Source organism: Anolis sagrei, chromosome 6, assembly GCF_037176765.1.
Source record: "Anolis sagrei isolate rAnoSag1 chromosome 6, rAnoSag1.mat, whole genome shotgun sequence".
NCBI lineage: Eukaryota > Metazoa > Chordata > Lepidosauria > Squamata > Dactyloidae > Anolis > Anolis sagrei.
The window spans coordinates 46905160-47193517 of record NC_090026.1 but is presented as its reverse complement, the minus strand read 5'-3'; the positions used below and the strand labels follow the sequence as shown (position 1 = coordinate 47193517).

The 288358-nt window shown below is 41.6% G+C and overlaps 3 protein-coding genes across 4 annotated transcripts; 1 reads left to right on the top strand and 2 right to left on the bottom strand.

The window, feature by feature from the left end:
* Positions 1–122183: 122183 nt before the first annotated feature.
* Positions 122184–137530, bottom strand: DCAKD (dephospho-CoA kinase domain containing). The gene is made up of 5 exons (XM_060781195.2): positions 137464–137530; positions 130726–130842; positions 128005–128208; positions 124181–124268; positions 122184–122658 (listed from the first exon to the last, which is right to left on the bottom strand). The coding sequence occupies exons 2-5, from the start codon at positions 130835–130837 to the stop codon at positions 122373–122375; spliced, it is 690 nt and encodes a 229-aa protein (XP_060637178.1). The 5' UTR covers positions 130838–130842; positions 137464–137530; the 3' UTR covers positions 122184–122372.
* A 6938-nt stretch (positions 137531–144468) lies between these two features.
* On the top strand, positions 144469–168010 carry NMT1 (N-myristoyltransferase 1). Its single transcript, XM_060781194.2, has 12 exons — positions 144469–144678; positions 153527–153635; positions 154155–154299; positions 156250–156368; positions 157365–157456; positions 159480–159596; positions 160179–160349; positions 162100–162208; positions 164988–165158; positions 165378–165545; positions 165809–165946; positions 167649–168010. The coding sequence occupies exons 1-12, from the start codon at positions 144536–144538 to the stop codon at positions 167667–167669; spliced, it is 1503 nt and encodes a 500-aa protein (XP_060637177.2). The 5' UTR covers positions 144469–144535; the 3' UTR covers positions 167670–168010.
* Positions 168011–173645: 5635 nt separating this feature from the next.
* PLCD3 (phospholipase C delta 3) lies at positions 173646–287058 on the bottom strand. 2 transcript variants are annotated; one of them, XM_060781191.2, is made up of 16 exons: positions 286684–287058; positions 225653–225814; positions 218385–218613; positions 213715–213844; positions 210902–211127; positions 204850–205051; positions 198191–198335; positions 192175–192327; positions 190414–190533; positions 183878–183913; positions 183467–183626; positions 181432–181548; positions 179902–180080; positions 179249–179384; positions 178013–178162; positions 173646–176485 (listed from the first exon to the last, which is right to left on the bottom strand). In XM_060781191.2, exons 1-16 carry the CDS (start codon positions 286859–286861, stop codon positions 176397–176399), a joined length of 2412 nt encoding a protein of 803 aa, XP_060637174.2. In that variant the 5' UTR covers positions 286862–287058; the 3' UTR covers positions 173646–176396. The 2 variants fall into 2 exon arrangements, with proteins under 2 accessions (XP_060637174.2, XP_060637175.2); XM_060781192.2 differs by lacking the exon at positions 286684–287058 and adding an exon at positions 250511–250625.
* Positions 287059–288358: the final 1300 nt, after the last annotated feature.

Genomic DNA, 288358 nt, shown 5'->3' with positions numbered 1-288358 from the left:
ATGCTGGAAGAAGCAAAGACCACCAGCAATGAAGCGATGGTCCTCCGCCATCAGCTCCGCTTGACTGGCCACATAGTCTGGATGCCTGATCACCATCTCCCAAAGCACTTGCTCTACTCCGAACTCAAGAATGGAAAATGAAATGTTGGTGGGCAGGAAAAGAAATTTAAAGATGGGCTCAAAGCCAACCTTAAAAACTCTGGCATAGACACTGAGAACTGGGAAGCCCTGGCCCTTGAGCACTCCAGCTGGAGGTCAGCTGTGACCAGCAGTGCTGCAAAATTTGAAGAGGCATGAATGGAGGGTGAAAGAGAGAAGAGTGCCAAGAGGAAGGCGTGTCAAGCCAATCCCGACCGAGACCGTCTTCCACCTGGAAACCAATCCCCTCACTACGGAAGAAGATGCAGATCAAGAATAGGGCTCCACAGTCACCTACGGACCCACAAGAATTCTGATCCTGGAAGACTATCCTACTTGGCCAATGAAGGATCGCCTAAGTAAGTAAGTAAGTTCCTATTTAATGGTGTGGTACTTACTTTGAAAGTAGTTGTTATACTCCAGAAACGCTGTTTTTGTGGCTGCCACAAACTAGGTTGAATTGGTTGAGACACTGAGATATTCATTGAAAAACTACAGCAAAATTTGTTGCAGGATGTCCTACAAACACAAAGTTTTTGCAGTTTAATAACCCTTTCCCCATATTTTAAACTGCCTTGATCGACATGATTTTTTTACAGATATGTGCTATTGTGGTTTTAATGCTTATGTTGTCTTGTAAATTTTGTGTTTATGCCTTTTCCCCCCTTGTGTGTACTGTTTATGTTACTTGGAAACCGCTCTGAGTCCCCTTGGGGAGATAGAGCGGTATATAAATAAAGTTTTGTTGTTGTTGTCATCCACATTATCTGCTTTGAACTGGATTATATGAATCACTCTACATAGCCATATTGTTCTGTCGCTGCTGGACCTTAAATGAAGTGCCTTTAAGAGAGGATGTAGGGCTTGGATCCAGCGGGAAGCCAGGCCCCCCGAAAAGAAGCCTTTAGAGAAATTTCCCTTATTAAACAGTCTTTATAAGACTTGAGCTTAAATATAACAGTCTTTTATTGATGAACAAACGGGAATTGTAAAACTTTCTTAATTGTCTCTTGGCTCTTGCAATCTTGTTCACAGGGAACAGGCACTATCTTCAAAAACCTTGTTTAAAGGAAAATTCCCCTTTCTAGCTCCTCCCAGGCTGCTGTGAACCTAAACCTTATTGATGTGGATTCACTACCGGGCTGAACTACGTCTCAACGCCGAGTGAACCTATCAAAAGGATTGTAATCACTTAGCTGCTTTGATGGTTAGAGCTGTTATTCCCTCCGGAATTCCTCAGGGCTGTAAGGCTGTTTCCCCGGAACCTTTGGGAATCTTCAGAAACTCTCAAGACTGTTCTCCCCCGGAAAGTCTTAAGGGACGAAGCCTTTGTACAGGAGGACGTCTGTATACATCCTCTGCATAGACTTCCTTTTTGAGACTAACTGAAAAATGGCCCCTTCCCTCCAAAAAGCCAGAGAGGGGCGGGACCAGGGATCCTAACTATAATAAAATCATAGAATCATAGAATCTAAGAGTTGGAAGAGACCTCATGGGCCATCCAGTCCAACCCCCTGCCAAGAAGCAGGAACATCGCATTCAAATAACCCCCAACAGATGGCCATCCAGCCTCTGTTTAAAAGCTTCCAAAGAAGGAGCCTCCACCACACTCTGGGGCAGAGAGTTCCACTGCTGAACGGCTCTCACAGTCAGGAAGTTCTTCCTCATGTTCAGATGGAATCTCCTCTCTTGTAGTTTGAAGCCATTGTTCCGCGTCCTAGTCTCCAGGGAAGCAGAAAACAAGCTTGCTCCCTCCTCCCTGTGGCTTCCTCTCACATATTTATATATGGCTATCATATCCCCTCTCAGCCTTCTCTTCTTCAGGCTAAACATGCCCAGCTCCTTAAGCCGTTCCTCATAGGGCTTGTTCTCCAGACCTTTTATCATTTTAGTCGCTCTCCTCTGGACACATTCCAGCTTGTCAATATCTCTCTTCAATTGTGGGGCCCAGAATTGGACACAATATTCCAGGTGTGGTCTAACCAAAGCGGAATAGAGGCGTAGCATAATAGACAAGTAGCTTGCCCTATGATTGCAAACTATAACAGGAAGCCACCCTGCTGCAAAATCCCAAGCCTGGGATTGCAACCCAACATTTAATTCAAAGCAAATAAAATTGGAGCTCCTGGAACAGTTGTTCCAGATCACATATAATCCAGTTCAAAGTAGATAATCTGCATTTTATATGGCAGTGTAGAAGGGCCCTTTGTCAGTATGTGCTTTCTTCTTATAAGGAACTTTCTAGGCTCTGCATCAAAGGGGTTTGAAAAAAAGATGACTATAATATAGCGAGGGGCTCCAGGATCCATTCCTCCCTCCATATCTATTGGGAAAATTATCTTTGTCCAGCTCCAGCTGTTTTACAAAGGGGCATCTATGGTGTCAGAAATAGAACGTCAGTTTCCCCCAAAAAGGGGGCAAGACATCACGTTCCTTCAAAATGCTTGCAGCGCCATATCGAATCTTCCTTTCTCCACCGTCTCCCCAAGGCCTCTGATATGCCTCCTCCTTCCTTGTCAATGCAGCAGGTTAGAAGAACAAATCGGAGCAGCACAAACGCAACGTCCCACCGGCATTTGTAGAGCCTTCTAATTAATTCATCTTGGTGAGAACCTCAGAGACTCATTTAGGTCCATTCTGGCAGGGAGAACATTTAATCATTTCTCAAAGCATCGATTTTCAAATCAATTTCTTTGTCTCTTTCACAACGCGGCGTACCCTCCGTGACCTCCTTATTTTTCTCCCATTGCTCGTGTAAAGTGCTTCGAATTTAATCCGCGTAAGAAATCAATTAGTCATTTATGACCTGCAGTTTTACTTACTGTAGCAGCAGATAAAGACACCACCCTGGAAAACCCCCAAAATGTGTTTCGGAATAGGCAGACAATTATTCTTATTTAATTTATCTTAACAAGAGTTATTATTTTTTTAAAAGAAAAGGAGATTTCAAAAGACCCATCTGCTCCACTTCTCTGGCTGTTACAGAATGTCGTTTAGGGAAGGAAATTTCGTTTTTGGAAAAAGCCTCCCGGGTTGCTTTGGGACTTTGATAAGTGCTCTGTCGAGTCCTCCCAAGAGTGAAGGGGTGTGGTAGAGCTAATCAGAATTAATTGAGCTGCTCTGAGAGCTGCCATGCTCACTCTCAAACATGCACGCGTGCGCAATGCATCCGCCCAAAGAAGAACACAGAGAGAGAGGCATTTAAATCTGCTCATTAAAAGCTGAAATCCGCCCAGCCAATTGAAGGTCCATGGAGGAATATCACATTTAAATTTCTGATTTTGCACTTTCAGTGTCCTGAAGAAAAGTACAAATTTAAAAATTTCACTGATCCCTTCCCAAGTTGCTCCCAGTTTACCGCACGCACTCTGGATACCGCATACGAGGTTCAGATTCCCACCTGGTTTTGAAAAGAACCAAGTGATGGATTGATCGTGACATTTGATATTCCAGACGTCAACCCAAGGGACGCCTAAAATAGTTTACAAAATATGACAGCAATACAAATTTGTTTAACACGCTGCAATAGACAGCACAAAGCTTAGGATTACTGGAAAAGAAAGAATGTTATCACAGGAAATTGCTATCAATCAAGCAGCAGAAAACCTAAATTAGCCCACCCCAAAGACTTCCTGAAAGGTCATTTCTTTTTTACTTTTAGGCAGAGATGGTCAGGTCTGCTTTTTTGCCAAAATGAGCACACCTAGCATGAGCACACGAACGCATGAACCATCTAGGTCTCAAGATCATCTGGGGAGGTCCTGCTCTCGGTCCCACCTCATTCGCAGATGAGACTGGTGGGAACAAGAGACAGGGCCTTCTCAGTGGTGGCCCCTCAGCTATGGAACACCCTCCCTAGAGATATCAGATCAGCCCCTTCCCTCCTAACATTCTTTTGATTCTTACGTATCTGTGTGCCCCCCCCCCCCCGGTGTTTCTTAATATCTGTTCATATACACAACACTTACAAATTAGATACGAGTTACGATTTAAAAACAAAGATTTGTACACCCCTAATATACAATGCCATGGCAAAATGGTGTCCCTTATGTAGAATGGTAAAACCTTTGCTTTTAGGAATTTTTGGCAGATTACATTTAAGCACTGTATGGTTGAATCCATGGTTAAAGAATCTGTGGTTTAAGGAGGGTTGACTCAGGGGTGGCTCAACCCATTACACAAAGTAAGCATTTGCAGTATAGTTGATTTTGCCCAGGGTTGCTCTTGAGGCACTCTTGGGGGAAAATAGACCTTGACATACGCGAGTTGTAGTTACTGAGATGTATAGTTCACCTAAAATCAAAGAGCATTCCGAACTCCACCAACGATGGAATTGAACCAAATATTGCACACAGAACCCCCATGACGAACAGAAAATATATCAATTATTGGTGGGGGGGGGGGGACCAAAATACTGTTTGCTTACCATTGAAAATTACTTAGGGCCGCCTCTGGGTTGACTATAATGAAATTATAAGTTTTTTAAAAAAATGAGATGTAGACTCTATAGAAAACTCCCCCATGTAAATAAAGCCATATACATTATTCGACTTTGAAGTATTTATGACAGTGATCTAGTTCAGGTTAAGAGAAGAATGAGAGAAGATGTATTACATCCACACATCATGTCTGATAGTAACTTGGAACAAATTTAAATCCAAACACAGTTCCAGAATCCATTCTTCAAAATAAAAACATATGAAAAATTATATAGTTATCTCCTGAGCATATATAGAATTCCTCCAAAAAAAACATGACTCCAAAAAAACTACATGTAGTCTTGCATTAATCAAGCTCAAAGCCAAATTTCCTTGGTATTTTTTATTGATTTACATTGAGTGGGGGATCCAAATGCAAGTTTCTCTCCACCCAAGGATGTGATCACAAGCTTACCAGTGGTCAGCCAAAAACCCAGCAGTTTTGCTTGTAAATGCACTCCTTGTCACACGTGGGTGAGCGGTTGTTCTCTCTCGCACACGTGTGTGCACAAAAGGCCTTGACCATATTAGTCTCAAGCACGCTATCGCTCCGTCTGACAGGCCCAGTGGCACTGCTAAGAGCTGTCACTGGAATAAAAAATAATAGCTAAGCTTTGGCTTCCTCCCTCTCTCTCACCAGCATCTCTCTTTTTTATTATTACTCTTCAGTCTTCTTTCTCTTTTAATGAGCTCCTAAAAATATTCTTCACTGAGGCTGTGGGCTAAATGAGTCAGCCACTCTCCCGTTTTGACCAATTGCTGGCAAATCCTCACATGTCCCAAACCACACGGGATTCTGACATTTGAATGAAACATTTGGCAATCTTTAAGAGACGGGTGGCACTGAAGGTTTGGGATGGGGAAGGGGGTGCTGGGTTGGCGCCAGGGTTTGGAAAAGAAGCCCCTTGCTTAAAAATCCACATCATCTTGCACTTCTTTTGAGCTGTTGCTCGATTTCTCCCCGTCTGTCAGATAAAGCCAAGCTCTTGCTCATGAAAAACCTGGATTTAAATCCTTTCTTTTGAATATTTCAAAAGATTGGACTGGTCTGTCTCTGATGGATTGTTAACATTTATTTCATTCTATTTAGAGAATATTGTCTTCCTTTATTTCGCGGAACTTGACAAAGCCTCGAAAGTTACTTTAAAGAATTAATCGAATGACAGGCTGAAGCCATCAATAGCTAAGCAGATAATGCTCAAGGTCTCAGATCATCATCCTACCACTGATCAGCTGTACATGTTAGTATATATTCATTCGTATATGTAGCCTTTCAACTCACATTTCACAACTATGATAAGGGATCCTGACCCAGACATTGCCTTTATGATTATCTTCCTCATATGTTGCATTATTAGTAGTAATATTACTGTGATATAAGATAAAAGCACCTATCTTTATACAACAACAACAACAACAACAATAATACTTTATTTGTACCCCGCTACCATCTCCCCAAGAGACTCGGTGCGGCTTACATGAGGCCGAGCCCAAATACAACAAATCAAGCAATAATAACAACAATACAAGCAATTAAAATAAAACATGGACAATAAAATAATGCAACATTAACAACAAGACCAACATTAACAATAAAACAACACAATTAAAACTGTGGGAAGGCCAAATGTAAAATTAAAATTGAAAATAATGCTGGAACATGGGCGAAAAAGTGATGGGGCATTTGTGGAAAACACACAAGCAGACCTAAAAGATATAAAGTGCTTTGGAGGACAAAGTGCTATGGAATCATTATTCTGGGAAGGCACACTGGAACAACCACATCTTCAAGCTCCTCCTAAAGACTGCCAGAGTTGGGGCCTGCCTGATGTCCTTAGGAAGTGAGTTCCAGAGTAGAGGGGCCACCACCGAAAAGGCCCTCTCTCTCGTCCCCACCAATCGCACCTGTGATGCAGGTGGGATCGCGAGCAGAGCCTCTCCAGATGATCGAAGAGATCGTGTGGGTACGTATACAGAGATGCGGTCACGCAGGTAGGCCAGTCCCAAACTGTTCAGGGCTTTGTAGGTAAGAACCTGCACCTTGAATTGGGTCCGGAAAATGAATGGCAACCAGTGGAGCTCCTTGAACAGGAGCGTTGACCGCTCCCTGTAAGGAGCCCCAGGTAACAACCTGGCCGTCGCCTATTGGACCATCTGGAATTTCCGAGCCGTTTTCAAGGGCAGCCCCACGTAGAGTGCATTACAGTCATCCAGTCTAGAGGTGACTAAGGTATGGACCACCTTGGCCAGATCCATAATAATGCATTATGGAAACGATTACATATGTCTAAAATAATCTTGTGTTATATAATGCTGTCTTGCTCAAGAGGCTAAGTAAGACGAGAAGGCCAAAAATGTTCCATCACTGAAGTTATCATTATCTTCTTGCCTGCCATGCAATGGTCCAATACTGCATATGAAGCTGTGTTGCCCTCTAGCACTGAAACACCTTTTCACCCGGAATCACATACTAATCCAATAGTTCTATCTAAGAATGTTTATTGAAGAAAGCAGGTAAAAAAGGGAAAGAGGCCATTCCAAAAGGGTCAGAGGTGCAGGTTATCACTTATAAAGCTCTCAACAGTTTGGGACCCGTCTACCTTTGTGACCGTATCTCCCTCCATGAATCAGCCTTCGATCTTTGGGGGAGGCCCTCCTTTCTTCCCTGCCAGTCTCACAGGCTCGTCTTGTGGACACAAAGGAGAGAGCCTTCTCCTCAGTGGCCCCCCAACTCTGGAACTAATTGCCCAGAGAGATTAGGAAAGCCCCTACCTTAGAAACCTTTAAAAAGAACCTTAAAACCTGGCTCTTCTGCTGCACCTTTGGTGAATAGGTACACAACCTCACAACCTCAACTTTTCTGTCACTGGAGTACATGTCCGTCCCCACCTCGTAGGAAAGTTTGCTTCTACAACCCCGTTTTTATGAGCTCTCATTTGCAAATAACCTGCTCCTCCTTTATCTAACCCAGAGTTTTTAACATTTTGTCCTGCCCGCCTATTGTTACTGTGATTGTGTTTATTGTAATTTTATATTGCTTAATGTATTCATATGTTTTTATGTAATTAGGATGTTGTTGCTTGCTGCTTGTGTTTTTGTTTTATTTTGCTGTAATTTGTTGTTCGGACTTGGCCTCATGCAAGCCGCCCCGAGTCCTCATTGAGTGAGATGGTGGCGAGGTATAAAAAAGATTATTATTATTATTATTATTATTATTATTATTATTATTATTATTATAGCAAATGCAAAAATAGCAATAATCCAAAAAGGATTAAATAGATAAAATCAAGAGTGCCAAAATCCACAGCGATACTTCAAACGTAAATCCATGAGCAAGACAACAGGAACTTTTTCAAAGTAAACCCTTCCAGAAAACAAAGGCATGAACCAGAACATGAAACTTGAGGATACTTGAAACATGAACTTGAGAGCAGAGACAGACAGAAGTGCCAAACTTTGGCAACATTGTCTCCTCTGAGAGGCATAAACCCAACACCACTTGATTTATGCTCGCTGAAGTAGCCATGAGATCATGCCGAACGCACCTAGGCTTCAAGGTCTTCTCTCGGATTCTCTCAGAATGTCTAATTCAGTGTTTCTCAACCTGGGGGTCGGGACCCCTGAGGGGGTCACAAGGGGGTGTCAGAGGGGTCACTGAAGCCCATCAGAAAACATAGTATTTTCTGTTGGTCATGGGGGTTCTGTGTGGGAAATTTGGCCCAATTCTATCTTTGGTGGGGTTCAGAGTGTTCTTTGATTGTAGGTGAACTATAAATCCCAGCAACTACAACTCCAAAATGTCAAGGTCTATTTTCCCCAAAATCCACCAGTGTTCACATTTGGGCATGTTGAGTATCAGTGCCAAGTTTCGTCCAGATTCATCATTGTTTGAGTCCACAGTGCTCTCTAGATGTAGGTGAACTACAACTCCAAAACTCAAGGTTAATATCCACCAAACCCTTCCAGTATTTTCTGTTGGACGTGGGAGTTCTGTGTGCCAAATGAGGTTCAATTCCATCATTGGTGGGGTTCAGAATGCTCTTTGATTGTAGGTGAACTATAAATCCCAGCAACTACATCTCCTAAGTGACAAAATCAACCCTCCCCCAACCCTACCAGCATTCAGATGTCGGCGGATCAGATATTTGTGCCAAATTTGGTCCAGTGAATGAAAATACATCCTGTATATCAGATATTTACATTACGATTCATAACAGGAGCAAAATTATAGTTAGGAAGTAGCAACAACAATAATGTTATGGTTGGGGGTCACCACAACATGAGGAACTGTATTAAGGGGTTGCGGCATCAGGAAGGTTGAGAACCACTGGTGTAATTAGTCTGTTTTTCACTCCCTCCATTGTCAAACCTAATCTAGCTTCTCGGGAAAACTCCCCATCAAATGAAGGCCATTTCTCAAGAAAACTGGTTTCACTTTCCCAAGTTGCAAAATAGCATCCTCAACAATCTACAACACTCTAGATCTCTAACAGAGCATCAAGGCTCCATATGTGAGTTCCAGCTTCTTTAAGGCCCCTTCTACACTGCCCTATATCCCAGGATCTGATCCCAGATTATCTTCTTTGAACTGGTTTATATGATTCCACACTACCAGATAATGTGTGATAAGTAGAAAATCTGGGATCAGATCCTGGGATACAGCGTGGTAAGGATCCAGCCTAAGATATTGTGCAGTTTGAAGCAAGGCATATGACAGCACCACCATTCTATACACAAAAGTAGAACTGGAAAATGAAATATTGTTGGTCAGTGTTGACAGTGCTGAAGTAGATGGATCAATAGTCTGATCGGTATCAAGCAGCTTTTCTGATGTTCTTATCATGTGCCGCTGTGCCACTGATGATAAGTGAACTTCACCATTAAAAGGGCATTTCATAATGTGTTATTTGTCTGAATTTGTTGCTCCCCCCTTTTAATTCTAATGTAATTCCATTCAAACTTTTGTGTGATATGTAGCTTTTAACTGCCTCTGTTTTAAGCTTTAACCTTTGTTAGCTATTGGGGCTGTAAAATAAGTAAGACATAAACATAAATATGATCAGAATCAATATCAGCATCATCGGTACCTTGAGCACAATAGCCAGCTAGCAGGAGTTCCCTGCAATGAGTTGACTTGTAGTTAGCTCATTGCATGGAATTCAACCTTGTAGCTCTATAATGGTTCCTAACTCCCCTTGGTGCAGGAATCCTGCCCCAAATGTTAAAAAAATACTTTTTTAAAACCCCAAACAAAACACTATGACATGCTGCCAACCTCTCTCCAATACTCCAGAGGACAGGAGCAGGATTCAAAACGGTCTTGACAGATTAGAGAGATGGGCCAAAGCTAACAAAATGAAGTTCAACAGTGACAAATGCAAGATACTCCACTTTGGCAGGAAAAACGAAATGCAAAGATACAGAATGGGGGATGCCTGGCTCGAGAGCAGTACGTGTGAATCTTGGAGTCCTCGTGGACAACAAGTTAAACATGGTCCAACAATGTGATGTGGCGGCAAAAAAAGCCAATGGGATTTTGGCCTGCATCAATAGGAGCATAGTGTCTAGATCTAAGGAAGTAATGCTACCCCTCTATTCTGCTATGGTTAGACCACATCTGGAATATTCTGTCCAATTCTGGGCACCACAATTCAAGAGAGATATTGACAAGCTGGAATGTGTCCAGAGGAGAGCGACTAAAATGATAAAGGATCTGGAGAACAAGCCCTATGAGGAGCGGCTTAAGGAGCTGGGCATGTTTAGCCTGAAGAAGAGAAGGCTGAGAGGGGATATGATAGCCATGTATAAATATGTGAGAGGAAGCCACAGGGAGGAGGGAGCAAGCTTGTTTTCTGCTTCCCTGGAGACTAGGAAGCGGAACAGTGGCTTCAAACTACAAGAAAGGAGATTCCATCTGAACATGAGGAAGAACTTCCTGACTGTGAGAGCCGTTCAGCAATAGAACTCTCTGCCCCGGAGTGTGGTGGAGGCTCCTTCTTTGGAAGCTTTTAAACAGAGGCTGGATGGCCATCTGTCGGGGGTGAGTTGAATGCAATATTCCTGCTTCTTGGCAGGGGGTTGGACTGGATGGCCCATGAGGTCTCTTCCAACTCAATAATTCGGCATAATTCAATGCCCCCATTGAATTACTCTTTGATTCTATGATTCTATATTTCTATGATTCATCCTTATATGTAAAGTTAACTTTTTTAAATTATAATTTTTATTCTGAAGAAAAAAAACTGTAGTGATACAATAAAAGACGGGAAACATTTCATGAGTATAGAAAAGTGGGAAATAAAGTGAGAAATAAAGAAATAAACTAATTTCTAAAAGAAGAAGAGAGAAAAAAGAAAAAAAAGAAAAAAATTCCTAAAATAGAGCAAGAGCGGAACAGAAATTTGGTACTTCCTATCTTCACCTCGAAGAATTAATATCTAATGTTCTGTCGCATGCTGGGCCTGTAAATAGTTGTCTTTAAAACAGGACGTGCAACCTTTGCCCAACGGGAAGCCAGGGGGCCTAAAGAGAAGTTCTCAGAAGTTTCCACCACAAACAGTCTTTAGATGGTTTGAGAAGTACAACAAAGTCTTTTATTAATGAATAATCAAACAGAAACTTGTCTTCAGTAAAGTTAAGCAAATGATTCCAAGCTTTTAGGCAACTGGTGAATTCCTAAACTTGCCCACAAAGGACAGGCAACTATCTTCAATGACTTCTTCTTTAAAGGAAAATCCCCTTTTTAACTCCTCCCAGGCTGACTGAAACTTAAACCTAACTGATGTGGACACCACTACCGAGTTGAACTGTGTCTCAAAGCACAGAGTGGACCTACCAGCAAGGCCTGTAGTCTCTTCAGCTGGCGTTCTTTGATCTTTAGGGCTGTTCTCCCCTGGAAAGTCTTCAAAGCTTTGGGGATGCTTCCCTGGAAATTCTTTCCCTGGAAATTCTTTCCCTTCTGTTTCTGTTGGAATTTCTGTAACCCTGGAAATTCTTTAAGGTTGAAGCTTTTGTACAGGGGAAGCTTGCACACATCCTGTACATAGCTAACCTTGCTGAGACTAACTAAAAATGGCTCCCTTCCCAATTGCCCTGAGCAAGAGGCAGGACCAAACTTAATGATGATGGACATGTGGCTTGCCCTATAACTGCAACCAAAGAAGCCACCTATCTGCAGAGTCCCTGAAACTTAGAACTGCAAACATTCAACGCAAAGCAAACAAAATCGGAGCTCCTGGTACAACTGTACCAGAACATCTAAGGTAAGGTAAAAGAGAGTTATTTAAATAGTGCTAGTCCTTTTAAAGCTTGAATTCAATCATTTCATGTATTTCATATAATAGCTTATTTTACTATTATTTCCAGATTTTCGTTTTTCAAAAAACATTTCAGGGGTGTCCAGTCCGTTTTCTTTTGGGGATTTGGGGAGTGACATGAGATTTGATATGTAAATATGTCCATATTCATTATATCTAATAGTCTTAGTACCCATAGTGTTCGAGTTGGAGTGATTTCTTGTTTCTATAGTTTTGCATATGTTTTTTTTTGTCGTGTCAGGAGTGACTTGAGAAACTGCAAGTCGCTTCTGGTGTGAGAGAATTGGCCTTCTGCAAGGACGTTGCCCAGGAGATGCCCGGATTATTTTGATGTTTTTATCGTCCTTGTGGGAAGCTTCTCTCATGTTCCCGCATGAGGAGCTGGAGCTGATAGAGGGAGCTCATCCACCTCTCCCCGGATTCGAACCTGCGACCTGTTGGTCTTCAGTCCTGCCAACCCAAGGGTTTAACCCACTGCATCACCGGGGGCAGTGTGGATATGTTAATCTTGCTGCTGTCATCATGTAGGGCAAAAGTTTGTCTTGATTTTGATCTAAAACAAAGTCAAGCATACCTAATAAAAAGTATTCTGGTTTGTACTTAAATCTTATTTTCAAAATTTGTTGTATTGTTTTATGAATATCCTTCCAGAAATCTCAAGCTTTTACACAGTTCCACCACATATGTAGAAAAGAACCAGTGTGTGCTTTGCATTTCCAGCATCTGCTGTCACTGTTTTTTTGGAATTTAAGACAATTTTTGTGGGGTTAAATACCACTGGTAAAACATTTTATCCAGTTTTCTTTTAAGTCCATTATATGTAAAGTTAACTTATCAGAATAATAAATTAGCAGTACTTACAATTAATTTCTTTCCCCAGAAGTAAAAGGTATGGCTTTAATTCAAACTGAGATATCCATTTGTTAATGCTAAAACAAGCAGAAGTAAATGATATATTGACTATGAGATAGAAGAAAAAATATTAAATTGTAGAGAAACCAACAAAAGGGAAGCAGGAAATCCTTTAAATTAATATATTTATATTTTAGGGCTATATGTAATTACATTCGAGAGGGATGTTGTATAGTTTGTTACGTAATTGTTGTTCAAGTATGTTTATGCTTATGTATGTATAAGTATTGTAGCTTTTCTTTATTTTTGTGTGTGTTTTTGTTTAAAATATTGGGTAAAAATAGTGTACATTTTGTAGTTTGGTGATAACTTTTTTAATTAGATTTATCATTGTAGGGGGTCTGCGGAGGAATATTACTTGGTTCCAGCACTGGTTTTTGGGATGCCTCAAGCTGCTTCCATCTGTGTTGTGAATGCTGGTGTAGCAATGAGGTGGATGCAAGCAGATTATGTTTTGCATCACAAGTCAATGACTGGCGCATTCAGATTTTTTTTAAAGTCTAGGCAAGGAAAATATATCAGAAGATTATGGTGTTCTTATAGTTCTCAGGGTTGTTGTTCTGTCGCCGCTGGACCTGAAATGAAGTGCCTTTAAGAGAAGATGTATGGCTTGGATCCAGCGGGAAGCCAGGGGGCCCAAAAAGAAGCCTTTAAAGAAATTTCCCTTATTAAACAGTCTTTATAAGGCTTGAGCTTAAATATAACAATCTTTTATTAATGAACAAACAGGAATTGTAAACTTTCTTAACAATCTCTTGCAATCTTGTTCACAGGGAACAGGCACTATCTTCAAAAACCTTGTTTAAAGGAAAATTCCCCTTTCTAGCTCCTCCCAGGCTGCTGTGAACCTAAACCTTATTGATGTGGATTCACTACCGGGCTGAACTACGTCTCAACACCGAGCGAACCTATCAAAAGGCTTGTAATTACTTAGCTGCTTTGATGGTTAGAGCTGTTATTCCCTCCGGAATTCCTCAGGGCTGTAAGGCTGTTTCCCCGGAACCTTTGGGAGTCTTCAGAGGCTCTCAAGACTGTTCTCCCCCGGAAAGTCTTAAGGGATGACGCCTTTGCACAGGAGGACGTCTGTATACATCCTCTGCATTGACTTCCTTTTCTGAGACTAACTGAAAAATGGCCCCTTCCCTCCAAAAAACCAGAGAGGGGCGGGACCAGGGATCCTAACTATCATTGACAGGTGGCTTGCCCTATGAATGCAGCCAAAAGAGCCACCTATCTGCAAAGTCCCTGCAATTTAGGACTATGTACAAACACTCAGTGCAAAACACAAAATTGGAGCCCCTGGAACAGCCGTTTCAGAACAGTTGTTTTTATTATTATTTAAAAATCCAAATGAGATTTCTATTCTATACAAAGACAAAAAAAACCTCTACTGGTTTCACAGTGGCCTTGATCCTGACACTCAATGTACAACCTCTTTTAAAGGCGTTGATGGCATATACTAAAACTCACATCTTGTTCCAGACTGATTTGAATTTGAGGTGTGAACAGCAATGCAATTTCATTGTGTTATATCACGAGTAGGAGTGGTGCTAACAGGATGAATCTGGGGCACCTTTGGAGCACCCGAATATGAATTACAGTTTGGTTATTTTGGTAGTATAGGGAAATCCCAGGTCTATTTTCTGGCAAATGGTAGTTCAAAAAGCAACGGTTTATTGCAGCTCTCTATAGGGTTTCATTTAGCTTCTGAGGGCCCTTCCACACAACCCTACATCCCAAACTATCAAGACAAGAACTCTCACATTATCTGAGTGTGGACTCATATAATCCAGTTCAAAGCTGATATTGTGGGACTGTCTGCCTCGATATTCTGGGATATAGGGCTGTGTGCAAATATATCAGAACAAAAAATCTCCCTCTTTTCTCTTCCCCTTATTTTTTTTATTTTCCTCCTCTTTCTTCCAGTAAAATGGCACTTTTTCATTATAACAATTTTGGAATCTCAATTTAGCTTTTGGGATTTTAATTTAATATTGGGTTGTTGTAGGTTTTTTCGGGCTATATGGCCATGTTCTAGAGGCATTCTCTCCTGACGTTTCGCCAGCCTCTATGGCAAGCAACCTCAGAGGTACACCTCACTACCTCTGAGGATGCTTGCCATAGATGCAGGCGAAATGTCAGAACATGGCCATATAGCCCGAAAAAACCTACAACAACCCAGTGATTCTGGCCATGAAAACCTTCGACAATACATTATTTTAGTATTGTTTGATAATCTTGTATACTTTTGGTCATAGATATTTGTTATAGGGCCCTTCTGCACTGCCATATAGTCCAGAATATCAAGACAGATAATCCATATTATCCGCTTTGAACAGGATTGTCTGAGAGCCCTTCCACTCAGTCATATAATCCAGAATATCAAGGCAGATAATTTGTGATATCTGCTTTGAACTGGCTTATCTGAGGCCACACTGCCATATAATCCAGTTCAATGTGGATTTTATACAGCTGTGTGGAAGGGGCCAACTTCTGCACTGCCAGATAATCCACTTCAAAACAGATAAACTGGATCTATGAAAAAGGGACCCTAGATTATGTTTTAGATTTCTGTCTGGTTAATTTGTTTTACAATTGTTCAGCATGGTTTTATAGTTATATTACTCCTTCCTTCTATGTGCAAGCGTGTGTATTAGATTATATGTATTTGGCAGACTTGTTGTTATTCTTTGTTATTCTTGTATTTGTAAAGTGTCATGTACGCTGGTAGATCAGTCTATTGATCTGTCCATCCATCTCTCTACCTACCTCTCTGTCTATCTCTATTGATCTATCTATCTATCTATCTATCTATCTATCTATCTATCTATCATCATCTTCTATCTATCCATAACCTATCATCCATCTATCTACATATGTCCCGTTTTTGTCTATTAAACCATACAATCATTTCAGCAAACCATGCCCTGATTTTTTTTAAACTCTTTGGAAACATAATAGAGCAAATCCAAGAAATTGCTAGAAGCAGCTCCCATAATAACAAAAAGAATGGTTGTGGTAGTGATAACAATCGGTAAAACCCATGGAGCTATATGATGAAAACTCATAATCAGCTTGGAAGAGGCTGAAGTAATAATACTTATTTATCATGTCAGAAGTTAATTGTGAATACAGTTATTGTGCCGTCACACCCAGACACTATAAAGTTAAAACTAAGATGTGCTTCTCTCTTTATCTGGGTGAACCGCAGGTGCCTTTCTTAGAAGCTCAAGATTCTCAGCAACCGAGGCCAGTCCAGATTTGAACATCAACAGAACATTTATTTTTCAGAGTCCTTGACAGACTTGGCACAGCTTGATGAAATTACAAACACAAACAGTCAATTTGGGAAACCAAATAGATGTTCTTTCTTTCCCCTTTCCTTCAGTTACCAAGTTAACTTTTTCCCCAACGGTAGAAAAATCCTGGGATCTTTTACCCTAACCTTGAGCTGTTATCTTTCAGAAAGAGCAGGTCTTCCCCTATCTAAGCTCATGATTAGTTTTGGAGATGAAGTTATGGAGTATCTCTCAATGGCAGAGAAACCCTGAGATATTCCCTGCCCCAGCACTGAGCTACTGTCCTTTAGGAAGAGCAAGTCTTTCTCTATCTGAGCTCAGCACCAGTTTCAAAGGCGAGATGGTAACCTTAACCGTACTCACAATGGCTTGTCCAAGCTGCCTAGCTTGGCCACCAGCACATCTGAGGCTTTTTCTATACTAAAGAAGGCAGGAGAGCCTTTCCAAAATGGAGATCTCATCCCCAGGAAAAAGGGCAGTCTCTAGACCAAAAGGATACTTTTTTAAGCCAATAGCTGCAAAAGGCTTGCAGGTTGGCTTCCAGCCTCTGTTAATGTTTGACTATTAGGGTGCTGCTAAGACTGTAGCAACCCTGGGGGAAATGCAAAGGGATGCTATTTTATGCAACTAAGGGGCAATGCAAACCAAGCTCCTGGAAGACGGAATAATGTATATAAAAACCACAAACAAAGTTAAAAACTTGGCATTATACTAAATTTCCTTTGACCAGAAGCTGGCCACTGGCATCTGGTGTGGCTGTGAGAAGGTTCTCCATTGTGATTGTGGCAGGACTCAGGCTGCATTATAGTAGGTTTGCTCTCTCCGCACTCACATGTCATGGACTCCACTTTGTGGTCCTATTTCTTAAGGTTAGCTCTACATCTCATGATACCAGAGCAGAGTCTGTTCAGTGCCTTCCAAGTCGCCCAGTCTTTTGTGTGCCCAGAAGGAGTTTCTCATCTGAGTGCTCCAGCTGGAGGTCAGCTGTGACCAGCAGTGCTGTAGAATTTGAAGATGCACGAATGGAGGGCAAAAGAGAGAAACATGCCAAGAGGAAGGTGCATCAAGCCAACCCCGACCGGGACCGCCTTCCACCTGGAAACCAATGCCCTCACTGCGGGAGAAGATGCAGATCAAGAATAGGGCTCCACAGTCCCCTACGGATCCACCGCACACTGCATGCTGACCCTGGAAGACTATCCTACTCGGACAACGAGGGATCACCTAAGTAAGTAAGTCTTATCTGTTATCAGCCCCTAACTGTAATGGCAATGAACTATTTTTATATATTTCCAAGTATATTTCCAAGCAGTCCTCGTTTCAAGCCATTCTGGCTGATAAGTTATTTTTTGCCATCCCTTTCTGTCTAATTTGCAGAGTGAGACATCATGCCCTGGGGCTGAAACATGGACAGATGAAGCCATAATCGCAAGGTTTTGGAAGCCTTCACTCCCACCTCACTTAGCATTCCTAAGTATTTTTTAAAAGTTTAATTCAAAAAGGCTGGGGTGATTAGAGTCACAAGGCAGTGTGTCAAGCAGATTTTAGGGCAAGGTGTATTGTAAAATGAAGAATATCTAGTACAACTGGGACGTACATGACAGTAAAATAGTAGGGAGTTCCATGGGAATCATATTTGAATATAGATGTGCCGGACAGAAACTAGCTTCCTAATTGCAGATATTTGAAGATTGGTTGTTATTAAATGGAGAGGAAAGAAAGTGGGTTCTTTGTATATGTTTAGATATACAAAAAGTGAGAAGTAGTCTTGTGCATACAAAGCATTGCCTGCATGGTTAAGGAGATGTGTAGTGGATTATGTGATCAAAGCAAGTAGAAATGTATGAGCAAAAGAGGGAAATTTGTTATGGGCATTAGGTGTTTCAATATTCTAGGAATATGGAGATATCTACATTCTCTGTTATTATCACAAGGGGAGTCTACCTGGCTAGCTTGCTCTTCAAGGTAGTCCCGACATCCAGATATTAGAGACTTCCCATCACTTATTTGTTTGTTTGTTTATTTACCATATTTGTATACCACCCTTCTCAGCCCGAAGGCGACTCAGGGTGGTTCACAGTTGGCAACATTTGATGCCTCAACAAATAAAACAATAATAAAATACTGTTAAAAACATTTGTGTAAAATATAAAAATATAAAAACCATACAAAGCCATAAAAACATTATCGCGAGCATCTCCTTGTTAAAATCGTTATTCGATTGCATCGTCAGGTTGTTCCATGATTTCGTATAATTATGTTGGATTAGCAAAAGCCTGCTCAAAAAACAGGTTTTAACCTTTCTTCGAAAAGTCAGGAGGGAAGGGGCCGATCTTAGATCCCTGGGAAGGGCATTCCACAGTTGAGGGGCCATCACTGAGAAGGCCTGTCTCTTGTCCCCGCCAAACGCATCTGTGAGGAAGGCGGGACCGAGAGCAGGGCCTCTCCAGAAGATCTTAGTGTCCTAGATGGTTCATAAGGAGAGATACATTCAGATAGATAAGCTCCTTGTGCTGAAAAAGAGATTATTGATGGAATGATGGATAACAGCTTCCTCCAGTGAAAGATGAGGAAGACTTCCCCACCCCATCATGATGCAACATCCCCACCTACATTTGACACCTGGGAACGGCATGTTGCAAAATCTTGTGGGTTCCTGTATGCTCCCTCCAGTCATTTTGGTGAAGTGAGGGCCTGCTAAAGCACCTTTGACTGACAGGATGAGATTCCAGCCTAGTTCAGTTTTATCAGAGAAAGTAGAGTTGCTAAGGGCCCTTCCACACAGTCATATAATCCAAAATATCAAAGCAGAAAATCCCACAATATCTGCTTTGAACTGCCTTATCTGAGTCCATACTACCATATATTCCAGTTCAAGGCAGAAAATGTGGCATTTTATTCGGCTGTGTGGAAGGAGCCTAAGATGGTGCTTTGGCACATCACCATGGAAGAGTAGAGTGGGGCCTACATGACATGGAAAGTAGGCTTGGGCGGTTTCGTTCGTTAATTTCGTAATTCGTTATTAATTCGTATTTAAATTAGCTTACGATCCAATATTGAGCCATGCAGGAATAGTGTGAGGAGTAAATTAGATTCGAAACAATTTTTTCAATTTATTTCGTAATTATTTTGTAATTATTTCGTAATTATTTTGAAATTATTTCGTAATTATTTCGTAATTATTTCGTAATTATTTTCGCATGTCTGGTGCAAGTTTTATAGTTGTTGTTTGTTTTATCACACCAACAGTCAACAACAGAGGGAGAGGGAAGCTTCAGAAGTTCCCCCTGTCCCATTTGGAGGTTTTTTTAGCATATTGCGCAATCGCGTCCGCCATTAACGAATCGATTCGTAATTATATGAAATTTCGTATATTTCGAAATTTTTAAAAGGAAAATTTCGGAATTATTTAAAAAAACGAAACGCAAGGGCCCCCCTAAAAACAAAACGAGTTTAGAACCAATTTTTTCCGTGGTTACCCAAGCCTAATGGAAAGCATCTGAAGGCCATCTTCAAGGTATGGACAATTACATTTTTGTCTTTTCTATGAGTTATTGGCACAGCAGAAATATCATCACCCTATATCCAGGTATCATGCTGTGACATTTTATGCCACACAGATATCAAATGCACATGCACGGAAGCCACGGACAGGTTACCTTTGTATCCCTAGCTTCAAATGTGTGGCATTGTAATTTGGTTTTCTATCTCAAAGTCTTTGCCATTTGCCGGTATAAAAATTAACAGAAATAAGCTACCACATTCTATCTCAAGAATGGTAGATGCCTGCGGTGTTCATGTTCCCTTACTACTAACAAAAATGACTAGAGCTTATGGGACCTACAGTTCAAACAGCACCTAATTTGCCAGTTACCATATGGTTGCCACCTCTTTTGTATTTTACAGATTTGAAACACATATAAAATCATTATTCGGTATTATCTCTACAATTCTCCCCAACCTGGTTGTATTCAGATGTGCTAATGTACAGCTTTTGTCATCCACAGAACATTTTGAACTACCCCAGCAATGTGCAAAGTACACCTTCTGGATGTTGTAGAAATCACAATCTCTCAGGATGGCTAACAAAACACACAATAGCATATCCACACTCACTTCCGGACTACAGCTCCCAGCATCCCCTAGACCAGGCCCTTTAGGAGAGGAGGATGATCCAAATGCACTGCTTCCAAGGTGCAAGCTTTCTTATCTTTGGATTTCTTTGGGAGCATCCCAATCCCTGCGTATTTCCATTTTCCTATTCCTTGACTGCAGCTCCCAACAATCTTCCAGATAGATTAGATTAGATAGAGATAGAGATAGAGATAGAGATAGAGATAGAGACAGAGACAGAGACAGAGACAGAGACAGAGACAGAGACAGAGACAGAGACAGAGACAGAGATAGAGATAGAGATAGAGATAGAGAGGTAGGTAGGTAGATTGATCAGAGGACTGCTGGGAGTTGCCGTCCAAGAATAGGTAGAGAAGGAAGAAAGGGGAGAAAGAAAAGGGAAAGAAAAAGGAGGGGAAGGAGGGGAAGAGGAAGAGAAGGAAGGAAGGAAGGAGAGAAGGAAAGAAAAAAGGGAAGGAAGGAAGGAGAGAAAGAAAGGAGAAAAAGAGGAAGGGAAGGTTGGCCACAGCAACGTGTGGTGGGTACAGCTAGTAGAAGTATAAAATCTCACAATTGGTACAGATTATATTCCCTCTAACTTGTGTTTCAAGATTGGGAAAGGCGTACGGCAAGGCTGCATCCTCTCACCCAACCTTTTTAACTTGTATGCAGAACACATCATGCGATGTGCGGGGCTGGATGAATGCAAAGCTGGGGTGAAAATTGCTGGAAGAAACATTAACAACCTCAGATATGCAGATGACACCACTCTGATGGCCGAAAGCGAGGAGGAGCTGAGGAGCCTTCTAATCAAGGCGAAAGAAGAAAGCGCAAAAGCTGGGTTGCAGCTAAACGTCAAAAAAAACAAGATTATGGCAACAAGAATGATTGACAACTGGAAAATAGAGGGAGAAACCGTGGAGGCCGTGACAGACTTTGTATTTCTAGGTGCAAAGATTACTGCAGATGCAGACTGTAGCCAGGAAATCAGAAGACGCTTACTTCTTGGGAGGAGAGCAATGTCCAATCTCGATAAAATAGTAAAGAGTAGAGACATCAGACTGGCAACAAAGATCCGCCTAGTCAAAGCCATGGTATTCCCTGTAGTAACCTACGGATGTGAAAGCTGGACCTTAGGGAAGGCTGAGCGAAAGAAGATCAATGCTTTTGAGCTGTGGTGTTGGAGGAAAGTGCTGAGAGTGCCTTGGACTGCGAGAAGATCCAACCAGTCCATCCTCCAGGAAATAAAGCCCGACTGCTCACTGGAGGGAAAGATACTAGAGATAAAGTTGAAGTACTTTGGCCACATCATGAGGAGACAGCAAAGCCTAGAGAAGACAATTATGCTGGGGAAAGTGGAAGGCAAAAGGAAGAGGGGCCGACCAAAGGCAAGATGGATGGATGGCATCCTTGAAGTGACTGGACTGACCTTGAGGGAGCTGGGGGTGGTAACGGCCGACAGGGAGCTCTGGCATGGGCTGGTCCATGAGGTCACGAAGAGTCGGAGACGACTGAACGAATGAACAACAAAACTTGTGTTTGTTGGAAAGAGTAATTTATGCTCATGTTCAGTGCATTCTTCCCACTTCTTCTTCTAGTTAAATGAGTTTTGAAGGTTTTTGTTTTAAGGCCAGCAAAACTTGCTATCTGTATGACACAAAACAAGTAGATCCTGTATACAGTAGCAAGTAAAACATCTTTCTATAACAACTTTAAACTTTGCCAGCCCACCCAGGAATTCACCCATATTCTCTCTGACTCCAGTTTCTGCTAGACAAAGGAATACAGAAGGATTGCCCTATTTCTCTGAGGCTGCAATCTGATACACTCTTTCCGGAAGAAAGTCACATTGAGCACAGTAAAACTTATTTTTGAGTAAACATGTGTGGGATGTCTCCATACATTTGGCATACTGTGAGTAACCCCAGTTCCAAATGGCAATATGGCCAGTATCAAAGGCAGATATATCAGCAAGTCATCCCCACTAACTCTCTCCATACTAGGGAAGGGCAGTAAATCTTCAATTTATTTTATTTTATATTTAGTGCCAGCAGCAGGGAGGGTGATGGTGGTGGGAATAGCAAAGCCTCCAAGATGCACCGCAACAGCAGTTTCTCTCAAAAGGTTAAGCAAACAGCATCGCCTGCAAAATCAATGAGCAGCCGTGTGGCAGTTATTTGCTTTGCATAATTACACAGGAAACTGGGCTGGGCAGGTTGGGGAGCCAGGGGTTAGAGCGGTGGTCAGATCGATGCCTTTTCATCCGAAGGGCACAGGCAAATTTAATGGCACAAAAAGCTGGAGGAAGGCAGAAGAAAAAGAACACCGCTCCATATGCACTTGACTTTGTCTCCAAAACTGTGCACATCATGATGTACTAAGATTACCGCCAAAGCAGAATAGAAAAGGGGAAATTCCATTTTATACCCATGTATAAGTCTAAAAAATTTAGTTAAAAAATCAATCCAAAAACCTGAGTTTTTGCTTCCCAAAAAAAAGAAAAGAAACTATCGCCTTTTCTGAACAGAGTAGTAAAAGGACAAAGCTTTTCTGTTCTGTTTCCTGTTGGTGGGCAGGAAAAGAGTTTAAAGATGGGCTCAAAGTCAACCTTAAAACCTCTGGCATAGACACTGAGAACTGGGAAGCCCTGGCTCTTGAGCGCTCCAGGTGGAGGTCAGCTGTGACCAGCAGTGCTGTAGAATTTGAAGAGGCACAAATAGAGGGCAAAAGAGAGAAACATGCCAAGAGGAAGGCACGTCAAGCCAATCCCGACCAGGACCACCTGGAAACCAATGCCTTCACTGCGGAAGAACATGCAGATCAAGAATAGGGCTCCACGGTCACCTATGTACCCACCGCCAGTACACCGATCTTGGAAGACAATCCTACTTGGACAATGAGGGATTGCCTAAGTGAGTCTGGAAGAACCTAAAAGAAGCACTGATCCCTCTCTATGCACACCAGGAGGCATCATTTGGATACCTCCGGTGTGCTGTCGCACGCTGGGCCTGTGCATAAGACTGTAGACAGGACATAAATTCTGTGTGCCCAATGGGACGCCGGGGCTGCCTCAGATTAAAGGCCCTTGGATTTCCTTAAAACAAGAGTCTTTAGATTGCTTAAAGGTTCGACAATGTTCTTTATTGATGAAAACAAACAGGTACTTTAAAGCTTTCTTAACAGTCTATTGGCTCTCTCTCTCTCTCTCAATCTTGTCCACAGGGAACAGGCACTATCTTCATAAACTGTATTTTAGTTAATAGGGAAATCCTTAACTTCTAATCTGGGCAGTCTGTCTTTGCCTCTGTTGGTGTAGAGCCCTGCACCCGGTACCAACTGCTTCTGGCTTCCACGAGTGACCCTTACCAAGCAGAGCTTTGTAGACTTCCAGGGAAAAAGGAGTTCAGGTTTCAGCGATGGCTGACTGAAGTCCCTCAGCGAAGGAGCTGTAAGGCTGTATATCTTCCGGCCAAGCTGTGGGGCTATATCTCCCCGGCCAGGCCGCAGAAGACGGAGCTTTCTACAGGAGCTCTTGGCCAAGCCGTAGAAGACGAAGCTTTCTACAGGAGCTCTTGGTATTATGTCCTGCATGAAAGGCTTCTCTGTGTGGACTGAACCCAAACTGGCTCCTATTCCCTCCAAAACCCAAAAAGGGGGCGGGACCAGGGAACCTAACTATAATTGACAGGTGGCTTGCCCTATGATTGCAGCCAAAAGAAGCCACCTATCTGCAGAGTCCCTGAAACATAGGACTACAACAAACATTCAATGCAAAGCAAACAAAATTGGAGCTCCTGGTACAGCTGTACCTGCACATCTGGTAAAACTGAGACAGGTCTCGGGTTAAAAGCCTGTCTGGATGGGCCCTTAGGCGGTTATCTTTGGAGATATCATGAGAAGACATGACTCACTAGAAAAGACAACAATGCATGGCAAATTAGAAGGAAGTAGGAAAAGAGGGAGACTGTATTTCACTTGGATAATTTCAATCAAGGAAGTCACAACACCGAATTTGCAAGATCATAACAGGGCTGTTAATAACAGGGTGTCTACAACGTCTCTCATTCACAAGTCAAAGCTGTCATAGCAGCAATTAACAACTAGTAGGTGTGAATCACAACCTACACATGTTAATGACACTGCTTTCCCCATTTTTAAAAAAAAACAAACACTATACCCATTCCAATGGGCAAAATCATTCATATAAAATACTACATATAAAATATTAATTCAGCAAAACAGAAGAATTAAAATGGACTTTATCTGTGTAGTTGACTTATAGCTACCTTTAAGAGAATGCATTGAACTTTTCTTTATATATATAGACAAGTCTCCTATGCAAACTAGTGCTCTTATCCATTTTGTTCTAATTTATATCAGCCCTCAATGCTTTGTTAAGTCAAACATTTTGTAAGCAATGACAAACCTCTTTTGAACTAATCTTGGCAAGAAAACTCTGCGGTAGGTTCATCTTAGGATCACCATAAGGATTGAAAACAAACATTTCTCCCCAAATTAATTTAGATTTTTATTTTATTTATTTTTTTGCTTTGAACTGCAGTCATGATTTTTGTTGGGATCTTTCAATTATAGTCCCACAGACAAGGCAGAATAGGGGTCCTGGCAGCTGTTTTCTAAAAAGGTGCATTTCCAAACTTTGTGGATACCAGTGAAGAAAAAAACTGTCTAAGCCAGTGTTTCTCAGCCTGGGAGTCGGGACCCCTGAGGGGGTCGCGAAGGGGTGCCAGAGGGGTCACCACAGACCATCAGAAAACAGTATTTTCTGATGGTAATGGGGATTCCATGTGGGAAGTTTGAGCCAATTCTACAGTTGGTGGAGTTCAGAATGTTCTTTGATTGTAGGTGAACTATAAATCCCAGCAACTACAACTCCCAAAAGTCAAGGTCTATTTTCCCCAGGTTCCAGCAGTGTTCAAAATTGTGCATATTGAGTATTTGTGCCAAGTTTGGTCCAGATCCATCATTGTGTGAGTCCACAGTGCTCTCTGGATGTAGGTGAACTACAACTCCCAAACTCAAGGTCAATATTCACCAAACCCTTCCAGTGTTTTCTGTTGGTCATGGGAGTTCTGTGTGGCAAATTAGGTTCAAATCCAACGCTGGTGGAGTTCAGAATGCTCTTTGATTATAGGTGAACTATAAAATGAAAATACATCTTGCATATCTGATATTTACATTATGATTTATAACAGTAGTAAAATGACTGTTATGAAGTAGCAACAAAAACAGTGTTATGGTTGGGGGTCCCCACAACATAAGGGACTGTATTAAGGGGTCACGGCATTAGGAAAGTTGAGCACCACTGGTCTAAGCCATAATTCAAAAGAAATTTAAGATGCTGGCCAATCCTTTAATACAGGGGTCCTCAAACTAAGGCCTCGGGGACCGGATACAGCCTTCCAAGGTCATTTACCCAGCCCTCGCTCAGGATTAACCTAAGTCTGAAACAACTTGAAAGCACACAACAACAACAACAACAACAACAACAACAACAACAACAACAGTCCTATCTCATCAGCCAAAAGCAGGCCAACACTTCCCATTGAAATACCAATAAGTTTATATTTGCTAAAATTGTTCTTCATTTTAATTATTGTATTATTTTAAGTGTTTTTGCACTACAAATAAGATATGTGCAGTGTGCATAGGAATTTATTCATATATTTTTTTCAAATTATAATCCGGCCCTCCAACAGTTTGAGGGACTGTGACCTGGCCTTCTGTTTAAAAAGTTTGAGAGCCCCTGCTTTAATACTTGCATTTCCTCCATATTTCTTTTCTAAATAATAGCTTGGCTCCATACTTAACCTTACATATTAAGATCAAATATTAGTTCAAGTACTTTGAGGATTACTGAGATTCTTAGGCAACTGCTAGGCTTTTCTAGACTTTGGACACAAAGACGAATCTCAGGACAAGGAAACTGAAGGACAATGTTGAGTTTTGGCTGTGATATGATTTTAAAGATTGGGTGCCACCTCTGGCTGTTCTTAGATGGTACCAACATTGCACTATCTGCTCTAAATATGTCTGATCTACTTATCAATTTATCTATTGTCTGTCTATCATCTGTAATACATAGATCCTACCTTTTCTCCAAGGAGCTCAAGGGATATGATACATGATGATGTCTCTTCTCTTCCCTACTTTCTTCCTACAATAATCCTGTGACTTGGGTCAACATGATATGAGGGTTAAATGAAAAGTAATGCCTCCACCTTCGTTATTTGGGATTGGATGGGAATATTTTAATAAATCAAACGCAGAAATAATCCTTAAAATGTACTTTTTAACTACTACTATTCACTTTTCCACATAATCACCAGACAATTGGATACATTTCTGCCAACAATGAAAAGGTTTTCTGAAGCCGTCACGGAAGAAGTTGACACTTTGTTTCCGCAACCCATCATGCACAGATCTTCTGATAACCAAGCAAAGCAATAACGTGATCCACACGTTCTTGTGAAATGCTGATTATGCTTGAAATTTCTCTCTGAGTGATACAACGATCGTCCCGAATCAATCTGTCAACCTTTTGCTTGTGAAACTCAGTGGTCAGGACGTCCAACTCTTTGTTTGTCATGCAAGTCAGATGTTCCCACCTCAACATCTTTAAACTTACTTGCCCAACGACGCACAGTACTCACATCAACACAATCACCATAAACAGCTTGCATTCTCTGATGAATTTCCTTTGGGGTGACACCTTCTGCTGTTAATAATTCAATGACTGGGTGTTGCTTTAGTCACATTGACCAACAATCTGCACAGGGTTCCATACTTTAACAACACAACTGTTCAATGCTAAGGATTCCCAACAAAATGGAACTGTAGAGGAGAATCTACTGAACAAGCCAGTACCCATACCAGTACTGCCAACTGTTGAAGAGTTACAAAGGTGGAGGCATTACTTTTCATTCAACCCTCGTAGAATGACTAAAGATCACATAGGATCTTATCACGTTTAGCAAGCAAAAGCATGGGGAACCATAGTCTTTCCCTATCTTGTGGGATGGTCAGTCATCCCACATTCTTTTTGCGTTTTACCGCACCTTTCCCCCACTTTCCCCCTGTGCAAGCGCCACTGAGATGCAACGAAACGGCAATTCGGTGGTGCATGTGATCAAGCGGCCAGTATAACTGGTTTAACACCCAACACACTGACCACAAGGCTCAAGTCAGCTATGCTTTGTGACCAGAAGACATTTGTAGACTTTTACTCATACTTGTTCCCCCTTTCTGGATATATTAAGTGGGAAAGATGCATTTTTCATGTAAACACAAATGATGAACATATATTTTGCACTTTTATTGCCATATTATCAATTGTCAAAGAATTTGGATCAGCGTGGTCTCTGGCAAATCATTCTGTTGGCACAACTCGAAGCACACAAAAACAAGCCAACTCTTGTGTGTTTTAGATGACTTTGAGAAGAGGTGAAGTCTAATCTCCATGGCCTTTTAATCCTAGTTAGCAAACTCCTGAGCATATTAAACAAACAAGTTGATCTGGTGAGGTGGGCGCGAAGGGAGAACAAGAAGCCGTCAAGGAGAAAGTAAAATTAGGTAAAGGTTATGGAATTGCATACCAATTGTAATGTTGAAAAGTGAATGGCATTGGGGGCAAGTGTGAATCAAAGCCATAGACCAAAAATCTCATCATTGTTTCTACCTCATCTGACAATGCCAACAGTGATTGCCTTAACTTATTGGAGAGTCACATTTTCATATTTTTATACATATTTTAACTGCTTAATGTGTTTTTATGAGACCTGATTGATTACTTGTTTTAGCCAATGTTGTTTTATTTGTGTATTTTTAACTGTTTATTTTAGTTGCTTGTTTGTTTCATTTTATCTTGTCGCTGCACATGGCATTGAATGTTTGCCTTTTGTTTTTGGAAGCCGCCCCGAGTCCCCTTGGATTAAGTTTTATTATTATTATTATTTATTAAGTATTATTATTATTATTATTATTAATCAAATTATTTTTTCTGTTAATGCTGTGAACTACTTAAGAGATATTTATTTGGAGAAAATCATTATGGTAATGTTCAGAAAGGTGTGCTCATATTTAAAAATAAGCGCATTTACAACTATTGTTTAAAGCATTTTGTGTACATTACCATACAATCTTGATTTAGAAGAGAGATCAGTGTTGTTCTCATACCAGAATGCAAGAAATATTAATAAAAATTACACATTTCTTTTTGAAGTGCATTCCAAAAAGGAAATATGAAATTATAATTTCTTGCTGAATAAATAGGAATTAATTTACTAATTTAATAATAATATTTTTTTACATGTGTTTGCGTTCTTAACCTAAAACTGTTTTGAGATTGGATTCTCTGTGATTACATGTGCAGATGGGATTTTTTAACTGGAAAACTGTTGTTCAAAGGAATAGTTTTAGATTTTATGTACATACTTTAAATTTACCCTTTTTTAAAACAAATTTGATCAGATAAAGTTCAAACAGAACTAAAATTTATCTATTCAGAGAATGCTCCTACTCCTCCATTTGCTTCAATTTGGGGAATATTGAGTATGGATGCCAAGATTGGTCCAGATCCATCATTGTTTGGGTTCATAGTGTGCTCTGGATATAGGTGAACTACAACTCCTATCAATCCCTCCAAAGACCTCCAGTATTTTTTGTTGGTCATGGGGGTTCTGTGTGTCAAGTTATTTCCAGGTCCATTGTTGGTGGAGTTCAGAGTGCTCCTAGATTGCAGATGAACTCAATCTATATTGTAGGTGAACTCCCCAAACCTCTCTAGTATGTTCAGTTGCTGAACAATTCATCTGTTTCCTGTGTGCCACAGAAAAGAAAGGGTTATGGGAGAGGCCATGAGTGATGTCATGCAAATTCCACATCAATGGAGAGAGTCAGAAACATTGGGATGCCTGTGGTGGAGGACAAACAGAAAATATAGGATGAAATTGGGTTGTTGTAGGTTTTTTCGGGCTATATGGCCATGTTCTAAAGGCATTCTTTCCTGACGTTTCGCCTGTATCTATGGCAAGCATCCTCAGAGGTAGTGAAGTCTCACTACCTCAATACCTCTGAGGATGTTTGCCATAGATGTAGGCGAAACGTCAGGAGAGAATGCCTCTAGAACATGGCCGTATAGCCTGAAAAAATCTACAACAACCCAGTGATTCCGGCCATAAAAGCCTTCGACAATACATAGGATGAAATTGTCTCCATGTGAAAGCCTTCACTTGGGTGGTGGGCGGTGTGGTGTTTGTGGAGGACATTGGCAGGGCTCTTGTACATATTTACAGCGCTCTCTATAACCTGCAATATCATTGGACGAAGGGCCATTGGTGTCTATGAGCAGTGAGAGCTATACCTATTTATGGAAGTGGGAGCTTAACTATGGAAGTGGACACCCCAGCCACACACACACATACATATTTTCTATTATGTGTATAGATAGTGTCTGGGAGTACTTATTATCTATTTCCATTATGGGAAACAAGCACTAAACTTGAAACTTTATTTATAATTTGTTTGTTTGTTTGTTTGTTTGTTTTGGACATTTCTACCCCACTTTTTCCAATGGACCCAAGGCAGATTACAATATCATTCAAACCACATCCTAACATCAACCATACAAATAAGACATAAGAGTAATGTCAACCATATATAAATAAGACATACAAGTGTATGTCAAACTATCAAAATGGTAAAATCAGATTCAATAGAATACCTCTAAAATTCCCAGATAACCATAATAACAGGACTCGATAAAATCAATTAAAAGCTTTGTTAAACAGGAAGGTCTTCACTCTTTTTCTGAAACATGCCAGACTATTGTCTAAAAATACAAACAGTCTTCCAGAGCATTACTGGATTTTTTTTAAAAAAACTTTTAAAATTGCAAATTCGTGCAGCATTCCTGTTTCGGGCTGATTTGCACTTCAACACTCAACTACGCTTCCTCTCATTACTCACCAAGTAACCCTGACAAGAGAAGATATTTTTGGTTTTTGTGGATCTTTCAAGCCCAGCATTTAAGTTCAGCAACTGTGAGACTTGTTTAGTTTCTTTCTGAGTTCTCTGCAGTCATTTCAATTTAAACACAGCTGTTGAAGGCAAAAATACAAATCCATTGCCTGTCTAATTTACTGCGTATCGGCTTACATTCTCTGATACATGCTGTTACTCACTGCTTCGAGGCAATGGTAATCTGTAACATGCACAAAATGTTCATATTAATCCACAACACGCACCATGTGAACCCAATTTCAAAACTGATGAACATTTTCAGCATTGAAATGAGTCTCCGTCCTGCACCCCTTAGTTTTCGGCTGGGAAGCTGTTTCTTTCCCCGACACACTGCTATTATTAGCCGGTAACGTCAGTACACTGATGGATTATGAGAAATTAGCAATTCAGGCCTTGTAATTTGAATGTAAGGTCCAGTGGCCGCTGACAGCTAATAGTTCCCAGGAAATTAATGAGGCAAAGAAGAAGACTCAAGTTTTAGTTGTTCAATAATTTAATCTTTCCCTCTTGCAGCAGGTGCTCCGACAAGTCTCCCTTTTCACATGAGAATGTTGGAAGGAGCCTTGAAGCAACAAGGCTAATATGTGTAATAATAATAATAATAATAATAATAATAATCATAATACCTGCAAAGGCTCTGGCATAAACCAGTACAGGTGGTCCCAGTGGTCATTGGCGCACTGGGTACCATGCCAACAGAACTCAGCCGGCATTTGGAAACAATAAACATCGACAAAATCACAATCTGTCAACTGCAAAAGGCCACCTTACTTGGATCTGCACGCATCATTCGAAAATACATCACACATTCCTAGACACTTGGGGAATTGTTCAACTTGTGATTTTGTGATACAAAATCCAGCATATAGATCTCGTTTGCTGTGACATACTATGTTTTTGTGTCAGTAAAATAATAATAATAATAATAATAATAATAATAATAATAATAATAATGTGACTCAGGGCATTTCACACACAAAAAGGCAAGCATTCAATACGGTGAGTATGAACATATCAAACTAATACACAATAAACAAATAGCAACAGTAATAACAATGAGCTTACGATTAAGAATGAAGCATTGTGATGAAAAATAAACAATCCAATAATACATCTATATAAATAAAATTGCAATGTTTGTTTGTGGGATTAACAGAACTCAAAAACCACTGGATGAATTGCTGCCAAATTTGGCCACAAGACACCTACTAACCCAAGGAATGACCATCACTAAAAAAAATTGGTTTTGTCATTTTGGAGTTGTAGTTGATGGGATTTATAGTTCACCTGCAATCAAAGAGCATTCTGAACTTCACCAATGATGGAATTGAACCAAATCTGGCACACAGGCTCAACCCATTACGCAAAGTAAGCATTCGCAGTATAGTTGATTTTGCCCAGGGACGCTCTTAAGGCGCTCTTGGGGGAAAATAGACCTTGACATATGTGAGTTGTAGTTACTGGGATGTATAGTTCACCTAAAATCAAAGAGCATTCCACCAATGATGGAATTGAACCAAATATGGCACACAGAACTCCCATGACGAACAGAAAATATATATCAATGATTGGTTGGAGGGGGGGGGGCGCCAAAATACTGTTTGCTTACCGTTGAAAATTACCTAGGGCCGCCTCTGCACACCGGACTCCCATGACCAACAGAAAACACTAGAAGGATTTGGTGGGTTTGGGAGTTGTAGTTCACCTACATCCAGAGAGCACTGTGGACTCTAAGGCCCCTTCCACACAGCTATATAAAATCCACATTTAACTGTATTATATGGCAGTGTCAACTCAGATAACCCAGTTCAAAGCAGATATTGTGAATTATCTGCATTGATATTTTGGATTATATGGCTGTGTGGAAGTTGTAGAATTAATGCAATTTGATACCAATTTAATTGCCATAGCATAGCGCTATGGAATCATAGGAGCTGTAGTCTTTAGCCTCCCCTGCTAAATAGTGCTCGTGCCAAACCAAACTACAAATCCCAAGAATACATAGCATTGAGCAATGGCAGTTAAAGTGGTGTCAAAGTGCATTATCTTTTATACTGCAGATGAACCCTCAGTCCAACTTACTCCACATGGTTGTCGAAAGGACAAAGAAGAGAAAAAATTGAGGGACATTGTCTGGAGCTCAGGAAAGATAGCAGAGAAATGCAGTTAAATAAATAATATATGAAAAACAAATGCTTATAAAACCATTTAATTGTCATAAAGTAAATAACATTAAGACAGGCCCATAGCCAGGATTTTGTTTGGGGGGGGGGGGGCTGAGTTTGGTTCGGGGGGGGGGCTGAGTCTGAGTGAAAGAGGGTCTACCCTCTTGTATCATTACCCCAATACCCCCATGTATATGGGATATATTGAGCATGGTGATCAGATCATGATATGAATAAACATAACAGTTTAAATAATGTACCAGTAAGGCCTTCTCGCGGACCACCATGAGAATTTGGGGGGGGGGGCTGAAGCCCCCCAAGCGCCCCCCCCCCCCCCCCCCCCGGCTACATGCCTACATTAAGAACAATATAGCTGGCTCCACATTTGCAGGTTTAACTTTTTCTCCAATGCAATTCTATGGCAGAATCTGACCACTGAGTTGGGCTGGAGAACCTAGAGAGGCATTCTTTTAGGTTCAAAAAATAGTAGTTTTTTAAAAATTCACTTTTCCCACAAACGCAGCAACTTTACACCCCAAACCCAGCAAATGCGGAAGGCTGGTTGTAATTAAAAATTCCTAGCAATGGACAGCAACTAGGGAAAAAATAGTAACAAGCAAGACAAATTGTTATTCAAACGTATGCTAGTGTTAAACAATTAAAGTAATGACTTTTAAAACTGCTCTTTAAAATTTTAATGAATTGGAGATAACAGATGGCATTTCAACAAAATTATTTCCATGTTCAGATAACCACATACCCACATACATCAGATCCTATTTAATGCTGATAAAATGTAAAACTCCACCACCGCAATTGTGGAGGAAATCCATTAAAATCACAGGAAGACCAGGAAGAGGGGCAGACAAAGATGTGACAGAGCTCCTCTAATGCACCCTTCGACCAAGCAATAATTGTTGGAGAACTGTGTCTGGTGCCATCTGGTTTCCATTGCTCTGCCTGGTATTATTATATACTTCTTTGAATAGCACCTGAAAGAAGTATTTATGAGATCAGTGACTGTAGGTACTTATACCAAGACACATCACTGAAAAGATTCCAGCCCCCCAAATCCCATTTCCTCCCCCATGTAAGCACACAGAAGCACCTGGACTTTCATCAGGCATCGCCCACCTGGTTTTTCATGCCTATTCTGCAACCCCAAGACCTAGAAATTTGCTACAGATGGATAGCTAGATAGACAGACAGATGGGCTGAGCCATTTTGCTGCCTTTAGTGAAAGACAAGATGTCACATCCCTTGACGCCACGTACAAAAACCTAGCCTGGCTGGCAATTGGATCTTGCTTCAGCACAGAGATTGGAATGTCACTGGAAAAGGTTTAGCATGTTTTGCTAACCAACAGCGATCTCAAAAATCGAATCTGTTTATATATACATTGGGTAAGGAATATTCTCAATATGTTGGGTTACCATGTTCATCCTTAACAGTAAATCTGGCAAGAATAGGATTGGTAGAGAAAAGGGGCATATCATATTTACATATGGACTTGAACTTCATGCAGGAAAGCTGAAGTCTACTTGGTTCCTCAACTTTTTCTTTAGTTTGAGTCTAGATCAGGGGTCCTCAAACTAAGGCCCAGGGGCCAGATACGGCCCTCCAAGGTCATTTACCCGGCCCTCGCTCAGGGTCAACCTAAGTCTGAAATGACTTGAAAGCCCACAACAATAACAACAACAATCCTATCTCATCAGCCAAAATTAGGCCCACACTTCCCATTGAAATACTAGTAAGTTTGTATTTGTTAAAATTGTTCTTCATTTTAATTATTGTATTGTTTTAAAGTGTTTTTGTGCGCCAGCTACGCCCGTACCTTGGGAAGTCGGATCTGGCCACAGTGGTCCACGCTCTTGTTACATCCCGAATAGATTACTGCAACTCACTCTATGTGGGGTTGCCTTTGAAGACTGTTCGGAAACTTCAATCAGTCCAGCGGGAGGCAGCCAGATTACTCACCGGAGCGTCATACAGGGAGCATACCACCCCTCTGTTATGTCAGCTCCACTGGCTACCGATCCAGTTCCGAGCACAATTCAAAGTGCTGGTTTTGACCTACAAAACCTTATACGGTTTTGGCCCAGCATATCTGTCCGAACACTTCTCCCTCTACGTCCCGCCTCGGAGTTTAAGATCTTCTGGGGAGGCCCTGCTCTCGGCCCCGCCTCTATCACAAGTGAGACTGGCAGGGATGAGGAGCAGGGCCTTCTCGGTGGTGTCCCCTCACCTGTAGAATTCACTCCCCGGGGAAATTAGATCATCGACATCCTCCTTTCCTTTAGAAGGAAATTAAAAATGTGGATTTGGGACCAGGCGTTTGGGTAATCTGGCAGATAAATAAAGGACAACGACGACTGATAGGAATGGACAAGGTGGAATGAATTTATGGACTCTGAGTTGGCGAACGTTGAGCATGAGATTGATTTTTTATTGATTGTGAGCTATAATTGATTGTTTTTAACTGTTATAATTGTTTTAATTGCTGTCTATATATGTTTATCTGTATTATTGTGTAGGCATCGAATTGTGCCTTTTGTAAGCCGCCCTGAGTCCCCCCTCGGGGGTTGAGAAGGGCGGGGTAGAAATATGCGAAATAATAAATAATAATAATAATCGGACACAGATCAATGGCTTCAAACTACAAGAAAGGAGATTCCATCTGAACATGAGGAAGAACTTCCTGACTGTGAGAGCCGTTCAGCAGTGGAACTCTCTGCCCTGGAGTATGGTGGAGGCTCCTTCTTTGGAAGCTTTTAAACAGAGGCTGGATGGCCATCTGTCAGGGGTGCTTTGAATACAAAATTCCTGCTTCTTGGCAGGGGGTTGGACTGGATGGCCCATGAAATCTCTTCCAACTCTATGATTCTATGATTCTAAGTCAACTCTTGGAAATTTGATGCAAATGCCTATTTTGTCCTTCTTTTTTGACAGCCGCCCTGTTATGCTAAGAAATGCATTCATTCCAGAGGTGTGGTCAAACGTGGAAATTTTTATTGACATTGCCTGCCCTTGTGCTGTCTGAAGATTCAGAGGATTTTTGTGTTCGTGTATCCCATCAGGAGCTTTCTTTAATCTCTGCCAGCCCAGCTCACCCATCCTGGAACTCTGGGTGGTTTTTAACATTAATCAGATGCAGCGGGCGCCACGCCGCTGTGTTTGCAGTGACAAGATGCTTCTGTATCTCGAGATGATGTTGTCAGCTGCAGTTGGAGAATCTCTGTAACCACCAGGTGCCTGAAGTGACAGCACCCCAAAAAACTCCAAGTTGCATTCCAAACCTCCCCTGCAAGCGCATTTCAAAAAACAAAACAATACCCAGGCTTTGAACTGGGAGAGAAGCAGAATCCATTCAGCAAATGTTTTCCCAGTAAGCTAGCTGCTCAATTTCCACATCATAGTATGAATGAAGCTGCAGGAAAAACTGCACAACACCTGCCAGGAACATAAGAATAGCACAGCACTAACAACCTTCCTCAGGTTTTTCCTCAGGACAATGGAGAATTAATAGACTTTTTTGTAGATATAGAGATTGGTACCAATGAACTCTGACACAAACTGGTGTAGATAGTATTGAAAATGACAACCTTCTTCAAGCCTTCCCTCCGGGGTGAGATAATAAATATTTAAAGAAAGAAATAAAGTAATCTGTGTATCTATGATCCTGTTGCTTGCAGTTTCCTGTGCGTATGTTCTGGTGTGCAGCTTCCTTTGCTCTATGGTTCCTGAGATGTCACAAAAGGAGCTGCAGACTACATGTTCACTATAGCAGACTACAGACTAGTTCAGACCTCAGATCACACACTTGCTTGCTGTTTTTGTGGTAAGAGATGTCCTGGCCGATTGGCACAGAGAATTATCTCAAACATATCTGATACTGGACTGATAAGTTTTGTACCTGTGTATGGTGAACGCATGAAGATTGCGAGTAAACCAAATATGTTATTTTTTATCAAAGTCTACATCATTTTTGTCTCTTTAGTGCATGATATAAAACAAGTTGTTTTATGGGAGAGAGTATATTTTTGGGCACTTCTGAAGCACTGCCATTTTTATGCACTGGCAAAATCTCTGTTTTCCTAACAGATCAGAGATAACAGGTCATTAACAACTGAAACAATTGTCTTGCATATTTGGTTACATAATGATGCTGGGGAAAATGGAAGAAAAAAAGAAGAGTGGCCTGCCAAGGGCAAGATGGAGGAATGTTATCCTTGAAGTGACTGGCTTGACCTTGAAGGAGCTGGAGGTGGTGACAGCCGTCAGGGAGCTTTGGCGTGGGCTGGTCCATGAGGTCATGAAGAGTCGGAAGCGACTGAATGAATAAACAACAAGAAACCACAAGAGAAGATTATACTCTAAAGGGTTTTTGGCTCTTCTCTGAAAGGCTTTTCTCGAAAAGGTATTTTCCAAAAGGTTATAAAGGCCGCTTTCCAAAAAATAGTGCCGAGTACTGACAAACATATTAGAACTTAGAATTTCTAAAAATTTAGATTGCTGAGGCTCAAACTTGTCCCTACATTTATTTATACTTGGTGGTGAGAGACAGGCTCTCTTGACATGTTCAGAAAAAATACCAAATATTGTATACCTGGCAATGAAGTTCTGTGACTTATCCCTAATGCATCTGATCAACGAGTCTATAGGATTTGCATCAGGGTTCCATTTGTCCTTGAGGACACATTTCCTTGAATATTCACTATTTTTTATTATTATTCCTGTCCTTTCCAATGAACAATGTATCCCGTTTCTTCCTCTTGCCATTTTTATTCTCACAATTTATCTTGTGGACTAAATTAAATAAAAACATAGATTAGCCCACGTGTTGCGGAAAGAGGAATAGAGATGGGATTGAGTGGGGGTTCAAACTAAGGCCTGGGGTCCGGATACGGCCCTCCAAGGCCATTTACCCGGCCCTCACTCTGGGTCAACCTAAGTCTGAAACTACTTGAAAGCACACAACAACAACAACAACAATCCTATCTCATCAGCCAAAAGCAGGCCCACACTTCCCATTGAAATACTAATAAGTTTATATTTGTTAAAATTATTCTTCATTTTAATTATTGTATTTGATTGTTTTTTGCTCTACAAATAAGATATTGCAGTGTGCATAGGGAATCATTCATGTTTTTTTCAAATTATAATCTGGCTCTCCAACAGTTTAAAGGACTGTGACCTGGCCCTCTGTTTAAAAAGTTTGAGGACCCCTGTCGCACACTGGGCCTGTGCATAAGACTGTAGACAGGACATAAATTCTGTGTGCCCAACGGGATGCCGGGGCTGCCACAGATTAAAGGCCTTTGGATTTCATTAAAACAGAGTCTTTAGATTTCTTAAAGGTTCAACAAAGTTCTTTATTAATGAAAACAAACAGGTACTTTAAGGCTTTCTTAACAGTCTATTGGCTCTCTCTCAATCTTATCCACAGGGAACAGGCACTATCTTCATAAACTGTATTTTAGCTAATAGGGAAATCCTAAACTTCTAATCTGGGCAGTCTGTCTTTGCCTCTGTTGGCGTGGAGCCCCTACACCCGGTACCAACTGCTTCTGGCTTCCGCAAGTGACCCTTACCAAGCAGAGCTTTGTAGACTTCCAGGGGAGAAAGAATTCAGGTTTCCGTGCTGGCTGACTGAAGTCCTTCAGCAAAGGAGCTGTAGGGCTGTATAACCCCGGTCAAGCTGTAGGCTGTATATCTCCCTGGCCAAGCCATAGAAGACAAAGCTTTTCTACAGGAGCTCTTGGTATGTCCTGTGTGAAAGGCTTCTCTTTGTGGACTGAACTCAAAATGGCTCCTATTCCCTCTAAAACCCCAAAAAGTGGGCGGGATCAGGGGACCTAACTATAATTGACAGGTGGCTTGCCCTATGATTGCAGCCAAAAGAAGCCACCTGAAATTTAGGACCACAACAAACATTCAATGCAAAGCAAACAAAATTGGAGCTCCTGGTACAGCTGTACCTGCACACCTGGTGTAGATGAACCCCTACTCAATCCCTCTCTATTCCTCTTACTTGCTTCACTGCAGTCAGCCAGCCAGATGTTCTACTACTGACGCCTTTCTCTTAGCCAACCTATATGATAGGAGAAGTATTACCTGTTGATTTTCTACCTGCAACACTGTCAGTTTGCCAACTCAAGGACACACTACTAAGCAACTACCCTTTCTCCTGTCTGCAAAAAGCAAGTCTAGCTTACTTATTTGCCCACCTGCTTTTTACTAACCACATGAACCCATAGTTCTTTTGAGGGTTGAGACGCTCCATCTCAAGCAATCAGAAATTTGTCATAGAGGAGTTTGTGATGCAATGTACTTAGCTCTTGGGGAGGGAAGCAGCGGCGGCAACAGAGGAGCAAAGAGGAAATAGGCACAGATTGGACATTCTAATGCAAATAAAAAGAACAAATTTGTTCTCTGAGATAAATTGATGCTAGTGGAGGACACATAGTGACTGGTCAGACACCACTCCTGACAGGAATGACAGATTGGCTTGGGAGTCAGGCAGAGATTGATTTTCAGATGTAGATAATCAGGGGGAGATGATCTATTATCCAGCCAGAAGCAAGATAAACATTATACAGAAACTTTTAGTCCGTGAGTCTTGCAGCTTATCTTGACAGAATCTCATACCTGGGAAAGCATCTCGGGGATGGGCTGCATTTATTTACGGACATACACCCTTCTCTCAGTATGGAGCCCAAGGCAAATCACATCTAAAATAAAGTAAAACCTATTTGATATTTTAAAAAATGAAAAGTAAATAATAATTGTGTGTGTGTGTGTGTGTGTGTGTGTGAGGAACAACTTGAGAAACTGCAAGTCGCTTCTGGTGTGAGAGAATTGGCTGTCTGCAAGGACGTTGCCCAGGGGATGCCCGGATGTTTTTGATGTTTTACCACCCTTGTGGGAGGCTTCTCTTATGTCCCCGCATGGAGAGCTGGAGCTGATAGAGGGAGCTCATCCGCGCTCTCCCTGGATTCTAACCTACGACCTGTCGGTCTTCAGTCCTGCCGGCATAGGGGTTTAACCCACTGCCCCATCGGGGGCTCCATCGGTGCAAAGCAAACATGTCCAATATAGTAGTATATATGTCAGGTACTTAGATGCATTCCTGGACTTTATTTCTCAACAGAAAACATAGTACTAGAGGCAGAAATAACATTACAGAAATAGAGATAGGTTCTTAGACCACAGGTATAAGAGTTTATCCATGGTGGCACAAGGAGTTAAAACCTTGTGCTGCTGAACTGCTGACCTGAAGATTGGCAATTCAAATCCGTGGAACAGGGTGAGCTCCTGCTGTTAGCTCTAGCACCTGTCAACCTAGCAGTTCAAAAACATGTAAATATGAGTAGATAAATAGGTACCACTTTGGTGGGAAAGGCGTAACAGGTTCCAAGCAGTCATGCCGGTCATATAACCAGAAGTTGTCAACGCAGGCTCCTCAACCTTCAAAGCCGGAAATGAAAGGAGAAACCTTTGCCTTTGTTTGTGTTTGTGTGTCTCATTGTATTGTACCAAGGCACTGAATGTTTGCCATATCTGTTTATACTGTGATCCGTTCTGAGTCCCCACAGGGAGAAGGATGGAATATAAATAAAGTGTTTTTGTTGTTATCATTATTACATGGCAGGCAAATAGCAATAACAGTAGGGCAACAGTGTTTTTTCATTGAATTTATCAGGCATCATTGCTGTTTTCATTCTTCCAGTGTAAGATCTTTGGAAGGTGTTTCTTTTACAAAATGGGATCATTAATGGAATATTTGCGCTTGTAAATGAAAGCATTTCCAGGTTATTTCCTGGCAGAAGAGCAGAGGAAAAGAAGCAAAGTGGTGTGGTAAGACCCAAGGCAAAGTTGCTGTTGTTCCTGTTTAATTGTGATTTGCCAGCCTTATATGATACCCCCCCCCCCCACACACACACAGTTCGACATGAGGTAGAATTATCTCTGCGTTGCTGTTTATTTTGTCTACTGTAGACATTTATGTATAGGTACAGTTACGTTGGTTAGAACAGAATCCCATTCTTTGCCAGCTTTACTGCACTGATTACTGCAGACATTACTACAGATTGCAATCTGACACTGAAAGTCTGTATTTCTCCAGTTCAACTATGTAACAAAATTTGAATTTTTTTTCTGTTCCTGGCTTGAAAGTGTTATTTCCTGTTTAATTGTGCAGTATTTACTTTGAAAGTAGTTGTTAAATTCTGGAAACTTTATTTTTATGGCTGCCACAAACTGCTGAATTGCTTGTGACTTGATGAGATATTCATTGAAAAACTATAACAAAATATGCTGCAAGATGTCCTACAAAAGCAAAGGGGTTTTTTTCAGTTTAATGAACTTTTTCAATGTTTTTATGATAGAACTAATTAGAAGATGACATTTATAACTCAGGAACATAATCATGTTACATAGTGTACTGCTGCTGCTAATTATTATCATTATTATTATTATATAGATTTAAAGACAGAACTGCAAAGACTCTGGCACAATCCAGTAAAGGTGGTCCCAGTGGTGACTGGTGTTACAGTAAGTTGTAGCAGAATCAAGTGTGTGATAAAGAAAAACCTTATGATGTTAATTATTATGTGCAGCTGGCAATGTAGGTCAGCTAGCATGTTTGGGTGGGGTATAACTGTGTGGATTTTAGAGTACAGTCTGGAGAACCAATACACTATTCTGAGGAAGAGAAGCAATATGCTATAATGCTGCTATGCTCTAACAGCGATGCTCTTTGCTATGGTGAAATAGCTATTTACTCATGGTTTATGTTTATCTCTCTCATTTGAATGAAGATGAAGAAGCCTTATTCTGTGTTACTTACAAGGACTGTGTAAGTTTATTGCACTGTTTGATTTTGTATGCAACACTGCAAGTTTATGCGTCTGCTGATAAGAGTAAAGTTTTTCTGTTTCTTTTTCCTCTTGCCCGTGTATCTTTTGCATGGGACTTGGCTAAAATCTGCTTCTGTGCAACAATCTGCACACTGGGTGCAATGCCTAAAGACCTTGGCCTACACTTAAAAAGAATTGGCGCTGACAAAATTACTATCTGTCAGTTGCAAAAGGCTACCCTACTCAGATCTGCATACATCACACAGTCCTAAACACTTGGGAAGTGTCCAACGTGTGATCAAGTACAAAAGCCTGCATAGTGATCTTGTTTGATGTCTATTAATCTGGTTGTATCTATATAAATAAAAATGTAATGTTCGTTTGTGGGATTAACAGAACTCAAAAACCACTGGACGAATCGCCACCAAATTTGGACACAACAAATTTGTGTCCACCTAACAACCCAATGTATGTCCTTCACTCATAAAAACACAACTAAACGCAGCAGAAGAGACTTAAAAAGCCCCAAAAAGCTAAATGACGGAAAGCTAAATGACAATACAGAAAAAAAGAAGAAAGAGGGATGGAAGGGGAGAAAAGGAAGGAAGGAAGGAAGGAAGGAAGGAAGGAAGGAAGGAAGGAAGGAAGGAAAGATGGAGGGAAAGAAACAAGGAAAGGGAGAAGGAAGAATGGAAGCAAAGAGAGAAGGAAAGAAGGAAAGAAGGAAGGAAAGAGGTAGAGAAGGAAGAAAGGAGAGAAAGAGGGAGGGAAAGAAAAAGGGGGAAGGAAGGAAAGTTAGAGAAGGAAGGAAGGAAAGAAGGAAAGAAAAAAGGAAAAGAAGGAAGGAAAGAGGGACCGAAGGAAGGGGGGAAGATGTAGAGAAACAGGGAGGGAAGGAAAGAGAGAAGGAAGAAAAGAGAGACAACAGACGAGAAAGAAAAAGGGGGGAGGAAGGAAAGAGATAGAGAAGGAAGGAAGAAGAGAAGGGAAGACGGGAAAGCAGGAAGGAAAGAGGGAGTGAAGGAAGGAGGGAAAGAAGGAGAGAAAGAGGGAAGGTTGACCACAGCAACGCATGGCGGGTATAGCTAGTATCAAATAATAATGTAATTCACATTTTTCCTATGGTAGCACATCACTAATAAGTAACTGTTAGTTATTTGTGACTACTTTCTTTTAACTTCTGGCTACAGTACAACATTATGTTGTAAGCCATACTTATATAGAGTTCTATTAATACAGGACTTATTTTCTTTCAATGCTTAGAAAGGGCCAAGACTGACTGGCAAATGAAATCTCTTTCTCCTGCAATTTCTCTCTCTGTTGTTTATAGTGTGATGACGCACACTGCCAACATAAACACACACACGTATGCACACTTTCCCTTGATCGGCCCTGTTCTGCAAAGCCCAACTGATCAATAGGCATTTTCCAGTCCATCAGCAGGTGTCTGTGTGTGAGTAGCATCATGTTCTGGAGGCATTAGCTGGGAAGGCAGCAGGACCCCCAACTCAAACTTTTTCTCCCAGAATCAAAGAGGCCTGAAGAATCAGCAGGAGGTGGGCAGCTGGACCAAGTACATAAGTAAGCCGCTCTATAGGGGATCCAGATGCAGGGCAGGAATGGGGGAGAGGAGTCTGCAAGCTCAGCAAGCTTCCTTGATGTTGAGTGCCAACCTTCCAGCTCCATGGCTCAAACATTACATACAAACTGTTTGATTCACATGCGGCTGATTAAGACTTTGGCCTTTGCTCTTCTCATCGGATGATTTAAGAGGTCAAGCACCAAAGGGTGCATTGCTTCATTTGGGCCAGCGGTCTTTGGCAGAAATATCCAGCAGATAAAATATTGAACTGGGAAAGAAATAAGATTCCTTCTATTTGAAAACATACGTGTATGGAAAAATACGAAGCTGCCTTACCAGAAGTGCATCTACACTGTAATTAATATAGGTCGACATCACTTCAATTGATATGGCTCAATGCTTTGGAAACATGGGAGTTACGCATGTAGCCGGGGGGGGGGGGGGGGAGGGGGGCTTGAGGGGCTTAAGCCTCCCCCCCCCCCCCCAAATTCACAGGGTGGTCCATGAGAAGGCCTTACTGGTACATTATTAAAACTGTTATGTTTATTCATATCATGATCTGATCACCATTGTTCTGTTGCGTGCTGGGTCTGTAAAGAATTTCCTTTAGAACAGGACGTGCAACCTTTGCCCAGCAGGAAGTCAGGGGGCCCAAGGAGAAGTTCTTATAGGTTTTCCACCACAAATGATCTTTAGATGGCTTGTGAAGTATAACAAAGTCTTTTATTAATGAACAATCAAACAGAAACTTCTCTTGTCTTCAATAAAGCTAAACAAATGCTTCCAAGCTTTATGCAACTGGCAGGCCCATAGTCAGGATTTCGTTTCGGGGGGGGGGGGCTAAAAAAATTTCGGGGGGGGGGTCGGGGGGGGCTGAGTTTCGGGGGGGCTGAGTCTGAGTGAAAGAGGGTCTAGCCTAGCAAACCTTTTGTATCATTACCCCAATACCCCCATGCATATGGGATATATTGAGTATGGTGATCAGATCATGATATGAATAAACATAACAGTTTAAATAATGCACCAATAAGGCCTTTTCGTGAACCACCATGAAAATTTCGGGGGGGGGGGGCTGAAGCCCCCCGAGCCCCCCCCCCCCCCCCCCGGCTACATGCCTGGCAACTGGTGACTTTCTAATCTTGCCCACGAAGGACAGGTAACTGTCATCAGTAACTTCTTCTTTACTTTAAATGGAAAATCCCCTTTTTAACTTCTCCCAGGCTGACTGTAATCTAACCCTTACTGATGTGGGCTCCGCTACCGGGTCAAACTGCGTCTCGAAGCACCGAGTGAACCTACCAGTAAAGGCTTAGATATTCTCCAGCTGGAGTTCTTTGGTCTTTAGGGCTGTTTTCCTGGAAATCTTTGGAGGCTCTTAAGACTGTTTCCCCCCAGAAAGTCTTAGATGCTCTTAAGACTGTTTCCCCCCGGAAAGTCTTAAGGGTTGAAGCTTTTGTACAGGGGAAGCTTGTACACGTCCTGTACATTAGCTTTCCTTGCTGAAACTAACTAAAAATGGCTCCCTTCCCTTCCCAATTGCCCTGAGCAAGGGGCAGAACCAAAACTCAACAATGATACACAGGTGACCTGCCCCATGACTGCAACCAAAGGAAGCCACCTATCTGCAGAGTCCCTGAAACCTAGGACTTCAAACAAACATTTAATACAAAGCAAATAAAGTTGGAGCTCCTGGTACAGCCGTACCAGCACAACCATGCTCAATATATCCCATATGCATGGGGTATCGGGATAACAATACAAAAGGTTTGCTAGGGTAGATCCTCAGCCCCCCCCCCCCCCAAATCAAACTCATCCCCCCCAAATCAAACTCAGTCCCGTCCCGTCCCCCCGAAACAAAATCCTGGCTACAGGCCTGATGGGAGTTGTAATTTTACAAGGTCTTTAGCCTTCTCAGCCAAATTCTGACACCTCAGCAAACTACAAATCCCAGGATTCCATAGCATTGAGTCATGGCAGTGAAAATGGTGTCAAACTGTATTGATTCTACATTGTAGATAAGTAGTTCTCAACCTTCCTAGTGACCCCTTAATACAGTTCCTCATGTTGTGGTGAACTCAAATTATAAAATTATTCTCATTGCTACTTTCAAAACTGTAATTTTTGCTATTGTTACGAATCATAATGTAAATATCTGATATGCAAGATGTATTTTCATTCACAGGACCAAATTTGACACAAATACCTGATACGTCCAAATTTGAATACCGGTGGGGTTTGGGGGGGGGGGTGTTTTTGTCATTTGGGAGTTGTAGTTGCTGGGATTTATAGTTAACCTACAATCAAAGAGCATTCTGAACTCCACCAACAATGGATTGAGCCAAACTTGGCTAAGAGAACTCCCACAACTAACAAAAAATACTGGAAGGGTTTGGTGGTCATTGACCTTGAGTTTGGGAGTTGTCGTTTACCTATATCCAGAGAGCGCTATGAACTCAAACAATAATGGATCTGGACCAAACTTGGCAATAATATTCAGTTTGCCCAAATGTGAACACTAGTGGAGTTTGGGGAAAACTACAACATTTGGAAGTTGTAGTTGCTGGGATTTGTAGTTCACCTACGATCAACGAGCCCCTTGAACCCCACCAATGATAAAATTGGGCCAAACTTTCCACACAGAAACCCCATGACTAGCAAGAAATACTGAGGGTCTTTGGCGACCCCTCTGAACCCCCCCCCCCCCCCCACGATCCCCCTAGGGTCCTGACCCTTAGGTTGAAAAACATTGTTGTAGATGCACGCTGGTAATTTAAGTCATTCTAATGTCATTAGAGGAGCTAGCTGAACACTCACCTGTCCACCTATTGTTCCTAGCTGAAGCTCCAGAGACACCGATTTAGAATATCGTGTACCACTCTCAACACCCCACCGACATGTAGCAGAGCCAAAGAAGGCTCCCTGAGAAGAGGCACTAAAATTATCAAGGCAATGAATCATTTTCCTTACCAAGTAAAGTTGAAACAGCCAGGGTTTTTTTAGCTTGAAAAATAGACGAGTGAGGAGGGGCAGCAAGATTGTGGTTTATAAGTTCAAGCACTGCAAGGGGAAAGTGATGAAAAGGCGTTATCTCTAAAAATGCAAGATTTTAATGCCGAAGGAAAACTTTCAAAGCATAGACCCCCATGACCATAGGATGTTATCCTGATCACTGGAATAAATTGATTTTTTAAAAACAGATTGGAACCATGGAAGGGAAATATATTGCCACGACTTATCCAAACCAAATGTTCTATTTTAAGGCATGCATATGTTTCCTCTAGATTCTAGGCAGCTATCACTATTGTGCCAGCTACTACCAGTATTCCATTAGTTTTAGATGGCGGAAACAGAAGAACGGCCTGCCTCAGGGGAGCGTGCTTGCTCCATCCATGTTCAACATCTACACAAATGACCAGCCACTGCCAGAAGGGACAGAGAGTTCCATCTATGCTGATGATCGTGCCATTACCACTCAAGCTGGGAGCTTTGAGATGGTAGAACAGAAGCTCTCCAAAGCTCTAGGTGCTCTTACTGCCTATTACAGGGAAAACCAACTGATCCCTAATCCATCTAAAACACAGACATGCGCCTTTCACCTTAAGAACAGACAAGCATCCCGAGCTCTGAGGATTACCTGGGAAGGAATCCCACTAGAGCATTGCAACACACCCAAATGCCTGGGAGTCACTTTGGACCATGCTCTGACCTACAAGAAGCACTGCCTGAATATCAAGCAAAAAGTGGGCACTAGAAACAACATCATACGAAAGCTGACTGGCACAACCTGGGGATCACAACCAGACACAGTGAAGACATCTGCCCTTGCGCTATGCTACTCTGCTGCTGAGTATGCATGCCCGGTGTGGAACACATCTCACCACACTAAAACAGTAGATGTGGCTCTTAATGAGACATGCCGCATTATCACAGGGTGTCTGCGCCCCACACCACTGGAGAAATTACACTGCTTAGCCAGTATTGCACCACCTGACATCCGCCGGGAAGTAGCAGCCAATAGTGAAAGGACCAAGGCAGAGACATCTCCAGCTCATCCCCTGTTTGGGTATCAGCCAGCACGTCAACTACTTAAATCAAGACATAGTTTTCTTAGATCTACAGAGATACTCGCTGGAACACCCCAGGAAGCGAGAGTCCAAAAGTGGCAGGCTCAAACCCAGCACCTCAACCAATGGCTGATACCAAATGAGAGACTCCCCCCTGGGCACACAGAAGACCGGGCGACTTGGAAGGCGCTGAACAGACTGCGCTCTGGCATCACGAGATGCAGAGCCAGTCTTAAGAAATGGGGCTACAGGGTGGAATCCTCGGCATGCAAGTGCGGAGAAGAGCAAACCACTGACCACCTGCTGCAATGCACCCTGAGCCCTGCCACATGCACAATGGAGGACCTTCTTGCGGCAACACCAGAGGCACTCCAAGTGGCCAGATACTGGTCAAAGGACATTTAACCAACTACCAAATTTGCAAAATCTGTGTTTTTTTTCTTTTTCTTTTTAATCTGTGTGTTTGCTTTGCTCTGCTAGAACTGTAATACAATGGTATGATTGCTGATGACACGATAAATAAATAGCAACACTGTGTTGGTACGGCTGTACCAAGAGCTCCAAATTATTTTCTTTCTGTTATCTGTTTGCAGTCATAGGGCAGGGCTCCTGTCCATCATAATTAAGCTTTGGTTCCACCCCTTGTTCAGGGCTCTGGGAGGGAAAGGAGCCATTTTTTGGTCAGTCTCACATTAGGAAGCTAACTATAGGATGTTAACCAACTCGTCCCGTAGAAAAGCTTCTTTTCTCAAGACTATCCAGGGAAACAGACTATCCAGGGAAACAGAGCTTCCAGGGAAAAGGAGCATTCAGGGAAACAGAAACAGAAATTCCATTGAAAAGGTCCCAAGGCTCTGGCTGAGAGCTCACAGCCTCTCAGCCTCACAGCAATCAGAGGGAAAACAGCCCTGAAGTTTCAAAGAATTCTCTGAGGGAGGACAGCATCACAGATCCACGGAACTCCAGCTGAAATATCTTCAAGCCTCGGCCGGTAGGTCTACTCGATACCCAGACACATTTGGAATCGGTAGTAAGACCCACAGTAAACAACCTCGGAGAGGTTAAAAGGGGTTTTTCCTACAGAGAAAGTTCAGTTAATTAAAGTCAGGTACTAGTCCACTGAGGACTAGACTAAGAAAGCCTTGAAGTGTTGTTTGAACCATCGAAGAATTGTTGTTTGTTCCATAATAAAAACTTTGTTGTATCATTAAGGACTCTAAAGACCATCACTTCAGAAAAATCCCTGAGAACCTCTCTTTGAGGCGCCCCTGGCTTCCCGCTGGGCTTAAAGTATACGTCCTATAGAAAAGTACAGCTGTTACAGGCCCAGCGCGCGACAGAACAAACACCAAGACAGTGATGTTGATTAGAACTGGAAGCAGGAGTTGCTATCCACCACATGTTGATTCTAGACTGAGAAGATGGTCTTCAGACCCACATAAGTCATACATCCTTCATAGCGAACGAGAGGAGGAGGGACATTCCTGTGGCTTCTATGTGATTTAAGGCTCTCGTTTTTTCTTCAGTTTTAGTCTTTGAACCAAATGAAAGCAAGTCAAACAGAGGACTCCTCCAAATAGAGAGTTATTATCTGTAAACCATAAGATATGACCACCACACCCAACATACAAGAACCTCATAATTATACAAGAACACAATTCCTCCGACTCTCCTGAACATGACAAAAGTCAAATCAGCTTCCGTTTTCAATGCCAGAGCCATCATCAAAATATGAGGAAACAACAGAGCATATATAGTACAATTGGCTCTCTGTATCCAGAGATTCTGCATCTGGAGATTCTCCAACCACCCATGCCTTAAATTATTATTATTATTACTACTACTACTATCATTTGAAACACAACAAGATGAGTCCACAACAGACACTCTGCTGGCTGTTGAATTGGATCACACATCGGACACTTCCCAAGTGTCTAGGACTGTGTGATGTATCAGCGAATAATGCATGCAGATCCCAGTAAGGTGACCTTCTGCAGCTGACAGATGGTAATTTTGTCCGCCAATTGTGTTTAAGTGCAGGCCAAGGTCTTTAGGCACTACACCCAGTGTGCCGATCACTACTGGGACCACCTTTACTGGCTTGTGCCAGAGTCTTTGAAGTTCGATTTTTAAATCCTCGTATTGTGTCAGCTTTTCCAGTTGTTTCTCTGCACTCCTGCTGTCACCTGGGATTGCGACATTATTATTAGTAGTAGTATTATTATTATTATTATTCTGCCCTTCTCCCAGAGGGGACTCAGAGCAGATTACAGTATATAAACAGACACAAGCAAACATTCAATGCCTTCATTACAATGACATACAATGAAACACAAATATGCAGACTATGTTAGGGATTCCTCATTTTCGGAAGAGGAAGGGAAGGAGGAAAGTGCTCAGGAATTGGAGGGAGATGGAGAATCAGACGATGAGGGTTTGCAAGTGCCCACATTTCTAGGGAGACGAAAGAGACAGAGCACAGATAGAGGTCAACTAGAATAGCTGCTAGAAACGCTGAGCTAATTGGGAGACACCCTAGCACCTCCTGCGTGGGGAATTCAGGGCTATAAATCAGAAGCAGAAGCAGTCAGCTTTCGCTGGTAATGATGACTCTGATGCCGGGGTTTTTACTCCAGTTGAACCTGCTTTGTGTTTTCTGCTAAGGACTTAGTGATCGTTGCCTGTTGTCTGATGAAAGACTGTCATTTCTTTTAGGGTTTTGTAAGAGACTTTAATTTGTGCCTGCATTAAGGCTTCCTTGCTTTCTTTTGTATTTTTCAACTGTATTTGCTTATCCTTTGTGTTTGCTGAAGTAAAACATTTTTCTTTTACTTACAACATTGTATTAAGGCTGTTTTTGAAGAGCAACTCAGGACAGACAAAGGCAAAGGCTTCTCCTTTCATTTCTGGCTCTGGAGGCAGTGCTTATCTCCAGCTCTGGGGGAGGTGCTCTTTCTCCATTTCCAAGCTGAGAAGTCTGCATCCATAGACACCTTCTGGTGTTTTCTCATCCTTTCCCGTGGATTCAAACTGCCAACCTTCAGGTCAGCAGTTCAGCAGCACAAGGGTTTAACCCAGTGCACTCCCTCTTCCCAAAAAAATCTCAAAAAGCAAACTTTGATTTGCCATTTTATTATGTCGTTGTTTATACTGAGAATTAAGCACACAGTGAATTTCATAAAAACAGTACTGGATTAAAGCCACCATGGATAACAAGTCTCTACTGTGTGTGTATCTTCTATATGGAATAATCTTACATCTTCACATTTAAGGAAGATTTAAGGGGATTAAGACTTGACTCCTTTGCTTGAAGGGTTCCCCGGTGCTCACCCCGAACCCAAACATTTGATAAATTAACCCTTACTATGGCAGGTCTCGATCTGTTTTTCCTTCTCTTAAAATACAGCGTCTCTTACATTTAGAAAAAAAGCCCCTAATTAACAGTTTCATCAGACCTAAGGGAGGTGGGAAGAATTATTTCCAGGATCATCTTTAATCAAAGGAGGGGAAGACCGATACTTAATTAGATGAGAGGCCTCTTGATTGATGGAAAATCACTCTTCTTCTGCCAGTTAACGACCAATTCCTACCCAGCTGTGGGGCGGGAGGGGGGGGGGGTAGTATTTTGTGGCTATATTTTGTGTAGTTCTAGCCGTTGGTTGGTTTAAAGGAGATTTGGTTGCAGAAGGGACAGGAGGAACATGGCAGTATTTGATTTCTAACATAAGAGATGATGCATCTCAACTTTGCCTAGATAGATATCTACTTATTTCATTTGGAAACTCTTAAAGCTACCCAAATGCAAGCAAATGTCCAGGACTTGTAGATCAGACAAAGTCTCAAATCCACTGGAAACAGTCTGGAGTTCTGCGGAGCAGGACCCAGGAAAAGTGCATCTATACTGTAGAATTCAAGCAGTTTGGTATCATTTTAAGTGTCATAGTTCAGGACTATCGAATCGTGGGAGTTATATTTTTACAAGGTTTTGAGCCTTCTATCCTAGTTATATATTTCAACTGGTCATGCTCGGCATTATTTTTTTAAAATTTTAATTATTACATTTGGCCCAGCCATAGGTTTTTAAGCATTGTTGTGCTATTGTTAATGTTTACTGCTTGTTTTTTGTTTATGAGTTTCATTTTATTGTTTTTTTATTGCTGTTGTTGTTGTTTTTGCTGATGTATTGTGGGCTCGGCCTCATGTAAGCCGCACCGAGTCCCTTGGGGAGATGGTAGCGGGGTACAAATAAAGTTATTATTATTATTATTATTATTATTATTATTATTATCTGCCAAAGAGTGCTGGAGCCTCCCCAAACTACAAATCCCAGTATTCCATGGCAGTTATGTGGTGCCAAGCTGCATTAATTCTACAGTGTAGGTGCATATGAACTTTCTTCCATAATAATAATAATAATAATAATAATAATAATAATAATGACAACAACTTTATTTTTATACCCCGCCACCATCACCCCAAGGGGACACAGGGCAGTTTACATGGGAACAAACCCGAGAATCACAGATAAAATCAACAGCATTTAAAGCAATAAAAAAACAATTCAGTCACAACAACAACATTAAAATGATATCATGGCTGAAGAACAGAATCAGGCTGGGTCTAGGCTCAGGTAGTGCAATGAATTCTTAAATAGAGCCGATGAAAAGTGCAAAATTCAACTATGCCAATCTAGAGATAATACCTTGGCAATAAAGTGTTGAGATTGGTGGGGTGGGCCGAACTAAAGTGCAGGAGCGTACATAGCGTCAAGTGAATCTCTAGTGAACTGCTTAATCAAAGACACAATGGAACATCCAAGTTTTTAAATCCTTACGGAAGGAGGACAAAGTGGGTGTTTGCCCAATCTCCTTAGGGAGGGAGTTCCAGAGCTGGGGGGCCACCACTGAGAAGGCCTTCTCCCTCGTCCTCACCAACCATGCTTGAGATGGCAGTGGACGTGAGAGAAGGTCCTCTCCTGATGATCTGAGGGAACGTACTGGTTAGTAGAGGCTTTGCACCTTGAATTGGGACCGGAAACTTGTTGGAAGCCAGTGGAGCTTCTTAAACATGGGGTTGTCCACTCCCTGTAGCTAGCTCCCGTTGGCAACCTGGCTGCAGATCTTTGTACCAACTGCACTTTCCGGCCTGTCTTCAAAGGCAGCCCCACGTAGAGTGCATTACAGTAATCCAACCTGGAGTAATCCAAAAGGAGGTAACTAGGGCATGGACCACCATATCAAAATCTGCAAGGCCTGTAAGGGCTTGAGTTCCCCTATAGCCCTGAAACTCAGTTATTGGCGTAAGCTGCGTAATCTAAGATCAGATATCATTAATCAATTGACTCGGCAGCAGGAGACCAAGAGAGGATGGAGTCTTACCCTTCCCTGTAGACTCAGGCAAAAACAGACCACAGCTCCCTCTTCTATTTTGCATGTTTTTCCTCATTAATAACATTTTCTATTTTAATCACACTATTTTGATGTTACTTAACTATGTGTGTCCTGGGCGTTATTTATGAAATGTTGAAAGTTATGTGATCAAAGTCAGGAAAAGTCTTCCTGTTCCAACTACCTCCTTTCCCCCTTGCTCCCCCTCTTTCTTCCTTTCCCCATTTTCTCATAGGAGCCCTCTGTTGAGTCCTATTCATGGGACAAAGGAGGGCTATACATCAAACAGATAAATGGCACATCAAAGATCCATCTGCTCCAGCATTAAGATAAATAATAATCAGTTCCCCCTGATATTTTCCCCTTTTTTCTAATTTTTAGAGCTGAATATGGAAGCTCCAATTAGTTATTAACCATTGATAAACCTATCGGCCATACAGACATTGAATTTTAGCCTAATGGGCATCAGCACAAATTGTGGCAGTGAGTTCCACAAGGGAATGATGGCGTTGTACCAAAAACTTTTTTACCTGTCTTAAACCTGCCATCAATCAGTGTCTTTTGACTGGAATGAAGTGTCTTCTATTCTTTCTTCTGCATCATGCTAAGGTAAAGGTAAAGGTTTCCCTTTGACATTAAGTCTAATCGTGTCCGGCTGTGGTGGGTGGTGTTCATCTCCATTTCTAATCTGAAGTCCAGGCATTGTCTGTAGATGCCTCCAAGGTCATGTGACTGGTATGCCTACATAGAGTGCCATTACCTTCCCAAAGAAGTGGTATCTATTGATCTACTCACATTTACATGTTTTCAAACTGCTAGGTTGGCAGAAGCTGGGGCTAACAGCAGGGAGCTCACCCCACTCCCCGGATTCAAACCACTGACCTTTCGATCAGCAAGTTCAGCCATCAAGGGCTTGACACTACTAGTTTGTGGCAAATCAGCATTTTTCCTATAACAGAACTTGGAAAGGGACTTCAAGTCAGTTTTATATTCATTTTGGCACCAAGTTAAGCTGGATCAGAATACTACTTTATGGAGTTCAGACGTCCTTGTATTGTCATATATTTTCTTATTTCCTACTTCTCAAGGTAATATATTCATTTGTTAGTCTCCTGTAGTTGTGACAATATTCATGGCTTTATCATTCCCAATTTTATCCTCACAACAAACCCTTGTTTGTGAGGCAAATAATGAATGGATCACGAAGATCACGTAGTGACTTTCTAGATGAGGAGAGTGCTTGAAGATTGATCTCCCAAATCTCTGTCTAATCATCTGCCCAGTACATACTACACTAATTCTCTTATGGGAAAGAGAGAAACATGATCTATATGGTATAATTCAAAGAATTTGCATCACTGTAAGAGATCACTAGTGAAATAAACAATGGCAAGAAGAGATTTAAAAGTCTTCCAGCATCGGAATATTTACGAACTACATCTTGACCTCTCATTGAGTTCAACAGTTTATTATGGCAATTCACAGTAGAGACTGTGTTCCACAGCCTGAGAGCTGGTACTCACAAGGCTGACCCCATTTATCACTCTTCCTTATTGAGATACTCCAAGTGTCCACCTCCCGTCATTGGAAAGCAATGAAGTCAATTAACTGCGGCACATAAATCAGGCAGTTAGAAGAAGAGCCGCATGAAGTGACCAGAGGGAGAATCCCCTCTGGTTAGATTGGAGAGATTTAGCATCCCTGAGCCAGTTCCTGCCCCTCCCATTGCCAATGAAGTTGAAATTTAAAGTTTTAAGGACCACGGATATAGAGATTCCATGCCCGGTGAGCCTAGCTAATCACCAAAGTTCTTGGATGAAGTAAGACTCACCAGCACTGAAGACAAGAACAGAGGCTTTTAATTATAATCTGCAGAAGGGATATGTACTGTGAAAGATTCCAAAATATACAAGCACTAGCGGTCCCCTGCCACGAATTGCTGTGGCCCAGTCTGGTGATATGGAAAATAAAGTAATTAGAAAGTGCTGTAATGTCTTTATACTTGTGGGTAAACAGTATTTATTGATGTTTCTTTGACAGTGTTGATGTAGAGATTGTCTGGTTTGCCTACTCTGGAACATGCAACATATAATTGTCCATCTTTAGGAGTTCCTTTCAAATCTATAATACTTGTGTGTGTGTGAATCATATATATCTATCTATATCTATGGCTGGATGGCTCTCTGTCAGGAGGGTTTTGATTACGTTTTCTTGCCCTGGTGAAGGGAGTTGGACTGGATGGCCTTAAGTCTTTTCTGTTGGTCATGGGGGTTCTGTGTGGGAAGTTTGTCTCAGTTCTGTCATTTGTGGGGTTCATTCAGAATAGTCTTTGATTGTAGGTGAACTATAAATCCCAGTAACTACAACTCCCAAATGCCAAGGTCTATTTCCCCCAAATCCCATCTGTGTTCATATTTGGTCATATGGAATATTCATGCCAAGTTTGGTCCAGATCCATCATTGTTTGAGTCCACAGTGCTCTCTGGATGTAGATGAACTACAACTCTCAAACTCAAGGTCAATGCCCACCAAACACTGCTAGTATTTTCTGTTGGTCATGGGAGTCCTGTGTGCCAAGTTTGGTTCAATTCCATCGTTGGTGGAGTTCAGAATGCTCTTTGATTATAGGTGAACTATAAATCCCAGCAACTACAACTCCCAAATGACAAAATCATAATTTTTGAGTGATGGTCACTCCTTGTGTAGTGAGATGTTTTGTTACCAAATTTGGTGTGATTTCGTTCATTGGTTCTTTTGTTTTTAAGCCACTCATTATGACATGAGCATTTTTTTATATATAGATAGCCATATTGGATCGTGCAACTATTTTAATACAGAATTAAAATTTATGTTATATAGTATTGCATTATCATTTACTCTGCTGGGTATCCCCTCCTTGTTTCAAAGACAATGGATGTCTGGGCATGGGGATGACAATATTATGTAAATATAAAGTCCAGGCCGAGGAGGACAATGTGTGTTGATCTCCCAAATCCATTCTCAGGCTGGTCAAATAAAGGAATGTCCATAAGTAGTGTTGAAATGACCAAAGTTCCTTTTGTTATTGATTATAGCCAGTTCACACCCAGGGCCAGTTCCCAGATAGTGAGCAGGAAGTGTATCTGTTGGGTGTGGATGTCCATAATGGCTAGCTGGTGTGCTTGGCCCATGCCCATGGCCCAGGACGCAGCATGACATTCCTGGAGGTTGCTGCTTCTGACCTAGGTCAGGCAGAAACTAATATCTCTTGTCTCAGAAATAAAACATAGAGGGAAGGCAAAGGGATACATGTGTATTTGGAATGGATTAGAATTGATAAATTTGATAGACAAAAGTTTCCCTTTTTAATAGTTAACCACTGTTCACATGTGCATCTCTGAATCAGTGAATATCAATTCCTAAAATGATTCAATGTCTCCATTTTATCTTGAGCTAAATAGATCCTGAAACTTTGATCCATACAATGCTCCAAAAGCAGAAAGAAACTTAAGGCTTTGTCACGTCTGCAACAAGAAGGAAAACGCCTTAGCAAAAGTTAAAGGTTCTTCGAAATCCTTTCTGATTTTAGAAGCTAATCAAGGTGGTCCCTGGTGCGTATCTGGATAGGAGACCTCCAACAAATACTAGGTATTGTAGGTTATATTTTAGACCACACCTGCACAACTTGGCATTACAAAGGGTTGGGGGGGATTAAAACAGGCTAAACTTCTTTGGGCTACAGTTACGTTTTAACACACCAAACTACAATTCCAAGGATTCCATAGCATTGAAGCATAGCAGTTAAAAGTGGTGCCAAACTGCATTAATTCTACAGTGTAGATGCACCCCATGACATTGGGACCTTATCATCGGCCACCCAAAGACTGTGGAACGATCTGCCAGAACGGCTCCAACAGTTAAACAAGCTATTAAAATTTAGAAACCATCTAAAGACCTACCTCTTCCAGCAGGCTTACCTAGCCAGTTTTAAGCATGAATGTTAAACTCATGTCCTCTTTTGTCTATTTTAATATGTCTTTTATAGAAATATGTTTTTAAAAGTATCTTTTATCAAAATACATTTTAATATATGTATTTATAGAACTTTTTCAATGTTCATATGCTTTAACTATGCTGTAACCTGCCCCAAGCAATGAGCAGAGATGGGTAAGAAATAAAATTATTATTATTATTATTATTATTATTATTATTATTATTATTATTAAAATGACAGAATTGGTGGGATACAGAGACCATGTTGGAATGCAAAGGCGATAGCAGCTAATATTGTGTCTGTTCTACATAGTGTCTGATAAGAAGCCAGTGGTGAGAAAGAGTATCTCATGTTGCTAAATTATTATTATTATTATTATTATTATTATTATTAAAATGACAGATTTGGTGGGATGCAGAGACCATGCTGGAATGCAAAGAAGATAGCGGCTAACATTGTGTCTGTTCTACATTGTGTATGATAAGAAGCCAGTGGTGGGAAAGAGTACCTCATGTTGCTAAATTACTATTATTATTATTATTATTATTATTATTATTATTATTAAAATGACAGAATTGTTGGGATGCAGAGACCATGCTGAAATGCAAAGGAGATAGCAGCTAATATTGTGTCTGTTCTACATTGTGTGTGATAAGAAGCCAGTAGTGGGAAAAAGTATCTCATGTTGCTAAATTATTATTATTATTATTATTATTATTATTATTATTAAAATGACAGAATTTGTGGGATGCAGAGACCATGCTGGAATGCAAAGAAGATAGCGGCTAACATTGTGTCTGTTCTACATTGTGTGTGATAAGAAGCCAGTGATGGGAAAGAGCATCTCATATTGCTAAATTATTATTATTATTATTATTATTATTATTATTATTAAAATGACAGAATTGTTGAGATGCAGAGACCATGCTGGAATGCAAAGGAGATAGCAGCTAACATTGTGCCTGTTCTACATTGTGTGTGATAAGAAGCCAGTGGTGGGAAAGCATATCTCATGTTGCTAATGATGCAGAAACTTCTGGGTATGATTAATGAGGCTGTCAGAATCTATGGAGAAGAGCCCGTGTGGCTGAGTGACAGGTGTCAGTACCCAAGATGGGGCTGCTTTCCCTCCCGCTTTTGCCACCAGAAACAGGATCTGAAAAAAGAAAATACATATTCAAAAAAGTACCTCTTTACGCAATGTCTACTAAATTGCATTGATAGGAGATGTGGAAGCCTTTTGTTATCTCATTTATTTCACATATGCTTAACAGTGTGGTCTGACTTCATATCACCATTAGGGGAAAAACAGCTACAGTGAAGTGCCAAATAATTTATTCCAAAAACTCAAGCTTACTGCTAGTAGTGAGGGTTTTAAAGTAAAGAGTTTTGTGGTCAAAGTTTGAAAATCAGTTTTTGGGGTCCCAGTCCAAAAGCTTCACAGAATTTTGCATGGCCCCTAAGCACTATCAACATCAGATGCACAAAGAAAAAGAAGAGTAGTACTAGTGATGTCGAACATGAATTTGGGTGGCCCTGGCAAAGCAGAGACCAACCAGACCCGAAAAGAGAATTTGGAACACCTGGCAAGACAGCAAGCACCCAAAGGAATTTTTCCTAATTTTCCCAATGAAAGTCTCACCAAGTTGAAGGAAAGTTGTTATTTCATTCCAGTTGGAAAGGATGACAACCACAATCATTTGCCCAAGGAGTCGACATAACTCAATGGGCGAAGAAACACAATATTTATAAGAAATACAGAGCTGTCAAATCCACATTTCCTGTGCCCACCCCTTTTTGTTGGCTTCACGCTGATTGGTGGAAGGCATCGGCTCGCTGGGAGGAGTGGCTGTGGGCGGCAGCGCTCTGTCCAGTCAGAGCGCTTGCCCTGCTTAGGCTCCTCAGCCAATGGGAAGGGAGGAGGTGGGCCAGGCAGGAAATAATGAAGGTAATGGAAAGATGGTAGGATTAAGGTGACCAATGTTTACCTAACGATTCAGCGATAGCTTAGCTCTCAAGCCAGAAACTGAGTTATTGTGTTAGCCCTTTGAATCATCTTCTTTGTCTAGCCCCTAAAGAGCTAGGTCCTTTGTTTATAGTCCTGGGATATGGGGTTCATGGATGAAGCTGAAGTTGGTTTCGGCCAGTCAGGATATGAGACAATGGAGAAGCTGTGGTGAAATTCCTGGTTCCTCGCAGATAGGAAGATACCCTTTGTGTTAAGTGATTTAAATGTCCATAGATCCTTTCATTCCAGATGGCCTGGCTTTGCCCTCCTAGATCTGGTCGGATAAGAACCATTTACTTATTGTCCATGCAAGTTTGGTCCAGATCCATCATTGTTTGAGTCCACAGTGATCTCTGGGTGTAGGTGAACTACAACTCCAAAACCAAAGGATACTGCCCACCAAACCATTCCAGTATTTTCTGTTGGTCATGGGAGAACTGTGTGCCAAGTTTGGTTCAATTCCATCACTGGTGGGGTTCAGAATGCTCTTTGATTGTAGGTGAACTATAAATCCCAGCAACTACAACTCCCAAATGATAAAATCATTTTTTTTTTTGAGTGAAGGACATAGATTGGGTTGTTAGGTGTACGCTGTCCAAGTTTGATGTCAATTCATCCAGTGGGTTTTGAGTTATGTTGATCCCACAAACGTTACATTTTTATTTATATAGACTCCATATCACCTTCTCCCCTTAAAAAGTAAAAAAAAGGACAATGAGAGGGTATGGATTTTGGCCAGTGAGCTGAAAATTGTATCAATGGATCTCCCCTTGCTGAGGTTGATCAGGCTGACAGAAAGAGTATTGGACCAGAGGTTACTCCACGAGTTTCCAAAGTTTGGGAAAGTTACCTTTCCATTCAGATCCCTCAGAAACCTTCAACCAGCATACCACTGCACAAACTGGTTGTGGATTGGGGAAGCTGCAGTACTTATACACACACACATTTCCAAGCTTTTTGAGATGCATAGCTCAGTAGGTACTAGAATGTAGATTTCCCAATCCAACACCAATCACACACTATTGCTTTTTTTTTACGTGTGATATTTTCCATGGTTAGAGTGACGTTCTTGACATGCCACCACCCTAGCAACACTTCTCTTCACAAATCCCTCTCCCACCTCCCCATCAACTCTGCCCTTGCCTGCTGCTTTTATGATGTTTGCCAAAGTGTCAATCAAAGGTAGCAACCCAATATCCATCCTGCATCGACACATATTTTTGGGACCAAAGTTGACAATAAGCCTTTGCACACAAAGATGCCATAAGCATAGATATTAAAGTTACACACACAGATTTGAATTGGGGGAGGGTGTATACAGCTCCAGTTTCTAGTAATAGCATGGCACAGCATCTGTATCCTTTCCAGAGCAATGCTTCACTCCCAGCCTGACGCAAAACAAACATGATATTGAAATGTCAGCTCGGATGGCCTTTGTTTATCACAAAAAAAGATTAAGCAGTTATATATTGAGGAAAGAACTTTGAAGTTGCTTCCGTGTTGAGGTATGAGAAAAGAGAAGCATTTCAATCCACATGTGCAAGTAGAAATATATTTTCAGCTGAAAAGTAATTTAAAAGAATAAAAAAAAGTTCTACAGGATTTTAGTAACTAAATAACTCTGTAAAAGAGTAAGCCTCCAACTTTTACAATGTGTAAAAATCGGCATGTTCCTGGTGCAGTGAAGTATGATTTCATCTGGGTAAAGGTAAAGGTTTTAAGTCCAGGGTTAGTGCTCATCTCCATTTCTTAGTTGAAGAGCCAGCATTGTCCGTAGACACTTCCAAGGTCATGTGGCCAACATGAATGCATGGAGCATCGTTACCTTCCTGCAGGAGTGGTATCTATTGATCTACTCATATTTGCATGTTTTCGAACTGCTAGGTTGCCAGAAGCAGGAGCTCATGCCACTCCCTGGATTCGAATCTGTGAACTTTCGGTCAGCAAGTTCAGCAACTCAGTTGAATTTTCATCTACCTTTACTAAGAAAGGGAGCCCCCGGTGGCGCAGTGGGTAAAGCACTGAGCTGCTGAGCTTGTTGATCGAAAGGTCGCAGGTTCGATTCCGGGGAGCAGCGTGAGCTTCCGCTGTCAGCCCTAGCTTCTGCCAACCTAGCAGTTCTAAAACATGCAAATGTGAGTAGATCAATAGGTACCGCTCTGGTGGGAAGGTAACAGCGCTCCATGCAGTCATGCCGGCCACATGACCTTGGAGGTGTCTACGGACAACGCTGGCTCTTCGGCTTAGAAATGGAGATGAGCACCACACCCCAGAGTCAGACATGACTGGACTTAATGTCAGGGGACTACCTTTACCTTTACCTTTACCTTACTAAGAAAGGGTCTCAAGCAGAGTGCCTTGGAGCATGGGCAGAATGCCTTTCCTTTATGAACATATTTCAGAGACTCAAACCACCCGCATGCACACTTCCACAAAGCGAAATGCAGAAATGTTTGTCAAACTGCAATCATTTGCCAAAGCTGACATAGTTTGCAAAGGGAAATATTACAGTTTGTATAGAAAATACAAGCTGTCAGATTCAAATTTCCTGCTCCCGCCCCCTTGCCGGCTTTGTGCTGATTGGATACAATCATCAGCTGGCTGGGAGGTGCGGCCGACTAAGCCATGCCTCAGCCAATCAGAGAGCCAGCGCCACTTCGGCTTCTCAGACAATGGGAAGGAAGGAGGCAGTCCGGGCGGGAAACAATGAACCGGGAAAAAATGAGAGGATTATGACATTTAAATGTTTGTACAATTGCGGGCGATAGCCATCTCTGTCCCTCCAGCCAGCTAATCTATTGTCCTGGTCTTGAAAAAACACATTTTTTGTCTTACCTGAAAGTCAGGTCCTTTTTTGTCCTTGGGTCCAGGATATGGGTTCATTGATGCTATCTTGAGGTTGGTATCAGCCAGAGGAATGAGTATAAAAAGTAGAAGCCAAGGTGAAAACCTAATTTCTGCAGGCAGGATGTCACTTCTTGTTGTGAGGTGATTAAATTGTCCATGGGGCATATGCCTCAGATGGGCAAACATGGGTTACTCCGAGGTCTGAAGGAGCATGCCCATTGTTCATGCAAGAAGTTCCTGGTGAGTTCTTTTCTAGGTTTTAGCGGGCTCAGGAAATGGAGAAGAGTTTCCCAAAGCCATGTGGTGCTGGGTTCATGAAGAGGTGGCATTTCATATCTTATATTTCATATAGGGATGTGGGGAAAGGCATACAAGGGGTCATGGGGAATACATTCATATTGAGGGGGAAAGGAAATCATATCAGCCCTTCCCGCCCTCCAGAGTCCACTGAAAGCTCATAAAATGTAGCAAGAGTCCATAGGGTTTGGGGAGAAAAAGTTTCCAAAGAGTTTTTCAAAGTTGGCAAAAGTTCAATAAAAGTTCAAAGAGTTCATATGAAAGGGGAAAATGTCCATAAGAGTCCATGGGGGTGTACATTGGGATCACTGTGAGCGCTGAGGATTGGGATCCATTCGTTGAAGAAAGGTAAACTATAAATCCAATGTTGTCCAAGGTCCAGAATGGCTGGTCAGGTGGCTGGGGGTCCCAGGGGATGACCGCAGCAAGCCCCTCTGGGTTGCCAGGCTCCTGGACACTCAGCGAGACAACGGCAGGAGCATCATTGCAGCATGGAACCAGGGATCGCTATCAGCTAGTCTCCACATGAAGTTTTGGGGTAAAGGGTTATTCCCGGAGCGCAGGGGTCCATAATGCAAAAAGCAAGATAGCAGTCTTAGAATTAGTCTAGCAAAAATATGACACTGGTTTGGAAGGGGGGGAGGAGCCACCATGGTCGAGTAGAAGACGTCTCCCTGGTAGCTCCCGTGCAAAAAGATCAGAATGCAGTGATAAATGGATCAAGGATTTCTCTTTATGGACTGGAAAAGAGGCGAAAGTGTGGTGTGTCTAAGGAGCTGAAAAAAGAGGAGTCTAAAGGTAAATTACTACCGTTTAATTGCTTTTGATTTATGAACTCTGGATAGTTGGCTGGCCGCTCCGGCCGAAAGTGAAACTAACCTATTAATTCAAGTGCGTCATAAGCTTTCCTACTTAAAGAAAAACTTTTGGAGAGACTGGATTAAATGATTTGGAAGGCAAAAGCAATGTCCAAAGCAATGATCAAAAGCATGCCTTTCGTATGAAGAAGGAGTGAGTTATTATTATCAGTTAAAGCAAACCCCTCGGTATAAGGGAAAAGCTGCAAGTGATACAGACATATCTGGTTGGAAATTTTTGGACTGTGCTGAATGATTGAATGGACTGAATGAGTAGGAGTAGGAAGACACACCAAGGGAAAGACACACCAAGAGAGACTCCAAAAAACCCTCTGTGGGAACGTACCAAGCCCTCGGACAGATCTCTTGCAAGGCTTGTAAGGCTTACTGGATTGAACAGGTTGGAAAATCTTGAAGCTCCCCAGGCTCCTCAGCTTCCTAAAGACATGAGTGCAGTTAGACGCAGCCCTCCCCTTCAAAAGGGAAATCAGCTAAAACGGACCCCTCCCCAATCAGGGAGCGGAGCTTCAACATCAATGCCATGTCTAACTGCAAAACCAGTTGGATCAGAAGGAAGAAGTGAGAGGGAAGAACTGGGGAAATCAGAGAAAGAAATGAGCAATAGTCAAATGTTAAATAAAATAGCAGACCTGATCAAAAGTGAGACTCAGCTATTAAAACAAGATATCCTGACCAGTGCTAAAGAAATGAAATCAGAATTAGATATGGAACGAAAAAGTTCAGATAAAAAATTCCAGGCAATACAAGAAACCTTGAAAACAATACATGGAGAAATACAAACGAATAAAGCAGAAATTGAAAAAAACAAACAGGAACAACTTGTACTTAAACGGCAAACACAACAAAATGAAAATAGACTTTCAGATATGGAAAGAAAGTTTGTTTATATGCAAGACAATCAAAGAAGGAATAATGCAATAATTAAAAATTATCCAGAAGGGAACAAAAAAGAAGACCTGAAAGCTGAAATCCTGAAGTGGCTGCAAAAGATTACGCCGGTATTGAACTGGTCAGAATTGGATATAGAGAGAGCTCATCGCCTCCCGGCTGGAAGAAATAAAATAACACCCAGAAATATAATAATTCGATTCCACAATTTTGCAAAGAAGGAAGACCTGATGAAAATACTTAAGAAGAATCCTGATTACCTAAAGATGGGTGATTCAAAATTGGAGATATTTAACGACTACTGCCCAGAAACCAAGAATTGGAGATACTCAATGAAACCTATCACGATTCAGTTAATGAAAGCTGGAATTTTGTATACCTGGGGATACCCTATCTTTCTTAAGTTCCAATGGAAAGGCAAGAGATATAGAATAGATTCACTGGAACAAGGTTATCAATTACTGGAGGAGCTTGGAATAGTAAGAAGACAAGAAAGAGACCGGAAGGAGGAGGAGGAAAAGGATCCGGATGGAGGAGAAATGGAGGAATTAATTGGTGCCGTTGGAGGAATCGAGATGTAAGAAGAAATTAAACACTGCAACAACGCTTTTTTATTTTTTATCTAAAATAAGCACTCGGGGGGAGGGAGACTCTGGGCCACAGGATGACTTCACCCCCCCCTCCCCAATTGGGAAGGCCGGGGGCCATGATTGGGACGAGAAGTCCCGAAGATTGGAAGGGGAGGAAGGGAGGAAAGAGGGAAGCGGGGGGATTGGGGGGGAGGGGGAAATGGGGACTAAGGGTAGGGAAGGGAAAGGGTCAAGGGTTCACGTTGTTTCAAGCCACAAAAAAGCTTTTAAAGGGAAAGGGAAATGATGTCCCATAAATTAAGAATTTCAACGCTGAACACGAGGGGACTGGGGACGGTAATTAAGAGAAGGCGGATTGAATCTCTACTGAAGAAGGACGCGGCGGACGCCATCTTCTTACAGGAAACACATCAAAATAAACGGGGCTCGAGTGAGCTAAAGTCGAGCTGGATAAGGAACTATGAAACATCTTTTGGGTCATCAAAGTCAAGAGGAGTAGCAATAATAATAGCAAAGAAATGCAATTTTGTCATAAACAAGGTATTGAAAGATGAAGAGGGAAGATATATAATAATATATGGGGAAATAGGGGAGGAAAAATATGTATTAATAAATGTATACGCACCAAATGTGAAACAGCAAGAATTTTATGAAAAAGTGTTAGAGCAAATAGAGAATTATCATCAACAAAATGTAATATTTGGAGGAGATTGTAATTGCTGTATGGACTTGAAGAAGGATAAAACTACGATAGCATCAAAAGCTAGAAATATTGAAACAACGGATTTAAGCAGAGTAATGAATAAATGGCAATTAAAGGATGTGTGGAGATTGGTAAAAGGGAATGAAAGTAGATATACATATTATTCATCGGTACACAAGGTGTATACAAGAATTGATTATATTTTTGTCTCCAAGAACATGACAAGTAAAGTGCTAAATGCTGATATAGGTATGATTAAGATTTCGGATCACGCTTTGGTTTCAATTGAGATTGCGTTGAAATGTGATTATGATAAAATGAAAAGGTGGAGGTTAAACACAAGAATACTAAATCATAAAGAGATAGTAGATAAAGTGCAAGCAGAATGGCAAGAAATATGGGGCTTCAACGAAAAGGGGGTGACAAAAGGAGTCCTATGGGATACTATGAAAGCAGTGACCAGAGGGTTATGTATAAAAGAGACAATTAACTTAAAAAGAAGGCAAGAAGAAAGGAAAAGGAATCTAGAAAGAGAAATAGAAGAGATTGAAAAAGCATATGTAATAAAGAGAGATATACGAATTTATGCTAGGTTAAGAGCAAAAAAAGAGGAATTGGATAAAATGGAAATAGACGAAGTACAAGAAAATTTAATTTATTTAAGGAGGGAATATTTTGAGTTTAGTGATAGGAATTCAAAGATCCTAGCCAAATCAACACAGAAAAAGAAAATGGAAGGAATGATAAACACGATAAAAGATAAAACAGGTAAATTATGTAGAGCTATGAAAGAAAAATTGAAAGTATTTGAGGAATTTTATAAAAATCTATATCAAACTAAAGCATGTCCCATAGAGGCAATCAGGAAATACGTGGAAGAAAATTGGGAGAGTAAGCTGGAGGAGAAAGATAAAGAGCTATTGGACCAACCTATTAAGAAAAAAGAAATAGAGGAAGTCATTAATAAATTAAAAGTAGGGAAAGCCCCAGGCCTGGATGGTCTAGGGACAGAATATTATAAAAGCTTTAGAGAAGTTTTAACCCCAAAATTATTGGAATTGTATAATGGAATAATGAAGGGAGATAAAATACCCGATTCATGGAGGAGATCATTAATAATATTAATACCCAAACCTGACAAAGACTTAACAGACCCAGGGTCATACAGGCCCATATCATTAATAAACCAGGATGCAAAGATATTGTCCGCGATATTAGCTAACAGAATGAATAAATGTATGTATAAGTACATAAAAGAAGATCAGTGTGGGTTTATAAAAGGAAGACAAATGTCAAATTTGATAGGGAGAGCACTAAATAAAATTCATTGGGTTAAAGAGGGGAAGGGAAAAGCAGGGATACTATCATTAGACATTTTTAAAGCGTTCGATTGTGTGGAATGGGAGACACTAGGGGAAATAGTGAATAAATTTGGAATGGGAAATAAAATAAAAGGAGTACTAAAACAATTTTATTCAAAGAATTCAGCAGTGATAAATATAAATGATGGAGTGACAAACGAAATAAAAGTGACTAGAGGAACTAGACAAGGGTGCCCTCTGTCCCCGATATTATTTGCTATGGTGATAGAACTTTTTGCTAATAATATAAGGAACGATAAAAATTTAGAAGGATTAGGAAAAAAGGAGAAACAGAAGGTGAGCTTATTCGCTGACGATACATTGTTATTTATAGAAAATATAGCGGAGAAAATAGATAGAATAAAAGAACATTTGGAGATATTTGGGAAAGCAACGGGATTACAAGTTAATTGGAATAAGTCAGAAATGATGCTACTCAATTATACAAGAGAAGAAGAAAAAAAATTTATAGAGCAGAGAAAAATGGGAATAAGAATTAAGAATAAATTAAAATACTTGGGAGTAATAATAACTAAGGATTTAAAAGAGATAGAGGAAGTAAATGTAGTAACTTTAAGAAAAGAAGTTCAGAAAAAGTTAATAGAGTACGAAGGTATACATTTATCCTGGTTTGGAAGAATAGCATTAGTAAAAATGAAAATACTTCCAAAGATAAATTTTATATTTAGAATGTTACCACTTCAAATTACAGAAGAAGAGCTAATTAGATGGCAACAAATGATTAATAAGTACTGCAATGGAAGTAAAAGAAATAGGCTAAATAAACAGTTATGGTATAGATCGCAAAAGGAGGGTGGACTAGCACTACCTAATATAAAAAAATATTATGAAGCAAGTAGATTAAATTTGGTTATAGAAGGAATGGTTAAAAAAGAGGGAATAGATTGGCTTAGTAATGAATCAGGAAAAGTGGAAGATGAAACTTGGAATATATTTTTTAAACAACTTACTAGAAAAGAACTGAGGGAAATTAGAAACCCAATGCTGAGCAACATACTGAAAGTATGGAATAAATACAAGGGGAGGTTAATAAAGGAAGGATCAATTATAACCCCAATAGTGATGGAAAAGAAATTCCCAAAAAATTTAAAAAAAGCAATGGATAAAAAGGTAAGGGAAATAAATTTAGATAGAATAGGGGATTGGATGAAGGCGGAAATGAAGAGGGAAAGGATGTTGGAAGAGTTTAAAGAAATAAAATTATCATGGTTTCATTGTATACAACTAGAACAATGGTTAATAAACTGGAAAAAAAATAATAGAAACGGAAACCAACTCAATCAATTTGAACAAATAATACAGAAGGGAAGGGCAGTAGAAGAGCACGAAAACTTGAGAGGTATAATTAGCAAAATCTATAAGATACTAATTGAAATGAAGGATGGGAAAACGAAAAAGAGTACCCTTAAGGAGATTTGGGAAGAGGATTTAGGGATAAAAATAAGTGAAATAGAGTGGCAACAGTTATGGGGACAAAGACATTTAAAAAACCTATCGATACGTGTTAAAGAAAATTATTACAAGTTAATATGGAAGTGGTACTTAACACCGGTAAGAATAGCATATATGAATAAAAACAATTCAACAAATTGTTGGAGAGGATGTAAAGAACCAGGAACATATATACATATGTGGTGGCAATGTAAATATGTAAATATTTTTTGGGAGAAAGTATTTAGAGAAATAGAAAGCATAATGAATATGAAAATAGACAAAAGTCCTAGTATAGCCTTATTATCATTATATACCAATAAGCAACTGAAAAAGGAGGATAAAGAAGCGATAACAAACTTACTAACTATAGCAAGACTGCTCATAGCAAGGAATTGGAAAAAAGAAATGAATATACGAATAGAGGAGTGGTACAAGGAAGCATGGAAAATGGCATTAAATGATAAACTGACATGTATATTAAAGGTTAAAAAAGGTATATGGAAACAAAGTGATTTTGATGCTATATGGGGTAAATTTGTGGTAAATGGATTAAAAAATAAGGAAGGAAAATTACCGTCACAAGAAGAAATGAAATTTTGGACAGATGAAATGTAAAAAATGTGGCTTGAGACGGGTGGAGGGGAGCACAGAGGTGAAAAAAGGGGGGAAAAAAGAGAAAAGGGGAGGAAATGTCAAAGCAAAACAACAAAACAACATGTTAAAGAGGTTGATGTATAAAATGCAACAGTATGTAATAATTGTGATAAATCAATAAAAAAAAATTAAAAAAAATTAAAAAAAAGACACTGGTTTGGAAGCAATCCATTCACTCACGGATACGGGTGCCCGTGGGTTTCCATATCCGTGGTTCAGAGGAACGCAGTTTCAGCCTCCCCGGGACGCTGGAAAAACATTCCGGGTGAGCCGGCAGTGATCTGCAGCTCAGAAAAGGAAAGGTTCATGCTAGACAGTGTTAGAGACAGTAAATGAACACAATGTATCAGAGGGAAAAGTTACAATTAGAATATACTTTATTGGGGGATTTGTTACAATGTTAGGGTAAGGGGGGGAAAGCAAATCAAGAAGTGGCTCTTCAGTTGAGGCTGCTGCTGGGGTCAACTCCCACCGATGCTGGCCCAACCAGACAACCAGGAACTGCTGAACTCCCTGCTGTGGTTCAGATCAGCTTGAAGGCAGGGGTCTGTGTGTTACCCATTATCATCAGTACTAGAGGCAAAACAAAACCTCAAAAGAATGGAGTAAGGTTCCTATATGTTTCAGCAGTTCAACATATTTCAGCAGACTCAGAAGTGGAGTGGGCAAATCAAAAGACAACCTGGCAAAATGGCACTACCAAAAATAATCCTCCACCTTGTGCGACTGTGGAGCAAAATAAACAATTTCGCATCTGTATGCTTGCCACAATGTTCTGCCTCATGCACAGAATTGTTTAAAGCTACAGACAATGCGGTTGTGGTTTCTGGAGAGTATTTGAAGTTTTCTTCCAAAATGTCTCCAGGAATGACTTTTACTTTTGCTAATGAGGCAGTTGTTGTCCTCCTTTCTCTGTTTGGCAATTTTCACACGCTCATCAAAGGAATCCAGGGAGGCAGCTGCTCTTTACCCTGTCTGTTGGAGGCAGACATACACAGTTTCAATGCAATCAAGTAATATCCCATTCTTTCTCAGTCCAAGTTTTGCCTACTGAATTGTTTACTGCAGGCAGCCCATCTAGATAGAGGATGAGGAAAAAAGAGAGGTTAGGCAGCCTTAAAAGAAAGAAGCTTCACTTTCACAGGCCTTCACAATATGCCAGTTTATGAATCTAGCCCAGTGTTCATTGTTATATTCATGTTATGAAAAATGAGGTGAAATTATGTGCACCTTTGCGTTTATCATTTATATAATTTATTTATTTATCTTTTGTTTGCATTTAATATTTAATCATCATAATTTTGAGGAGGGCTTACAATTCTTGGGGAAAGAGGCTTGCCTGAGGAATTTTCCTTCTCTAAAGTTAGCATTTGTAATGCTTGAGGGACAAGCACATAACAGCGTTAGAAGAAGGTTTTCCCTCAGGACTTCAGTGAGGAATGGGATGAACCCCGTCTCTTCATTTAACAAACAACTAGAGTTTTCAAATCTTCACTTATGGGTTGAAATTGCAGGAATTCCTATACTTCGCTGGATTTCCTGGAAGGGAGACTCTTCTGAGGGTGACCCTGTGAGTAATTGGTCTTTCCCTTCCTTTAAAAGGGCACTCACTAATGTATGAACATCCAGAAGAGCAAAGGTCCTCAGTTAGAAAGGAAAGTAGAGCAGATTAAATTACTTTTCACTCCTGCACTTGTTCCAACATTCCCAACCCCCTCCTTTATTTAAAATGCTTACCAAGAAGTCTCCCTGCAGCCCAATCTTATGGAGATTTACTTAGAAATAAAATCACACTACATAGTTCGTAAATTAAAATATAATAAGTAGATAAGTCCCAAAGCTGGGAGTGCCTGAAGTCATGGATAGTACCAGGAATATTTTCAGAGCTCAGTTGACCGTAGGTCAGTGGTCCTCAACCTTCCTAATGCCATGACCCCTTAATACAGTCCTTCATGTTGTGGTGACCCCCAACCATAACATTGTTTTTGTTGCTACTTCATAACAGTCATTTTTACTACTGTTATAAATCATAACGTAAATATCAGATATGCAAGATGTATATGCAGCCATGATTTTAACAGGAGCGGAGCACAGGGAGCATACAACCCCCCTGTTGCGCCAACTCCACTGGCTACCGATCTGCTACCGGGCTGAATTCAAAGTGCTGGCGTTGGCCTTTAAAGCCCTAAACGGTTCCGGCCCAAGCTACTTATCTGACCGCATCTCTGCCTATGAACCCACCAGGAGTTTGAGATCTTCTGGGGAGACCCTGCTCTCGATCCCGCCTGCTTTTCAAGCTCGGCTGGCGGGGACGAGAGATAGGGCCTTCTCGGTGGTGGCTCCTCGGCTGTGGAACGCCCTTCTATGGACATTAGACTAGCACCATCTCTAATGGTATTCCGCAAAAAGGTGAAGACCTGGATGTTTGTGCAGGCGTTTGAGTAATTTAGTGCAATCTGGTAATGGAACATAGGAATGGAACAATGGACGACGAACCTGGACTACGCTTGGATGATGAGAAGATTGGGTACGGTTGTTTTTTGTAATAATTGTGCATTGTAATTGCTTATTGGTAATTTATGGATAATGTGTTAAGTCAATTGTTATATGTTGTATGGAACCACTGCTGTTTCTACTGTTTTTACTGTTTGTGAACCGCTGTGAGTCGCCTTCGGGCTTGAGATACAGCGGTATATAAGCAAAGTAAATAAATAAATAAATAAATAAATGTATTTTCATTCACTGGACCAAACTGGGCACAAATACCCAATGCAACCACATGTAAATGCTAGTGGGGTTGGGGGAGGATTGATTTTGTAATTTGGGAGTTGTAGTTGCTGGGATGTATAGTTCACCTATAATCAAAGAGCATTCTGAACTCCACCAGTGATGGATTTGAACCTAATTTGCCACACAGAACTCCCATGGCCAACGGAAAACACTGGAAAGTTTTGGTGGGTATCGACCTTGAGTTTGGGAGTTGTAGTTCACCTTTATCCAGACAGCACTGTGGAATCATGCAATGGTAGATCTGGACCAAACTTGGCACAAATACTCAATATGCACAAATGTGAACACTGGTGGAGCCTGGGGAAAATAGACCTTGACTTTTGGGAGTTGTAGTTGCTGGGCTTTATAGTTCATTACAATCAAAGAACATTCTGAATTCCACCAACGATAGAATTGGCTCAAACTTCCCACATGGAATCCCCATGGCCATCAGAAAATACTGTTTTCTGATGGTCTTTGGCGACCCCTCTGACACCCCTTCGTGACCCCCTCAGGGGTCCCGACCCCCAGGTTGAGAAACACTGCCGTAGGTAATTGAAACCATGAAAAGTGAAATCGTGGATAAGTGGGTCTTCCTTTCCTTTCTTTCAGCTCTCCTAACCTTTTCTCACAGCTTCTTCAGACTACTCCAGGCTTCTGCTACCATTAATCCCCACTGCCACCCTTGACTCACACAACTTAAACATCCCAAATAGAGATGAGAATCTGTCCTTCTAAATGCCCGTTTTGATTTCCTTTTGGTCTTGCTCAGTATCAAGTCCAAGGCCTTCATCACATGGAGGTTCAGAAGCCTAAAGACAGAGGGGGACAGTGGGGAAAACCGCTGTACCCGCTGTCCCCGGCTTTCTCCCATGTTGTCCCCATCTTTCTTCAGTTAGGGGATGGGTAGCCACCCATCTCCTCGGGGCTCCCTATAAGATTGGTGCTGGAATGCTTCTAGGATGGAGTAACCCTGTGTCATATGGTGGCCACTGACAGACTTCGTCCCAGCTGTGTGCCAGCAGCAAACTGCGAGAGGGGGGGACCCATCTGATGAGGTGGTAAGGCCTCATCTATACTGCCATGTAATGCAGTCCCCTAGTTATGAATAAGATATGCTCTGTAATTTGTTCTTAGGTTGAATTTGTGTGTAAGTTGGAACAGGTAAGTTTTTAAAGTGTAACTCCAGCCAACTCACTACCTAATGTCTCATCCCCATTCCTAACTATGGACCTCATCAGACAGAATCTGTGGAGCAGTGGGGGGAAGCATCGGACAGCACCCCGCATCGCCCCCTTACCATCCCACAGCATTAGCCATCTGTCCCCGGCTTTGTCCTGCTCTGTTTCTGGCTTAGTATATGTGAACACGGATAGTCACCCATGTTCTTAGGGCTGCCTCTAAGCATGCTGCTGAGATGCTACCAAGACGGAACTGAGACAAATAATAATAATAATAATAATAATAATAATAATAATAATAATACCTTTATTTGTACCCTGCTACCATCTCCCGCAGGACTCGGTGCGGCTTACAAGAGGCCGAGCCCAAAGTACATTGTTAGCAAAAACACAACAACAACAATACAATGCCTGATGTCCTTGGGGAGGGAGTTCCAGAGTTGTGGGGCCACCACCGAGAAGGCCCTGTCCCTCACTCCCACCAATCGCGCTTGCGATGCTGGTGGGATCGTGAGCAGGGCCTCACCAGATGAACGAAGAGATCATGTGGGTTTGTATACGGAGATGCGGTCACACAGGTAGATGGGTCCCAAACCGTTTAGGGCTTTGTAGGTAAGCACCTGCACCTTGAATTGCGCCCGGAAGATGAACGGCAGCCAATGGAGCTCCTTGAACAGGAGGGTTGACCTCTCTCTGTAAGGAGCACCAGTTAACAGCCTGGCCGCCACCCGTTGAACCAACTGAAATTTCCGGGTCGTTTTCAAGGGCAGCCCCACGTAGAGTGTGTTACAAAGCTGGGATGGAGCGCTGCCAGTCATAGCCTTGAGTCGTGTGATGGGCTCTGGCAGGCTCCATCCTGACTGCTTCAAGGCAGCATCCTAGGACAGGAAAAAAGCTCCATGTGCTGAGGCTGTATGAGTTCTTTGTAACTCATGGATTGCCTCTATATGGTCAGTGTAGACCAGGGGTCCTCAAACGTTTTAAACAGTGGGCTAGGTCACAGTCCCTCAAACTGTTGTAGGGCCAGATTATAAATTGGAAAAAAACATGAATTAATTCCTATGCACACTGCACATATCTTATTTGTAGTGCAAAACCACTTAAAAACAATACAATAATTAAAATGAAGAACAATTTTAACAAATATAAACTTATTAGTCTTTCAATGGGAAGTGTGGACCTGCTTTTGGCTGATGAGATAGGATTGATGTTGTTGTTGTTGTTGTTGTTGTTGTTGTTGTTGTTGTGTGCTTTCAACTCATTTCAGACTTAGGTTGACTCTGAGTGAGGGCTGCATCCGGTCCCCGGGCCTTAGTTTGAGGACCCCTGGTGTAGACTCATATAAGGCAGTTTACCTACATTTAATTGTGATTTTTTAATATACTGCAACGTATTTACTGAGCTGGTTTTAGGATTTGATAGATATTTTCTCTGAATTTTTATAGGTGTTTAAATTATGCCATGCTATTTAGGTCATGGCAGAAAAATACAATTTCAGAGCAATTAGACTTGATTGAAAAATTGACTAATTAACTCTAAGGCAGACAAAAGAAAGGAAGAAAAACATAATTTTACCATGATTTAGAATTATTCTATGGAATATCTTGGCTGTCTATTTTCATACGAAGTGTAACTATGTATAATATTACCTTTTGGGTGGTGTTTATAACACAAAATTACTTTAACATTGAAATAATTAGAAAATCATTTCTTCCATCATTATTATTGTATTTTTAAAGCATTCATTACAGTATAATGGATCCTTGGGTTTATTTTCAGAATATCCCCTCCCACTGCAGATACCAACATCCATTCTATACAACGCAATAGTAAAATGGCAACATCAAGGTTTGCTTTGGGAATTTTTTGGAGGGAAGGGAAGGTGAAATTATGTGCACTTTTGCATCTATCTATATATATAAATTTGTTAGGGGCATCCAACGAGGAAACAAAACTCAAAAATCCCCCAACGAAACTTAACCAAAATTCCCATGCCCATAACACAACCCACAAGGTACAAACATATCTACGCAAAATGAAAAATAACACAACAACACACTCACAAAACGGCAAAACAACAAAACTCAAAAATCCCCCAACGAAACTTAACCAAAATTCCCATGCCCATAACACAACCCACAAGGTACAAACATATCTACGCAAAATGAAAAATAACACAACAACACACTCACAAAACGGCAAAACAACAAAACTCAAAATTCCCCCAACGAAACTTAACCAAAATTCCCATGCCCATAACACAACCCACAAGGTACAAACATATCTACTCAAAATGAAAAACAACACACTCACAAAACGGCAAAAGAATAAAACTCAAAAAAACCCCAATGAAACTTAACCAAAATTCCCATGCCCATAACACAACCCACAAGGTACAAACATATCTACTCAAAATGAAAAACAACACAACAACACACTCACAACACGGCAAAACAACAAAACTCAAAAATCCCCCAACGAAACTTAACCAAAATTCCCATGCCCATAACACAATCCACAAGGTACAAACATATCTACTCAAAATGAAAAACAACACAACAACACACTCACAAAACGGCAAAACAACAAAACTCAAAAATCCCCCAACAAAACTTAACCAAAATTCCCATGCCCATAACACAACCCACAAGGTACAAACATATCTACGCAAAATGAAAAATAACACAACAACACACTCACAAAACGGCAAAACAACAAAACTCAAAATTCCCCCAACGAAACTTAACCAAAATTCCCATGCTCATAACACAACCCACAAGGTACAAACATATCTACTCAAAATGAAAAACAACACAACAACACACTCACAACACGGCAAAACAACAAAACTCAAAAATCCCCCAACGAAACTTAACCAAAATTCCCATGCCCATAACACAACCCACAAGGTACAAACATATCTACTCAAAATGAAAAACAACACAACAACACACTCACAAAACGGCAAAACAACAAAACTCAAAAATCCCCCAATGAAACTTAACCAAAATTCCCATGCCCATAACACAACCCACAAGGTACAAACATATCTACTCAAAATGAAAAACAACACAACAACACACTCAAAATGGCAAAAAAACAAAACTCAAAAACCCCCCAACGAAACTTAACCAAAATTCCCATGCCCATAACACAACCCACAAGGTACAAACATATCTACTCAAAATGAAAAACAACACAACAACACACTCACAACACGGCAAAACAACAAAACTCAAAAATCCCCCAACGAAACTTAACCAAAATTCCCATGCCCATAACACAACCCACAAGGTACAAACATATCTACTCAAAATGAAAAACAACACAACAACACACTCACAAAACGGCAAAACAACAAAACTCAAAAATCCCCCAACGAAACTTAACCAAAATTCCCATGCCCATAACACAACCCACAAGGTACAAACATATCTACGCAAAATGAAAAATAACACAACAACACACTCACAAAACGGCAAAACAACAAAACTCAAAATTCCCCCAACGAAACTTAACCAAAATTCCCATGCCCATAACACAACCCACAAGGTACAAACATATCTACTCAAAATGAAAAACAACACACTCACAAAACGGCAAAAGAATAAAACTCAAAAAAAAACCCAACGAAACTTAACCAAAATTCCCATGCTCATAACACAACCCACAAGGTACAAACATATCTACTCAAAATGAAAAACAACACAACAACACACTCACAACACGGCAAAACAACAAAACTCAAAAATCCCCCAACGAAACTTAACCAAAATTCCCATGCCCATAACACAACCCACAAGGTACAAACATATCTACTCAAAATGAAAAACAACACAACAACACACTCACAAAACGGCAAAACAACAAAACTCAAAAATCCCCCAACGAAACTTAACCAAAATTCCCATGCCCATAACACAACCCACAAGGTACAAACATATCTACTCAAAATGAAAAACAACACAACAACACACTCAAAATGGCAAAAAAACAAAACTCAAAACCCCCCCAACGAAACTTAACCAAAATTCCCATGCCCATAACACAACCCACAAGGTACAAACATATCTACTCAAAATGAAAAACAACACAACAACACACTCACAACACGGCAAAACAACAAAACTCAAAAATCCCCCAACGAAACTTAACCAAAATTCCCATGCCCATAACACAACCCACAAGGTACAAACATATCTACTCAAAATGAAAAACAACACAACAACACACTCACAAAACGACAAAAGGATAAAACTCTAAAAAAAACCCAACGAAACTTAACCAAAATTCCCATGCCCATAACACAACCCACAAGGTACAAACATATCTACTCAAAATGAAAAACAACACAACAACACACTCACAAAACGGCAAAACAACAAAACTCAAAAATCCCCCAACGAAACTTAACCAAAATTCCCATGCCCATAACACAACCCACAAGGTACAAACATATCTACGCAAAATGAAAAATAACACAACAACACACTCACAAAACGGCAAAACAACAAAACTCAAAATTCCCCCAACGAAACTTAACCAAAATTCCCATGCCCATAACACAACCCACAAGGTACAAACATATCTACTCAAAATGAAAAACAACACACTCACAAAACGGCAAAAGAATAAAACTCAAAAAAAACCCAACGAAACTTAACCAAAATTCCCATGCTCATAACACAACCCACAAGGTACAAACATATCTACTCAAAATGAAAAACAACACAACAACACACTCACAACACGGCAAAACAACAAAACTCAAAAATCCCCCAACGAAACTTAACCAAAATTCCCATGCCCATAACACAACCCACAAGGTACAAACATATCTACTCAAAATGAAAAACAACACAACAACACACTCACAAAACGGCAAAACAACAAAACTCAAAAATCCCCCAACGAAACTTAACCAAAATTCCCATGCCCATAACACAACCCACAAGGTACAAACATATCTACTCAAAATGAAAAACAACACAACAACACACTCAAAATGGCAAAAAAACAAAACTCAAAACCCCCCCAACGAAACTTAACCAAAATTCCCATGCCCATAACACAACCCACAAGGTACAAACATATCTACTCAAAATGAAAAACAACACAACAACACACTCACAACACGGCAAAACAACAAAACTCAAAAATCCCCCAACGAAACTTAACCAAAATTCCCATGCCCATAACACAACCCACAAGGTACAAACATATCTACTCAAAATGAAAAACAACACAACAACACACTCACAAAACGACAAAAGGATAAAACTCTAAAAAAAACCCAACGAAACTTAACAAAAATTCCCATGCTCATAACACAACCCACAAGGTACAAACATATTACTCAAAATGAAAAACAACACAACAACACACTCACAAAACGGCAAAAGGATAAAACTCTAAAAAAACCAACGAAACTTAACCAAGATTCCCATGCCCATAACACAACCCACAAGGTACAAACGTATCTACTCAAAATGAAAAACAACACAACAACACACACACAAAACGGCAAAACAACTGAGCATGTGCATTGGCGCCCAGCCGCAAGTTCCCTGGCGTGCGCACATGCCCTTCCGGCCAACGTTCCCTCTGCGGAAACCATGCCCACTCCAAGCCCCGCCACGCTGCTTCCCGCACACACACACACCCCTGCCGCACACACACACACAACCCCACACTCCATCACTCCCCCCGCCGCCGCACACACACACGCAACCCCACACTCCATCACTTCCCCTGCTGCCGCACGCACACACGCAACCCCACTCCCCCCGCCGCCGCACACACACACACAACCCCACGCTCCATCACTCCCCCCCCGCCGCCGCACACACACACACACGCAACCCCATGCTCCATCACTCCCCCCGCCGCTGCACACACACACACAACCCCACGCTCCATCACTCCCCCACCCCAATCTTACCTCCTTTTACTTCACGCCCCCTCCAAACCCCACCCCGCCCCTTCCCGCCCTGTCAAAATCTAGGAAAGACAGGAAGGAAGGAAAGAAGGAAGAAAGAGAAAGGGAGGTAAAGAAAAAGGGGGAAGGAAGGAAAGTTAGAGAAAGAAGGAAGAAGAAAAGGAAAGAAAAGGAAAGATGGAAGGAAAGAAAAGAGAGACAGCAGAAAAGAAAGAAAAAGGGGGAAGGAAGGAAAGAGATAGAGAAAGAAGAGGAGAAGGAAAGATGGGAGGGAAGGAAGGAAGGAAGGAAGGAAGGAAGGAGGGAAAGAAGGAGAGAAAGAGGGAAGATTGGCCACAGCAACACGTGGCGGGTAAAGGTTGTTATTTCTATTATTATTATTATTATTATTATTATTATTATTATTATTATTATGCTATTATTCCTATTAGACCCTGGGGGAATGGGAGAGGTGTCAGGTCCCGGAGGCAATGCATTGCATTATTGTTATTGTTATGATGGTGGTGAAATAAAAGGAAATAAAAAGTGAAAGAAGGAAGCAAACAGGGAGGGAAGAAAGGCAAAGGAAGGAAGGGGGAGGGAATGAAGGAAAGAGAGAAGGATGAAACCAAGTAGTGAAAGAAAGAAAGAGGTAGAGAAGGAAGAAAGGAGAGAAAGGGGGAGGAAAGGGGGGAAGGAATAGGTAGGTACCTCTCTTTCATAATAGTCCAGATATCTACCTCAACTTTGATAAGTTTTACTATAGGCCACAGCAACGCGTGGCAGGGCACAGCTAGTCATTTATAAAGGTAAAGGTAGTCCCCTGACATTAAGTCCAGTCATGTCTGACTCTGGGGTGTGGTGCTCATCTCCATTTCTAAGCCGAAGAGCCAGTGTTGTCCGTAGACACCTCCAAGGTCATGTGGCCGGCATGACTGCATGGAGCGCCGTTACCTTCCCACCGGAGCGGTACCTATTGATCTACTCACATTTGCATGTTTTCGAACTGCTAGGTTGGCAGAAGTTAGGGCTGACAGCGGAAGCTCACGCCGCTCCCCGGGATCGAACCTGCGACCTTTCGATCAACAAGTTCAGCAGCTCAGTGCTTTAATCCACTGTGCCACCGGGGGCTCCATCATTTATAGTATTTATTTATTTATCTTTTGTTTGCATTTCATATTTAATCATCATAATTTGGAGGAAGGCTTACAATTCTTGGGGAAAGAGGCTTGCCTGAGGAATTTCCCTTATCTAAAGCTAGTATTTGTAATACATGAGGGACAAAGCACATAATAGCGTTAGAAGAGGGATATTTTAAAGCTGTGGATGATTGAATCCATGCATGCAGAATACAGAGGGCTGGTTGCATTTCATAGGAATCCCCTGACTATCCAATGCCACTTACATTTGCTGGGTTTTCAAAACCGCACCACAGGGCATAGCCATGTGAGGCAGACCTATATAAAGTCTGCTTCTAATCTCATGAGAGGCCCTCTTCTCGTGGAATAGTGGTCTCTTGAGAGATCTCACATCTTGGAAGAATCCAAAAACCCTTGAAAATGTTGTGATGGCAGTTAAAAGCATTATTGGACAATGTTGATCAACCTGGCCACAAGGTAGGAAGCATGAATTTATTTATTTATTTACAGCTTTTATATTCCGCCCTTCTCACCCCGCAGGGACTCAGGGCGGATTACAGTGTACACTTATATGGCAAACATTCGATGCCAATTTTGACATACAACATATACAGACAGACAGAGGTTATTTAACTTTTTTCTGGCCGCCAGGGAGTTATCGCTTTCATCGTCCATCTGAGACACTGATGAAGTACTTCCGCATTCCCCGCATGCTTTTGCTGAAGTCTTTATAGCCTCATAAATTAGTTAATTTAGCCTCCCCACACCTTATAGTACCTTATTTTCCTACTTGACAGATGCAACTGTCTTTCGGGTTGCAAAGGTCGACAACGGGCTACACAATTGGTTGGAAACCCACTCCAACCCGGGCTGTCATCGAACTCATGACTTTTTGGTCAGAGTGATCTTAATGCAGCTGACACTCAGCCAGCTGTGCCACAATCCCGGTGAAGGTTAAGCCAGCTACAATACCAGCACACAAAACCTCAACATTTCATAATGGAATAGATCAGTTTAATGCTTGCCAAATTCTTGCAAGGCAGTCTCATGGGAGTTTGGCTAGAACTGCTCTCAAAATACAAGATTTGGGGTATCATGTTTCATTCTTATCCAAGCTTGGATTTTTAAAACCTCAGATGTGGCTTATCGTATATGAAAGGGGCATGTGGCAATCCTAATGCCACTCAATACATTGGTTATATGGCATGAAATAGAACGAGTAGACTGGTCCAGGGAGGCGAGTGGGGGGATAATCTGACCCTTGGGAAAACAATGCTGTTTGTCCCGATGGAGCAACCTCCATGGGCTTTACCCTCTCCAATAAATCAATGCATGACTGAATCCATTAATCCCCCCTCACAAAGAATGCCAACAAGCATGGCTTCGCTTTTGCCATTTCTAACACATACACAGGACATATATTTTCACACAAGTAAGCTTTCATGCAAGTGGCACACTGCAGTGGCAGTCAGTGTCATGATTGTATGGAAGTCTAAATCCAAAAAGTTACTTACATCTGTGCTTTTGTCTTTTACTGCAAGTGAATTCCGTAACTCCACCTCTTACTGCAGAAGTAGGAAGAGGAGGAGGAGTTGGAGGAGGAGAGGAGGGATGGCAACCCCAGGGGTCAACCAGTCCAACCCCCTTCTGCCATGCAGGAAAAGCGCAAATCAGAGAACTCCCAAGAAATGCCCACCCAGTCTTTGTGATAACAGTAGTACTAGTAGTAGTAGTAGTAGTAGTAGTAGTAGTAGTAGTAATCTTCGTTGGATCGGCACACATCATTCAAAAATACATCATACAGTCCTAAACGCTTGGGAAGTTTTCGACTTGTGATTTTGTGATACGAAATCCAGCATATAGATCTCGTTTGCTATGACATACTATGGTGTCAGAAGAAGAAGGGGGGGGGGTCTGGGTGGCATGGGGGTGAAGGGAAAAGTGTCTGGGTGGCATAGGAGCAAAGGGAAAGGGGTTTGGGTGGTGTGGGCATTCAGGGAAAAAGGGTCTGGACAGTGTGGGGGCAAAGGGGGGTAGCAAGTTGCCCTTCCAGGGATTAGCCCTCTCCACGCCACTGAAACACTGCATCTCCACAAACCTCAATGTGGCCTGCAACCTCCCCATCCTGCAACTTTTAAGTGCTTTGCTGCCTTCTCAAGAGTATGGCCGGCCAGCCGGCCGGCCTGCCTGCCTTCCTTCTGCCTGCTTGCTTCCTTCCTTCCTTCCTTCCTTCCTTTCTTTCTTTCTTTCTTTCTGTCTCTTCTGCATGGTGATGGGGCGCTTTTGGCAGTGGGGACTTCCAGCTGGGTGCACTTGGAGGTGGAGAAAGAAGGGGAGGAGGAGGGAAGTTCAGGGCACCTCAATTTGCTTCATGGAGCTCTAAGGACTCTGTGGAATACAGTTTGAGAACTGCTGCCTTAACACATAGATTCCTGGAACTGTAGCCAGCCTGGATTATCTACTGCTAGGGTGCTCCCCGAGAGTTTCAATCATGTGAGGAATATATGAAGGCTCTAGATATTTATGACTGCCAGAGTGAAAACTAGAAATGACTCCTATATCTCTAATGCAGTGTTTCCCAACCTTCCTAATGCCGTGACCCCTTAATACAGTTCCTCATGTTGTGGTGACCCCCAACCATAAAATTATTTTTGTTGCTACTTCATAACTGTAATTTTGCTACTGCTATGAATTGTAATGTAAATATCTGATATACAGGATGTATTTTCTTTCACTGGACCAAATTTAGCACAAATATCCAATACGCCCAAATTTGAATACTGGTGGGGTTGGGGGGGGGGGTATTTTTATAATTTGGGAGTTGCAGTTGCTGGGATTTATAGTTCACCTACAATCAAAGAGCATTCTGAACTCCACCAATGATGGAATTGAACCAAACTTGGCACACAGAACTTCCATGACCAACAGAAAATACTGGAAGGGTTTGATGGGCATTGACCTTGAGTTTTGGAGTTGTAGTTCACCTACATCCAGAGAGCACTGTGGACTCAAACAATGATAGATCTGGACCAAACTTGGCACGAATTCCAAGTATGCCCAAATGAGAACACTGGTGGAGTTTGGGGGAAACAGACCTTGGCATTTGGGAGTTGTAGTTGCTGGGATTTATAGTTCACCTACCATCAAAGAGCATTCTGAACCCTACCAATGATTGAATTGGGCCAAACTTCCCACAGAGAACTCCCATGACCAACAGAAAATACTGGAAGGGTTTGGTGGGCATTGACCTTGAGTTCTGAAGTTGTAGTTCACCTACATCCAGAGAGCACTGTGAACTCAAAGAATGATGGCTGTGGACCAAACTTGGCACGAATCCTCAATATGACCAAATGTGAACACTGGTGGAGTTTGGGGAAAATAGACCTTGACATTTGGGGGTTGTAGTCGCTGGGATTTATAGTTCACCTACAATCAAAGAGCATTCTGAACCCCACCAATAAAATTGGGACGAACTTCCCACAGAGAACCTCCATGACCAACAGAAAATACTTTGTTGTCTGATGATCTTTGGTGACCCCTCTGACAACCCCTCGTGACCCCCCCCAGGGGTCCCGGCCCCCTAGATTGAGAAACATTGCTCTAATGGCTATGTAGAATAGAGAAATTCAACTGGCACAGTTTGTCACACAACTAAATTACAGGCAACATCTGCTGAAATTTTCTATTCTAAGTAAGCATTAGACGTACATGAACCTTCTCTGGTTTTCAATCTGGTAACCCTTTAATGTTTTTATCTGTGTGTTTCATATTATAAATATTTGTATCTGAGGTCACTTCCAAAAATCGGGCCTATTCTCGTACTCAACATTTGGCCACCACTGGAAGCAGGATGGTAGCATAGAGCACGACTAATGGTAGCTGAATGAAGCTTGGTGGCTTCATTCAGCATGTTGTTGTTGTTCATTCGTTCTCCGACTCTTCGTGACCTCATGGACCAGCCCACGCCAGAGCTCCCTGTCCGCTGTCACCACCCCCAGCTCCTTCAAGGTCAGTCCAGTCACTTCAAGGATGCCATCCATCCATCTTGCCCTTGGTCGGCCCCTCTTCCTTTTACCTTCTACTTTCCCTAGCATTATTGTCTTCACTAAGCTTTCCTTTCTTCTCATGATGTGGCCAAAGTACTTCAACTTTGTCTCTAGTATCCTTCCCTCCAGTGAGCAGTCGGGCTTTATTTCCTGGAGGATGGACTGGTTGGATCTTCTCGCAGTCCAAGGCACTCTCAGAACCTTCCTCCAACACCACAGTTCAAAAGCATCTATCTTCCTTCGCTCAGCCTTCCCTAAGGTCCAGCTCTCACATCCGTAGGTGACTACAGAGAATACCATGGCTTTGACTAGGTGGATCTTTGTTGCCAGTGTGATGTCTCTGCTCTTTACTATTTTATTGAGATTGGACATTGCTCTCCTCCCAAGAAGTAAGCGTCTTCTGATTTCCTGGCCACAGTCTGCATCTGCAGTAAACTTTGCACCTAGAAATACAAAGTCTGTCACAGCCTCCACATTTTCTCCCTCTATTTTCCAGTTGTCAATCATTCTTGTTGCCATAATCTTGATTTTTTTGATGTTTAGCTGCAACCCGGCTTTTGCGCTTTCTTCTTTCACCATTCAGCATGAGCTCCTTTTAAATCATGACCCTCTAAAAGCACACTGCCACATGAGATGCAGGGTGAGACAAATTAAGCTGTGTCCTTCTCCTCTGTCCCTCAAAGGGGGTCAAGAGGCTGCGTCCTCTCCAAAGCATGTCGCATTAGCATGCAAGTCCTAGGGGCTCTTGACTCCTGGCCTCAAAGGGTTAAAAGGGGTCACCCATCTTGGATCCATTACCAGACCTTTGGTAGGCTCATGTTGCCCAGCAACAATACAAAAGGACAAAGGAGGAGAACGGGATTCCTTTAAAATAATTATTTTTATTTTATTATATTTTATCGCTTTAAACTTATCACAACAAAACATAGATACAAGGACAGAGGGATATTTTACAGGCCAGAGTTGTTCTCATGCAAGGTCCAAATATGCTGTCCTAGATTTCATTGTATTGATTTGCTTCAAAGATTCACTTCAATCTTCTGCATCGCACTTCAGTTCACAAAATAATTGCACCTGCTGCCTAAAACTGCCTCCTGTCGTCATCCTCTCCTCCCCAGCTTTCTTGGATTGTACTGAACAAAAATTACTGCTCAATCACCAGCTGTACTTTCCTTATTATTTGATCTTTCCCTATGAGAATATCGATGTTGTCTCCTACAACCTTTGCAAGCAGAAAACAATGGTGCTTCAAAAAGGGTGGGAATGCAGTCAATTATATAAGAACTAGAATCCTGGGTGTGTGTGCTCACTGTCTGATTAAGTTTGGGAAGATTTTTTTTAAAGTACAACCTCCCAGCAGCCTTTAATAATCAATTGATACAGCCAGCCTTAGTTTTGCAATATTTGGCATGGAAGATTTAGCTCAAATTTTGTGCAACTAAGGCCATTTGTTTGCAGGTAATGTGAAGTAAGGTCCAGATATTAAAAGTTCTTTCAAGATTTCATTAGATCTGAGCCATATAACAACTCAGAGCTTAGAATAGGTTTGAACATCAAATTAGATATTTTAAAATTTGATTTTGTTACATTTTCTGTTTGGATTTGCATTACAAAAAGAGTAGTCATTTTCATCAACAATAACAAGGGCATCATAACAGAACAACAAAAGAAAAACTACATTTAGCAGCATCCGCTCTCATATTACAATTACAAACTGCAGTTGTTGTTGTTGTTGTTCATTTGTTCAGTCATTTCCGACTCTTCATGACTTCATGGACCAGCCCACACCAGAGCTCCCTGTCGGTCGTCACCATCCCCAGCTCCTTCAAGGTCAATCCAGTCACTTCAAGGATACCATCCATCCATCTTGCCCTTGGTCGGCCCCTCTTCCTTTTTCCTTCCATTTTCCCCAGCATTTTCCCAAGAATATTCACTATTTTTTATTATTATTCCTGCCCTTTCCAATGAACTATGTATCCCATTTCTTCCTCTTGCCATTTTTTATTCTCACAATTTATCTCACGGACTAAATTAGATAAAAACAGAGATTAGCCCACAGGACTATGTCCACTCCAGTGTTTTGGCCAAAATACTTCATCTTTTCCTCTAATATCGTTCCCTCCAATGAGCAGTCAGGCTTTATTTCTTGAAGTATGGACTGGTTGTATCTTCTCGCAGTCCAAGGCACTCTCAGAACTTTCCTCCAACACCACAGCTCAAAAGCATCGATCTTCCTTCGCTCAGCCTTCCCTAAGGTCCAGCTCTCACATCCGTAGGTGACTATGGGAAATACCATTGCTTTAACTATGCGGATCTTTGTTGCCAGTGTGATGTCTCTACTCTTCACTATTTTATCAAGATTGGTCATTGCTCACCTCCCAAGAAGTAAACGTCTCCTGATTTCCTGGCTGCAGTCTGCGTCTGCAGTAATCTTTGCACCTAGAAATACAAAGTCTGTCATTGCCTCCACGTTTTCTCCCTCTATTTCCCAGTTGTCAGTCATTCTTGTTGCCATAATCTTGGTTTTTTTATGTTTAACTGCAACCCAGCTTTTGCACTTTCTTCTTTCACCTTGATTAGAAGGCTCCTCGGCTCAAACTACAGTACTACAGTACTACATGTGATATTCAAAAATAATTTCTCAAAAATTACATCAAGGAAGGTGGAGGAAGCTTCTTTGGCCCAGAGAGAGCCCTTTTTGTTAGCTTATAAAATAAATCTAAGCTAAATATGTTTAAAATATTATTTTCCTCGTTCTTCTGGCTCATCTCAAATTGAAAGTAAGTTTCTCAGCCAGTGCAATAATTCAGATTCTATCCAACCAATAGCACCGGGATTGTGGCGCAGTTGGCTGAGTGTCAGCTGCATTAAGATCACTCTGACCAAAAGGTCATGAGTTCGAAGACAGCCCGGGCTGGAGTGGGTGTCCAGCCATTGTGTAGCCCGTTGTCGACCTTTGCAACCCGAAAGACAGTTGCATCTGTCAAGTAGGAAAATAAGGTACCACCTTGTGTGGGAGGCTAAATTTAACTAATTTATGAGGCCATAAAGAAAAAAGACTCCGGGGAATGTGGAATGCGGAAGAACTTCATTGGTGTCGTTGATGGACGATGAAAAGCAGCAGTTAAATAGCCTCGGTGTATTTGTCTGTTAAATGTTGTTTGTCAAACTGGCATTGAATGTTTGCCATATATGTGTTTACTGTAATCCGCCCTGAGTCCCCTGCGGGGTGAGAAGGGCGGAATATAAGAACTGTAAATAAATATAAGAACTGTAAATAACACATTGCTGAGTTGATAAACATCTAGCATCGGGGCATTTCCATTCTTGCCATCAAGAGCAAAAAGCTTCTATTGGTGGATGTTTGTGTTTTCACCCTGAAAGATATACGTCTTTCAGGGTCAAAACACAAACATACACTACATCATTTAAGGAATAAAGCACTACTTCACTTGATGTTTTAACAATTGCCTGCATGACCGCATTCCAGAATTTGCTAACCTCTGAGCACTCCAGCCAAAATATTTTAGGATACCTCTATTGCCACATTTACTTCAGCACTAAGGAGAGACATCAGGAGTGATCTTAATAAGCTTGTCTGGAGTCCAATGCCAACTATAGGGTAAATCAACTTAGTGATAGGAGGATCACTTTGTTCCTCTTGCTCTGAATGACCACCTGCATAGAAATGTTTTCCTAATCAGATGTGAAATAATATATTCTGATTAGTTCTACATTTGTGGGTTTCCTGCAATAGAGTAATATCTGGGCGGTTGGATTTAATTAGCTATAATGCCCTCAATCTCTTCACCAGGGAACATCAGCCATTGACATTTAGGAATAATATTTCAGATCATTCATGGACCAAGAATAACATGAATGAAACTGCATTATGTCATCAGTGTGGGCTCATATAATGCAATGTAGATGGGGCCATAGTCCACCCCAGATTAGGGAGACTTCCCACTTGTTGGAGTTTCTGTTCCTAAACTTTTAATGGTGAGCTAACTTTAGGAAACAGCAAGTCGGGATTTATTGGAAGCTGGGGATAAAAAGTTGCACAGTGATGTCCCATGATTACTCATCACAAGATTAAGGGACTAAACATGATCGAATGTCGTTCCTCATCTTTTTTTGTTGTGTCTGGTTCCTAACTGAAGTCATGGATCTTGATGCCCTTACTTTTGCAGATTTTGCTTACCATCAGCCCATATTCTTTAAGTGGTGGAATACATAGGTTTTCACATACCACTGGTATGTGACATGGCGGAAATGCTGTTAACATATGTCCATTCTTATGTATTATGATCTTAAAGGGAAACTGTCATAACTCACCCCCTGAATGGCTCAGACAAGGAAAAAGCATATTGTCAAGGAGCTACATCTTTTGAAAGTGGAACTCTCTCTGAGCCTGAGGAGATGGCAGACACAGCATTAGGCATCCAACTCACCAGCAGGTCTTCACAGGGGTTGGTGATGCTGAAGACGACACACCCTTGTCCTTTGTTGAACACTGGAGGGAGAAACGCCAAACCCAGCACTGATTAAGTACTAGACACTGACCTCACTAGTTACCAATTAGGCACAAGTGGTCTTGAAGGATCTGTTTGTAAATTTCCTGAAAATTCTTCATGGCATCTTAGAGTTTCAGTGGAGTTGTCGTAGCACACCTGCATGTTCATACTCCTATATTGCAAATTAGGCAGATCAGTGCATGCTTTCAAGACTTGAATTTTATGGCGATATTGTGTAAATTGCACACTTACATCTCTCATCATTATTTCTAGTGCCTGAAGCCTGGGCTTTCACTTTGTAGATTTGTACTCATGTTCCAAGTTTTCTTTGGTCCAGGGCAGATTTGGCCAAGCCAATCTTCCTGCTCTGACCTTTTTGTCTCTAGTTCCTGTTGTGCATCATTATTCTCCAAATGTGAAGGGAATTCAGTAAATGTTTTAGATGTAAAATAACTGATAAGGGCATGCTTCCATTTCCTTATGCAGATTGAACAATTTTCTAGAGTGGATCACCAGAAATCATTAAGTTTAAAACTCACTCTGCAGAGTAGATTGCAGAAAGGTGCTGCGTGTTTTCTGGAGTGAGAGAATGGTGTAGCCATTTTGGCTCATGCCAAGCCATGCTCCATCAAACTAGAAACATTGATGCAATGTTTTATTCCCAGGATTTACCCCATTTGCCTTCCAATAATGTGAATTTCTCAGAAGTTCACATCCCTCACAAATATACATGTCGGACATGTAACATGCTCATGTTTACTTTCCAAGACCAATTACAAAGCAAAACACAATCTGTGCAAAATACAAAGACGAGTCGGGTACAAACAAATATCTCTTGGCAGTTGAGAGACCAGCTCTTCTAAAAACCCACTGTATCATTAAGTTTGACCATAAAATAATTTCTTATTAGTTCATTTCCTATCTAACAAATTAGGAGACATCAAGATTGGATCTCATAAACAGAGGAGGAAGCAACAAGAGAGAAGGCTTCTAAACCATGGAAAAATCAGAACTGTTCCCAAAGGTGAAGTCAACCAAAACAAGGGTAAAGTTGTGAGGCCAGGTTTCGAAGCATAAGGAGGAAAGGGCAGATATAGTTTAGAGTTCCGAAACTCAGATTCTGGCTCCAACACATGTGAAGACCTGCTTGCAACAAGGACAAAGCACAGTAATCCCAAGATGCCAAGACTAGCAGGAAAACCTACCCTCCCTGCAAATGTCCACTTATTTCTAAAAGAATATATTACCACTCCTGGTCTGTTGCATTGCAGTCACGGATGAACCGAAGTGATAAATGCACAAGGACACAGCCTATTTTTCTCGAACTTTGAAAGCCCAGGGAGAGAGGGAAAGTTCTTGGCAGACACAGGCCTGCCCGGAAAGAATTAGCAAGGAAGAACTTTTCTTCATTGAAAATCTCGTCTGAGCTCGTGTGATAGATTGCTGAGCCTGATGAAAAACGTGCTTGCAAAGGGAGCATCGGATCAGAGCTGGTGGAGGGAGGGACCCTCACCGGATTGTAAGATGCTGATTCTGGAGCCCAAAGGGACGCAGCAGCGAGGGGGAGAAAGTGACACTTGTCAAGTCAGCGAGTAATTGATCCGGAGTGCCAATTTGCAGCAACTAAATATTTGGCTTGTGCTCTCAGGATGTGCTCAAACAAACTTCAATTAAGGCAGAGAGAGGCTGCGAGGGGAGACAAGGGACCACCGCTAGCGCCGCCACATATTCTTAGATCCAGACACAGCCGATCGATCTGGAAAGGTTTCAGTGAGCTGCTGTGGCATTCACATCGCCTTCGCTCCAGCAAACTAGTGGCCAATGTTTAACAATTCCCTAAAAGTCAAGCCTTGACCTAAAAATGCCCACCTTTCCCCCACAACAGCAACCATACCCAGTCATTCCCCAATGGATTCAGGAGGAGAAAGTCCAAGAAAGAGTCAAGGCCTGTGTTCAATTAACTTTCAGAAGGACTGACTTTAGGAAACAACATAAATTAGGGGGTTTCTAGTAGCTACCTAGAACAGGAATGAGGAACTTCAGGCCCTATTGCTGGATCTGGTCCTCCTGGATCGTATTCCGGCCAGCTGTGGTTTCAAGCATGGACACACTCCTTTCTCTATAATACCAACATGAGATAGTTTCCCAGTATTTCCTCTATACTAAAAGGTTGACATGTTGAGTTACTGGCAGTATGAGCTTTAAAATGAAATAAGCTGATATTTTGGGATCTACCTTTACACCTTTTGCACCACCCACCACTTTGTGCCTCCAAGAATTACTTCCAAATGAAGACAGCATTTGCCTGGAATATTCCAGAAGTGATTGCCTGACCCCTATTAAACACCAACAGAGTTAGAATAAAGATAAACAAGGACACTTCATTTGTAAAACTTACAAAGTTTAATATCCCAAGAGGCAGAAAATATAGAATTTCTATCCATAGCAGCTGGGGTATTTTTTAAAATAATATCTGTACTAAAAATGCTTGTTTAATAAAGCAAATTTGAGGGGATAGCAACTTCAAATATGTAAGACCAGGGTTGGATGTCTATTTTGATCTCTATTAGTTTCTCATGGTTTCATTCATAAATTTGCATTATTATTAGTATTATTATTATTACGTTTATTCTGTTTATTTATGTCCTGCTTTATCTCTCCCGAAGGAGACTCAAAGCAGCTTACAATTAAAAGTATAATCAAACAATTTAAAATATTCAAATATGCAAACATTAAAACAGAATTAAGCATAACAGCATAAAAAATTCACAGTTAAAATCCATTAAAACATAGTCAAAGCTAAAAATCTTTGCCTTTTTTCCAACTTAATATTCCCGTATTCAACTACTGGTACATGTTTTCAAGAGTATGCATCTCTAAAAACATTTGATCCTTGTAATGCTTCAAAGGATTTTCAGCTTATTATGACCATAAGAAACACTTAGCAGAAACTTTTCTGGATTATATTCTGAGGGTGAGAGAGGGTGACTTGCCCAAGGTCACCCAGTGGGTTTTTGTGGATGAGCAGGAATTCAGACCTGATCTCTGGAGTCATAGTCCAAGGCTCACACCATCATGCCATGTTGACTAAAATGCATATTTACTTATGACAATCAGGTGAATTTGCTTCAACATGTGGGCTGGATGAAATTTTTGATTATACCTGAATCAAAGTACTCCCAAAATAAACTTTTGGGTAGTCATAGGAACATGTGAAACTGTTTTATATCCAGATTGTTGATTTCAGCTGCGGGTGGCAGCAATCCTCCACGGTCTCATAGGCAGAATTATTTCCTGACTCTGCCTGGAGACCTCTGATATTCCCTATTGATGTCCCATCTTAATACTAACTGGACCCTACCCTGCATAGCTTCTGAAATCAGATTAAATCTAATATAATAATAAAATAATAAAACTTTATTTATATACTGCTCTATCTCCCCGAGGGGGACTCAGGGCAGTTTCCAAGTAACATTATTGAAACATACAGAGTAAACAGCCTAACATAAAATTCACAAAACAGCATAAGCATAAAATTATCACAATAACACATGTATATTAAAAATAATCCTGCCTATTCAGAGCAATTAAAAAGCCGGGCCAAGGCTAGTGCAAACTCAAAATATGAGGGGGCTGGGAATTAAGTACAGTGTTATAACAGGCTAACGGCAATAGCAGGTATGGGTCTGTGCTTGCTCATTTCCAGGGTCTATTAGAGGGATGACTGGGGTAATAGGTAGGAAGTATAAGGCCATATTCAACAATGTTTGGGTTGGACTAGAACTGGTCATTCTCAAAGGCTTGTTGAAACCACCAGGTCTTCAAGCTCTTACGAAGACAGATTGCCCAGGTAGAGGTCAAGGATTTCCCTGATAGTGAAGAAACAGTTCATTAAGATAGTTGCCTGTCCCTTGTGGACAAGATTAAGAAAGCCACGAGTTGATTCAAAGCCTTGAAGTATCTGTTTGATTTATTGAAGACCTAAGCAATAATAAAGAACTTTGTTAAACTTTCCAAGTTTCTAAAGACTTTGTTTAGGGAAATCCAAAAGGCCTCTAATCCGAGGCACCCCCGGCGTCCCGTTGGGCATACAGAACACGTGCTGTCTACAGACCTTTTCACAGGCCCAGCGCGTGACAGCACAAAGACGCTTGTGGGGGACCATCCAATTGGCCCCTCGTGGGGAGCCCAGAGGGATACTCTTGCTGTTGCTAGAGGAACATTAAGAGGAGTGGTGGTTCTCATGAAGCTTTGATTTGATTTGATTTGATTTGGTTTGATTTGATTTGATTTGGGGTACTGGGACTGTTCTGTCGCGCGCTGGGCCTGTAAAGAATTGTCTTTAAAACAGGACGTGCAACCTTTGCCCAGCGGGAAGCCAGGGGGCCCAAAGAGAAGCTCTTAGGAATTTTCCACCACAAACAGTCTTTAGAGGGCTTGTGAAATATAACGAAGTATTTTATTGAAGAACAATCAAACAGAAACTTCTCTTGCCACTACCGGGTTGAACTGCATCTCAAAGCACCGAGTGGACCTACCAGCAAGGCCTGTAGTCTCTTCAGCTGGAGTTCTTTGATGTTCAAAGCTGTTTTTCCCTCCGAAATTCCTCAGAGCTTTTAGGGCTGTTTCCCTGGGAATCTTTGGGAGTCTTTGGATGCTCTTAAGACTGTTTTCCCCCAGAAGTCTTAAGGGTTGAAGCCTTTGTACAGGGGAAGCTTGCACACATCCTGTACATTAGCTTTCATTGCTGAGACTAACTAGGGGCGGGACCAAAACTTAACGATGATGGACAGGTGACTTGCCCTACGACTGCAACCAAAGGAAGCCACCTTCCTGCAGAATCCCTGACTGCAAGCAAACATTTGATACAAAGCAAATAAAGTAGGAGCTCCTGGTACAGCCGTACCAGCACAGGGACCACACAACACCAGAATTCCAAAGATTCCGTTTGTCCATTTGAATCAGGGAACCACATCACAATTAAAGGTATGTGCCCACATTCAAAAGAGAATCAAAATAGGTTTTGGGTTCTGATGTCTGAAATATAAAAATGGCCATGCTTTCCAGGGACTTTTCTTCTCCATATTGCCAAACCAAAGGCATTCTTTTTTTTTTTCAAATGAGGCAAACATGTCACGAGGTGACAGTGTTTGTTGTTGTAGAGGCCACTTTCTTAAAAAGATCTAAATTCTGTTTTGCCACTCATGCAATGTTTGAGGCTATTTTCCCTCGTTTTCTCTGATAGCCCACTTTTGACCACTGTATCTCCAGAGAATATGGATTTGGAATTTGTGATTAAGTGTAATCTCAAATACTTCGACTTTTAGACCTCCGAGCCGTCCTTTGAAAATCTTCCAGATAAATACTGCTCAAACCCACAAGCACTCTGGCTGATCTTATTTGCCAGCAAACCATGCAGAAAATAACAGGGTTGGGAAACTACCCTGGACAGCGGAACAATAGGTTTCAGACAGGTTTTAGCTTTTGGTAACGCAATTAAATGCTTCTGGAAAGAATGATTAGCATTTAAGGAAATGTTCTAAATAAAACATTACTATATATGGTCCTGTGAGCAGTCTTCTTGACTATATTTTCCACCATGGGGATTTTTATTTTTATTTTATTTTTTGGTTTCCAGGAGTTGGGCAGTATGCAAAAATAGTTGAATAATATATTTCACTTGGTAGTTGGTAGTTGTAGTGAAATATATTATTACCAACTACATCAAAACTTTAAAAGGGATAAAAAACAGGGTTTTTGCCAGGAACAAAGAATCTGGGAAATAATTATGCAAAAAGAGAAGAAATTAATTAAGTTATTATACAAACAGCTTTTATCTTGGGCAACCAAAGAAGAACAAATCAAAGATTGCCAAATTAAATGGGCAAAAGATATTGGGCATAGCATCCTAATAAAACAATGGGAGGAAATTTGGAACACCAAATTAAAATACACAGTAGCCAACGACGTAAAAGAAAATTGGTATAAAATGTTCTGTAGGTGGCATTACTCCCCAGACAAAATTTCCAAATTCAGTAAAACCACATCAAACAAATGCTGGAAATGCCAAAAAGAGACAGGGACCTATTACCACCAATGGTGGACCTGTAAAAAAAATTAGAAAATATTGGAGAGAAATTCATTTAGCACTACAAAAAATTCTAAATATCAATTTCCCACAACTTCCGGAAATGTATATTCTGTGCATCTCATATTCAAAATTTAATGCGAACCAAGATAAATTTTTCTTCCTGTTAATCACAGCTGCCAGGATAACACTGGCCAAAATATGGAAACAAAAAGAAATCCCAACAATTGAAGACTGGATTCTAAAAGCATTTGATATAATCCAAATGGACTGCTTATCCCAACGCTTAAATAACTCACCAAAAAAGACAAACTGGGTGGGTTTCAAAGATTTTATTAAAACAAAAAAGAAGATGACATTGATAATAGATATATCCAGCATTAGAAGAAGACCTATACATTGAAGCAACGCCGGAAATGTAACTATTGTTGTTGTTCATTCGTTCAGTCGTCTCTGACTCTTTGTGACCTCATGGACCAGTCCACGCCAGAGCTCCCTGTCGGCCGTTACCACCCCCAGCTCCCTCAAGGTCAGTCCAGTCACTTCAAGGATGCCATCCATCCATCTTGCCCTTGGTTGGCCCCTCTTCCTTTTGCCTTCCACTTTCCCCAGCATAATTGTCTTCTCTAGGCTTTCCTGTCTCCTCATGATGTGGCCAAAGTACTTCAACTTTGTCTCTAGTATCTTTCCCTCCAGTGAGCAGTTGGGCTTTATTTCCTGGAGGATGGACTGGTTGGATCTTCTCGCAGTCCAAGGCACTCTCAGAACTTTCCTCCAACACCACAGCTCAAAAGCATCGATCTTCCTTCGCTCAGCCTTCCCTAAGGTCCAGCTCTCACATCCGTAGGTGACTACAGGGAATACCATGGCTTTGACTAGGCGGATCTTTGTTGCCAGTTTGATGTCTCTACTCTTTACTATTTTATCGAGACTGGACATTGCTCTCCTCCCAAGAAGTAAGCGTCTTCTGATTTCCTGGCTGCAGTCTGCATCTGCAGTAATCTTTGCACCTAGAAATACAAAGTCTGTCACGGCCTCCACGGTTTCTCCCTCTATTTTCCAGTTGTCAATCATTCTTGTTGCCATAATCTTGGTTTTTTTGACGTTTAGCTGCAACCCGGCTTTTGCACTTTCTTCTTTCACCTTGATTAGAAGGCTCCTCAGCTCCTCCTCGCTTTCGGCCATCAGAGTGGTGTCATCTGCATATCTGAGGTTGTTAATGTTTCTTCCAGCAATTTTCACCCCAGCTTTGCATTCATCCAGCCCCGCACATCGCATGATGTGTTCTGCATACAAGTTAAAAAGGTTGGGTGAGAGGATGCAGCCTTGCCGTACGCCTTTCCCAATCTTGAACCAGTCTGTTGTAACTATAGAAGGACGATATTGCTACCAATGTTTACTGGACTCTTTGAATACTATGGGAAGTCTAGACACGGGGGACGGGGTTCAGGGGGACCTTACTTAATATGCTCTCTGTTCTGTTTCTATTTATGTCTTTTCTTTCATTCTCTTTTTCTCTTTTCTCCTTCTCTTTCTTGTTTCTTATTCATATACTATTTTCTATCTTTTACTTGGTTTTGTAAAAAGAAAATTTGCACAATAAAAAGTATATTAAAAAATATATTTCACTTCAGCTGTTTGACCTTGGTTTGTATATATATTTGGTTTTATTTTGCTCTCTCCCTTCCCACATACATGCATACAAGCACACAAACAGAAATCATTGATCCTGGTGTCGATACTATGAGAGGGTCACTGTTAACCTGGAGAGCAAGCCTTGTTCATAATTGATGGAGGCAGAGCTACTTGTCTAATTATAAATAATGCTAGTAATGATGAGAACTCCAAACATTGATCAGTTGAGTGTACAATCATGTCTTCCTGCTCCCGTAAAGTTACCTAAGGGGGAAATATTTTTTTCTTTTTCTTTCCTTTTTTTCTTTTTTCTTTTTTGGCATGTGTTGGTAACGTGTGACCAACCGCACTCCTGCTGTTTAACAAGAAAACTTCAGGTCCTGAGTGGGAGAAGCAGTAGTGTTTTGGAGTACAAATATAGGAGAGTGCAGCTCTTCTCTGGTACTTCTTCATAGTAGGAGCCAATGCCTCATTAATCCAAAGTGCCAGGATAACTGACGGTCCTTGTTCCAGCAAAGTGAACAAGGTTATAACAAGGCTTTTGAAAGTCAGAGGATGAGGAAATGACTTACTCACAAGGAGGGTGCTTCTTTCTGCTTTTGTGATAGTGCTCTTACTTCTATCCTAACCTCTTTATCAAGATTTGTTGCCTTTCTAATTAGAAGCTATGGGCTGCATTTTAAATACTGGCAGATCATAAATGTTTGATGTGTTTGGTGGCTCACACTCCAAACTGGGAAAGAATTCACATCACTGTTTTAAGATGAGGTGCAGCCTCTCAACCCATTTGGACCACAGGTCATCCCTGAGTTGAGCATAGGAAAGCAGACATGTCCACATGACAATGCAGGATAGCAGCAATGTCCTATAAATGTTTCAGTTTTGGGGTACTCAGAGGCGGCCCTAGGTAATTTTCAACGGTAAGCAAACAGTATTTTGGCATCTCCCCCCCCCCCCCAAAACTGATATATATTTTCTGTTCGTCGTTGGAGTTCTGTGTGCCATATTTGGTTCAATTCCATCATTGGTGGAGTTCAGAATGCTCTTTTTTTTTAAAAGATATTTTTATTATGTTCTTGTGGGTTTTTTCGGGCTATAGAGCCATGTTCTAGAGGCATTTCTCCTGACGTTTCGCCTGCATCTATGGCAAGCATCCTCAGAGGTTGTGAGGTCTGTTGGAAGTAGGAAAAATGGGTTTATATATCTGTGGAATGGCTGGGGTGGGGCAAGGAGCTCTTCCCTGCTGCAGTTAGGTGTGAATGTTTAGCCGATCACCTTCATTAGCATTTGAAGGCCTGCCTGAGCCTGGGAAAATCTGTTGCTGGGAGGTGTTAATCTGTGCCTGGTTTTTTCCTCTCTGTTGTTTAGCTGTTATAATTTTAGAGTTTTTTAATACTGGTAGCCAGATTTTGTTCATTTTCATGGTCTCTTCCTTTCTGTTGAAATTGTCCACATGCTTGTGGATTTCAATGGCTTCTCTGTGTAGTCTGACATGGTGGTTGTTGGTGTGGTCCAGCATTTCTGTGTTCTCAAATAATATGCTGTGTCCAGGCTGGTTCATCAGGTGCTCTGCTATGGCTGACTTCTCTGGTTGAAGTAGTCTGCAGTGCCTTTCATGTTCCTTGATGCGTGTCTGGGCGCTGCGTTTGGTGGTCCCTATGTAGACTTGTCCACAGCTGCATGGTATACGGTAGACTCCTGCAGAGGTGAGAGGATCCCTCTTGTCCTTTGCTGAATGTAGCATTTGTTGGATTTTCTTGGTGGGTTTGTAGATTGTTTGTATGTTGTGTTTCCTCATCAGCTTCCCTATGCGATCAGTGGTTCCCTTGAGGTATGGCAGGAACACTTTTCCTCTGGGTGGATCTTCATCTTTACTCTCGTGGCTTGTTCTTGGTCTTGCAGCTCTTCTGATGTCTGAGGTGGAGTATCCATTGGCCTGGAGAGCCCAGTTGAGGTGGTTCAGTTCATCTTGGAGGAGGTGGGGTTCGCAGATTCTTTTTGCACGGTATGCCAAGGCTTTAATGGTGCTTCTTTTTTGACTTGGGTGATGGTTGGAGTTTTTATGTAGATGCTAATGAAGGTGATCGGCTAAACATTCACACCTAACTGCAGCAGGGAAGAGCTCCTTGCCCCACCCCAGCCATTCCACAGATATATAAACCCATTTTTCCTACTTCCAACAGACCTCACAACCTCTGAGGATGCTTGCCATAGATGCAGGCGAAACGTCAGGAGAAATGCCTCTAGAACATGGCTCTATAGCCCGAAAAAAACCCACAAGAACCTAGTGATTCCAGCCATGAAAGCCTTCAACAATATTTTTATTATGTTATACACACAGATCAAGAAGCCAAATTCCAGGTGTTACACATATAAATCCTGAGTAATTCAACAAATATTAAAGACATTATGCTAATTTACACTGGTGTATATTACATTATCCCCACCTTCCCTCCCTCACCCTCCCTCTTCAACCACAGTATATTTCTAGCTAATCTTGCAGATCCAGCTACTGGTAGAGTCTTTGTATTTTTTCTTTGATGTGATTGTTGGCTCCTCCATTTTTCACCCAGTTGAAGTAGACCTTCCATCTATTTGTAATGATCTTTTCTTTGTCCATTCTTGGTGTTTGCTTAGTCATAATTCCCATAATATCTAACAGCACTTGGTCATACATATAATCATTTCAATTGCTTAACGTCCATTTCGATTTGTCTTTTCATCCTCTAGCAATCACCGCATGGGCTGCTCTTAAATAACTCCTGGCAATTAGTTATTATATTCAGAATGCTCTTTGATTGTAGGTGAACTATACATCCCAGTAACTACAACTCGCATATGTCAAGGTCTATTTTCCCCCAAGAGCGCCTCAAGAGCGCCCCTGGGCAAAATCAACTATACTGCGAATGCTTACTTCGCGTAATGGTTGAGCCACCCCTGGTACTGAGAGTATTGCCTTGTTTTCGATATCTATGTTTCATAGAGTCATAGAGTCATAGAGTAGTAAGAGACCTCGTGGGCCATCCAGTCCAACCTCCTGCCAAGAAGCAGGAAAATTGCATTCAAAGCACCCCCGACAGATGGCCATCCAGCTCTGTTTAAAAGCTTCCAAAGAAGGAGCCTCTACCACACTATGGCGCAGAGAGTTCCACTGCTGAACGGCTCTCACAGTCAGGAAGTTCTTCCTCATGTTCAGATGGAATCTCCTTTCTTGTAGTTTGAAGCCATTGTTCCGCGTCCTAGTCTCCAGGGAAGCAGAAAATAAGCTTGCTCCCTCCTCCCTGTGGCTTCCTCTCACATATTTATACATGGCTATCATATCTCCTCTCAGCCTTCTCTTCCTCAGGCTAAACATGCCCACCTCCTTAAGCCGCTCCTCATAGAGCTTGTTCTCCAGACCCTTGATCATATTAGTCGCCCTCCTCTGGGCACATTCCAGCTTGTCAATATCTCTCTTGAATTGTGGTGCCCAGAATTGGACACAATATTCTAGGTGTGGTCTAACCAAAGCGGAATAGAGGGGTAGCATTACTTCCCTAGATCTAGACACTATGCTCCTATTGGTGAGAAAGCTTCAGTGGCTGGAATCACTGGGTTGTTATAGGTTTTTCGGGCTATATGGCCATGTTCTAGAAGCATTCTCTCCTGACGTTTCGCCTGCCTCTATGGCAAGCATCCTCACAACCTCTGAGGATGCTTGCCATAGATGCAGGCGAAACGTCAGGAAAGAATGCTTCTAGAACATGGCCATATAGCCCGAAAAACCTACAACAACCCAATTACAAAATAGTATGTTGCCTTGCTGTTCTTATGTTTTTGTGAAACACATGGAGAAACTCATGGAGATATTGTTGGATATGATGAGACATCTCTCTTCACTTCCAACAATATTACCTTCGCGTGAGTGAAATCTGCCTGCTGTCTGCCAGCGATATAAATTAATTGGGGAGGGGTTTTATTCCTCAGCTTTCCTTCTCTACATTAAATTTGAATTAAGAACATATGAAAAACAAAAGCAAGAGGCAATGCCATTGATGCGCTTCTCAATACCTTACCACAGGCCGCATGGATCATTACAGTAATGAACTTTAGTATCCCCCTGCGAGTTAGATGATATTGAGAGACAGCAGGTTATTTATCCTGCTTGAGCTTCACAGGAAAATGTGGGATTTGTGTTTGTATTTTTATAAATTGTATTTTCTTACACTGAGAATAATTCTAATATTATAGAGGTTTTCTTCTGCTCTGTAGTTAGCGACTTTGAGCGTCCCTTGAGAAAGGAAGGCAGGATATAAAGTAAAATGAAAATGAAATGTACGCACAGTGGGGAATATCCTGGGCCCCCAACAGCTGCATGCGTGAAGTGTTTTTCATGCTGAATATCATGCACAGCACAGCTCTCCAGCCTATCACTTCCAGACAATTTTGTATTGCAACTCCCATCATCCTCTAAAAGGATGGTATTTGGGGACAAGACAGAGGTCCTCCCGGTCAGTCGCAAGGCTGAACAGGGCATAGGGTACCGGCCTGTGTTTGACGGGGTTACACTCCACCTGAAGGCGCAGGTTTGAAGCTTGGTAGTGATCCTGGACTCATTGCTGAGCCTGGAACCGCAGGTTAAAACTTGTGTGCCAGCTGCGCCTGTACCTTGGGAAGTCTGACATGACCACCAGGCCTGTAGCGAGGGGGTGGTTTTAGGGGTTCAACCCCCCCCCCGAAATGTTTCAGATTTTTTTTAAAAAACTGGTTTACTCATGAAATTTAACTGGTTAACCAAATCCCCATGCTAAGTCTATGAGATGCAAAAAATTAAGAGTCCCTCCAGAACTGTAAGCACTATCTCAAGCAAATATTGACAATTTATTCACACTGTCATTACTTCCGGCAATAGCTGATGTAGTGAAGCAACCAAGTTGGGTGTGTGTGTGTTGAATGCTCTCATTAAGGAGGCCAGACTTGGTGGAGGTGGTTGACAGGGGCGGAGCTGCAGGCTATTGAAGGCTGCTCTGCCCCCTGCTGTGCTCTTGGCTTCAGCGTGAGCTAGGAGGCAGGTTTCAACCCCACCCCACCCCCAAATTTTCAACCCTCCCCAAAATTTTCAAGCCCCCCCCCCCCGAAATTGTCAACCCTCCCCGAAATTTTTTTCTGGCTACGGCCCTGATGACCACAGTGGTCCACGCTCTGGTTACATCCTGAATAGACTACTGCAACACACTCTACGTGGGGTTGCCTCTGAAGACTGCCCGGAAGCTCCAACTAGTCCAATACTCGGAAGCCAGGTTGCTCAACAGAGCGGGGTACAGGGAGCGCACAACGCCCTTGTTACGCCAGCTCCACTGGCTGCCTATTAGCTTCTGAGTACAACAACAACAACACCAGGATTGTGGCGCAGCTGGCTGAGTGTCAGCTGCATTAAGATCACTCTGACCAAAAGGTCATGAGTTCGAAGCCAGCCCGGGCTGGAGTGGGTGTCCAGCCATTGTGTAGCCTGTTGTCGACCTTTGGAACCCGAAATCTGTCAAGTAGGAAAATATGGTACCACTTTGTGTGGGAGGCTAAATTAACTAATTTATGAGGCCATAAAGAAAACTCCGGGATGTGGAATGCGGTGTCTAAAATGATCAAGGGTCTGGAGAACAAGCCCTATGAGGAGCGGCTTAGGGAACTGGGCATGTTTAGCCTGAAGAAGAGAAGGCTGAGAGGAGATATGATAGCCATGTATAAATATGTGAGAGGAAGCCACAGGGAGGAGGGAGCTAGCTTGTTTTCTGCTTCCTTGGAGACTAGGACGCAGAACAATGGCTTCAAACTACAAGAGAGGAGATTCCATCTGAACATTAGGAAGAACTTCCTGACTGTGAGAGCCGTTCAGCAGTGGAACTCTCTGCCCCGGAGTGTGGTGGAGGCTCCTTCTTTGGAAGCTTTTAAACAGAGGCTGGATGGCCATTTGTCAGGGGTGATTTGAATGCAATATTCCTGCTTCTTGGCAGGGGGTTGGACTGGATGGCCCGTGAGGTCTCTTCCAACTCTTTGATTCTTTGATTCTTTGATTCACTGATGGACGATGAAAAGCAGCAGCTCCCCTGGCGGCCAGAAAAAACTTAAATAGCCTCTGTGTATTGTCTGTATTCGTTGTCTGTCAAACTGGCATTGAATGTTTGCCATATATGTGTATACTGTAATCTGCCCTGAGTCCCCTGCAGGGTGAGAAAGGTGGAATATAAAAACTGTAAATAATAAATAAATAAATAACAACAACAATAGGAATAATAAACTTTATTTATACCCCACCAACATCTCCCCCAATGGGGACTCAGGGTGGCTTACATGAGGCCAAACCCGAACAACAGATTACAATAAAATAAGATACAAATTGCAATAAAATAAACAACATAGCATTAAAGTATAAAACATATAAGCATATAAACAATATACACAAAGCATTAAGAGAAGGGGGGAAAAAAGCAGTAAACCAAACATAATGACAATGAGCAGGTCGCAGGTACATAAAATGATTTAAAAACTCAGGGTGAGATAAAGGAGCAGAATTATTTGTAAGGGAGAACTCATAGAGAGACAGGGAAATAAACAAAAATAAACAATTCAAAGTACTGGCTTTAGCCTATAAAGCCCTGAACAGTTCTGGCCTGGTTTACTTGTCTGAACGTATCTCCCGCTACAATCCACCTAGGACCCTAAGATCATCTGGGGAGGCCCTGCTCGTTGTCCCCCCATCATCACAATCACATTTGGTGCGAACAAGGGACAGGCCTTTTCTGTGGTGGCCCCTCAGCTGTGGAACTCCCTCCCAAGCCAAATTAGATCAGCTCCATCCCTCCTGACCTTTCAGAAACAAGTGAATTCCTGACTATGGGATCAGGCCTTTGCAGACTAGGCTGGCAAAGCGATGACTTTAATGGACTTGATGGACTGCTTTTAGAACGATGACTTAAATTTTATCTATTTACAGTATTTATATTCTGCCCTTCTCACCCCGCAGGGGACTCAGGGCGGATTACAATGTACACATATATGGCAAACATTCAATGCCAAAGACACACAACAGACATAGACAAACAGTCAGGGGCTATTTAACTTTTTTTGGCCGCCAGGGGAGCTGTCCCTTTCATCGTCCATCTGCGACACTGATGAAGTACTTCCGCATTCCCCGCATGCTTTTGCTGGAGTGCTTTGCTGGAGTCTTTTTTATGGCCTCATAATTTTTGTTAAATTAGCCTCCCCACACATAGGTGGTACCTAATTTTCCTACTTGACAGATGCAACTGTCTTTTAGGTTGCAAAGGTCGACAACAAGCTACACAATTGGTCGGAAGCTCACTCCGACCTGGGCTTGCTTCGAACTCATGATCTTGTGGTCAGAAGTGATCTTAATGAAGCTGACACTCAGACAGCTGCACCACAGTCCCGGCGACTGTTTAACTGTTTGAATTTTTTATACTGATTTTATATTGTTTTTATTTAAATTGTATATTTATGCATTTGGTTGTGGGCACCATGGTGTGCCGGTTGTTAGCCACCCTGAGTCCCTCTGCAGAGGTCGAGATAGGACGGGATACAAATGTCCGAAATAAATAAAATAATAATAATAATAATAATAATAATGGGAGCCGACTGCCTAATATCTGGAGGGAGGGAGGCTAGGAAAGTACTTTTCTTAGAAGCATGAGGAAATGAATCTGAAAGCGAGAAAGTTTTTAGCAAATTCTCTAAAGACATTTGTAGCATGAGTAGCTCTGCAAATAATAGCAATGTCACAGATGCAAACAGCTGTCCTCTCAGAGAAAGAAATATGGTGATAGATTCCTTCAGTATTGCTGTCCTTAAACAATGGCTGGAGATGTTTACTAATTAGCCGCATTGCTCATCAACTCCTTTTTCATGGATCTCAATCTGCATTCTAGTCAAAGATGGAAGGTCAAAATGAACCATAGCCAGCCTACCCCCTTCAGGCAACTCAGTGACAAATTCATGATGAATTACAATCTATTTGACAGCCATGATTGTTTTGATCATTCCTTTTCTTGCCCATGACAACATGGTAGTTCACCAACATGAGCTATGTTTTGTTAGACATGATTTTCTGAATATGGTACCAGATGACTTATAGAGAATTTTGGAAGCTTAGTTATTGAAAGCCATGTAGCTATCTATTCATAAGCAATTTATACATGAAATGAGAGGGAAGTACCGTGGTTATTTTCACTTTGCTGGCTAACCATTTGTTGCTGTGTGCCTTCAAGTTGTTTCCAAATTATGGTGACCCTAAAACAAAACTTTCACAGAGATTTCTGGAGCTAGGAGTGTGTGACTCTCCGCAGGTCAACCAGAAAAATGATGTTGATGATGATGATGATGGTGATGATTATTATTATTTACTAGCTGTCCCCTGCCATGCATTGCTGTGGCCCGCATGGGGGTTCTGTGTGGGAGGTTTGGCCCAATTCTGTCGTTGGTGGGATTCAGAATGCTCTTTGATTGTAGGTGAACTATAAATCCCAGTAACAACAAATACCAAATGTCAAGGTCTATTTCCCCCAAATTCCATCTGTGTTCATATTTGGGCATATGGAATATTTGTGCCAAGTTTGGTCCAGATCCATCATTGTTTGAGTCCACAGTGCTCTATGGATGTTGGTGAACTACAACTCTCAAACTCAAGGTCAATGCCCACCAAACCCTTCTAGTGTTTTCTGTTGGTCATGGGAGTCCTGTGTGCCAAGTTTGGTTCAATGGCATCATTGGTGGAGTTCAGAATGCTCTTTGATTGTTGGTGAACTATAAATCTCAGAAATTACAATTCCCAAATGACAAAATCAAAAAATTTTGAGTGAAGGACATACATTGGGTTGTTAGGTGTATGCTGTCCAAATTTGGTGTCAATTAGTCCAGTGGTTTTCGAGTTATGTTAAACCCACAAATGAACATTACATTTTTATTTATATAGATATCCCACTTTTTCTCTCTTAAAAGAGACTCAACGTAGCTAACAATACCAAAAACAGCACTGTTCCATTATTTTAATCTATATAAATACAAATATAATGTTCGTTTGTGGGATTAACATAACTCAAAAACCACTGGATTTATTGACACCAAATTTGGACACTACACCCCTAACAGTGTACACCCCTAACAGTGACCATCACTCATAAACCCCTCCCCAAAAAAAAGCAGCAGAAAGGACTTAAAACCCCCTAAAAGCTAAATGACAATATGGTGCATGTGTGAAAACAACAGCTCCCACCATCCCCTAGACCAGACCCTTTAGGGGAGGAGGATGCTCCAAATGCACTGCTTCCAAGCTGCAAGCCTTCTTCTCCTTGGATTTCTTTGAGAGCATCCCAATCCATACACATTTCCTATTTCCTATTCCTGGACTGCAACTCCCAACAATCCTCCAGACAGCTAAGATATTTAGATTAGATAGAAATAGATAGTAGGTAGACGAATCAATCAGGAGGACTGCTTTGAGTTGCAGTCCAAGAAAAAGTGGAGAAGGAAGAAAGGAGAGAAAGAAAAGGGGAATGGAAGGAAGGAAAGAGATAGAGAAGGAAGGAAGGAAGGAAGGAAGGAAGGAAGGAAGGAAGGAAGGAAAGAGGGAGGGGGAGGGAGGGATAGGGGGAGGGAGGAAAGAAAGAGGGAGGGAAGGTTGGCCACAGAAACGCGCGGTGGGTACAGCTAGTATTGAGATAAATGTTTTTAATATTTGTGTATGCATCTAATGATATCATGTCCCGGCACTGAATGTTTGCTGTATATATGCTGTGCTTCACCCTGAGTCCCCTTCAGGATGAGAAGGGTGGAATATAAATGTTTTAAATAAATAAATAAACATTCAGGTGGAGGCCACAAGGGGGTGCTAGAGAGGGAAGGATAGTCCATTTTACGGGGATGGAGGGTGGGTTGAAGTGGTAAAACAATTTCTCCCTGTTTTCCTGTTATTCTCCCACCAATGTCCCCATCGTGGAAACAACCCTCATTTATGACATAGGAACTGAGGAGAGGGAATAATCAGCAAAACTGGAAGAAATTGTTTTGCTCCTTCAACCTCCCCACCTCTGGAAAATGGACTCTCCTTCTCTATCCAGTGCCTCCTTGTGGCCTCCGCCCCGATAATGCAACACTGCCTTAAAAACAATATAATGTATAAATTAAAACTTAAAACAGATAAACACTAAAATATAATTAAAATGTATAAATCAACTGTAGCGAGGGAGGGAGACTATTTCTTATTTAAAGAAAAACCTCTTTGCTCTTATAGAGATTCAGTTTCTTCTTTTATATTAGCTGGGACTTTCTGTGTACTGTTTAATCTTAGTACAGGCACTGAGACAAACTTCTGTATAACAAAGTAACACAGTTTATTTATAACTTCTGGCTCCAACGCTTGTGGTTACATTTGTGTTTTGTTGCAATCTTGAGGCTTACAGTCAGTATAATATACTTGGTTTACTTTTCTTAAATAGACTTTCAATGTTTCACATTCACAAACATGTTACTTCCTTTACACACCCTTAACTGAAATTATATTCTGACTAAAGCACCACTGGCTTTCTTTATGTTCCTAAAACTTGAGCTCTATTTAACTAACTGCTTCTATATATCAGAAGTCTTCAACACATCTTCATAACTGCTTATTTCTAACAGGATTTCTTAACTTTTTTCTCTCACAGAAGTTCCTAACTGTCTCTCACAAACAGGAATCCCTAACTCATCTCACAAACAGCAATTCCTAACTCCTCTCACAAACAGCAAATCCCAACTAACTCTTTTTACTCTCTAACTGCCTATTTTTAAAACCTTGGCTCCGCCCCTTTGGACTGTTTAGCTCTGCTCTTCCCAACTGTCATTTTGGCCTAGCAGCCTTTTCAAATCCTGGGCCTACGCTAATCTGCATATTGGCTTCCATATGCAAATGAATCCTATCTCTGCTGTTGCTACCCTGTCCGTGCCTATTCTTCCCTATCTGCCATGTGTAAACATAGCTATACACCAAAATTTAATATAGAGTAGCAATTTCGCTACATCTACCTGTATATTGAATGTCTGAAGTGGGAAAATGATCATGCTGAGTATCTGAACCCTCATGTTCTCATTGTCCTTTTATGAATTAAGGATACAAACACATACACGTGGTGTAGATTCTGCAGAAAAGAAGTTATCCAACAAAATGATAGCCTCAATGTGCCTAAGTTCTGTACAGTTGACTAACTTTACAAGCATCAGGTCACCAAAGGCGTAGGGAACAAGAGGCACAACATTGGGTTTGATCCCTATCTCTTTTCTGTGGGAGCCTCTATGAAAGGTGGTGCATAGAATTTTCAAGATTAATAATACTTTAAGTGGAAATAAGTTATAAAGAAGTTATGAAGAAGTTATAAAGAAGTTATAAAGAAGGGACATGAGAGAAACCTCCCACAAGGATGATAAAAACATCAAAAATCATCCGGGCGTCCCCTGGGCAACGTCCTTGCAGACGGCCAATTCTCTCACACCAGAAGTGACTTGCAGTTTCTCAAGTTGCTCCTGACACGACACAAAAAAAGTGGAAAGAAAGCTTTATTAGGGAGCTACACAAGAGGAACGATGGGTGTGCTATCACTAGTTAACATGAGTAAAAGAAAGAAGAAGAAAGCTTCATGGAAGTCTGAGAATACTGGTCTTTAGATGAGGAACTAAAACAGCAGAAGCAACAAAGAAGGACCCTATCTACTTGTCCCTATATCTACCGCCACTAGTGATGTGTAGTCACATGTGCAAGCATGTATGCCAATTTGCAACACTGAACACAGTACAGTGGGCCCTTGAATTCCACTGCGGTTTGATTCCAGTGCCCCTGGTAGATCACAAAACTTGTAGGTGTTGAAGACTTATGACACACAATGGCATTCTAACATAAAATAATAACAATAATAAATTTTACTGATTAGCTCTTTGGCCATATCACAATATCAAACCAAACAACAAGGCTTGATAAGACTTGATTACACTCTGTAGTAAATTAAATAAGACACAATAACAATACAGTAAATAAATATGATAAAACTGAATATATACATCCTATTTCCTTATCACCCCTACAATTTACACCAATCAGCCCCACATATCCGGATCTCAGACATATTGCTTTGCTTAAATACAGAGCTGTTTTATATGTTATTTTTGGGTCTTCGCCACACATAAAATATGTCGTTATGATGTGAGATTCTCAATAAATTGTCTGTTTGATATATGGGCCAAGGTACAAATCTCTCACCTTCTGATACAGTTTACAATCAAATAATATGTGTGCTATATCCTCAATTTCAGGTGCTCCACTTATACAAATCTGTTCATTATAAGGGATTGCTGTTAAATCTCTCATATCTAACCATTGTATCAAGCTGATGAAATCTAGAGTGAATATCTCCCTAAAATGTTTTGGCATTTGAATTTTGAGATAGTTGACAATTTGAAAGGTATGTTTATATGGACTCAACCATTCTAGGTTGGCAACCCTGCTGAGGGTGGCCATATCTTTTTGTGCTTCAATGTCCCAAATTCTTTGTCTAGCACTCTGTTTTACTTGTTCTCTTAAAGCGCAGGACACAGGAAGACCACGACTTCTTATATATTTGTCAGTTGCATAATCCAAGAGGTCTGTAGTTGGAATTTTATCTGTTCTAATAGGCACGATTTTGGGAGTTCTATCGAGCTCCATTACATTGATTTTGCAACAGTAATTATACGTTTTAAGTTGAGACTGTGCAGGAATTGTGTAAATTTCCAGTTCAGCTCTCACTGCAGCAACTGAGGTCCTTTTATCTACTCCCAGTACGCCTTTCAAGTGCTGAGATTGTTCTTGTTCTATTACTGAGATGGAACGTAAGCCCCATACTTCTGCTGTATATAAAAGCATAGGTGTAACCTTAGCTTTATATACTTTAATTATTGGGATTAGGGTACCTGGGTGGCTATATGTTTTTAGTTTAAGTATTAGATTCAGGCAAGCCTTTGCTCTGAGCATGCTCCTTTGATCCCACATGATCTCTTGGATCTTCTGGAGAGGCTCTTCTCTCACTCCCGCCTCCATCATAGATGAAACTTGTGCGGGCGAGGGAGAGGGCCTTCTCTGTGGTGGCCCCCCAGCTCTGGAACTCACTCCCCAGAGAGGTTGAGCAAGCCCCCACTTTGGCAGTCTTCAGGAAAAGCTTGAAAACTTGGCTGTTTCAGTGTGCCTCCACCAGGGGCGGCTCAACCCATTACGCAAAGTAAGCATTTGCAGTATAGTTGATTTTGCCCAGGGGCGCTTTTGAGGCGCTCTTGGGGGAAAATAGACCTTGACATATGCGAGTTGTAGTTACTGGGATGTATAGTTCACCTACAATCAAAGAGCATTCTGAACTCCACCAATGATGGAATTGAACCAAATATGGCACACAGAACTCCCACAACTCCCAAGAAAATATATATCTAGACTTGACCAATTCTTGCAGAATGCCCTCAGAAGCACTTTATTCCTCCCATTAGTGCAATCAACCCTACTTTATCCTTCAGTTCCCCTTTCCAGATATATTCCATTGCTGTCTCACCCAGTGTTTTTTCAAAGCAGCAGATCACAGGAGCTGTCTTCATAGACCTGTCAGTGGCTTATGATACTGTGAACCACCGCCTCCTCCTGAGAAAAATGTATAATATCACAAAGGACTACCATCTCACCCATCTCATAGGAAACCTCCTACAAAACAGGAGCTTTTTTGTTGAGTTTCAGGGCCAGAGAAGCAGATGGCGGAAACAGAAGAACGGCCTGCCTCAGGGGAGCGTGCTCGCTCCATCCATGTTCAACATCTACACAAATGACCAGCCACTGCCAGAAGGGACAGAGAGTTTCATCTATGCTGATGATCGTGCCATTACCGCTCAAGCAGGGAGCTTTGAGATGGTTGAAGAGAAGCTCTCCGAAGCTCTAGGTGCTCTAACTGCCTATTACAGGGAAAACCAACTGATCCCTAATCCATCTAAAACACAGACATGTGCCTTTCACCTTAAGAACAGACAAGCATCCCGAGCTCTGAGGATTACCTGGGAAGGAATACCACTGGAGCATTGCAGCACACCCAAATACTTGGGAGTCACTCTGGACCGTTCTCTGACCTACAAGAAGCACGGCCTGAACATCAAACAAAAAGTGGGTGCTAGAAACAATATCATACGAAAGCTGACTGGCACAACCTGGGGATCACAACCAGATACAGTGAAGACATCTGCCCTTGCGCTATGCTACTCTGCTGCTGACTATGCATGCCCAGTGTGGAACACATCTCACCACACTAAAACAGTGGATGTGGCTCTTAATGAGACATGCCGCATTATCACAGGGTGTCTGCGCCCTACACCACTGGAGAATTTACACTGCTTAGCTGGTATTGCACTACCTGACATCCGCCGGGAAGTTGCAGCCAATAGTGAAAGGACCAAGGCAGAGACATCTCCAGCTCATCCCCTGTTTGGGTATCAGCCAGCATGTCAACGACTTAAATCTAGAAATAGTTTTCTAAGATCTACAGAGACACTTGCTGGAACACCTCAACAAGCGAGAGTTCAAAAGTGGCAGGCACAAACCCACCACCTCAATCCGTGGGTAATACCAGATGAGAGACTCCCTCCTGGGCACACAGAGGACTGGGCGACTTGGAAGGCGCTAAACAGACTGCGCTCTGGCACCATGAGATGCAGAGCCAATCTTAAGAAATGGGGCTACAAAGTGGAATCCTCGACATGCGAGTGTGGAGAAGAGCAAACTACAGACCACCTGCTTCAATGCAACCTGAGCCATTCCACCTGCACGATGGAGGACCTTCTTGCGGCAACACCAGAGGCACTCCAAGTGGCCAGATACTGGTCAAAGGACATTTAATCAGCTACCAAGTTTGCAAAATTTGTGGGTTTTTTATCTGTTTGTTTGTTTTGTTCTGTTAGAAATGTAATACAATGTTCTGGTTGCGGATGACACAATAAATAAATAAATACCCAGTGTTTTAATTTTGAATTCCATTGAAACTGGCCCTGCCCATAGTGTTTGACTTTTGTGTTTTAAATGTCGTGATTTTATATTGTTGATGTGTTATTTATAATTGGTTTTGTATTGTATTTTATTTTTATATTTTATTGCTGTGTTGTTATATTGATGTATTGTATTGCTGGGCTTGGCCTCATGTAAGCCGCCCCGAGTCCCCATGGGGAGATGGTGGTGGGGTATAAATAAATTATTATTATTATTATTATTATTATTATTGACACAAAAGCACAGTATGTCACAGCAAATGAGATCTATATGCTGGATTTCGTATCACAAAATCACAAGTCGAACACTTCCCAAGCATCTAGGACTGTGTGATGTATTTTCAAATGATGCATGCAGATCCAAGTAAGGTGGCCTTTTGCAGTTGACAGATTGTGATTTTGTCAATGTTTATTGTTTCCAAATGCCGACTGAGATCTTTTGGCACGGCACCCAGTGTGCCAGTGACCACTGGGGCCACCTGTACTGGTTTATGCCAGAGCCTTTGCAGTTCGATTTTGAGGTCCTGATAGCGGCTGAGGTTTTCCTGTTGTTTTTCCTCAACGCAACTGTCACCTGGTATGGTGACATCAATAATCCAAACTTTTATCTTTTCCACAATTGTGATGCCTGGTATATTGTGTTCCAAAACTTAGTCAGTCTGGATTCGAAAGTCCCATAGTATTTTTGCATGTTCATTTTCCACGACCTTTGCTGGTTTATGATCCCACCAATACTTTACTGCTTGCAGGTGGTACTCGTGACATAAGTTTATTTGTTTGTTTATTTATTTAGAACTTTTATATAGCGGTCTTCTCACCTCCGACGAGGGACTCAGACTGGTTTACAACAGAGGAGTTCATACACAATAGTTAAAACATCACATCCTATAAAATTCTAATATAAAACACATTAAAATGCAATCATATAATTACATAAGTCCAAGTCGTCAGAAATAAAATCACAATTCATCACCATCCGTCCGTGTGGTCAAGGGTTATTGACTCACTCATCAAATGCCAGATTCTAGACCCAGGTTTTCACCAACTTTCTAAAGGTCAGGAGGGAAGGAACAGTTCTAATCTCCAATGGGAGAGAGTTCCAGAGCCGAGGGGTCACCACCGAGAAGGCCCTGTCCCTCGTCCCCACCAGACGCGATTGCGAGGGTGGTGGGACCGAGAGCAGGGCCCCTCCAGAATATCTTAACAACCTTGATGGTTCATAGGGGAGAATCTGTTCAGTTAAACTGGGCCAGAGGGATTAATAGGTCAACACCAGCACTTTGAATTGTGCTCGGAAGCTGGCGCAACAGAGGAGTAGTATGCTCCCTGTACCCTGCTCCTGTTAGTAATCTGGCTGCCGCTCGTTGGACTAATTGCAGCTTCCGGGCAGTCTTCAGAGGCAACCCCATGTAGAGAGCGTTGCAGTAGTCTATACGGGATGTAACCAGAGCGTGGACCACCGTGATTTACAGTGAATCATCTGGGCCACAGAATTGTGCCTCTGTTTGTAGTCCGTCTATACAATTTTCTTCTTCTTCTTCTTCTTCTTCTTCTTCTTATTATTATTATTATTATTATTATTATTATCATATGGCAGTGTAGGCTGGATCTACAATGCTATAATTCACTTTCTGATCCCAGGTTATTAGCTTTGAACTGGATTTTGTGGTAGTGTAGGCTCATATAATCCAGTTCAAAGCAGATAATCTGGGATTGGACACTGTGTTATATGCAGCATACATCCAGTTGTAGGATTAGCCTAAGACTTGTTTGTTCTCACCAACTCCTTTTCCTTTATATGGGCTGCTGCTCTCCTTCACTTCAGCCTCTTTCCTATTTCCCAGCCTTCCTCAATATTTTATGTCCTCCAGCTTCTCACACTGTTAGACAGTGATTGATCCAGTTTGGCCTCTAATATAAACAGCTGTGATCTGAAAACAGCAGCAGTCCCATGGCCTTGCCATCCAGATGGGTCAGTGTGCTGATGGCAAAGGCAAGGAGTTAAGCCGAGAGAGAGATGTAGCAAAGCGAATTAATGTCAACTGACTTCACCTCATCCCTGCCCACCAAATCCTCTGAGGCAAGTCGGGGTCCAGAGACCACCGACTCCTTATTCCGCTCACAAGCCCCAGTAGATAGGGCCAAACAGAAGTGACAGAGGCATAGCTCTTCTGCCCTTGGTATGTTTAATCGAGGCAGAACAAGGGATAAGAGAGACTTTCTCACAACTGCCTACAAAGGAGCACAAGTTGCATTGGCTGAGCCTTGCAGTGCAAAAGAAATGCACAAAACCACCGCATTTGAATGGCTTTGAAACTGGCCTGGCACTGCTCTCTGCTGGAAAATCTAGGTACAGTCTCCTCCAAACTTTCCAAATGGATATTTTTCAAGGCTGACAATACTTTGCAATATAGGATCAAATGTTTATATACTCAGCCCTCTTCATTTACTGGGCTCAGAGGCGCAGGACCCACAAGAAAGTGGGGAAACTGTAAATAACATTATGTAACACAGTTTTTTCCCTGGGTTATAAATGTCATTTCCTAAATGTCATTTCCTAAAAATTTCTATCATAAAAAAATTCCAAGAATGGTCAACTTGTAAGTCCCTGAATAGACTCAGAAGCGGAGTGGGCAGATCAAAAGACAACCTGGCAAAATGGCACTATCTAAAAGAATCCCACACCTTGTGTGACTGTGGAGCAGAACAGACAACTCTGTATGCTTGTCCACTGTGCCCTGCCTCATGTACAGAGGAGGAATTTTTATCAGTTTTATACTAATTTATGAAATGCTTTTGATATAAAATAAATAAATAAATAAAAACATGGGGGAAAAGTTTATCAAACTGCAAAAACATTTTGTTTACAGGACCTCCTGCAGCACATTTTGCTATAGTTTTTCAATAAATATCTCGGGCTGGATCTATTATTTATTTATTTATTTATTTGCAGTATTTGTAGCCTGCCTTTCTCAATCATAAGACAACTCAAGGCGGCTTACAGACTCGGCAGTAATTCAATGCCATACATTCATAAAAATACAATTAAAATATACAACATATTATTAAAAAAACTATTAAAAACCATTAAAAACATATGATCACCAGTGTTGTCCTGTTAAACTCATTGTCCAGTAGCATTGTCTAGCCAAGGGGTCCTCAAACTATTTAAAGAGAGGGTCAGGTCACAGTCCCTCAAAGTGTTGAAGGGCCAGATTATCATTGGGGGGGGGGGGGGGACATGAATGGATTCCTATGCACACTTCACATATCTTATTTGTAGTGCTAATAACACTTAAAAACAATACAATAATTAAAATCAAGAACAATTTTAACAAATATAAACTATTAGTATTTCATTGGGACACATGGGCCTGCTTTTGGCTGATGAGATAGGATTGTTGTTGTTGTTGTTGTTGTTGTGTGCTTTCAAGTCATTTCATACCTAGGTTGACCCTGAGCGAGGGCCAGGTAAATGACCTTGGAGGATTGTATCCGGTCCCTGGGCCGTAGTTTGAGGATCCCTGGTCTAACCGTTCCATGTTCTACATTGCCATAAAAATCCAGATTATCTACTTTGAACTGTAGTGTAGACTCATATAATCCCGTTTTTTATTAAAAAATGTGTCAAAAGAATTGCATTCATAGCACAAAACTGTTAAAAATAGAAGAAGCACAAGCGGCTAAATAATTTTAGACCTAAACCGGGCAGCAACCACATTGTCTATAGCTTTAAACAGTTATTCCTCTGTGCATGAGGGAGGGCATTGTGGACAAGCATATAGGTGTGGGGTTGTTTGTTCTGCTTCACAGTCACACAAGGTGGAGGATTCTTCTAGGTATGGCCATTTTGCCATGTTGTCTTTTGACCTGCAAACCCCACTTCTGAGTCTGTTCAGGGACTTCCAAGTTGCCCATTTTTGGTTTGCCCCTGGAGGAAGACCCTTGGGGGGCATCTATTTGGAGTTTCCTGATTTAGCTGCCCACAGGAATACTCTTGCTGTTGCTGGGGGAACATTTGAGGAGTGGTGGTTCTCATGAAACTTTTCCTTGATTTGAGTCTACTGGCAGGAGGCTGATAGCCTTGCAGAGGATGGCTTTCACAGTGTTCAACCTTATTTCTCTCACAGTTGGCAGCAACCTCTTGTCACACATGGGGAGGGGGTGCCAGCTAGTTTTAGAGTCTGTCAACAGGTGTAGCTTTGAAACATCCTGTGATTATTCTACATGTTTCATTCAGTGCTATGTTCACCTGCTTCATGTGAATAGATTTGGGGGACATGGAAAGAGCCTCCTCGAAGACTGAGTAAATACAGTAGGACGTCCCCTGGGCAACATTTCTTGTAAATGGCTAATCTTTCCAAACCCCAAAGCATTGCTTTTAAACATTTTATATAATCCACTTCAAAGCAGATAATGTGGATTGTCTGCTTTCATAATCTGGTTTATATGGCAGTGTAGATCCAGCTTCATTGGGTCTCAACCACTTCAACCTAGTTTGTGGCAGCCACAAAAATGAAGTTTCTGGTCTATAACTACTTTCAAAGTAAGTACCGCGACAATTAAACAGGAAATAAGACTTTCAAACCAGGAATAGAAAATATAGAAAATATTTCAAATTTTGTTGTATAGTGTAATTTAAAACATAGTGTAATTTAACCCAAGGGAACACCACTCTAGCAATGTCTAGATCCTCTAATGTGATTTGATAGAGTATGCTGGGCGTTGAAGATAGAGTACAGTAAAAGACCTACAAATGTGGAGAAAAGTGTTCTCTTTGAATATCCCAATGCAATGTTATAGTCAACTTTCAGTGGTTATGTGCTGGTAGACCTAGAGCAGAGCTTTCGTGTTGTTGAGACATGCTATCCTTCTATTCTGCCTTGGTTAGACCACACCTGGAATATTGTGTCCAGTTCTGGGCTCCACAATTGAAGAGAGATATTGACAAGCTGGAATGTGTCCAGAGAAGAGTGACTAAAATGATCAAGGGTCTGGAGAACAAGCCCTATGAGGAGCGGCTTAAAGAGCTGGGCATGTTTAGCCTGAAGAAGAGAAGGCTGAGAGGAGACGTGATATCCATGTATAAATATGTGAGAGGAAGTCATAGGGAGGAGGGAGCAAGCTTGTTTTTTGCTGCCCTGGAGACTAGGACACGGAACAATGGATTCAAACTACAGGAAAGGAGATTCCATCTGAACATTAGGAAGAACTTCCTGACTGTGACAGCTGTTCAGCAGTGGAACTCTCTGCCCCGGAGTGTGGTGGAGGCTCCTTCTTTGGAAGCTTTTAAACAGAGGCTGGATGGCCATCTGTCGGGGGTGCTTTGAATGCAGTTTTCCTGCTTCTTAGCAGAGAGTTGGACTGGATGGCCCATTAGGTCTCTTCCTACTCTATGATTCTTTTTTTTTAAAAGAATTTTATTAGATTTTATAAAGAATACAATGAAAGAGTGAGAACAATAAAGTATAGGAAAGTGAGGGGGAAAAGAGGGATAAGGATAAAAACACATTCTACAAAAATACTCCCACAAAAAGCAACATAGAAAAAAAGGCAAAAATATAAAAAAATAACACCAAAAAAAAAAAGGTGACTTCCATTCCATCTTCTTGGTTATTATTTTCTTATTACTCAAAAAATATTTTCCTTACTAAAATAAGAAAAAAAAATAGTAAAATTGTCTCTCTTGTTTTTTATTTTCTCCCATTGTCCAGATAGTCTTGAAGATCGTCCCAATTCATTCTTCCCATTATCTTGCATGTGTTTTTCTTCAACAAAAAAGTCAATTCGTCCATATCCTTTATTTCTCTAATTTTCCCCACCCACTCCTGTATGGATGGGACTGAATCTTGTTTCCATTCTCTAGCAAAAACAATTCTGGCGGCGGTCGTAATATAAGTAAAGAGTTTATCTTCTTGTTCCGTCAATTGTAAATCTAAATCTGTAAATCCTAACAGATAATACTCCGGGTTTTTGTGTCTTTTGTGTTTCTTCATGATTTTTCGTCCAAAACTTTACTGCTCTTTACATGTCCACCACATATGGTAAAAGGAGCCAACCTTTGTTTTGTGGGGTTCCTCAGGGTTCAATACTGTCCCCCATGTTGTTCAACATCTACATGAAGCCGCTGGGCGAGATCATCCGGAGTTTCGGGGTGCGGTGTCATCTGTACGCAGATGATGTCCAGCTCTGTCACTCCTTCCCACCCGCTACTAAGGAGGCTGTCGAGGTCCTGAACCGGTGCTTGGCCGCTGTGACGGTCTGGATGGGGGCGAACAAATTGAAACTGAATCCAGACAAGACAGAGGTACTCCTGGTCAGTCGCAGGGCCGAACAGGGTATAGGGTTACAGCCTGTGTTAGACGGGGTCGCACTCCCCCTGAAGACACAGGTTCGCAGTTTGGGTGTGATCCTGGACTCATCGCTGAGCCTGGAGCCCCAGGTTTCGGCGGTGACCAGGGGAGCATTCGCACAGTTAAGACTCGTGCGCCAACTGCGACCGTACCTTGGGAAGTCTGACTTGGCCACGGTAGTCCACGCTCTGGTTACATCCCGTCTTGATTACTGCAACGCTCTCTACGTGGGGTTGCCTTTGAAGACGGCCCGGAAGCTCCAACTAGTCCAACGGGCGGCAGCCATGGTATTAACAGGGGCTGGGCGCAGGGAGCACACAACTCCTCTGCTGTACCAGCTTCACTGGCTACCGATTAGCTACCGAGCCCAATTCAAAGTGCTGGTTTTGACCTTTAAAGCCCTAAACGGTTCTGGCCCTACATACCTATCCGAACGTATCTCGGCCTATCAGCCCACCAGGACCCTTAGATCTTCAGGAGAAGCCCTTCTCTCTATCCCACCTGCTTCACAGGTGCGGCTCGTGGGAACGAGAGATAGGGCCTTTTCTGCGGTGGCCCCCCGGCTTTGGAATGCCCTCCCTACTGAATTAAGATCAGCGACCTCGCTAATGGCATTTAGGAAAAAACTAAAAACCTGGATGTTTGAGCAAGTCTTCAATTGACCTTCGTCGTGATGTTTTATCTGACCATGGATTAGCAATCAAGACAACGAATTGGATGACGATTTTAACTATGAGATGTCCCGATCTGTATTGGTGGCCCAATACTGCATATGTTTTTTGTATGTATCCTTAATTTTAATTTTTATATGCTTAAGTGAATTGTATTTTTAACATTGTATATTTTAACATGTTGTAAACCGCAATGAGTCGCCGCACAGGCTGAGATATTGGCGGTATACAAGCATACCAAATAAATAAATAAACTTGATCTGAGCATTTCCAACATTTATCAGAATGTTGTTTTATACATTTTAGCTAATTGTTTTGGTGTGGTATACCATCTGTGGAACATTTTTATCCAATTCTCTTTTAAATCCGTTGCATATGCATATTTTCATTTTTTTTTTTTTTGTTCCACATTTGTTCCCACTCTTTCATTTGAATTGGTCTTCTTAGATTTTGCGTCCATTTTATCATACAGTTTTTGACCTGTTCTTTTTCAGTCATCTTCCAACTCTATGATTCTGTTTGCAACTGAATTTTCTCTCTAGGTAACGTGGTCAGATTTTCTCTCAGAAACCTACACATGACAGAAGGGGATCAGTGTGCTATTTCTCAGATAGCAACCAATTGGAACTCTTCCCAATCACACACCTATGAATGAAACATTTTAATCCTAACCCAACTGACAACTCTCCCTTCTCTCACTTTATCTGGACAACTAGTAATTGATTTCATGAGCTTGTTGTACATAATCGTATTAGTGCACATCAGTTCACAAAGGCAACATGATAAAAATGCCATAAATGTACTCCTGAAAATGCTGAATAGGTACAAGTGGGAACCTAGTTGTATGCAAATCAGGAGCATGATGTGCAAGCGCTGATCATAGAGGCAGGGCAGGATGCAGTTCCCAGGGGAAGTGTCACAGCCAGGCTTGCTGCTGCGTAATATCTTTTGAAACCTTATGATGAGGAGTGGTTTAGAAACATCCAAACATTTTCTAAAAGAAGGTTTTCACACTAGCACATCTCTGGAAATAGTATTCAGCACTCATCGCTTAATTCAGTGGTCTTTGGCATCCATTTGGCATTCGCTGTGAGCCCTGCGTGCGTACTCTCGGAGACTGTCGTATCTCTCAGCTTTCAAAGAGAATCTTGTTGTCTTGTGGAATCAGATATCGTTTAAGTGACAATGAAATCAACACACACACAGCATTTGCATTGGCGAAAAGGCACTGAAGAGGAGCGAGAGGACAAAGTAAGCCCTGACTTCATAAGGTGGTGTTGCTTCATTTCCCTTTTTCCAAGAACATGCGAGTTGGATAGTCTCCCAAAATATCTTTTGCAAGAAGAGAAATAGGTTGAAGGTGACTGTTGAGAAACACTGGTGAGGGAGAGAAGTTAAGATTCTTCTGTAGGTGGTTGTATTGGGATTTACTGAACAGCGTTGGCTTTAAATTTTATTCCTTTTCTGTGGCTGAGTAAGGTTTGTCTCACTCAATCAATGTGTGGATCCCACTAAGTGTTGTGCTATGGTGTCTGCTTGTCTAATCATTTTTTTTATTTAGCTTCATCTATATATATAAAAAAGTGGAAAGTAAAAGGAAGAGGGGCCGACCAAGGGCAAGATGGATGGATGGCATCCTTGAAGTGACTGGACTGACCTTGAAGGAGCTGGGGGTGGTGACGGCCAACAGGGAGCTCTGGCGTGGGCTGGTCCATGAGGTCACGAAGAGTCGGAGACGACTGAACGAATGAACAACAACAACATACAAATAATAGGAAGCCCCTGGTGGCGCAGTAGGTTAAAGCACTGAGCTGCTGAGCTTGTTGACCGAAAGGTTGCAGGTTCGATTCCAGGGAGTGGCGTCAGCCCTAGCTTCTGCTAACCTAGCAGTTCAAAAACATGCACATGTGAGTAGATGAATAGGTACCGCTCCGGTGGGAAGGTAATGGTGCTCCATGTAGTCATGCCAGCCACATGACCTTGGAGGTGTCTATGGACAACGCTGGCTCTTCGGCTTAGAAATGTAGATGAGCACCACACCCCAGAGTCAGACATAACTGGACTTAATGTCAGGGGACAACATTTGCCTTTTTATATAAATAAAAATGTAATGTTAGTTTGTGGGATTAACATAATTCAAAAACCACTGGACGAATTGACACCAAATTTGGACACAAAACACCTATCAGGCCAACGAGTGACCATCACTCATAAATGAAAAACACAGCAGAAAGGACTTAAAAAGACAGCGCATGCGCAAAAATGACTCCCCCAGCAAAAACACACACACACACACAATAGCATATCCACATTCTCTTCTAGATTGGAGCTCTCAGAATCCGCCTAGACTAAGCCCTTTAGGAGAGGAGGATGATCCAAATGCACTGCTTCCAAGATGCAAGCTTTCTTCTCCTTGGATTTCTTTGAGAGCATCCCAATCCCTGCATATTTCCAATGGCCTATTCCTGGACTGCAACTCCCACCAATCCTCCAGATAGATAAGATTAGATAGAGATAGATAAGTAGGTAGGTAGATCGATCAGGAGGACTGCTGGGAGTTGCAGTCGAAGAATAGGTAGAGAAGAAAGGTGAGAAAGAAGAAGGGAAAGAAAAGGGGAGAAGGAAGAGAAGAGGAAGAGAAGGAGAGAAGGAAAGAAAAAAAGGGAAGGAAGGAGAAAAAGAAAAAAGGAGAGAAAGAGGGAAGGAAAGTTGGCCACAGCAACGTGTGGAGGGTACAGCTAGTTTTGTATATTTTTCTTCTATTAATATTTAATGAGAGTGCATTTTAACTTATTATAAGTCCCAAACTGTATGAGAAGTAGAACAGAAATAACTTTTTAACTGTTAATATTTGTGTACTGCCTTTTACCTAAGCTGTGTCCCTAGTGAGAAGCTTACGTTAGAGTGTGAAACCCAGTTTGCTACAGGTTGAGTCTTGTCTCTCCACTTCCAAGACAAACTCTTGCACAGATGTTGATGACTACTCCTTCCATTGTGCCTTACTATTATTCCAGCTGGTTATGACGGATGTGAAATTTAGGCCCTTTCTATATGGCCATATAAAATCCAGATGATCTGCTTTGAACTGGATTATATGGCAGTGTAGACTCATACAATCCAGTTCAAAGCAGATAATGTGGAGTATCAGATTTGATAATCTGGATTATATGGCAGTGTAGAAGGGGTGTCAGGTTTACACTGACTTCAGGGTTACAGTCTTGCCTAGTGGATTATGCCCATAAGGAGAAAGTTAAATAACTTTCATGATAAATGGTCTCTGTTTGTCTTGCATTTTTGAACAGCCTGTTGTTTTGGATTAGTGCAACATTTTTTCCTGTTACTTACCTGTATTGCACATATTAAAACTTGTGCGCAAGCTGTGCCCGTACCTTGGGAAATCAGACTTGGCCACGGTGGTCCACGCTCTCGTTACATCTAGGATAGACTACCGCAACGCACTCTACGTGGGGTTGCCTTTGAAGACTGCTCGGAAGCTTCAAATAGTCCAACGAGAGGCAGCCAGGTTAATAACTGGGGCGGCATACAGGGAGCATACAACTCCCATGTTACGCCAGCTCCACTGGCTGCCAGTTTGCTACCGGGCACAATTCAAAGTGCTGGCTTTGGCCTATAAAGTCCTAAATGGCCCCGGCCCAAATTACCTGTCCAAACGCATCTCCCCCTATCAACCATCATCGAGATTAAGATCCTCCGGGGAGGCCCTGCTTTCCGTCCCGCCATTGTCACAGGCACGATTGGTGGAGACGAGAGACAGGGCCTTCTCAGTGATTGCTCCCTGGCTATGGAACTCCCCTCCTGGTGAGATCAGGTCAGCCCCCTCCCTTCTATCCTTTAGAAGGATGGTAAAAACTTGGCTGTGAGACCAAGCTTTCGGGACAGGGCAATAAAGCATCAATAGGAAAGATGACCATGCCAAAATACTAGATTTGATGTGGATGACTAGGACAGTTTTAAATGGTATTTTAATATTTTGATAAATGTTTTTTAATGTTTATGTATGTGTATGCGAATTTGTGTCCCGGCATTGAATGTTTGCCGTGTATATGCTGTGCTCCACCCGGAGTCCCCTTCGGGGTGAGAAGGACGGAACATTAAATGTTTTAAATAAATAAATAAATATCCCCATATGTAGTATATAAAAATGTGATATGCAGAATCAATGAAAGTACTCAATATTCCATGGCGCTAAAATGACATACAATTTACCAGGATAACACTCAAGAATACACTGGATCTTCCACAACATGCTAGAATTTTGTGATGCACCCAGTGGATTTCTTCAGCGAATAAGCCTACACAATGAAAGTTCCATGTGTATGTTGAACATTCAGAAATTATCTCCAAGTGCATTACACTCCAAGCTAGAGAGAAGTCAAGTACACAGAAATAAGTCCTTGTTTATTTTAATGTTTGTATGCTTTGAATTTTAGTTTACATATTGTAAGGTTTTTATTTTTTGCTGCTTTGAGTCCTTTGGGAGAGAAGAAGCGGGAAATAAACACTTTAGAAAACCATATTCTCAAAGACTCATCAAAAACAAAGCTTTTCAAATTGTGAGAAATTCCAGGTTTCCCCCATCTGTGGGGAGAGAATACACAACATAGTTACTGTTTTGTATTGGGTCGATTCTAATGTCAAAACGTAATACAAGAATTGTGTCTTGACCCTGAGGTTATTACACGCACTCTATTTTTCTTAGTAAGCCATGACCCCATTCATGTTTCCTTGTTAAGTGTGTTTTATTTTTTGAAAGATCCCTAGAAGAAAGGAAGCCAATAGCAATTTTGGAAGAATTGGAAGGATGCCCTCTTTTATTTTCTTAGATGTGAGCAATGGAGGTGAGCTGAATGAAAAATAATAAAGCCACCAAACCATCTTCTTGTTTCTCTTCCTCAGACATGTACATTACATTAGCAAAATGAGTTAAAGGGTCAAGATATCTGTTGCCTTTCCCAGCATGGAAAGGGCAAGTTACGATACAAGTTGCCGCAGGAAGCAATACACTAGGCTGCCCAACCCGGCAGTTGCCACCACAGCCAACAGGCGCACCCAGAGAAAGTCCAAGGAGTCCTCCAATGCCGCGTGCAACTTCAGGACCTGCCTCCTTGTGGCTTCAGGATCGCCCGAGTTGTCGATGACATGCTTGGCCATCTTGACTTTCTGGTCAAGGGGCAGCTGGGCAGCAATGCGTGCTTCTGCCTCAGCCTGGGTCAAACCGTTCCTTCGCATCAGGCGAGAAAGCTGGGATTGCGGGTCACTGACAGAGGAAGGAAAGATACATTCCGTTCAGAGGCAAAGTCAGAAAGCTCCAATGATTTCTTTATGTATCAAAGTATCTATCTACTAGGCCTGGTCAATTCAAGGTTCTAAATGGTCCTAAAGTACTTACAAAACTAAAGGTGTGGTGGTGAAAATTTCAGAACTCTAACAAAACTTTCAAAATTTAATTATTATTTCATTATTGGTGATTTTTATGATAGAACCAATTAGTAACTGCCATTTATAATGAAATTTTGAGAGTTTTGTTAGAGTTCTGAAATTTTCATCACCAGTGTCTAGGACTGTGTGATGCATCGGCGAATAATGCATGCAGATCCCAGTAAGGTGGCCTTTTGCAGCTGGCAGATGGTAATCTTGTCAGCTCTGATTGTATTTAAGTGCAGGCCAAGCTCATAAGGCACTGCACCCAGTGTACCAATCACCACTGGGACCACCTTGACTGGCTTGTACCACAAGCCAGTTCGATCTTTAAGTCCTCATATCATGTCATCTTTTCCGGTTGTTTCTCTGCAATCCTGCTGTCACCTGGGATTGGAACACCCACAATCCATATTTTGTTTTTTAACACGATCATGAGATCAGGAGTGTTATGCTCCAAAACTTTGTCTGTCTGAATCTGGAAGTCCCAGAATAGCTTGACGTGTTCATTTTCTGTAATTTTTCTGGCTTGTGATCCCACCAGTTCTTTGTTGTTGTTGTTACTCTTCTTCTTCTTCTTCTTCTTCTTATTATTATTATTATTATTATTATTATTACCTTTATGCGCTCCAGGGTGAATGTACACTGATTTCTGCTAGAAGTCATTTATTTCAATAGTTTTGGCTATTATCCAGTATTTCCTGTTTATTTATTTATTATTATTATTTACTATATTTGTAACCCTCCTTTCTCAAGCCAAAGGGACTCAAGGCGGCCTTATAACAGGCAGCAATTTGATGTATCAATACACAATTACAATTAAAACCAGTTGACACATAACCTAATAAAAAAAAAACGTCCACAGTAAGTTCAGAAATATATCTCCATGTATATAGGGATCCTACTCAATATGGCTGGTTTTAAGATACCACAATCAAATGGCTAAATGGAAACGTTGCCCTTAAGTGATCATTGAAATTTACTGGAATATCTTAGTTTCCTAGTATAAAACCGACAAGAATAAAGCTATAAAAAGCTTGCCTTTCAGAATAGCCACAGGAGGTTAGCCCAGGAGACAGTACCTTAGGTCAGATCATATAACTGTGTGACTGCTGATGTGGCTATATTCAGAATGCAGAATTAAAATCAACTGTCTTTTTAAATGTCTCAAGCCTTGTATATGAATTTACTCTGAGGCTTGGAGGCCTGGGGCATGATGCAACCACTCAATGCAAGGGATTCCTATGCCACTGTGTGGATGCCCTTAAACATGTTTGAAATGTTTAAAAACATACCTCATTTGTTTGTTCTTTTCAGAATAACACTGATATGAGTTTGATGGCAAACAATATTTTCCTTACCAGTACACAAGAACAGTATGTTTCATGAACTTGGTCAATGTGTTGGTTTCAAAGAGGAGAGGAATGTCCAAGATTACATACCGATGACCTGAAAAAAACAGAAGTAAATATTCTATTGGGCACTGCAAAATATTAATTCTTCCTCCATTCCAAACTGAAAGTTTTAGGTAAAGCCACAATTCAAGAGAGATATTGACAAGCTGGAATGTGTCCAGAGGAGGGCGACTAAAATGATCAAGGGTCTGGAGAACAAGCCCTATGAGGAGCGGCTTAGGGAACTGGGCATGTTTAGCCTGAAGAAGAGAAGGCTGAGAGGAGATATGATAGCCATGTATAAATATGTGAGAGGAAGCCACAGGGAGGAGGGAGCAAGCTTGTTTTCTGCTTCCTTGGAGACTAGGACGCGGAACAATGGCTTCAAACTACAAGAGAGGAGATTCCATCTGAACATTAGGAAGAACTTCCTGACTGTGAGAGCCGTTCAGCAGTGGAACTCTCTGCCCCGGAGTGTGGTGGAGGCTCCTTCTTTGGAAGCTTTTAAGCAGAGGCTGGATGGCCATCTGTCAGGGGTGATTTGAATGCAATATTCCTGCTTCTTGGCAGGGGGATGGACTGGATGGCCCATGAGGTCTCTTCCAACTCTTTGATTCTATGATTCTATGAAAATATGCAAATAGATAACATGAATAATTGTATTCCTCTGGTAGATAATGAAAGACTGAATTTGGACTGGGATTTATATACCGACCAGGTACTATTGTGGTCCATCACTCCAGCCTAACAGAGGCCTCTTCTCAACTAATCCTATGAATGATTTTGTGCAATACAAAGAAAGTGAAAAATCCTCCATCTGATGTCATTTTTAAGATTCAGGTCTTGAATTAGCTTTCATAGAATCTTAGAATCATAGAGTTGGAAGAGACCTCATGGGCCATCCAGTCCAACTCCTTGCCTAGAAGCAGGAATATTGCATTCAAAGCACCCCCGACAGATGGCCATCTGGCCTCTGTTTAAAAGCTTCCAAAGAAGGAGCCTCCACCACACTCCGGGGCAGAGAGTTTCTCACAGTCAGGAAATTCTTCCTCAAGTTCAGATGGAATCTCCTCTCTTGTAGTTTGAAGTCATTGTTCCGTGTTCTAGTCTCCAGGAAAGCAGAAAACAAGTTTGCTCCCTCCTCCCTGTGGCTTCCTCTCACATATTTATACATGGCTATCATATCTCCTCTCAGACTTCGCGTCTTCAGGCTAAACATCCTTAGCTCTTTAAGCCGCTCTTCATAGGGCTTGTTCTCCAGATTCTTGATCATTTTATTCGCCCTCCTCTGGACACATTCCAACTTGCCCAGAATCGGACACAGTATTCCAGGTGTGGTCTAACCAAGGTGGAATAAAGAGATAGCATGACTTCCCTGGATCTAGACACTACACTCCTATTGATGCAGGCCAAAATCCCATTGGCTTTTTTTGCCGCCATATCACATTGTTGGTTCATGTTTAACTTGTTGTCCACAAGGACTCCAATATCTTTTTCACACATACTGCTGTCGAGCCAGGCGTCCCCCATTCTGTATCTTTGCATTTTGTTTTTTCTGCCTGAGTGGAGAATCTTGCATTTGTCACTGTTGAATTTCATTTTGTTAGTTTTGGCCCATCACTCTAATCTGTCAAGACCGTTTTGAATTCTGCTCCTTTGTTTCCCACTGCCCAATATGAATTTTTGGAAACGAGATACTACTTAGTTCTTCCTCTCGTCACTTCTACCAATAGGGATAACCTCTATTTTTAACTCAGGAAAGCCTATAAAGCCTCTTGATCAATATTCAATTGCTAGTCCCCAGCTGATGAAGACATACTGAATTAATAGAACTTACACGTGTGCTAATTTACTATGTTCCAATCATTTAATTCAAAGGGGGGCCATGTTAGATCCTAAAGTCACATATAGCTCTTTTAGTTATTTTCATGACCCTCAAGCACTATAACCTATACCAGGGGTCCTCAAACTTTTTAAACAGAGGGCCAGGGCACAGTCCTTCAAACTGTTGGAGGGCCGAATTATAATTTGAAAAAATCATGAATTAATTCAGTTCTTGTGGGTTTTTTCGGGCTATATGGCCATGTTCTAGAGGCATTTCTCCTGACGTTTCGCCTGCATCTATGGCAAGCTTCCTCAGAGGTGAGGTCTGAGTTAATGAATTAATTCCTTTGCACACTGCACGTATCTTATTTGTAGTGAAAAAAACACTTAAAAACAATACAACATTGAAAATGAAGAACAGTTTTAACATATGTAAACTTATTAGTATTTCAGTGGGAAGTGTAGGCCTGCCTTTGGCTGATGAGATAGGATTGTTGTTGTTGATGTGTGTTTTCAAGTCATTTCAGACTTAGGTTGACCCTGAGCGAGGGCCGGGTAAATGACCTTGGAGGGCCGTATCCAGCCCTCTGGCCTTAGTTTGAGGACCCCTGGCATACAGTACCTGGCTGAAAACTAATAGTGGGCTGTTAACTCCTGGAAACCTCAAATACCTCTTTTAAAAGGTTGCAAGTTTCACCTATGAAAATGGACTTTGCTCTTTTTGTTGTATTTTTGGGGAGGGTTGGAAGGCTCTGGAGCAGCAAATTGCCACACAGACCTACAGCAGTTGCATTCCCACCCCTCTTTAAGTCAGTCTGTCTTAGAGTAGCAACTGGGGGCTCTTCCACACAGCCCTTTATCCCAGAATATCAAGGCAGGAAATCCCATAATATCTGCTTTGAACTGGGTTATCTGAGTCCACACTCAGATAATGTGGGATTTTCTGCCTTGATATTCTGGGATATAGGGCTGTGTGGAAGGGCCCTAAATTTTGCTCGTGTATATTAGTAGTATTTTTTATATTGTGATGATGATTTACTTGGAGCTGATTCACTCCAAGTAAATTTAATTATTGTCGAAGGCTTTCATGGCTGGAATCACTGGATTGTTGTAGGTTTTTCGGGCTATATGGCCATGTTCTAGAAGCATTATCTCCTGACGTTTCGCCTGCAACTATGGCAAGCATCCTCAGAGGTTTTTGTTTTTAATTAACTTAAAAACCTTCCGGTGTGAGGATGGCATAGTTCTTTGGGACTATAGAGATCCTGAGGAGAGCCATGGAAGTTGCCTTCTCCTTTTCCCGCATGCTTTCCTTTCTCATCTCTTAATGTGAGAAGGTTATGCTTTCCTTAGAAACAAGAGAGCACTCCTGTATTGCCTGGCTTGCCCTTAATAATTCCCAACTCCTTCTGGTACAGACATCCTTCTGTCCTGCCTCTAGACCTCCAAAGCAGCCAGTGATACTATCGCCCACTCGATTAGACAGGTTTGACAGCTGTATTTGTTACCAGTTTATCGGAAGAATGCAAGGGAAGGAACAGAAAGGCCCTGTTGAAATCCCAGCTGTCAAGCTATTATTTTACCTTATCAAGTTCAAAAGAGAGCTTTCATATGAGTGCCAGGGAGAGCAGGGGGTGCAAGGGAGCTGCGCGAGCATTTCAGAAGGTGTGACATTATGCACAATGCATCCCAAAGACACTTTTGTGCCGGTGCTCTTTAAAGCCACGTTAAGGGAGCAGGAAAGCAAAGGGCAAGCATAAAGGAGGAGGAATTCTCAGGGTGTAAGAAGTGAGATGGACAGGCGCAAACAACGAGGCACAAAGGGAGCAGCAAATATGCCTTTTCCAGCCCTTTCCCTCTCACTAGGAATGAAAAATCAATGTGCGGCAGGGAGAAGCATGCAACTTTTGTCGGCATGTATGCCCCAAGGATTCTGCATAGGAAAATCAACCTCTCCAACAGCTTACCCAGCAGAAAGTATTTCAAGATCTGTTTTAGCATCTCCTTCTGGATCTCGGGATGAGTGATAGAGTTTAGTAGTCGACGTTTTTCCGGCTGGGAGAAAACAATACTTCCGAGGGCTTCACGGTTGAGCTCTCCATTCTCCAATATAATCTCAGGACCAAATGAATGCACAATGCGCTGGTATGCTCGGAAGCTTGGTTGGACCACTGAGGAATGAAAGCAAAACAACCTTGACATTAAAATACTACTAATGTTGCTTTCCATTTGTGTTTTGTTGTAGCAATGAGAAACCCGGCCTGGTGGTAAAGATCACAACTTCTTGTTCAGAAGCTGAAAGTCAAGTTGGCTCACCCAAATTGCCAGAGTTATCAGATTTACTGCTCCTAGCAACAAAGCAACAGACTGGCAAATTACAACTTCAATAGTTGAGCTGCTAAAGAAGACCAGTGGTAAATCTAGATCCAATTTCCATGTGTGGGTGTGAAAGCTGGATACTGAAGAATGCTGACAAGAAGAAAATCAATGCATTTGAAATGTATTGTGGGAGGAATGTTCTGTGGATACCATAGACAGCTAAAAAATCAAATTAATAGGTCTTGGAGTAAATCAAGCCTGAACTTTCACTAGAAGCTAAGATGACTTTAGACATGTCAGAAGGCCACACTCTGGAAAAAGATAACACCACCAAACAATAGTTCTTCTTGGTGACTTGGTTTTTAGGCCTGTTCCTGGGGTTATTTGGAGTGCTGATTTAGAAAATTGCATTGGATAGACTACATTCGTCCTAGTTTCTTAGATACAGTAATCATGATTTTCTATGGGTGAGCAGATGAAGACTGGTACATGGCATATGTTCTGTATCTCAAAAAACTAAAGCTGACTTTTGGAATCAACAGGTCAAATATACCCAGAAACAGAGCTAACATTTAAGGAACCAAAATGTCTGTTGGCCATCACACATGTCAGGTGGATAGTCTCAAGCAAGCAAGTCATGGTCCTTTTATTTATTTATTTATTTATTTATTTATATCATTTTTATCCCACCCATATCAGCCCAAAGGCGACTCAGGGCGGCGAACAATCGGCACAATTAAATGCCATATATAAAATATATACATTAATAAAAATAGAACATCATATTACAATATATCTAAAAACATCAAACCAGCGAACAATAAAAAATTTAAAACTAGGTCTTCATATTCAGCCCTCATCCGTTCCGTTGTCTTAGCTGTTCCTAGGTCGTTTTCCAATTCTGGTTTATCTAATTAAGCTGAGGCTCCAAAAGCTTGCTCGAAGAGCCAAGTTTTCAGTTTTTTTCGAAAGCTCAAGAGGGAGGGGGGCGATCTGATATCCTTGGGCAGAGAGTTCCACAGCCGAGGGGCCACCACAGAGAAGGCCCTGTCTCTCGTCCCCGCCAGACGTGCTTGTGAAGCAGGTGGGATCGAGTGCAGGGCCTCCTCCAACAATCTCAAAATTATATACCTAATGTGGCTCTGAGACAAGACCAGAACTATTGTTAAGTATTATTTGCGACATTTATATGCCGCCCTTCTCACCCCGAAGGGGACTCAGAGCGGCTTACAAGGTATATATACATACAATATATTATTAGCATAGTACAATATCAATTTTAAGTATTGCTATATTGTACTATATCAATTATACTGTAATATTATTAGTAATATTACATGTAATATAAATATATAATTATAAAACCATATTATTATTATTACTATTACATTGCATTACATTATAATATTATAAATATTATATGTATATACAATATATTATATATTATATTATTAGAATTATATATTATAAGTAGAATGAGGTTGCTGCCACCCTGGTAAAATTTAAGTGTCACAAAAGGGCAGCAAATTGTTAAATATTTCATTTATTATTATTTACTAATTTATTTATTTATTATTCCTAAGATCTATAGAGCTACTCACAGGAACACCTCAGCAAGCAAAAGTCCAAAAGTAGCAGGTTAAAACCCAGAACCTCAATCAGTGGCTGGTACCAGATGAGAAACTCCCTCCTGGGCACACATAAGACTGGGAGAGTTAGAAAATGCTGAACAGAATGCACTCTGGCACCACAAGATTCAGAGCCAATCTTAGGAATGGGGCTACAAAGTGGAGTCCACGGCATGCGAGTGTGGAGAAGAGAAAACCACAGGCCACTTACTACAATGCAGTCTGAGCCGTACCACATGCACAATGGAGGATCTTCTTGCAGCCACACCAGAGGCACTCAAAGTGGCCAGCTTCTGGTCAAAGGAAATTTAGTACAAGGCCAAGGTTTTAACTTGTGGATTTTGCATGCATTATAATTGTATTCTCAATTTGCTTCTGACCTGCTAATATTACAATACCTACCATACAATATTACAATAATATTGACTAAAATTGTAACACCTAGTTGTATTGTTACTGCTAAACATGGAGAGGTGGCATTTATTTCCTCAGGTGTGCATGCATGGCTGCTTTACCTTGGGTAGCAAAATACCTAGGTGAACTCTTGCCTACAGCACTGGGGAAGATCTTTGCTAAGAGATGGAATGGCAGGCGTCATGGAACAGTACCCAATAATATTTCCTTTGAGAATTCAGTCTCTGAGATCTCCTATCTCTGTGTGGTGGGTTGCTTGTGAACAGCAGTCTGTCTCCAGTTCACTCATGCAGGAAATAATACAGGCTGCTTGTATAAAAAACCCACCTTGACGGGCGATCACATCAGCATCGATAACAGCACAGCCCAATTCCTGCAGTACAGCTACAACAGTGCTTTTCCCTGATGCAATGCCACCTGTCAGTCCCACCAAAAACATCCTCCCTGGAAAATAAAAAAATAACAAAAGACAAGTAAAATCACTAATTAATTTATTTTTAAAAGAACCTTAGTACAATTTAAGACAAAACTGAAGAGCCATCTCTTTCGGCAAGCCTACCCAGTTATGAATTTGAATCTATATTTCACTAGCTGTCCCCTGCCACGTGTTGCTGTGGCCCACATGGGGGTTCTGTGTGGGAGGTTTGGCCCAATTGTATCATTGGTGGTGTTCAGAATGCTCTGTGATTGTAGGTGAACTATAAATCCCAGCAACTACAACTCCCAAATGTCAAGATTGTATTTTCCCCAAACTCCATCAGTGTTCACATTTGAGCATATTGAGTATTCTTGTAGAGTTTGGTCCAGATCCATCATTGTTTGAACCCACAGTGATCTTTGGATGTAGGTGAACTACAACTCCAAAACCAAAGGACACGGCCCACCAAACCCTTCCAGTATTTTCAGTTGGTCATGGGAGAACTGTGTGCCAAGTTTGGTTCAATTCCATCGTTGGTAGGGTTCAGAATAGACTTAGATTGTAGGTGAACTATAAATCCCAGCAACTACAACTCCCAAATGACAAAATCAGTTTTTTTGAGTGAAGGACATACATTGGGTTGTTAGGTGTCCAAATTTGGTGTTTATTTGTCCAGTGGTTTTTGAGTTTTGTCAATCCCACAAACGAATATTACATTTTTATTTATATAGATCTGTGGATTTTAACTTGTAGTTTAACTTTGTTTCTTGTTGTATGTGTTTTAGTGTTTTATCTCTTGTTTTAACCATGTTGTATCCCACCCTGAGCCTCAGCGAGAGGCAGATAATAGATTTGCTATTATTATTACTATTATCATTGTTGGGTTGTTGTAGGTTTTTCCGGGCTATATGGCCATGTTCTGGAGGCAATTTGTCTCCTGACGTTTCGCCTGCATCTATGGCAAGCATCCTCAGAGGTAGTGAGGTCTGTTGGAAGTAGGAAAATGGGTTTATATATCTGTGGAATGAACAGGGTAATGTTTCAGCTGATCACCTTGATTTGCATTCAATGGCCTGGAAGCGCCTGGGGGGAATCTCTTGTTGAGAGTGAATTGATGTGCCTGATTGTTTACTCTCTGTTGTTTTGCTGTTGTCATTTTTGAGTTTTTTTTAATACTGGTAGCCATCATTGTTATTACAGTAAAAAGGGCATCCATAGGCATTGTGTCCATTTCCTGCACAGTGCTGGAACTTCAGCTAGAGCACCTTCACCAAGGAGCTTTATCCTTTTTTCTTTTCTTTTTTTTTTTTTGAAGTCATCTAGAGAAAGAAATATTACAATTTCTCCAGGTTTCATTAGCAAATAACTCCTAACTGCAAGAAATTCTTTGTAATGTTCAGTCAAAATCTACCTCCTGTTTGGGACCTGCCTATCTGCGTGACCGCATCTCAGTCTATGAACCCACATGCTCTCTTCGTTCATCTGGAGAGACCCTGCTCACAATCCCACCTACGTCGCAAGCGCGGCTGGTGGGATGAGGGACAGGGCCTTCTCTGTGGTAGCCCCCCGACTCTGGAATTCCCTCCCCAAGGACATCAGACAAGCCCCAACGTTGGCAGTCTTTAGGAAGAGCTTGAAGACCTGGCTATTCCGGTGTGCCTTTCCAGAATAGGAAACCCCAGCAACATGTCCCAAAAGCACTTTATTAGAGATTAAGATTGTCGGCACATTGCACTTATCCAAAATCCTTATATCACTCAGCATACTCAGCACTTTTAATCTGTACCCAGTACATTTGTCCGGCCTAGTTTTATTGTGTCACGGTGTGCTGTTTTTACTGTTTACTGTTATTGCTTTAATGTTTTTGATTTGCTTTGGTTTATATGAAATTGTTATATTGTTGTTTTATTGTGGCCTTGGCCTTTGTAAACTGCATCGAGTCCTTCAGGAGATGCTAGTGGGGTACAAATAAAGTTAGAATAAGAATAAAACCATTAAACCAAGACCTCTTCTACACTGCCATATAAAATCCAGACTATCTGCTTTGATAATCTGGATTATATGGCACTGTAGAAGAGGCCCTAGTCTGACCTTTTGAGGCCAGCTTTTCCAGTTGTTTCTCTTCAATCCTTATTATTATTGTTATTATCATTATACCCCAATCAGCCTTTTGCTGACCAGGAGCACCTCTGTCTTGTCAGGATTCAATTTCAATTTATTAGCCCTCATATGCATTTCATTTTTCTGGCCAAAACTGTAGAATTTTTTTCCTTTTTTTCAGTTAAATTTCATTCTGTTTTTAAATGTTTAAATTTCAGCCCCATATCCTAATTTATCAAGATCTTTTTGAATTGTGTTTGTATCTTCCAAAGTGTTATCTACCCCTTCTGGAGTGTTGAATGTCCGTATGGGCCCTCAAGTCACATGTTCGGTTATGGCAAATTCATGGATGGGTGCGAGAATGGTGAAATTGGGCTGTTTTTATCAATGACTTCTGGCGCATCTACTCTGTAGAATTAATGCAGTTTGGCACTACAGTGAGGTGCCAGGATTCTTGAGCAGAGAGGGCAGAATACTTAGTAAAACTCTTAGTAAAGGCTCTTCCGATGTGCCTTCGGAGAGTGACCACTCAACCCATTTGTTTGTTTCCACCTACAATTGTCCTCATCAGGCATGTAGCCGGGGGGGGGGGGGGGGGGGCTTGAGGGGCTTCAGCCCCCCCCCCCCCCCAAAATTCTCATGGTGGTTCGCGAGAAGGCCTTACTGGTGCATTATTTAAACTGTTATGTTTATTCATATCATGATCTGATCACCCTACTCAATATATCCCATATGCATGGGGGTATTGGGGTTTGCTAGGCTAGACCCTCTTTCACTCAGACTCGGGCCCCCCCCCCCGAAACTCAGCCCCCCCGAACCCTCCCCCCTGAAAAAAATTCAGCCCCCCCCCCCCCGAAATGAAATCCTGGCTATGGGCCTGGTCCTCATGATAAGGCAGCTTCCCCTGTCATTTATAAAGGTCAAATCGCACTGCTTCTCCTTCTTGGGTCCCTCTCTTACACAAATGGAGAACAAGCCCTATGAGGACCAGCTTAAGGAGCTGGACATGTTTAGCCTGAAGAAGAGAAGGCTGAGAGGAGATATGATAGCCATGTATAAATATGTGAGAGGAAGCCACAGGGAGGAGGGAGCAAGCTTGTTTTCTTCTTCCCTGGAGACTAGGATGCGGAACAATGGCTTCAAACTACAAGAAAGGAGATTCCATCTGAACATGAGGAAGAACTTCCTGACTGTAAGGAGAGCCGTTCAGCAGTGGAACTCTCTGCCCCGGAGTGTGGTGGAGGCTCCTTCTTTGGAGGCTTTTAAACAGAGGCTGGATGGCCATCTGTCAGGGGTGATTTGAATACAATATTGAATGCAATATTGAATGTAATACAATATAATACTAGTAATAATAATTCAATATTATAATTATAATTATATATTTACATTACATGTAATATTACTAATAATATTACAATATAATGGTATAGTGCAATATAGTAATATATACTGATATTGTACTGTGCTAATAATATAATATATTGTATGAAAATATATATTGTAAGCCGCTCTGAGTCCCCTTCGGGGTGAGAAGGGCGGCATATAAATGCCGCAAATAAATAAATAAACATTCCTGCTTCTTCGCAGGGGGTTGGACTGGATGGCCCATGAGGTCTCTTCCAACTCTTTGATTCTATGAAATACACTTTTTATTCCTATCTCACCCAAGGTTTTAACTTTTTAACATTTTATGTCATACATCTGGCCCACCCTTTGTGTTTGATTTTCCTATGCTATTTTATACTGTTTATTTTATTTATTTTATATATTTTGTTATGATGTGTTTTTCTGTTATTTTGTGTCTGATTAGTAAAGGTAAAGATTGTCCCCTGACATTAAGTCCAGTCATGTCTGACTCTGGGGTGTGGTGCTCATCTCCATTTCTGAGCCAAAGAGCCGGCGTTGTCCATAGACACCTCCAAGGTCATGTGGGCGGCATGACTGCATGGAGCACCGTTACCTTCCCACCGGAGTGGCACCTATTGATCTACTCACATTTGCATGTTTTCGAACTGCTAGGTTGGCAGAAGCTAGTGCTGACAGCGGAAGCTCACGCCGCTCCCCGGAATCGAACCTGCGACCTATGTTATATTGTATTGTCGAAGGCTTTCATGGCCGGAATCACTCAGTTCTTGTGGGTTTTTTCGGGCTATATGGCCATGTTCTAGAGGCATTTCTCCTGACGTTTCGCCTGCATCTATGGCAAGCATCCTCAGAGGTCTGCTGGAGCTGGGAAAAAAGGGGTTTATATATCTGTGGACTGACCAGGGTGAGACAAAAGGCTTTTGTAAGTTGGGCTAGGTGTGAATCTTTTCAACTGACCACCTTGATTAGCATACAATGGGCTGACTGTGCCTGGAGCAAACTCTTAATGAAAGGTGCTTAGAAGTCCCTGCCTGTTTTTCTCTCTGCTGTTTTAATTTTAGAATTTTTTAATACTGGTAGCCAGATTTTGTTCATTTTCATGGTTTCTTCCTTTCTGTTGAAATTGTCCACATGTTTGTGGATTTCAATGGCTTCTCTGTGTAGTCTGACATGGTGGTTGTGAGAGTGGTCCAGCATTTTTGTGTTCTCAAATAAAATGCTGTGTCCAGGTTGGTTCATCAGGTGCTCTGCTATGGCTGATTTCTCTGGTTGGAGTAGTCTGCAGTGCCTTTCATGTTCCTGGATTCGTGTTTGGGCAATGCTGCGTTTGGTGGTCCCTATGTAGACTTGTCCACAGCTGCATGGTATACGGTAGACTCCTGCAGAGGTGAGAGGATCCCTCTTGTCCTTTGCTGAACGTAGCATTTGTTGGATTTTCTTGGTGGGTTTGTAGATTGTTTGTATGTTGTGTTTCCTCATCAGCTTTCCTATGCGATCAGTGGTTCCCTTGATGTATGGCAGGAACACTTTTCCTCTGGGTGGATCTTCATCTTTACTCTTGTGGCTTGTTCTTGGTCTTTCAGCTCTTCTGATGTCTGAGGTGGAATATCCATTGGCCTGTAGAGCCCAGTTGAGGTGGTTCAGTTCATCTTGGAGGAGGTGGGGTTCACAGATTCTTTTTGCACGGTCTGCCAAGGCTTCAATGGTGCTTCTTTTTTGACTTGGGTGATGGTTGGAGTTTTTATGTAGATATCTATCTGTGTGTGTGGGTTTTCTGTAAACGGTGTGACCCAATTGTTGATCTGGTTTACGGATGACTAGGACATCTAGAAAAGGCAATCTTCCTTCTTTTTCTTTTTCCATAGTGAACTGGATGTTAGGGTGGATGCTGTTGAGATGTTCCAGGAACCTGTTGAGTTCTTCTTCTCCATGGCTCCAAATGGTGAAAGTGTCATCCACATATCTGAACCATATAGTGGGCTTTTTGGTTGCTGTTTCAAGAGCTTGTTTTTCAAATTGTTCCATGTAGAAGTTAGCTATGACTGGGCTGAGAGGGCTCCCCATAGCTACTCCATCTTTCTGTTCGTAGAATTCATTGTCCCACTGAAAATAGCTGGTGGTGAGGCAATGGTGAAACAGCGCTGTGATGTCTTCTGGGAACCTCTGGTTGATGAGTGCCATGGTGTCTGCAACTGGGACCATGGTAAATAGAGACACCACATCGAAGCTGATCAGTATGTCATTTGTATTTAGCTTGAGATTGCTGATTTTTTCAATGAAGTGGGCTGAGTCCTTGATGTAGTGTGTTGTGAGCCCAATGTGGCTTTGTAACTGTGCAGCAAGAAATTTGGCTAAGTCATATGTGGGGGACCCAATGGCACTCACGATTGGTCTGAGTGGGGTGGAGTCCTTATGGATTTTGGGGAGTCCATAAAGCCTGGGTGGAAGGGCTTCCGATTTACATAGCTGCTGTCGTATGTCGAAGTTGACTGAGGAGTTTTTAATTAGAGTGTTGGTTTTTCTGGTTATTTTGGAAGTTGGGTCTTGCTTAAGTTTTCTGTATATAGTAGGGTCCAGGAGTTTTTTGATCTTCTCCTTGTATTGCATATATATATGTTATATTATTTTTGGGCTTGTCCTCATATTAGCCGCCCCGAGTCCCCTTTGGGAGATAGTGGCAGGTTATAAATAAAGTTTTTTTAAAATTATTATTAATATTAAAACTACAACTCACAGGATCCCATAGCATTGAGCCATGGCAATTTAAGCGGTGTCAAAGTGTGTTAAACCTACAGTGTGGATGCACTCTTAGATGCTAGGGTAGAGAGAATTGTTATCAATATTGCAGATGATAAAACACTGAGCCTCATTATCTGTCTGATCCAGGACGTTAAGCAGGGTCAGCCCTGGTGGGAGTTTGGATGGGAGACCCCCAATATTCCTTTCCAGCGAAAACCCTAAGGAATCCAAGAGGTCGCCATAAATCGGGAGGCACACAGATTCCTCCAAGACTAAACTACAATGTTACGAAACTCTGCACGTGATCAGGAGCTCAATCGAGCCTCCTCCAAGCCAGGGCTTGGGACAGAAGCAAACTTGCCCTTCGATGTTTTGTAAGATGACTAAAAAATCTGATTGCGGCTTTCCCAGAGCGTAGAAAGATCCCAAAACTCACTCACCTGCTTGCTCAAGCTGCTGAACACTGAGCAATACTCTTTCTCCTGCGAGCTTCAACCTTGCCTCACTTTCTTGACTTCTGATTGGCGCAGAAGAGTCACGCGGAGGAGTCCGTCCAATCGCGGTTGCCCAATCTGGACTGTACCTTCCTATTAGTGAAGCCAACAGCAGGGATTTACCAAGACAGGCGGAAGTAGGCGACAAAGGGGAAAATAGCAATGGGCGTGGAGGGCTGTTTCTCCACTTTGGAATTAACGCGATTTGAACTGCGTTAATTCTACAGTGTAGGCAACCACTTGATTGCCATGACTCAATACTATGGAATCTTGGGAAGACTTAGTTTGCTGAGACATCACTCTTTGACAGAGAAGGCTGAAGATCTTGTTAAACTACAACTCCCATGATTCCAGAGCAGTTCAAGTGGAATCAAACTGTATTAATTCTGCAGTGTAGATGTGTCCTCCTTTGGACTGCATTATATGGTTAGTAAGCAGGTATTGGCAAACTTCCCCCCCCCCCCAGGTGTTTTGGACTTCAACTCCCATAATTGGCTGTTAGGAATTGTGGGAGTTGACGTCCAAAACACCTGGAGGGCTGAAGTTTGCCCATACCTAGTGTAAAGCCATATTTTTATTTATTTACAGCTTTTATATTCCGCCCTTCTCACCCCGCAGGGGACTCAGGGTACACTTACAGTGTACACATATATATGGCAAACATTCAATGCCAATTTTTGACATACAAACATATACAGACATACACAGAGGCGATTTAACTTTTTTCTGGCCGCCAGGGGAGCTGTCACTTTCATCGTCCATCTGCGACACTGATGATGCACTTCCGCATTCCCCGCATGCTTCCCCGCTGGAATGCTTTGCTGGATTCTTCTTTATGGCCTCATAAATCAGTTAATTTAGCCTCCCCACACTTTTTAAGGTGGTACCTAATTTTCCTACTTGACAGATGCAACTGTCTTTCCGGTTGCAAAGGTCGACAACAGGCTACACACAATTGGTTGGAAACCCACTCCAACCCAGGCTGGCTTCGAACTCATGACCTTTTGGTCAGAGTGATCTTAATGCAGCTGACACTCAGCCAACTGCGCCGCAATCCCGGTGCCCGATATAATGCCCTTTGAACTACATTACTGTACACGGATCTACACTAATCATATAATCATCATCATCATTTAATAACTTATTAATCGCCCTCCATCCGAGAATGCTCCAGGCGATTTACAGCTAAATTATAAAAGATAAAATACATACATACAAAAATTAAAAATCAACAGAGATCGAATGCTCTAGTAAAAAGCCAGGTCTTAAGTGTGAAAGTAAAAGGCCCTAAGTCACGCATGGCTCTCATGTAGGGCGGCAAGGAATTCCACAAGGCAGGGGCAGAAAGAGAAAAAGCCCTGCGTCTGGTCCTTTCCAAGTACACTTCTCTAGGACCCGGTATATGGAGTAAGTCACGTTGGGCTGGTCGTTGCGACCAATGATGGGAGAAGGAGAGGCGGTCCCTTAGGTACGATGGACCCTGGCCATAAAGAGTTTTAAAGGTCAGAACTAGCATCTTATACAGGCCACGGTACTCAGTTGGAAGCCAATGTAAATGTTGCAGCACTGGTGTTATATGGCATTTCATGGGCGTTCTTGTGAGTAGCCTGGCTGCCGCATTCTGAACAATACGAAGCTTTCAGGTCGTAGACTCGGAAGGCCCACATACAGGGCGTTGCAATAGTCCAGCCTAGACGTGACCGTGGCATGGATGACAGTTGCCAGAGCCTCGTCAGATAGGTAGGGTGCCAGTTGCCTCGCTTGTTGTAGATGGAAAAAGGCCTGTTTGCTGGCAGCAGCGACCCGAGCTTCCATTGTCAGCTGTGAATCCAGGATGACACCTAATCTCTTAACAGTGGTCGATGGAGATAGGGCGGCACCATCGAAGGTTGGTAATGGAGGAGTCAGACCTGCCGGGCGGCCATGCCATATAATGTTTTTCCACTACAAATATTCATTAAGAATGGCAGGGCTATGTGATGGCCATAGTCCAGGGGTCCTCAAACTAAGGCCCGAGGGCCAAATACGGCCCTCAAAGGTCATTTACCCAGCCCTCGCTCAGGGTCAACCTAAGCCTGAAACAACTTGAAAGCACACAACAACAACAATCCTATCATCAGCCAAAAGCAGGCCCACAATTCCCACTGAAATACTAATAAGTTTATATTTGTTAAAATTGTTCTTCATTTTAATTATTGTATTGTTTTTAAGTGGTTTTTGCACTACAAATAAGATATGTGCAGTGTGCATAGGAATTCAATCCTGTTTTTTTCAATTTTTTCAAATTATAATCTGGCCCTCCAACAGTTTGAGAGACTATGACATGGCCCTCTGTTTAAAAAGTTTGAGGATCCCTGCCATAGTCTATTAGCCTTCCTCCTCTGTTTTATAATAATCAACCACCAAAGACAAAGAGAAGGGAGGAAAATCAAATAAGTTTTCTGATAAGCTACCCGGTGTTGTCAAGTGGTTTTAGTGTTGGACCTTTGCCTGGGGAAACCCAGGTTTAAATCCTACTAAGCCTCTAAACACAAGAATGACCTTGGCAGTAGTATCTCCCCGATTAATTGTGATAAGAGAAGGGTGGCGGGTTAGGAGATCACCAGAAATGTAGCTCTCGAGTTTTTGAAAAAAGAGGGGTGTGTTCAAAAACCTTAAACAGTTCACAATTTTAATTTTGTGACGTATTAGGACTATAAACTACTACCTTGCTCAATATAAAATTCATATTTGGTGATACTTTATTTTGTTTGTATTTGTTAAACTATTAACAGTTCCCACCTCAATTTTTTTCATCCAGAAAGCACTTTTTCATATTTGTGTGGTTATCCAAAGTCCTGACAAATGCTTACAAATATTTAAATTGACACACAGCTCCCACACTGATAAAAATGTGTCAGCCACTAATCCAGTTGTAATCCTATACACATGTGCTTTGGAGTAAATCCAATTGAGCCTCGTAGAATTTACTGCCAGGTAAACATGTGTAGGAATGCACTGTCAGACTGGATGGTTCTCAATTTGTTCTAGAATCAATGTAGACATACTATCAGTTGTTTGAGCTCTTGCTAGCTGAGTAATTAGTGGCAATCTTTATAATTAAAAAAAATTCCTAAGCACTTAATTGTATGAAGGTGAGGCAGAATAACACTGAAGCATAACATCATATAATCAAGCGATAATCAACAAAACAAGTAGAACCAGGGAAGAGCCCATAGATAGTTGAATAGTAATCTACAAAGTGTCTAAATTGTGTCTCAATAAATAGATGTTATGTGCAATTGTCTACAGTTTCCACACTTGTGTGCAATATGCACATCTATGTCGAGGGATGACTAACCACTGTTTCCTTTTATCATCTTAATGTCTACAAAAGAAATGTCAATGTTATTGTAGGCTGTATCAATACGAGTATAGTGTCTCTAGATTGAGGGAAGTAATTACACTACTTCATTTCACTTTGCTCAGACCTCACCTAGAATAATGTTGTGTTCAATTCTGAGCATCACAATTCAAAAGGGATATTGACAATTCGAAGAGGATATGGCCAAAGATCTGGAAGCCAAGTTCTATGAGGAACAACCAAGAAAGCTGGGTATGTTTAAAAGTTCATAAGGAACATAATAGATATGTTTAAGTATCTGAGAGGATGCCATGCTGAAGATGGAACAAGCTCATTTTCTATTGCTGTAGAGATTATAACACAAAGCAATGGGTTCAATCTTCAAGGAAAGAGTTGGACCTAAACATTAGGGAAATTTCCTTGATAGTAAGAGTTGTTCAAAAGTGGAATATGCTGCCTGAGTGTGGTATAATCTCCTTCTATGAAGGTTTTTAAACAGAAGCTGAATGACCATCTGTTTGGGAGTGTTTTGATTGGGTGTTCCCACATGGCATGGGTTTGGACTGGATAGCCCTTGTGGTCTCTTCCAATTCTATGAAGGTTAGAAGTCTTGGAAAGCTCATGATTCTCATCACTCTGTTGTTCAAGCTAGTCAAATATACCAGAAACCACACCCTTTAATCTAGAAACCTCACATTAAATTAAGTATACTCTACTCAATCTAGTTTTAAATCAGCACTAATTGTGCCCTGGATTAACCTCATTGGCTATCCTGCCACTACATAAAGCTACAGGATCTAAATAGTATTTACTTTTGTGGTATACTCTCCACATACCCTGACACATATTCTACTTTGTTAATGCTTTTCAAACCATTTGGGGTGCATCTATGCTGTCGGTTTAATATAGTTTGACACCACTTTAACTGCTGCGATTCAGTGCTATGGGATCCTGGGATTTGTAGTTTGATAATGTCTTTAGCCTTTTCTGCCAAAAAGTGCTGGTGCCTCACCAAACTACAACTCCCAGAATTCCATAGCATTGAGCTATGGCAATTGGAGTGGTATCAAACAGCATTAATTCTAGAGTTTAGAGATGAATGAATTTAGGAATGAGTTTAAGTGCAAAAAACAGGATCAGTATGTTCCTTATTCAAAGCAAGACTGGGCCCTTATATTAATTGAGCACAACTGTCAAGTGAAATTCACTGCATAGCCATCTTCCTCATGCTGTGCAGCAATTGTACTGCTGTACATAAATAAACCTGATTGGTTTAAATGGGACTTAATCCCAGGTAGATTACAGAATTCTAGGTTAATTCCAAAGAGCCCTTTCACATTAAACTATTAAAGTAATATGCTTCGTTTTAAGTCCCATGACAACATCCTATGGAATACTGGGATTTGTAAATCAATGAGGTATTAAAAGAGCCAATAACCCAAAATATTCCTCCCTAAACTGCCAGTGCCGTGATCCCAGTTAAAGTGGAATCCTAGTGCCATAGCTGTATAGAGCAGAACTTTCCAAAGTGCATGCCGAGACACATTCGTGTGTTGGCTGCAGTGAGTAGGTGTATCGTATGAACATAATGAGAAATGACAAAAATCTTGGAAATGTATATTATCTTAAAAAATAATATATTTTTAAAAATAGAAATGACAGGTTTTGATGAGATATGTCGTATCTCCACACCTTTCATTATGAGAATGTATGTATAAGTTCATATCTCTTAGAAGGGGTTGGTTTAACCAATTACTTGTAAAACTGGATTATTGTGTCATGAAATGATGTTATGTCTAAAAAATGTGACACCAACATGAAATGCTTGGGAAGCTCTGGTATAGTGTGAAAGGGCTCTAACACGACATCTAGCAGGATCAATCAAGGCAACACAATAGATCATGCTAGATAACATACAGTGAGGGGATGCATAATTGCCCTAGAATTCCTTCTTTAATCTATTTTTCCAGCTAACGGGTCAGTGTCTCTCTCTGCAATTATAAAGAGACATGGAAGTTAACTCACAGCCAATTCATACACATCAACGCACACAAGATGCAGCTACACAGTAGAATTAATGTAATTTGACACTTCTCAGGTTCAATGCTATGGAATCATGGCAGCTGTAGTTTTACCAAATCTAACGTATGCATTTAAACATACATTTATTGGTATGAAATATTTTAATATGTTTTAATCTCATTGCTGTCTTTTAATAGTCTTGTTTTTATTTTTATTACATTTTATTGTGCTATATAATGAAATCAACATTCACTTTCACTTAGCATGCCACATATATTCTTGCTAACCATATTTCAGATCATGTCACTCCAGTGTTCACATCCTAGTATCACATTCATTTTCATCACAGAGAGCCTGCCCAAAAGCAATTCTGTCGTTCGTGGGGTTCAGAACACTCTTTGATGGTAGGTGAACTATAAATCGCAGTAACTACAACTCGCAAATGTCAAGGTCTGTTTTCCCCAAACTCCATCTGTGTTCATATTTGGGCATATGGAATATTCGTGCCAAGTTTGGTCCAGATCCATCATTGTTTGAGTCCATGGTAGTCTCTGGATGTAGGTGAACTACAACTCCCAAACTCAAGGTCAATGCTCACCAAACCGTTCTAGTGTTTTCTGTTGGTCATGGGAGTCCTGTATGCCCAGGTTGGTTCAATTCTATCATGCTATTTGATTGTAGGTGAACTATAAATCCCAGCAACTACAACTCCCTATCTATCTATCTATCTATCTATCTTTATCAATATCTATGGCTGAATGGCTCTTTGTCAGGAGGACTTTAATTACGTTTTCTTGCCCTGATCACGGGAGTTGGATTGGATGGCCTTAAGTATTTTCTGTTGGTCATGGGGGTTCTGTGTGGGAAGTTTGCCTCGATTCTGTCGTTGGTGAGGTCCAGAATGCTCTTTGATTGTAGGTGAACTGTGAATCGCAGTGACTACAACTCCCAAATGTCAAGGTGTATTTCCCCCAAATGCCACCTGTGTTCATATTTGGGTGTATTGAGTGCTTGTGCCAAGTTTGGTCCAGATCCATCATTATTTGAGTCCACAGTGCTCTCTGGATGTAGGTGAACTACAACTCCCAAACTCAAGGTCAATGCCCACCAAACCCTTCCAGTATTTTCTGTTGGTCAAGGGAGTTCTGTGTGCCAAGTTTGGTTCAATTCCATCGGTGATGGAGTTCAGAATGCTCTTTGATTGTAGGGGAACTATAAATCCCAGCAACTACAACTCCCAAATGACAAAATCATAATTTTTTGAGTGATGGTCACTCCTTGTGTTGTGAGATGTTTTGTTGCCAAATTTGGTGTGTTTTCATTCATTGGTTCTTATGTTTTTAAGGAACTCATTATGCACAGAGCATTTTTAGATAGATAGAGAGATAGATAGAAGAGGTGAGAGTGAAATCCCTCCCTTTTCTTGACACGCAGTGTATCTCCTTGGGCAAAATTACTTGGGAAGGGAGCCTCAATGGGAAGTTTTAAGGGGCGGGCCAGTCTCTACAGAGAGGTTAAATTGAGCTGTTCCTGAGCGCATGCTGCTTTCATTCCCTTGAAGAAGGAGTCTCCCGAACTCTTCAAAGGTGACCACAAATCCCACAAGGCTTTGCGCCGGGGCGCCCAATCGCAGCCGCGTTTCGGAGGCTGCGCATGCGCACCAGCCCGCGAAGGCTTCCCATTGCCAAGATGGCGGACGACGGTGATACAGCAGTGAGGCGGCCGTCGACAGAAGAGAACGAGCACCAGCACTGCAGCGACTGTGAGAATGAGGAAGAGCACAACTACAACCGAGGGTGAGCGCCTGCTAGGCCTGCCCGGGCTGGGCCTCTTTGCCGTTTCTGAGGCGGAGGGGAGCCGCCCTCATGCAAGTGGAGAATGGGGGACTGGAGCAAAGTAAACTCGCCCCTGCCTCCTTCCCCTGTGTGAGGCTTGATTGGCCGAGGGGAGTGGGCGCTGCGTCCTGAGTGGTCGGTCGCGGTGCCACTCCAAAAGGGAGAGCCAATGGGTACCCACCCGTTGCCGACAGCGGCATGACTGGGTCAACACACTTGTCTGGCCTATCTCGAGACTGGGTGCATCTCCACTGTTGAATTAATGCGGTTTGACACGTCTTTAACTGCCACTCCTCAAGGCTATGGCATCTTGGGAGTTATAGTTTGGTCAGACATTAGGACTATTAGGAAGACAAGGCTAAAGTCATTGCAAAACTACAGCTCCCACATTTTAATTATAATAAGAACAATAATACATGTTATTTATTACCTGCCTGTCCTAATAACTCGATTCAGGGGACAACAAATTCAAAAACAAATGAACATAAAATACAATAAATTACTATATATATATATATATATATATACACACACACATACATACACACACACACACATTTTCATAACATTGAGCCATGATTAAAATGGAATCAATCTGCATTAATTCTACAGTATAGATGCATATATAAGCTACCTATATCATCATCCCCGCAGCCCGAGGGTACAAACAGAGAGATAAAATACAAGATACATAATACAAGAGAAACACAGCTGAAATGCAGGTTAAATTCAATAAAATGCAGATGAAAATTCACAAGTTAGAAGTTTATGGCATCTTGGGAGTTATAGTTTGGTCAGACATTAGGACTATTAGGAAGACAAGGCTAAAGTCATTGCAAAACTACAGCTCCCACATTTTAATTATAATAAGAAAATAATGCATGTTATTTATTACCTGCCTGTCCTAATAACTCGAGGCAGGGGACAACAAATTTTTAAAAAATGAACATAAAATACAACACATTACTAAAATATATATACACATAATTTTTTATAACATTAAGCCTTGATTAAAATGGTATTAAACTGCATTAATTCTACAGTATAGATCAGGGGTCCTCAAACTTTTTAAACAGAGGGCCAGGTCACAATCCCTCAAACTGTTGGAGGGCCGGATTATAATTTGAAAAAAAAAACACTTAAAAACAATACAATCATTAAAATGAACAATTTAAACAAATATAAACTTATTAGTATTTCAGTGGGAAGTATGGAGCTGCTTTTGTTGATGAGATAGGATTGTTGTTGTGTGCTTTCAAGTCGTTTCAGACTTAGGTTGACCCTGAGCAAGGGCAAGGTAAATGACCTTGGAGGGCCACATCCGGCCCCCGGACCTTAGTTTGAGGACCCCTGGTATAGATGCAAAAAAAGGCTACCTATATTGTCATCCTTGGAACGTGAGGATACAAACAGAGAGAGAAAACACAAGATACATAGCACAAGATACACACAGCTGAAATGCAGGTTAAAATTCAATAAAATGCAGGTTAAAATTCACAAGTTAAAATTGTGTTTGTGTCTTAAATACAAAGGAAAAGACATTTGAAACTTTAAAAATTGTAGATGACGTGTATAATACTTGTGTGGAAGATATGGATGTAACAACTATACCAAGTGTGTGTGTTTTAAAAAGAGTCTCAAGACCTGGCTCTACCATTGCACTTTCGGAGAGTAGCCACATAATTTTCTGCTAGTGCTCCCCCAACGTTCTTGTCCCAGGAGTCCCCCCCCCCCCCATGTACGAATGTTCGCTTATTTTCCTATCTCTCTCTGAGTTCTCCCTTACAATTAGTTCTGCCCCCTTATCTTACCCAGAGTTTTTTAAATCATTTTATGTACATGCGGCCCGCCCTCTGTCATTTTGTTATTATGTTTAGCTCCTATGTTCTGTGTATATTGTTTTATTTTAATGTTATGTTGTTTATTTTATTGCAATTTGTATTGTTATAATGTAATTCTTGTTCGGGCTTGGCCCTATGTAAGCCGCTCCGAGTCCCCATTGGGGAGATGGTGGCAGGGTATAAATAAAGATTATTATTATTATTATTATTATACCTTTTATATCTCCAAACCCCTTCCTCTTCTTTGGTGATACAACAGATATTTTTAAAAACTCTAATCTAACCAGAGCTCCACAACCCCATCCCCTTTTTATTTTTATCTTGTGTGTGAACAATATTATAGATTTCTATTATTTTTAAAGTGTAATAATAAAAACTACATGTGTGTGTGTGTGTGTGTGTGTGTGTATAAAAGGCATTGTGTGTATGTTCAGAGGAACATTTCCCCATATTAGTTTGATCTAGAATTTGCTTCTTTGGCTGTCATAGTTCCTCACCAGAGGCTTTCTATTGTTTTTGGAATTTGAGGATGCTGACACAAACCTTCTGAACTTTTAGTAGCTGTATAGCTGCAAAAGATTCATGGATTATCAATAAAGGCATCATAATAATTACTGAGGTTCAGAACTTGGAAACATTACTTTTTTGGGCCACAGCATACATAGTTCCCCAACCTGCAAGACTGCGCTGGCTAGAAGTGAACTTCCAGGAATCATAGTGCAAAAACTCCTCCAAGGTCAAGAAACTCTCTAAATTATGTACCACATGTGAGCCAGGGTTTGTTGACCAAATTTTTATCAGTTTGGTATGATAACAGGGAATGCTTACAAATATTTTAAAGGCTCAGGCTGTAGAATGCAATCATTTTGAAGAGAAAAATTGTTTAAAAAGTTGCGATTAAAAACTCAAATGCAATCTAAAGGTACATCTACACTGTAGAATTAATGCAGTTCGAAACACTTTAACTGCCATGGCTCAATGCTAGGGAATTGTGGAAATTCCGGTGTTCCAAGCTCTTTAGTCTTCTGTCAAAGAGTCCTGGTACCTGACCAGACTGCAACTCAGGGTTCCATAGCACTGGACTGTGGCTGTTAATTGTAGTGTCAAACTGCAAAAAGTCATGAAGGGGAAATACTTTCCAGTAGTTGTGCATTATGAACACAGCAACCCCATTCACATATTACTGTTAGAGACTTGATACATAGAGGTAGGAACTGGGAACGTTGTATTGTTAGTAGTAATAATGATGAGGATATTGGAACAGCATCTTAGGTAGGTGTGTTGGCCTTAGGCTACATATAATTTATAAAATTTTATAGACCAAAACCAGAATTTTAACTTGTGCTTTGAAAGTACTTAATAGCTGGTGGAAATGTTTCAACGCAGTTCTCAGATTTACAATTGAATTAATACTACTAATCAATTTGTCAGTTTTTTTCTTGACCTATCTAAAATTTCCAAATAGTGTTGAGAGAAATCCTATTAGTGTTTTTTAAAGTCTTATTTATTGGTTGATTTTGAAAGTTCAAAACTGAGACCACAGCAATAGAAGAAAGAAGAAGGATATATGAAGATTCAGGCTAAAGCTAAACTAAAGTTGAAACAATATCATATCCCTAATTTAAAACAACAAATACTAACGGAAACACTAAACAGCAACTAACAGAAACATTAACTCTGATCTCCAAGGCAAACTGCAATGAAAAAGTAAAATCAAAGGAAAAAGTATATTTTATCATCACCACAGATCCAACTAAAAAGTCTAATAGAATTACTAATAATCATAGCTTAAAATATGTTGTTAGGTTATACAGTATAGATTCTAAGCAATTGGTTTCAGGGAGCCGAAATACTTATTGTCGCCTTCTGAACTATTACAGAGCAGTATTTTAAATTCAAAACCTTAACAGACAATCTTGAAAAATGCCATGGCTGATGCAATTAAAAGTTACAGAAATGAAGGAGAATTATCATGAAGCATATCTTTCATGGTTAGTAACTATTCAGCTCCATTGAGAATCACATGTTGAAAGATAATGAACCAGTGTTATGGCTTGTTAGTTACTCTGAAATATAGGAAAAAGAGCAGAAGTAGAAAAGCAACAGTGCTTTAAGAAGAGATGATTTGGGGCCATTTTTGTAATCTGCCCTTACCCTTTAACAGCTGAGGCACTTTATGCTTCACAAAAAAATTACAAAACTTGTAAAAACATTAACCATTTTTAAAGAAAAGTTTAACAAAAGTTAAGGTGAATTAAGACTATTATTATTTGTGTATATAAGGAAGAGGAAGATGTTTCCCTTCTCACTTCTAATCCCTTTTCATTGTATGTAATGTTCTTTTAACTATAGGCCGGAGGACAGGAAGTATCTTATCCCTGATATTTGTAAATCACTGTGGTAACCTTTTTTATGCTGACAAGTCGGGTTAAAAATCCTTAATGGCATAAATTAAAATTGTCTTCCTTAGAGAACCATCCCCTGTGTTTCTGCACGAGGAGCTAGTTTGACAAAGAACAGCTCATAAAGCAGGCAATCTTTTCTGTGCTTTGGGCTTTCAAGATCTTTTAATTGAGTAATTACTGTTTTTGGTGACTTACTAGCACTCACAGTACATTAGTTTGCTGAGTATATGGTTTGAGAACAAGTATCACAAAATTATATATATATTTCCTAAACAGATTTGACCTGTTTGCTTGCAGGAAATATGTCCAATTTCCCATGTCACTAAGTTCTTGTGGGTTTTTTTCGGGGGTTTTCCCATGTCACTGTTTGAAATAAAACTGGAAGAAAATATTTAAAATGTGGCAATAAATATAAGCCAGTCTTTTAGGCAAATAAGCAAAATTACTAAACCTCACAGTATTTGTGTTCTAGTGCGACATTTTAGAAAGGTATAGCTATGTTAGTCACATGGAGTTAAAATAAAAGAATATTTGAAAACTAATCTTAAAGACACCAGGCACCTGGATGATTAATATACTGCAACATAAACTGTATGAAACAAATAATGGCTGTGGATACTTATCACAGAATAAATATTCTAGTCTCAAATATGTTACAAGACCTCTTGTTTCATACTTGTTTAAAGGATATGTATTATATCCCCCATTGCAAAGAGGTGAGGAGGGCTATTCTTACTTGCCATAGTTATTTTCAAACCTGAGTCTTAAGTATCAAGAAAAAAATCATTAGTTACAATTTTATTGGGAAACCTGGAGTCATACTAGCTAATATTCTTTTTTTCTTTATTAATCTAAAAGAAAGGAAAAGAAGTTAATAAGTCTATGTAATGACTTGTCATCAACCTGGTTTGGGACAGTTATATTTAGTCTTTAACAAGTATAAATGATGTTTCTGTGTATTGTCGAAGGCATTTACGGCTAGAATCACTGGGGTGTTGTGTGGTTTCTGGGCTATATGACTGTTCCAGTAGCATTTTCTCCTGATGTTTCACCTGCATCTGTGGCTGACATCCTCCGAGGATCTGATGGTAGTAAAGCAAGTGGAGTATATATATACCTGTTTGTGTGGGTTTTTTTCACTCTGTAGCTTTTGGTGTTGTTTAGGTCTGGAGGAAACAACCCTGAGGAACAAGCTGATAAGGGAAGAATAAATGTTTCAGGGATAAATGTTTTATTTGTTTCATTTTCCTAGAAGCTTCCTATCTGCAGGTGTGAACTGTAGTTTATAAATGGACCTTCAGTCATCTTATTTGTGGGTCTCTTGAGGTACTGTTGATTAAAACTGGCATCTTGTGATGATCAGAACTCACTTGATCATTTACGTCCTTGACAATTCTGAGTAGTAGGTCTTTAATTTTACCCCAGGATCTGTTTCACTTGCAGACAACGCCAGCACCAAATTGCACCAGACCAGAAGCAACAAAATAGGTGAATTTACATCAGGAGTTTCCCTGAAATGATACAGAGTTAAACCTGTGCATGTCAACATGAAACCTGCTCCACCCTCAATATCCCTTTGCTCTCATAAATAAGTTAGGTTCCACTTGGCTGAATATCATAAATGAACTCTATACAACATGCAAAAATCTAATGTGCCTCTGGTTGCTCAACATCATGGAAAGATTTCTTACATGCCACCCATGTTCCCATCAGTAGTTCTGCCCTTTAGGTGTGCAAGCAAAGGCCAGAAGTAGTGCTTGTACTTGCCCATAATGCTGACAGTGAAGTTGCTGGTAACCCTTGGGAACAGATAGATTTGAGGCTTTGGCCCAGTACAATTGTGGCACTGGATCAATAATAGATGCTAAGCAAAGCCCTGGGAAAACTCCAATTGATAATCTTTAGTTAGAGTGTTTTAGTCTTACGGTTATTTTCCTTTCCCACCAACATAGGGCCTAGCACTACATTTAAGTGTATTTGACTTAAATTTTATTTTGCCAATTGTCAATTTCTCCCCTTTATATGAAAAGCCTACTTATATTCATTTAAAATTCTGGAGTTAAGCTTAGTTAAACATGGCTTGTCAAAATGTCTGAACTGAGCCGGTGAATAGGATACATTAAAATTCATATGAAAGTTCCAAGAAATGTAGCTATGCAGTAAGATTGATCTGTTGCCTGCTTCAGTGAACACTCAAGAGTGAGACTTGTCTGTTTTACATTGTTTTCTTTAGTTGGCTTTTAGAAATGTGTTTTTGCTCATACGTTTGCTCATACGTTTTCAAAAAAAAAACCCCAGAATATAATGTTTCTTAGTGGGTGCTATTGCTTCACATGACCATGTGCAGTACAGGAGGTGAACACTACAGTCTTATAACAACACTTGCAACCATTGCAAAAGTTTTTAAACCATTTTACTATATTGCATAGAAGATGGTTAATCTGCTGCAGAAATTTCATAGCCTGTTTTAATTTATCCACAATGTCTGACCCATGCCATATTAAATTCCCACTTCTTAGAAGAATCTCCTTCTGAGTTGATCTGCTCTCTATCTCTGGTTTCTCAAAAGATTACTACTTTTAAGTACGGTGCCTGATTAGCTGTGGATTTGCCAAGTTGGATTTACAGGGATTTGAATTGGAGGCAAAGTGAGTCAGCAGAATGTGTGAAACAGTACAGCAGCATTGAAAAGCGTCATGTTTGACACACTGCAAAGAATTGCTTCTCTGCTTTATCTTAGGAAGAACATTCTAGCCTGAAGAGCAGGTCGCTAGTAGAGCAAGCTGTGTGGGATTCTATCTGGATTTTTTAAAATGCCATTGCTCATTTCATAGGAGGTTGGACTGGATTTTGGACTTTGTTTTGGGATTTCTTGAAATATTATGTTTGGTATTTCAGTGAGAAGATCAGCGAGGCAAGCTGTGATTGTGGTGATATATGCTGTAGTCCCATTGCATTTGGACCATTGCAATATAATATGTGCAAGCCACCTATGAAAAATTTTAGAAAGCTTCATCTGACCTGCAATGCTGAAGCTAGATTTCTGTAACTAAGGCCACTTACAGGAAATATGTGAAACCTTCAATCCTACAGCACCCCACCACCAGTCTTTTTTGTTAAAACGCCTTCACTGGGGCTACCATACTGTTTCAGGTCACACTGTTGATTTTGACCTTAAAAGCCTTACACAACAGGAACAAGATTGTAAGGCATCCTATCCAGGTTCTAATGGTTTGAGCAGAGACCTTTCTTCTCTTCCTCCTCACCAGTGAAGAAATGTTTGGTAGTGATGTGGTTGCTCCCAGGTTCTGAATATACCCTCAAGTGAAACTAGGCTTGCCTGCACATGCTGCCTTTCTAGGGGTAAATGACCTTTTTATTCAGATGGCCCTTTTGAATTTTTATTAAGGATATTTTAAATGGCTGAGTGGTCATTTCTTTTTATTAATGATTATTAATGTCTTTTAAGTCCAGTTTTAATTACATGTGGTTTGAATGTAGTTTAAAATTTATTATAGTTAGCCATTTTGAGTAAGAGAAGAAGAATTGACTTGGGTCCCATTCTAGGAGAAAGGCAGCATAGAAATGCAATTAACAAATAATTTAATAAATACAAGTAATCTTCTGAAAAACAGGTAACTTGTCACTATTTGCTATATGCCACCAGGGACAATGGTCAGGGATTATGGGTAATATCCATCCAGGGAGCAATCGGCTCCTAGGCCTGCCATTGCTGCTTTGTATGGCTTCAGGAAAGTGGTTGCGTTTTGGCATAGCTTGGAAAAGTTATTTTCATGAACCATAACTCCCAAACTACCCTAGTCATTCTGGCTTGAATCTTTGAAATTTATAGTCCAGAAAGCCATTTCTAAGGTCTGATTTGAGGTAAAGACAATTTGTTTTACCATTTCCATAAATCCTTTGCTTTAAACAAGGTTTATCTTTAAAAATCCACAATATCTCAAATTATGGTAATTAGAAGGACCAAAGTAGGTTGAAATCCTATGGTAAAAGATTGTTTTTCTTCTTATACAATATGTTACTTAGAAATGTCACTCAAGCAGAAGATGATTCTTTCATAGTAGCAACTGGAATGATATTAAGTTGGGCAATAATATTTCTGTATTATTGACAGTGCAAAACTGTTTCATAAGTCTTGCATTTTGAAATCATCCTTGATACCTCTGTGGTTTCTGACTCAAGCAAGTACTGAATGCTCATTACAAATGCAAGGTATGTGACGAGGTAGTTTGTATCACGCAGGGAAATTAATCATGTCAAACAACCTCTCTCATTTCCTCCCCAAACTCAAAATAACTATTTTTCTCCTCCACCAAAGCAAGTGGTGCAACTTGCATTTATGTAATTGATTCTGTAGCTTTTGGCCAAGGCAGGGTTTCCCTTTGAGCCTTCTCCAGCCTGATTACAATATGTCCTTCATCATATGTTCACATAAACATCAATTAATTCAAATCAAAGAGAATATGATATGGGTTGTGACACTTTTAATATATTGGGTGTTATTAGTTTTCACATTTTCATCATGCTTCCTTTCTTTCTTAGTGGCTTAAGCCCAGCAGATGATAGTGGAGGTAAAAAGAAGAAAAAGAAACAAAAACGGAAGAAGGACAAGGGGGATCAACTTGATATGACCCAAGATCAATCTGTAAAGGTAAAACGTTTTTTCAGTTCTCCAACAGTTAGTAAGTTTACATTGGCCTGTGGATCTATGTCTCTCATGCTGTGCTAATTTCTAGACACCTATGACCTTAAATTAGGAATGACTTTGGATGTAGTCCAGAGAAAATGATTTCAGCTGAAGTGGCAACTAAGCCTACAAAAGGCATACTCTCAGGAGATTCTTTGACCTACAATACCATGTTGGCACTTATTACTGTTCTATTTAATTAGTGCAGGTAGGCTGAAATAATATTGCAGTGAGGGAGGCATGCATTGTCATTAGGTATATTTAAGGCAGGGATAAGCAACTTGATCTCCCTGCCTGGTTTTCGACCGCATCTTCTGTAATTCCTACTTCTGGTGCATGCTGGTTGGAATTTATGGGAGATGTAGCCTAAAATATCAAGATGCTTACGCCTGTTTTAATTGGAAGACTAATGTCTTCTCCAGAATGCGCAAAAGAAAATAAGTCTTACCAAACAGACTCATTCTCACTATGCTCTGTTTGCAGGTGAATTCATTGCCACCAGAAAGGATGCATGAGATTCAAAAGGCCATCGAACTCTTCTCAGTAGGACAAGGACCTGCCAAGACAATGGAGGAAGCCACCAAGCGCAGCTACCAGTTTTGGGACACACAGCCAGTTCCCAAGTTAGGTACATATATTTTAATATGTCTTCTCCTCTCCTATTTTTCCCCTTTTTATGCTTAGATTTGGTGGCTGGAACTATCTCTCTATGATTGAGACAGCCATGTTATTGCTATGTTTTAAAAATTCATATAGTGGCATGAGGCAGAGTGTAGCAGTACTGTATAGATTTATGGCTTCCATGGTTCTCAAGAAATCATATAATTTGTGTGAGTCTGAGTGATTAGATTCCTTATCTGAGGCCAAAGACCTGAGTGCATATAACCTGAGAAACAAGGAAGCTTGGACCTCACAGCAAACATTAGGAACAAGGCCCAATTAATCTTCTTGGAGAAAAATGTGGAAATTGGAAGATTCGGCATCAGGAGGATGCTAGGCTTGTTTGCTCCAAAAAATTGGTTCAAAACTTGTTTCGGATGTAGGGGGCGCTGGTGGTTCAATTCTAAAATCACTTAATTTTTTTTTTCAAAACTTTCCGAAACTTCAGAAACAGCTTTGTTAATGGCAGATACGCATGTGCAGTAAGAAAAAACAGCACTGGCACTGGGGAAACTTCAGGGGCTCTTCCACTCAGGCCACTCCTAACCGAGGGGCTCTTCCACTCCAGGCCTGCCTCAGCTGTCAATGTTGAGGAGGAGGAGGAGGCAGGTGCCACTTGGGTTCAGGCTGTTAGGAATAATGGGAGTGGAAACCCAAAACACCTGGAGGGGCCAAAGTTTGCCCAGGCCTGGTTTAGATGCAGCCATGCCACAGTTCAATGTTATGGGATCCTGCGGTTTGTAGTGTGGCGCTCTTTGGCAAAGGAGGCTAAAAAACCATGCAAAACTACAGCTCCCAGGATTGTGTAGCATTGAGGCAAAGCATTTGGAAGTGGTTCCTCGAGAAGATCTGCCTGATCCACCTGGAGGGAGGGAGGCAGGAGAGGGAATGAATGAATGAATGAAGAAAGGCGGGAGGGAGGAAGAGAGGAAGGGGAGGAAGGGAAGGGAAGGAAGGTGCTTCTGACAGGTTCTCCTTCCTTTCCAAAATTGGTCACTTTAGCCAATATCCCAATCAACCTTTAGTGCCGCTGATCTATGACAGAAAGCATCATCTTCTTTCTCCCTTCCCGATTTTCTCCCACCTTCCCCTTTTCTTTCTTTCTTTCTTTGAACCTAGCATTGGCTTGATCCTGTTGAATGGAGGCTGCCTCATGCCTGGCTAAACTTCCAGTTGCCAAACCTTGAGATTGGGGTGAGAAGGGGGGCGGGTGAGGAAAACTTGGTTTGAATGCAAACTCTGGAGGGAGAATCCAGCTGGTAATGCAGAAAAGGAGGCGCAGGAGCCTGCTGCTCAGCCATTTTGGCTAATGCGCAGCAAGGCAGTGTGGGAAATGTAGTTTGACAACAGGGCCTTTTGCAATCCCTACCATTGGGGGCCCTCCCTTCACAAACTACAACTATGGCTGTGCTTAGGCACGCCCACCTCATCCCTCCTTTGCATCGCCCGCGAGGGGAAGAAAAACTTTGCAAAAATTGCTTAATGTTTGTGAAAATTAAAATAACTTTGAGAGACTTCCGAACATTATGAAATATTTATGAATAAAAGGGGTAAGTGGTTCAAATCGTATTGACACCTCTTGCTTTTCCTGCATGGTTCAAAATTGATTCGGAAGACCAAATTCAGTAGGTTTTAACGAATTTAAGGTTTTAACTAAGCGAACCTAAACAATTCTATAGGATGACGTTTTTCAGACAAGAAGTGTACCTAGTAAACCCTAGATACTTTTTGGATTTGATTCAGCCAATCATCATGACCAATGAAAGTTGTGGGAGAGCTAGGTCCAAGAAAGCAACTTTTTCTGGCTTTGTTCTGCCTGGAACATATAAAAGGACTGGTCTGGCATTGAGAATGATTCTTAAGCAATGGTTCACACATGGAAATAATCTGGGCTCGTTCTTTTCTTTCCCCCCCTCAGGAGAAGTCGTGAACACTCATGGGCCTGTTGAACCTGACAAGGACAAAATCCGCCAGGAGCCCTACTCCTTGCCTCAGGGCTTCATGTGGGATGCTCTGGACTTGGGGGATCGAGGTGTGGTGAGTAGGGATGAGGCAGAACATAATCCATCCTCGGAGGTTCTCCTTGAAACCATCTTCTCTCTCCCCTTACTCTTGCTACAAGGCTGTTCCACTATTTGCATGAGCTTCAAAGTCCCAAATCCTAGGCATCTGAGACTTTCCACGACTCGGAATAATGACTTTATGTTCCCTTTTCTCTATCTGTCTTTAAACACATCACTGTATTATCTGCTTCTGCAGCGTTACTCTCTTTTACTCCATTCAGCTTTTCTTTTCATCCCCCTCCTTGCCCTCCTAAATTCCTCTTGAAAACTGACATCTTCGGTCATTGCAAGTGTCTTCATTCTTGGCTCACCCCATAGTGTTTAACTTGGTGCCCTTGTTTGAATCATATGGCTTGTCCTGTCCTAATCTCTGCATTGACTATTAATAACAGGGTCTCTCATTCATAGAGTCACCATAAGTTGAAGCAAACATAACATCAGTGAACAACAATTACTCATTTGACTCATAGTTTCACAATGTGGCCAGACTTTTCAAGCATGTAACATTTCAGTACTTTTACATCAGTTTTGGTCAACTTTTTAAAAATTCACCCCCTGGTTTGAGTCTCAATGCTTTATTCCCTCACTTAATAATTAAAAATAAATGGACAATATACTTTTATGCCATTAGAGCCTTAAAATATTACTACTCATTACAGAGTGCTTGAATTTGTACATTGTTTTACGGTCTTGAACATTTCAGTGCTTGAGAAAACACTCATGAGTTAGAGTGTTACAGTCCTTGATGGGAAACCAAGAGTGAGAGAACAGTGCTTTGCTTAAAGTCTACAGATAGGGATTGAACTTGGGGTCTTCTTGCATCTTTTCTAACACAACTTCAACTTGCCAGTTGTTTTACTCATGGAGGCCCTGTAATAATTCTAGCTATGTGTGTCCTATCAGATAATACTGTTCTTTTAAAGGTTTGCTTCATTAAGCAAATTACGCTTCTCTCCTGTGGCATCTTTAGCTCAAAGAACTATACACTCTCCTGAATGAGAACTATGTGGAAGATGATGACAACATGTTCCGGTTTGATTACTCACCAGAATTCCTGTTGTGGTGAGTTACATTCCTATCTGAATATCTCTGGAGTAATCCCTATACATTTTTCCTTCCCTCCTCTTACACAAGCTCCATCATACAGATTTGTTTTAATTTGCTTTCTTTCTATCTATCCCACCTTTCTCCTAAAATGTTCGAGTACAAAATCTTCCTTTTATCCTCACAGCAGCCTTGCAAAGTAGATTAGGCTGATCTAAAGTCATCCACTCAGGCTCATATTCAAATGGAGATTTGATCATTAAGAGAGCATTTTCACTGTATAATTATAATTCAGTTTGACACCACTTTTAGTAACTGTGGCTCAGTGATATGGAATCATGGGAGTTGTAGTTTTCCATAGCAATGAACCATGGCAGTTAAATTGGTGTCAATTCTACAGTGTAGATACACCCTCTAATTTATCTTTAATTGCCATGTCTGTATCCTATGAAATCCATTGGTCTGTAGTTTGCTGAAGCCCTAGAGCTGTCTGCCTAAAAACTAATCTTCCTAACCCTAGTCCAACCCTTTACTCATTACTATGCTGCCTGGAATATATCAAAACTAGCCATCCTCTGCCACACATTGCTGTGGCCCAGTCTGGTGATCTGGAAAATAATGTGATGAGAAAGTGTTGATTTCTAATATATGTAATTTCTTTATGCTTCTGGGGAAAAAGTATTTCTTGATGTTTCTTTGTCAGTGTTGACGTGGAGATTGTCTGGTTTGCCTACTCTGGAACATGCAACATATAATTATCCATCTTTAGGGGTCCCTTTCAAATCTATGATACTGTGTGTGTGTGTGTGTGTATGAATCATATTATCTATCTATATATATGGGTGGATGGCTCTTTGTCAGGGGCTTTGATTACATTTTCTTGCCCTGGTGAAGGGAGTTGGACTGGTTGGCCTTATGTATTTTCTGTTGGTCATTGGGGTTCTGTGTGGGAAGTTTGCCCAATTCTGTCATTGCTGGGGTTCAGCATGCTCTTTGATTGTAGGTGAACTATAAATCCTAATAAATACAACTCCCAAATGTCAAGGTCTATTTCCCCCCAAACCCCATCTGTGTTCATATTTGGGCATATGGAATATTCGTACCAAGTTTGGTCCAGATCCATCATTGTTTGAGTCCACAGTGCTTTCTGAATGTAGGTGAACTACAACTCCCAAACTCAAGGTCAGTGCCCACCAAACCCTTCTAGTGTTTTCTGTTGGTCATGGGAGTCCTGTATGCCATGTTTGGTTCAATTCCATAATTGCTGGAGTTCAGAATGTTCTTTGATTGTAGGTGAACTATAAATCCCAGCAACTACAACTCCCAAAAAATCAATTTTTGAGTGAAAGACATACATTGGGTTGTTAGGAGTATGCTGTTCAAATTTGGTGTCAATTCGTCCAGTGGTTTTTGAGTTATGCTAATCCCACAATACTCAATATGCCCAAATGTGAACACTGGTGGTGTTTGGGGAAAATAGAATCCTGACATTTGGGAGTTATAATTGCTGGGATTTATAGTTCACCTACAATCACAGAGCATTCTGAACTCCACCAACGATAGAATTGGGCCAAACCTCCCACACAGAACTTCCATGAGGGCCACAGCAACGCGTGGCAGGGGACGGCTAGTTTACAATAAAGTAGTTTATCCTAGTTCAACAGAGGAAGCAAAGTTCAAATACAAGCACCAAAGAGAAGTGCAGGAATTTCATGTTCTCTTCCCTCAATCCTTGATTTTCATGCCACTGTGTATTGTTCATATATTTCTGTCTACAGAGCTGCAGAGGGTAGACTTGTTTGTTATTTGTTCTTGGATGCCTCATGTTATATAAGAAGCTGCTGCCTTGCATTGTCAAGGCCAACATATCTTTCACTCCAGCATTCTCTTCCCAGCATGTTGCAGCTTTTCAAGGTTTCTGGAAGATATCTCTGCTAGGCAGATTATATAAAGTTGTTTACGTAGTGTTTTGCGTTTCATTGCTCGTATCATGGACACTCTTGAAGCAAAACAATCTAATAAGCCCATGTCTTTTCTCTAGGGCTTTGCGCCCCCCAGGCTGGTTACCCCAATGGCACTGTGGCGTGAGGGTCATCTCAAGCAAAAAATTGGTTGGATTCATCAGTGCTATTCCAGCTACTATCCACATATATGATATGTAAGTTAAGTCACAATTTTCTGTCTATGTTTTGAATTTGAGATAACCATAACTTGCTGGGTATTGGATTTTTTCATAGTTAAAAATTGTTTCCTAATTTGGAGTTAAGGCTCAGAACTCAAAACAATTTTCCGCAATCTAGACTTGACTGTATAATATGTATGAAAAGCAGAGAACCTTAAACCATGGGTAGAGTCCTTGCCACATGGAAACAAGTCTGGATATCAAGACAAGCTGGAACCATATTACCTTTCAGTGTAGAAATTATGTAATTAGAAACTTCTACCATAGTTCTGCAAATCTGTATATTGGAGCATTTATGGTAATATTCCCAATGTGACATCAGTGCTGCAGAAAGTATATTTTTTGCAAATGTAGTCTTTATTATAAATACAATGAGTGACTGTCTGTACAATGAAACATCTTGGGTTTAGAGAACTTAAAATTGTGTAACGTCAAGGTAAGGAGGGAAAGATTATATAAACAAGGCATTTTGAGCAGATATTGTCTGTGTTCTCCAATTTACTTGTAAAAATGCAACTGACAGGCTGCATTCACCATCCTCCCTCCCTTTTTCTGAAGGGAGAAGAAGATGGTAGAAATAAACTTTCTCTGTGTGCACAAAAAACTGCGTTCCAAGCGTGTGGCCCCTGTTCTGATCCGAGAGATCACCCGACGAGTTCACTTGGAGGGAATTTTCCAAGCTGTCTACACTGCAGGAGTAGTGCTGCCAAAACCTGTTGGAACCTGCAGGTAAGCTAGTTCCTGGATTTATTTTTCTCCTTCTCAAAGATAGCTTCCTATTTGCCACTTTCTTTTACTGATGCCTGTCCTCCAATTGCACACTTGTTCACTGAATCTCTAGATTTAAACTCTCCCTCTGATGTATGTCATCCATAATATTTTTGTAGGAACTCTATGAATAACAAACAGAAAGCAAGCTACAAAATCTGAGATGGGTATTCAAAATGCTGGTTTTAACCTAAAAAACCCTGTACGGTTCCGGCCCAGTTTATCTGTTGGAAATTATTCTCCCCTATAAACCATCAAGGGCATTGAGATGTTCCGGAGAGGCCCTGCTCTCGGTCCCTCCACTTTCACAGTCGTGTCTGGTGAGAACAAGAGACCGGGCCTTCTCCATGGTGCCCCCCCCCCCCCCCAGCTATGGAACTCTCTCCCTAATGAAGTCAGTTCTGCCCCCTCCCTCCTGACCTTCAGGAAGCAAGTGAAATCCTGGCTGTGGAATCAGACCAGTAAAGATTAAAGTTATTGACCACAATGTGCGGACTGAGTTGGACGATATTTTTAACTTGGCGAATGGTTTTATATGTATTTTAATCTTATATGCATTTTAACCTATTGTTTTATGGATGTTGTTTAAATATTATTTAGTGTTTGCATTGAATTCTTGTTGTTAGCCATTCTGAGTCCCTCCACGGAGGTGAGAAGAACAGGATATAAAAGTTCTAAATAAATAAATAGAAGATTTTATTGAATTGAGTAGCCCCTAAAGTCTTGGAAGCATATTGGAGTGGTAGATTATTTTTTCAAGCAGATTTTTTTGTGATTGGAAATAGAAACTGCTGGCACGTTGCCTGGTCACTTAGCCCAGTGACCTCTAATTTTACCACCTAATTTTACCACAAAAAACTTGGAAAACATATTGATTGAAGTATGAGCTGAGGGTGGGAAATGCAGCAGCTACTGGTAAATTTCAAAATAAAAAGATACCAATAAAATTACATTAATTGAGGCATAATCAGTAAGTTAAATGTTTTTGAACCTTTACATTAAACTAATTTAAAATAAGAATGTCCAACTTGAAGTAAACCATTATTCTAACCTCCTTCAATGTAAATGTGTTTACGTATCCTTCCAGTAATAATAGAGTTAAATAATAAATGTAATAATAACAATAATAGAGTAAAATAATAAATGTAATAAATATAATAATAATAATAATAATAATAAGAAGAAGAAGAAGAAGAAGAAGAAGAAGAAGAAGAAGAAGAAGAACAACAGAGTAACACAATAAATAACTTTGACTCGAGTATAAGCCGAGGGGGGCTTTTTCAGTCTAAAATGGACTGAAAACTCAGCTTATACTTGAGTATATACAGTATATTGTTATTATATATTTAAATGTACCTTAAATTAAAACACAATTCCTTGCTTGCACTGTTTAGCAGGCAAGGCAGTCCTGACTCCATCATTGGGCTGCTGATATAGACAGATAGGTTACCCAAGGAAGGATGCAGCAGAATTCCTTGAAGGCCTTCCTTTTTGCAAATGAAGACTAGAGAAATCCCAGAAACGTCACCATTGTCCAAACTTTTGACTTACATGAGAAAAATAATATGGGGTGCTGGAAGGAAAAAATCAATTAGGCAGCTATCCTGTAATTGCAAAAAACAAAAACAAAATATTGCCCATTATTCTGGGATTTGATTGAATATTTATATGGGATGAGATTAATAACTTGGAAGTCTTCTCTTTTTGGCAGGTACTGGCATCGGTCCCTGAATCCACGCAAGCTGATAGAAGTAAAGTTTTCCCACCTGAGCAGGAACATGACTATGCAACGCACCATGAAACTCTATCGGCTTCCAGAGGTTTGTAATGGGCAGGGCCGGACCTAAAAATGTTCACTGTGTAAAAAATCTTTCATGTGGGAATTGCACCCCTCGCAATTGATGGAACAGAAGTTTTCGGCATTGTAGAATTTCAAACTGTTTCTCATAATTGGAAAGTGTTTTTCCATGAAACGTATTTGTGAGATGCTTTGTGAGCTGTAATCTGATGCTTGAGCCATACCTACTGCAGTTAGAAAGGCTTCCCCATCCCATTTCAGCATAAGCTCTTATTTGTGTCATTTCCCCAACCCCACCGTGGCAGAAACTTTTCTGTATTATCCTCACCCCTGTGCCATTCCACTTCTTTAGGAACACCAAAGATGATTCTCTATCAAGGGGCTGACTGTCATTTTAAAGGAATTTTCCCTGATGTATTTGCAGGAAGTCGAGTGGAGATATCAAGGGTGGGGTTGAAAGCAGTTACATCGATGTTTGGGTGAGGGTTTGGGAGCTATTGGCAGATTTTTACAAATCTGATATGGTATCAACGCTGTGTGTTCTTATGCCGAGTTGAACATGAATCAGCCGCCCACGACCGGTTTCGGCCTTAATCCAGGCCTTCCTCTGGTGATCTGAAATTGTTATATACATCAACATTTGCTGCAAATATATCAATTGAACGTCATATACTAAAACACATTTAAAGGTACTTGCAAAGTTATGAACTTGACACTTGTTATATACATCAACATTTGCTGCAAATATATCCATTGAACATCATATATTAAAACACATTTGGAGGTACTTGCAAAGTTATAAACTTGACACTTGTTCTCCTTAGGGATACAGGGGTTTTTTTTACTTAGTGGGATCTAGACCTAAGGAAAAATGTGGCTGTAAGCATTTGAAAGTTACATATATTGAAAATAAATGTTTAGATGCCTCTGTGAGTTCCCTCAATGTACTAAAATAGGGATGTGTAGTATAATTAGAATGATTTGGATAAAACCCCAGAATTATATATAACAACTGTACAAATTTTGTTCATTTTAGACCATGTGGATAGTCTGTCCGTAATCTGAAGATCCAATATGTTTCTCTTTGTAGGAGTTTATTGTTGTAAGTCCATATGTTTGGATTGTGTAACTACTTCCAGTATATGGTATTTAAATGATTCTGGGTTATGCTGTAGATCATCAAAATGTTTGTAAAGTATCCACCTGAAAATTACATTGAAATAGGTCCTTCTTCTCAGCCCAAGGACACCTTTCTCTAAAGCAGAAGTGTTTCCACTTTTTAGAGTGTGCTTGCATAAGGCACATCCATATAGTTACCTTTTTTATTTTTGCAGATTTGTGTGTAGGTCAAGGCAAACCTACATGGCATGTAATTGCTCAGTTTCCACAGCAGGGGGAGCCAAAGAATAGGGCTATGCAATCAATGATAGATTCTTTCTTACTGCTTGAACAGGACATGTGTTCCCAGTGTCTAATTGCAGAAAGGGAATTAAAACACCATCATAAAGACAACAGACTACACATGAACTATTGAGGGAAGGGCATAGTGCAGTATTGTTATCTGATGGTTTACTTTCAGTAGCTTTCAAACTTTCTCCCTTCAGTAAACATACAGATGACACAGATTGCTGGGTCATTTAGCTCAGTGTTCAGCAGTGTGTCAGATAAAGCCTTTTCTGGCCCTGCCTGCAGACTCAGGAACAAGAACAGGGATCTTTTGTATATACAGCATGTAACGTGTTGCAGAACTACAATCTCCTCGAAAATGCTCAGGTTGAGTATAAAAAAGGATTTATGTATCACAAATATATATACCAAACTATTAGAGTGGGCCACGGAAACAGAATTAGTAAAAGAATGTATGGGCCGCCAATATAGGTAGACCCATAAAATTGAAAGAATCGGAGTTGATGTGGGATAAAAAATTAAAATATACGTATGCAACAGAGCTTAAAGAAAATTGGTATAAGATGTTCTTTAGGTGGTATATGATACCACAGAAACTTAGTTTGATCTATAAAATATCAATAACAAATGTTGGAAATGTGAACAACACATTGGAACTTTTTATCATACATGGTGGTCCTGCTCCAAAGCCAGATGCTACTGGAAAATGATACAAGAGGCAAGTCAAAAAATCCTAAAAGTCAAAATACAGATGAAGCCAGAATACTTCCTACCAGGAATTACTGATGAGGACATAAAGCTTGAAGAAAATGAAGATATTTTGTTTACATATCTGACGACTGTGGCCAGAATAACGTACGCCAGAAAATGGAAATTAAAGGATACGGCAACTGAAGAATAATGGCTAAATAAAGTCTGGGAAACAAAAGATATGGATAAATTGACCTTCTATTTGAAAGACTACACAGGAATACCTATAAAGAAAACTGATTGGCAGAAGTTTGAAGAGTTTATGAAAAACTGGATACCAAATACAAACTAGGGACATATGCGAGAGAAGAAGATGAAACAAATACTTAGAAATGGAAGCTGTTTTGGTTAACGAAGAAATAAATTTGATCAGCACAGAAGATAACGCGGAGAAGAAGATTGGGAAGCCAAGATTCCCCCCCCTTTCCCCCCCCCCCTTTTTCTTTTTTCTTTTCTTTCTCTTCTTTCTCCCCCTCCCCTATTTTTTACCCTCTTTTCCTTCCTCCCCTCCCCAAAGCCCCCCCCCCCCACTCCGTATTTTATGTATACTATGTTTGAAAAATCTTCAATAAAAACTTATTATTTTTTTAAAGGATTTATGTACCACAAACCTTCTTAAGCAGTCAAATGTTCTCTCTCCTCAGACTCCAAAGACCCCAGGGCTGCGACCAATGGAGCACAAAGACATCCCTGCTGTGTATAGGCTACTGGCAGAATATTTGAAGCAATTCCACTTGACTCCCGTCATGAATGAGGAAGAAGTGGAGCACTGGTTTCTGCCCCAGACCAACATCATTGACACATTTGTGGTGGAGGTGAGACAGTTTTCTATTACTCTGAGTCGCCTGAGGGCTGAGAAAGGGTGGTATACAAATATAGTAAATAAATAAATATTATCTGCAGTCAATTTTAGTCACAGGGCTTTGGAAACTGAAGCACAAAAGTAGGTGTTTTCTTTATTGTTGAACATTAACTAACTTCCTAGATTCGGAAGTAAAGGGATTTATTTCTCAATTTCTCATCCTTTTCTCCAGAATACTGATGGGGAAGTGACAGACTTCTTGAGTTTTTACACCCTGCCCTCCACCATTATGAATCATCCGACTCACAAGAGCTTGAAAGCTGCCTACTCCTTCTACAATGTCCACACCAAGACACCATATCTTGACCTTATGAATGATGCCCTTATATTAGCCAAGATGGTGAGCTGCTGTCTTGTTTTCTATTATACAGTCTATTCAACTTCATTCTGTGCACCCTTTGGAAAAATGACATATTCTGTGGTATCACATGCAGACTGAAATATAAGCAGGAAAATTATCAGAGCAGTGCAAACATTCATCATAATTGAGTTTTGGGTGGGATGAAAAGTAAAAACAATTTTCTGACTCATGTTTCTTCCCTTTAGAAACGGCAGAGTATAAAAATTAACCTGATTGTTGTTTTTTTTTATTGTCTGGAGTAGAAAGGCTTTGATGTTTTCAATGCCCTGGATCTCATGGAGAATAAAACCTTCCTGGAGAAGCTGAAGTTTGGGATTGGAGATGGAAACTTGCAATATTATCTCTACAATTGGAAATGCCCCAGCATGGGGCCAGAGAAAGTGAGTAGTCACTACTATACAACTATAAGAAGGCAACACATTGGAAGGTGCATGCTTTCCAAACTGCAGTTCAAACTGAGTCACAAAACACCAAGTATGCAATGTAATCCTGAAGAACTCTCATTTTTAAGGCAAAAACTAAAATACTTTGAAGTAGAAGTAGAAAGAAATAACCTAAATATTTGGAGTTGGCAGAACACATTAGTAACAACCTGATCTGCATGGCATTTCAGTGTAGTCGTTCTCTGTGTTTTTGTAACATTTCTTTTATAAAGCACTGTACACGTTTTATTATAAGTAATAAGAGCCCCCAGTAGCGCAACAGGTTAAACTGCTGAGCTGCTGAACTTGCTGACCAAAAGGTCAGCGGTTCAAATCCAGGGAGCGGGGTGAGCTCCCGCTGATAGCACCAGCTTCTGCCAATCGAGCAGTTTGAAAACATACAATTGTGAGTAGATCAATAGGTACCGCTTTGGCTGGAAGGTAACAGCGCTCCATGCAGTCATGCCTGCCACATGACTTTGGAGGTGTCTATGGACAATGCAGCTCTTCGACTTAGAAATGGAGATAAGCACCACCTCCCTGAGTTAGACACGACTAGACTTAATGTCAAGGGGAAACCTTTACCTTTAACTTAATAAGAGCAAAGAGATACTGATATGCTTCAGATCATGCAGTGAGCTTCATGACTGGGACAAAGTCTTCTGGTGACAAACCAGATATCTATTTTCTTTGCTTTAGAAAATCCCCATCAACATTTTGCAGCCTATATCCTAATAAGAAATGGAGAGATTTCAAAATATGCAATAGTTATCTTCCAACTCTTTGTCCTCCATCTCCTGCCATTTCCTCTTTTTTTTTTTTTTTTTTTTTTGGGGTATTCAACCTCATTTTCCTCTGCATTTGCCTCCAGCACTGCGTTTTCTTTATTTTCCCTAGCTGCTGTTGCCAGATATTGTAATATGACATATTTTCACATTTCTTCCATTTAGCAGTTGGCAGGGTTTGCCCTGATTTTGCCTCAGGAGTTCTCCTGCTGTGTTCTGCTTTCAGATTAATCACAGCAAGGCTTGAAACTTTAACTGCAATCTAGAATTGGGAATCCTAGTTGTTCACTTCATTGGTCCATCTGTCCTCCCCCCCCCCCCCCCCCCCGGCAAAACACACACACATACACACACAGTCTGGGGTATGAATTGCCTCACATTATTTTTTACTATGAAGTGCTTCCCAGATATTTTCAGAGTGGCGCTCTGGGAGAAAGCCTTAAAATAGGTTTATAAAGTCACGTTGAATTGCTGGTCTGTTGATAGATGCTCTCGAGGCCTGTTTGCAACACTGCTAACTGCTGTATCATTCTGCCTCTTGTGGGTGAATTGAGGATTCATTATTTGACCTACTAGTATAGTGACAAGAAATTCGAAGTTCTTCAACAAGGATTTCACAGGGCCCAACTCCTACAACATAAATTGCCCCCAGACAGCAGTAAAGATCTTCTGTTTGCATAGGGAATGTTTTGTTGTTCTTTAAGATTCGAGGCACATCTGGGCCACTTTATCCTCAGGCCTTAGAGAGACCTTTTTAAACAGTGGAGATTGTAATGATAGAGGCAACTGGGAGCATTTTTGACCAAAAAACATTCTGATGCTCGCTCCTAGTCTTAAATCTTTTCTAAACCTTCCTTTTATACGTTTTCCCATAGGTTGGCCTGGTGCTGCAGTAACCAAGAGTCTTTGGAGAAGTATAGGCAAAGTTGCTGAAGAGTTGGGCCAGCCTGAGCTGGCTAGTCCTTATGGCTTCTACTTCCATGGAAGTGAGCACCTCCTGCAGAGGAGTTTGCGCTCACTGCACTGGCCACGTGGACCCTCCATTGACACTTGACGATTGTATTGCGTGCCACTGAATGCGCCAATGTGTCGGCGCCAGCACTTGGCCTCTTCTTCCCTCTCCCTCACCCCTCATACAAACATGATCAAGGGAATGTAACTGCTGAAAACAAGCTCACAATTGGCATATATTGGAGTTAACGGGTGAATATTAATAAAAATTATATTATATATTCTATATTTTTAAAATGTTTGCTGTTCACCTGAATGAGGAACAGGGGATGGGCCACCAAACTGCTTAGCTTTTTGTCTTAAGAATTACTACTTAAAGGCCCAGTTTGTGTTTACCCATATAAACCCCAAAGAAGTAGATGGGACTATTGGTGGCAAGAGTGCGGTGTTTCTTATTCCATCACTATTTCTGGTGCTTTTTTATTCTCCAAAACCACAGTTGTGCTGCACTGTTAGTTTTCTTGGGTGACCTTGGTCCGGACTGACAAATGTTCTTGTTTTCTGTCTTGCGCATGGAGCAAATGTCTAACACACTCCAATTCCATATTCAAATAAATTGATCTTAGAAGGTAACAGACTATTTTAATGACTGCTGGAGCCCACCAGTTTGGAACAACCAGATGATCTAGCATATCAACTCATCACTCTATTCCTACATTTGCACAAATAATTACATAGTGCAAAACTTGAATTACCGAACTTTGTTAGCCGTTTGGCTCTTAAAATCTGTAAAGGACATTCCTTGCGCTGAAAGATGAATTTTTTAAAAAAATTCAGGAGATAATTTTCTTGTGGCTTGCAGTTTCTTGAATTATGGCTTCACCCTGTTGGTTTTTGATCTACTTCTCTTGTGTTTTCCAGCAATAGAATCTAATTCATCAATGATTCTATCCAAAAAAATTAGCTGTGCTATATACCTTTACTTAAATCAATCAGCAGTCGCCCTTGGAATCAGCTTGTGTTGTTTCTACCTTTGGAAATAAAAAAAATTGTGCTTCCTTTTTCTTTCCATAAAAATCTAATGTGGTGATAAAATGTGTTGCCAATGATTCCACTGTATATCTAGGTCAATGTATAAGAGAAAATTCCACGCAGGGAAAAAATAGCAATCCAAAGCTGAGCTTCATGAATGAATATCTTCTAGGGGGAATCCATTATAATGTCAGGATATCTCTCAGCAAGATGTTTATTTCATTCTAGCTTTTGTTTCTGAAGGTGGAAAAAATAAGTATTTACATGCATTGGCTAAAGAATGGTTTCTGTTGCTCTGTTTGAATTTTACAGTAGGCAGCTGATTTGATTGAAGAGTGATTTATCTATCATCAGATAAAATGATGGTTGGCTCTTTGCCCAGAAGTGTAGAATGTTTTCTAAGCCGGGAAATGCTCACGAGGAAGGAAGGTTGTCTTTTCTGCATTTCTGTAAAAAATCAGTTGGAGAAGGGGAAATATGTTTTGGAGAATGGATGAGACTACACACCTTGTGCCATTTGAAAGCAGACATAGACAAATTGCAGTCTTTTGTTTGCTGGATTGGAATTCCTAGCATTTTTCCTCATTGGCTGTACTACCTTGGGCTATTGGGATTTGTAGTCCAGCAACATCCAGAGGGTCACGTAATACTGTCCCTGGTCTAGATCAGTGAAGACTGGCCTGAGTTGCAGGGTCTGTTCCAATATGAAGTAAAAGGAAACAGGGTACTAAAAGGGACAGTGTTTCTAGATAGTGTTCAATACTCCTCATCCAGGTGATATAGGCCTCATTCCAGAGCTAGTAAAGTGTAACAACAATTATTAAGTTGGAGAATGTAATAACGTTTTTTTCACTTTACCAGCACTGGGACTATAGTCTCATCTTATATACAGGGTGAGGCAGCATAACTTCCTTTTTTCAAAACTTAATAAAACCCATTATATAAATAATAATTTTTTTTAATTTTTGTTCATAATGTAGGCACATACCTAAAGTTTTGTTTTACGTAGTTTTGAAGATCAAATTAGGTAGGTGACGTCCCCCATTCTCTATACACTGAGTAAACTGATTTCTGGCGTTTGTCATGACTCTTGCCAGCATAGCAGGCGTTATGTTGGCAATTTCTTCCTGGATGTTTGTCTTCAAATCTTGTAGGGTCCTTGGACGGTACATATAAACACGGGATTTCAAAAAAAAAAAAACCCATAGAAAAAAATCACAAGGGACCAAATCTGGAGAGCGGGCCAGCCACTCCAAATCCGCTCGAAAAGTAGTTCTCAATGGCAAAAGCACGCTCCTCACTGTTCCAACGCATGATGGCAACTTTATACTCCCACCTCTCGAATGAGACCACTAGCGCTCCGCTCCGCATTCAACCGACTGAATGGCGCGCATTTTTAAAAAGGAAATTATGCTGCCTCACCCCGTACTTTGGGCTAATTTTTTTTTCACTTTACCAGCACTGGGACTATATAGTCATCTTATATAGTACTGATTGTGCCTGTGTATTCTCTGTTTTAGAGACCACCACTCCTTGCCTTGGAGGAAAGGCACTTCTAAAGGCTTAAATGTTCCAAGGATATTGGTGTCAAAACATACTACTCCTTAAGCTAAAGACTACCTTGTGTGATTTTTGCAGTGTGATAAGGACTAACTTTGAATACCCTTCTTGGTATAGTGGCACAGCACTGCCTTTCAATTGGTTATCTCTCTTGGACTTTGCTAGTTTGGTTCAAGTTGATTTTGAGTCCCCATGTTAAATCTATTGCCATCTTTTGGGAAGTATTTTTCTGCGAGAAGGGCTGCACAAAGAAACTCTTTGCACTTCCAAAACCTTCCATTCTCAAGACCCAAAGCCAATGGTTCAGTACAAGATTCCTATCTGTGTTCTCATTCTCTATCTTCCCAGGATACTTCTGATTCCAGACTGCAGACTTTGACCCGTCTTCTAACATTGTGGCTGAGGGTTTTGGTTCTCTTTTCATCTCTGCCAAGACCCTCTGAGGTGTGCTGTGATGACAACTTCAGTGACTAAGACTTTTGGCCTGAGCTTGTTTGTGCATATATCTTTATTTGTTGCAGTCTCTGTGTAGAATTCTTCAAGTGAGATAAACGTGAACATTTCTTTTCACTGCCTTTTACCCTTTGTGTGCTTATTGCTGTAGGCTTGTTGTGGCCCCAGATATAATACTGGTATCTCACCTCATGAGCAAGGTGGTTTATGAAGATTGAAACAACATTAATACAATTACAAAGACTGAAAAAAAGCAGTCACCTTGTGTCCAATAGATGGACGTGGTAGTTCGAAGGCTATTATGAGCAGTACGTAGGATGAACTAGAAATATCCAACCCAAATTATAACATGCTATTTTAAGTTTTGTGTCCCTGCAGACTTGCATAATACCCTCACGTCCTCCTACAGTCCTAGTCTCAATATTCTTAAAATACATATTTTAAACAGCCTCTTAATTTTTTTCAAATTCAGATTGCAGTAAATGTCTGTTCCATATCAAGGAAAGTGAGGTGGACAACATTATCACGTCGTTTTGTTCTTGTTCGTTTGCTTAAATGCCCTCTTGCATGTTAGCACTCACTTTGCATTAAGCTCTGTCAGTCATCCTCTCTCATGCATGGCAAGTTATTATCATCCAGTGTAATTGATGTTCCATTTCTTAATGTTGACACAGAGATCCACCCTCAGGTGAGGTGGCCTCTTGCATTTGTGGCTGGGAACCTGCCTCCTGCCCTCTGGAGTCACAGTTAGGATTGACTGATGCGAGCAAAGGCCGCCTTTGATTATTCTCAGACCCAAGAGGCAGTAGAAAGATGTTATTCAATCATTAGGATGTACACGACATTGGGAAACAAAACAGAATTAAATCTGAAGTCACTTCCGAGTGCATTACCCTCTCCCTGTATGAATGCATAGAATCAATATGGAAGTAATTGCAAAGCTACTCCTAATTCCTTATGATTTAATCAAATATAATTCTTCAAACAATAGCAGAAGAACAGTACCTCCACTGTGGTCTTCCAAAGGTGGGTAGCATGTTAAACATGCAGCAGGTAAAAGTATTACCGTATATTCCGGTATATAAGACAACCCCCAACTTTTCCAGTTCAAAAATATAGTTTAGGATATACTCGCCGTATAAGACTTCCCCTCTTCCAGCACACACCAAATAAAAGAAATTAAAGCATCAGATTTAATTTCAATATGGTAATTTTCCTATTACTGTACTTCCTTCTCTGCCTCTCAGATCTCGTACATTCACACCTGCGCCACTTCATTGCAGTCTTCAGGAGCGAGATCTGAGGCAGAGGAGGAGGTACGGTAATAGGATACAAGGGCGAGCCAGACAGGTAAAAGAGGTGTGTTTTTCTGGACCCAGAGCCACTCTTATCTCTTTTTTCCATACCCCGGGCGTCCTGGACGCCTGCTGCTTGCTCCGCCCTTCACTTACACCTTCCCGGTGAGGCACCCCTTCACCTCCCCATCAGGACCACATTAAGTCCATGAATCCTGATGAATGGATTTTCTTCTACCGTACTTGTACAGCGTCACCCTTAATGCTTTCATACAGTCACTGCATACAGCAGGGATGCGGCCACGGCCATTTTTTAGCTCCCCCCACCATATGTGGCAACCACAGATTCTCCAATCCGGATTGGAAGTTTCAGCACCCGCTCTATAAGATGACTCCCGGTGTATAAGACTACTCCCGCATATAAGAAAACTCCCATGCACAAGGCTACTCCAGCGTATGAGACCCCCATGTATAAGACTACTGCGTATAAGACGACCTCTGACTTTTGAGAAGATTTTATTGGGTTAAAAAGTAGTCTTATACGCCAGAATATATGATACTTACGGTTTTCTGTCACTAGTACACATAGTATGTAGAATCAAAACAATTACTAAAATGCTCCCCAGACATCTTTCAGGTAGTGAATGTAGTATGTGTAAAATTCCACACTTCTTCAAAACCACTTTTCAGCTACACTTAACCATAAACTGGGTGAATAGAACGCTTTTATCCCCTTGTCATAGGTTGTTGCAACATTCACAGAGAACTACTATATATACTCTGCATAAGTTGAGGACAGATTTGGGGGCCAAAAATGGATTTTGATGTGACCCACGGATAAGTTGAATGTCATTCCGCGCAGTGACACTTCAGAGAGCAAGCTATCCCTACCCACTGCCATTTCCCACTCGGGCATGAAAAAGGTCAGAAGTGGCGCCACAGGAGCTTGTGGAGGAGGTCAGTGCTTCTTATAGGGTATTCCTGAATGGATGAAGTTCTTGGTTTTTACCACCTTACTCAAGATTTTTTTTTGCTAACAGTAAACTACATTTTGGGGGGTTATTTTTTACCACAATATCTAGACTTATACAGTATATAGGGTACACCTGTAACAGAGGTATATACATGAAATGTTTACCTAAAGAACTATATATGTTTTTAAATCTACCTGTATAAACATTAAAATATATTTAAAATAGCACACCACACCATAACATCATACATAAATAGGAATAGCATTCACAATATTAAGGGCATACTAAAAGTGGAAATTCTCAATATTTAATATTTAAGAAAAAATATCTCAGGAAATGTATGTGTTTTTCCCAAAACAGCTCAAAGCAGTCAGCTATTGCTTTAGTTCGAGATGGATCAGATAGTTGGCCTCAATGGTTCATTCGAACTTGAATTTAATGGGGGGGGGGGGGGTCATTCATAAACATTGCAATGACAAAACACGAATGTGGTCCAAACACCAAATTTTGAAATGTGGGTTAGACATTTAAGACTTCTCCCTACAGCTCTACAGCTCAACACTGCATATATTCGATGAAAATGTTAGGTCTGCATGGACACAAGGACTTCTGTTAAAATATTTTATTACACCTATTCAATACATTAAAAACAGTCTTGATAATATATAGAAGCTTGCAAAATCATATTCTAGAAAGTGCCTCTGGTTCTTGGGATCTCAGAAGAGAGAAGTGCTGGAAAATGAAGTCATGGCATTTTTCTTGCGCAAAGTCTGAACCTCTAACATTTATTTCGTCCACAGTTTCAATTCTGTTCCAACAAAAAAGGGGTTCAGTGAAACCTGAGCTGGACAAAATACTAGATAATTTCCTAAAATATATAGTATTTTAGGAATATAAGATTGGGCCAAATCCATAGTTTGCAGTAAATGCACACCTAATTAGATATCCTTGACAAAATCTGTGAGGGACAGAGTGTCCCCATCTTTTTAAGCTGTCCTATATTGCCTTGTTTTTATTTCCGACATTTACGCATCCTGCCTCAGCATATATAATTTGCTTCTTTCCAATCCACATTTGATTCTCTCAACAGTCTTGTGAGGTAGGCTAGGTCAGACAGTCACAATCACCCTGTGAGTTTCATGGCTGAGTAGTAATTGCAAGCCTAGATCTTCAACTCTCTTAACCACCCTGAAAGATGCTTAGTAAAGATGTTTCCCATTTTTTTTCCTTTGGAACACTGCAATAATATCACCTCTTAGTATGGCATGTATGTAGCTGACATTCAAAACGAGCATTTACAAGTCTTCTCTGCTGCCCGTTGTCAACAATCTATCATATATGACATTATGTTGCTTGGAGATCTTCCCAGGTAAGGACCTAATGTTGACTTTGTATTTGCTGATATTACCAAAGATGAATCAGTGTGGTGCAGTAATCTGAGTGTTTACTGAGAGCTCCAAGGGGATTGAGTATTTGATTCCCCACTCAAGTCATGGAAACCCACTGGGTGATGTTTGGCAAGTCAGCCTCAGAGGAAGGCAATGGCAAAATCTCTGAACAAATTGTGCTGAGAAACTCTGTGATGAATTAATTCACCATAGGGGTATATGTGGCTGTGGTAAATAAAGTGAAATGACAGCACTGACTGTGCTACATAAAAATAAGGGTCCTGTGTATAAAAAAGAACATTGCTGTGACTTCGAAAGTTGTCCAGAAGAAGGAGGGTTTTTGTTTTTTTTAAAAAAAGTGAAAACGGGAAATTTTTTCAGTGAAAGGCAAAAAGGATGGCAAGAGCAGCAGTTGGAATTAGTGTGAGTGATAACCCTCCTTGAAGCCTGCTAGACAACATCAATTGGACAATTATTTGGGATGATCGAAATAAAAAAGAGTAAGAAGGGATCAGGGGAAGGGGGTACCCATCATGTTATTGAAGCCACATCAGATGTTCATCTAAAGCCATTTTGCAAGAGCTCTGGTTTTCCTGTCTTCCTATATTTCAAACGTAAAATATTCTTCTGGTCTTGGTCTCCAAGACGCCACACCCACACTGTTTTGTAAAGTGCATGTTTTAAAAAAACGAAAGTATTGAAAGGTTATGGATATCAAGTCTATAATACATCCTTTCTATTTAACCAAGGGGAAAACTATCTGAAACAGCTCTATTTTATTCTTAAGGACTGAAACTACTCATAGTCCTTGTTAGAGAAAATTTCTGAAGTAGTATAATACATAAAATTTCAAAAACTACAACATATATTTCCTACCAGAGGGATGTGATGGGGGATATACATATATATACCACTTTGAGTACTCAGATATTTTCATGATTTATCAATATATGTGATACAGTCTATAAATAATCATAAATACCCAATCCTACAAATGAGACAATGGTTAATATGAGTGCTGGCACATTCTTTGGGATTACTATCCTACAATTTGCTCTAAAAAGGCAAAACAAGAAAACAAACAGGCACCATCAGAACTACTGGATAATTTAATTCTGCTCTAGCCAAAGTGTGGTGCAGGTTTTTTTGGATTAAGTGTACAACTTGTGATACAAATCTGCATTTTTGCTAAGCAAGGTTTTCTAGCTGACTGCCAGGACAGCAATCTTTGGACTGATTTAAATCGTGTGCCATAGCTGAGAAGTACTGATGCTTCCATTTCTTAAAGATGCACAACCAATTTCACATTCTGAAAGTACGCACAACCAATTCCGCATCCTATCAAAGCATGTGCCATTCCAGCCCGATCCCAAACCTACATTGTCCCATATGGGCCAGCTCAGGCCTCAGTTCAATCTGTAGCATGCATCCTTTGCCTCGTAGGCGCCTCCCAGCGCATTTTACCACGTTCACCCACCAAAAGCTTTCAATCCTCTGTTTCTTCTCGCAGCTCCTTCTGAAATGTCCAGTTTCCATTCTCTGGACCTGCTGAAGGAGTAAGACATCCTACTAATCCTTCCGTTAGCTGCTCCTTGTAAGAGCGAAGTGACAGTCACACAAAACAAGGCACAGCGTCTCCACCCTGAATGTCTTCTGCAGACCTTTGCAGGGAAATGATGATGGCTCAAAGCCTCTTTCCTGAGGCAAAATGTATCCAGAAATGGCATTCTAGAAATCATTATATATGGCTTGGCTTTTGTATCCACATTAAAGCACCAAAGGCACAGTTCTCTGGCACTAAGGTGACCAGGAGCCTACAAGCAAAAGTTGATGTTGCGCTCCTGTCCCAAGCCCGATTCTTTTCCCATGTTGCCCAGATGCACACGCCTGGTTCAATAACTGGTGGTATTCAGAACGAGCACAATAGCTCATCTATTCCGGCATGGGTCGAGTTAGACTTGGATTGTTGTTCACATCTTCTTACATCTGACGTGCACAAAAAGTGTGGCTGGGGACAGAGATGTGCCATCCTTGGAGAGTAGATGTATATGGCGGTAGCCTGAAAAGAAAATCGCAGAGGAAAATCGTATTGGTCAGCAGGTCTTCCCAAAATCCCTTCTTTTATATATCACAATGAGCTCTTTGCTGCCGTCCTGCTGCAAAACCTCTGAAGTGGATTAGCAGAAATCGTAAAAATGTAAGAAAGCTTTTTTTTTCAATCCAGTTTCAAAGAGGGGCTTAAGCTACATTTCTGCAGTGGACAAGTAAAAAAAGCATATTTTAGCTTGAATCTCATTGTCCTTCTTGCCTTTTATAATGTGAAAGAGAGTTAGAGTTGGTTAAAGTAGCCCAGGGGGAAGGATTTGGTTCCCAGGCCTGAATCTAAATCCATAGGGTTGCTCAAAGTGACATTCCCAAGGAGTGTATATATTGTTCAGGGTGTGGAGCTGGTACAGTCAATTTTATCCCAGTCTCACACAATTTGGTGAACACTTAAAAGTTGAGATATGCCAAGTTAGTGATCGTTTACCAATCTCTCTGGAATTTAGTGTGATGAACCAGGTAATTCACTTTCCAGAGAACTTCAATACTGATATCATATCTGACTTTGGACAGAAAAGAATCACATGATTTGGTAAATGAACAAAGTTCAGCTTTCCTGAGCCATGACCAAGGCAAACCAAGAATGGGCAACTTGGAACAGACTCAGAAATGGAATGGGCAGATCAAAAGACAACCTGGCAAAATGGCACTACCTAAAGGAATCCCACACCTTATGTGACTGTGAAGCAGAAGAGACAACTCCACATCTATATGCTTGCCCACTATGCCCTGCCTTATGTACAGCTGAATAATTATTGGAGGCTACAGACAATGCCATTGCTGTTGCCCGTTTTTGGTCAAAAGATATTTAGCCACCTGCGCTCCTTCTATTTTTATTGGTATTATACTAATTTATGCAATACTTTTGATACAAAATAAATAAAAAACCAAGACCCCCTATTTTCCAGCAAACTTATCTCAGCTAAATTATGCATTCCGTTCTTTTAAGAGTTATCTCTTGAAATTGAATAGTAGTTGTTAAATGTTTCTACCATTGATTGCCACCCCCTGTAAGATGCAACTCAAAATCTTGGTTCAATACAAGCACAAGACGGCCCTTCAAATCCCACCCTGATCTAAGAGATTCACATGTGTGGATTACTTTTGTGGCTTCAATGAGATGGAGCAACATCCTGTCCAGATCCTTTTTTGCAGTGCAGTGCATTGCTTTCGATGGCCACTCTTCATTATGCATACAATTTGGGGAACCCTAGATAGTATATTGTGTGAGGATGGGGGCAGTTGAATGGGAGCAAACTAGTTGACACAAGCAATCCCTTCAAGTTATTTGACAAATGCATTGTGATATCAGTCTAAAGTCTACATGAGGCAAACCAGTGGACACATAAAAGAAGCCCTGGGGGCCCCAGAGATAAAAGATTTGGAAATTCTCTGCTGCAGAGATAGCGGATGACCTAGTCAACATGGATGGACGCTGCAGGCAGTTCCTGTGCTCCCCTGGTTCAAGAGGAGAGAGACTCACCTTCCCTTAGGCTGAGCAGTGGCAGAGTAAACTGTCCCACAAAGTCATTGGCGGAAGTTGTGTCATAATCCTCGACTACAAATCGTACCAGCGCCAGCTCTGGAATTCGTACTTGGAATGTTAGTGTCTCATTCCAACGTGGATTGAATCCTGTAACAAGGCAAATGCAAGAAGTAGAAATGTAAGAGGAAATTACTATAGAGAAGACTTTATTGGCTGGAAGTCTATTGTAAAAAGAAAAGCTTCAAAACTCCAAGATTCTCAGAAAGCTGAGCTTGCACACTCAGGTCTATGGTATCATTTCTTTCTTAACTACATGACCCACCTATAACTTTACAAAGTTCAGAATGCAGAACTTGGCATGCATTTGCAAATATCCAGTGCAAAGTCTTACAACCAAAAATCTTTTATTCATTTTGCACTAATTCTAGAGTAGTTTTTGGAATCTCAAGCAAAAATGTTCCTAGCTCTACCCTTTTATCTGGGAGAAGTCAGAAATTGTCCCTAAGACTTTGCATACGTGAAGTCTGAATCTGCTCAATGGAATTAACACTGAACTGGTTTTTAATTTTAAATATGTATGACTCTTTTATAGTATTATGTCTTTGTTTATAATGTTTACTTGCATATTTTTATGTCTGTAATTGCAATGTTTGATCTTTGCTGGAAAACACCTTGGGTCCCCTTGGGGAGACAGAGCGGTATACAAATAAATTATTATTATTATTATTATTATTATTATTATTATTATTATTATTTTACTGACACAAAAACACAGCATGTCACAGCGAATGAGATCTATATGCTGGATTTCATATCACAAAATCACAAGTCAAACACTTCCCAAGCGTCTAGGACTGTGTGATGTATTTTCAAATGTTGCGTGCAGATCCAAGTAAGGTGGCCTTTTGCAGTTGACAGATCATGATTTGGTCAATGTTTATTGTTTCCAAATGCCAGCTGAGATCTTTTGGCATGGCACCCAGTGTGCCGATGACCCCTGGGACCACCTGTACTGGTTTATGTCAGAGCCTTTGCTGTTGTTGTTGTTATTTCATGGCACTGCTGTAAAGGCAGGAAACCTTTACTCCTCCAGATATTATTGGACTAAATTGCCCATCACCCCAGACCAATGGTCATGCTGTCTGGAGCTGATGGAAGTCAGAGTTCAACAACATCTAGAGGGCCTATACAACAACCTCTTTTTGTTTCCTCCATTCCTAAATTATGCTTTACCGTTGTTTAACTGGTACTCAGTTTGCTTCTTGCAACAATCAGCCGGAACTCCGTGGATTTCAATGCGCACAAAGGGATCCACAATTGAAGAGTTCTTCTCTTTGTTCAGTTTGGGTAGCTGTTGAGCAGTGATCACCTGACAAGGAGGGGGCAAACAATATGTTTGAGATGAAAAACACTTTTATTTCTGTAGTATCCCACAACCCATTGAAACTAGGAAGAAACAAAAGAAAATGAATTAATATATCAGCTTCCCATGTTAAAATACAACACCATATTCAACATTAACCTGCTCCAGAATGAACTATGGCCACTTGTGAATGTGGCCAGATGAAAACAAATGCAGGACTATGGTAGAGGTTAAAATTACATTTTCTCTTTGATCCAACTATGCACAGAAAAATGCACAGAAACCCTGAAATTTGGGGACTGATGGAAAAATGTATTTTGGGAGATCAGAAATCTGGCATGGGGAGCAATGCCTTCATGTTGATATGCTTTCCCCTATTATTTACACGCCTATCAGCATCGCCAATGACCAGGCAGGCTAGGAGTAGCAGACTAGAGGGCCATACTTTCTCCACAGACACAAATAAATCATTAGAAAAAGGCATACTGCCTTTTGAACACAGACAGTCTACAAGTCCCTATACCTTGATGGTGAGGGCAACAGGGCGCTGGCCAGCTCTACGACCAGGAGCCTCAGGATCAAAGGAACTTTGGGTGTTGCGTAGAAAAGCAGGCTTTAGCACATAGCCACAATTGCCATTAACGGAAAAGCGCCCATCGTTTAAGTCCATCTCTACGCCTGGTGTCTGGAAATTAAGCGCCACTAAAGGATAGGCAAAAGAAGAGAGTACACAGATTATACATAGGGCAGAAAAACATGGATTCTGTGACGGTGTAATTGTATATACAATCACATATGTACTATTGGGATACAAAATTAAGAAGAGGTTTGAGCAGTCCTTCATAATGGAACGTAAGAGGAAGGGGATGGAAAAGATGAGCCCAATAGCGAGGCACTAATATGTCTGACCTGCTGAGATACTGGATAAATCTAAACTCTGGTGCAAAGGCAAGCATAACTGAACAGTTGACAAAGCATGGATTTGAACTTATGACTAAGCTGACTAATCAGGATCTTGTATACAGAAGCAGTTGAGATATAATGACTGGGCAGGAGGAGTTGAAGTGACCCGTCATGAGTCTTTTCCTCTGTTGGCATACCCTGTCCAGCAGTCACCAGTGTTTGGATTGTGGTGGAATGAAAATCGCGCTTGGTCACGTTTTTCTAGTTCACTCATTGTCTTGCCAGAGAAAGAAAATATGCCACACAGATGATCAGTAAAGAACAAGAAACGTACTCTTCGTAATGCAGAACAACATATATTCAATCATGTGAACAGCTGCATTGACTCACACAATGTCCTTTGAGAGAGATTCAAATGGTCTTTAGGTGTCCATGTGGAAGATCTCTTTCCAGCAGTTCATGAAGCAAGAACTGTCTCCTGCACGGCTAAAGCCTAAATATGTAACAGTTGCCAAAACTCCCAGGCTCAGCTTCATACTTTGCATTTTCAGTTAACACCCTTACCAACGGATTTTTTTTTTTTACATGCCCTAACACGGATGTGTATATCTAGTCCCAAGGAAGCTGTGGAAATACTGCGTCTGTCTTGACTTGATGTAGAGCTGGTTTGGCTGGTGCATCTGCCAGATTCCTTTCTAAGGAAAACAGATTCCAGTGTATTCATACCTTAATATCAAACCCTATTATTTTCAACGGGATATATGTCAGAGGTACCAAAAAGAGGGTATAATTTGTATAGGAGGCCCCAACTGAACAACTGAATGTGTGAATGTATGAATAAGTGAAACTGGGTATTTCAGTTTAAGGATATAGGGGTTGTATGTATTCATAATTTAAAACTGTAGTATTGCATATTCCTGGCTTGTAGCCATTGGAGGTGTATAGGCATTAGTCCTTGCATACAATCATGGATCACCTTACTCAATGACTTTCGGTAACTATTTCCAAGCATTGTCTCAATGTGTAGGGTACAGGTGTGAAGTAGCTGAGTGTGCCACACAGTCTGACCTGCCTCCACCCTTGTCCAGACTGTTCTCCCCATACAGACAGGTAGGCAGCCAATGTAGGCTGTCCTCCCTTAATTGCTTACCAAGCTGACAGCCCGCATTCCACATTTCCTGAGGGTTGTAGTTGGAGGAGTTCACCTTCAGGCCCTGCGGATAGATGCGGCTGAGGTGCCGAGTATTGTACCGGACAAACTGATTTCCTATAACAAAGGAAAGGGAAGGTTATAGTTCCTACAGAAAAGGTAGCAAAAGAGGTACATGGTTATGCTTGTGATCTCACTGTACCTAGCCTTCAAATGGGCCTTCGAACAACAACTGGAGGCTCTTCTCTTCCCCAGTCCTGATCTAAAGCTGAAGCCAGAAAAAGCAGTAAATCCCCATCAGTAAATCTGTGTTCCATCAGACACACAGAATATAAAAATGTACCAAATTCCAGGTGCAAGTAGCCTCTTTCCTTTTTCATACAAAATTTTGCTTTGATGTCACCACTCAGGTAACTTCATCCACACTCTACTCTGTGTACTTCAATGAACTGTGCTGGTCCCTCATGTGCACCTCAGCTTACATTGTGATTATCTGACTATGACCGTTACGCATTGTCCAAAAAAGCACTCTATATATGTAGCACCTGGAGCCCCTGGTGGCGCAGAGGATTAAAGCACTGAGCTGCTGAGCTTGTTGATCGAAAGGTCGCAGGTTCAATTCCGGGGAGCGGCATGAGCTTCCGCTGTCAGCCCTAGCTTCTGCCAACCTAGCAGTTCGAAAACATGCAAATGTGAGTAGATCAATAGGTACCGCTCCGGCGGCAAGGTAACGGCGCTCCATGCAGTCATGCTGGCCACATGACCTTGGAGGTGTCTACGGACAACGCTGGCTCTTCGGCTTAGAAATGGAGATGTGAACCACACCCCAGAGTCAGACATGACTGGACTTAATGTCAGGGGACTACCTTTACCTTTACTATATGTAGCACTACTTAGCCTATGTATGTCAGCCATTATACAAATACCATGCTGGCTGAAAGGTCCTATGAGTTCTAATCCGGCAAAAATTTATGAGAGTTGAATGAAAAGTAATGCCTCCACCTTCGTAACTCCTCAACCGATGGCAGTACTGATATGCGGCAGGTACTGGCTTGTTCAGTAGACTCTCTTCTACAGTTCTATTTTGACGGGAAGCCTTAGCGTTGAATGGTTGTGTTGTTAAAGTGCAAAGTATGGAACCCTGCACAGACGGTCGGTCAATGTGACTTAAGCAACGTACAGTCATTGAATTCTTGACAGCAGAAGGTGTCACCCCAAAGGAGATTCATCAGAGAATGCAAGCTGTTTATGGTGATTGTGTTGATGTGAGTACTGTGCATCTTTGGGTGAGAAAGTTTAAAGATGTTGAGGTGGGAACATCTGACTTGCGTGACAAAGAGTTGGACATCCTGTGACAGCAACCACCGAGTTTCACAAGCAACAGGTTGACGGATTGATTCAGGACAATCGTCGTATCATTCAGATAATCAGCATTTCACAAGAACGTGCGGGTCACATTATTGCTTTGCTTGGTACTTGGTTATCAGAAGATCTGTGCACGATGGGTACACAGCAGAACTGGATCTCACCACCGTACGGCATCCTCCATACAAACCAGATTTAGCACCGTCTGACTTCCATCTGTTCCCAATAATGAAAGAAGATCTACGGAGACATCATTATGCTTCTGATGAAGACGTGGAGAGAATTTGAACGCTGGTTGCGGAAACAGTGTCGACTTCTTCCATGACGGCGTCAGAAAACTTGTTTATTATTGGCAGAAATGTATCCAATTGTTTGGTGATTATGTGGGAAAGTGAATAGTGGTAGTTAAAGAGCACATTCTAAGGATTATTTCTGTGTTTGATTTATTAAAATATTCCAATCCAAACCCAAGTAAGGAAGGTTGAGGCATTACTTTTCATTGAACCTTCTTAAGTTTCCCAACTCTTTTCATAGGGCAGGTTTCTTCAGAAACCTTCTGGTGACATTTCCTTTGCTACACATACCTTTATTAAATTAGACTCAGAATTGTCATTTGCTCACCAAAATGTTCATAACAGTCTTTCTCATGATCTGTATAACCCAAACATACCCGATTCCTTGATCAGTTTCCTTGCTTTCCGCTCACTGAAAGATGACATCTCATTAGACTGCTGGTTGTGCAGGGCACGAGACAAACTTTGAAAGGGGACAGCCTGGCAGTAAACAACCACATCTGACAGCTCCCGTGAAATCTGTATAGCATCTTTTGCCTGGACACAGAGGACAAGAAAGGTGTGCCATGAGGATGTCTTGAGTCTTGTGTACAAATTACTAAGAGGAAATTGAGACTGAGAAACTTGTGGGACATCTCTGGAACTACAAATCAGTCAACAGCCAATTCAAGTGAAAAGAAACCACCCCACTTAGCGTAATGAGATGAGAAAGAGCCACACCTGCTTGCCCACACTCTCTTTTACACTGTTGCAACCAATCACACACATACAGAGGGAGGATTACTGACCTGCAATGGTTTGATCTCTTGGAGAGAAGAAATAGACTGAAAATTGAGAAAAGAAAGAGAAAAAAAGAATGATATTCCTATGAAAAATACCAAGCATCTAGACCATAGTATATTTTCAAACAGCATATCTAAAAGCATAAAAACAGTCCTGTTCTATTTCACTATTTTGACCAGAATCCAATTTCCCACAATAGCCAAGCACCTCTCTCAGACATAGGACATGATTGCAGCAGTCCTTTCCTTGTACCTCTCCAATACTGGGTATCTGTTGAAATAGCGCAATTAAATACAGGGTTAGTCAAAATGCATAGGCCAATAAGCCATTCAATTGAATGGCTTATTGGCCTATGCATTTTGACTAACCCTGTATAAAGGCCATTTAGTCAATGTGGCTAAGGGCCACTTATAGATCTATCCTCCTGAAATATGACAAATGCTCCATTAAAGCCTTTTTACCTTTTATGTCTCTTCATGACCCGTAATACCTAGTTTCATAAATAAATTAAAGCACTGTGTCACAAATATGTAATTTTGTCAATTTACTAATCAGCATACTACAACAACTAACCCTTCGGGTTGAGATAGAGTGGGGTAGAAAAACAGTGGGGGAAAAGTATTTAAGCAGATACCAATTGTACAAGTTCTCTCACTTTAAAAGATGAGAGAGGCCTGTAATTGACATCATAGGTAGACCTCAACTACGAGAGACAACATGAGAAAACACATCCAGAAAATCACATTGTCTGATTTTTAACTAATTTATTTGCAAATTATGGTGGAAAATAAGTATTTGGTCCATAACAAAAGTTCATCTCAATACTTTTTATATATCCTTTATTGGCAATGACAGAGGTAAGTCCTCACAAGGTTGGCACACACTGTTCCATTCCTCCATGCAGATCTCCTCAAGAGCAGTGACGTTTTGAGGCTGTCGCTGAGCAATACGGGCTTTCAACTCCCTCCAAAGCTTTTCTATAGGATTGAGATCTGGAGACTGGCTAAGCCACTCCAGGATCTTGAAATGCTTCTTACGAAGCCACTCCTTCGCGGTGTGCTTGGGATCATTGTCATGCTGAAAGACCCAGTCAGGCTTCATCTTCAGTGCCCTTGCTGATGGAAAGAGGTTTGCACTCAAAATCTCACGATATATGGCCTCATTCATTCTTTCATGTATACGGATCAGTCACCCTGGTCCCTTTGCAAAGAAATAGCCCCAAAGCATAATGTTTTCACCTCCATGGTTCACAGTAGGGCTGGTGTTCTTTGGATGCAACTCAGCATTCTAACAGAAGCTGAAGAGATCAAGAGAAGGTGGCGAGACTATACAGAAGATCTGTATAGGAAGGATAATAATATCGAGGATAGTTTTGACGGTGTGGTGAATGAATTAGAACGAGACATCCTGAGGAATGAGGCTGAATGGGCCTTAAGAAGCATTGCTAACAACAAGGCAGCAGGAGACGACGGGATCCCAGCTGAACTGTTTAAAATCTTAAAAGATGATGCTGTCAAGGTGATGCATGCCATATGCCAGCAAATATGGAAAACACAAGATTGGCCATCAGACTGGAAAAAATCAACTTATATCCCCATACCAAAAAAGGGAAATGCGAAATACTGCTCAAACTTCCGTACAGTGGCCCTTATTTCTTATGCCAGTAAGGTAATGCTCAAGATCCTGCAAGGAAGACTCCAGCAATACATGGAACTAGAGTTGCCAGATGTTCAAGCTGGGTTTAGAAAAGGCAGAGGAACGAGAGACCAGATTGCCAATATCCGCTGGATAATGGAGAAAGGCAGGGAGTTTCAGAAAAACATCTATTTCTGCTTCATTGACTACTTTAAAGGCTTTGACTGTGTGGATCATAATAAATTGTGGCAAGTTCTTGGTGGGATGGGCATACCAAGCCACCTTGTCTCTCTCCTGAGGAATCTGTACAAGGACCAAGTCGCAACAGTAAGAACTGACCACGGAACAACAGACTGGTTCAAGATTGGGAAAGGCGTACAGCAAGGCTACATACTCTCACCCAACCTTTTTAACTTGTTTGCAGAACACACCATGCGATGTGCAGGGCTCGATGAATGCAAAGCTGGGGTGAAAATTGCTGGAAGAAACATTAACAACCTCAGATATGCAGATGACACCACTCTGATGGCCGAAAGCGAGGAGGAGCTGAGGAGCCTTCTAATCAAGGTGAAAGAAGAAAGCGCAAAAGCCGGGTTGCATCTAAACATCAAAAAAACCAAGATTATGGCAACAAGAATGATTGACAACTGGGAAATAGAGGGAGAAAATGTGGAGGCCGTGACAGAATTTGTATTTCTAGGCGCAAAGATTACTGCAGATGCAGACTGTAGCCAGGAAATCAGAAGACGCTTACTTCTTGGGAGGAGAGCAATGTCCAGTCTCGATAAAATAGTAAAGAGTAGAGACATCACACTGGCAACAAAGATCCGCCTAGTCAAAACCATGGTATTCCCTGTAGTAACCTATGGATGTGAGAGCTGGACCTTAGGGAAGGCTGAGCGAAGGAAGATCGATGCTTTTGAGCTGTGGTGTTGGAGGAAAGTTCTGAGAGTGCCTTGGACTGCGAGAAGATCCAACTAGTCCATCCTCCAGGAAATAAAGCCCGACTGCTCATTGGAGGGAAGGATACTAGAGACAAAGTTGAAGTACTTTGGCCACATCATGAGGAGACAGCAAAGCCTAGAGAAGACAATTATGCTGGGGAAAGTGGAAGGCAAAAGGAAGAGGGGCCGATCAAGGGCAAGATGGATGGATGGCATCCCTGAAGTGACTGGACTGACCTTGAAGGAGCTGAGGGTGGTGACGGCCAACAGGGAGCTCTGGCGTGGGCTGGTCCATGAGGTCACGAAGAGTCGGAGACGACTGAACGAATGAACAACAACAACAACAGCATTCTTTCTCCTCCAAACACGATGAGTTGTGTTACTGCCAAACAGTTCTACTTTGGTTTCATCTGACCATATGACGTTCTCGTAATCCTCTTCTGGATCATCCAAATGCTCTCTAGCAAACTTCAGTCAGCCTCGGGCATGTAATGGCTTATGCAGGAGGACACATCTGACACTGCAGAGTCTGGTGGTGTAGTGTGTTCCTGATGGTAGCCTTTGTTACGTTGGTCCCAGCTCTCTACAGGTCATTCACTAGGTTCCCCTGTGTGGTTCTGGGATTTTTGCTCACCGTTCTTGTGATGATGTGATCTCACGGGGTGAGATCTTGCGTGGAGCCCCTGATCAAAGGAGATTATCAGTGATCTTGTATCTCTCCCATTTTCTAATTATTGCTTCCACCATTGATTTCTTCAGACCAAGCTGCTTGCCTATTGCAGATTCAGTCTTCCCAGTCTGGTGCAGGGTGACAATTTTGTTTCTGGTGTCCTTTGACAGCCCTTTGGCCTTCAACATAGTGGAGTTTGGAGTGTGACTACTTGAGGTTGTGGACAGGTGTCTTTTATACTGATAACAAGTTCAAATAGGTGCCATTACTACAGGTAATGAGTGGAGGACATGGGAGCCTCTTAAAGAAGAAGTCACAGGTCTGTGAGACCCAGAAATCTTGCTTGTTTGTAGGTGACCAAAAACTTATTTTCCCACCAATATTTGCAAATAAATTCATTAAAAATCAGACAATGTGATTTTCTGGATGTGTTTTCTCATGTTTTCTCTCATAGTTGAGGTATACCTATGATGTCAATTACAGGCTTCTCTCATCTTTTTAAGTGTATAAATAAATATCTGCATTTTTGCTTCTGAATTGTTTTAGTTGTCATGGCGTTCACCACCAACAACCTATGGAAAATCCTGTGAAAGGCAGCTCAGTAAAAGTCTGAGAATTTTTGGAGCAATTCACATCCCCCAACCCTAAACATAACTACAGTTTCCATGTTCTATGAAGAGATGGAACTCAAGAAGGTAAATTCCTGGTTCTCATGGGCTACTATTCAGTGTTAAACACCCAGACAGACAGACAAGCCAAACTAGCAAACAACAAAGAATCGGAGGCATTCCAGAGCCTTCTCCAGGCTGTATATTCTATTGCTTAATATATAAAGCAAAAGTTTAATTTTTAAATACTCCTAATTATAGATAATAATTGGGTGGACTCGCCCACAAATTACACCCTGAGGATTGGTTGAAGGAATGTTAAAGCATTTTGAAACAACTCGTGTTTAGTGCCAGATGGCTCAAAAGAGATTGCTAGCTGTCCTGGAAAATATCTTAGTAAGTAACCATCCCTTTCTAATCCATTTTAATACAGTAAATGAAATGCACAAAAAGAATGCTTTAACCCGCTGATTGACTCTTCCAGCTTTATAATCTGACCTCTCCATGCTATTTGTGCTCTACGGGACTATGACGCAGCTGGCTGGGAGTCAGCTGCATTAAGATCACTACTGACCAAAAGGTCATGAATTCGAAGCCAGCCTGGGTCGGAGTGAGCTTCCGACCAATTTGTATAGCTTGCTGTCGACCTTTGAAGCCTGAAAGACAGTTGCATCTGTCAAGTAGGAAATGTAGGTACCACTTGTGCGGGGAGGCTAATTTACGACACCATAAGAATCTCCAGCAAGCATGCAAAGAATGAGGAAGCACTTCATCAGTGCCACAAATGGATGGTGAAGCAACAGCTCCCCGGTGGCCAGAATACCCTCATGAAAAAGATGAGATGTTAAATAGCCTCTGTGTCTGTCTATATAAGTTGTGTGTCTATGGCAGGTGTCCTCAAACTTTTTAAACAGAGGGCCAGGTCACAGTCCCTTAAACTGTAGGAGGGCCGGATTATAATTTGAAAAAACCATGAATGAATTCCTATGCACACTGCACATATCTTATTTGTAGTGCAAAAATACTTAAAAACAATACAATAATTAAAATGAAGAACAATTTTAACAAATATAAACTTATTAGTATTTCAATGGGAAGTGTGGGCCTGCTTTTGGCTGATGAGATAGAATTGTTGTTGTTGTGTGCTTTCAAGCCATTTCAGATTTAGGTTGACCCTGAGCGAGGGCCGGGTAAATGACCTTGGAGGGCCGTATTCGGCCCCCAGGCCTTAGTTTGAGGACCCCTGGTCTATGGCATTGAATGTTTGCTATGTATATGTACATTGTAATCCGCCCTGAGTCCCCTGTGGGGTGAGAATGGTGGAATATAAATACTGTAAGTAAGTAAGTAAGTAAGTAAAGTACTCCTACTCACTCTAAAAGGAAGTGTTTATAAGGATAGCAGGCACTGAACCTTCAATTTTATTTCACAGTTGTATGCCTCCAAAACATAAATTTGGGAAACACTGATATAAAGTTTTGAAAGCCAGAGTTAATAAAATGTTGGGATCTACAAGTGGTTGGAGTGTGCAATTCCTTTGTTAATAGCTTCAGCTTTTATCAAAGGAATATGGCATCAAGAATATGGCATTCCATTCAACTCCCAATTGGAAGATATTCCATTCCACTCCATTCCCATTCCGCAAAAGCCACATCATCCATAATAGTTGCACATTAGGCAAGTGCAATCCATGGTTCTAAATGGTTCTATAGTACTTACAAAACTAAAGTTCTGGTGGTGAAAACTAGGGGGCACTGGTGCTTTGCTTCTTCAGTGTTGCTAAAGTTCTGGTGCTGAAACTTTCAGAACTCTAACACAACTTTCAAAATTTCATTATAAATAGCAGTTCCTAAGAGGTTCTGTCATAAAAATCAACAATAATGAAATAATAATGAAGTTTTGTTAGAGTTCTGAAATTTTCACCACCAGAACTTTAGCAACACTGTAGAAGCAAAGCACCAGCGCCCCCTAGTTTTCACAACCAGAACTTTAGTTTTGTAAGTACTTTAGAACCATGGATTACACATGCCTATACATCATCAACTGTTATTGGACTATGTATTGTCGAAGGCTTTCATGGCCAGAATCACTGGGTTGTTGTAGATTTTTCCGGGCTATATGGCCATGTACTGAAGGCAATTTTTCTCCTGACGTTTCGCCTGCATCTATGGCAAGCGTCCTCAGAGGTAGTGAGGTTTGTTGGAAGTAGGAAAAATGGGTTTATATATCTGTGGAATGTTATTGGACTTTTTGGGGACAGAGAAACCTCCTCAGTTTTTACCTAAACATTTTTATGTTTAAGTTCAGGTTTCCAGGGGAGTGCAAATAATATTTTTTTCCCAGTTGCCCTGTTTTGCCTATAATCTTGTTCATATTAACATACCATTAAAAAGATAATGAGAATCTATCTTGGATGTTTTTCCCAGTGCTCTCCTGGGGTGCTTCCAGATGAGGCTTTTGATTGTGCAATCGTTGTGCCTCATCTGCAGAATTGGGAGGGAGGGGGTTTCAAAACAATGCTACTCTCACAATATTTTCCTATGATTTCTTTCCTCTCTTTTTTCCTTACCAAAAAAAAGTTGCATAATGTCTTTTGATTGGTGGCATTAGAAGCGCCCCAGTTTGGAAGCACCCCAGGCCATCCTCTCAAGAGGAGGGATAACAACTCAGCTGTGTCTCCTCACCCGATCATCTTCATCGTCCTGCATTTCTTCCTCGGGATTGGAGATGAAGTTGCTTCTGTCAAGCTCGTTCTTTCCCTCTGGCAGCTTCTTCCCCTTCACCAATATCTTCCACTTTAACTGCTGTTGAAAAGAGAAACCAAGCAGCTCAGATTTTCACAAAGCTTCTTGGGAGGAATTTTAATAACTGAAAATTTTAAAATGGACTAAAATTGGGTCCAGAAGTCAGTGAGGATAGGAACTTTGCAAAATCCCTGGCTCAACACCAGAACACTATCGCAACTTGCAATTCAAAATTCAGGGAAGCCTCTTTGTGTCTGATAATAGTCATTATCATTGTCTTTATAACACACCTCGCCCTCCCCTAATTGGTACTAAAGTTGACTTGCACATTAAAACAAATACAAAATAATTACAAAATAAAAAGATTGATTTAAAATAGAATCAAATCATTAACAACACCCTCTTTCTCTCCCTCCTTTTCTCCTTCCTTTTTTCTTTCCCCCTTTCTGTGTATGTGTTTTGTGTGTACATATATGTGTGTGTATATTTCTGGATATATTTGTGTATATGTATATATATGTGTGTGTGTTTGTTTACATATGTGGTTTTGAGCATGCGTTGTAATGTATTTTTTGTTTTTTGGCTTTTTAAGTCTCTTCTGATGTATTTTTCTGTGTTTTTAAGAGTGATGGTCACTCGTTGGCCAGATAGGTGCATTGTGTCCAAATTTCGTGTCAATTTGTCCAGTGGTTTTTGAGTTATGTTAATCCCACAAACGAACATTGCATTTTTATTTATACAGATACTAGCCATCCCATGCCACACGCTGCTGTGGCGCACATGGGGATTCTGTGTGGGAGGTTTGGCCCAATTCTATCATTGGTGGGGTTCAGAATGCTCTGTGATTGTAGGTGAACTATAAATCCCAGCAACTACAACTGTCAAATGTCAAGATTCTATTTTCTCCAAATTCCACCAGTGTTCACATTTGGGCATATTGAGTATTCGTGTAGAGTTTGGTCCAGATCCATCATTGTTTGAGATGTAGGTGAACTACAACTCCAAAACCAAAGGACACTGCCCACCAAACCCTTCCAGTATTTTCTGTTGGTCATGGGAGAATTGTGTGCCAAGTTTGGTTCAGTTCCATCGTTGGTGGGGTTCAGAATGCTCTTTGATTGTAGGTGATCTATAAACTTCCAAATGACGAAATCAATTTTTTGAGTGAAGGTATGTCCTTGATTTCGTCATTTGGAAGTTAGGTTGTTAGGTGTCTTGTGACCAAATTTCGTATCAATTTGTCCAGTGGTTTTTTGAGTTCTGTTAATCCCACAAACGAACATTACATTTTTATTTATATAGATGTTGAGGCATCAAATTGATGCCGACTGGAAGCCACCCTGAGCCCCCCCCCCCAGGGGTTGAGAAGGGCAGGGTACAAATATTTGAAATAAATAAATAATAAATAAATACATAAGACAAATCGGAGGTACAAATACTGCACTAAGACGTGTCCCCAGCTCCCATTAATGTTCAAGGCAGGGGAAGACTGAAGAAAGTTGCTCAATATTATATCCTAATCAGGTCCAGGAAAAACAAAAAGGTATTTCTTGAAATATTTTGAAATATCAACAGTGTAAAGTGTGTTCAGAGAGAGAGGAATGATCAAGCAGCACATGGCAAGACAAAAACCATCTGAGGGCATTGTACCCGGACATAATGCTGGCCCCAAACAGCAGAAAGAGGAGGGTGTTGGATTACCTCTGGTGATGGGAGTTGTTTGGGCACATCTCCATCCAGCGGCTGGGTCAAGAGCATGTCCCCCAAAATAGCCTTCATGTGCCGGGCCATTGTGGATTGTTGTTCCAGGCCACAGTGGTTTTCCAGGGAGAGAATCAGAGGATAGGAGGAGTGCTAGAGATAGAAAATAGAGTCAATAGCCACCTTCCATATCTAACAGGCCTTTTCAAGTGACTCTAAGAGCACAGGAGTAGTGAGTAAAAAAATCCTATCAAAGCAGATCCATTAAAATAAATGATGGCAGTCATCTGTGTGTTCTGAACTGTGAGAAAAGTACAAGGCTGAATAACTCTGACAACAGACAAAGTAGATGCAAGGCTAAGAAATATATGTCAAAACACTGAGAGAGAACCCTTAGCACTTGGATTTTATGTTTTTATCTTATGAGAATAACAAAATGTTGTGTTGCCTCAAACTGAAGGACTCTCTCATAGAGAACTCTGTTTCCCACAGAAGTAAACTGTATTCGACAAGCAGAACATATAATAGTGACACTTTCTCTCTCTGCTGTCCACCAGACTATTTCTTAAAAAAAAAAAGACAGGTTTGTATAGCAAAAAATAAACAAAATAACAGAATGAAATTACAGTGAATGTTTTTTTCTGATCCCTATGAATATATTTATTCGTGTTTCAGCATAGAGACAGATGTGTATCATTTCAAGGCACAGTAATTCAGTTGAACCAGAGGTTAAACCAATCTCTTATAAGAGATACGGCAATACATAAATTGTAATAATGAAATGTATGGGAACACAATGTATCCCATGAAAAATGTGCATTTATATTTTTAAAAATATATGATTTGTTGCTTGATTCACATAGAAACAGTACATTTGCACAACACACCTACACACTGCTAGCCGACACACTAATGTATTGTCACACACAGTTTGGAAAGCTCTGCTGTAAACTGTAACTAATCATGAAATTAATTAAGGAAAACAAACAAGCTTCAGATTTCTGAAAGTGGTTTGTTTCTACTCCTACTACCACAGTTTACCAGGTTCAGATGGCACGCAAAATGTGGCTGAATAAAAAGGAAAACCAAAGCATCTAAGATCCTCTGGGTAGCAGCAGCGGGTGGATGTAGGAATGGATAAACTACGACTCATCCAAGTTCATTTTTTCTTGCTAACTGGATTATAATACTATTTATTTTATTTGTTTATTTACAGTATTTATATTCCGCCCTTCTCACCCTGAAGGGGACTCGGGGCAGATCACAATGTACATATACACGGCAAACATTCAATGCCGTTTTTGACATACAAGACATACAGACAAATAGAGGCCATTCCGTAGATCTTCCAGGAGGTTGAATAATGAATAATGTTCATTTCCAGATATATATATTTTTTGTCGTGTCAGGAACGACTTGAGAAACTGCAAGTCGCTTCTGGTGTGAGAGAATTGGCCGTCTGCAAGGACGTTGCCCAGGGGAAGCCTGGATGATTTGATGTTTTGATCATCCTTGTGGAAGGCTTCTCTCATGTCCCTGCATGAGCAGCTGGAGCTGATAGAGGGAACTCATCCGCCTCTCCACGGATTCGAACCTGCGACCTGTCAGTCTTCAGTCCCGCCAGCACAGGGGTTTAACCCACTGTGCCACCGGGGGCTCCTATAATGTTCATTTCTAGGATGCCATCACAGAATTTTTTTTTTCCGTGTCAGCAGCATCTTGAGAAACTGCAAGTCGCTCCTGGTGTGAGAGAATTGGCCGTCTGCAAGGACGTTGCCTAGGGGATGCCCAGATGTTTTGATGTTTTACCATCCTTGTGGGAGGCTTCTCTCGTGTCCCCGCATGGGGAGCCTGAGCTGACAGAGGGAGCTCATCCGTGCTCTCCCCAGATTCGAACCTGCGATCTGTCGGTCTTCAGTCCTGCTGGCACAAGGGTTTAACCCATTGCGTGACCGGGGGCTCCATCACAGAGATGAGGGGAATACATAAATTTGAGTGAGCATCCCTTGTGAAAGGTGACTATGTTACTCTCTCACACAGGGCTGTTTAATCAAGATTTGTATTTTATGTTTTCATAAAACAGATTGAGGCCCTACTCAAATGCTCAGAATGCACAGGGATGTGTGAGTTCGCACTACCCAAACATCTCCATGCATTCTGCTTCTCCGTCCTTCACCTCATTATTAGTATTGGGCAGAAAGGTCTAAGGCAGGGGTCCTCAAACTACGGCCCGAGGGCCGCATACAGCCCTCCAAGGTCATTTACCCGGCCCTCGCTCAGGGTCAATCTAAGTCTGAAACGATTTGAAAGCACACAACAACAACAATCTTATCTCATCAGCCAAAAGCAGGCCCACACTTCCCAATGAAATACTAATAAGCTTATATTTGTTAAAATTGTTATTCGTTTTAATTATTGTATTGTTTTAAAGTGTTTTTGCCCTACAAATAAGATATGTGCAGTATGCATAGGAATTCATTCGTACTTTTTTCAAATTATAATCCGGCCCTCCAACAGTTTGAGGGACTGTGACCTGGCCCTCTGTTTAAAAAGTTTGAGGACCTCTGGTCTAAGGAGTTGTAAACAGCCTTAGAAACATTCCCACAATTCTGTATGATCACAACTCCTAGTTGTTCAGAAAAATCTTAACCCTCTTCAATTCAATGCATTCAAACTCTATCTTTAGGCCATCACTAGACAATTGCGGTTGACATAAGGTTTATGCCACTCCACGTTTGGCCAAAAATCACAACTGCAAATTACTTCCAGTAGTGATTTTCAGGTTGTTTAGAGAGCTGGAAGAGAGAGGCTTAAAGTGTGCTTTATGTCTATTTCTGGGGATTTCCAGGACTACCTATTGACCTTTTCAGGCATTTTGTCAGTTTTTGAAAGGAGAGAATTATGTCTAAGGTGGCATCTGAGCACATCTAGGGAAATGCAAAAAGATCTAGGAAATCACATGGGGCTCATAGGCTGCACTTTGTTCACCTTTCAACTGTAGACCTTTGCATTTAGTGGAGGACAGAGGTAGAGCTGCACACATGCTCTCATAAGGTTTGCCTGCTGTTTCCAGTGCTTTCAATGAATCGACTCTACATTGCTTAGAAGCTCTATTCATTCGACAAACCTTCGTCAAAAGTTCGTCAGAGATTTGCAAAATTTTTGTTAGACATTTGTCAGATATTATTTACTTATTTATTTACGACATTTATATGCCGCCCTTCTCACCCCAAAAGGGACTCTGAGCAACTTACGATATACACACATACGCACACAAAAATTATTATATTATTAGCATAGTGCGATATCAGTATTAATTATTACTATATTGCATTATACCATTATACTGTAATATTATTAGTAATATTACATGTAATATAAATATATAATTATAATATCATACTATTAGTAGTAGTATTATATTGCATTACATTATAATATTATAGATTTTATATGTATATACAATATGTTACACAGAATCATAGAATCATAGAGTTGGAAGAGAACTCAGGGGCCATCCAGTCTAACCCCCTGCAAAGAAGCAGGAATATTGCATTCAAAGCACCCCTGACAGATGGCCATCCAGCCTCTGTTTAAAAGCTTCCAAAGAAGGAGCCTCCACCACACTCAGGGGCAGAGAGTTCCACTGCTGAACGGCTCTCACATTATTATATTATATTATATTATATTATATTATACTAGCCGTCCCCTGCCACGCACTGCTGTGGCCCTCATGGGGGTTCTGCGTGGGAGGTTTGGCCCAATTCTATCATTGGTGGGGTTCAGAATGTTCTGTGATTGTAGGTGAACTATAAATCCCAGCAAGTACAACTCCCAAATGTCAAGATTCTATTTTCCCCTAACTCCACCAGTGTTCACATTTGGGCATATTGAGTATTCGTGTAGTTTGATCCAGATCCGCCTTTGTTTGAGTCCACGGTGATCTCTGGATGTAGGTGAACTACAACACCAAAACCAAAGGATACTGCCCACCAAACCCTTCCAGTATTTTCTGTTGTTCATGGGAGAACTGTGTTTGGTTCAATTCCATTGTTGATGGGGTTCAGAATGCTTTTTGATTGTAGGTGAACTATAAATCACAGCAACTACAACTCTTAAATTACAAAATCATTTTTTTTTAAGTGAAGGACCTACATTGGGTTGTTAGGTATCTTGTGTCCAAATTTGGTGTCAATTCATCCAGTTGTTTTTGAGTTCTGTTAATCCCACAAACGAACATTACATTTTTATCTATATAGATTATTATATTATATTATATTATATTATATTATATTATATTATTAACAAAGCACAGGAGATAAGCTGGAACTGTCCCCTGGCCCCCTCTTTCTTCACTCTGGCCCAGAGCAGAAGTTGGTGCTGGGGGAAAGGGGTCCCCAACTGATGACATATGCAGAGACAAGATGGAACTGTCCCCTGGTACTACATCACAAATGCATCACAACCACACCATTACCAAATGTTTGAAAAATCAAAGACTTTTAAAATTTCTTTTAATTATCTAGTAGTCTCCAAGGCAACATTTGTTTTACAAAGAAAGTTAATTACTTTGAATACAAATATGTATTCACTAAATTTTTGTTGCCAGTTCTAATTGGAGTAGCCCAATAAAGCAAATAGATGAGTTGTTGTAGGTTTTTTCGGGTTATATGGCCATGTTCTAGAGGCATTCTCTCCTGACGTTTTGCCTGCATCTGTGGCAAGCATCTTCAGAGGTTGTGAGGTGACCAATAGTGAAAGGACCAAGGCAGTGACATCTTCAGCTCATCCTCTGTTTGGGTATCAGCCAGCATGTCAAAAACTTAAATCAAGAAATAGCTTTCTAAGATCTATGGAGACACTCACTGGAACACCTCAGCAAGCGAGAGTCCAAAAGTGGCAGGCTCAAACCCAGAACCTCAATCGATGGCTGATACCAAATGAGAGACTCCCCCCTGGGCACACAGAAAACTGGGCGACTTGGAAGGCGCTGAACAGACTGTGCTCTGGCACCACGAGATGCAGAGGCAACCTTAAGAAATGGGGCTACAAAGTGGAATCCACGACATGCGAGTGTGGAGAAGAGCAAACTACAGACCTGCTGCAATGCAACCTGAGCCCTGCTACATGCACAATGGAGGACCTCCTTATAGTAACACCAGAGGCACTCCAAGTGGCCAGCTACTGGTCAAAAGACTTTTAATCAACTACCAAGCTTGCAAACTTTGTGTTTTGTATGTTTGTTTGTTAAAAAATGCAATACAACTGTTTCATTTGCTCCTGACACGATAAAAAAATAAATGGCCATATAGCCCGAAAAAAACCCTACAACAACCCAGTGATTCCAGCCATGAAAGCCTTTGACAATACAAAGCAAACAGAATTTAGGTGTAAAACTGTTAAGGTCAGGCACCAACTCTAAATAAATATTCCTCCCTCTGTGTTTTACTCAAGATGTGCACTTTTTCTAGGGTGGTCTCTGTTGTGATATAACATGTAATTATCTCAAACCAAAACAAAGAAGTGTATATTCTCTTTCTTCTTTCATTGTTTTGAACCAATTAACTTTGCACATAATGATACTGGTAGCTTTTCTCTTCTCTGAGAAACCTGGAGCCAGAAATGTTTTGGATTTTGGAATGCTTCTATTTGCACATATGTACACATGAGATCTCTTGGAGATGAAACCCAAAAATGAAACAGAATTCATTTTTGCTTCACATACATCTTATACACATACCCAGAAGGTAATTTTATACAAAGAAAATGGAATATTGTGCATGAAACAAAGTTTGGGTATGTTGAACCATCGAAAGCAAAGGTGTCACTATCTCAGCCACTCACGTACACAATTTTGAATTTTGGAATTCAAGAAAAGGGATGTTCAATCTGGATAATTAATGGACTAAGGGTTCTTCAACCAGGTTACAGTTGTGGTAAAAGGGCTTTCGGCAAAAATGTTTATGCTTCAGATTTCAAACGTATCTGCACCCATGGGAAGTTTTGTTCAGCTTACCTTGAATGCATAGTCCCTGATGCTTTCAATGACATCCCGGAAAAGGATCTTGGAGGTGAGTGTGTGACCATGATAGATGATGGGCTCTCCGTTGGAGCCCTCCCAACAATCAAGCTCCACACATCGGCACCCTTTCATCAATGCCCTGCCAAAGAGAGACAGTGGAGGGGATTTACAGCAATGGAAAAAAAAACAGAAGAGAGAGTAAGGGAATGGGTGTAACAATTCAGCTGCAGCCCCAAGCAACCTCTAAAAGGAGTTTAAGATCTTTTGGGGAGGCCCTGCTCTTGGCCCCACGTTTGGCAGGAACGAGAGACAGGGCCTTTCGGTGGTGGCCCCCCGCCTGTGGAATTCACTCCCCAGTGAATTTAGATTATAACGTTCCTCCTTTCCTTTAGAAAGAATTTAAAAACATGGATGAAGGACCAGGCCTTGGGGTAATCTTGCTGACAATGACAGTGACGATGATAATCACTATGGAAATGGACTATGGACTTGCTTGATGGAGTCAAGCTTATCTGAGCTTATCGGCTCAGATAAGGCCACCAGGCTGTTATTGAAACAGAAACAGATTTTAATTAATTAATGTGATTTAATGTTTGAAATGTATGTAATTATTGGATTTTATTATGTACTAGCTGTACCCGCCATGCGTTGCTATGGCCAACCTTCCCTCCCTCCCTCCCTCTCTCTCTCTCTCTCTCTCTCTCCTTCCTTCCTTCTTTCTTCTTTCCTTCCATCCCCCCTTTTCCTTCTCTTCCTCTTTCTCTCCTTTCTTCCTTCTCTATGTATTCTTGGACTGCAACTCCCAGCAGTCCTCCTGATTGATCTACCTACCTACCTACCTATATCTATCTAATCTATCTTATCTATCTGGAGGACTGCTAGGAATTGCAGTCCAGGAATAGGAAATTGGAAATATGCAGGGACTAGGATGCTCTCAAAGAAATCCAAGGAGAGGAAAGCTTGTAGCTTGGAAGCAGTGCATTTGGATCATCCTCTTCTCCTGAAGGGCCTGGTCTAGGGGATGCTGGGAGCTGTAGTCTGGAAGAGAGTGTGGATATGCTATTGTGTGTTTTGTTCGCTAGGGGGAGTCGTTTTTGCGCATGCGCTATTGTTGGGGTTCAGCCTGAGTTTGAACTTGAACCTGATTCTCTGTTTGTTCCTCCTGATGCTAATGAAAGTATATTTACTGATGCTAGTGGAAATGTACCTTCTGATGTCAATGCTCCTGAAATTAGTGAGGAAGAATCTGCTGTAGGTTTGGAAAATGCCAATGTTCCTGAAATTAGTGAGGAAGGAACTTCTGTAGATTTGGAAAATGAAAGTACCAGTGTTAATGAGAATGTTGCAGAGGGAGACCTTGAACCTTCCCTCCCTTCTGCACCTGTTAACTGTAATGACAACAGAAGGAGTCAAATCTGGGAAGACAGAAATAAAACACTCAGTTTGCGTCGTTCCTCCCGAATTCAAGAATTAAAAACATTGGCCTCAAAACAGTGGGCCGGTTCACGGAACCGATTCTTGAGTTTTAATTGCAATACGCCAGGCTGATTCCCTCAGTTCAGGCATCGTTTCAGAATTGATGAAGACCTTGGCAGTTCTCCCGGTTCCCTGGCCATAGTATGGAAAGATTTCTAGGATATCAAGTACGGTTAGTGGATTGCTAACAGCTTCAAGTATTTCTCAGAGAGGCTTGTGGTTTTGCCTTGTCCATTTAAATTCATGTTTGCTGATTTTGCTGTGGCTTTTGACTTGCATTTTTCCTTTATTTTGTAACTATTTTTCTTCAATAAAAAAGGATTGTTTTTCACAGCCAAGTGTGGTGGATAGTTATCTTAGGCCTTGTTCTCTGCTCTGGATTGCAACAGCTATAGCGTCTTTTTGCTTTTTTGGCTTTTTAGTCCCTTCTGTTGTGTTTTTCAGTGTTTTTATGAGTGATGGTCACTCGTTGGTCTGATAGGTGTATTGTGTCCAAATTTGGTGTCAATTTGTCCAGTGGTTTTTGACTTATGTTAATCCCACAAACGAACATTACATTTTTATTTATATAGATTTTATTATGTGTACATTAGGGGCATCGAATTGTTGCCGGCTGGAAGCTGCCCTGAGAAGACGGGGTGCAAATATCGGATAATAAATAAATAAAGGAAAGGTTGAGCACAATTCCTGCTAACTCTTGGCTGACCTGTTAATAGGCAACCTTCATCCTGCCCTAAGGACAACCTGGGGTATAATGAAGTCTGGTTAGGTCTGCACAAATCTGGAATGTTTTTAAAGCCTCCATGCTTAAAGGTTTACGGTCAGGCTCTTGGAGTTCAGGAAACAGAAATGTTTATACTTGAATAAATACTAGCCTGGCAAAGAAACAAACCATATACTGGCTGCCAGCAGGCATCAAAACAAAAGGTTGACCTGGACTTTAAAAAACTTGCGTAATCATTTTAATGCTTATTTTAATACTCAAAGAAGATAACAACCCATGGACATATTGTGCATTCTTTCCCTGGTATTACAAGGCCCCTACTGCATAAGATCAACCTGTATTAGAAATTTCAACAAGAGGATTATCTGGCTTTGATCAAGCAGTCAGAGTTGGTACAGTCAAAGACAGATTGTGGAACAGGTTCCATAACACAGTAAAAGGAGCACGGGATGGTTGGCTCTCAAAACCATTTCCATCACACTTCATAATCGACCATGCTGATTAAGGTTTTTTTTTCAACAACTCTACAATTATTTATTTATTTATTTATTTATTTATTTATTTATTTCGGGCACTTCTACCCCGCCCTTCTCAACCCCCGAGGGGGGGGCTCAGGGCACCTTACAACCGGCACAATTCGATGCCAACAATTCAACAGATAAAATACATAACAGCAATAACCACAATAGTTAAAACATTCAATTAATACAATAACAACTAAAAAGCCAATCGAGTGGCCAACGTTCACCGAGTTCTAAAATCCGTAAGTCCATTCAGCATTACCATAGTCCTTTCCAGATTCTGGTCGTCATTACCTTGTCAGTCTGCCAGATTACCCGAAGGCCTGGTCCCATATCCATGTTTTCAGCTTCCTTCTGAAGGAGAGGAGGGATGTTGATGACCTAATTTCCCCGGGGAGTGAATTCCACAGGCGAGGGGCCACCACTGAGAAGGCCCTATCCCTCGTCCCTACCAGCCTCACTTGTGATAGAGGCGGGGCCAAGAGCAGGGCCTCCCCTGAAGATCTTAAACTCCGAGGTGGGACATAGAAGGAGATACGTTCGGACAGGTACGCTGGGCCGGAGCCGTATCATTAGCTCAAGGCAAAAAATGAGCACACATTGCATTATGTATTAGGTAGGGCAAAGAAAAGGGTCAGATCTGTGTCATTACTTCTTGGTTCAAATCACTCAAACTGGTGGAACAAAGTGGAGCAACAGATAAACTGGTTTGGCTGTTCTCATCACTGGTTCCCTCTCCTTCCATCATTAGGACATGGGAAAAAAATCACAGGGCAAGAGTTCTGCCTTGAAAGGTATGTGTACTGTGGGACCTTGGTATCTACTGAGATTTTGTTCCAGGACCCCCATGGATACCAAAATCTGTGGATGCTCAAGACCCATTATATACCATGGAATAGTCAAGTTGTTTTAAATTGTGTCCTTTATATAAAATGGCAAAGTCAAGGTTTGATTTTTGGACTTGTTAAAAATATTTTCAAGTCATGGATGATTGAGTCCATGGATACAGAATCCATGTGTAATAAGAAATTCAATGTGCAAATTTGATAAATGTGAATTTAATAATTATGTGTGGGAATGAATGGAAGGATGGAAGGATGGATGAATGGAGCTAATAATTTTGGAAACACCAGTATAATATTAAGGCCTGCAATGACTAACTACCTGCTTGCTGGACTTGCTAATGAGAAACCTTGATAAGAACGGGACAGTGATAAAGGAAATGTTTGCAACCTTCCTTATGTTAAGAAGGAAGTCAACACAAGCCTTGTGTTTGTTAACACTAATCAAGAAGATCAACACTGAAATGGATCCAGGATGGAAGATGTCTATCATTAATTTGCAACTTTGGGACTACATCAATATTCCTATAAAAGACCAAGTCTAATAATGCTCAAATTGTGACAGACAGGGATGCTGTTCACCCACTATGCTCTGCTCCATGGGAAGGAGAGAGATGGTCTATTCGGAGAGTGGCAGATCTGCAAGGGAGCAGTCTGGTTGGTTTGGCCTTCTTTCTCAAGGGAAGAGGAAGAAGTGCGCTTTTGGAGTCTTGGATTTTGTGCAGGGAGTCAGGTTCTGCTTTATGGAAAACAGAGATCTGGTCCTTGGCATTGTTCTTAGGGAAGAAGTTTTGGCATTTCAGCGTTTTGAAGTTATGGTATTATGGAAGTTATGGAACTGTGCGTTGGCAGGCTGCAGGAAATCAGGGTCTGACCTAAGAGGTGCTTCTCCAAGGAGGGAGAAAATGATATGGTAACATTTGGATGCTCCAACGTCATTGAAAAGTCATTCATGACCCATGGATATGGAGGGCTAACCGTATATAGGTATTTTCCTTATTTGTTAGACTTGGTAGTATTTTTTGATGGCAAAGTCTGTGCAACTGTGGTAGGTGCTTAATTTATCATGCTTAAGGACATCACCAAGCTTGCATCTTTTGGCATCTCAAGTCGGACACATATCTCAAGGCTGGGAATCAGATCCTGCTGCCAATTTTTCCATCAATTACTAAGATTCGCATTTATGTTGTGGTAACAAACCAGCCAGCTCCACATTTCACCAAACTCTGTTCAAACTCTTGTGGGAAATACTGGTAGTTTGTCATGGTGTAAACACTTCAGGGATGACTCAGAGGAACTTTCCACATTGTTCCTTTGGGGTTATGGGACAGAAAATTAATAAAACCACCTGAGCCTCAGACAGGTGACATAAACAGAAAATTCTAAAAGGGCAATCCCGGCCCCAGGCACCAAACTAGTATTCTCTCTTCATTCATTCCGTCTCGGCACAAAGCCACCTTCAGAAAATCATTATTCCATCACACCTGGAGCCCTTTTAACAATGTACAGTTACAGCACTATTATTCTACTTTGACTATCATGGCTGCATCCTATGGAATCCTGGGGCTGGGAGTTCTGCAAGAGAGCAGAAGTCTCTGGCTGAGAATTCTCCATACCCCTCCCTAAACGACAAATCACAGGATTGGAACCCTACAAAGCCCTAAACAGTTTGGGACTGCCTACCTGCGCGACTGCATTTCCATCTACGAACCGACACAATCTCTTCGTTCTTCCGGGGAGGCCCTTCTCTAGCTCTCACCTCCATCGCAAGCGTGACTTGTGGGGACGAGGGAGAGGGCCTTCTCCGTGGTGGCCCCCCAACTCTGGAATTCGCTTCCCAGAGATATTAGGCAAGCCCCCAGCCTGGCAATCTTCAGGAGGAGCCTGAAAACCTGGCTGTTCCAATGTGTCTTCAATGATTGACTGTATGATAATCTCTGACCAAACTCTGTATAAAATGCCCTGAGAAGCACTTTATTTTCTGGCTTGTGCAATCAAATCCTACCTCACCCCCCCCCCCCCCCCGATCCCCTTCCTGATATTTTCACTGACCTATCTCCCAGTGCTTTAAATTTTAATCCTTGAATTTGCCCTGCCCACTGTGATCATTCTTAGTGTTTAATGTTTTGATTTTTTTTACTGTTGTATTGCTTATTTCATTGGTTCTGTATTTTAGGTTATTTTATTTCTTGATTTCATTGTGTTTTGTGTTATATTGTGTTTACTGTATTGATGGGCATGGCCTTATGTAAGCCGCCCAGAGTCCCCTTTGGGGAGATGGTGGTGGAGTACAAATAAAGGTATTATTATTATTATTATTATTATTATTATTATTATTATTACAGCTAAAGGGAAATCAAGATGCTGTAATCTTGCAGTATGAACAGGGCCCTGCTCTCCTCTTTTCAAGTCTATGGTTTTTCCACTTCATAGAATCATAGAATCAAAGAGTTGGAAGAGACCTCATGGGCCATCCAGTCCAACTCCCTGCCAAGAAGCAGGAATGTTGCATTCAAATCACCCCTGACAGATGGCCATCCAGCCTCTGTTTAAAGCTTCCAAAGAAGGAGCCTCCACCACACTCCGGGGCAGAGAGTTCCACTGCTGAACGGCTCTCACAGTCAGGAAGTTTTTCCTCATGTTCAGATGGAATCTCCTCTCTTGTAGTTTGAAGCCATTGTTCCGCGTCCTAGTCTCCAAGGAAGCAGAAAACAAGCTTGCTCCCTCCTCCCTGTAGCTTCCTCTCACATATTTATACATGGCTATCATATCCCCTCTCAGCCTTCTCTTCTTCAGGCTAAACATGCCCAGCTCCTTAAGCCGCTCCTCATAGAGCTTGTACTCCAGACCGTTTATCCTGCCACAACTTTCTGTTGTTGTCAAACCACCAAAGCTTGCCAGGAATTCCACCAACCAACCTACTCCAGTTGCCATACTTTTGGCTCTCAAACTTGCCCTTGATTTAAGACACAAGATCAACTTATACACAAGTATATATGGTACATGGCAAAAAAAATCAATTCATTTCTTGTGAGGTTATACAACAGGATTCACTTTGACTGCAGCTCTCGTGGCATGCAGGTTTCTTACCGGATATATGCCTCGGTGCTGCTGGCTCCCCCAATCTGATTGTCAGTCAGGTAGGTGTTGTGGGAGGAGGAGATGAAGTAATGGCACAGCGGCTGGCTCATATCCTGATAGATCTCTGTGTGGTTCTGGTTGAGGACGTCTCCGGCAGAGGACAGCAGGTACATCATGAAACCATCCAGCATCATGAGGTTGTGCTGCCTGGCTGTGGGACAAAGAGACTATTAGTTGGGGTGTTCTTAGTTTCCATACATTAAGCATGCTGAAGGTGTCCATCTTATAAAACTATGCCACATGCAATGAGGAATGTCTATAGCCATCAAAAACAACAGATCCATGTTGTTCTCTCTTTCTCATTATGTAAAGTGCAACACACTCTAACACCTTGATGTTTTCATTTTTCATACTGTATCTCATCAGTTGCTGGTTCTGTGTGTGTGTGCATTAGAGCAAAATGGAATCCATTATATATCATTCCAACCATAATTTCTGGTTTTGACCTATAAAGCCCTATACCAGTGGTTCTCAACCTGTGGGTCCCCAGATGTTTTGGTCTTCAACTCCCAGAAATCCTAACAGCTGGTAAACTGGCTGGGATTTCTGGGATTTGTAGGCCAAAACACCTGGGGACCCACAGGTTGAGAATCACTTCCCTATACAGTTCTGGCCCAGCTTACTTGTCCGAACACATCTCCCTCTACATCCTGCCTCGCAGTTTATGTTCATCTGGGGAGGCCCTGCTCTCGCTCCCACCAGCGTTGCAAATACATCTGTTGGGGACGAGAGGCAGGGCCTTCTCAGCTGTGGCCCCCCACCTGTGGAACTTGCTTCCCACTGAGGTAAGATTGGCTCCATCCCTCCTGTCTTTTAGGAAGAAACTGAATTTGTGGTTCTGGGACCAGGCTTTTGGACAGCAGGCATAAATAGCACTTTGGATATGGAATTCGACTGGAATGGTGATACAGCTGTTAATACTGTTTTTACTGTTTTTATACATAGGTCTGCCCATGCAAAGCAGATGAACACAGCATTGAATGAAACATGCAGAATTATCACAGGATGTCTTAATAAACTCTACAAGCTAGCTGGCATTGCCCCCCCCACCCCGATGTGTGATGGGAAGTTGCTGCTAAATGTGACAGAAATAAGGTTGAACACTGTGAAAGCCACCCACTACATGGCTACCAGCCTCCTCCCAGTAGACTCAAATCAAGGGAAAGCTTTATGAGAACTATCACTCCTCTTGGTGTCCCCCCAGCAACAGCAAGGGTATCCCTCTGGGCAGCTAAACCAGGAAATCCCAACTGGTTGGCCCCCCATGAGGGTCTTCCTTCAAGAATGGGCAACTTGGAAGTCCCTGAACAGACTCAGAAGTGGAGTGGGCAGATCAAAAGACAACCTGGCAAAATGTCACTACCTAAAAGAATCCCACACCTCGTGTGGCTGTGGAGCAGAACAGACAACTCCGCATCTGTACGCTTGTCCACTATGCCCTGCCTCATGTACAGAGGAAGAATTGTTGGAGGCTACAGACAATGCCATTGCTGTTGCCCGTTTTTGGTCAAAAGATATTTAGCCACCTGCTCTCCTTCTATTTTTATCGGTTTTATACTAATTTATGCAATGTTTTTGATACAAAATAAAACGGTTTTTGTTTTAATTCATGTTCTATTTATTGTTTTAATTGTTGCTATATTGCTTTATTATATGTAGTGGCATTGAATTGCTGCCAAATGTAAGCCATCCTGAGTCCCCCTTCGGGGTTTAGAAGGACAGGGGTAGAAATATTGGAAATAAATAATAAATAAATTATGTGCAGCCTCTCCATGCTTTTTAATTTTTTGCCTATCATGATTACGACAAATGTTTTACTTGTAAGGTGTTACACAAATACTCTATTTCAGGCATCAAGGTTTTGTCACTGCACACAGAGAACAGCTTTTCAAAGACACAAGGGCACCATTATGGTGTTATTTATGCAGGGCCTAATAGATCATGGGGTTTTATAAATAACAAGCTTGACAGATCCCAGCCTGAAAGAGCTAGCTAGCAGTTTTAAAATAGATTAGACACCAAAGGAATAACGCGGCAATGGGAGGGTAGTGAAAGCAAGAGTCAATAAGACAAGAATGAGCTATTATTTTGGATCTATGTACATGTGTATGGTCACATCAGGCTATTGGACAAAAAAAATAGGGAGCAGTAACCTGAAGTGACACTTCATGTATCTTATGAAGTGGGCTACAGCTTCTGAAAGCTTATGTCATAATAAAATACATTTATTTAACAGTCATGTTAGGCTATTGAATACAAATAAGACATAAGACGAGGTAACAGTTCATGAAGCAAACTCATGAATTACTTTCAGAAACTGTGGGACTCTCTATTGTTTCTTGCTGATATAAATGAACACAATGTATCCTCTGGAAAATAGGTTACTGGGGTAAGAGGAGTATTCGTCAGTTATTCTCTTTTCTTGTGGTTGAGGGATATTAAAGGAAGGCATGTTTTGAAGCAAGATTCGAAGTTTGACCATTGGATTATGACTCTAGAGACAAAGTTTGAATCCCAATTTGGCCATGGAAACCCATTAGAACAGTGTTTCTCAACCTGGGAGTCGGGACCCCTGGGGGGGGGGTCGTAAGGAGATGTCAGAGGGGTCACCAAAGACCATCAGAAAACGCAGTATTTTCTGTTGGTCAGGGGGGTTCTGTGTGGGAAGTTTGGCCCAATTCTAATGTTGGTGGGGTTCAAAATGCTCTTTGATTGTAGGTGAACTATAAATCCCAGAAACTACAAATGTCTATTTTCCCCAAACTCCACCAGTGTTCACATTTGGGCATATTGAGTATTGGTGCCAAGATTGGTCCACATCTATCATTGTTTGAGTCCACAGTTCTCTGGATATAGGTGAACTTTGAGTCGCCTGAGGGCTGAGAAAAGCGGTATATAAATAAAGTAAATAATAATAATAAATAACTACAACTCCAAAACACAAGGTCAATGCCCACCAAACCCTTCCAGTATTTTATGTTGGTCATGGGAGTTCTGTGCGCCAAGTTTGGTTCAATTCCATCATTGGTGGAGTTCAGAATGCTCTTTGATTATAGGTGAACAATCAATCCCAGCAACTACAACTCCCAAATGACAAAATCAATCCCCTCCCCAACCTTACCAGTTGGATGTCTCAGGAATTTGTGCCAAATTTGGCCCAGTGAATGAAAATACACCCTGCATATCAGATATTTACATTACGATCATAACAGTAGCAGAATTTTGAAGTAGCAATGAAAATAATTTTATAGTTGGGGGTCACCATGAAATGAGGAACTGTATTAAGGGGTCACAGCACTAGGAAGGTTGAGAAACACTGCATTAAAATTTCTCACACACTTTCAGTCTGAGAAGTCAAACCACATCTGAACAAGTCTTTCAAATAAAGCCCCATTAGAAGTTCATCTTAAGGTTGCCATAATTGATTTGCCGCCACACAATGAAAACAATATGCCATAAAACTTTCTGGAAAGCAGTAACAACCATAAGTGGCATCAAAATAAAACAGGAGTGATTGTTCCAGGGAACAAAAGATCTTCAGATAAGTGAAGTGGTTTAGCTTAACAATGGAAGGTCAGAGGTATGGATGTATTGGGATGTAAGAGAAGAGAGGCGAAGGAGGAGCAGGCGAAGGCTATGGAATGCTCTGAGGGTATAAATGAGAAGTCTGCACAAAATCTGGGTGCAAACAGTACAGTGTCTATATTCACGGACAGCTACAGAGAAGATCGCAAGAAGTAAAACACACAGGAGATGATCAATGATATAAGTTTCAGTACCCCCTCCCATTTCTCAGTTATACTCTTTTTCTCAGGATCTGCAAAGTGATCTGTGAAAGCAAGTATGAAGGTTGAATTAAAAGTAATGCCTCCACCTTCGTTACTTGGGTTTAGATGGGAATATTTTAATAAATCAAACACAGAAATAATCCTTAAAATGTGCTCTTTAACTATCACTATTCGCTTTTCCACATAATCACCCAACCCGACAATTGGATACATTTCTGCCAACGATGAACAAGTTTTCTGAAGACGTCACGGAAGAAGTTGACACTCTGTTTCTGCAACCAGTGTCTCACAGTTCTCTCATCCTGGGCACCCATTGTGCACAGATCTTCCGATAGCCAAGCAAAGCAATAATGTGACCCATCAACACAATCACCATAACACCATTCTCTGATGAATCTCCTTTGGGATGACACCTTTTGCTGTCAAGGATTCAATAACTGCACGTTGCTTAAGTCGCATTGACTGCGTAGGGTTCCATACTTTGCACCTTAACAACACAACCATTCAATGTTAAGGCTTCCTGCCAAAATGGAACTGTAGAGGGGAGTCTACTGAACAAGCCAGTACCTGCCCCATGCCAATGCTGCCATCTGTTGAGGAGTTATGAAGGTGGAGGCATTACTTTTCATTCAACTCTCGTATGATGTAATGGCTTGCGTTTTGCCAGTAGACCAAAGTTGTAATCTCAACGTCAGAGGAAGGAAATCCTACTTCCCAAACAAATATTGCTAAGAAACCCATATGATACCTTTTGTTGCTGCTGCTGTGTGCCTTCAAGTCATTTCTGAATAGGTGTACCAAACATGGGGTTTTCTGGCGCTGAGTGTGTAACTTACCTAAGGTCATCCTGTGCGTTTTCACGGGCAATAAAAACATTTTAGTAGTAAAAATAGGAGACAACCATTGCTGGTGTTTTGGTCTACTCACATTCCCCTCTGCCTTGACTAAGAAAATAGAGAAATCCAGTCATGAAAACTTAACAGAGTCTTCACTAGTACTATTTCTCCTCCACCATAAAATATATTACAGATCTATGAGGGTTGAATGAAAAGTAATGCCTCCATCTTCGTTACTTGGATTTGGATGGGAATACTTTAATAAATCAAACATTAGAATGTGCTCTTTAACTACCACTATTTAGTTTTCCACATAATCGCCAGACAATTGGATACATTTCTGCCAACAAGGAACAAATTTTCTGAAGCCGTCACAGAAGAAGTAGACACTGTTTCCGCAATCCATAGTGCACAGATCTTCCGATAGCCAAGCAAAGCAATAATGTGACCCACACGTTCTTGAGAAATGCCCATTACGCTTGAAATTTCTCTCTGAGTGATACGACGATCGTCCTGAATCAATCTGTCAACCTTTTGCTTGTGAAACTCAGTGGTTGCAGTTACAGGACGTCCAACTCTTTGTTTGTCACGCAAGTCAGATGTTCCCACCTCAACATCTTTAAACTTATTCACCCAACTATGCACAGTACTCACATCACCATAAACAGCTCGCATTCTCTGATGAATCTCCTTTGGGATGACACCTTCTGAACAGGGTTCCATACTTCACACTTTAACAACACAACCATTCAATGCTAAGGCTTCCTGCCAAAATGGAACTGTAAAGGAGAGTCTACTGAACGAGCCAGTTCCTGCCGCATTCCAGTACTTTTTTTTTGTTGTGTCAGGAGTGACTCCTGGTGTGAGAGAATTGGCCATCTGCAAGGACGTTGCTCAGGGGACGCCTGGATGATTTGATGTTTTTATCATCCTTGTGGGAGGCTTCTCTCATGTCCCCACATGAGGAGCTGGAGCTGATAAGAGGGAGCTAACTGCCTCTCCCCGGATTCGAGCCTGCGACCTGTCCTGCAGGCACAGGAGTTTAACTCACTGTGCCACCGGGGGCTCATATTCCAGTACTGCCATCTTTTGAGGAGTTACGAAGGTGGAGGCATTACTTTTCATTCAACCCTCGTACTAAAGGCTGGATCATATCTCGTTTCTCTGAACAAGTACAGAAGAGGACTTGCTTTTATTCCAAAAATAATGGTCACTCTGCAACCTATCAGTTTCCTTACCTGCCAGGTTTGATATTCCAAGAAACTTGAATCACTTTCCTCAAGCTGTGAAGTACCAAATAAGAAGGGAAATCAACTTTTATGACCATGCTAGCAAATGTGCCATCAGAACCCAGAAGTTAGTACAAGGGGTTCATACCTCTCTCATTCAGCTCATAAGTTTGGATAATATCATTAGCCCTCTTGATGGTTGCTTCTTCCCCTTGGTCATGCAGGAATTCCCGCAGCTCCTCAACCGACAGCACACAGTCCTCTCCTGAGTAACGGTGAAAGATTTCCTTCAGCTCAGGACGCTCCATTAGCCGTGTGCAGAACTCCTCAATCTCGTATTCTTCCAAGCGGTCATTGTTAGATCTATCACACTCCTGGAATGGGAGAGAGAGAACAAACAACCACACAATGATGGATAAGGTAGATAACACAGGCTGAACTTAGAGTAGAAAGATAAACAACCCAGTCACCCATTCTGCCTTTCTTTTTACCGTTGTTATATGCATTCAAATTAACTCTGACTTATGGTGAGCCTATTGTATGTTTTTTCTTGACAAGACTTATTCAACAGAAGGTTTGTTTTTGCTTTTGTCTGAGGCTGAATGTAATTTGCCCAGGCGAAGTTCATCTAATGGGTTCCCATGGCAGAGTCCTAGATGGTACTTAGACTATTATACCATTCTGCTTCCCTCTTTTTCTCTCTACTTGGGAGCTCATATTTGGTGGCATGAAAAAGATGGAAGAAGAAGTATTTGGGGTGGGGGGAGAGAGATTTGAAGGATTACAATAAAAAACACAATCTGGAGCTGCAGTAGAAGTTCATGTTTGAAATAATAATAATAATAATAATAATAATAATAATAATAATAGTAATAATAATAATAATAATAATTATTATTATTATTATTATTATTATTATTATTTATACTCTGCCACCATCTCCCCGAAGGAGACTCAGGGCGGTTAACATGAGGCTAAGTCCGAAGATACAATACAACTGAATTAAATACAAAATTCAGACCAAAAATTACATCAGAATAAAATACATACAATAACAATAACAAAAAAATAAATAAAGCAAATAAACATAATATAAAATCAAACACAATGGGCAGGCCAAATGGGCAAGGTAAAATGATAAAACCCTGGATGAGGTAGGAATAAAAAAATAGGTGTAATTGAGAGGAGCTCAAAAAGGATGAACAGTGGCATTAGTCTTTCAGTTTAGGAAGGGGGAAAATGCATCACAGGGGCAACACTATGGATGGAACAAACAGAGATAGGATAAGTGGTCACTCTTCAAAGGCACATTGGAAGAGCCAAGTTTTCAATTTTCAATTTTTTCTTGGCTTGCCTGATCTCATGTACCTTATGAAGTGGGGTTCCTGAGTTGCCTGAGTTCCAAAGTCAGGGGTCACAGCGGAGAAGGCTCTCTCCCTCATTCCTGCAAGTCTTCCTTTGATAAAGGAAGGGGCGAAAGGAGGGCTTCCCCAGAGGATCGGCGGGATCGTGCAGGTTGGTGGTAGGAGATGCGGTCACAAAGGTAGGCAGGTTCCAAACTATTCAGGGCTTTATAGGTAACCTGCACCTTGAATTGGGACCGGAAAATGAACGGCAGCCAGTGGAGCTCCTTAAACAGGGGGGTTGACCGCTCCTTGTAATTTTCCCCAGTTATTTATTTTATTATTTCTGGTATTTATATCCCGTCTTTTCTCTACCCCAAAAGGGGGACTCAGGACGGCTTACACAGGCAGCAATTCAATGCTGTTACATGAGCAATTAATACAATAACCATTAAACAAACCATCAAACCATTAAAATGCATAAAATACATAAACTACATAAACCATTAATTAAACAATATAAAAACATTTGTTACCAAATAGAATCGTATCCTCGTGTAAATCGCCTTTTCAATTCATTTCCACTAAAGTGCTAATTTATGTCTGCTGACCAAAAGCCTGGTCCCATAGCCACAATTTTACTTTCTTCCTGAAAGCCAGGAGGGATGGGATTGATCGTATCTCGCTCGGAAGCGCGTTCCACAGGTGGGGGGCCACCACCGAGAAGGCCCTGTCTCTCGTCCCCACTAGCCGCATTTGTGATGTTGGTGAGAGTGAGAGCAGGGCCTCCCCGGATGATCTTAAGTTACGAGGTGGGATGTAGAGGCAGATGCGTTTGGACAAGTAAGCTGGGCCAGAACCGTATAGAGCTTTATAGGTCAAAACCAGCTCTTTGAATTGAGCTCGGAAGTGGACAGGTAGCCAATGGAGCTGACGTAGCAGGAGGGTGGTATGCTCCCTGTATGTAGCTCCTGTTAGTAATTTAGCTGCCGCACATTGGACTAACAGCCAGTTATTAATCTGGCTGCTGAACATTGGACCAATTGAAGTTTCTGGGCCGTCTTCAAGGGAAGCCCCACGTAGAGTGCATTGCAATAGTCCAGTCTAGAGGTAACTAAGGTGTGGACCACCGTGGTCAAGTCAGACTTCACGAGGTAGGATTGCAGCTGGCGCACGAGTTTTATTTGTGCAAAGGCCCTCCCAGCCACTGCCGACACCTGCGCATCAAGTGTTAGCGCTGAGTCTAGGAGGACCTCCAAGCTGTGGACCTGTGTCTTCACAGGTGCCACCCAATAGAGCATAATGACTTATGTAATGCCCATGTTAGAAAGCACCTTCAACCAAAAGTTTTTAAAGAACCCCACACTGAATCCATATTTCTATTTTTCTGCTAATCTGTTCAAAAATCACTATGGGATGACAGGAAAACACATCTTATAAGGACTTTCAAGTCTGCAAGTTCTGCCAGAGTGGTGAGACACTGAGGAATATTGCAGGTGAGATTAAACATCCTTCATTGAATATAAAGTTTGAAACTACAGTCAAGCAGGAGAATGGGCAGAATGGAGGAGGTAAGAGGCAAAACAGGTTATCATGGAAGGCAAACAGGTTATCATACCTTGAAGAGCCTATAGGCATAGATGTCATTCATGTCAATGTTGATCATGCGCAACATGTTCTTGATCTCTTTGAAACTCATCTTGTTGTCTTTGTTCTTGTCAGCCTGGTGCAGCATGTCATGGATCCAAGTAAAAACAGATATAAGGAAAAAGCCAAGGAACCAGGAAATACCAATCTATGGGATTTCCACGTATGCACATAAGAGCTTTATAAGAGATTGCTATAGTAACAAAGGTGGGTAGATGACTAGACACCAAATCCTGTGTTGACAAGTTGAGAATGTGAGTATTTTGATCTGAAATGTAATTAATTTATCTGAAGAAGACATCTGCCCTTGTGCTATGCTACTCTGCTGCTGAGTACCCATGCCCTGTGTGGAACACATCTCACCACGCTAAAACAGTGGATGTGGCTCTTAATGAGACATGCCGCATTATCACTGTCTGCGCCCTACACCACTGGAGAAATTACACTGTTTAGCTGGTATTGCACCACCTGACATCCTCCGGGGAGTAGAAGCCAATAGTGAAAGGACCAAGGCAGTGACATCTCCAGCCCATCCCCTGTTTGGGTATCAGCTAGCATTCCAACGACTTAAATCAAGAAATAGTTTACTAAGATCTACATAGACACTTGCTGGAACACCTCAGCAAGCAAGAGTCCAAAAGTGGCAGGCTCAAACCCAGAACCTCAATCAATGGACTGTACCAAATAAGAGACTCCCTCCTGGCCACACAGAAAACTGGGCAACTTGGAAGGCGCTGAACAGACTGCGCTCTGGCACCACGAGATGCAGAGCAATCCTTAAGAAATGGGGCTACAAAGTGGAATCCACGACATGTGAGTGCGGAGAAGAGCAAACCACTGTCCACCTGCTGCAATGCAACCTGAGCCCTGCCACATGCACAATGGAGGACCTTCTTGTAGCAACACCAGAGGCAATCCAAGTGGCCAGCGACTGGTCAAAGGACATTTAAAAGAATACCAAGTCTGCAAACTTTGTGTTTTGTTTTGTTTTGTTTGTTTGTTTTTTAATGCAGTACAACTGTTTTGGTTCGCTCCTGACCCGATAATAATAATAATAATAATAATAATAATAATAATCCTTTATTTATACCCTGCTACCATCTCCCAAAGGATTCGGTGCGGCTTACAAGAGTCCGAGCCCAAATACATCAGTAAAACAACAATAACAACAATACAACAATAAATGAACTCAAAAACAAAGCAATAAAACAAAGCAATAAACATTAACAAAACACCACAACGCGTTAAAAACCTATGGCAGGGCCAAATGTAACAATTAACATTTTTAAAATATGCTGGGCATGACCAGGTGAAAAGGATAGGTATTTGGAGGGGTTTTTTTTGGTTTTTTTTTTTTTTTTTTTTTTTGTCGTGTCAGGAGTGTCCTGTTAAGAGAGAATTGGCAGTCTGCAAGGACGTTGCCCAGGGGACGCTCGGATGATTTTTTATGTTTTATCATCCTTGTGGGAGGCTTCTCTCATGTCCCCGCGTGAGGAGCTGGAGCTGATAGAGGGAGCTCATCCGCCTCTCCCCGGATTCGAACCTGCGACCTGTCGGTCTTCAGTCCTGCCGGCACAGGGCTTTAACCCACTGCGCCACCGGGGGCTCCTGGAGGGGGATGGGGCGTGCAGACATCCTAGATCTCTAGTAAGGTGCATTTGGGGACATATTGCTTGGAGTTTCCTTATTTTGGGAAGGCACACTGGAACAACCAGGTTTTCAACCTCCTTCTAAAAACTGCCAACATTGGGGCATGCCTGATATCCTTAGAGAGAGAGTTCCAGAGTCGAGGAGCCACCACCGAGAAGGCCCTGTCCCTCATCCCCACACTCGCGCTTGCGAAGCAGGTGGGATCGTGAGCAAGGCTTCTCCAGATGATCAAAGAGATCGTGTGGGTTCATAAACAGAGATGCAGTCACGATAAATAAATAAATTTGAAGAAGGAATACTTCTAATATCTAGTTGAGCAAACTTGTTTTTGTTGCTCCAGAATAAAACTGGACAACCTCCAGCCCATTTGCCAAATCATCAGAGATAAGAGGACATTTAAAGGCATGTAAACTTTTAAGACCTAAATCTAATTGTTAGTCCCAACTAGAATAGACCAATTAAATCAACATTTCTCACATATGTGTTTACCTTCCAAGTTCCTTTTACTTTCTAAATGAAAAAATATTTGATTTCAGCCTCCTCAAAAATCTACTGTGCTTTATTTATGGTTAGCGGCAGCAATACTTCAGCTTCGCCTTCAATGTGCAAACACTAAACAAAGCTGTGCTTTGTATGTTTGGAAGGAAAACATTCACATTGGCAAGAATTTAATCACTTTCAGGGTCTTACCCTCCCTGCCCTCAGCCCTGCCCTGTATTCTTGGGCTTGTCTGTTCCTGGAATGCAGAACTTGAGACCCCTCCCAAATTAGAATTCAGCGGCACACAAACACACCCACATCCTAACAGAGGGTGTAGGCTTCAAACACAATGTTTCATATTACAAGAAGGGAGAAGACCTTCCTAACATCTATTAAGCAAAGACATTTTGAACAAAGGCTACACAGCTGTTTATCAGAGCAAAATTGACAGTGGGTTGAACTTGATAACTTTTGAGGTATCTTGTAACTTCAACTATGATTACACTAGCCGTCCCCTGCCATGTGTTGCTGTGGCCCAGTCAGATGATCTGGGAAATAAAGTAATTAGAAAGGGTTGATTTCTAATATATGTAATTTCTTTATGCTTGTTGGGTAAACAGTATTTCTTGCTATTTCTTTGTCAGTGTTGATATGGAGATTGTCTGGTTTGCCTACTCTGGAACATTCAACATATAATTGTCCTTCTTTATTTAGGAGTTCCTTTCAAATCTATGATACTATATCTCTCTCTGTGTGAATCATATATGTCTATCTCTATCTATGGCTGGATGGCTCTTTGTCAGGAGGGCTTTGATTACGTTTTCTTGCCCCGGTGAAGGGAGTTGGACTGGATGGCCTTAAGTATTTTCTGTTGGTCATGGGGGTTCCGTGTGGGAAGTTTGCCCCAATTCTGTCGTTTGTGGGCTTCAGAATACTCTTTGATTGTTGGTGAACTATAAATCTAAGTAACTACAACTCCCAAATGTCAAGGTCTATTTCCCCCAAACTCCATCTGTGTTCATATTTGGACATTTTGAGTATCAGTGCCAAGTTTGGTCCAGATCCATCATTGTTTGATTCCACAGTTCTCTCTGGATGTAGGTGAACTACAATTCCCAAACTCAAGGTCAATGCCCACTAAACCCTTCTAGTGTTTTCTGTTGGTCATGGGAGTCCTGTATGCCACGTTTGATTCAATTCCATCATTGGTGGAGTTCAGAATGCTTTTTGATTGTAAGTAAACTATAAATCCCAGCAACTACAACTCCAAAATGACAAAATCAATTTTTTTAGTGATGGTCACTCCTTGGGTTAGTAGGTGTCTTGTGTCCGAATTTGGCGGCAATTCGTCCAGTGGTTTTTGAGTTATGTTAATCCCACAAACAAACATTACATTTTTATTTATATAGACTAGCTGTCCCCCACCACGTGTTGCTGTGGCCCAGTCTGGTGATCTGTAAAATAAAGTAATTAGAAAGCGTTGGTTTCTAATATATAATTTTTTTATGCTTGTGGGTAAACAGTATTTTTGCTGTTTCTTTGTCAGTGTTGATGTGGAGATTGTCTGATTTGCCCACTCTGGAATATGCAACATATAATTGTCCTTCTTTAGGAGTCCCTTTCAAATCTATTATACTATATATCTCTCTGTGTGAATCATATATATCTATCTATATCTATGGCTGGATGGCTCTTTGTCAGGAGGGTTCTGATTATGTTTTCTTGCCCCGGTGAAGGGAGTTGGACTGGATGGCCTTAAGTAGTTTCTGTTGGTCATGGGAGTTCCGTGTGGGAAGTTTGCCCCAATTCTGTCGTTGGTGGGGTTCAGAATGCTCTTTGATTGTTGGTGAACTATGAATCTAAGTAACTACAACTCCCAAATGTAAAGGTCTATTTCCCCCAACCTCCATCTGTGTTCATATTTGGCATTTTGAGTATCAGTGCCAAGTTTGGTCCAGATCCATCATTGTTTGATTCCACAGTTCTCTCTGGATGTAGGTGAACTACAATTCCCAAACTCAAGGTCAATGCCCACTAAACCCTTCTAGTGTTTTCTGTTGCTCATGGGAGTCCTGTGTGCCACATTTGATTCAATTCCATCATTGGTGGAGTTCAGAATGCTTTTTGATTGTAAGTAAACTATAAATCCCAGCAACTACAACTTCAAAATGACAAAATCAATTTTTTTTAGTGATGGTCACTCCTTGGGTTAGTAGGTGTCTTGTGGCCAAATTTGGCAGCAATTCGTCCAGTGGTTTTTGAGTTATGTTAATCCCACAAACAAACATTACATTTTTATTTATATAGATTGATTTCAGCTAACTCTGACCCTGCTGGGTGTCTTCCGTATTTTTTAAACCTTGTTGAGTGGGACTAGTTGGTGATAGCAATTCAACAAAATCACACTTTCTTGCCCAACAGTGCAAATTGTTGCCCCAAAGAGAAGAGCACAGTTGTGGGTCTATGGCTGTTTGTTTCTGGGGCCTATTAGAGGATGAACAGAAAGGATATTGCTCAAGTTTTTCCCGCTGGCTCATGGCTTCACCTCTTGCCATCAGCTTCTTGAGTCCTCTCACCCACTGCTGAGCTTCATTCACACTAATGGCTGCTAAGTCCAGGTTTTTCCTCTTGCCCCGGAAGACGATCGTGAAGCACTGGTTCTCAGGAAAACAGCCACCATATTTCCGAAGCCCTTCAGATTGGAAACCTTCCCGGACACTTTCAATATGCAGGATGGAGACTGAAAGACAAAATGTGAAGGTGGGAATTGCATGCAAAGAAAAGTACAGCACATTATGTAAGTCAATATTTAACAGAAAATTATAGTGAGGATCTCAAACCACTTTCCTATGATGGTCACTTTTCATAATGTTGTTGTTGTTGTTCATTTGTTCAGTTGTCTCCGACTCTTCGTGACCTCATGGACCAGCCCACGCCAGAGCTCCCTGTCAGCCATCACCACCCCCATAATAGAACTGATAAATGCCACAGCTCAGTGACAGAGTACATGCTGACCACATAAACAGTCCTAACATCTCAATATAGGAAATGCTCTTTTCTAAGATCCTGGAGATCCAGTGCCAATGAAGGCAAGCCAGAGCTACTCAAAGTAGTGGGTCTTTGGACCAGTGCCAGTCTCAAGCCAACAACTGCCAGTACACAAAGAGAATAATAATAATAATAATAATACTTTATTTATATACCACTCTATCTCCCTGAGGGGACTCAGAGCGGTTTCCAAGTAATAATAATAATAATAATAATAATAATAATAATAAGAAGAAGAAGAAGAAGAACAACAACAACACTTTATTTGTACCCCGCTACCATCTCCCCAAGGGACTCGGTGCGGCTTACATGAGGCTGAGCCCACAATACAACAATACAAGCAATAATAATAACAATACAAGCAATTAAAATAAAAAAAACATAGACAATAAAATATGCAACAATTAACAATAAGACAACACACAATTAAAAACTGTGGGAAGGCCAAATGTAAAGTTAAAATTGGAAATGATGCCGGGACATGGGCGAAAAGGTGAAAGTGGCGTTTGTGGAAAACATACAAGCAGACCTAATATATAAAGTGCTTTGGAGGACAAAGTACTATGGGATCATTATTCTGGGAAGGCACACTGAAACAACCACGTCTTCAAACTCCTCCTAAAGACTGCCAGAGTTGGGGCCTGCCTAATGTCCTTAGGGAGTGAGTTCCAGAGTTGAAGGGCCACCACCGAAAAGGCCCTCTCTCTCGTCCCCACCAATCGCGTCTGTGATGCAGGCGGGATCGAGAGCAGGGCCTCTCCAGGTGATCGAAGAGATCGTGTGGGTTCGTATACAGAGATGCGGTCACACAGGTAGGCAGGTCCCAAACCGTTCAGGGCTTTGTAGGTAAGAACCTGCACCTTGAATTGGGTCCGGAAAATGAATGGCAACCAGTGGAACTCCTCGAACAGGAGGGTTAACTGCTCCCGGTAAGGAGCCCCAGTTAACAACCTGGCTGCCGCCCGTTGGACCATCTGGAATTTCCGAGCAGTTTTCAAGGGCAGCCCCACATAGAGTGTGTTGCAGTAATCTAGCATAGAGGTCACTAAGGTGTGGACCACCTTGGCCAGATCCGTAATATCATCAATACATACAGAGTAAACAACATAAACATGAGATTAACAAAACAATATAAGCATAAAAATTGTCGCCATATCACATATATATTAAAAGTAATCCTGCCTGTTCAAGGCAGTTTAAAAGGCCGGGCTGAGATTAGTGCAAGCTCAAAAGTTCTAGGGGGCCCGGGAATTAAGTGCAGTGCTATAGCAGGCAACAACAATAATAGGTACGTGTTTATGGCTATTGGTTTCCGGGGCCTATTAGAGGAAGTGACCTGGGTAATTGGTAGGAAGATACAAATGTCTAGGGCTGAGCTAGAAAAGAAAGTTACAAATTGAACCAATTGTGACAAATATGGTACTGGTCCCTGGCACATTAGAAATAAACACTGACCACCCCCACATCAGATAACCAAAGCAGCTTAGGATAACTAGGGGAGAGTTTCTTACATTCCTAACCTCAGTGTGAAAAAGGCATAAAATTCAGAGGATTCACAGGAAATTGCTGCTCAAATAGCAGTTGGCTGAAGGAAAAGTGCTGATAATAGTCCGAGAGAAAGACTATTCCTTGGTTAGACCACACCTGGAATATTGTGTCCAATTCTGGGCACCACAATTGAAGAGAGGTCTTGACAAGCTGGAACGTGAACATCCCATATAGACTACTGCAACGCTCTCTACGTGGGGTTGCCTTTGAAGACTGTCCGGAAGCTTCAACTGGTCCAATGGACAGCAGCCAGATTGCTAACTGGAGCCGCTCTCAGGGGGCATACAACTCCCTTGTTGCGCCAGCTCCACTGGCTGCCAGTTCGCTACCGGGCACAATTCAAAGTGCTGGCTTTAGCCTATAAAGCCCTAAACGGTTCTGGCCCAACTTACCTGTCCGAACGAATCTCCCCTTATGAACCTGCAAGGACTTTAAGATCATCACAAGTACGGTTGGCGGGAACGAGAGACAGGGCCTTCTCAGTGGTGGCCCCTCGGCTATAGAATGCCCTTTCTAGGGAGATTAGATCGGCTTCCTCGCTCCTATCATTCCGGAAGAATCTTAAGACATGGCTATTTGAGCGGGCATTTGAAAATACGGAGTAATGGATATAATAATGGAATAACTATATGGCGGAACAAGACATTGTTTTAATGATTATTGATTGAAGCATGTTTCATTATAATGTTTGATTTTATTGTTGCTGATGCTTTTATATTGTATATTGTAATTGTGTCCTTGGTGGCACTGAATTCTTGCCTTGTAAACCGCCTCGAGTGGCCGGAAGGCTGACAGGCGTGGTATTGAAATGTACTAAATAAATAAATAAAATGATCAAGGGTCTGGAGAACAAGCCCTATGAGGAGAAGCTTAAAGAGCTGGGCATGTTTAGCCTGAAGAAGAGAAGGCTGAGAGGAGACATGATAGCCATGTATAATACGTGAGAGGAAGTCATAGGGAGGGGGGAGCAAGCTTGTTTTCTGCTGCCCTGAAGACTAGGACGCAGAACAATGGCTTCAAACTACAAGGAGATTCCATCTGAACATTAGGAAGAACTTCCTGACTGTGAGAGGCGTTCAGCAGTGGAACTCTCTGTCCCAGAGTGTGGTGGAGGCTCCTTAAGGTAAAGGTAAAGGTAGTCCCCTGACATTAAGTCCAGTCATGCCTGACTCTGGGGTGTGGTGCTCATCTCCATTTCTAAACCGAAGAGCCAGCGTTGTCCGTAGACACCTCCAAGGTCATGTGGCCGGCATGACTGCATGGAGAGCCGTTACCTTCCCGCCGGAGCGGTACCTATTGATCTACTCACATTTGCATGTTTTCAAACTGCTAGGTTGGCAGAAGCTAGGGCTGACAGCAGAAGCTCACGCCGCTCCCCGGAATTGAACCTGCGACTTTTCGATCAACAAGCTCAGCAGCTCAGTGCTTTAACCCACTGCGCCACCGGGAGCTCCTGGAGGCTCCTTATTTGGAAGCTTTTAAACAGAGGCTGAACAGCCATCTGTTGGGGTGTTTTGAATGCGATTTTCCTGCTTCTTGGCAGAGGGTTGGACTGGATGGCCCATGAGGTCTTCTCCAACTCTATGATTCTATGATTCTAAGGGAACCCCCATGTAGAGTCTGTTTTATTTGTCTTGCATTTTATTCTATTGTATCAAAAGACTTTAGGCACAGGCTGCACCATGATCTAGGTTAGGCTGAGATACAATGACTAGCCCAACAACAATAGTTTGCTGTCATGCTGAATGCCATATAACAACACTACTGGATTAACATCATTGTGGGACACTCCCACCACATGGGCATGTACGTGCATGCCTTCAAACTTGCATGAACAAGCCCTTAAGAGCTAGCGGTTAAACAACATTTTACTGTTCTTGTTTGTGTGCAAATTCCTCTGGAAACACACAATTGGCTTCAAATTCCTTTCCAGCAAACAGGCCCTAACCTTACCAACTGTAAAAATAAAAAGATATCCAAGGAGAACAGACAAACCCAGACTTCTCCCTGTGCTGCACCCTGGCTTGGGTGGGAACAAACCACAGATGATTGAAATGTTATGCTAGGGTTAAAGAAATACATATTTCCTTCTGCAGATTACATTGACAGGCAAAGGTGTGTGGAGAGCTATCAAGGCAATGGTCAGACCAAGCTATGAACCAGGAAGTCCTCAGTTCAAATCTTGATTTAGTCATCATCCATTTAGAGACAGCCATGGTCGCCTTAGTGGATGATCTCCGCAGAGAGCTCAACAGGGGGAGTGTGTCCCTGTTGGTTCTCCTGTACCTCTCAGCGGCCTTCGATACCATAGACCATAGTATCCTTCTGGGGCGCCTTGTGGGGATGGGTCTTCTGCAGTGGCTCCAGTCCTTCCTGGAGGGTCGTACCCAGAAGGTGTTGCTGGGGAACTCCTGCTCAGCCCCACAGCCATTGTCCTGTGGAGTCCCGCAGGGCTCAGTATTGTCCCCTATGTTGTTTAACATCTACATGAAGCCGCTGGGTGAGATCATCCGGAGTTTTGGAGTCCGATGCCATCTGTACACAGATGACGTCCAACTCTATCACTCATTTCCAACTCTATCACTCATTTCTAAGGAGGCTGTCCAAGTCCTGAACCGGTGCCTGGCCACTGTGACGGTCTGGATTTATTTTATTTTATTTTTTGTCGTGTCAGGAGCAACTTGAGAAACTGCAAGTCGCTTCTGGTGTGAGAGAATTGGCCGTCTGCAAGGATGTTGCCTAGGGGACGCCCAGATGATTTGATGTTTGGATCAACGGTCTGGATGAGGGCAAGCAAAATGAAGTTGAATCCAGACAAGACAGAGGTCCTCCTGTTCAGCAAGGCTGAACAGGGTATAGGGTCACAACCTGTGCTGGATGGGATTACACTCCCCTTGAAGGCACAGGTTCGCAGCTTGGGAGTCCTCCTGGATTCATCACTGAGCCTGGAATCCCAGGTTGCAGTGGTGTCCAGGGGAACTTTCGCACAATTAAAACTTATGTGCCAGCTGCGCCCGTACCTTGGAAAGTCAGATTTGGCCACGGTGGTCCAAGCTCTCGTTACATCTAGGATAGACTACTGCAACACACTCTACGTGGGGTTGCCTTTGAAGACTGCTTGGAAGCTTCAAATAGTCCAACGAGAGGCAGCCAGGTTAATAACTAGGGCGACATACAGGGAGCATACAACTCCCATGTTACGCCAGCTCCACTGGCAGCCAGTTTGCTACTGGGCACAATTCAAAGTGTTGGCTTTGGCCTATAAAGCCCTAAATGGCTCTGGCTCAAATTACCTGTCCAAACGCATCTCCCCCTATGTACCATCGTGGAGATTAAGATCCTCCGGGGAGGTCCAGCTCTCCATCCCGCCATTGACACAGGCACAATTGGTGGGGACGAGAGATAGGGCCTTCTCGGTGATTGCTCCCCAGCTATGGAACTTCCTTACTGGTGAGATCAGGTGGGCCCCCTCTCTCCTGTCCTTTAGAAGGATGATAAAAACTTGGCTGTGGGACCAAACTTTCAGGACAGGGCAATAAAGCGGCAATAGGAAAGATGACCAGGCCAATTAGATTTGACAGGGATGACTAGGACGGTTTTAAATGATGTGTTTTAATATTTTGATAAATGTTTTGTAATGTTTAGTATATGTATGTGAATTTGTGTCCCGGCATTGAATGTTTGCCATGTATATGCTGTGCTCCGCCCTGAGTCCCCTTCGGGGTGAGAAGGGCGGGATATAAATGTTTTAAATAAATAAATAAATAAATTTACCCATACCGGCTTTAATGAAGCCATTCTCTCTTAGTCTTAAGCCCTACAGCTGCCCTAATGAGACCATAAAATTACTGTTTAGAAGTGGTACTGAAAGCATTTCTGGACAATCTGTATGAAAGAGGCCTTCACTGATGTACTACCTCCAAAATGTTTTGGACTACACTTCCTTAACTATCGCCAGGGTGGCTGAAGCGGAAGGCATTTGGAGTCCAAAATATTTGGAGGGTATCAGATGAGGTTGTCTATGCAACGCAGGTGAAAAGTATCATGGTTGCTATCCTGCAGGCTGCTTCCCCTCCTCGTCTTACCTATAAAAGGGAAAGAGACCGGTTTCGATGGGCCTGGGGATATAAATAACAACTGCATGGCTGGCTGGTACAATTTTCCCCACCATTGCATGTCTATCCTGGGAAAGGATATGTCAATTTTCCCCATCTCTGGGGAAATTTTCTCCCATGACTGCATCTCTGTCTTGGAAAATGATCTGTGAGGAGAGCCACCCTCCAACATTAAAAACTCTGGCATAGACACTGAAAACTGGGAAGCCCTGGCCCTTGAGCGCTCTAACTGGAGGTCAGCTGTGACCAGCAGTGCTGTAGAATTTGAAGAGGCACGAATGGAGGACGAAAGAGAGAAACGAGCCAAGAGGAAGGCGCATCAAGCCAACTCCGACCCTTAACTATTGCCAAGTTGAGCAGGTCTGCTCTATACTTCGTAATCTCTTCCCCCATAATGGTGGAAATTGTTTATAAAAAAAGATAAGATGAAATGAAAACAGATGTCAGTGCTGGATGCAAATAAATATTCCTTCCTCGTTTCAAATAAGCAAAACCAGAAATTCAGAAACTACAAATTTATTCATGTGTCTTTGGTATTTGGACTCTCCTCTTGCCAACTTTCATGATTCATTTTTTTTTCTCATCATTGTGTTCTCTTCCTATTCGAGGTCTTTAACACTGGATTTGTATTGTCGAAGGCTTTCATGGCTGGAATCACTGGATTGTTGTAGGTTTTTTCGGGTTATATGACCATGTTCTAGAAGCATTCTCTCCTGACGTTTCGCCTGCATCTATGGCAGGCATCCTCAGGCCTGCATCTATGGCAGACCTCACAACCTCTGAGGATGCCCGCCACAGATGCAGGTGAAATGTCAGGAGATAATGCTTCTAGAACATGGCTATATAGCCCGAAAAACCTACAACAACCCAGTAACACTGGATTGTCTAAAACAGAAGAAGTTCTAGGTTATGAAGCATGCATTGACTATGTGTTTCAACTAGAAAACAAGCTAGTTTTCGATTGTGCAAAGAAACTCTAGACTTGTGCTGTAAGTCTGGGATTTGTGTGCTCAATAGTTTCAGAAAGCTCTCTCTCTCACACACATATACACCTAGTGCAAGACTTACAGACATGTTGGGAGTAAGCCTTTTTAAAGCGGGTCTCAAACCAGACCGTCATTCCATCTTCTTGAAGCCGGTAAATCCTTTGCTTCCGTGGCCTGTGTGTCTTGACTTTCCAGAAGAACGATCCTCTCAGCATTACTTTAATATCGTCATCATCTGTCAAGCCTAAAGTGGGGAAAAACAGGCGGGTCAGAATGAAAATTGGCAAAGTATTGCAAACAACTTGAATCTTATAGGTGAAAGACATTTAGTTTTACTAGTGCTTAATCTGGGGCTACAAATGGGGCTACAAAGTGGAATCCACAACATGCGAGTGTGGAGAAGAGCATACTACAGGCCACCTGCTGCAATGCAACCTGAGCCCTGCTACATGCACAATGGAGGACCTCCTTGCGGCAACACCAGAGGCACTCCAAGTGGCCAGATACTGGTCAAAGGACATTTAATCAACTACCAAACTTGCAAACTCTGTGTCTTTTGTATGTTTGTTTGTTTGTTTGTTCTGTCAAAAATGTAATACAACTGTTTGGTTGCCTGACACGATAAAAAAAAAATCTGAGCCTGAACTTTTATTCAACCGGAACATGTGAAATATTAGCAAAGATAAAAAGCACCACTGAGTATATGCAAAGGTGCCCATCTAATTACACTATTTGGGTCAAAAAATGTTTCTGAACTCCTTTCACTCCTTTCCACCTGCTACTAAGGAGGCTGTTCAGGTCCTGAACCGGTGTCTGGCCGCTGTATCGGACTGGATGAGGGCGAACAAATTGAAATTGAATCCAGATAAGACAGAGGCACTCCTGGTCAGTCGAAGGGCCGAACAGGGTATAGGGTTACAGCCTGTGTTAGACGGGGTTACACTCCCCCTGAAGACGCAGGTTCGCAGCTTGGGTGTGATCCTGGACTCTTCGCTAAGCTTGGAACCCCAGGTTTCGGCGGTGTCCGGGGGAGCATTTGAACAATTAAAACTTGTGCGCCAGTTGCGCCCGTACCTTGGGAAGTCTGACTTGGCCACGGTAGTCCACGCTCTGGTTACATCCCGCATTGATTACTGCAACGCGCTCTACGTGGGGTTGCCCTTGAAGACTGCCCGGAAGCTTCAGATGGTCCAGCGCTCGGCAGCCAGGTTGCTAACGGGAGCGGCACTCAGGGAGCGTACCACTCCTCTGTTGAGCCAGCTCCACTGGCTGCCAATCTGCTACCGGGCACAATTCAAGGTGCTGGCTTTAGCCTATAAAGCCCTAAACGGTTCTGGCCCCACTTACCTCTCCGAACGCATCTCCACCTATGAACCGACTAGAACATTAAGATCATCTGGGGAGGCCCTGCTCTCGGTCCCGCCTGCGTCACAGGCGCGCTTGGCGGGGACGAGAGACAGGGCCTTCTCAGTGGTGGCCCCTCGGCTATGGAATGCCTTACCGGTAGACATCAGACAGGCACCATCATTGCTGGCGTTTCGGAGAAAGGTCAAGACCTGGCTTTATGAACAAGTGTTTGGTTAACAGTGCAACTGAACATAGGAAGACGGTAAATGGAACATAGGAATGATACAAGGATTATGAGTTCGGATCTGATTTCATTGAGGCGCTATGTTTGTTTCATGTTGTTTGTTAATTGTTGTGGATTGGTGTTGTTGATCCTGTTGTTATATTTGTTGTGTTTTTAATTGCACTGGCATTGTTATGATAATTTGTACCCTGTAAACCGCATTGAGTCGCCTTTTTGGGCTGAAAAATGCGGTATAGAAATAAAGCAAATAAATAAATAAATAAATAAATAACTTTTAGTTGACTGGGAGAAAGTTTGGAGAACTAAAATAAAATATTCCAGATCTATGAGTGTAATAGAAAACTGGTATAAGATGTTCTTCTGCTGGCACCTTATGCCCCACCAACTAGCTAGATATTACAAAGATCAAAACAACAAATGTTGGAAATGCAGAGAATTATTTATTTACTTTATTTATATACCGCTTTTCTCAGCCCTCAGGCGACTCAAAGCGGTGAACAACATCAATACAAAACATCACGAGACAAGTGTAGGGCAATTAAAAACAATTGTAAATCATTAAACATCCGTATAACAATCATTAGCGCCTCAACAGTAAAATCAGAATCCAGTCTCATCATCCATTATTCCGTATTCCAATGTTCAATTACACTGTTTAATCAAATGCTTGTTCGAACAGCTAGGTCTTCACTTTCCTCCGAAACGCCAGCAGGGAGGGGGCCGATCTGATATCTGCAGGCAGGGCGTTCCGCAGCTGAGGGGCCACCACTGAGAAGGCCCTCTCTCTCGTCCCAGCCAAGCGCGCCTGTGATGCAGGCGGGACAGAGAGCAGGGCCTCCCCAGATGATCTTAGTGTCCTAGCTGGTTCATAGGAAGAGATGCGTTCGGAGAGGTAAGTAGGCCCAGAACCATTTAAGGCTTTATAGGCTAACGCCAGCACTTTGAATTGTGCCCGGTACCAAACTGGCAGCCAGTGGAGCTGGCGCAACAGAGGAGTAGTATACTCCTTGAGTGCCGCTCCTGTTAGCAACCTGGCTGCTGAACACTGGACCATTTGAAGCTTCCGAGCAGTCTTCAAAGGCAACCCCACGTAGAGAAGAGTGGGAACTTACTTCCACCCTTGGTGGTCCTGTAAACCAGTTACATTTTTTTTTTGGAGAAACATACATGGATATTCTCAAAAAATATTAAAATAGAAGTTTGAACTTAGACCAGAATATTATCTCTTAAATATAACAGACTTTGAGTTAGAGAGAAATGAGGATAACATATTTTATTATCTGACCTCAGCAGCAAGAACCATATTAGCCCAAAAATGGTGCACGAAAGGAAAGGAAAGACACATGGATTACTAAAATATTGGATTATATAGAGATGGACTCCTTAATCTTTCTATTGCAGGACCATAAAGACAGGCGCCAAACCGACTGGACAGCATATAAAGAATTTCTCCAGGAAAAAAAGACTAACTGCACAGATAGAATCGTTTAATTTTAGTATGAACTAGGAAAGCTTTAAGAAGAAAGTGAAAACTCTCTGTGGAATGGACTAGAAGACCACTCCCCATCCCCCTCCTCCCCAATGTCCCCCCCCCCCCCCCGACGCCTAGTCCCCGATTGTGTTTGTATTTTCTTATTGTTTTATTTTTCCCCCTTCCCCTCATTCCCATTTTGGTCACTATTCCATCCCCAATTTTTAATGTATAAGTATCTGAAAAATTATGCAATAAAAATGATTTTAAAAATGTTTCCGAATTGTAGCATTCATTCTACAATAACGTTTTGTAAAATCTTACTTCCTAGGACACAAATGATCAGTTCCAAAACTACCCAATACCTGACCTATTCCTAAGGCCAGCTGGGTTAATGATAATGAAATTGTATAAAACACAGCTTGGAAACATTACTAAATGTCCCAGTTTCCCCCAGCCAGTATGTCCACTGGAATTCTGGCAGATTTCATTCAAATAAATATATATTTTCTTTCCTCCAAGATTTGGAAAAGGGTATAAATAATGAGAGGAATTTCAAGATAGGGTGGTGGTTTGGGTCTGGATCCTGTTAGATAGGCAAAACTTCAAAAAATGCTTGTGTTAAATTACAATGTCCAGTGAAAAATCACATTTCCCAGCTGTGGGTGTGGCAACTCGAGAGACACAAGTTGCTTGGAACCAAATCAAAGGCAACGGTTATGTAAGCCCATCCAGCTTCTTCTTGGATTCTCAGATCACTGGTGGAATTGGACTAAAGATCAAGATTACTGTCTTTCTCTGGTCGCTCTATGGGTGCTGCTGCCACCCAGCACAGATCAAACTGTTGCCTCTAGAATGCCACCTGAATGGTACACAAAGCAAGGCTCTGATGCCTAGACACATGCATTCAAATCCTTTTGCAATTTCAAGCCAGAATCATAAATCAACGGATACCTGGCTTAATCTGGCATGTAGGGCGGAGGCAGGTATGTAGCATTGGTTCAAGCTATTTTGCTGTTCAAGGTATTTCGCTGATTTGCTATTTCATGTCCAAATCAAGGTGCATCAACACTGCAAGCCATATACAATATTTTTGCACATGGGGCACCAACACTTATTTTCTGTCTGGTGGTGTAAATACAACAATATGTGACAATAAATGAACACCTTGCTGCACTTTTGTGACATCTAAAATCCAGAAAGGACAGCTGTGAACACATATAGGTTGTGCGAGATCCTGATAGCCTATGGTTCCCAAAAGTTGTGGGCAGTATGACTAATAGTGATGTATCCTGAGAACTATAGGCCAACAATAGAAAGTAGGGAGGAAAATATTTGGGGGGGGGGGGGATCATGTCTCAATATAGAGCAGTGGTTCTCAACCTTCCTAATGCCCCGACCCCTTAATACAGTTTCCCATGTTGTGGTGATCCCCCAACCATCAAATTATTTTTGTTGCTATTTCATAATTGTAATTTTGCTACTGTTATAAATTGTAATGTAAATATCTGATCTGCAGGATGTGTTTTCATTCACTAGACCAAATTTGGCACAAATATGCCCAAATGTGAACACTGGTGGAGTTTGGGGGAAATAGACCTTGACATTTGGGAGTTGTACTTGCTGGGTTTTAGTTGTAGTTGTAGTTCACCTACAACAGAAAATACTGGAAGGGTTTGGCGAGCGCTGACCTTGAGTATTGGAGTTGTAGTTCACCTACATCTAGAGACGCTGTGGACTCAAACAATGATGGATCTGGACCAGACTTGGCACACATACTCAATATGCCCAAATGTGAATACTGGTGGAGTTTAGGGGAAATAGACCTTGACATTTGGGAGTTGTAGTTGCTGGGATTTATAGTTCACCTAACATCAAAGAGCATTCTGAACTCCATCAATGATAGAATTGAACCAAAACTGGCACACAGAACTCCCATGACCAACAGAAAATACTGGATGGGTTTGGTGGGCATTGACTTTGAGTTTTGGAGTTGTAGTTCATCTATATCCAGAGAGCGCTGTGGACTCAAACAATGATGGATTCGGACCAAACTTGGCACAAATACTCAATATGTCCAAATGTGAACACTGGTGGAGTTTAGGGAAAATAGACCTTGGCATTTGGGAATTGTAGTTACTGGGATTTATAGTTCACCTACAATCAAAGAGCATTCTGAACCCCACCAATGATAAAATTGGGCCAAAGTTCCCATACAGAACCCCCAAAACCAACAGAAAATACTGTGTTTTCCGATGGGCTTTGGTGACCCCTCTGACACCTCCTTGTGACCCTCCCCCCCCCCCCAGGTTGAGAAACACTGATATAGAATAAGGCTTTCCCAGAATATGATAAGAATGACGGAGCAAAAACTAGAGAGAAACAAGGACAAATTATTATTCCTGATGACCACAGCGGAAAAGAATTTGCTATTGGAGAAAATAGGAAATACCAAAGATAGAAGGTTGGATAGTAAAAATTTCAGAAATTAGGAATATGGACAGATTAACATGCTTAATGTCAAAAAATAAGGAAAATTCAAATAAAGAGACGAATTGGAGTGAAATAATAAAATACCTAAAGCAAGCTAATAAGAAGATAATAGTGTAAAGAATTTAAGCTTAAACTCAAAAGAAACAACAATAGAAGAGGAAAACAACAAATAAGGATGAAAGAAATGGCAGAAACCTCAAAGAAGGTGCCTGGAAGTCACAGACATTTTATTTTAGCATGTAGCTCTTTTCTTTCTTTCTCACTTTTTCCCCTTTTTTTCTTTTCTTTCTCTTTTCTTTTTTCTCTCTTTCTCTTCTTTCTTTCTTTTTTTCTTCTTCTATCCTTTCTTCCTCTCTCTTTTCTCCACTTTCGTTAATATAAAATTTTGTGTTTTTTTTCAATTTTTATATAATATGCAAAAACTTATGAACCCTCCAGGACTTTAAGATCGCCTGGGGAGGCCCTGCTCTCGATCCCGCCTTCATCACAAATACGGCTGGTGGGAATGGGAGACAGGGCCTTCTCAGTGGTGGCCCCTTGGTTATGGAATGCTCTCCCTAAGGATATAAGATTGGCCCCCTCCCTTTTAACATTTCGAAAGAGAGTCAAGACTTAGCTCTTTGAGCAGGCATTTCCAAATACAGTGTAATAGATGTAGGAAAATGGAATGGTTGGACGATGTGATTGGACAATGTTTTTAGTAGGAGACCTTAATGTTCACATTTTTATTGATTTTGTTATGGTTTTATTTTTCAATTGTTTTTATTGTATTGAAATTGTATTTTATGGTCTTGGCACCAATTGTAAATCGCCCCAAGTCGCCTGCAAGCTGAGAAGGACAATAAATAAATATATATAAAATAAATAAATACTTTTTTAAAGCCTCTAAGTTTTTCCTGCCTGTGAAATCCATGGAGTCATGAATTGACAGGTGACAATACAATGTATTTGGACTCTGACTGATGCAGCTTTTTATGGGGACAAAAAAAGAAGAAGAAATGAAAGACACAAATAATTGTGCGACTAGAAGAAGCACCAAAAATGGGGGAATCATTGTGGCAGTTTCTCTTCTAGTATTGTGGACACATAACTACAGACAGGCACCCAAACGTACAGGCAGCTTGAGCAGACGAGATGAGGAATAAGATCCTCAGTTGATCCCAGAGAACTGAACTATAATATCCACACTGGGTCAGGGAGCCAAGAGTTGCATTCAGCACTTAATCCTAAATGACAGGGATTAAACAGACTGTATCAATGGCTGCTGTTTGCAGTTGGTTTTAGTAGCTCTCTAGACAATTGTGTCGGGGCTTGCTTTATATTTCTTCCTCTGTTGCTGCCCTTCCCTTCCAAATTCCAACTCAATCCACTTCTTGCAAAGTTTCAATATTTTCCTGGCAGAAAAGAGAAGAAAGCTTGAACTGCATTATTATATAGTATACCAGCAGTCCCCTGCCACGCGTTGCTGTGGCCCAGTCAGTGTATATGTGTTTTGTGTGTGTATATATGTGTGTGTATATATATGTGTGTATATGTGTATACATTTGGTTTTACGCATGCGTTGTAAATTTTTTTATTTCTTGGCTTTTTACGTCTCTTCCGCTGTGTTTTTCAGTGTTTTTATGAGTGATGGTCACTTGTTGGCCTGATAGGTGTGTGCCATCACACCCAGACACTATAAAGTTAAAACTAATATGTGCTTCTCTCTTTATCCGGGTGAACCGCGGGTGCCTTACTTCTTAGAAGCTCAGGATTTCCAGAAACTGAGGCCAGTCCAGATTTGAACATCAAACAGAACATTTATTTCTCAAAGTCCTTGACAGACTTGACACAGCTTGATAAAGTTACAAACACAAACAGTCAACTTGTGAAATTATATAGATGTTCAATGTATTGTCGAAGGCTTTCATGGCTGGAATCACTAGGTTCTTGTGGGTTTTTTCGGGCTATAGAGCCATGTTCTAGAGGCATTTCTCCTGACGTTTCACCTGCATCTATGGCAAGCATCCTCAGAGGATGCTTGCCATGCAGCTGTGGACAAGTCTACATAGGGACCACCAAACGCAGCATTGCCTAAACACGCATCAAGGAACATGAAAGGCACTGCAGACTACTTCAACCAGAGAAGTCAGCCATAGCAGAGCACGCGATGAACCAGCCTGGACACAGCATATTATTTGAGAACACAGAAATGCTGGACCACACCAACAACCACCATGTCAGACTACACAGAGATGCCATTGAAATCCACAAGCATGTGGACAATTTCAACAGAAAGGAAGAGACCATGAAAATGAACAAAATCTGGCTACCAGTATTAAAAAACTCTAAAATTACAACAGCAAAACAGCAGAGAGGAAACAACCAGGCACATCTTAACACCTCTCAACAAAAGATTTTCCCAGGCTCAGACAGGCCTTCAAATGCTAATGAAGGTGGTCAGTTGAAACATTCACACCTAGCTCTAGCAGAGAAGAGCTCTTTGCCACCCCAGCCATTCCACAGATATATAAACCCATTGTCCTATTTCCAACAGACCTCACTACCTCTGAGGATGCTTGCCATAGATGCAGGCAAAACGTCAGGAGAAATGCCTCTAGAACATGGCCCTATAGTCCGAAAAAACCCACAAGAACCTATACAGATGTTCTTTCTTTCCTTTTTCCTTCAGTTGCTGAGTTAACTTTTCCCCAACGGTAGAAAAACCCTGGGATCTTTTACCCTAACCCTGAGCTGCTATATTTTAGAAAGAGCAGGTCTTACCCTATTCAAGCTGAAGGTTTGTTTGGGGATGAAGTAATGGAGCCTCTCCCAATGGCAGAGAAATCCTGAGATATTCTCTGCCCCAGCACTGAGCTGCCACCTTTTAGAAAGAACAGGTCTTTCTCTACCTGAGCTCAGCACCAGTTTCAAAGGCAAGATGGTAAGTACTCACGATGGCCTGTCCGAGCTGCCTAGCTTGACCACAAGCACATCTGAGGCTTTTTCTATACTGAAGAAGGCAGGAGAGCTTCTCCAAAATGGAGATCTCATCCCAGGAAAAGGGCGGTCTCTGGACCAAAGAGATACTTTTTTAAGTCAATAGCTGCAAAAGGCTTGCAGGCTGGCTTCCAGCCTCTGTTAATGTTTGACGATTAGGGTGCTGCTAAGACTGTAGCAACCCTGGGGGAAATGCAAAGGGATGCTATTTCAAGCAACAAAGGGGCAATGCAAACCAAGCTCCTGGGAGACGGAACAAGGTGTATTGTGTCCAAATTTGGTGTCAATTCCTCCAGCGTTTTTTTAAGTTATGTTAATCCCACAAACGAATATTACATGTTTATTTATATAGATTTTCTAGAACAGAGGGTAGGGCTGGTATTTTCTCTCGAATTCTACTTCTAAGAATGAGGTGAGGCTCTATTTTTCAGAGATATATTGCACCAGAAAAAGGTCCTTTAGAAATGCTGAAAGGCACTCTGCCTAGATTTAAAAAAACCTTTGATTTTCACTCTCCTGTCTGCTGTAAGATGTCCTTCTACTCTCCCCAAATATTTACCCAGCATTTCATGCCTCTCACGAATGCTTATGGGTCTGTTGAGGTAGATTTTGACAGTCCCCAAACTTATTGATGCTCCTTTTTCTTTATGGACAATGTCACTCTTTGAATGTATGCCCACTTATGTATGCAAGCCACACAATGATTGCTATGCTTTGCAAATATACCAGTCCTCGTATGTGCCTATGCATAATGCTGATGATCAATATCTCCCTGAAGGAGCTCCTGCAATGTTGTGTTCCTTCAGAAACTGTGGTTATATTTATCCTGCTGCTTCTCCCTATGGCTTCAGCCTTTTTTGGAAGCACACTGTAACTTGATTTTCCTGGGCAGTGATTGAGTGTCAGTGTTATACAACAGCCTGTCTTAAGAAGAAGAAAAAATAAGGCAGTCCTCAATGATGCTGCCAATTCAATTCAGAGGCTGAAGCAGCAGTTCTGCATACTTTTTAAAATTATTGTTTTAAACTTTTATTTATTGTAGTTTTAACATATTCGGTGTTTAAACATTCTTATACTTACCACATCCCCTTAACAAATTGTATAGAACATATATGTCTTAATGCCTATAATATTTAATCCTCCCGCTTCATTACATATTGTCCGATCACCCAGTGTTGACCCTTCACCCCAGACCAGCCAATTACAACACTTATTTCCAAAAATCAGTTGTTTATATTACAGGTTTGTTCCCCTTACCTTCTATATATACATGTGCTATCAATTTTCCCCAAATCTTCCCAAAATATCTTTTTTTTATTATCCTCTTTTAACCTTTATGTTTCCTGTCAGTTTATTGTTTATTGCAATGTCCCAGATCTTCTTATACCACTCTTCCAATTGGCACTCCCCTCCTTTCCATTTTTAGCTATTAACAATCTTGCTGAAGCAGCACTTAAATTCCCCACATTTGTCTGTGTTTCCTGAGGGTTGTCCTCACACAGCTATGGTGAGTGTATATTCTGCATGAAATAACAATTGAATTGTACATAAAAAAGGTAAAGGTAGGTAAAGGTTTTCCCCTGACATTTAGTCCAGTCGTGTCCGACTCTGGGGTGTGGTGCTCATCTCCATTTCTAAGCCGAAGAGCAGGCGTTGTCCACAGATACCTCCTAGGTCATGTGGCCGGCATGACAGCATAGAGTGCTGTTACCTTCCCGCTGGAGTGGTATCTATTGATCTACTCACATTTGCATGTTTTCAAACTGCTAGGTTGGCAGAAGCTGGGGCTGACAGCAGAAGCTCACACCGCTCCCTGCGACCTTTCAGTCAACAAGCTCAGCAGCTCAGCACTTTAATCCATTGCGCCACTGGGGGCTCCAATTGTACATACCTTTCCATATTTTACAGATAAAAACTGGGACATATGTGGTCAAGGAGCATCGGAGGATGGTTGAAATGACAAAAGGGTGATTGAAGATGAACAGACAAACTAGGAGGGGACTACAGCAGTTTTCTTTTGCCTGAGCCTACTGGACAGGGCAAAATATGTTCCCCTCTTCTGCTCTCTTTGTTGCTGAGTTAATTGAGTACAAACTGAGGCCCCTTTTACACTGCCATATCAGTATCTGATTCCATATGTTCTACTTTGAAGTGGATTATATAAGGCCCCTTCTACACTGGCATATAAAATCCAGTTTATCTGCTTTCAACTGGATTATATGGCAGTGTAGACTCATATAATCCAGTTCAAAACAGATAATGTGGATTATCTGCTTTGATTATCCAGATTATATGGCAATGATTAAGGGGCTTGAGATAGTCCAATGGTATGACTGAGTGTATCTCAGGATAAATTATGACTGTTTGGTTAGACTGAAATTTGTTCCAAGTAAAGAAGCTTCGAGGCCCAGGTCTGAAATTAGTGAATTTTATGTATATGTATAAAAGGCAGCACAGGAATAGTCAATGAACAGAGGATTTTTTTCCCAGAAGTACCCTGTATCCATCTGCACTGGAAAGGCACAAGGAAGGGTGGATTACCTTCCTCCTTTACCCCACTCTTCAAGCACTCAGTAGCATTGGGAACAACTCCTGGAAACAATCCTATCATCTACAGCAGGTATGGGCCAACTTTGGCCCTCCAGGTGTTTTGGACTTCAACTCCCATAATTCCTAACAACTAATAAGCTGTTAAGAATTATGGGACTTGAAGTTCAAAACACCTGGAGGTCCCAAGTTGGCCCACACTTTATCTACAGGGATATGAGTCAAAGGTATCTTATTGTGTACAAATTACAAAACAGTGGACGATCCATGGCTTTGCCTCCATCCGACACACAGTAGCTGACTGATTTGTTAATATTGTTCGTATATTGGAAATCGGACATAATCTTCCACAGGACCAGACAAATTTGTACAGTGCATACCAAGAGATTCCCTTCTTTTTATATAACGTCATTGCCACTTCCTGCCCCACCATACTTGCCATCTGAGCTCTCTGCCTATTGACTGGTCTACTTTCTTACCAACACACACATCAGAGATTTAAGAAGAAAGGATGGAAGGAGCATCCAAAGAGAAAAGTAGAAATGCATTGTATTAAAGTGTCTTCAATTACAACTATGGAGATCCCAGATCTATCCAAGTCCCATAGCATGGAACCTCCTCTCCAGTTCTCAGGGTGATGGGGAAGAATCTCTGGGCAAGAGTACTACCTTGAAATATGTGTATGTGTGTTTGTGTTTTCCTCATTAATTAGACATTTTGTTTTATTGTAACTTGTATCTTATTTTATTGTAACTTGTTGTATGGGCTTGGCCTCATATAAGCTGCCCCGAGTCCCTGTAGGGGAGATGGTGGCGGGGTATAAATAACGTTTATTATTATTAGTAGTAGTAGTAGTAGTAGTATTTTGATATGAATGGCATATGCTCTGTTAAGATATCCTGCTTAACGACATCAACAGGGCTTGCTGCTGAAACATCCCTCTTGTAGCCTTATCAGGACATGTCCACCTGTAATAGGCTTTAACTCTGAGATCTCAGGACATGGAATAGTCCTGACCTGATCCTCAAGATGTTCAGATTGTACCTCCCAGCAGTTCCAGCTGCCAAAGCCAAGTCTGAGGAATGCTGGGACTAGCCGTTCTCTGATCTAGAGAACTTCTTCTTAAAGTTTTCCACTTGGGACTCTTTTTGGCCCAAGAAATGTTTATGGGAACCTCGGTATCCAGTTATATAAAATAGGTAGAAGAATCTAAACAGATTGCTTTTTATGAAGTACAGCTAAAGCATATTTTATAAACATTGCACAACAGATTCATGTAAATGTCTGAAACAGCCACTTAATTGTCAAATTTTTCAGGACCGTTACTGTTGCCAATTTTTGGGACCCTAACAATGTGCTAAAAGGACCCAATTTGGGGTTGAACCCATAATTTAAGAAGCAATGCTCTACAGCAGGGGTCCTCAAACTAAGGCCTGGGGGCCGGATGCGGCCCTCCAAGGTCATTTACCCGGCCCTCGCTCAGGGTAAACCTATGTCTGAAATGACTTCAAAGCACACAACAACAACAACAACAACAACAACAACAACAACAACAGCCCTATCTCATTAGTGAAAAGCAGGCCCACACTCCCCACTGAAATACTAATAAGTTTATATTTGTTAAAATTGTTCTTCATTGTAATTATTGTATTACTAAGTTCTTGTGGGTTTTTTCGGGCTGTATGGCCATGTTCTAGAGGCATTTCTCCTGACGTTTCGCCTGCATCTATGGCAAGCATCCTCAGAGGTGAGGCAAGCATCCTCACCTCTGAGGATGCTTGCCATAGATGCAGGCGAAACGTCAGGAGAAATGCCTCTAGAACATGGCCATACAGCCCGAAAAAACCCACAAGAACTTAGTGATTCCAGCCATGAAAGCCTTCGACAATTATTGTATTGTTTTTAATCATTTTTTGCACTACAAATAAGATATGTGCATTGTGCATAGGAATTCATTCATATTTTTTTCTAATTATAATCCACCCCTCCAACAGTTTGAGGGACTGTGACCTGGCCCTCTGTTTAAAAAGTTTGAGGACCCCTGCTCTACAGAATATGGAATCTCTCTCTGCATACTTGTAGTGATTTTCTGTCAGCACTAAAAAAAACAATGCCCAAATATTAGAGACAAGAGGAATCAAGATCAAAATGCAGACCTGAGAGGAGCCAATATCCTTCTGTTTCTTGATCCAACAGCAAATACACAAATGGCCAAAATATTGGCAGCACTGGTGATATTGATAATAACAAAATCAAGCACAGAATAGTAATGAGCCAACTAGTCCACATTTCCTCCAGCTCTATTTTGTGTGGCTGCGGTATAGGCAGAAAGGGAGGTGCGTCAGTGAAAGTCGAAAATTGAAATTGTTTTCTGCACTCAGTCATCTCTATTTCGTGGTGGAGGGTGGGGATACAAAATACCTCTCAACCCAGGAGGCCTCTCTCTCTGGTGCGTGGAACTTCTTATATGTTCCAGGGAAATAAAAAGGCAAGCCAAGATGGGAAGCTGGGAGTGGCGCAAACTTTCCAGAGGTTGAGTGAAGCTGTAGGGTGCTGGAATGCAATGGGGTGGGAGATGAAAGGATGAGCAGTCGAATTGGTGCAAAAAAATCCCACAAACACAACTCAATTTCCTGTTTACAATCCCCCTGCAACTCCACATGCACAGTTGTGTAACCATCATAACCACTGCAGCACCCGTAGTGTTATCGTTTTTCCAGCTGTTTTGAAAGGAACTGCCAATACCGTTTTTCTGCCTTTCCATTCCTTTGCCCCTTGGCTAGAGAAAGTGGCTGATATTTTAACAAGGAACAACCACATCATCGCTATTGTCTCAAAGAAAAAATAATATTTGGTCTGGCTTAGACACAGAACCATAATCTAGAGAACTATGCAATAGTTTTTAGTTTTGGACTGGTTCGTCTTTTCTTTTCCTTCGCTTCCCGTAGATCCATCACCCCACCACCTGTGTGCTGATCATTTGTGTTTACAGCCAGATGGATTTTAAAAGGTCAGAAGGATGTACAAGAGCAGCTAAGGGGTCAGCCATGGATTTGACAGAAGTGTTTAATGCTGCTGCAGAATTATGTTTCCAACCACCACTTCAGCCCTTCCTGTATTTCACCATTGAAAACAGCTATATTATTCATCATACATGAAGTTCACAAAAGCTTCTTAGTAAGACTGTATACAAAGTGAATTAGCATTCCACTTCCATAGGAACTGGTGCATGTATCATCTATTGTATTGTATGTTGTGTTGTCGGTGACCTTGGCCTTTGTAAGCCACATCGAGTCCTTCGGGAGATTTTGTGGGGTATAAATAAAGTTAATAAATAAATAATAAATAATCTACAATATGGGAGAGAATCATAGAATCAAAGAGTTGGAAGAGACCTCATGGGCCATCCAGTCCAACCCCCTGCCAAGAAGCAGGAATATTGCATTCAAATCACCCCTGACAGATGGCCATCCAGCCTCTGTTTAAAAGCTTCCAAAGAAGGAGCCTCCACCACACTCCGGGGCAGAGAGTTCCACTGCTGAACGGCTCTCACAGTCAGGAAGTTTTTCCTGAGCGATCAATGAGTTCATCAGTGGCACATAAAACACTCTCTCGTTTAGCCTGCTTGAATAGAATAGAAGCAAGGAGTCTGCGCTGGTGTCTATTTGTATGTCTATTTGTATGCCATTCATACAAACAGACATGAAGAGCAGGAGATAGAGCGGTATATAAATAAAGTATTATTATTGACACAAAAGCACAGTATGTCACAGCAAACGAGATCTATATGCTGGATTTCGTATCACAAAATCACAAACACTTCCCAAGCGCTTAGGACTGTGTGATGTATTTCTGAATGATGCGCAGATCCAAGTAAGGTGGCCTTTTGCAGTCGACAGATTGTGATTTTGTCAATGTTTATTGTTTCCAAATGCCAGGTGAGATCTTTTGGCATGGCACCCAGTATGCCGATGACCACTGGGACCACTGTACTGGTTTATGCCAGAGCCTCTGCAGTTTGATTTTGAGGTCTTGATAGCGGTTGAGTTTTTCCTCAATGCGACTGTCAGCTGGTATGGCAACATCAATAATCCAAACTTTTTTCTTTTCCACAATTGTGATGTCTGGCGTGTTGTGTTCCAAAACTTTGTCAGTCTGGATTCAAAAGTCCCACAGTATTTTTGCATGTTCATTTTCCACAACCTTTGCGGGTTTATGATTCCACCAGTTATTTGATGCTGGCAGGTGGCACTTGTGACATAAGTTCAAGTGAATCATTTGGGCCATAGAGTTTTGTTTTGTTTTTGTTTTTTTTGTAGTCCGTCTGCACAATTTTCTTGCAACAGCTGAGGATATAGTCCATGGTTTCATCCGCTTCCTTGCACAGTCTGCATTTTGGGTCATCAGCTGATTTTTCAATCCTGGCCTTAATTGTATTGGTTCTGATGGTTTGCTCCTGGGCTGCAAGAATCAGGCCTTCTGTCTCCTTCTTCAGGGTTCCATTCATGAGCCATAACCAGGTCTTCTCCTTGTCAGCTTTTCCTTCAATTTTGTCAAGGAACTCCCCATGCAATGCTTTGTTGTGCCAGCTGTCAGCTCTGGTTTGGAGTGCAGTTTTCTTGTACTGACTCTTTGTCTGCTGTGCTTTGAGAAGTTTCCGATTATTGACATCAATTAAAGCAGGTTCTTGGCTTTCCTTGACATATTCTGCCAGGGCGTGTTTTTCATCTTCGACTGCTTGTTTTACTTGTAAAAGTCCTCTGCCACCAGACTTTCTAGGCAGATAGAGCCGGTCAACATCACTGTGAGGATGTAATGAATTATGAATGGTCATGAGTTTTCTAGTTTTTCTGTCCAAATTGTCCAGTTCTGCCTGTGTCCAGTTTATGATGTCAGTAGTATATCTTATGACAGGTATGGCCCAGGTGTTATTATTATATGGTGGCAGGACCAAGAAAACCTTCCTAAGCAGATCTTGGGGCTCTGGCAGATTTGTATAGGAAGATACAGTCTTTCAGATAGTCTGGACCTAAACTATATGGGGATATATAGGTCCTGATCTATATAAGTTACAGGTCTCTCTTTCAGACTTCTAATATATTTACCAAATTGTTTACAAAAATATCTATTTTATCAACATTATGTCCAAAACTAAAACCTGTAACAGTAGAAACAGAAACAGAAAAAAATGAGTTGCTGTGAGTTTTCCAGGCTTATGGCCATGTTCAAGAAGCATTCTCTCCTGACATTTCACCCACATCTACGGCAAGCATCCTCAGAGGTTGTGAATAAACAGGAAAATATCATTATTTTGACTTGGCACCTAATGCAATGGTATTTGATTATTTGTGCAGGGGGTATTCATAAACATAGTGCTATTACCAAAATGTTTCCATTCACTAGGCTGGGTGGAGGACTATGAGAATTGAAGTCAAAAAGTAATTTCTTAAAGGTCTGGCTCAGTTCTAAAGTGCCAACATTTTGTTTTGCACAGATTTGCAAAAAAAGATGAAAAGAAAACACAGGCAAAAGGAAGTTGTTAATGAAGTCATCGTTTTTTTTCAGTAAAGGCATAGCTACACTGAAAAACAAGCATTGAGAAGTAGATACCAGATATAAAAATATTCTCATAAATAGGAATAACAATGTAATGTATTGGATTATTTGGACTTGCCATAAGAAAGAGTATACAAAGGACTAGCCTAAACTAATCACACAATCTTAGGCATGTGTATTCAAAAGCATTGAAATTTACTCCAAGATAAATTACAATCCATGTGATGTATATTATTGCATCTTATGTAAAAGATAATGATGATGATGATGATGATTATTATTATTATTATTATTATTACTTGAAACACAAGATGAGTCCACAGCAGACACTCCGGTGGCTGTTGAATTGGATCACACATCAGACACTTCCCAAGTGTCTAGAACTGTGTGATGTATCGATGAATAATGTGTGCAGATCCCAGTAAGGTGGCCTTCTGCAGCTGGCAGATGGTAATTTTGTCAGCACCGATTGTCTTTAAGTGCATGCCAAGGTCGTTCGGCACTGCACCCAGTCTGCCAATCACCACTGGGACCACCTTGATTGGCCTGTGCCACAGTCTTTGCAGTTTGATCTTTAAATCCTCATATTGTGTCAGTTTTTTCAGTTGTTTCTCTTCCATCCTGCTGTCACCCGGGATTGCAACATCGACAATCCATACTTTGTATTGTCAAAAACTTTCATGGCCGGAATCACTGGGTTGTTGTAGGTTTTTTCGGGCTATATGGCCATGGTCTAGAGGCATTCTCTCCTGACATTTCGCCTGCATCTATGACAAGCATCCTCAGAGGTAGTGAGGTCTGTTGGAACTAAGAAAAAGGGTTTATATATCTGTGGAATGACCAGGGTGAGACAAAGGACAAAGGCAGAGCACCTGATGAACCAACCTGGACACAGTATTTTATTTGAGAACACAGAAATGCTGGACCACTCTCACAACCACCATGTCAGACTACACAGATAAGCATGTGGACAATTTCAACAGAAAGGAGGAAACCATGAAAATGAACAAAATCTGGCTACCAGTATTAAAAAAAAAACTCTAAAATTACAACAGCACAACAACAGAGAGGAAACAAACAAGGACATCTAATCACCTCTCAACAAAAGTTTGCTCTAGGCACTGTCAGGCCGTTATATGCTAATCAAGGTGGTCAGTTGAAACATTCACACCTAGCTCCAGCAGACAAGAGTCCTTTGTCTCACCCTGGTCATTCCACAGATATATAAACCCCTTTTTCCTAGTTCCAACAGACTTCAGTACCTCTGAGGATGCTTGCCATAGATGCAGGCAAAACGTCAGGAGCGAATGCCTCTAGACCATGGCCATAAAGCCTGAAACAACCTACAGCAACCCAATCCGTACTTTGTTTTTTAACACGATTATGGGGTCAGGAATATTGTGCTCCAAAACACTGTCTGTCTGAATTCGGAAGTCTCCGAGGAGTTTGACATGCTCATTTTATTTATGTATTATTTAAGTTATTATTATTATTATTATTATTATTATTATGTTTATTTATATTATTTATATCCCACTTTTTCTCTCCATATGAAGACACAGAGCAGCTCATTAATTTCACTAACCCATTCCAATAAGTGCACACAACAATTTCAGAAACCTGGCAATTTCTCCTGAGCTGTAATTTTTCTAAATCAGATTGGGGTACTATCATAATAGGCCCACAGTCCCATCTCTGAAACTAATTCACTGGAAAAGATACTCAGTTTACTTTTTGTAAAGTGGTTTCCCTATTTCTTCCTGAGCCAAACTTTCCCCATCTCTTCCCTTGTTCATTTTTCAGCATAAAGGTGGCAAATTGAAGACAGAAATAAATTACAATCCATGTAACGCATATGATTGTTTCTGATGTAAAAGTTGTTGTTGTTGTTGTTGTTATGATGTTTATTATGTTTATTTATATATTGCTTTTTCTCTCCATACGGAGACTCAAGTGGGGAGCCCACTATCCCGTTTCATATTGCGATGGAATGGTGTGGGCAGTGCCATTAAAGAGGTATTTGTCTTTTTCTCTTCCCTCATCTGCAACTATTGCCAATTTTGGATAGAAGAAAAACATGTTTTTGGAGGGAAGGAATATTCACTCATGTGATAGCCCATCTACAATAATGCTGCCCAAACACAAGTTGTTCCACTTCAGTGAGAACTAGACTGCAATCTCAGCAGAAACTGTAGAAAGCAATTGGGAAAGTAGAAGTGCTACCCAGGGGTAGGTTTTCCCCTTTCCAGGGAACAATCTTGCTGTTGTATCAAACATACACCAGTTCCAAGCCGCCAGAATGAAATGCAACTGAACAAGTAATCTAGTCAATTTCTGGGTGCCATTTGTTCAAGTGAGGCCCTTTCTGTGCGCTATAATATTCCTTAAATATATTTTACAGGGTCCACCCAGACGCCGAGTATTGGAAAGAAACTGGATTTCAGACGATTACTTCCCTCTGCTGTTAAAAAGCAGGAAGCTCCAGAATAATCACAGCTGACTTTTTTTCAAGTATGTTGCAATTTTTCACAATTGTATATTGATGTGCATCCAGGGGCGTTGTTCCTCGCTAAATCTTTCCATTGAATTCCTTGCTCAGAATGAAAACAAGCACTCCTGCTTGCAAAAGCCAGTGCATACCTATCAGACCTCATCTAGATTAACAGAGTAGATGAAAGCCACAAATCACCACACCTTTAGTGGGAACTTGGATGAGTTCTTGAACTTTGAGCAGTAAACATACAACTGATCTAAGATAGGGGATTAAAACTGGGTTTCCCCCTACTGTTTTTCCTCCTAGTTCCCAGCTATAACACCCAGTCAGTGTCCTGGAAACGGACACCTGGTTATGTCTGCACAGAAACAAAAGCAGAGTTCAACTTGATAGAACAAATGGTTTGCAAACAGTATGATACCAACACTTTGCCGAACTGTGACTGCACACTTTGTCCAACTGTAACCATCTGATGGAGCCCCCGGTGGCGCAGTGGGTTAAACCCCTGTGCTGGCAGGACTGAAGACCAACAGGTCGCAGGTTCAAATCCGGGGAGAGGCGGATGAGCTCCCTCTATCAGCTCCAGCTCCTCATGCGGGGACATGAGAGAAGCCTCCCACAAGGATGATAAAACATCAAATCATCCGGGCATCCCCTGGGCAACGTCCTTGCAGACGGTCAATTCTCTCACACCAGAAGCGACTTGCAATTTCTCAGGTCGCTCCTGACATGACCAACCATCTGCTAACTGGATACAGAATGAGCTCCCATATCCACAGAACTAGTAGTACAGCTTCATTAGCTCATGTTTGACAAACTATGTCCTTTATAGACATTTTCTAGGTCCTCGGGGTGATTCTATTGTAAGCTTCCACCAGAAGTTGACCACAAGAGTCATGACAGAGGACCAAGTGATACCCAAAGTGGCACTCTGTTCAGGCATTTCTTGGATCCTTCAGTGTGATTTTCTATAGTATGCTTTCACTGGAAATAATTTGTTCAATAGGGCTTTAGCACAGCGGGTCAAACCATCAGCTGCAGAAAATTTTGCTGATCAAAAGGTCAACAGTTCAAGCTTGGGTTGGGGTGAGCTTCCAATCATCAGCCCAGCTTCTGATCACCTAGCAGTTCGAAAACAGCAATGTGAGTAGATAAATATGTACCGCTTTGGCAGGGAGGTAATTAAAAGGTGCCCATGTTGACATGCCAGAGATTCGATCAGGGAGAGTGTCTAAGGACAACAAAGCTCCTCGGCATGGAAGATGCCGAGGAGCCACAGGGGGAACGGCAGCACCCCCTGTGGCCAGAGTTTAGCATAGCCTCCAGATGCCAAAGATGTAAAAAGATGGGAAGCCTTTTCTTCTGTCTGTCCTTGTTAATTGTATAACGGCATTGAAGGTTTGCCATATACGTGCACTGTATATGGCAAACCAGGGAGATAGGGCAAAATATTTTTTAAGTATATTATAATTCTTATTGGTCATGCTGTATCTTGTTAGGATACATTTCAAACCAAACAGCACTAGCAGTGATAACATTACTAGGCCTGTGCGGTTTCGTTCGTTAATTCGTTATTTCGTTATTAAATCGTTATTTTTACCATATCCGAAGCGATTTCAAAACACATTTTCAAACCCGGAAGGGTTTAAAAATATCGAAACAGCAGCCCCATATATTTTACGAGCTTCAGCTCGTGTCGTTAATGGGATGGAGGCTGCTGAGTGCTGCTGGTGCCTGGGAGCCAATCCGGCGCTCCCAAGCACCCCAGCAGTGCACCGTGGCAGGAGCCGGAGCCGATTGGATGGCGCGCGCGCGCTCACCCTTACAACCGGCCTCCGCGCGCCATCCGGCTCCGGCTCCTGCGCCCTCCTCCTCCTCCTCCTCCTCCTGACACTTCCTGCAACACAGCTGGGAGGAGGAGGAGGAGGAGGGGGGCGCAGGAGCCGGAGCCGGATGGCGCGCGGAGGCCAGTTGTAAGGGTGAGCGCGCGCGCGCCATCCAATCGGCTCCGGCTCCTGCGCCCTCCTCCTCCTCCTCCTACTCCTCCCAGCTGTGTTGCAGGAAGTGTCAGGAGGAGGAGGAGGAGGAGGAGGGCGCAGGAGCCGGAGCCGATTGGATGGCGCGCGCGCGCTCACCCTTACAACCGGCCTCCGCGCGCCATCCGGCTCCGGCTCCTGCGCCCTCCTCCTCCTCCTCCTCCTCCTGACACTTCCTGCAACACAGCTGGGAGGAGGAGGAGGAGGAGGAGGAGGGCGCAGGAGCTGGAGCCGGATGGCGCGCGGAGGCCGGTTGTAAGGGTGAGCGCGCGCGCGCCATCCAATCGGCTCCGGCTCCTGCGCCCTCCTCCTCCTCCTCCTCCTCCTCCTCCTAGCACTTCCTGCAACACAGCTGGGAGGAGGAGGAGGAGGAGGAGGGCGCAGGAGCCGGAGCCGATTGGATGGCGCGCGGAGGCCGGTTGTGTGAGTTTTCAGGGCTGTATGTATGACCATGTTCCAGAAGCATTCTCTCCTGACATTTTGCCCACATCTATGGCAGGCATCCTCAGAGGTCTGTTGGAAACTAGGCAAATGGAGTTATCTAATATCTATGGAATGTCCAGGGTGGGAGAAATGAAAGCCATTCAATGCTAATCAAGGTGACCATTACTGCAACATTCACACTTACAAAATGTTTTGTAAATATTTACGAAATTTCGTAAATAACAAAACATTTTTTTGGAAAGTTTTGTAAATATTTTAAATATCGAAACAAAAAAACACCCCAATTACAAATCGATTTTAGAAACAAATTTTTTCTTGATCAAACAGGCCTAAACATTACCATTAAACTGGTTTTACATGTGAATTACATTGTATCCTAACATTCTTTCCAGGAACCCTTTTCTCTGGAACTGGGTGTAATTCCAAGCCTCCTCCCTAAGACTTCATTCAGTGCAGAGACAGACACACGCTACTACTTTAGCACAATCTTTACTGTTTGTAAATGATGCAAACATTTCAAGCCTTTCACCGATGGGGTCCAGTGTCTCCGCACATGTGGTTGATGATAGAATTGGACTACTAAATAACTAATTATATCCAGAATATCCCACCCCACAATGTAATTACCCATCACAAGTTATATGAAACCTTCCACACAACCATACAACCGAGAATATCAAGGCAGAAAATCCCACAATATCTGCTTTGAACTGGAATATATGGCAGTGTAGACTAAGATAACCCAGTTCAAAACAGATGTTGTGGGATCTTCCGCCTTGATATTATGGGTAAAATGGCTGTGTAGAAGGGCCCCCACTCAAGAATAAGGCAGATGGGACATGGACTCCCAAGGCTTATACAGGATAAAAGCAAAGAGAGAAAATTAAATCTATACTTATGAAATCTGGGTCAGCAAGTTAGCAGCAGGGGGGAAATCAACCTTGCAGATCATTCTCAGTCTTAATACTTTTTCCCAACCTCAAATAGTCAAATTAATGTATAAGATTTAAAGCAAAGTCACAAATACCCACTAGCACTTTCATTCCATTTGGCAACAGTTAACATTTGGTCATGATACTAACAAGGACTCAGTTACCCATCTACCTGGCTGCAAAATCCCATTTAGAAATGGGCAAGGTTGTTTTAAGCAGTTTGGGGTCAGGTCAAGATTTCTTTCTCTTCAGAGGCAAAACTCTAACAAGGCCAGGGCTTCATTTGTGTCAAGTACCTACTTTTAGTTAGCATATCAAGTAATTAACCCAGTTTTCTCAACCTTCCTAATGCCGCAACTCTTTAATAAAGTTCTTCATGTTGTGGTGACCCCCAACCATAACATTATTTTCATTGCTACTTCATAACTGTAATGTTGCTACTGTTATGAATCGCAATGTAGGTATCTGATATACAGGATGTATTTTCAATCAGTGGACCAAATTTGGCACAAATATCCGATACACCCAAATTCAAATACTGGTGGGGTTGGGGGGAGGGTTGATTTTGTCACTTGGGAGTTGTAGTTGATGGGATTTATAGTTCACCTACAATCAAAGAGCATTCTGAACTCCATCTATGATGGAATTGAACCAAACTTGGCACACAAAACTCCCATGACCAACAGAAAATACTGGAAGGGTTTGGTGGGCATTGATCTTGAGTTTTGGAGTTGTAGTTCACCTACATCCAGAGAGCACTGTGGACTTAAACCATGAGGATTTGGGCCAAACTTGGCATGAATACTCAAATGCCCAATATGTGAACACTGGTGGAGTTTGGAGAAAATAAACCTTGACATTTGGGATTTATAGTTCACCTACCATCAAAGAGCATTCTGAACCCCACCAATGATAGAATTGGGCCAAACTTCCCACACAAAATCCCCATGACCTATATTTTCTGATGGTCTTTGGCAACCCTTTGTCAACCCCTCGTGACCCCATCAGGGGTCCTGACCTCTAGGTTAAGAAATACTGAATTACTAGGTTCTTGTGGGTTTTTTCGGGCTATAGGGCCATGTTCTAGAGGCATTTCTCCTGACGTTTCACCTGCATCTATGGCAAGCATCCTCAGAGGTAGTGAGGTCTGTTGGAATTAGGACAATGGGTTTATATATCTGTGGAATGGCTGGGGTGGGGAAAAGAGCTCTTCTCTGCTGGAGCTAGGTGTGAATGTTTCAACTGACCACAACAGCAAAACAGCAGAGAGGAAACAACCAGGCACATCTTAACACCTCTCAACAAAAGTTTTTCCCAGGCTCAGCCAGGCCTTCAAATGCTAATGAAGGTGGTCAGTTGAAACATTCACACCTAGCTCCAGCAGAGAAGAGCTCTTTGCCCCACCCCAGCCATTCCACAGATATATAAACCCATTGTCCTAATTCCAACAGACCTCATTACCTCTGAGGATGCTTGCCATAGATGCAGGCAAAACGTCAGGAGAAATGCCTCTAGAACATGGCCCTATAGACTGAAAAAACCCACAAGAACCTAGTGATTCCAGCCATGAAGGCCTTCGACAAAATACTGAATTAACCCACAAAAAATATACCTGAGCAGATATAGGTTTACTTCATTAGCTAAGTAACTAGGGAATACCCACACATCAGAGATTTTGGAACAGAGCATCTTCAGTATGGGCATACTATGAAGCTGTTGGGCTCTATAGTAATCAGATGAAACTGGAAAGCTACATCTGTTTGATGTTTGTCTGCCATAAATTGAAAAACACTGCTAGAAAAGAAGAAACCTCCTCCTGAGTCTAAAAGAAAGTTGGTGTGTGCCACAACATCCCCTTGTGAGAAGTCCAATTCAGTCCAGCCACTTTCTATCTTTAAGAAGCATCAAAACAATGGCAAGAGTAAGCTTTCAAGAAATAACCGAATCATAGAATCACATGGACCAAAAGGGCCACACAATCCAACACCCTGCCATGCAGGAACAAACAATCAAAGCACCTCACTACCTCTGAGGATGTTTGCCATAGATGCAGGCAAAACGTCAGGAGAGAATGCCTCTAGACCATGGCCATATAGCCTGAAAAAACCTACAACAACCCAATCAAAGCACCCCTGGCAGATGGTCATTGAGTCTCTCTTAAAAACCTCCCAAGAAGAAGACTCCACCAAGCTCCAAGGCAGCATATTCCACTGCCAAATATCTCTTACCATCATGAAGCTCTTCCTAATGTTTAGATAGAATTTTCCCGCTCTCATTTGAATCAATTGTTTCATATCCTAGTAGAGCAGCAGAAAATAAGATTATCCCCACCTTTCAAGTATTTAAAAATGGACATCATGCCTACTCTCAGCCTTCTATTCTTCGAGCTAAACATACCCAGCTTCCTCAGCCGCTCCTCATATGTCTTGGCCTCCAAACCTTTGGTCATTTTGGTCGCCCTTCTCTGGACACGGTCTACTAGTCAATAGTCCATTCAGACTACAGTATTTCTGGAAAAAGGCAGAGGAAAATGATACATGCGCAGTGGAATGAACTCAAAGAAACTTTGCTTTTCACACATCTGACAGCTACGTCATATACGCTGTCCAGGCAAATTGCATAAGAGAACTCCTCTGATCTATATTTAAACTCATTGCTCTTACACAAGTCCTCCAGCCCTGCTGCTCAAGACTAGTTCAACAAGACATTTCACTCGTTTGGTTTTGTTTTCATTGATATTGTAGGCAGAGCTGGTTGTGTCTTATCTATCAGGTTGTCATGACACTCCCATTTGCAATGAATACATGCATTTCTCTGCCACCACAAATTTACAGAGGGAGTGTGTATGATGTACAATCAGCACATTGTTTCAACAGATTCGTCATTCATGGATTCAATCAATCACAGCTTGAAAATAGTTTTCTAAGATCTACAGAGACACTCGCTGGAACTCCTCAGCAAGCAAGAGTCCAAAAGTGGCAGGCTCAAACCCAGAACCTCAATCAATGGCTGATACCCAATGAGAGACTCCCCCCTGGGCACACAGAAAACTGGGCAACTTGGAAGGTGCCAAACAGACTGCGCTCTGGTACCACGAGATGCAGAGCCAACCTTAAGAAATGGGGCTACAAAGTGGAATCTACGACACGCGAGTGTGGAAAAGAGCAAACTACAGACCATCTGCTGCAATGCAACTTGAGCCCTGCTACGTGAACAGTGGCGGACCTTCTTGCAGCAACACCAGAGGCACTCCAAATGGCCAGCTACTGGTCAAAGGACATTTAATCAACTACCAAGCTTGCAAACTTTGTGTTTTGTTTGTTTGTTTGTTTTGTTTGTTAAAAAATGCAATACAACTGTTTGGTTTGCTCCTGACACAATAAATAAATAACTTGAAAATATATATTTTTTTAAAAACCCAAAATCAAACCTTGGTTTCACAGATGCTCAGTATTACGCTGATATGTACCCTGCTCTTGTAGCCTTCTACAAGGGACACATTTTTACTACACTATAGTCTATAATAGGACTTGAGCATCCATTGATCTTGGTATCCATGGGGGCCCTGGAACTAAATCGCTGGAACAAGACCTGGGCTCACTGTAGTTGCCTTCAAGACCAAAGACATACTTGAACTTCAAACACTAACTGGCTTCATTTCCCCCCCTCTCTCATCTTTCTTGTTTTCTTTAAAATACAAAAATGTAATGTTACTACCAATGATATCAATCTTCAGTTGAGTCCTAGCCAACCACTGAGGTCACTACCTCTCAACTTCACCTTTGCCTACTAGTTCTGTGGTATGAAGGTCAAAAGAAGATAAACCTCTTGGGCAAAAGTGAAGCACAAACGTGAATTCGCAATGTAAAATGCATGATTACAAAGGCCGCCACTCTCAGGTGATTTCAAAAGATGATCACTATTGCTTGTGAACACGGGTAAACTTCCTTTCTGTCTTCAACAGTTACACTTTCCCAATTAAGAATGAGATTTTACTTCCTTCTAGAAATTATCTTAGGCTCCTTCTACACTCCCATATAATCCAGATTATTTGATCAGATAATCCACATTATCTGCTTTGAACTGGATTATAGAAGTCCATACTGTATCCAGTTCAAAGCATTTTATATGGTTGTATAGAAGGAGCAATAATTTAAAAAATTGACAATCAAACAAAATATATATATTACTGAATCTACATGAATATTCAGAGCACCTCAATAATAAAATTGTGATAGCTGAAAATCACTTCTTTTAACTATTTAAACTACTGTTTTAAAGTGATTGTTTTATAGTGGTGTTATTGTATTTAATTGTATTGTGATTTTTAATGTATTGTATCGGCACCGTGGGTTGCCTGTTGGAAGCCATCCTGAGTCCCTCCCCAGAGATGAGAAAGAAGGGGTATAAATGCCATAAATAAATACATACTGTTATGTATCATACTTATATATCCAAATACATTTTGTATGAACTACTTGCCCACAGAGAAGCCTCTTCAGATTGTTTTAAATGTGGGAATTCACATCAGGAGTGGAAAATGTTGTTGGACTGTAACTCCCAGTACTCCTCACCATTGGCTATGCTGCCTAAGGCTGATAGTTCAACAACACCTGAAGGGCCACATTCCCATCTGTGATGTAAAAGAGGATATGTCTTTTACATTATGTCATGGAGCTGAGTGAGTAGCTGTGTTCCCTCTCTTCCTAAGGAAGAACTGAATCACACATGATGCAGCAATTCAGCAGAATCACCCATTCTCCACGCTCAAAGCTGAAAGGAAGTTAATCACAAAGAGACGTAAAAGGAAATACTACTTTGGTCTTTAATTATTTAATTAATCTCTTACTCAGCACTCTGAACCCTGGTACACAATCCGGAAATTATTGTGTGATATTCACCAGAAAATATTGCAACTGGTTCCGAGCAACACCTAAGTATTTATTTATCGTGTCATCAGCAACCATATCATTGTATTACATTTCTAACAGAACAAAACAAACACACAAATTAAAAAAAAACCCACAGATTTTGCAAGCTTGGTAGTTGGTTAAATGTCCTTTGACCAGTATCTGGCCACTTGGAGTGCCTCTGGTGTTGCCGCAAGAAGGTCCTCCATTGTGCATGTGGCAAGGCTCAGGGTGCATTGCAGCAGGTGGTCAGTGGTTTGTTATTCTCCGCACTCACATGCCGTGGATTCCACCCTGTAGCCCTCAGAAGCAACCAGAAACACCTAAGTGCTGATGGGCCATATCACATTTGTTATTTGTGCCTAGTAAAGAATGCCTACAATCTGGGAAAGGATATAGGACAGCGTTTCTCAACCTGGGGGTCGGGACCCCTGGGGGGCGTCACAAGGAGGTGTCAGAGGGGTCACCAAAGACCATCAGAAAACAGTATTTTCCGTTGGGATGGGGGTTCTGTGTGGGAAGTTTGGCCCAATTCTATTGTTGGTGGGGTTCGGAATGCTCTTTGATTGTAGGTGAACTATGAATTCCAGCAACTACAACTCCCAAATGTCAAGGTCTATTTTCCCCAAACTCCACAATTGCTCACATTTGGGCATATTGAATATACGTGCCACGTTTTGTCCAAATCCATAATTGTTTGAGTCCACAGTGCTCTCTGGATGTAGATGAACTACAACCCCAAAACTAAAGGTCAATGCCCACCAAACCCTTTCTGTTGATCATGGGAGTTTTGTGTGCCAAAATTGGTTCAATTCCATCATTGGCTGAGTTCAGAATGCTCTTTGATTGTAGGTTAACTATAAATCCCAGCAACTACAATTCCCAAATGACAAAATCAATCCCCCACTCCAACCCAACTAGTATTCAAATTTGGGTGTATTGGGTATTTGTGCCAAATTTCGGCCAGTGAATGAAAATACATCCTGCATATCAGACACTCACATTAAGATTCAGAACAGTAGCAAAAATACAGTTATGAATTAGCAATGAAAATAATTTTATGGTTGGGGGTCACCACAACATGAGGATCTCTATTAAGGGTTCGCCACATTAGGAAGGTTGAGAAACACTGATATAGTATGACTTCCCTAATAGTGGTAATGGATCTCTCCACGCAAGAAGTATGCAACATGGAACTGTTCAGGCAGGAGAGAGACCTTTCCATAAATTAAATGTTGCTCTATTAGTATAGCAATGCAGAAGGCTCAACGTAGTCTTTCTGATCCCCTAGATCCGTCATGGCGAACCTATGACACGCGTGTCAGCACTGATACACATGGCTATTTTTGATGACACGCAGACACATGCAGCCACATAAAGAGAAATACACCTTATAAGAGCCAATCTAATTCCATCCTTAAATTTGTAAAAGGCTCTGCAAATTTAACGTCTGCATGTTTGAGCATTGTTCACTCCATAAATCAGCATGGAATAAACATTTTTCTTATTTAAACTATAAATATTGCAAAATTATGGTTTTTTTCTCGAAGTGACACTCTACCGAAGTTATGCTCAGGTTTTTGGACAATTTTGACACACCAAGCTCAAAAGGTTGCCCATCACTGGCCTAGATCCATGGGATCTTCCAATGTGTGGAATCCATGCAAATAATCCATGCCACTGCCTTGTTCAGATTATGGACAATTGGGCAGGCAAGTCCTGAAAGTTCCCCATTGCTGGGCCTTCAGCCTATGTTGTTTGACAAGGAGAGCAACATTATCCTAGTGCAGGAATGTTTCACATCCCAGGAATGTTGGCACAGCCGCATCTGTAAAAACACATCCACACCTGTGTCAGATGACTGCCAGGACGATAGCTACTGGAGCAAAGCAAAGTGTAATTTGTCTCTGTGTTTACCAAAAGTGAATGCTATCCCTTGAGATGTCTACATTTGTGCGGAGCTCAAGAGACGGGAACCTTTTCATCATAAAAAATGGAATAGTAGTATCCAAGTTTCAAAACAACCCAGGAGAGAGAGTGTGATAAAACACACAGTTTTGCTTCCTCTTCAAAATGTATACGTAAGAGGAAGCTCCAATCTCCGAAACCACCGTGATTCTTGTGGGCTCTGTCATAAAAGTTTTATCAGTGGAAGTCAGTCACATGTGTTAATGGAATGCTGTTGAAACAATTCAAGAAAAACCGGCCCAAGGGGGACATACGAAGAGGTTTGTACAATTATGAATGATGTACAAAGAATTGGTTGAGATGGCATTTCCTAGCCTCAATCCTAGCCTAGAGCCAGAGTCAACTTAAAGTAACTTGCTACCTGAGGTGGACACCAAGACAGCACCATCATTTCAAACAGTTCTGGCCCAGCTAACCTGTCCGAACATATAGAACATGGGTCCTCAAACTACGGCCCGGGGGCCAGATACGGCCCTCCAAGGTCATTTACCTAGCCCTCACTCAGGGTCAACCTAGGTATGAAATGACTTGAAAGCAAACAACAACAACAACAACAATCCTATCTCATCAGCCAAAAGCAGGCCCACACGTCCCAATGAAATACTAATAAGTTTATATTTGTTAAAATTGTTCTTCCTTTTAATTATTTGTATTGTTTTAAAGTGTTATTAGCACTACAAATAAGATATGTGCAGTGTGCATAGGAATTCATTCATGGGTTGTAGGTTTTTTCAGGCTATATGGCCTGAAAACAAACAAGGACATTTAATCACCTCTCAACAAAAGTTTGCTCCACGCACTGTCAGGACATTATATGCTAATCAAGGTGGTCAGTAGATGCAGGCAAAACGTCAGGAGAGAATGCCTCTAGACCATGGCCATATAGCCCGAAAAAACCTACAACAACCCAGTGATTCCGGCCATGAAAGCCTTCGGCAATCCATTGAATTCATTCATGTTTTTCTTTTTTCAAATGATAATCCGGCCCTCCAACACTTTGAGGGACTGTGACCTGGCCCTCTCTTTAAATAGTTTGAGGACCCCTGATATAGAATCATAGAGTTGGAAGAGACCTCATGGGCCATCCAGTCCAATCCCCTGCCAAGAAGCAGGAATATTGCATTCAAAGCACCCCTGACAGATGGCCATCCAGCCTCTGTTTAAAAGCTTCCAAAGAAGGAGCCTCCAAAGAAGGAGCCTCCACCACACTCCAGGGCAAAGAGTTCCACTGCTGAACGGCTCTCACAGTCAGGAAGTTCTTCCTCATGTTCAGATGGAATCTCCTTTCTTGTAGTTTGAAGCCATTGCTCCACATCCTAGTCTCCAGGGCAGCAGAAAAGAAGCTTGTTCCCTCCTCCCTAGGACTTCCTCTCACACATTTATACATGGCTATAATATCTCATCTCAGCCTTCTCTTCTTCAGGCTAAACATGCCCAGCTCTTTAAGCCGCTCTTCATAGGGCTTGTTCTCCAGACCCTTGATCATTTTAGTCACCCTCCTCTGGACACATTCTAGTTTGTCAATATCTCTCTTCAATTGTGGTGCCCAGAATTGGACAAAATATTCTAGGTCTGGTCTAACCAAGGCAGAATAGAGGGGTAGCATTACTTCCCTAGATCTAGACACTATGCACCTATTGATGCAGGCCAAAATCCCATTGGCTTTTTTTGCCGCCACATGACAATGTTGGCTCATGTTTAACTTGCTGTCCACAAGGACTCCAAGATCTTTTCCACATGTACTGCTCTCGAGCCAGGCGTCCCTCCTTATGAACCATCTAGGACCCTAAGATCTTTTGGGAAGGCCCTGCTCTCGGTCCCACCTTCTTCACAGACTTGGTTGGTGGGAACGAGGGACAGGGCCTTCTCAGCGGTGGCCCCAGTAACACCTTCTGGGTGCGACCCTCTAGGAAGGACCGGAGCCACTGTAAAACAGTACCTCCAAGGCCCATTCCCACGAGATGTCCCAGAAGGATACCGTGGTCGACGGTATCGAAGGCCTCTGAGAGGTCCAGCAGAACCCACAGGGACCCACTCCCCTGTCCGATGAAATGTCCTTCCTATAGCTTCGAAAACATCATAGCAGACAAAAGAAATAACCTTTTCATAGAATTATACAATTAGAGGAGTTGAGAATTATACATCCGGTCCATCCCCTGCCATGCACTATGGACATTCACTCAACATATAGTCTAATTATGAAATGTTTGGTCACAATATATAGTGACAACGGTAGGATTTAGTAAGATTAGGGAATGTGATAGAGTAGAGGTTAACTGAATTCTTCTGGTTTATTGGACAACTGGAACACCGTAGTTCTGTGGTTTTGATCTATCTTGTGAGCATGTGGTATGGGGAGGAGTGGGATCAATCTTTGACATGGTGTCCTCCAGGCCTCTATTCTGTCTGCCATGTTACTCAATACCTCCATGAAGCCGCATGGGGAGGGTCATTCAGAGCTGTGGAGTTAGGTGTCACCAATGTGCTGATGACACTCAGTTCTACTGCTCCGTGTCACCCAACACCAAGGAAGCACTCAACAGCCTTATTTGATAATGGTGAAGATGAGGGGAGAACCAGCTGAAACTAAACCCTGACAAAGCAAAGATGCTATTGCATTGCCATGTAGACATAGAAGGAAGAGGAGAAAGGAGGATGCTGATGTTCACATGCTAACCTGTATATATACATATGTAACTTTAGAAAATGTGAATAATTTAAATAGAGTTGCAATACATCTCAAGTGGGTTAAAGCGCTGAGCTGCTGAGCTTGTAGACTGAAAGGTTGCAGGTTCGATTCCGGGGAGCGGCATGAGCTTCTGCTGTCAGCCCTAGCTTCTGCCAACCTAGCAGTTCGAAAACATGCAAATGTGAGCAGATTAATAGGTACCGCTCCAGCGGGAAGGTAACGGCCCTCCATGCAGTCATGCTGGCCACATGACCTTGGAGGTGTCTACGGACAACGCCGGCTCTTCAGCTTAGAAATGGAGATGAGCACCACATCCCAGAGTCACACATGACTGGACTTAATGTCAGGGGACAACCTTTACCTTACAATACATCTCAACTGAAAGATGAAAACAATGCCCAAGTGGCCTCTGTACATGTTGGCTCCACCATTCAGGTGCAATGTGTAGATAACCAATGCAAAATACCATAAAATCCCTCTTACTACTTATTTTGATATCAGACTCTGGCAGGACAGCCGTTCAAATGAAGGACAAACTTCAGAATGTGGACTCTCCCTAAATGATGTTGATTCAGAAAGTCTGACTAAGGAAAGTAATAATCAACCTATTCTAAAATGGGTTAAATGCCTTATGAAGACCATAACCCTTTTACGCTATATATATGGGAAGTCTGATCTCCCCACAGTGGTTACATCCCGAATAGATTACTGCAATGCGCTCTACGTGGGGTTGCCTTTGAAGACTGTTCGGAAAGTTCAACTAGTCCAACGGAGGGCAGCCAGCTTACTCACTGGAGCGCCATACGGGGAGCATACCACCCCTCTGCTATGTCAACTCTACTGGCTGCCGGTCCATTTCCGAGCACAATTCAAAGCGGTGGTCTTGGCCTATAAAGCCCTATATGGCTCCAGCCTAGTTTACTTGTACGAACATATCTCCCTCTACGTTCCGCCTCATAGTTTAAGATCCACCGGCAAGGCCCTACTCTCGGTACCACTGGCCTCGCAAGTATCTGATGGGGACGAGGGACAGGGCCTTCTCGGTCATGACCCCCCCCCCTCCCCCCTGCTTGTGGAATTCACTTCCCCAGCAAGATTAGATTGGGGTTCTCCCTCTTTTCCTTTAGGAAAAAAACTGAAATCGTGGTTTTGGAACTAGGCTTTTGGCTACCAGGCACTTGGACACTGAACTGGACCATATGATTGTAATGATAATGGAAACGACTATATGACTGTATAAGTAATGTTATTGCTTTTAGTCTACTGTATATTTGTAGTTTTATATTGTTGTTATACTGTGATCTTGTGGCATCGAATTGTTGCCAGTGTTAGCTGCCCAAAGTACCCCCTCAGGGGTTTCTCCAAAATGTTGCCCAAGTATTTATCGTTATTTACATTTGCTTATCTGTCTGTCTCTCCTACAGGCAGACAGCAACATTGGGACTGGAGGATATGTGAAAAACAATATCTCAACTTCAGAGTGGAGAAGATGACTAGAGAGTCTCTTCCCTAGAGGCCAAATCCTGACATTTCAAGTTATACCCTGAATGTCAGCAACTCTTTCGACATTGTACTAGTCGTCTTATAATAACTTATCTTCAAGAGCTTGGAATTTGCTACATCTCTGAATGCTACGAGTCCAACAATAGAAAGGCAGGATCAGGCTTGCCTGTAATCTGCACTATAGACCCATTGTGTTTCCTAATACACACCTGAGGCTGCTTTGTTATTCTCTTGCAATATCAGCTAAAACAGTCTGCAATTTGGGAATCAAATGCTACAGGACATCTTTCCAGTTTATCATCTAAGTCCAGAGCTTGGTAAAGGTTGCTTTTTTGGATTAGAGATCTAAGTGGCCATATTGACTGGCGGATTCTAGGAGTTGTAGTCCAAAAATGTAAATGCCTATCTGTATTTTTCTGCTTCCAAGATGATCAAGTGCAGTGCAAAAGAGGACAGGACACTGGATCTATTGTTATTGTGTATTGGAGAAATTACATCAAATGCTCTTTTATCTCCCTCCTGTGTATAAGGTTGTATTTCTCCAAATGTTGTCTTCTCTATAAATGTGAAAGGTAGAGGAGACCTATTCTGCATCAAGCCATATTGTCTTACACCAGAGATAGAGACTGATAGAGATCTTTTTACATGCAATTCTCATCAGCTCAGATCAGCATATCTAAAAATGAGAAATACTGGGAGTTGAGATTCAAGCCCCTTCTACACTGCCATATAAAATCCAGATTACCTACTTTGAACTGGATTATATAGCAGTATAGACTCAGATAATCCAGTTTCAAAGCAGAAAATGTGGATTATGTGCATTGATAGTCTGGATTATATGGCAGTGTAGAAGGGGCCTCAGCAACATTAGGAGGACCGCACAATTCCCAACAAATCCTTTTCATAGTTCCATCTAAACAGACTAATTATGAAAGTTCTACCAGTACAAGCCAGAACTCATCTAAATTACCATATAAATGTAGTTATTTATTTATTTTAAACATTTATATCCCGTCCTTCTCTACCTCCGAGGAGGGACTCAGAACAGCTTCCAAACAGGCAACAATTCAATGCCAACACAGTAAAAAAAAACCACATAATAAATACATCCCTATACATTAACATAGTTAAAATATACGTTAGAACCAGTTCGCCAGATTAAAATTGCCATATTAAAATCGTCATCTAAATCAGTCCAAGTACGGTCCAATAAAATCTTGTCTTCCCCAGTATCAAACTATTCTGTGTACATCCAGATTATCTGCTTGGAACTGGATTATATGGCAGTGCAGACTCATATAATCCAGTTCAAAGCAGATAATGTAGATTATCGGATTTAATAATCTGGATTATATGACAGTGTAGATCCAGCCTCATTCATTCTAATTGGAACTAATGATCAAAGGCTGCTTCATGTGCTTTTTCATCTTATCTGAAAACATAAATCCAAACTAAAAAATATTGCCAACCTGGGCTGTCAAAAGACCCACCTGTAGAACCTGACCCACCAGCTGAAGATGAATCAATGTGAAGCCATCATACTCTAGACCAGTGGTTCTCGACCTTCCTTATGCCGTGACCCCTTAATACAGTTCCTCATGTTGTGGTGACCCCCAACCATAAAATTACTTTCGTTGCTACTTCATAACTGTAATTTTCCTACTATTATGAATTGTAATGTAAATATCTGATATTCAGGATGTATTTTCATTCACTGGACCAAATTTGGCACAAATACCTGACACATCCAAATTTGAATACTGGTGGGGTTTTGGGGGGTTTATTTTGTCATTTGAGAGTTGTAGTTGCTGAGATTTATAGTTTGCCTACAATCAAAGAGCATTCTGAACTCTACCAACGATGGGATTGAACCAAACGTGGCAGACAAAACTCCCATTATCAACAGAAAATACCGGAAGGGTTTGATGGGCTTTGACCTTGAGTTTTGGAGTTGTAGTTCACCTACATTCAGAGAGCACTGTGAGATCCAACAATGATAGATCTGGACCAAACTTGGCAAGAATATTCAATATGCCCAAATGTGAATACTGGTGGAGTTTGGGGGAAACAGACCTTGACATTTGGGACTTGTAGTTGCTGAGAATTATAGTTCACCTACAATCAAATAGCATTCTGAACCCCACTGATAGAATTGGGCCAAACTTCCCACACAGAACCCCCAAAACCAACAGAAAACAATCAGCCAAGAACAAGCCACGAGAGTAAAGATGAAGATGCACCCAGAGGAAAAGTGTTCTTGTCATACATCAAGGGAACCACTGACCGCATAGGGAAGCTGATGAGAAAACACAACATACAAATCACCTACAGACCCACCAAGAAAATCCAACAAATGCTATGGTCAGCAAAGGACAAGAGGGATCCTCTCACTTCTGCAGGAGTCTACCATATCCGATGCAGCTGTGGACAAGTCTACGTACGGACCACCAAACGCAGCATTGTCCAAACATGAATCAAGGAACATGAAAGGCACTGCAGACTACTTCAACCACAGAAGTCAGCCATAGCAGAGCACCTGATGAACCAACCTGGACACAGCATATTATTTGAGAACACAGAAATGCTGGACCACTCTCACAACCACCATGTCAGACTACACAGAGAAGCCATTGAAATACACAAGCATGTGGACAAGAAAGGAAGAAACCATGAAAATGAACAAAATTTGGCTACCAGTATTAAAAAATTCAAAAATTACAACAGCAAAACAACAGAGTAAACAATCAGGCACATCAAATCACCTCTCAACAAAAGATTCCCCCAGGCACTTCCAAGCCATTAAATGCTAATCAAGGTGGTCAATTGAAACATTCACACCTAGCTCCAGCAGACAAAAGTCCTTTGTCCCACCCTGGTCATTCCACAGATATATAAACCCATTTTACTACTTCCAACAGACCTCACTACCTCTGAGGATGCTTGCAATAGATGCAGGAGAAACGTCAGGAGAAAATGCCTCTAGAACATGGCCATATAGCCTGGAAAAACCTACAACAACCCAGTGATTCCGGCGTTCGAATAATTAGTGCAATGACTGGTAATAATGACATAGGAATGGAACAATGGATGACGAATCTGGATCATGTCTTTTAGTGATGAGACGCTAGTGAATGTTATGATAGTAATTGTGTATTAACTGTGTATTAGATTAGGTTATTAACTGTTTTTATATTGGTGCATTGAATTTTGCTGTGTCCTGTGTCTTGTGAACTGCTGTGAGTCGCCTCTGGGCTGAGAACAGCGGTATAGAAGTAAAGTAAAGTAAAGTAAATAAATAAATAAATAATGAAAGCCTTCAACAATACAGAAAATAATGTATTTTCCAATGGTCTTTGGTGGCCCCTCTGACACCCCCTCACTACCCCCTCCCAGGGGTCCCGACCCCCTGGTTGAGAAAAACTGCTCTAGACATATGATGAGATGATGTAACATAAATTAGAAAAAATAAGGCCCTTCCAAACAGGTCCTATATCCCAGAATCTGATCCCAGATTTTCTGTTTATCCCAGATTATCTGACAGTGGGGACTCATATAACCCAGTTTGAAGCAGAAAACCTAGGATCAGATCCCGGGATATAGGGCCTGTCAGGAAGGGCCCACAGTAATGTGGAAGTAAGTAGAGAAAAAAAGGAAATACACTACAGCCATTGCCTTGAACTTGCAAGACATGAGCAAGGCAATTGATGACAGGGGATCTTAGAGGTTTGTCATTCACAAGGTCTCCATAAACTGAAATTAGCTTGACAGCAAAGAATAACATCAGGTCTCCAGATAACTCCCAGATGCTTTAAGAAGCATGGCTAATAGTAAAGGAATCTGGGAGATCAACCACATTTGAGGACACAAGGTTTGAGCTAACAGACACCTGCAGTCTTGCCACTTGAAATCAGCGAGGAGTGGAAATGTTCACATTAGAAACAAACTCACAGAGGATTACATTTAATCCAGGCCATTTTGTATAGTACATTCCTAACTCTACAGGAAAGGTTGAATCAATTCTTCCCACTACAGAATTTCTTTAAAATTTAAATATTTATTTGCCATTTATAAACCGACGTCCTGCAAGGACAGACGAAGAACGAAAAAATGAAAGTGAACTAGCCAATGATAAATGTTGATCGCTGCTTGGATGAAGATGGAATTACTGGCTCATGGGGATCTCTAAGGCACTGTAAAGCAAGATACTGGTATGCATCGTACATGTTAGTTACCATGTCAGATAATGCATTCATGTACAGGAAGTTTATTTATTATTTATTTATTTATTTATTTGCTTTATTTCTATACCGCTTTTCTCAGCCCTCAGGCGACTCAAAGCGGTGAACAACATCAGTACAAAATATCACAAAACAAGTATAGGGCAATTAAAAACAATTATCACATAAATCATTAACATCAGTATAACAATCATTAGCGCCTCAACAGTAAAATCAGAATCCAGTCTCATCATCCATTATTCCGTATTCCTATGTTCAATTGCACTGTTTAATCAAATGCTTGTTCAAACAGCCAGGTCTTCACTTTCTTCCGAAACGCCAGCAGGGAGGGGGCCAATCTGATATCTGCAGCTGCATTCCACAGCTGAGGGGCCACCACTGAGAAGGCCCTGTCTCTCATCCCCACCAAGCGAGCCTGTGATGCAGTCGGGACCGAGAGCAGGGCCTCCTCAGACGATCTTAGTGTCCTAGTTGGTTCAAAGGAGGAGATGCGTTCGGAGAGGTAAGTAGGGCCAGAACCGTTTAGGGCTTTATAGGCTAAAGCCAGCACTTTGAATTGTGCCCGGTAGCAAACTGGCAGCCAGTGGAGCTGGCGCAACAGAGGAGTAGTATGCTCCCTGAGTGCCGCTCCTGTTAGCAACCTGGCTGCCGAGCGCTGAACCATTTGAAGCTTCCGAGCAGTCTTCAAAGGCAACCCCACGTAGAGAGCGTTGCAGTAGTCTATGCGGGATGTAACCAGAGCGTGGACTACCGCGGCCAAGTCAGACTTCCCAAAGTTCCTGATTACAAACATCCAATTTATAAATGACTCATAGTTAAGAACAGGGGTGAAAGAGCAGGGAAAGAAATATAACACTAGGAAGTGAATTATCATCGGGAAAAGGTATCTCCACTGAAGCTTTGTCACCAACCCTTGTTTCCACAACAAACCAAATTTTTTAAAATCCAATTATTTCAGGGGCAGAAAGTGATGTGAAATCTTCTGAACAGGGACACAGACAACACAATAAACACCACAGGGGTGTTCACCCTTTCCTATGCTGTCCAATACTACAATTATACCTGTGATTAATAGCTACCATCCGTATCCGTGCCCTGTTCGCCTTACCAGCTCAATAGATATCTTGAGCAATGATCAATCTATTTGCCGCAAGGAACTGGGAAATTGTTGCTTCTGTTCAATATTTGATGTTTTGTTTTATGTCTGTTACAACAGGCTGCGTTTCTTATTTAATTTTAGTTGTTAAGTCATAATTCATGTTTATATGTTGGGTTGCTAAATTTTGTCAGTATGGATGTATTGTTGGTGTATTCAAGCATTGAACGTTTGCAGTATATGTTTGGAATCCGCCCTGAGTTCCTCCGGGGAGACTGAGTGGAATATACATTTATTATTGGAGCCCCCGGTGGCGCAGTGGGTTAAACCCCTGTGCTGGCAGTACTGAAGACCGACAGGTCACAGGTTCGAATCCGGGGAGAGGTGGATGAGCTCCCTCTATCAGCTCCAGCTCCTCATGTGGGGACATGAGAGAAACCTCCCACAAGGATGATAAAAACATCAAATCATCCAGGCGTCCCCTGGGCAACGTCCTTGCAGACGGCCAATTCTCTCACACCAGAAGCGACTTGCAATTTCTCAAGTCGCTCCTGACACGACAAAAAAATATTATTATTATTATTATTATTTGAAACACAACAACTCCACAGCAGACACTCTACTGGCTGTTGTATTGAATCACACATCGGACACTTCCTAAGTGTCTAGGACTGTGTGATGTATCGGCGAATAATGCGTGCAGATCCTAGTAAGGTGGCCTTCTGCAGCTGGTGATCTTGTCATTATTATTATTATTATTATTATTATTATTATCATTATTATTATTATTATAAAGAATATAATTTTTTGGCTGGAGTTACACTTTAAAATGTACCTGTTCTGACCTGCATACAATTACAACTTAAGAACAAACCTACAGAACCTATCTTGTTCATAACTTGGGAAGTGCCTGTACTTGTTAATAGGTAATGTTGTAATGGCTTCTATTAGAAATTTCCTTTAACAAAATTCTAATATATTCTAACATGCCTATCCGAGTTATAACTGCTGATTGGAAGAAGAAGAGGAGGAGGAGGAAGAGGAATTATTATTATTATTATTATTATTATTATTATACTGACACAAAAACACAGTATCTCACAGCGAACGAGATATATATGCTAGATTTCGTATCACGAAATCATCATAATCATTATATATAATAGTCAATATTATTATTATTATTATTATTATTATTATTAGTCTAGATCAGGGGTCCTCAAACTTTTTAAACAGAGGGCCAGGTCACAGTCCCTCAAACTGTTGGAGGGCCAGATTATAATTTGAAAAAATCATGAATGAATTCCTATGAACACTGCACATATCTTATCTGTAGTACAAAAAACAATTAAAAACATTACAATAGTTAAAATGAAGAACAATCTTAACAAATATAAACTTATTAGAATTTCAATAGGAAATGTGGGCCTGATTTTGGCTGATGAGATAGGATTGTTGTTGTTGTGTGCTTTCAAGTCGTTTCAGACTTAAGTTGACCCTGAGTGAGGGCCGGGTAAATGACCTTGGAAGGCCGTATCCGGCCCCCGGGCCTTAGTTTGAGGACCCCTGGACTAGATCTAGGGAAGTAATGCTACCCCTCTATTCCGCTTTGGTTAGACCACACCTGGAATATTGTGTCCAATTCTGGGCACCACAATTGAAGAGAGATATTGACAAGCTGGAATGTGTCCAGAGGAGGGCGACTAAAATGATCAAGGGTCTGGAGAACAAGCCCTATGAGGAGCGGCTTAAAGAGCTGGGTATGTTTAGCCTGAAGAAGAGAAGGCTGAGAGGAGATGTGATAGCCATGTGAGAGGAAGTCACAGGGAGGAGGGAGCAAGCTTGTTCTCTGCTTCCCTGGAGACTAGGACACGGAATAACGGCTTCAAACTACAAGAAAGGAGATGCCATCTGAACATGAGGAAAAACTTCCTGACTGTGAGATCCGTTCAACAGTGGAACTCTCTGCCCCGGAGTGTGGTGGAGGCTCCTTCTTTGGAGGTTTTTAAACAGAGGATGGATGGCCATCTGTCAGGGGTGCTTTGAATGCAATATTCCTGCTTCTTGGCAGGGGGTTGGACTGGATGGCCCATGAGGTCTCTTCCAACTCTATTATTCCATGATTCTATGATTATTGATATGATGCTCAATAAAGGTAGAATTTATGTTTCTTAGTGGCAACCGCAGTCAGTGCAGATCCACAGCAACTGCTTAATGGCAAAATTTATCTCTATAATAAATTTAACCATAACAATCCTCTTGTCTGCAACCCCAGCTTGTGTGCAACCCATTCTATAAACAGAGAATATGCTTATAGCAAAAGAAACTGCCTGAAATATAGGTTTCAGCACCTGATATTCATTGGCAGTCTCCCATGCAAGGACTAACCAAGTCTAACTCTGCTTAGCTTCCAAGATCAGACAGAACATGATGCCTTTAGGATATCTAGATCATATCAATACCATCCGTTGTCAAAGTTGTGGAGGAAAGTAGACATATCAACCACCCACACACTGACAAGTAGCAAAAAATGGCATCTGGTCACTCTGGGGGAAAAAAAAACCTTGAGCCAAAACCTCTAAGGCCAAATTAGTTTAACAGTTATTTCACTGTTTATAACAAGGTATTAAACTAAAGCAACTAAATGCTAACAAGTCAACAAGGCGCAATAAGCTACCCTGGCTTCAGCACAACAGAACCAAACAAAACACTTCCTTGAAAACACATTTTGTTTTACTACCGTACTTCAGTTGCAATAAACTGCGGAGCAGAAGTTTGTTTCGGATAACAGATGTTTAACATGTGTTTACTGTCTTGCTTATTTCCAAGATGTTTGGGCTAAATCTTTATAGATAAAGTCGATAATATAATCATTTTTTCCTCCAATTTCAGGCTCATATTACCACCACCACCCCACATCAAATATATGTGCAATTATTCCTGAAGTTTTAAGATTAAATCGTATTCCTTGCACCTAAGGTTGTGGATTGCAACACAGAAGAGCTCATTGTAAAATCTCTCTCTCTTATCCACAAGACTATTTGCTGATTTATTACATTCTAATTTAATGCCAGACTCTTTTTTGGTGCTTCTTTCCCCCATTCCAGCCCCCTCTAAGTTGTCCAACATCTCGCCACAGTGAGAACAGGATTTTAGACTAATGGTCAATGCCAGCAGGACACTTATAATGTTCTGTAAAACTATTATGGCATATCATAGAATCATAGAATCAAAGAGTTGGAAGAGACCTCATGGGCCATCCAGTCCAACCCCCTGCCAAGACGCAGGAATATTGCATTCAAAGCACCCCTGACAGATGGTCATCCAGCCTCTGTTTAAAGGTTTCCAAAGAAGGAGCCTCCACCACACTCCGGGGCAGAGAGTTCCACTGCTGAACGGCTCTCACAGTCAGGAAGTTCTTCCTCGTGTTCAGATGGAATCTCCTTTCTTGTAGTTTGAAGCCATTGTTCCGCGTTCTAGTCTCCAAGGAAGCAGAAAACAAGCTTGCTCCCTCCTCCCTGTGGCTTCCTCTCACATATTTATACATGGCTATCATATCTCCTCTCAGCCTTCTCTTCTTCAGACTAAACATTATTTATTATTTATTTATTTATTTATTTCTTGCATTTGTTAACCGCCGCTCTCAGCCCTAGGGCGACTCGCGGCGGTGTACAGTACAAAAAAGACATTTTACAAAGGAATCAAACAACAATTAACATCACTAATACATACATCTAACACACTAAAAATCCGCTCCGTCATATTTATGGAATCATAGTCAATCTCGTCGTCATAGTTCAATCCGGTTGTCATTTCCCGTAGCATAGCATTTAGTTGGAAGCCTGCTCGAAGAGCCAAGTTTTCAGGCCCTTACGAAAGGCCATGAGGGAGGGGGCCTGTCTGACATCAGCAGGGAGGGAGTTCCACAGCCGGGGGGCCACCACCGAGAAGGCCCTCTCTCTCGTCCCCGCCAGACGTGCCTGCGAGGCAGGCGGGATCGAGAGAAGGGCCTCCCCAGATGATCTCAAGGTCCTCGTGGGCTCGTAGGCCGAGATGCGGTCCGTAAGGTATTTTGGGCCGGAACCGTTTAGGGCTTTGTAGGTTAACACCAGCACCTTAAATTGGGCCCGGTAGCAAATCGGCAGCCAGTGGAGCTGGAACAGCAAGGGCGTTGTATGCTCCCTGCGTCCTGCTCCTGTTAACAACATGGCTGCCGCGCGCTGGACTAGCTGCAGCTTCCGGGTCGTCTTCAAGGGCAGCCCCACGTAGAGAGCGTTGCAGTAGTCAAGACGGGATGTGACCAGAGCATGTACCACCGTGGCCAAGTCAGACTTCCCAAGGTACGGGCGCAGCTGGCGCACAAGCCGAAGCTGTGCAAATGCTCCCCTGGTCACCGCTGAAACATGCTCAGCTCCTTAAGCCGCTCCTCATAGGGCTTGTTCTCCAGACCCTTGATCATTTTAGTCGCCCTCCTCTGGACACATTCCAGCTTGTCAATATCTCTCTTCAATTGTGGTGCCCAGAATTGGACACAGTATTCCAGGTATGGTCTAACCAAGGCGGAATAGAGGGGTAGCATTTCTTCCCTAGATCTATACCCAAACAAACCTGAACTGGGGAGCAATTTGATTCCTTATATTTTTATTATACAATAGAGGAAGAAGGGGAGACAGAATGATGGCATTAATCTCATAATCATTCCCCACCCCCCTAATGAAACTGATAACTATCCGAGTACCATGAAAATAATAATAATAATAATAATAATAATAATAATAATAATCTTTATTTGTACCCTGCTATCATCTCCCCAAGGGACTCAGTGCGGCTTACATGAGGCCAAGCCCACAGCAAAGGTAATAAACAAAGGCAATAACAAATAATCAATACAACAATTAAAATAAAATAAAATTCAAACAATAGCAAAACAATGATAATTTTGGTCTCTTCTGAATGATATTATCTCCGGGGGCTCAAGTGCATTGGTGATCTGAATTAGACTGGCCTGTTGCTGCCATTCCAACAACAACACCACCAACAACAACAATAAAATGTAATAAATAATACTAATGATGATGATGATGATGATGATGATGATATAAATTGCTTCAAGTGCAAAAGACAAAGAGTGAATACCGTAAAACACAATCCAGAGCAGAAGAGAAAACTGGTGAAAGAAGGCTCTCCATGGACAGTTCCTGGGAAAAATTGAGAGCCAAATTGACAAAGAAAAAACATGGCTGTGGCTCACAAATGGAACTTTGAAAAAGGAAGATGGAGGGCCTGATTCTGGCAGCCCAAGAACAAGCCATTAGAACAAATGCCATCAAAGCCAGGATTGAAAAATCGACAACAGATCCCAAGTGTAGACTCTGCAAGGAAGCAGATGAAACAATAGATCACATTCTCAGCTGCTGCAAGAAGATTGTGCAGACAGACTACAAGCAGAGGCATAACACCGTTGCTCAAATGGTTCATTGGAACTTGTGCCACAAACACCATCTGCCTGCGACAAAGAACTGGTGGGATCACAAGCTGGAAAAGGTTACAGAAAATGAACATGTCAAACTCCTCTGGGACTTCCGAATTCAGACTGACAGAGTTCTGGAGCACAAGATTCCTGACTTCATGATCGTGTTAAAAAACAAAGTATGGATTGTCGATGTTGCAATCCCAGGTGACAGCAGGATTGAAGAGAAACAACTGGAAAAGCTGACATGATATGAGGATTTAAAGATTGAACTGCAAAGACTCTGGCACAAACCAGTAAAGGTGGTCTCAGTGGTGATCAGCACACTGGGTGCAGTGCCTAAAGACCTTGGCCTGCACTTAAACACAATTGTCGCTGACAAAATTACCAGCTGCCAGCTGCAGAAGGCCACCTTTCTGGGATCTGCATGCATTATTTGTCGATACATCACAGTCCTAGACATTTGGGAAGTGTCCACTACAACAGCCAGCAAAGTAATCTTGCCAACTGTGGACTCATCTTGTTGTGTTTTAAATATAATAACACTTGATTTATATTCTGCCATCTTCCTCAGGGGACTCAGAGTGGATTACAGTATATAAACAGACACAGGCAAACATTCAATGCCTTGTTACAAAGACATACAAGGACACAAATACACAGATGAGGCAAAGACTTCTCCTTTCATTTCCAGGTGTGGAGGTGGCACTCATATTCTGCTTTTGGGGAGGTGCTCTTTCTCCATTTCCAAGCTAAGGAGCCAGCATCCATAGACACCTCCTAGTCGTGTAGCCAGCCTGACTGCTTAACCTCTTTTTGCCCTTCCACACTGATAAGATACCTATTGACCTATTCACATTTGCATGTTTTCAAATTACTAGGTCGGCAAGACCCAGGGCTAACAGTGGGAGCTTACCCCATCCCACGGATTCGAACTGACAATCTTTAGATCAGAAGTTCAGCAGCATGTATTGCACCACCGTGGCTCCTTATTACACCACCACAGCAGGAATCACTTTAAGGTTGTTGATGTGATCCACAGTGTTATTTTCCTGTATATATGTGTGACTGCAGACAAAATAACGCAACCCTTCAGATGTTGTTGGAAGAGAAATACCAGCATTTTCCCCCATTGACTATGCTGACAGTGACTAGGGTGTCGGAAAACTACATTGTAATGCCATGATTCTCACCCCAATTTGTATACAACTCTGAGTATCATATGCCGGCTTCAGGGCCAAAAGGGTTGTTTACTCATATTTTAAGGAGAAACTTAAAATACATTGAGGGAAGGGTGGAGTCGCTTTTCTATTGCCCTGCTTTTCTCAATGGTCAAAGGCATTTCTCAGGCTTTAGATGTAATATAAACACCTATTTCAACCCTGGTAAAAATGAGGTCATTATATTACGCAGAGCAAACCACGACCCCACCTAAGAGATAATTTAACTATTTTTGAAGGCTTTCGTGGCTAGAATCACTGGGTTGTTGTAGGTTTTTCAGGCTATATTTATATTTCTAGAACATGGCAATATAGCCCGGAAAACCTACAACAACCCAGATAATTTAAGCTCTGAAAAACGGATATTGTGTGATTCCACTCAACAACACAACAGTATAAACAATAAATATCCTCAACTCTATTCTTGAATCTAGGACTACATAACAGAGTATTTGGGATTGTTGTAATCTAAAAAGCCAACTCTTTCAAGCCAACTCTTTCAAGGACACAAGATATTTCTAGCACTGTCCAGACAGGCAGTAAGAATGAAGGAAGTGAATTTTTTGTATTTAGAACTATATTGTGAGACCTGTTTTCCAAACCCACAAAAGAAAATTTCTGAAGGAAATCTGTCTCGCAGTTCACATTCTGTTTGGTTCTCTTTGCACGTTACGCCTTTGAAATCATCCATTGCCCCACATGATTTTGCTCAATTCTTGCTCAAAGTTGTACTGAGCAACGCAGTTCTATCCGGGGATGAAGAAATATCTTTTGAGGCTGGATCCACACTGCCCTATATCCGAGGAACTGATCCCCGATTATCTGCTTTGAATTGGATTATATGAGTCTACACTGCCAGATAATCTGGGATAAGCAGAAAATCCGAAGTCCTGGGATATAGGGCAGTGTAGATCCAGCCTCATTGAATCCACCTATGAGGATAGTTTTGTTGTTTTTTTGTTTTGTTTTGAGAAACTGCAAGTCACTTCTGGTGTGAGAAAATTTGCCATCTTACAAGGACGTTGCCCAGGGGACGCCCAGATGTTTTACCATTCTGTGGGAAGCTTCTCTCATGTCCTCACATGGGAAGCTGGAGCTGACAGACAGGAGCTCAGCCTGGATTCAAACCGCCGAACTTTCAGTCAGCAGTCTTGCCAACACAAGGGTTTAATCCTTTGCGCCACTGGGGGCTCCACGAGAATGGTGAGACCAAGAGAAAGCCTCTCCTGGAGTTCTTCAAACTTTAACATTATGTTCAAGTTGCATACACAGCCATTCTTGTGCATATGTTTGATGGAACAGGTAATGCAAAAGAGATGAAAGTACAGTGAAATATTTCAGAGCCTGGTGTTTCAATACCTGGAAATTTTGAAATTTTATTTTGAAATGTTATTTTGCAATGTTTATTTTGTCTTGTTACTTTTGTATTTTATTATGATGTAACTTTCGTTGTTTTGCATTTTATTTTGCTGTATTGTATTTTTGGGCTTGGCCTCATGTTAGCCACCCCAAGTCCCCTTGAGGAGATGGAGGCGGGGTATAAATAAAGATGATGATGATGATTATTATTATTATTAGGATAGAGGATATTAGTCAGACTTTGAAATACTTTTTCTGTTATACCTCTTAGGATCTATGGCTCCTTCCACACAGATGTATAAAATCCACATTGAACTGGATTATATGACAGTGTGGACTCAGATAACCTAGTTCAAAGCAGATATTGCAGATTATCTGCCTTGATATTCTGGGTTACATGGCTGTGTGGAAATGTCCTATATGGAAGCAAACCATGTAGCTGAAGATGGGGGCAGTAATCCATCTGCCCTTGTTTTTCTTTTTTCCCCAACAATATATTTAATTAATTTTAATTGTGAAAATCCTCCCAACCACACCCTATCACCCAGACCACATATTCTATCTGTATCTATAACCATGAGCACAATTTTCTTAGTTTCTGCACAATATTTACAATCCAATCCATCTACTCGAGGCCGAAACAAAGAAAACCTCCTGACAAATTGTGACAGCAAGCATTATGAAATCCTGTCAACAGTCCCACTACTACTTTGTATGCTTACTTAAGAAAATACCACACATTGTTATCTTAACCAGTATGGCAAATATTTAAATATCATCACTGACATCCTAATGATATTTTACTTACACACTGCGACGGAATGTCCAAAATGCTTCCTTCCTATAATCGTACAGTGCCCATGCCCATGCCCATGCTCATACCCATATATATATATATATATATATATATATATATATTCAGTCCTCCACATTTGATAGAACTAGAAGCACAACTATGCTCAACTTTTGGCGGAAGGTGACCATAAAATCATACTGGAGGACCTAGAGATAACATTTTCATCAAATCTGTGAATAATCAATAGGCATGGTAGGTCCAGTCAGAATCTTCATTATTCAGAATAAAGTCGGAAAGATTACCTTTTTGAAACAATTTTGAACTTTTTTAGGAAACCAGAAGTCCCCTTGCCCTTCCGAAGCTAGTTTCGCCATTTTTTTTTCGACTCAGGAAGTAAGTCGGAAATTATTCAGCTTTTCCCCCGCTTCTGGTCCCTGACCCCGGCTCAAGCCAGAGAAGCCAGTTATAAACCAGAGAAGGGTGAATTAAATTTCCTCCCGTTTGCTTTTTCTGCTTCTGGCTCAAGCCAGAGAAGTGAGTTATAAACCAGAGAAGGGTGAATTTCCTCCCGTTTGCTTTTCCTGCTTCTGGCTCAAGCCAGAGAAGCCAGTTATAATCCAGAGAAGGGTGAATTTCATCCAGTTTGCTTTTTTTGCTTCTGGCTCAAGCCAGAGAAGCCAGTTTTAAACCAGAGAAGTGAGTTAAATTTCCTCCCATTTGCTTTTCCTGCTTCTGGCTCAAGGCAGAGAAGCCAGTTATAAACCAGAGAAGGATGAATTTCCTCCTGTTTGCTTTTCCCGCTTCTGACTCAAATCAGAGAAGCCAGTTATAAGCCAGAGAAGGGTGAATTAAATTTCCTCCCATTTGCTTTTCCTGCTTCTGGCTCAAGCCAGAGAAGTGAGTTATAAACCAGAGAAGGGTGAATTTCCTCCCGTTTGCTTTTCCCGCTTCTGTCTCAAGACTGAGAAGCCAGTTATAAACCAGAGAAGGATGAATTTCCTCCTGTTTGCTTTTCCCGCTTCTGGCTCAAACCAGAGAAGCCAGTTATAATCCAGAGAAGTGTGAATTTCCTCCCATTTGCTTTTCCTGCTTCTGGCTCAAGCCAGAGAAGCCAGTTATAAACCAGAGAAGGGTGAATTAAATTTCCTCCCATTTGCTTTTCCTGCTTCTGGCACAAGCCAGAGAAGCCAGTTATAAACCAGAGAAGGGTGAATTTCCTCCCGTTTGCTTTTCCCGCTTCTGGCTCAAGCCAGAGAAGCCAGTTTTAAACCAGAGAAGGGTGAAGGCTTGCTTTTCCCCACTCCTGGAGTAAAACAACTACTTTCAAAGTAAACACCACCCAATGAAACAGGAAATAACACTTTCAAACCATTAACGAAAGGATTCAGAAGTCTCGGAAGTTTTGAAAAGTTTTGAACATTTTTTTCTGTGAAAATCGAAATTGACTTTAGAATCGAACCACCAGCCCCCCCCCCCCCCCTACATCCGAAATGAATTTTGAACCATTTTTTTCAATCAAACAAGCCTAATAATCAAATGGGCAAAAGTTAAACCTGCACCAGTGAAGGGCCGATATATACAAAGCCAATATGAAGGGAATTAAGAATGATGGAGGAGACGACTTTAACTTCCTAATACAACATGTAAGGAACTTGTCATTCTTCAAAGCTGCAGCATTTCACCTTCTGTCATGCTCGATCACCAGGGCAATGGTGAGAGATGATCAGATTTGACGTCCAGCAGCATTCTGGAAGGCCACACATTCCCCATCACTGCCATACAGCAAGCCTGCAAAACAGGCCAGATGGTGTTGGCTTTAAGAGAGAATGGCTTATCTAAGGCCACCTGGTGAGTTCATGACAGAATTGAGATTTGACCTATGACTTTCATAGCTAGATCTGGGGCCTGGCCAGTACTGACAGCTGACAACAACTGGAATTTAGCAATATTTGGAGATTTGCATGTTTCCCACCCCTGTACTAATGCATAGGTTTTAGCCGCTCTGCCACATCAGCTTTCTTTTGATCCCACGTCAGACAGACTGATTCATTTATTAATCCACTTTGTTTCTGGTGTTCTGCTAAAATAAGGGGGATGAATAGAAATGCTAAACATTTCCTCAAAGAGGCACCGATATAAAATGTGCAGAAGGCTATACAAATTGTGGATATTACATGACAATGGCAATCTCAGTGTACTACATGTTATCTGAAGTACTGGGAACGAGGCCGTCTCTCAGATGTCCTGGATTACAGTTCACATTGGTACTAGTCAAAACAGCCAATAATGAGGAATTATGGGAGCCATGGTCCAAACGACATCTGAACAACTACAACTCCCAGGATTCCATAGGCGTGAGCTGTGGCAGTTAAAGTGGAAAACTGTAGCCCTCCAAATATTCATAGTGCAACATCAGCTATCATGGCTAGGGCTGATAGGAGATGTAATCTAACATGTTTAGCCTAAAGAAGAGAAGGCTAAGAGGAGACATGATAGCCATGTATAAATATGTGAGGAGAAATCATCAGGAGGAGGGAGCAAACTTGTTTGCTACTGCCCTGGAGACTAGGACTTCAAACTACAAAAAAGGAGATTCCATCTGAACATTAGGAAGAACTTCCTGACTGTGAGAGCTGTTCAGCAGTGGAACTCTCTGCCCCAGAGTGTGGAGGAGGGTCCTTCTTTGGAAGCTTTTAAACAGGCTGGATGGCCATCTGTCAGGGGTGCTTGGAATGCAATTTTCCTGCTTCTTGGCTGGGGGTTGGACTGGATGGCCCACGTGGTCTCTTCCAACTCTGATTCTATAATACCAGCAGTCCCCAAGTTACAAACAAAGGCTCTGTAAGTTTGTTCATAAGTTGAATTTCTTTTGTTGTTGTTGTTGTTGTTGTGTTGGGAGCGACTTGAGAAACTGCAAGTCGCTTCTGGTGTGAGAGAATTGGCCGACTGCAAGGACGTTGCCCAAGGGACGCCCGGATGTTTTGATGTTTTTACTCCTTGTGGGAGGCTTCTCTCATGTCCCCACATGAGGAGCTGGAGCTGATAGAGGGAGCTCATCCACACTCTCCCCGGATTCGAACCTGTGACCTGTCAGTCTTCAGTCCTGCCTGCACAAGGGTTTATTTAACCCACTGCACCACCGGGGGCTCCATTTTCTCTCTCTCTCATTCATAAATCTATATAAATAAAAATGTAATGTTCGTTTGTGGGATTAACAGAACTCAGAAACTACTGGACGAATTGACACCAAATTTGGACACAAGACATCTACTAAAGCAATCTATGTCCTTCACTCAAAAAAGATCCTATATGCCTATAATATCTATGTCTACAATAATAATAATAATATCTATATACATGTATAAAAATATGTATACATCTATAATAATAGCTATATAATATCTATAATAATAATAATAATAATATCTATATCCCTATAATAATATCTATACATTTGTAATAATATCCATACATCCATTGCCTGTTTTTGCTCGAAAAATATTTAGCCCTGTGCTCCTTTTATTTTTTATCAATTTTATACTAATACTTTGAGGGCCCCCAGGGGTGAGAAAGGCGGTATATAAATACTATAAATAATAATAATAAAATATGATATGAAATAAAAAATAACATCTTCTAATAATAATACCTATATAAGGTAAAGGTTGTCCCCTGACATTAAGTCCAGTCATGTCTGACTCGGGGTTGGTGCTCATCTCCATTTCTATGCCGAAGAGCCGGCGTTATCCATAGACACCTCCAAGGTCATGTGGCTGGCATGACTGCATGGAACGCCATTACCTTCCCGCCGGAGCAGTACCTATTGATCTACTCACATTTGCATGTTTTCAAACTGCTAGGTTGGCAGGAGCTAGGGCTGACAGCGGAAGCTCACGCCGCTCCCCGGAATCGAACCTGTGACCTTTCGGTCAACAAGCTCAGCAGCTCAGCGCTTTAACCCACTGTGCCACTGGGGGCTCCAATATTATTATTAAATATTATTATTATTATTATTAAATATTATTATTAAAGGTACATAATACCTATATACGTTTAATAATATTTGTGTCTATAATAATAATATCTATATGCTTGTAATAATATCTATATGCCTATAATAATAATAATAATAATAATAATAATAATAATAATACCTATATAATATCTGTGAACTGGTTTATATGGCAGTGTGGACTCAGGTAACCCAGGGCCCTTCCACACATCCATATAGCCCTTTGGCCTCGAGGAGACTGCAAAGGGGCCTATATTAGGTTGACACTTTGCCACTTCAGTTGTGTATAGATAGCTTAGAAACCAGCTCCTTCTCTTTTCTTTCTTTCCCATTTCTCCACAATGGGCCACAGCAACGCATGGCCAGGTTGTTGTTCATTCGTTCAGTCGTCTCCGACTCTTCGTGACCTCATGGACCAGTCCACGCCAGAGCTCCCTGTCAGCCGTCACCACCCCCAGCTCCTTCAAGGTCAGTCCAGTCACTTCAAGGATGCCATCCATCCATCTTGCCCTTGGCCGGCCCCTCTTCCTTTTGCCTTCCACTTTCCCCAGCATAATTGTCTTCTCTAGGCTTTCCTGTCTCCTCATGATGTGGCCAAAGTACTTCAACTTTGTCTCTAGTATCTTTCCCTCCAGTGAGTAGTCGGGCTTTATTTCCTGGAGGATGGACTGGTTGGATCTTCTCACAGTCCAAGGCACTCTCAGAACTTTCCTCCAGCACCACAGCTCAAAAGCATCGATCTTCCTTCGCTCAGCCTTCCCTAAGGTCCAGCTCTCACATCCGTAGGTTACTACAGGGAATACCATGGCTTTGACTAGGCGGATCTTTGTTGCCAGTCTGATGTCTCTACTCTTTACTATTTTATTGAGACTGGACATTGCTCTCCTCCTAAGAAGTAAGCGTCTTCTGATTTCCTGGCCACAGTCTGCGTCTGCATGGCCAGGTACAGCTAGTAATAATAATAAAACTTTATTTATATACCGCTCCATCTCCTCGAGGGGACTCAGAGCGGTTCCCAGGTAACATTACAAAACACACATACATACATACAGAGAGCGAGCGAGCGCACGCGCTTTGAACAGCATAGGGAAGAAAACCGCTGTGATGTTTGCTTTCCTGTCTATGCTCATATTCTAAAGATTTCACTTCATTTTCTGTCCATGTGAGAACTGGATTTTGAAAAACTTGGTTTAGTGTGGAAGCAACGATTGGTGAGAAAACTTCAGTGGAAACACCTTTTCCCCATGATAATTCTTCCATGAAAGAATTTCCCTTCCAAGTTGAAGGTTTCTCTCTTTTCCTGTTGTCTCACTTTCGTTCTTAACTATGAATAGTTTGTAAGTCAGATGTTTGTAACTAGGGGACTGCCTGTAACTGGAAACCACAACTGACCCACCCTTGTACTAATGCTTTATGTCATTGGATTACTCATTTTAGTTGCATATTAATCTCACCACACACTCTCCACCCCTGTCCCTGAATAGCAGTGTAACTACAAAGACATTTCTTCCAATGGAGACTACTCTTGTCTCACTGTCCTGGCTACGGGGACTAGTTCTTTCTGGCTGCAAACAACTTCATGCACTAAACCGAAGCTGCTGCTTCCAGAGCAAACACGATTTTCTATTCAGGAGGACAGAGTTCTCGACAGAGACCAAACTTTTGATCTGTGCTGCAAATAAAAACGAACAAAGAAGGTTGCATGGCATCTTCTTCACTTAAGCTCACTTAAGCATAGTTGAAGAACTTGAGCTGGATCTATGCTGTCATATAATGCAGTTTGAACTGCATTATATGGTCACAGGAAACCCATAAAAAGTAGTTCAAACTGCATTATATGGTAGTATAGATCCAGGCTTGGTTTACGATTCCTAAACCACAGGTGGAAATGATGGCCTTCCAGACGCTAGTAGACTCTGATCAGTCCTGGAAAGTATGAGGGTTGAATGAAAAGTAATGCCTCCACTTTCGTAACACCTCAACAGATGGCAGTACTGGGATGTGGCAGGTACTGGCTTGTTCAGTAGATTCTCCTCTACAGTTCCATATTGGCGGGAAGCCTTAGCATTGAACGGTTGTGTTGTTAAAGTGCGAAGTATGGAACCTTGCACAGACCGTCAGTCAATGTGACTTAAGCAATGTGCAGTCATTGAATTCTTGACAGCAGAAGGTGTCACCCCAAAGGAGATTCATCAGAGAATGCAAGCTGTTTATGGTGACTATGTTGATTTATTTATTTACTGTATTTGTATACCGCCCCTCAGCTTTCCAGCGACTTGAGGCGGTTTACAAGGCAAAATTCAATGCCACCAAAAACACAATTACAATATAAAAACGTTAACATCAATAAAATCATAACAACTGTAATAAAATAAATTCAATAAATACTCATTAAAACAATGTCCAGTCCCATCATGTAGAAGCAAAGAAGCCGATCTGATCTCCATAGGAAGGGCATTCAATAGCTGAGGGCCACCACTGAGAAAGCCCTGTCTCTCTGCTTGTGATAATGGTGGGACCGAGAGCAGGGCCTCTCCAGACGATCTTGATATGAGTACTGTGTCTGGCAAGTAATTTATTTATTATTTATTTTTATTTATTTAGACCAGCGGTTCTCAACCTGGGGGTCGCGACCCCGGGGGGGTCACCTGGCCATTTCAGAGGGGTCGCGAGGCCGCCTCCGTTGGCCCTGCCCCAAGGGTGCGGGCCAGGTGAGGGCTCCTTCACGCGAGGCCTGGCTTCGCACAAAGCCCACTTCACCTGCCGCGCACTCACCATCCGGCGAGGGCGCAAGGTGGGCGAGGGGTCCTTGGCGCGAGGCCTGGCGCAAAGGCCCCTCGTCCGCCTCACGCTTTCGCCATCCAGCGAGGGCGTGAGGCGGGTGAGGGGTCCTTGGCACGAGGCCTAGCCTGGTGCAAAGCCCTCTCACCCGCCTCGCACTTTCATCATCCGGCGAGGGTTTGAGGCGGGCGAGGGGTCCTCGGCGTTGGATCTGGCCTAACACAAAGCCCCTTCGTCCGCCTCGCGCTTTCGCCATCTGGGTGTCAGCTGTGGAAGTCAGAGCTGAATTGGTCGAAGGTATTGCAAATACCATCATCTGTTGTCCACACTGCCCCAAACATATTGTTTTTGTGATTAATTACTATGCATTAATTATGTTCAATTTATGACAATGAAATTTATGACATCCTGCATATTTACGTGACAATTCATAGCAATAGCAAAATTACAGTTATGAAATATCAACAAAAATAATTTTATGGTTGGGGGTCACCACAACATGAGGAACTGTATTTAGGGGTCACGGCATTAGAAAGGTTGAGAACCACTGATTTAGACCATTTCTACCCCGCTCTTCTCACCCCCGAGGGGGGACTCAGGGCGGCTAACACAGGCAACTATTCAATGCCAACAGAATCAAAACAACAATATAAAACAGCAATATAAAATCCATTACATAACAATTAAGCAGTGATATTAATTAAAATTACATAACCACATAGAACAGATCACAGAATCACCGGTCATAAAGCCATTTCCAATTTTCAAACAATCCTATTGTCTGAGTTCAGTGCCTAAAGTGCTGTTGTGCCCACTAGCCAAAGGCCTGGCCCCAAAACCACGTCTTTAGTTTTTCCCTAAAAGTAAGGAGGGAGGGCGCCGATCTAATCTCACTGGGGAACGAATAAGTTTAAAGATGTTGAGGTGACACCTTCTGCTGTCAAGAATTCAATGACTGCATGTTGCTTAAGTCTCATTGACATCTCTTAAGGCAGTGGATCTCAATCTTCCTAAGGCTGCGACCCCTTAATACAGTTCCTCATGTTGTGGTGACCCCCAACCCTAAAATTATTTTCATTGCTACTTCATAACTGGAATTTTGCTGCTGTTATGAATCGACATGTAAATATCTGATAGGCAGGATGTATTTTCATTCTCTGGACTTTGGAAGTTGTAGTTGCTGGGATTTATAGTTCACCTACAATCAAAGAGCATTCCGAACTCCACTAGAGATGGAATTGACCCAAACTTGGCACACAGAACGCCCATGACCAGCAAAAAAATAATAAAAAGGGTAGGTGAGCATTGGCCTTGAGCTTGGGAGTTGTAGTTCACCAATCTCCAGAAAACACTGTGGACTCAAACAATGATAGATCTAGACTAAACTTGGCACAAATACCCAATATGCCCAAATGTGAACACTGGTGGAGTTTGGGGAAAATAGATCTTGACATTTGGAAGTTGTAGTTGCTGGGATTTATAGTTCACCTACAGTCAGAGAGCATTCTGAACCCCACCAATGACAGAATTGGGCCAGACTTCCCACACAGAACTCCCATGACCAGCAGAAAATACTGTGTGTCCTGATGGCTTTTGGCGACCCCTCCAACACCCCAGGGGTCCCGACCCCCAGGTTGAGAAACACTGTGTTACGGAGTTACGAAGGTGGAGGCATTACTTTTCATTCAACCCTCGTACTTTCCAAGACCGATCAGAGTCTAGCAGCATCTGGAAGGCCATCAGTCCCACCTGTGGTTTAGGAATCATAAACCAAGGCTGGATACTTCGCACTTTAACAACACAATCATTCAATGCTAAGGCTTCCTGCCAAAATGGAACTGTAGAGGAGAGTCTACTGAACAAGCCAGTACCTGCCGCATTCTAGTACTGCCATCTGTTGAGGAGTTACAAAGGTGGAGGCATTACTTTTTATTCAACCCTCGTACACTCCGGAGTGAGGGATGATGGGAACTGTAGTCTAGCAATCAAGAAAGCTACATATTCCCAGTCCTTCCAAGAAAACCATAAGTTGGACATGACTTGAAGGCAAACAATAACAAGAAAAAAACAACTTTCCAAATCATTCTTATCTAAATTCTATTTACTATGATTTTTTTTATGACTCAGCTTATGTTCTTGATGCCTCAAGGTTATTAACTGGAAGACTTGCAGGCATCTGAAAAGCAATTACTACACATAGTATAAATAAGTACCAATTAAACTTATGTTAGTAAAAAAAAGTACTAATTACTTCCCAGTCTCAAGGTGAAAATCTTGGTATGAAAGGCATGTTCAGGGGCAGATCCTTGGCATAAATTAAGTGCTGTAAGTTTGTTGTTTTCATGGAAGCGGGATATGTTTTGATTCTTAGTATCTAGAAACTATAGAGAAAAGGCAGCTAGTACTTGTATTTGGATGCCTCTGTAAATAATATTATTATTTGATGCTGCTTTAACTGCGATGGCTCAATGCTATAGAGCCCTGGGATTTGTAAAGAATTAGTGTGGCACCAGCAATCTTTGGCGGAGAAGGCTCAATAACTTTGAAAACTCCAACTGCCATGGTTTCATAGCACTGAAAGTGGTGCCAAACTGCAGTCGTTCTATGATAAATAGTTCTTGGATTGGTAAGGCTTCGGACCTTGCAAAACTACAACTCCAGTGGTTCAATTTAACAGAGTAATGGCAGTTCTAGGTCAGGGAAGGCTGCAGACCTTGTAAAACCACAACTCCAATGGTTCCATACCACTGAGCAATGGCAGCTCTAGGGAAGGGTGCACTGCAAACCATGCAAAACTACAATTCCAATAATTCCATACCACTGAGTAATGACACTTCTTGGATTGGAATGCCTGTAGACCTTGAAAAACTACAACTCGAATGGTTCCATTACACAAGATGTACCCATAGAAGCAAAGCCTGGGAGAGTTACACTGTCGTACTACAAGTCCCAGTGTCTCCTAACCATTGTAGTAATACCATCCCCAGGCTTTGTACATTGTGGTGGTTCTGCTGGGAAGAAAATGCACTCTGCAGCTGCTCAGAGGCCCTCTTTTCTCATGCAATAGATAAGCCATCAAACCCTGTGATTTGAGGCCAAAATAACAGGAACTTTGGGAAACTTTCTTCAGAAATACATCTCAAGGGAGAGAAGTCACTGTCAGGACAGAACAGAGCGAGGAATTTTAACTGAGGAGGTTGCTTCAGAATGGTTTAGAAATCTTGGGGTGCATCTACGTCACAGAATTAATTCAGTTTGACACCACTTTTAATGCCTATCGAATCCTGGGAGTTGTAGTTTTACAAGGTCTTTCACCTTTTCTGCGCAACTACAGATCTTGTAAAACTACAACTCAAATGGTTCCATTACACCGAGAAATAGTTCTTGGATTGGTAAGGCTTCGGACCTTGCAAAACTACAACTCCAGTGGTTCAATTTAACAGAGTAATGGCAGTTCTAGGTCAGGGAAGGCTGCAAACCTTGTAAAACTACAATTCCGATGATTCCATACCACTGAGCAATGGCAGTTCTAGGAAAGGATGCAGACCATGCAAAACTACAACTCCAGTGGTTCCATAGCACTGAGTAATGACACTTCTTGGGCAGATATGGCTGCAGACCTTGCAAAACTAAAACTCCAATGGTTCCATTTAACTGAGTAGTGACGATTCGAAGTCAGGGAAGGCTACATATCTTGTAAAACTACAACTCGAATGGTTCCATTACACTTAGAATAGTTCTTGGATTGGAAAGGCTTCAGATCTTGCAAAACTACAACTTCAGTGGTTCAATTTAACAGAGTAATGGCAGTTCCAGGTCAGGGAAGGCTGCAGACCTTGTAAAACCACAACTCCAATGGTTCCATACCACTGAGCAATGGCAGTTCTAGGGAAGGGTGCACTGCAGACCATGCAAAACTACAATTCCAATAATTCATAGCACTGAGTAATGACACTTCTTGGATTGGAATGCCTGTAAACCTTGAAAAACTACAACTCGAATGGTTCCATTACACTGAGAAATAGTTCTTGGATAGGCAAGACATCAGACTTTGTAAAACTACAACTCCAATGGTCCATAGCATTGTAACTTGCCTGGAGCCATGAGGAGAGACAGGTAAGAATTATTATTATTATTATTATTATTATTATTATTATTATTAGCCAAGCCTTTTCCCAAATAATCAATGTGATTGTGTGAAATCTACTGCTTAAGTTTAAAGCGCATGAAATCCTTATCCATTTAAAACAGGGATGGGAATCAGTCAGGTTTTCGAAGAATCTGAGAACCCGAGTTGGAAAAGACCACAATTCTATGGAATACTGGGATTTGTAGTTCAGTGAGGCACCAGCATTCTTTGGCAAAAAAGGCTACTGACAGCTCCAATGCTTCCATAGCACTGAGCAAGGGTAGCTTTTGCGCAGAAAGTGGCAAAGACCTTGCAAAACTGCAACTCCAATGGTTCCATAGCACTGAGTAATGGCAGTTCTTGGGCAGATAAGGCTGCAGACCTTGCAAAACTACAACTCCATAGCACTGAACAATGGCAGTTCATGAGCAAAAAGGGTAATATCTTGCAAAACTACAACTCCAATGGTTCCATTGCACTAAGCAATGCAGCTCTTGGGGAGGGGAGGCTGCAGATATTACAAAACTACAACTCCAATGGTTCTATAGCACTGAGTAATGACAGTTCTTGGGCAGATACAGCTGCAGACCTTGCAAAACTACAACTCCAATGGTTTTATTTAACTGAGTAATGGTGGTTCTAAGTCAGGGAAGGCTATATATCTTGTAAAACTACAACTCGAATGGTTCCATTACACTTAGAATAGTTCTTGGATTGGAAAGGCTTCAGATCTTGCAAAACTACAACTTCAGTGGTTCAATTTAACAGAGTAATGGCAGTTCTAGGTCAGGGAAGGCTGCAGACCGTGTAAAATCACAACTCCAATGGTTCCATACGACTGAGCAATGCCGGTTCTAGGGAAGGGTGCACTGCAGACCATGCAAAACTACAATTCCAATAGTTCCATAATACTGAGTAATGACACTTCTTGGGTTGGAAAGACTGCAGACCTTGCAAAACTACAACTCCAATGGTTCCATTACACTGAGAAATAGTTCTTGGATAGGCAAGGCATCAGACCTTGTAAAACTACAACTCCAATGGTTCCATACCACTGAGCAACTGCAGTTCTAGCGAAGGGTGAAGACCATGCAAAACTACAATTCCAGTAGTTCCATAGCACTGAGTAATGGCACATCTTTGGTAGGGATGGCTTCAGACCTTGTAAAACTACAACTCCAATGGTTCCACAGCACTGAGCAGTAGCAGTTCTTGGGCAGATAAGGCTGCAGACCTTGCAAAACTACAACTCCAATGGTTCAATTACACTGAGAAATAGTTCTTGGGTAGGGAAGGCTTCAGACCTTGTAAAACTACAACTCCAATGGTTCCATTATACTGAGAAATGATTCTTGGGTTGGAAAAATTTCAAACCTTGCAAAACTACAACTCCAATAGTTCAATTTAACTGAGTAATGGCAGTTCTAGGTCAGGGAAGGCTGCAGACCTTGTAAACTACAACTCCAATGGTTCCATACCACTGAAAAATAGTTCTTGGGTAGGGAAGGTTTCAGACCTTGTAAAACTACAACTCCAATGGTTCCATTACACTGAGAAATAGTTCTTGGATTGGAAAGGCTGCAGACCTTGTAAAACTACAATTCCAATGGTTCAATTACACTGAGAAATAGGTCTTGGGTAGGGATGGCTTTAGACCTTGTAAAACTACAACTCCAGTGGTTCCACAGCACTGAGCAGTAGCAGTTCTTGGTCAGATAAGGCTGCAGACCTTGCAAAACTACAACTCCAATGGTTCCATTACACTGAGAAATAGTTCTTGGGTAGGAAAGGCTGCAGACCTTGTAAAACTACAACTGCAATGGTTCCATTACACTGAGTAATAGTTCTTGGATTGGAAAGGCTGCAGACTTGTAAAACTATAACTCCAATGGTTCCATAGCACTGAGTAACGACACTTCTTGGGTTGGAAAGGCTGCAGACCTTGTAAAACTACAAGTCGAATGGTTCCATTACACTTAGAAATAGTTCTTGGATAGAGAAGGTTTCAGACCTTGTAAACTATAACTTCAATGGTTCCATTTAACTGAGTAGTGGCGGTTATAGGTCAGGGATGGCTACAGACCTTGTAAAACTACAACTCGAATAGTTCTATTACACTGAGAAATAGTTCTTGGGTTGGAAAGGCTGCAGACCTTGCAAAACTACAACTCCAATGGTTCCACAGCACTGAGTAATGGCAGTTCTTGGGCAGGGAAGGTCTGCAGACCTTGTAAACACTACAAACTCCGGGGATCCCCATAGCATGGAGCCAGGGCAGCTAAGGCAGGATGGAACTACCAATCCTCCAGTGCAGACACACTCTGGGGAGGGTGGGGTTGCTGCCCTCCTTCTCCCCGTCCTGCTGGCTCCAACCCCAAAGGACCTTGAGTTCAACTCACCCAGCTTCTTAAAGGCGCGGTGCCCGGAAAGCTTGGCAGCGGAGGCGGCGACTCCTCCATAGGTTTGGGCTGGGATCGGAGGCTCCGTTGGCGGCGGCGGAGGCTGTTGCTGGTGGTGGCGGTGTCGGCCACGGCGGTGGCTTTCCGAGCGGGACTTTTTCCATTTGCCACAAATCATGGCTCCACTTTCAATCTGTTTTGCTCCCTTCTTCCTTTTGCCCGCTGTCTGGGGAGGAGAGAAGGCAGCCTGCCCTCTCCCGGCGCCTCTGTCTCTCTCTCTTTCTCTCTCTCTTTCTTTCTCTCTCTCTCTCCCTCCTTCCTTTCCAGTCCAGCCTCCTTCTCTGACTGGGAGCAACGCACAGATTGGAGGGAGAGAGGCCGGGCTTGGGAAGGGACTCACATTTCAGCATCGCAAAGCAAAAGGAGGCTTAACTCTTTCCAGACCCGTCGTCGCCCCTCCTTTTGGGAGGAGAGAAGCTGGCCCTCTTCATAGGTTTGTTTCTTCGAGTCCCTTCAAACTTTTGACCAAAATCAAAGCCTATACTTTTATGTTTTCCTTGGAGGCTGAGAGAGTGCGACTTCCCCGAGGAGGCCCTCCCAAAGGGTCTTCTTGGGCTATTCTTTTTGGTCCTTGTTTTCTTCTGAAGCTTAGACTTCCCCAAGATCTCCTTGAGCGCTCCAGCTGGTGGTCAGCTGTGACCAGCAGTGCTGTAGAATTTGAAGAGGTCCTTGTTTTCTTCTAAAGCTGAGACTTCCCCAAGATCCCCCTTGAGTGCTCCAGCTGGAGGTCAGCTGTGACCAGCAATGTTGTAGAATTTGAAGAGGTCCTTGTTTTCTTCTGTAGTTGAGACTTCCCCAAGATCCCCCTTGAGTGCTCCAGCTGGTGGTCAGCTGTGACCAGCAATGTTGTAGAATTTGAAGAGGTCCTTGTTTTCTTCTGAAGCTGAGACTTCCCCAAGATCTCCTTGAGCGCTCCAGCTGGAGGTCAGCTGTGACCAGCAGTGCTGTAGAATTTGAAGAGGTCCTTGTTTTCTTCTGAAGCTGAGACTTCCCCAAGATTCCCCCTTGAGTGCTCCAGCTGGAGGTCAGCTGTGACCAGCAGTGCTGTAGAATTTGAAGAGGTCCTTGTTTTCTTCTGAAGCTAAGACTTCCCCAAGATCTCCTTGATTGCTCGAGCTGGTGGTCAGCTGTGACCAGCAGTGCTGTAGAATTTGAAGAGGTCCTTGTTTTCTTCTGAAGCTGAGACTACCCCAAGATTCCCCCTTGAGCGGTCCAGCTGGAGGTCAGCTGTGACCAGCAATGCTGTAGAATTTGAAGAGGTCCTTGTTTTCTTCTGAAGCTGAGACTTCCCCAAGATTCCCCCTTGAGTGCTCCAGCTGGTGATCAGCTCTGACCAGCAGTGCTGTAGAATTTGAAGAGGTCTATGTTTTCTTCTGAAGCTGAGACTTCCCCAAGATTCCCCCTTGACCGCTCCAGCTGGAGGTCAGCTGTGACCAGCAGTGCTGTAGAATTTGAAGAGGTCCTTGTTTTCTTCTAAAGCTGAGACTTCCCCAAGATCCCCCTTGAGTGCTCCAGCTGGAGGTCAGCTGTGACCAGCAATGTTGTAGAATTTGAAGAGGTCCTTGTTTTCTTCTGTAGTTGAGACTTCCCCAAGATCCCCCTTGAGTGCTCCAGC

Excerpts from the sequence above, each read along its gene's own strand:
- DCAKD (XM_060781195.2), bottom strand. The coding sequence starts at position 130,837 with ATGTTTTTGGTGGGACTGACAGGTGGCATTGCATCAGGGAAAAGCACT. Across the intron at positions 128,209-130,725 it reads TGATGTGATCGCCCGTCAAG|TGGTCCAACCAAGCTTCCGA; the intron begins GTGGGTTTTTTA and ends TTCATTCCTCAG. Across the intron at positions 122,659-124,180 it reads CATACTGTTCTTGTGTACTG|TGACCCGCAATCCCAGCTTT; the intron begins GTAAGGAAAATA and ends TTCCTCTGTCAG.
- PLCD3 (XM_060781191.2), bottom strand. The coding sequence starts at position 286,861 with ATGATTTGTGGCAAATGGAAAAAGTCCCGCTCGGAAAGCCACCGCCGT. Across the intron at positions 218,614-225,652 it reads GGCTTACTCCCAACATGTCT|TCTCCATCCTGCATATTGAA; the intron begins GTAAGTCTTGCA and ends TTTGTCTTTCAG. Across the intron at positions 179,385-179,901 it reads CTGTTGCCCTCACCATCAAG|GTGATCACTGCTCAACAGCT; the intron begins GTATAGGGACTT and ends CCTCCTTGTCAG.
- NMT1 (XM_060781194.2), top strand. The coding sequence starts at position 144,536 with ATGCGCACCAGCCCGCGAAGGCTTCCCATTGCCAAGATGGCGGACGAC. Across the intron at positions 153,636-154,154 it reads CCCAAGATCAATCTGTAAAG|GTGAATTCATTGCCACCAGA; the intron begins GTAAAACGTTTT and ends CTCTGTTTGCAG. Across the intron at positions 162,209-164,987 it reads AACTCTATCGGCTTCCAGAG|ACTCCAAAGACCCCAGGGCT; the intron begins GTTTGTAATGGG and ends CTCTCTCCTCAG.